Raw genomic sequence first — 288,358 nt, forward strand, 5'->3', positions numbered from 1 at the left:
TTGCAGAACAGAGGGACCTTGGAATACAGGTACATGGTTCCCTGAAAGTGGATTGATGGGATTGCTTAGAGCTAGCATAGACTCAATGGGCCTCATAGCCTCCTCCCTTGTCATAAACAAATATGAGAAACACAGGACTCAAGGCAGGTATCTTCTTCAGGTAAGTTCTCCTTCAAGACATAAAAACTGGTGATTGATGATGGGAAGACTTTGATTCAAAGCAAATTAAGGCTTCGTGTAGGGTTCATTGGTGGATTCCATTTTCTGCTTGCAGTTTGCGATCACTGTAACGTATCCAGGAACAGTCAGTCACTTTCCTCTCTCTTGCATCAAGAGGCAAAATTTATTCCAATTAGTACATCGAGGCACGGAGCCCAAGTATGCTCACGTCCAGTTGATCAGCATGTTGAGGTTAAGTAACAAAAGAGAATTTCTTAATTGGTCTGTGAGATCCCACTGGAATCAACTGTGTAAGCTGTGGCCACTCATCAATCATCAATGCCTCTTGGACTCAAGGGGCGCCTATTAAAATGGAAATCGGTGTGGACGTATCTGACTCTGTTTTAAGGTAACATTTTTAAGATTACCCACCGATTTGGCTTTGTGTGTGGTAGGTCATGTCTAACCAATGTTATAGAGTTTCTGAAGGAAAGGCAGTGGATGTTGTCTGCATGGACTTTAGCAAGGCTCTTGACAAAGTCCCGCATGGGAGGCTGCTCCAGAAGGTTAAGTTGCTTGGCATTCAGGATGAGGTAGCCAATTGGATTCAACGTTGGCTTAGCGGGAGATGCCACAGAGTGGTAATAGATGGTTGTCTCTCTGACTGGAGGCCTGTGACTAGTGGTGTGCCACAGGGATCGGTGCTTGGTTTGTTGTTGTTTATTGTCTATGTTAGTGATTTAGATGATAATGTGGTAAACTGGATCAGCTAATTTGCAGATGACACCCAGGATTGGGGATGTAGTGGACAGTGAGGAAGGCTATCAAAGCTTGCAGAGTGATCTTGACCAGCTGGGAGAATGGGCTGAAAAATGGCTGATGGAATTTAATGCAGACAAGTGTGAGGTGATGCACTCTGGGAGGACAAACCATGGTAAGACTTACACAGTGAATGGTAGGGCTCAGTAGGTGTGCGGTAGAACAAAGGGACCTGGGAACACAGATCCATAATTCCTTGGAAGTGGCATCACAGGTAGATAGGGTCGTAAAGGGAGCTTTTGGCACTTTGGCCTACCTAAATCAGGGCATTGAGTACAGGAATTGGGATGTTATGTTGAAGCTGTACAAGAGGTTGGTGAGGCCGAATTTATAGTATTGTGTGCAGTTCTGGTCACCTACCTACAGGAAAGATATCAATAAGCTTGAAAGAGTGCAGAGAAAAATTACAAGGATGTTGCTGGGACTTGAGGACCTGAGTTATAGGGAAAGGTTGAATAGGTTAGGACTTTATTCCCTGCAGCACAGAAGAATGAGGGGAGATCTTATAGAGGTATACAAAATTATGAGGGGTATAGATAGGGTGAATGCATGCAGGCTTTTTCCCCTCAGGTTGGATGAGACTAGAACTGGAGGTCATAGGTTTAAGGTGAAAGGTGAAATATTCAAGGGGAATCCCCCCTCTCCCTCTCTCTCCCTCCCTCTTTCTCTCCCTCTTCCACCCTCTATCCCTTCCTCTCTCTCCCTCTCCCCTCAACCTCCCTCCCTCCCTCTCCCTCCTCCACTCTTCCCCTCCTCCCCTCTCCCCCTCCGCTCTCTCCCCTCTCTCCCTCCTCCCCTCTTCCCCACCCCGCTCTCTCTCTCCTCTTCTCCCACACTTTGCTTCTCTCTGCCTCTGCCTCTCTCTCTCTCTCTCTCTCTCTCTCTCTCTCTCCCCCTCTCTCCCTTTCCCTCCCTCCCTCCATTGCAAGAAGGTGGTATTGTCATCAGAGAGAGACAGCACAGAAACAGGCCCTTCAGCCCACCAAGTCTGTGCTGACCATCAGCCCCCCCCCCACACTAATCCTACATTAGTCCCATTTTTATTTATGCTCACTTAGCTGACCAGTCACTCAGTGTTGGACAAACCCACAGGAACCTCGTCAGTTGGTATGTCCCTGCCCGCTAATGTCCCATCTGGTACAACAAGCAATTCAGGGGGTATGGCCACTGGCCGCTTGCAGCCTGTGTCACCCAAGTCTGTAACAGCATACTCTAATGCAGAGATAGTTAGTGATCTTCCCCACTGGCACCAGCCCTAACATCCGAAACTAGTGGGCATCGATGCCCCGAGCTCCATCCAAACTGATAAAGCAAGTGAGCTGCCAATTTCTGTTCCAGTGCTTGCAAGGAAGGATTGAGAGAATGTGTAGATAGTTCATTTCATCCTCATGGAAGCTATTTACATGTTTCTGGGTTGGTCAAGGTGATGTTACATAGAAGATAGAACAGTACAGCACAATACAGGCCCTTTGGCCCACAATGTTGTGCCGACCTTTAAACCTTGTCTATCTAACCCCTTCCTCCCACATATCCCTCTATTTTAAATTCATCCATATGCTTATCTAGTAATCTCTTGAATTTGACCAATGTACCTGCCTCCACCACCGCTCCAGGCAGCACATTCCATGCCCCAACCACTCTCTGGGTGAAAAACCTCCCTCTGACATCCCCCTTGAGCTTCCCACCCATTACCTAAAAGCCATGCCCACTTGTACTGAGCATTGGTGCCCTGGGAAAGAGGCGCTGGCTGTCCACTCTATCTATTCCTCTTAATATTTTGTACACCTCTATCATGTCTGTTCTCATCCTCCTTCTCTCCAAAGAGTAAAGCCCTAGCTCCCTTAGTCTCTCCTCATAATGCATGCTCTCTAAACCAGGCAGCATCCTGGTAAATCTCCTCTGCACCCTTTCCAACGCCTCCACATCCTTCCTATAATGAGGTGACCAGAACTGGACACAGTACTCTAAGTGTGGTCTCCTCACCCCCCTCTTCCCCACCCCCCCCCCACCATGCTTCATCTCTTCTTCCCTTTCCTAGCCTCTTTTTTTCCTACCTTTTCTCCCCTGTCTCTCCTTACCTTTGACCCACCTCCCCCAGTGGATCTGCTCTCCCCTCCTCCCCCGTACCTGCCTATCACTATCTCTTACCTGCATCTACCTATCACCACCCTGTGCCCACCCCGCCTCCCCTCTTTTGCCCACCTATCACTGCTCTGCTTTTCCCTCCTATATATTGGGCTTCCCCTTTTCCTATCTTCAGTCCTGAAGAAGGGTCCTGACCTGAAACATTGACCGCCTGCTTTTCTCCACGGATGCTGCCTGGCCTGCTGAGTTCCTCCAGCATCATCATGTTTTTCAAACCCTCAAGCCCGTCCTGTTGTTCTGTACGATCATGGCTGACTATGCCAGGCCTCATCTCCTCCTCTGTGCCAGTTCCCCATTGCCCTCAGTTCCCTGATCTTTCAAAAATGCTTCTACTTCCTCTTCAGATGTTTCTCATGATCCGGCCTCCACAACGCTGCGGTGTGGAGAATTCCGGAGATTGGCACTCCCTCTGTGAGACGTTCCCACGTACCTCAGTTCTAAGTGATTGCCCCCTCAATCTTATTACTACGTCCCTTCGTCTGAGACTCTCCCACTGGTAGAAGCATCTCCACATCTACCCTGTCATGCCCCCTCAGGACCTTATACGTTTCAGTGAGATCACCCCTCATTCTCCTGAACTCTACAGAAGTAGGAAGAGTCGTAGGTAGGATAAGATATATATGTACGTCGAAACACACAGTGAAATGCGTCTTTTGTGTAGAGTGTTCTGGGGGCAACCTGCAAGTGTCGCCACGCTTCCGGCACCAACATAGCATGCCCACAACTTCCTAACCTGTACGTGTTTGGAATATGGGAGGAAACCGGAGCACCCGGAGGAAACCCACGCAGACACGGGGAGAACGTACAAACCCCTTACAGACAGCAGTGGGAATTGAACCCGGGTTGCTGGCGCTGTAATAGCGTTACGCTAACCGCTACAGAAACTGCGACAGATACTGTGCACCCTATCCCTCACCATGTTGGAGAAAGAAGATGGTGCGGTAATGTAGCGGCTAGCGTAACACTTTACAGCACCAGTGACCCGGGTTCAATTCCGGCCACTGTCTGTAAGGAGTTTGTACGTTCTCCCCGTGACTGCGTGGGTTTCCTCCGGGTGCTCCGGTTTCCTCCCACATTCCAAAGACGTATGGGTTAGGAAGTTGTGGGCATGCTATGTTGACGCCGGAAGCGTGGCGACACTTGGGTGCTGCCTCCAGAACACTCTATGCGAAAGATGCATTTCCCTGTGTGTTTCCATGTACATGTGACTAATAAATCTTATGAACTCTGGATCCTCTTATTTTTACTTATCAGAGATGCCCTATGTGCTTTGGGCTGGTTATAGCTCCTGTGGGTAACATTCCCAGTTTACCTGCTAATGCTCAAGACTATCTGGGCTTGCACAGCAGCAAGATTATGTTCCCAGTGGTTCCAGAAAGTAGAATGAGGTTACAGTGGGCTGTACCTACATGACAGTCTCCTGCCAGCACCAACGTTGTGTTATGTGCTCCTACCAGCGTCTAGGCATTTCCATTTGCACGCAACATGGTTGGGTTCACCTTGCATTCCTGAATGCTCCCAGTCCTTTATTCCAACCAGATTGGAGTCATAGAGTTATATGAGATGGAAACGGGCCCCCGAGCCCAACTCGTCCGTGCTGACCAAGGTGCCGACCTGAGCTCGTCCCATTTGCCTGTGTTTGGCCCATAGCCCTCTGAATTTTCTCTGTCACTGTACCTGTCCAGGTGTCTTTTGGTAGAAATGTCAGAGGACATGCATTTAAAGTGAGAGGGGGAAAGTTTAAAAGGGATATGTGGGGCAATTTTTTTTACACAGAGAGTGGTGGGTGCCTGAAACGGGCTGCTTGGGGTGGGAGTGGAGGCAGATACAGTAGTGGCATTTTAAAGGCTGTTGGACACATAAATATGGTATTGGTATTGGTTTATTATTGTCACTTGTATCAAGGTACAGTGAAAAACTTGTCTTGCATACCAATCGTACAGATCAATTCATTACACAGTGCAGTTAAGTAGTACAGAGTCCAGTGAGGTAGTACAGGTAAAAACAATAACAGTACAGAGTAAAGTGTCACAGCTACAGAGAAAGTGCAGTGCAATAAGGTGCAAGGTCACAACAAGGTAGATCGTGAGGTCAGAGTCCATCTCATCGTATAAGCGAACCGTTCAGTAGTATCACCATGGGATAGAAGCTGTCCTTGAGCCTGGTGATACGTGCCCTTAGGCTCCTGTATCTTCTGCCTGATGGGAGAGGAGAGAAGAGAGAATGACCCAGGTGGGTGGGGTCTTTGATTATGCTGCCTGCTTCACCAAGGCAGTGAGAAGTGTAGACAGAGTCCATGGAGGGGAGGCTGGTTTCCATATGCAGTGAATGGAGGGACGTGGATCATGTGCAGTCAGAAGGGATTTAGTTTAATTTGGCATCGTGTTTGACACAGACATATTGGGCTGAAGGGCCTGTTCCTGTGCTGTACCATTCTGTGTGCTAAACCTTGTGACTGTGCCCGCCACTGTCCCTTCCTCTGGCAGCTTGTTCTATACGCTCACCACCCTCTGTGTGGGAAAGCATGCCCATCACATCCCCTTTAAATCTTTCCCCTCTCAACTTTAACCTTTGTTCCCTAGTTTTAGACTCCCCCTCGCTGGGAAAAAGACTGTGCCCCCCCTACCTTATCTATGCCGATTATTTTATGTCCTTCGATAAGGTCCCCTATTCTCCAGAGAAAAAAACTCCCAGCCTACCCAGTTTCTCCTTATAACTGAAGCCCTCCAGTCCCGGTAACATATTTGTGTTATCAGGTTACTGGCTAGACTGCAGGGAATGGTCATGAATCGTGTTAGATTGCTATCAAAACACAGTGGAATCAACCTCATCTCTGGATTAATCGTGTCCTGACTGTAGGTGGTAAATAGTTCCATGGAAACTGAGGGGCAACTGCTCCTGAGAACCAGCGCTTGAAGAATAAAAAGATTTGTAGGGCATTAGGGACAGGCAGAAAATTTGGCTCGTGTTTATCCGGAATCAGAATCAGGTTTATTATCACTGATGTATGTCTTGAAATGTGTTGTTTTGCGGCAGCAGTACAGTGCAACGACATAAAAATTACTGTAAGTTACAAAAATAAATAGTGCAAAAGAGGAATAACGAGGTAGTATTCATGGGTTCATGGACCGTTCAGAAATCTGATGGCGGAGGGGAAGAGGCTGGTCCTGAAACATTGAGTGTGGGTCTTCAGGCTCCTGTACCTCCTCCTCGATGGTAGTAACGTGAAGAGGGCATCCCGGATGGTGAGGGTCCTTAGTGATGGATGCTGCCTTCTTGAAGATGTCCTCGATGGTGGGGAGGGTTGTGCCTGTGATGGACCTGGCTGAGTCTACAACCCTCTGCAGCCTCTTGCAATCCTGCACATTGGAGCCTCCATACCAGGCAGTGATGCAACCTATCAGAATGCTCTCCACCATACCATTTGCAAGAGTCTTTGGTACATATCAAACTTCCTCAAACTCCTAATGAAGTAGAGCCACTGGCATGCCTTCTTCATGATTGCATCAATGTGTTGGGCCCAAGATAGATCCTCTGAGATGTTGACGCCCAGGAACTTGAAGCTGCTCACCCTTTCCACCGCTGACCCCTCAATGAATACCGGTGTGTGTTCTCCTGACCTCCCCTTCCTGAAGTCCACAATCAATTCCTTGGTCTTGCTGACGTTGAGTGCGAGGTTGTTGTTGCAACACCACACAACCAGCCGATTTACCTCACTCCTTTACGCCTCCTCGTCGCCATCTGAGATTCTGCCACCTTTGGGTTGAATATCAGTATGTACTTCATGCAGGTAAACTGTTGAACGTGGATTATTTCAGTAGGTCTTCTGCACCTGCTGTTGTGATTTTTCTGGCTTTTATCAACCTTGAATAATAGGAACTGAAGAGTTAAATATATTCTCCATTGATTATTCCACAGGGATAAGGTTTACTGCAATATTACTGCATTTATTCAAGGGGATAATTTACTATTGATGTTGGAGTATACAGCCTTTTGGTACATTATTAAACTGAAATCTCACCCTCCCCTCCATGTGATTTTTACCACACTGCAAGAATACAGTTCTGTGCTGTATTCTGGCACGAGCTCCAGACTTATAGAGTTTGGCAAGGAGATTGGCGAACATGCTGCTGTGTGCTTACACAGTCAGCTATACAAATTTATCTGGGCCACTTTAAAGGCATGAGCTTGGCTTAGCAACTAATGGCATGGATGAAACTCCCATGTCAGGGACACTCATTATCAGGGGCTAACTATGTGAGATGTGCTAATGCTTCCCAGTTGACTTAATTGGATGGTGTTTCTTGGGTATTCCTGGCACAACTATTTGGCTGCAGGCAACTCGATCACAACCTCTCAGGTGGGTCGGTCAAACTTGAAGGGGCTCCGCATCTCGAATGTCATTGGTGGTGGCTGAGGCAAATGTGGCCTAACGGAGGATGAAACAGGATGGTTATCGCCTCTATGACACCACAACTCTCAATCTTCCATTCATCAAGCAGTCAGTACCACAGTGGGGGAGAGTTTATATCCCGTTCTTGCCGGGGAGGGTGCTGTTGAAGACAAGGCCATTGAAAGACTAATTTCCGTACACTGAGGCACTTGGAGAACTGTGTACAGTTCTGGTCACCCTGTTACAGGAAAAACGTGGTTAATCTGAAAAGAGAGCAGAGAAAGGTAGTGTAGCAGTTAGCGTGACGCTATTACAGCGCCAGTGACCTGGGCTCAATTCCAGCTGCTGTCTGTAAGGAGTTTGTACGTTCTCCCCGTGTCTGCGTGGGTTTCCTCCAGGTGCTCCGGTTTCCTCCCACATTCCAAAGACGTACGGGTTAGGAAGTTGTGGGCACGCTATGTTGGCTCCAGAAGCGTGGCGACACTTGCGGGCTGCCCAGGATACTCCACACAAAAAAGATGCATTTCACTGTGTGTTTCGATGTACATGTGACTAATAATCTTATCTTAAAAGATTTATGAGGATGTCACCAGGACTAGAAGGCCTGAGTTATAGGGAGAGGATGGCCAGGCTGGGACATTATTCCTTGGAACGTAGGAGAATGTTTAAAATTATGAGAGGCATAGATAAGGTGGATGGTAACAGTCTTTTCCCCAGGGTAGGGGAGTCCAAAACTAGGGGTCATAGGTTTAGGGTGAGAGGGGAAAGATTTAAAAGGGACCTGAGGGGCAACTTTTTCACACAGAGGCTGGTGGGTATATGGAACGAGCTGCCAGAGGAAGTGGGTGAGGCAGGTACAACAGTGTCATGTAAGAAGCACTTGGATAGGTACGTGGAGGGGCAGGGCTTAGAGGGATATGGGCCGAACGCAGGAAATTGGGACTAGCTGGGTGGACACCGTGGTCGGCATGGACTGCTTGGGCCGAAAGGCCTGTATCTGTGCTGTATTGCTCTATGACTCTATAACAGAGCAGTCTTCCACTGATCTTGTGTGCGTTGGCAGAGGACACGGAGGTGTTTCTCTCTGAGTTAGTAATGTTGGACGACATTCAGAGGCTAAAAGAAATGGTGTGTTCGTTAATAGGATTCCTGGCAGACTGAAGTGATTGGAGCAAGAGTGATGCTCGCTGAGTTTTGTGAGGATGAGTTAACTCCAAACCTCATCACAGCCTTCGTCCAGACGTGATCCAAAGAGCTGAGTTCCAGAGATGAGTTGAGAGTGACGTCAAGCATTTGACTGAGCATTGTACCAACACGCCCTGGTAAAACTGAAGGCCATGGACATCAAAGGGGAACACTCCAATGGCTGGCTATTTCCTTTGTTGGAAGAAAGAGAGATTGATGAAGATAGGGCTGTGGATGTCATCTATACGGACTTCAGTGAGGCATTTGAGAAGGTCCCACATCATCGGTTAATCAAGAAAGTTCGGATGCATGGGCTCAGTGGAGAATTGGCTGTGTGGATCCAGAACTGGCTTGCCCACGGAAGACAGAGGGTGGTGGTTGAAGGGACTTATTCGGGCTAGAGGCCTGTGAGTAGTGGTGTTCCTCAGGGATCTGTACTGGGACCTCTGCTGTTTGTGATGTACATAAATGACCTGGATGATGGGTGGGTTAGTAAGTTTGCAGACAATACCAAGATTGGTGGAGTTGTGAATAGTGTAGAAGACTGGCGATGGATACAGCGTGATATAGATCAGCTGCAGATGTGGCAGAGAAATGGCAAATGGAGTTTAACCCGGATAAATGTGAGGTGTTGCACCTTGGTAGGACCAATGTCAAGAGGCAGTGCACTCTTAACGGCAAGACACTTAACAGTGTTGAAGAGCAGAGAGACCTTGGGTGCAAGTCCATGGTTCAATGAACGTGACTACACATGGTGGTTAAGAAGGCTTATTGGAATGCTTACTTTCATTAATCAAGGTATTGAGTGTAGGAGTCAGGAAGTTCTGATGCATCGGTATAGAACTCTGGTTAGAATATTGCATGTGATTCTGGTCATCTCACTGTAGGAAGGATGTCGAGGCTTCAGAGAGGGTGCAGAGGAGATTTACCAGGGTGCTGCCTGGATTAGAGGGCATGTGCTATCAGGAGAGGCTGGACAAACTTGGGCTCTTTTCTCTGGAGCAGCAGAGGCTGAGGGGTGATCGGTTGGAAGTGTATAAAATGATGAGGGGCATAGATAGGGTGGAAAAACAATATCTTTTCCCCATTATTGAGCGATCCAATACCAGAGGGCATGCATTTAAGGTGAGAGGGGGTAGGTTCAGAACAGACGTGAGGGGCACGTTTTTTACTGAGAGAGTGGTGGATGCCTGGAATGCGTTGCCTGATAGGGTGGTGGAGGCAAATTCATTGGGGACTTTTAAGAGGGGCTTGGATGGGCACATGAATGAGAGGAAAATGGAGGAATAGGGGCATTCTGTAGGTAGGAGGGATTAGCTATGTCAGCACAACATTGTGGGCCGAAAAGCCTGTTCTGTGCTGTAATGTTCTATGTTCTATAGTCATGATTAGAGTCATCCAGCACGGAAACAGGCCCTTTGGCCCAACTGGTCCATGCAGACCAAGACACCCATCTAAACTTGTCCCATTTGCCTGTGTTTGGTTCATATCTCTCTCAACTTTTCTGATCCATTTACCTGCCCAAGTGTCTTTTAAATGTTACTGGTTGTTGGAGGTCAATCATTGCAGTCGCAGGACATCGCCGCAGGAGTTCCTCAGAACCATCTTCAGCTGCTTTGTCATTGATATTCCTTCCCTCATAAGCTGAGGAGTGGGAATAATCACTGATGATTGCACCATGTTCAATTTCAATCACAACTCCTCAGCTAATGCCACAGCCTGTCCCTGCACTGCAGCAAGACCAAAACAATATTCATGCATGGGCTGATGAGTGTCAGGTATGCGTAGCACCATATATCTGCAACAAGAGAATCTGTCGACCTACTCTGCTCATTCATTGCCAAATCTCCCACTGCAATGTCCTAACTGTTATAAAAAACAAACTGCTGGAGGAACTCAGCAGGTCAGGCCACATCTGTGGAGGGAAATGGACAGTTGATGTTTGGGCCTTCACTTAACCGGGAATTCAACTGTGCCAGCCGCTTAAGTACTGTGGCTAAAGAGCAGGTCAGAGGTTGGCTACACTGTGGTGAGTTGCCTTCTAACATGCCAAAGTCTTTCCACCATTGACAAGGTCCAAGTCTCAAGAACCTCAACATCATCAAGGATGAAGCTTAATCACCTGAAGAACATGAGAAATAGGAGCAGGAGTCGGCCATCTGGCCCGTCGAGCCTGCTCCGCCATTCAATAAGATCATGGCTGATCTGGCCGTGGACTCAGCTCCTCCTACCTGCCTTTTCCCCATAACCCTTAGTTCCCCTACTATTCAAAAATCTGTCTAACTCTATCTTAAACATATTGAATGAGGTAACCTCTACTCCTTCCCTGGGCAGAGATTTCCACAGATGGATTACTCTTTGGGAAAAGCAGTTTTAAAACTTTATTTACAGCATAGTAACAGGCACTTCCGGCCCAATGAGTCTGCGTCGCTCATTTAAACCCATGTTAACCTACCCGTACATCTTTGGAATGTGGGAGGAGACCAGAGCACCCGGAGGAAACCCACGCAGACACGGGGAGAACGTACAAACTCCTTACAGACAGTGGCGGGAATTGAACCCCAATCGCTGCTGCTGTAATAGCATCATGCTACCCACTACCATGCCTGCCCCATTTCTCCTCATCTCCGTCCTAAATCTATTGCGTGTGCTATGAAGTTTAGCTTTGGTTCCTGTTCCAACAGGTTATACCAGTTATTGACTGCCTGTCAGCTGAAATCTAGCCCTTGCATACTCGTCTGTCTTTGAGGGAAAAGATCCTCTGTCGAAACTGTTAAAGGGCCTCTCATTTCTGTCCTGACTGCTGTTGTTGATGTTTGTTGCAACAAGGAGCAGATAACTTTATCTTTGTTGTATTTTAGAAAACACTGTTTCAAACCTTAGAATCAACTGTGAAAGCAAAGGCACTGAGTACTATCTGTTAAAGCAAAATCTGAAAGCACAACACTGCAGATATTCAACAGGTCAAGTAGCACCTGTACAGGGAAAGTGTTTCAGATGGCAGACCTTCCATCAGGAGTGTGTCCTACTACATCCAGTGTGAATGTAAATGTTCTCTAATTATAGGAAGAAAGCATACTGCAGATACAGATAAAATGTTGCATAAGAGAGCCTTTATATTTTGTTATGGATTGTAAATGATCACATTTCATAAGAACGTAAGAAACAGGAGCAGGAGGAGGCCATCTGGCCCGTCGAACCTGCTGCGCCATTCAATAAGATCATGGCTGATCTGGCCGTGGACTCAGCTCCACCTACCTGCCTTTTCCCCATAACCCTTAATTCCCCTACTATGCAAAAATCTGTCTGTGTCTTAAATATATTTAATGAGGGAGCCTCTACTGCTTCCCTGGGCAGAGAATTCCACAGATTCACTGCTCTCTGGGAAAAACAGTTTCTCCTCATCTCTGTCCTAAATCTATTCCCCCAAATCTTGGGGCTATGTCGCCTAGTTCTAGTCTCACCTACCAGTGGAAACAACCTTCCTGCCTCTATCTTATCTATCCCTTTCATAATTTTATACATTTTTATAAGATCCCCTCTCATTCTTCTGAATTCCAGCAGTATAGTCCCAGGCGACTCAATCTCTCCTCAGAGGCTAACCCCCTCATCTCCACAATCAACCTGGTGAACCTCCTCTGCACCGCCTCCAAAGCCAGTATATCTTTCTTCAAGTAAGGAGACCAGAACTGCACGCAGTACTCCAGGTGCAGCCTCACCAGTACCCTCTACAGTTGCAGCATAACCTCCCTGCTCTTAAATTCAATCCCTCCAGCGATGAAGGCCAACAATCCATTTGCCTTCTTGATAACCTGTTGCACCTGCAAACCAACCTATTGCAGCACTCCCAATGCTGCAATCTTTCACCATTTAAATAATAATCTGATCTTCTAGTCTTCCTTCCAAAGTGGATGACCTCGCATTTGCCAACACTGTACTCCATCTGCCAGACCCTTGCCCACTCACTCAACCTATCTATATCTCTCTGCAGACTCTCCGCATCCTCTGCACAACTTGCTTTTCCACTCAATTTAGTGTCATCAGCAAACTTAGATACTCTACACCCGGTCCCCTCTTCCGTTGTTTTCATTTTGACATTTCATTGTTGCCTCTGCGATTGAGGATATAAGATCCGATAGGTATTATAGTATACTTTGCTCTGCTTCCAGGAATCCGGACTGCAATTTTCTGCAGGATATCTTTTACCACCAGTATGCTAACATTTTATTTCTGAAATTCTCATTCACACAGGGTTGCCCAATTCAGTGTCCGCTTCGTCGAGCACCTTCGCTCCGTCCGGCGTACCAGTCGGGATCCCCCGGTGGCCGGCCATTTAAATTCCACTTCCCATTCCCACACCGACATGTCTGTCCACGGCCTCCTCCACTGCCAGCTGGAGGCTAAATGGAAATTATTCCGCCTAGGCAGTCTCCAACCTGACGGCATAAACATCGATTCCTCTCATTTCTGGTCGCCGGTCCCCCTCCGTCCCTCTGCCCACTTTTTCCTTTTCTCTCTTCTCCTGATCCAACTGGCCCCCATCCCCCCATCTCTTACCCCTCCCCACCCTCTCCAGCTGCCCGTCACCCACACACCCCTCCCACCGGTTCCCCTCCCCACCTCCCTCCCTTAAGTCCACGCTCCACCTTCCTCTCCGATCAGATTCCATCTTCTTCAGCCCGTTGTCACTTCCACCTACCACCTCCCAGCCTCCGACATCACTCCCACTCTCCCCCCCTCCCTCACCCGTCTGTCACCTCCCGCCCAACCTGGATCCACCTATCACCTGCCGGCTCTTGCTCCACCCCTTTCCCCCCGACCTCTTTATACTGACTATCTCCCCTCTTCCTTTCCAGTCCTGATGGAGGGTCTTGGCCCAAAACGTCGACTGTCCATTTCCCTCCACAGATGCTGCCTGACCTGCTGAGTTCCTCCAGCATCTTGTGTGTTGCTCCAGATTTCCAGCATCTGCAGTCTATCTTGTGTCTCCTATGTGCAATGTTTTTTTTTGCAGTTAACCTGTTAGTTTTACCTCAGGTTCTAGAAAATGAAGTGCATTTGTGGCAAAAATTTACAAGAACCGTTGTTGACACAGGAAGTGTGACACCTTTGGCAAGTGCACACGAAATGTATGCTGTCGTGTCAATTGTTAAGTACCTATTGAAATACAAAATCACTTGCAAACTGACTTATCCATTATTGATTGGTTCAGGGTCAAATCAAAAAGGTGCATTTTAAAATCGCAGAAACTACTAAAAAATTTAAGATGAACAAGCTTAAATGAGTACTGAGGCTGGGAAATGAAGAAAAGTTTAGAGCAACTTGTTCCAAAAATCTTATTTATCAGTTCTGAAAAAGGGTCGCTGACCCCAAATTTCTCTCTCCACAGATGCTGCCTGACCTGCTGAGTGTTTCCAGCATTTTCCAGCATCTATCGTTGTTTTTAATTTTTTCTTGTTAATTGTGTGTTATTTCTGATTTCTGGCTGTGGAGCCTGTATCAATAAAAACATAGAAGACTCAATAGCCTTTTTAAACTTAACCATGATTTTGTGTTTTAGTCTCATTGAGTATCCTCCCCATTAATGTGTTTGTTTGTTGAAGGGTATCTGCATTTACACTTGATAGTTTATCTCTCTTGATGTGGTATCTGTGGTAAGGAGTTCGGGCAGTTTGAGTGTGTACAGCTTGTATGCCTTCTTAGTGTGTGTTTGTGCAAATCGAGGCATAAATCTACCAATTAGTGTATGGACATCTGAGCTATGAATGCTGTTTCACAGTTACTCAGCAACAGTCTAATTTTTAAATCAAAACTATGTTACTGTTTGTGCTTCGTTTTCATGATTGTGGAGAGATTCCTTATCAATTGACACTCAATGTTTGTAAGTGGTGTCTGAAAATTTTCTTGTCTTGGGTTGTACGTCCTTAATTCACTCTCCCTCTTAAGTGATAATAAATTGGGACTAATTTAGCTTTTGAGATAAGTGTTTCACAAGGACTTAGTGAAATTGTGGGCAATCATCTTTTGTTTATTCTCCAGGTTTTAATAAACAAGACACTGTAATTATTTTCCCTTTATTTGACAAAAAGAAATAATTTTAGAACTTTCTCTATCCAGGGCGTCCATGGATTGAAATTAAACTAGCGTGTCAGCATTATCTGAACCAACTCTCTCTCGCTATTAAAGATGAATGTTACTAAAGCTGTCTAAATCTTCTGTACATCTGCTACATACTTGCCACCATCACTCAATGAGTATTGGTATTGGTATTGGTTCATTATTGTCATTTGTACCGAGGTACAGTGAAAAACTTGTCTTGCATACCGATCGTACAGATCAATTTATTACGCAGTGCAGATAAATTGAGTTAGTACAGAGTGCATTGAGGTAGTACAGGGTAAAAACAATAACAGAATACAGAGTAAAGTGTCACAGCTACAGGGAAGTGCATTGTGGGTAGACAGTAAGGTGCAAGATCATAATAAGGTAGATTGTGAGGTCAAGAGTCCATCTCATCGTATCAGGGAACCGTTCAATAGTCTTTTCACCGTGGGATAGAAGCTGTCCCTGAGCCTGGTGATACGTGCCCTCAGCCTCCTGTATCTTCTGCCTGATGGGAGAAGAGACAAGAAAGAATGACCTGGGTGGGTGGGGTCTTTGATTATGCTGGCTGCTTCACCAAGGCAGCGAGAGGTAAAGACAGAGTCCATGGAGGGGAGGCTGGTGTCCGTGATGCGCTGGGCTGCGTCCACAACTCTCTGTTGTTTCTTGCGTTCCTGGGCAGAGCAGTTGCCGTACCAAGCCATGATGGATGCTTTCTACGGTGCATAGATAAAAATTGGTGAGTGTCAAAGGGGACGTGCCAAATTTCTTTAGCCTCATGAGGAAGTAGAGGCACTGGTGAGCTTTCTTGGCCATGGCATCCACGTGGTTGGACCAGGACAGGCTATTGGTGACGTTCACTCCTAGGAACTTGAAGTTCTCAGCCCTCTCGACCTCAGCACCATTGATGTGTCTTGAGGTTTACAAAAGGTAATTGAGTTCATTGGTAAAGAAGTAGTTATGATAGTTAAGACAAAAGACATAAAAGATCACTGGATAGACTTAGCAGAATTCGACCCCGTAAACAGCTGAGAATCTCAAATTCCATTGAGTTATAGAGTTACACAGCATGGAAACAGGCCCTTTGGCCCAACAACCATGCCAACCAAGGTGTTTTCTTAGGCTGGTCCCATTTGCCTGCACTTGGCCCATATCCCTCTAAACCTATCCTATCCATGTACCTGTCCAAACGTCATTTAAATGTTGAAATGTATCTGCCGCTACCTCTTCCTCTGGCAGCTCGTTCCATATACCCTTCACCCTCTCTGTGAAGAAGTTGCCCCTCAGGTCCCCTTGAAATCTTTTCCCTCCCACCTTAAACCTCCAGGCACCCCCCTCCTTGGACTCTGTCTATACCTCTCGCTGCCTTGGTGAAGCAGCCAGCATAATCAAAGACCCCATCCACCCAGGTCATTCTCTCTTCTCTCCTCTCCCATCAGGCAGAAGATACAGGAGCCTGAGGGCACGTACCACCAGACTCAAGGACAGCTTCTATTCTACAGTGATAAGACTGTTGTACGGTTGCCTTATACGACAAGATGGACTCTGACCTCACAATCTACCTTGTTTGACCTTGCACCTTATTGTCCACCTGCAATGCACTTCCCTGCATCTGTGACACTTTACTCTGTATTCTGTTATTGTGGTTACCCTGAACTACCTCAGTGTACTGCGTAATGAATTGACCTGTACGATCGGTATGCAAGACAAGTTTTTCACTGTACCTCAGCACAAGTGACAATAATAAAACAATACCAATACCTATGCCCTCTAGTTTTAGACTGTGACCATCCACCCTATCTACACTCCTCATAATTTTATAAACCTCTATAAGGCCACCGCCTCAGTCTCCTTCGCTCCAGGGAAAACAGTCCCAGCCTATCAAGTCCTCTTGAAACTCCAGCCCTCCAGTCCCGGCAACATCCTTGTGGATCTCTTCTGCACCCCCTCTAGCTCAATCACGTCCTTCCTATAGTGTGGCGACCAGAACACATACACATGTAGTCAAGGTGACAGCGGTAGCTCAGGGACCGCTCTTTCACCTCTGTTGGAAAGTCCTGGGTTCTAATTCTCACTCCAGTAATTTGTACGCAGAATGGAGGCGGAGGGTTCAGTGGATTGTGGAAGCAGCACTGGACTCTTGGGAGAGGGGGAATCTCCATTTCAGATGAGTTATTTAACCTGGACCTCATCTGCCCCTTTAGAATAATGCTTTCCTAATGTCCTGGCTACAATTACCAATATCTGGTCATCACCTCACCATCATTCGTCGGATTTTTCCTGCGTACGTTTCTTTCTGGTACACTTCTGCTGTTGCATTACCTACATTACAACAGTGACTACATTCCAAACAGTAATTCATTGACCATAAGCTATTTTGGCACATCTTGGGCTTGTTGAAAAGATTTTTCAATGTAAATCCTTTCCTTTTAATCAAGACATAGTTAACATTCAGTTTTGTTACTTCAAAACAGTGTTCTCCGTTACGTTGTATGAACCCCACTGAATCGTCTTCCTCATAGATGCCTCCTTAGGACTGAGGTTGACTTGCTTCCATTCCAATCTGTGGGTTCTGAGGTTGCTGATGAACCGCATATGTAACTTGCAGACTTTGCCCTGTGAGGCAGGAAATGTTTGACTGGGTGGATGGGTTGTTTGGGAGGTTCTCCCACTCTTTTCTCCTGGTCTTGTTGCACTTCTCTCGAGGAGACTCACTGCCTCCCCAGGTGTACCCCTCCTGTTTTCATTGACCACAGACGAGGAGTTCCCAAGTGTCGACCAAAAGGTTGAACTTTTCCAAGCAAGCTTTGAGAAGAAGGCATTGAAAAAGATGTTTAGCACGCTGGCCTTCATCAGTGTAGGAGTTAAGACATTATGTTGCAGTTGTATAAGTCATTGGCAAGGCCGCACTTGGAGTACTGTGTACAGTTTTGGTCACCCTGTTTTAAGAAAGACATGGTTAAACTGGAAAGAGTGCAGAGAAGATTTACGAGGATGTTGCCAGGACTCGAGGGCCTGAGTTATAGGGAGAGGTTGCCCAGGCTGGGTCTTTATTCCTTGGAACGTAGGAGAATGAGGGGCAACCTTAAAGAAGTTTATATGGCTTTATGAGGCATGGGTCAGACCACATTTGGAGTATTGTGAGCTGTTTTGGGCCCCATATCTAAGGAAGAATGTGCTGGCGTTGGAGATGGTCCAGAGGAGGTTTACAAGAATGATCCTGGGAATGAAAAGGGTTAACGTATGAGGAGCGTTTGATGTCTCTGGGCCTGTACTCACTGGAGTTTAGAAGAATGAGGGGAGATCTCATTGAAACCTACCGAATATTGAAAGGTCTGGATAGAGTGGACGTGGAGAGGATGTTTCCAGTAGTGGGAGAGTCTAGGACCAGAGGGCACAGCCTCAGAATAGAAGGACGTCCCTTTCGAACAGAGATGAGGAGGAGTTTCTTTAGCCAGAGGGCGGTGAATCTGTGGAATTCATTGCCACAGGTGGCTGTGGAGGCCAAGTCATTGGGTATATTTAAAGCGGAGGTTGATAGGTTCTTGATTAGTGAGGGCGTCAAAGGTTACGGGGAGAAGGCAGGAAAGTGGGATTGAGAGGGAAAAATAGGTCAGCCATGATTGAATGGTGAAGCAGACTCGATGGGCTGAATGGCCTAATTCTGCTCCTGTGTCTTATGGTCTTAAGTGTTTAAAATTACAAGAGGCATAGAAAAAGTGGATGGTAACTCTTTTACCTAGGGTAGGGGAGTCCAGAAGTAGAGGGCATAGATTTAGGGGAAGAGGGGAAAAATTTAAAAGGGACCTGAGGGGCACCTTTTTCACGCAGAGGGTGGTGAGTATATGGGACGAGCTGCCAGAGGAAGTGGTTGAGGCAGGTACAATATTATCACTTACGAAGCAATTGGATAGGTAGATGGAGGGGCGGGGCTTTGGAGGATGTGGGCCAAACGCAAGGAATTGTGACTAGCTGGGTGGGCACCGTGGTCGGCTTGGACTGTCTGGGCCGAAGGGCCTGTATCCATGCTGTATTGCTCTGTGACTGCATGACTCTAAGATCTTTGAAGCTCTTCCTCTGTCCTCCTGGAATCAATGCAATCTGGTCACCACACTTTAGGAAGGATGTGATTGGGGTAGAGAGGGTGCAGAGGGTATTCACCAGGATGTTGCCTGGGATGTTTTGTCTCTAAGGAGGACTGGGTAGGTTGGGTTTGTCTTACTTAGACCAGAGAAGGTTGAGAGGGGACTGACAGAGGTATACAAAATTATAAGAGGCATGGATAGGGTAGAAACTTATCCCTAAGGCAGAGGTGTCTAAATCCAGAGGGCAAAGGTTTAATGTGAAGAGTAAAAGGTTCAGAGGGGATCTGAGGAAGAGTTTTTTTCACCTAGAGGGTTATTGAGATCTGGAATGCACTGGTTTGAGAAGATCTGGAAGGCAGGTACCCTCAAGATATATCAGGTGTGTTATGGAACAGAGGGACCTAGGAGTGCAAGTGCAAAGAGTCAGAATCAGGTCTTTTATCACTGACATATGTCATGAAATTTGTTCGCTGATAGTGGTGTTTCGGGTAGATAGGGTGGTGAAGAAAGCATTTGGCACGCTGGCTTTCAGTCAGGGCACTGAGTATTGGAGTTGGGAAGTTATGTTGCAGTTGAACAAGACATTGGTGAGGCTGCACTTGGAGTATTGCATCCACTTTTCGTCACCCTGTTGTAGGAATGATGTTTTTAAACTAGGAAGAGTGCGGAAAAGATTTACCAGGATGTTGCCTGGACTTGGGGGCCTAAGTTACAAGGAGAGGTTGTGCAGACTGGGACTTTATTCCCTGGAATGCAGGAGATTGAGGGGTGACCTGACAGAGGTGTATAAGATCATGAGGGGCATAGACAGGGTGAAACCACAGTCTTTTTCCCAGGCTAAAAACAAGAGGGCATAGGTTTAAGATCAGAGATGAGAGATTTAAAAGGGACATCAGGGGCAGCTTCTTCATGCAAAGGGTGGTGCGTATTTGGAATGAGCTGCCAGAAATAGTGGTTGAGGCGGGCACATTAGCAACGTTTAAAAGCCGTCTAGATAGGAGAGGTTTAGAGGGCTATGGGCCAAATGCGGGGAGATGAGACCAGGTCACTGGGCAACACAGTCGGCATGGACGAGTTGGGCCGAAGGGCCTGTTTCCAGGCTGTATGACTCTATGATTATGACTAAGCATCTGGATAAGCACTTGAATCACTGAGGAAAAGAATCCTGGACAAGGTGCTCATGAATGGGATTAGATATCTTTATTAGTCACATGTACATCGAAACACACAGTGAAATGCATCTTTTGCATAGAGTGTTCTGGGGGCAGCCCGCAAGTGTCGCCACGCTTCCAGCGCCGACATAGCATGCCCACAACTTCCTAACCCGTACGTCTTTGGAATGTGGGAGGAAACCAGAGCACCCGGAGGAAACCCACACAGACACGGGGAGAACGTACAAACTCCTTACAGACAGTGGCCGGAATTGAACCCGGGTCGCTGGCGCTGTAATAGCGTTATGCTAATAGCTACACTACCGTGCCTGCCCATTATAGATCATATAGGTCAGCATGGGCATGATGGAGCAAAGGGCCTCTTTCTGTGCTGTGTGACTCTATGATAACATTCTTGCTGCAAAACAGCTCCTGAGCAATGCCTAGTGTCTGAATAAAAAGAAAACGCCTTTCACTGTGCCTCAAAACACTTTTCAGTGGGCAGTGTAGTCGCTGGTGTAATGCAGGGAACATACCATGGAAAATTCTCACAGACACCAGTCTGGTAATGATCACGGAAAACATTGGTTGGGACACAGAAAATAATATCCCTGATCTCCTTCAAAATACTGCTACACGATCCTTTGTTTATCTGAGCTGGCAGCTGGGGCCCCAGCACTCTTGCCGTTTCTTGGAATCTGTTCTCTTAAAGTTGCAGGTTCAAGTCCCACTTCAGTCACAAAGGTGATGACGGTTTCAGTCGAGCCAAGGCTGATGCAATGAGACTGATCCTGTTGCACAGGATTAACAAATTCACAGCAATTATTTCATGCTCATCTCATTGACTTGGAACGAGTTTGACAAGCCAGGTGCCAATTTGCAAACTTACCTGCCACCAATGATTAACCTTTAATTTCTACACCTTGCATTGTTTGGCCTAAAAAAAACGGTGATTGAAATGTGAAAGTGCCTTTAGCATGATGGTCGTACATAAAGATCAAAAGCAAGAGTAGGCCATTCAGCCCCTCATGCTGATGTTTTACCTCAGCACAACTTCCTGCACATATTCCTTGATTCCCTTAAACATCTATCAATCTTTCTCTTGAATACACTTAACAACTGAGCCTCTCCAGCCCTTTTAAGTAGGGAATTCCAAAGATTCACTACCCTCTGGGTAAAGAGATTTCTCTTCATCTCTGTTCCAAATGGCCAACCTCTTATTTTGAGACAATGACTCCTTGTTCTAGAGACAACAGCCTGGGGAAACATCATCCCTACATCTGCCCTGCACCTTCCCCTTCCTCTCCTATAAGATGATACCTTTATTAGTCACATGTACATTGAAACACACAGTGAAATGCATCTTTTGCGTGGAGTGTTCTGGGGGCAGCCCGCAAGTGTCGCCACGCTTCCGGCGCCAACATAGCATGCCCACAACTTCCTAACCCGTACGTCTTTGGAATGTGGGAGGAAACCGGAGCACCCGGAGGAAACCCACGCAGACACGGGGAGAACGTACAAACTCCTTACAGACAGCAGCTGGAATTGAACTCCGGTCGCTGGCGCTGTAAAGTGTTATGCTAACTGCTACACTACAGTGCCTGCCCTCTACACTACCGTGCCTGCCCTTATCAGATTCCATTGGCTTCAGCCCTTAGTTGGCTCCACCTGTCACCTCCCAGACTCTGATGCTATTCCCACTCTCCACCTCCCTCACCTGCCTATCAGCCCCTTCTCACATGGATCTACCTGTCAGCCCTTCCCCCCCACCCCCACCACCCCAATACTGGCTATTTCCATATGAAGGGTCTCAACTTGAAACGTCAACTGTCCACTTCCCTCCACAGATGCTGCCCGACCCACTGAGTTCCTCCAGCATCTTGTGTGTTGCTCCAAGTTCCGGCATCTGCAGTCTCTTGTGTCTCTAGAGGACTGGAAGAGTCTGGTTAATCACTGCTCCTGTGACAGTCAACCATCCTGAGAATCAATCTGATGAATCTTCGTTGTACTCCTTGTAACACAGGTACACCCTTGCTTCGGTAGGGAGACCAGACTTGCAGACAATATTCCAGGTGCAGTCTCACCAGGGCCATATACAATTCTGGTAAATCATTTTTACTTGTATATTCAGGCTCTCTTGCAACATTCATTTACTTTCCTAATTGCCAAAATCACCAAAACCCATTATTTGGTCATAATATTATTTGTGGGATTTGGCTGTACTTTGTAGCTAACCTGCTCTGTGGAACAATGCAAGAAAACCTTTTTATCTTGAGGTTCCAGGGTAACCTCTCACCTGATCAGTCCCTTCCATATGTGGGTAAATTGGTTTATTATCGTCACGTGTACTAAGGTGCAGTGAAAAATTTGTCTTGCATACCGTCAGTACAGATCAATTCATTACACAGTACAAGGGAAAACAATAACAGAATACAGAATAAAGTGTGACAGTTACTGAGAAAGTGCATTGCAGGCAGACAATAAGGTGCAAGGTCACAACGAGGTAGATTGTGAGGTCAAGAGTCCATCTTATCGTACTAGGGATCCGTTCAATAGTCTTATAACAGCAGGATAGAAGCTGTCATTGAGCCTGGTGGTACGTGCTTTCAGGCTTTTGTATCTTCTGCCCAATGGGAGGGGGGAGAAGTGAGAATGTCCGGTGTGGGTGGGGTCTTTGATTATGTTGGCTGCTTTACTGAGGCAGCAAGAGGTATAGACAGTGTCCATGGAGGGGAGGCTGGTGTCTCTGATGTGCTGGGCTGTGTCCACAAGTCTCTGCAGTTTTTTATGGTCCTGGGCAGAGCAGTTGCCATACCAAGCGGTGATGCATGCGGATAGGATGCCTTCTATGGTGCATCAACCAATAGATAGGGACCCACTTCTTTTGAATAGAAAATGCTGGTAACACTCAGCAGGTCAGGCAGCATCTGTGGAGAGAGAAACAGAGTTACATTTCAGGTCGAGACCCTCTGTCAGTTCAGTTAACTGTTTCTTTATCCTCAGATGCTGCCTGAACTGCTGAGTGTTTCCAGCATTTTCTGTTTTTATTTCAGATTTCCAGCATTTGCAGATATTTATTTGATTTCCATACCTATCATACTGTTAGATTGCTACACTGCCTGATATCTACTGTGTAGCGCAAGAGTTGTAACAGTGCATCATTCCCTTTCAGATACAGATAGGAATATGGGATGAAACTTGCTGAAAGACCATAAGATATAGGAGCAGAATTAGGCCATTTGGCCCAAACCTGGCTGATGTTTTTTCAACCCCATTCTCCTGCCTTCTCCCCATAATTTTTAACCCCCTTACCAATCAAGAACCTCTCAATCTCTTCCTTAAATACACCCAATGACTTGGCCTCCACAGCCCTCTGTGGCAATGAATTCCACAGATTCACCACCCTCTGGATGAAGAAATTCCTCCTCATCTCAGTTCTAAAGGAACGTCCCTTTATTCTGAGGCTGTGTCCTCGGATCCTGGACTCTCCCACTGATGGAAACATCCTCTCCACGTCCACTCTATCCAGGCCTTTCAGTATCCAGTAGGTTTCAATGAGATCCCCCCTCATCCTTCTGAACTCCATCGAGTACAGGCCCAGAGACATCAAACGCTCCTCATAGGTTAAGCCTTTCATTCCCGGGATCATTCTTGTGAACCTCCTCTGGACCCTCTGCAGGGCCAGCACATCCTTCCTTAGATACTTCTGAAAGTTTCTTGAGAAACATTTTCCTCAGAAAGTGAGGGATTGGCTCTGGGTTTACATGGGATCACAGATTTCAATCGTGATTTGAGATCAGGAGGCAAAGGGGACTATTTTTTGCAGATACAAGAGACTGCAGATACTAGAATTTGGAGCAAACTGGTAAATAAATTGGTAAATTGGTTTATTATTGTCATATGTACTGAGGTACAGTGAAAAACCTGTCTGGCATACTGTTCATACAGATCAATTCATTACAACAGTGTATTTGAGGTAGTACAAAGTAAGACAATAACAGAGTGTGGAATAAAGTGTTACAGTTAAGCAAACTTCTGGAGGAACTCAGCAGGTCGGGCAGCATCTGTGGAGGGAAACGGACAGTTGACGTTTCTGGTCAAGACCCTTCATCTGGACTGAAGGAGATAGCCAGTATAAAGAGGTGAGGGGAAGGAGTCGGGCAAGAGCTGGCAGGTGATGGGTGGATCCAAGTGAGGAGGGGTGATAGGCAAATGGAGGAGAGGAGATTGGAAATAGTGACAAGAGGCCGGAAGGTGAGAGGTGAGGGTGACAAAGGGCTGCCGATGGTGGGATCTGATAGGACAGGAAGGTGGAGCGTGGACCCAAATTAAGGAGCTGTGGAAGGCAGACGGGAACAGTGGGTGAGGGGACCCAGTGGGAGGGGTGTGTGGTGATGGGCAGATAGAGTGGGGGGGAGGAGGGGAAAGAGACTGGGTGATGGTGACAGTATTTTTTGCAATTGTTTTATTTGAAGTTTAAATGCTTTTAATTGCTTATGCGTTCTTAATTTTTCTTTTTTTTATATATTTTTAATCATTTACTTGAATTTGAACAGTTTTTAACATTTGAGACGTTTATAAACTATTAAGCTGTGACCAAACCCTGAAATCTTGGCTTAACCCGGATAAGGGTACTCTGTGGTGGGGCTTCCATACTTCTCCACCTGAAGCCATTTGGCTGTTGCAAACTTCCCTGTGGTTGGGTTGGGCTATCAAGAAGAACCCTCTGCTTCCCGTCCAAGTCGGCACGGACTTTTGACCAAGCCGCAGTTGGTGGACAGACTATTCCTCAGTCTGCATGAAGCATTAGTTATGATTGGCTGTATTCAACTCAGTCAATAAAAATCAAACACATGGACCTTTCCTGATCCTGAGAATTTCCATAGTGATTTAGAGCCAACACTATTAGAACATAGAACACTATAGCACAGTACAGGCCCTTCGGCCCATGATGTTGTGCTGACATTTTATCCTGCCCTAAGATCTATCTAACCTTTCCCTCCCACATAGCCCTCCACTTCTCTATCATTCATGTGTCTATCTAAGAGTCTCTTAAATGTCCCTAACGTATCTGCCCCCACAACCTCTGCCGGCAGTGTGTTCCACGCACCCACCAATGTCTGTGTAAAAAACTTACTTCTGACATCCCCCTTATACCTTCCTCCAATCACCTTAAAATTATGTCCCCTCATGTTAGCCATTGTCACCCTAGGAAAAAGTCTCTGACTGTCCACTCGATCTATGCTTCTTATAATCTTGTACACCTCTATCAAGTCACCTCTCATCCTCCTTCTCTCCAAAGAGAAAAGCCCCAGCTCACTCAACCTATCCTCATAAGACCTGCTCTCTAATCCAGGCAGCATCCTGGTAAATCCCCTCTGCACCTTCTCTAAAGCTTCCACATCCTTCCTATAATGAGGCAACCAGAATTGTTGTGTGGAAATTTGTCCACCTCATGCATGAACAGTGAAGTAAATAAAACAGAGATGTAACGTCATTAAAAGTATCTTTGTGGCTTTGGAGACACAAGAGACTGCAGATACTGGATAAAAACACAGAACATAGAACAGGAACAGGTCCTTCAGCCCACGATGTTGTGTGGAACTAATTAAGCTATTGACACCTAATCCCTTCATCCTGCATATAACCCACATCCCTCCATTCCCAGCCTGTTCACGTGCCTGTCTAAATGCCTCATATCTGCCTCCACCACCACCCCTGGCAATGCATTCCAGACACCCAGCACTATCTGTGTAAAAAAAAGCTTGCCCTGAAACTTTCCTCCTCTCACCTTAAAGCTTATACCCTCTGGTATTCAACATTTCTACCCTGAGAAAATGACACTGCCTATCTACCCTATCTAGTTGTCTTAGGGCAGGCACGGTAGTGTAGCGGTTAGCATGACGCTATTACAGTGCCAGCGATCTGGGTTCAAATCCCGCCGCTGCCTGTAAGGAGTTTGTACGTTCTCCCCGTGTCTGCGTGGATTTCCACCGGGTGATCTGGTTTCCTCCCACATTCCAAAGACGTACGGGTTAGGAAGTTGTGGGCATGCTATGTTGGCGCTGGAAGTGTGGTGACACTTGCGGGCTGCCCCTAGAACACTACACAAAAAGATGCATTTCACTGTGTGTTTCGATGTACCTGTGACTAATAAAGAATTCTTATCCTCCAACAGATTGTTCATTGCCTTTGGTGGTGTACATTGGGGGATAACTTGTCAATAATTCCGGAGGAAATCTTAGTCAAACATTGTCATGGAACCTAATACATTCATTGAAAGATTCAATGTTTCATCCAGGAGATGTTGCTTCTGACAGCAGCAGTCCTGCACTGATGTGTCAGTCAGGCTTTCTATGTAAGTGGAGTAGTAACTCTCAGAAGTCCACTCTCAGTCCTGAGGCAGGGTCTCGACCCAAAATGTTGACAATTTGTTTCCCCCCCCCCCCCCCCCCCCACAGATGCTGCTCGACCTGCTGAGTTCCTCCAGTTGTTGCTTTTTTACGCAAGTTTCTGGTTTAAATCACAGCCGACTACTTTAGCAAAGGCGCGAGTATTTTGCCCGACCTCTCATCAGTGATTTTGATTTGAAATGTATTTACTTATCTTCCTACCTGCATGATAATCTTGTTCAAAAGGGCACCCAGCCACTTTGTGTCTAAAAATCTGGGAATTTTTTGGTATTGGTATTGGTTTATTATTGTCACTTGAGGTACAGTGAAAAACTTGCCTTGCATACTGATTGTACAGGTCAATTCATTACACAGTGCAGTTACATTGAGTTAGTACACAGTGCATTGAGGTAGTACAGGTAAAAACAATAACAGTACAGAGTAAAGTGTCACAACTACAGAGAAAGTGCAGTGCAGGTAGACAATAAGGTGCAAGGTCACAAGGTAGATCGTGAGGTCAGAGTCCATCTCATCGTATAAGGGAACCGTTCAATAGTCTTATCACAGTGGGGTAGAAGCTGTCCTTGAGCCTGGTGGTACGTGCCCTCAGGCTCCTGTATCTTCTGCCTGATGGAAGAGGAGAGAAGAGAGAATGACGCGGGTGGGTGGGGTCTTTGATTATGCTGGCTGCTTCGCCAAGGCAGCGAGAGGTAAAGACGAAGTCCATGGAGGGGAGGCTGGTTTCCGTGATGCACTGGGCTGTGTCCACAACCCTTGAGTAGAGTCACTACAATACTTGACCCAAGGACCAGGGAGTTCCCAACTAAGGTGATGTTTATTAGTTACTTCCTATTTAATCTCTGGGAAAACAAGGTTTAACCACCTTTAGAGTTTAAATGTGGCTTCAGTACTGCTATTCCAATAGAACTACTTTCCAAATACATTGTGTGAATTAGTTTTAAAACTCTTAATTAGTGAGAACGAGGGTCAATGAAAGAAAAGAATAAAGAAAGCAGGTTGTCTCAAGAACATAACGTAAATAAAGCAAACAAAACAATTTGTCACATGGACTATTAAACACTCCTCTATCTAAGGAACGTGACGTGAAATGTGATTGGGCATGTTACCTTATTACAACACAAGCTACTTGTCCATGCCAGATCCCAGTGACGCAATCCTGTCATCTCATTTAACCCTACAGTTTGCTCCCTCCCACATAGCCCCAGCAAGTCCACTTTTATTCCTTTTGCCACTTACTTATGCTGAGGGGTAACTTAACCCACCGGCATGGCTTCAGGATATGGGGAGAATCCAGAGGACCCAGGGGAAACCGAGGTAGTCACTAGCAGAGCGTGCAAACTCCACACAGGCAGCACCCGAGGCCAGGATCGAACCTGGGTCCCTGGAGCTGTGAGGCAGCAGGTGCTAACTGCTGTGCCACTGTGCCACCTAGTGTTCTACCCATGCTTTAATGTGCTTTGGACGACAGCACCATAACTGGCCTTAAATTGAATGAATTAGGAACCATTGTTTGCAGTGAAGAATAAGGATATACATGAGTGTATTAATAGGCTATAGTAATGTGATCTTCACTGTTCACCTGGCTACTTTGCGTTTGATCTGCACATTGCCAAGATTAGCACAAAACTGACTAAACATGGAAAGTGCACTGGATAAACTAATCCCTGCGTGCACACAAGAAGGTTTGCCCAAAATCCTTGCATTCACATGAATGATAGAGAAATGGAGGGTTATGTGGGAGGGAAGGGTTAGATAGACCTTAGAGCAGGATAAAATGTGGGCCTGTACTGTGCTGTAATGTTCTATGTTCTATTCATATAGGTGAATATTCCAAACTGAATATTGATCAGAAATGTCTATATATTCCTCTGTTAACATTCTGATGTGAATATTGATCAGAAATGCCTGTATATTACTCTGTTACGGAATCTGCAAGGGTGGAGTACTATTTTACTGAAAGTGTATTCATCTGTGTTATCACCATTATAAATGTCTCCTGTGAGATTAAACCGATCCCCCTTCCCACCCAAAAGATTGTGAAATTGTACCTTGATGAATCTATGTTAACATTAATAATATTCCTTTTGATTTTTACACCAATGGACAGCAATTTTGAATTCTCCAAAGGCGACATGTTACTTAATGTCTGAATGGCATTAAAAAAAATTGGCTTTCATTTGGATTTTCTTGTGTGACTGGTTTTGAGGGTGATTCAAGTAATGAGTGAAGGTTATGCAATAAGGGCAGTACAACTTGTCAGCACATACCTGCAAACCGAAACCTTTACTGCACAAATACTTGAACCACGTGATCTGATAGCTGATGCATCAGATAAACTGTTCAGTAAATTTATTTTCCCACACACGCACTTGCAGTACATTTAATGCTGATCTTTGTCTCTTCCCCGTAGGATTCTTTAAAAGGCCATCCAAAGACCCCGACCAACTTAGCCACTCCTGACTGGGACTTAAGTCACATATTCCGTGCTGCTTCACAATCCAAACAGCAACTCCCTTCCAGCAGACAAGAGTTCAAACATTCCTCGGGTGGTGACAGGTGGATTGGTCACAGAGCCAGCCCTGAGCAAGAAGCTGAAGAAATGGAGAATCACTATGAGGAAGTAAGGAGTGTTTGCATCGTAATTGAAGCACTGAGGAATAACTGTTGAGCAGGTTTCAGTACTGTGTGGCAAATCACAAGGTCACTTCTGTCACATTAAAGTGTACATTAATGATTAGCTAATCTGGGGCCACAATTAGACATCACCTGATTTCACATCTGAAAATGACATTTAAAACTCTGGTAAACATAACCTTTGACCACCATGAGATTGTTTGAGTCGATTGTTATCACACCCACCTACTTTGCCCGTGTTTTGCCACACCTCAGTAGAGCAGCTAATTTCTTTAAATGTTGAAGATGGAAGTTGTTTACTATTCTGATCCAGTTCACTGGAACTTTGGAGATGCAGGAGACTGCAGTCGCTGGAATCTGGGGCGAGAAAAAACAAAATGCTGGAGGAACTCAGCGAGCCGGGCAGCATCTGTGGAAGGAAATGGACAGTCGATGATTCGGGTCGAGCATCCATTGCTCTCCATGGATGCTGCCTGACCTTCTCAGTTTCTCTAGCATTTTGTTTTCTTTAAGAGGAACCTTATGCTGTTTTGTACCGGCTTTACTCTGACAGGGCAAGCGTGAGGTGTTGCACTTTGGGAGATCAAATGTAAAGGTAAAATACACAGTTAATCGCAGGACCCTTAATATCGTTAATGTACAGAGGAATCTTGGGGTTCAAGTCCACAGCTCCCTGAAAAAAGTGTCCACACAAGTTGATAAGGTGCTTGCCTTTATTAGTCAAGGCCTTGAGTTCAAATGTCAGGAAGAATATGTTGCAGCTTTCGTTCTAGTTAGGTCACATCTGGAGTGTTGCGTTCAATTCTGGTCGCCCCATTATAGGAAAGATGTGGAGGATTTGGAGAGGGTGCAGAAGAGGTTCACCAGGATGCTCCCTGGATTAGAGGGCATGTGCTGTAAGGAGAGGTTGGACAAACTTGGGTTGTTTTCTCTGGAGCAACGGACGCTGAGGGGAGACCTGATAGAAGTTTATAAGATTATGAGAGGCACAGATAGAGTAGACAGCCAGTATCTTTTTCCCAGGGTTGAAATGTCTAATACCAGAGGGCATGCATTAAAGGTGACAGGGGGTAAGTTCGAAGGAGGTGTACAAGATGATAAGAGGCATAGGTTGAGTGGACAGTCAGAGAGTTTTACCCAGGGCAAAAATGGCTAACACAAGGGGCATAATTTTAAGATGATTGGAGGAAGGTATAAGGGAGATGTCAGGGGTAAGTTTTTTACACAGAGAGTGGTGGGTGCATGGAACGCACTGCCGGCAGAGGTTGTGGGGGCAGATACATTAGGGACATTTAAGAGACTCTTAGAGAGACACATGAATGATAGAGAAATGGAGGGCTTTGTGGGGGGGAAGGGTTAGATAGATATTAGAACGGGATAAAAAACATCATGGGCCAAAGGGCCTGTACTTTGCTGTAATGCTCTGTGTTCTATGAGATGTACGGGGCAGTTTTGTTTTACTCAGAGAGTGGTGGGTGCCTGGAATGCGCTGCCAGGGGTGATGGTGGAGGCAGGTACAATAGAGGCATTTAAGAGGCTCTTAGATGGGCTCATGAATAGAGGGATATGGACCATGTGTAGGCAGAAGAGAAGGGTGTAATTAGGCATCATTAGTTTAATTAGTGCAGCACAACATCATGGGCCGAAGGGCCCGTTCCTGTGCTGTACTGTTCTATGATTATGTGAACATCCTTCTTCAATGCATCATTTTCCAATGTAATAACATTATTGATTGCATGCATTCATTTGGAAATAGTTTTGCAACAATTCTGAAATGTGCAGAAATTTTCATAAGGACACTGCATTTTATTCAAAGTAAGTGAAAGATATAATGGAGATGGTAAGCTACACATTAAGGTGGGGGCAGGAGCAGAGAGCCCCTGAAGTCCAGCTCTGCACATCGTTGACAGGGCAGGGTAAGTTGGTCAGACTGCTTCATACAGAATTGCAAGCTTTATCGGTAGTGATATGGAATGTAGAAGCAAGGTAAACCTTGCGTGGCGACTCGTTGCGAGCTGCTCTCTGCAGATCTACTCATTACTTCTATCACCACAGAAAGCATCCTATTCGGATGCATCACGGCTTGTTATGGCAACTGCTTTGCCCGAGACCCCAAGAAACTTCAAAGAGTCGTGGTCACAGAAACCAGCCTCCCCTCCATGGACTCTATCTACACTTCTCACTGCCTCGGTAAAGCAGCCAGCATAATGAAACACCCCACCCACCATAATGAAACACCCCACCCACCCAGGTCATTCTCTCTTCTCCCGTCTCCCATCAGGCAGAAGATGCAGGAGCCTGAGGGCACATACCACAGCTTCTATCCCACGGTGATAAGACTATTGAATGGTTCCCTTTATACGATGAAATGGACTCTGACCTCACAATCTACCTTGTTTGACCTTGCACCTTATTGTCTGCCTGCAATGCACTTCCCTGTAGCTGTGACACCTTACTCTGTATTCTGTTATTGTTTTTACCCTGTACTACCTCAATGCACTGTGTAATGAATTGACCTGTACGATCGGTATGCAAGACAAGTTTTTCACTGGTACAAATGACAATAATAAACAATAATAAACAATAATATCGGTACAAATGACAATAATAAACCAATACCAATACCGATAAATGTCTATAAATCATGAGTGAGGTTGTTCTCCTTGCAGTTGAGGATAGTTACTTGAGATGTTGAACATTATGAGGGGTTTGGGTGGAATAAGTTAGGGTGAGAGAGTGGTGTCTAACTGCTCCTCACAGCTCCAGTGACCTGGGTTCAATCCTGAGCCCCAGTGCTGTCTGCGTGGAGTTTGCACGCTCTCCCTGTGACCACATGGGATTCCCCTGGGTTCTCCACTTTCCTCCCACATCCCAACGATGAGTGGGTTTGGTAGGTTCATTGGCCCTTGTAAATTGCCCCCAGTGTGTAGGTGAGGGGTAGAATCTGGGGGGAGTTGATGGGAACGTGGGGAGAATAGCTTATTCTCTCTGATTTCTCTGTGAGCTGGCATAGACTCAGTGGGTCAAGCCCCTTAGAACCATAGAACCATAGAACCTACAGCACAGAAAACAGGCCATTCTAGTCTGTGCCAAAACTTTATTCCACTAGTCCCATTGACCTGCACCCAGTCCAGAACCCTCCAGACCTCTCCCGTCCATGTATCTATCCAATTTATTCTTAGAACTTAAGAGTGAGCCTGCATTTACCACGTCAGATGGCAGCTTGTTCCACACTCCCACCACTCTCTGAGTGAAGAAGTTCCCCCTAATGTTCCCCCTAAACCTTTCCCCTTTCACCCTAAAGCCATGTCCTCTCGTACTTATCTCTCCTAGTCTAGGTGGAAAGAGCCTACTCGCATTTACTCTGTCTATACCCCTCATAATTTTGTAAACCTCTATCAAATCTCCCCTCATTCTTCTATGCTCCAAGGAATAAAGTCCTAACCTGTTCAATCTTTCCCTGTAACTCAACTCCTGAAGACCTGGCAACATTCCAGTAAATCTCCTCTGCACTCTTTCAATCTTACTTCTAAGTTGTAAGGAAATATATCAACACAGGAGTTTAATTAACTGCACAACACAGACTTAAGACACACCCCTGAGCAGAGAGGAGGATGTATTTGTTCTGCAGAGTCCAAAAGGGTGTTGGAGGCAGATCTAGTAACAGCTTTCGTAAATGAATGCGGTGAACGTTGAATGAAAAAATGTCTGCACAGTCATTGAGGAAGAGCAAAGGAGTGGGTCTAGTTAGATTGTTTTTCTAAGGGCTTGCAGGGGCTGGAGAGACTGCCTCTTGTGCTCCACCACTTTACCATCGTGTCAGCAAGTCAGAATTAAAATCCCGCATTGTCTGATGCAAAGAAATTAATCCTCGCTTTAATTCTGTGCCGCAGATAAACAGTCCCTCGGTGGAACTGGTTTTGTTCACCCTGATCCAAGACTGAATGATGAGGACTATGTTCTGATTCAGCCTGGGTGATTATCAGCAGATTAACAAGTAACGCAACCCCCGTGATGTCAGCCTTTCTGCTATTTTAGCAGCGGCATTCACCCAGTGGATTAAGACTTGTTCTGTTCTTGCCCTTTTTAAATTCACAAGAATCGGATGCATGGAATTAACTCATAAACTAACCACAAGAGGAACATAGCATAGAACGCACGGAGCAAATTTCATTTTCTGATATTGTGCATAATAATTCCTCGTCTTGAATCTTCTTTAAAATCTGGCAAACAGCTCCTGTTTCTCACACTTTCAATCTTGCATAGCCTAGATACAATCGGTTGCCTGATCAGGCAACATGGATTTAACCTAGGAGACACGAGAGTTCAAGTGCTGGAATCTGCAGCAAAAGACAACATGTTGGAGGAACTCAGCGGGTCAGGCAGCATCTGTGGAAGCAAATGGGAAGTCGATGTTTCGGGTCAAGACCCTTCATTTGGACTGGATGAAGGACATAATGTCCATTTGCTTCCACAAATGCTGCCTGACCTACTGAGTTCCTCCAACAGTTTGTTTTTTTGCTGTCGATTTAACTCATTTTGGTAGTAGTTACTACAGAAAATAGGCTATGAACCTAACCTGATAATGTTGAATACATCACGGGCACATCCCTCCCCACCATCGGTAGTATCTACAGGAGGTGCTGCCTCAAGAAGGCAACATCCATCATCAAAGATCCCCACCATCTGGGCCATGCCATCTTCTCGCAGCTACCATCGGGCAGGAGGTACAGAAGCCTGAAGTCCCAAACCACCAGGTTCAAGAACAGCTACTTCCCTTCAACCATTCGGTTCTTGAACCAACCGGCAAAACCTAATCAGTACCTCAGTGTAACAACACTATGACCACTTTGATCACTTTGCACGACAATGGACATTTTTTTGTTCTAATTGCATCTTTCTTGTAACAATTGTGTATTATTTATGTATAATTTATGTAGTTCTTGTGAATGCTCCTTTTCTGATGCTATGTGCCTGGAGCATCAGATAAGCAGCATTCACAAGAAAAACATAAAGTAAACATAAATTACACATAATTTTTACATGTAAGGACACAGACATAGAACAAAAAAAGTCAATTTTAGTGTGAAGTGGTCAGAGTGTTGCCATGCTGAGGTAGTGATTAGATTTGTGCAGGTTGGTTCAAGAACTGACTGTTTGAAAGGAAGTAGCTGTTCCTGAACCTGGTGGTGTGGGACTTCAGGCTTCTGTACCTCCTGCCCGACGGTAGCTGTGAGAAGATGGCACGGCCCAGATGGTGGGGATCTTTGATGATGGATGTTACCTTCTTGAGGCAGCACCTCCTGGAGGTACTGCCGATGGTGGAGAGGGGTGTGCCCGTGATGAATTGGGCTGGGTCCACTACTATTGGACTAATACTATTGTCCAATACTACTACTGAGCCCAATAGCGGACTCAGTAGTTGTATCAGACAACACTTAAGTAAAATCTTTTGTTGAGACTGTGAAGTACACTATATAATTACCTGTGTCTTCAAATAAATTCTCAAACTCATCCCCAATGTCAATAAAACAAAAGAGCTGGTCATTGACTTCAGGAAGGGGGAGTGATGTACATGCACCTGTCTACATCAATGGTGCTGAGGTTGAGAGGTTGAGAGCTTCAAGTTCCTTGGAGTGAACATCACCAATAGCCTGTTCTGGTCCAATCACAGAGACACCATGGCCAAGAAAGCTCACCAGCGCTTCTACTTCCTCAGGAGGCTAAAGAAATTTGAAGTGTCCCCGTCAACGCTTACCAATTTTTATCAACGCACCATAGAAAGCATCCTATCCGGATGCTTCATGGCTTGGTATGGGGACTGCTATGCCCAAGACCGCAAGAAACTGCAGAGAGTTGTGGACACAGCCCAGCACGTCATGGAAACCAGCCTCCTCTCTATTGACTCTGTCTACACTTCTCACTGCCTCGGTAAAGCAGCCAAAGTAATCAAAGACCCCACCCACCCTGGACATTCTCACTTCTCCCCTCTCCCATCAGGCAGAAGATACAAAAGCCTGAAAGCATGTACCACCAGACTCAAGGACAGCTTCTGTCCTGCTGTTATAAGACTACTAAACGGTCTCCTAGTATGGTCTCTTGACCTCACAATCTACCTCGTTATGACCTTGCACCTTATTGACTATCTGCACTGCAGTTTCTCTGTAGCTGTGACACTTTATTCTTCATTCTGTATTGTTTTCCCTTGTACTACCTCAATGCACTGTGTAATGAATTGATCTGTACGAACGGTATGCAAGACAAGTTTTTCACTGTACCTCAGTACATGTGACAATAATAAACCAATTTACCAAACTTTGTTTTATTGCTACCCTTTAAATTTCTTTTAACAGTTGATAATTCACTTTTTGAAATTCCAGGAGCCTGTATCTAAATTTTCGGCAAACGTATTTGAAACAGAAGAAGGTATTCACCGCAGCAGTCGTCCGAGGACTTCCCCGTCCCATAATCACAGGCAGTGCAAGCTGTTGTGTAGTTCAGGCAACAACGGTCAGGATGTCTGTAACTTGCCCGACGACGCTTGCGAAAAGAGTAGGTGTGCAAATGGAGGCCAAGCAACACTTTATATATCCACTGGATTCAAAGGAACTTGGACGAAGGTAATGTCTTAAAAGATTTCATGGATAAGTTGCGTCATAGCTCTACTTCAGTGATTCCCGAGCCACTTTTGCTACACCCCACTGTTGTTTTTTTCTGGGTTCACTACCCTATTATTGTTAATCCTTTGGGAGGTGTGAAAATCACAGATGGAGCTGAGATTTATTGCCAATCCCTAATCACACTTGGGAAGCTGTGGTGAACTGTCTTCTCGAACCCCTAACACCCCTCCCCTGAAGGTGCTCTTGGGGAGGGAGTTCCGGGATGTAGCCCGAAAAATGGTGACCCAGAAATGGTGATGCTGAAAGGCCTGGATAGAGTGGATGTGGAGAGGATGTTTGCAGTAGTGGGAGAGTCCGGGATCCGAGGGCACAGCCTCACAATAAAGGGACGTCCCTTTAGAACTGAGATGAGGTGGAATTTCTTCAGCCAGAGGGCGGTGAATCTGTGGAATTCGTTGCCTGTCGTTGGATGTACTTAAGGCAGAGATTGATGGGTTCTTGACTGGGAAGGGGGTTAAAGGTTACGGGGAGAAGGCAGGAGAACGGGGTTAAAAAAATATCAGCCATGATTGAATGACGGAGCAGACTCGATGGGCCGAATGGCCTAATTCTGCTCCTATATTGGTACATGTGAGAATAATAAGCCAATTCCAATTCCAATATCTTACGGTCTTATGGATGGGTAATGTGTTTCCAAGTCAGGATGGTGTGAGAATTGGAGTGGGAATTTGCATGTTGGAGGTTTTGCTATGTGCTTGCTGCCCTTGTCTTTCTTGGTGATGGAGGTTTCAGGTTTGGGAGGTGCTTGAGGAGGTGTCTCGGATGGTAACTGCAGTGCATTCTGTTGGTAGTACCCACTGGGGCCACTGAGTGGCAAAGGCGGAGGGAATGAATGCTTAGCGTAGTGGTTAGAGTACCAAACACCGGGGCTGCTTTCTCCTTATAGAGTTATAGAGTCAAACAGCACGGAAACAGGCCCTTCAGCCCAGCTGGTCCATGCCGACCGAGAGGCCCCATCCAAGCTGGTCCCATTTGCCAGCGTTTGGCCCATATCCCTCTAAACCTATCCTATCCATGTACTTGTCCAACTGTCTTTTAAAAGTCGTTATTGTACCTGCCTCAACCGCTTGCCCCGGCAGCTCATTCTACATGGATACCACCCTTTGTTCAAAAAAGTTACCCCTCAAATTCCTATTAAATCTTTCCCCTCTCACCTTAAACCTATGTCCTCTAGTTCTTGATTCCCCCATCCTGGAAAAAAGACTGAGTGTGTTCACCCTATCTATGCCCTTCATGATTTTATACGCCTCTATAAGATCATCTCTCAATCTCCTATGCTCCAAGGAATAAAGTCCTGGCCTGTCCAACCTCTCCCTATAACTCAGTCCCTCAAGTCCTGGCAACATCCTTGTAAATCTTTTCTGCACTATTTCCAGTTTAATAACATCTTTCCTACAGCAGGGCGACCAAAACTGAACACAATACTCCAAGTGCAGCCTCACCAGCATCCTGTACAACCACACCATGAACTCCCAACTTTTATACTCAGTGCCCTAACTTCTGAAGGCCAGCGTGCCAAAAGCCTTCTTCACCACTTTCAGGGACCATGTACTTGTACTCCGAGGTCCCTCTGTTCTACAACACTCCCCAGAGACCTGCCGTTCACTGTGAAAGTCCTACCTGGATATGACTTTCCAAATTGAAACACCTTGCACTTATCCGAATTAAACTCCATCTGCCATTCCTTGGCCCAGTTACCCAGCTGATCAAAATCCCCCTGTAATTTTTGTCACGAACCAGCAACAAAAGAAACACACTGAGCATGATTCAGTGTTAAAAACTATTTTATTAATCACTACTTATGATAATACGTAAAATAAAAGTAAAAATGTTAGTATGTTAGAATTCAAAAATGTTAAACCTTGAACGTTAACCCCAAAACTAAACTCGTCGTGTGTGTGTGTGGCAAAGTCCAAAACTCCCAGTTCCGGAATGGTTCTTAAAGTTCAGTTCCGCAAGCCATAAGGTGAAACATGAGCAAGGGCTTCTTCAACAACCACCGTTGTCTGAAGATAAGATGTAGACGTAGAGAAACATAGAGAGAGTACATATGAAATCCAAATGTTCCACGATGGAACCCAAACGACACTCCAGTGTTTACTCGGTAGTGACTTCCTCACCCCGAAAAGCATCCGAATCGTGGTCGTCCACATACAAATACCTGTTTCCTTCTACAGGTCAGCAACAAAGTGAACTCCACCGGATTACTTCCAACTTTCATACTTGGGTTTCAGTGGCAAACACAGTTATTGTTTCTCATCCATCGATAGAGAAAACAAGCAGGCTGGTGTCTCTCTCCCTTCTCTCTCTCTCCTTCTTCTGACTTCTTCAACAACGTCATTACGTCCTTTATCTTCTATTGACGTAAGCACGCCCCACACACACATACACACACACTCTCTATCTTAAAGGGACTTTCACTGAGTCCGTAACATTTTTGATAACTTGCTTCATTGTCCATTATACCACTTATTTTAGTGTCATCTGCAAACTTACTAACCATGCCTTGTACATTCTCATCCACATCATTGATATAGATGACTACAGTTAACTCTTGTAGACTATAGCTGCTGAAGCTGTGCACATCCAGGCAGGCAGAGAGTGCTCCATTTTGTAGACAATGGAATAAATTTGGGGTGTCCGGAAGTGGGTTACTCACCACAGGATACTCAGCCTCTGACCCGCCCATGTCGACACATTTGTGGCTGGTCCAGTTGAACTTCTGCTCAGTGTTCACTCTCCCAGAAAGTTGACTCACTCTGATTATTATCATTGAACAAGATTACTGCACTTCCATAACTATGCCACCTCCAATCTCCCTCCTCTGCTAAAGAAAGTTTACCACCAGCTTGAAAGCCCAGGGTCCATCTGATCACTGTTGGGTTGGCTCAGTGGGTAGTTCTCGTCTGTCTGTCTAAGGGTTATGTTACAGACCAGCACCATGCTGCGGTTTTGACTGTTTCATTGTCCCCCCTGCTGCATTTAACGAGACGTTAACTGGAGCTTCTTATTTAGGTTGCTGTAAAAGTCCTCTGGAGATTGACTGAAATGATGGGCGAGTTCTTCCAACATCCCTCACTCACGCAGCAGAACAAAACGAAAAAATTATCTCTTCCTCCTCCTCATTTGCTACTTTTGAATATTGATATCTGTGAATTGACTGCTGTACTTATCAACAGATTCACAGTGACTGTACTTTAAAAACATTTCTTTAAAGGTTGAAGGGGCTGATACTACTGGGGGACAGGTTCAGAACATAGAACAGTGCAGCACAGGGACAGGCCCTTCGGCCCACAATGTTGTGACGAACCAATTACATTGGTAATCAAATGCTCGACTAAACTAATCCCTTCTGCCTACACAGTGTCCATGTCCTACCATTTCCCTCACATTCATGTGCCTATCTAAGAGCTTCTTGAATGCCCCTATCGTATCTGCCTCCACCACCACCCCTGGCAGCGCATTCCAGGCACCCACCGCTCTCTGTATAAAAAAAACTTGCCCCGCACATCTCCTTTGAACTTTCCCCCTCTCACCTTAAATGCATGCCCTCTGGTATTAGACATTTCAACCCTGGGGAAAAGATACCAGCTGTCTACTCTATCTATACCTCTCATAATCTCATAAACCTCTACCAGGTCTCCCCTCAGCCTCCACCGCTCCAGAGAAAACAACCCAAGTTTGTCCAACCTATGATCATAGCACATGCCCTCTAATCCAGGCAGTATCCTGGTGAACCTCTTCTGCACCCTCTCCAAAGCCTCCACATCCTTCCTACAATGGGGCGACCAGAATGAAATGCAATACTCCAGATGTGGTCTAACTAGAACTAAAGCTGCAACATATCCTTCCTGACTTTTGAACTCAAGGCCTTGACTAGTAAAGGCAAGCACGCCATACGCCTTCTTTACCACCTTATCAACTTGTGCGGTCACTCAAACAGAACTGAATGCAATACTCCAGATGCGGCCTAACTAAAGTTTTATAAAGCTGCAACGTAACTTCCTGACTCTTGAACTCAATGTCTCCACTAATGAAGGCAAACATGCCATATGCCTTTTTTACTGTCCTATTAACCTTTGTAGCCACTTTCATATTATGTTCCATATTTAAGTTGGCACATAAATTGATTTCTTTCTTTCTTAAAGTTATACTTCAAAAGCCTGTTGCAGGCTGGTAAAGGCAGTGAGCCCGACATCAGTGTAAGTTACTGGAGGGGATTCTCAGGGGCAGGATCTACCAGCGTTTGGATAGATAAGGGCTGCTTAGGGACACGGCATGGCTTTGTGTGTGGGAAATCGCATCTCACGAATTTGTTAAGAGTTTTATTGGAAGAGGCAACCAAGAGGATTGATGTGGGCAGGGCGGTGGATGTTGTCTATATGGACTTCAGCAAGGCCTTTGACAAGGTCCCTCATGGAAGGCTGGTCTGGAAGATTAGATCTCATGGGATCCAAGGAAAGCTAGCTAAGTGGATACTTAATTGGCTTGATGGGTGGAGCACAAGTACATAATCCGCTGAAAGTGGCATCAGAGTTAGACAGGGTGGTGAAGATGGTGTTTGGCACACTGGCCTTCAGTAGTCAGGGCAGTGAGTGTAGGAGTTGGGATGTTACATTGCAGTTGTACAAGATGTTGGCGAGGCCACAGCTGGAGTACTGTGTACAGTTTTGGTCACCCTGTTATAGGAAAGACCTCTTTATGCTGGAAGGAGTGCAGAAGAGATTTATGAGGATGTTGCCAGGACTCGAGGGCCTGGAGTTATAGGGAGAGGTTGGGCAGGCTGGGACTTTATTCCTGGGAGTGTAGAAGACTGAGGGGTGACCTCACAGAGGTTATAAAATCATAGATAGGGTGAATGCACACAGTCTTCTTCACAGGAAAAGAGAATCAAAAACTAGAGGGCATAGATTTCAGGTGAGAGGGGAGAGATTTAACAGGGACCTGAGGGGAAATTTCTTCACGCAGAGGGCAATGCGCAAGTGGAACGAGCTGCCAGAAGAAGTGGTTGAGGCAGGTACAATAACACCATGTTAAGGGTACTTGGACAGGTACATGGATAGGTAAGGTTCAGAGGGATATGGGCCAAACACAGGCAAATGGGACTCGCTTGGATGGGCATCTTGGGTGGCACAGACAATTTGTACCGAAGGCCTGTTTCTGTGCTGTATGACTCTATGGCTCTATCACATGTAACCTTATAATTATTGGCAGCAGTGAAAATAAATTCAGATTACAGTGAAACTCCGATAATCTGACATGCTCAGGATTTAGGTGTCAGGCTGGCAGATTTTCCAAACTACTTGATATTATTTTGTAATAATCCAACACACTTTCAATTCATATTTTAAAAGACGTTACGCAGTAGTGCAGTAAATTTTCCAATGAATCAGGCCCTAGTGAATTTAAGGGGAGCTTAGGATATGGGATCCTCGTAAACTGAAAGGGAATGCAGGAAACAGAGACCTAGTAAACTTAAATAGAGCGCAGGGAACAGGGGCTCAGGTGAGTTTAAAAGAAGCGTTGGAAGTGGGACCCTAGAGTTTAAAGGGACCATTGGAAACAGATCAGCTTTTGTCCTGCTGTTATAAGACTATTGAAGGGTTCCCTAGTACGCTCAGGTAGACTCTTGACCTCACAATCTGCCTCGTTATGACCTTGCACCTTATTGTCTGTCTGCACTGCACTTTCTCTGTAACTGTAACACTTTATTCTGCAGTCTGTTATTGTTTTACCTTATACTACCTCAATGCATTGTTGTAATGAATTGATCTGTACGATCGGTATGCAAGACAATTTCTTCACTGTACCTCGGTACATGTGAGAATAATAAACCAATTCAACAATCCTGATAAGTTTAAAAGGAACACAGTAAACAGGGCCCAGTAAGTTTAAGAGAACAGCAGGAAACAAAGCCTACTCCTATTCCTACTCAAAGGAGATGTGCAGGGCAAGATTTTTACACAGAGAGTGGTGGGTGCCTGGAATGTGCTGCCAGAGGTGGTGGTGGAGGCAGATACGATAGAGGTGTCCAAGAAGCTCTTAGTTAGGCACATGAATTTGAGGGAAATGGAGGGATGTGGACATTGTGTGGGCAGAAGGGATGTTTAGTTGGGCATTGATTACTAGTTTAATTAGTTCGGCACAACATTGTGGGCCAAAGGGCCTGTTCCTGTGCTGTACTGTTCTATGTTCTTATTATGTGTGACGAGAGAGTGGAGAGTGCCGGAAAATAACGAGCGAGGTTTTTTTTTTCTCTTTCTAGCGTTCAGGACAGCGGCGAGTGACTGCGCAGGCGCGTGACGTCACCCGGAAGCGCGCGGGCGATTTAAAATGCAGACGAGCATATCCAGCGGGCAGTGTCAGAGCGGGCAGCTGAGTGTGAGGGAGCAGAGTGGGTTAGGCTTTGGCTCAACGGGCTTCGGCAAGAGCGGGAAAGAGGCGAGATTATAGAGAGGGGGTAAGTTATTAGTTTAGTTGTTGAGCTCAGTGATATTCAGCAGTATGCATCTGGGATTAGTGTTGTGTTTGGAGTGTCAGATGTGGGGCCCCTGGGAGACGACCAGACTCCCTGATAACTACATCTGCGCAAAGTGCACCGAGATGCGGCTCCTCAAGGAACGGATTGAGAGTCTGGAGCAGCAGCTGGATGACCTTCGGTTGGTTAGGGAGAGCGAGCAGGAGATAGACAGGAGTTATAAAGAATATGTAGACAGCACCTCAGTGGCGGTCCCCCTCAAAAACCGATATCTCATTTTAGATTCGGTTGGAGAGGATGACTTCATAGAGGAAGACCTCAGCAGCCAGGACCTTGGCACCGTGTCTGGTACTGTGGTCCAGCAGAGGAAGCGACATGCAGTGGTTATTGGGGATTCGATAGTAAGGGGTACGGATAGCAGATTCTGCGATACCGACAATGAGACTCGGATGGTGTGTTGCCTCCCTGGTGCCAGGGTACGGGATATCACAGACCGTGTTGAGAATATTCTGAGAGGGGAGTGTGAGCAGCCAGAAGTCTTGGTACATGTAGGTACCAATGATGTAGGTAGAAAAAGAGAAGAGGTCCTGAAGGAGGAATACAAGGCATTAGGGAGAAGGTTGAGAAGTAGGACCTCAAGGGTAGTAATCTCAGGACTACTACCCATGTCGCGTGTCAATGACAGGAAGAATAGAAAGCTCTGGCAGTTAAATGCGTGGCTGAGTGACTGATGCAAGGGGCAGGGCTTCAGATTCTTGGATACCTGGGACCTTTTTTGGGGGAGGCAAGACCTATTTGCTAAGGGTGGGTTGCAGCTAAACTCCAAAGGGTCCAATATCCTGGCGGGAATGTTTAATTTAGTTGTAGGGGAGGGTTTAAACTGATCTGGCAGGGGGATGGTAACCAGGATGCTAGGTTACAAGATGCTAAGGTGAGGGAGGAAGTGTATAGAAACAAATCCATTGAGGATGGCAAGAAGGACAGGCAGGTGATAAGTCAGGATAATTTACTGAATAATAGAAGTACAACAAATCAGGTTGTTAGGATACAGAATGTTAGGATCGGGGATGAGGATGTTAGGATACCGAATGTTAGGATAGGGGATGAGGTCTACACGAACATGTCTAAGATAGTAGGTAGCGAAGATAGTAAGAAGGATGGACAGGTAGAAAGTCAGGATAATCTGCTGAACAATAGAAGTACAATAAAATCAATAGCAGATACCAGTCTAAACGTACTATATTTAAATGCACGTAGCATCAGGAATAAAGCAGATGACCTAGTGGCACAACTACAGGTTAATAAATATGACATCGTTGCAATCACTGAGTCGTGGCTTCATGATGGATGTGATTGGGAACTGAATGTCAAGGGGTACACAGTGTATAGGAAGGATAGGCGGGTAGGCAGAGGGGGAGGTGTGGCCATGATGGTTAGTAGTGATATAAAATCAATAGAAAGGAAGGACATTGGGTCAGAGGAGGTGGAATCCTTATGGGTGGAGCTAAGAAATAGCAAGGGTAAAAGGACAATAGTAGCAGTCATATATAGGCCCCCGAACAGCAGTCAGGAAGTGGACCATAAGTTGCAGATTGAGATAGAAAAAGCATGCCAGAGTGACAATGTGAAGATAATTATGGGGGATTTTAACATGAAGGTGGACTGGGAAATCCAGCAAAGCAGTAGTACTCAGGAGAGTGAGTTTGTGGAATGTCTAAGGGATGTTTTTCTGGAGCAACTTATTGAGGAGCCCACCAGGGGATCGGCTGTTTTGGATTGGGTGCTATGTAGTGAACCCGAGGTGATTAGGGAACTAAAGGTAAAGGAACCACTGGGAACAAGTGATCACAATATGATTGAGTTTAGTTTCAAGTTTGAGAAGGAGAAGCTGATAACTGGTGTATCGATATTTCAGTGGAATAAGGGAAATTACAAAGGTATGAGAGAAGAGTTGGCCCAAATTGATTGGAGGAGTAAGTTAGCTGGAGGGACGGCGGAGGAGAAATGGAAGGAATTTCTACAGGAAATAAGGACAATGCAGGACAGATATATTCCAAGAAAAAAGAAGGTTTTGAATGGAAAAAAGGCACAGATGTGGATAACGAGGGAGGTGAAGGATAAAATAAAAGCAAAAGGGGCGGCGTACAAAGTAGCAAAAATTAGTGGGAAAACAGAAGATTGGAAAGTTTTTAAAAATCTGCAGAGAGAAACTAAGAAGGTCATTAGGAAAGCAAAGATGAGTTATGAAAGGAAGCTGGCGGACAACATTCGGAAGGATTCTAAGAGTTTTTTTAAATACATAAGGAATAAAAGAGAGACACGGGTTGACATAGGACCAATTGATAACAGTGCAGGAGGTATTATAACGGACGATAGTGAGATGGCAAGGGAATTGAATGAATATTTTGCATCGGTCTTCACCGTGGAGGACATAAGCAATGTGCCCGTTAGTCAGGAGTCTCACGAATTGGAACTGAGTTCAGTTGAGATTAATAGGGAGAAGGTGCTAGGAAAACTAAAGGGGCTTAAGACTGATAAGTCTCTCGGACCGGATGAGGTGCATCCCCGGGTTCTGAAGGAGGTGGCTGTGGAGATAGCGGAGGCATTGGCGATTATTTTTCAGGAATCGATAGATTCTGGCATGGTTCCAGAGGACTGGAGGGTAGCGAATGTAGTTCTGTTGTATAAGAAAGGTGGGAGGCAGCACAAAGGCAATTACAGACCTATTAGTCTGACGTCAGTGGTGGGAAAATTATTGGAATCTATCCTCAAGGAGGAGGTTACCGAATACCTAGAGGCGCAAGGCAAGATTGGACCTAGTCAACATGGTTTTGTGAAGGGGAGGTCCTGTCTGACCAACCTATTGGAGTTTTTTGAGGAAATCACAGGTAGGGTGGATAAGGGAGAAGCGGTAGACGTTGTGTATTTAGACTTTCAAAAGGCCTTCGACAAGGTGCCTCACAAGCGACTGATTAATAAGATGAGAGGTCATGGAATTACGGGTAGGATAGCAGAATGGGTGGAGCATTGGCTGGTTGGCAGGAAGCAAAGGGTGGAAATAAAAGGATCTCGTTCTGGTTGGTTACCGGTTACTAGTGGTGTGCCGCAGGGGTCGGTGTTGGGGCCGCTCCTTTTTACCTTGTACATCAATGATCTGGATGATGGAATAAATGGTTGTGTGGCTAAGTTTGCGGATGACACCAAGATAAGTGGAGGAGTAGGGAGCATAGAGGAAATAGAAAGGATGCAGAGGGACCTAGACAGTTTAGGAGAATGGGCAAGGAAATGGCAGATGAGATTCAATGTTGAGAAATGTGCAGTTGTACACTTTGGAAGCAGAAATAAGCGGGTAGATTATTATCTAGAAGGAGAGAAGATTGAAAGTACGGTAGTACAAAGGGACTTGGGGGTACTCGTACAAGATACCTTAAAAGTTAGCCGCCAGGTTGGATCGGTGGTTAAGAAAGCGAATGCTATGTTGGCATTCATCTCGAGAGGTATAGTGTATAAAAGTAAGGAAGTGTTGATGAGGCTCTACGGGGCACTAGTGAGGCCTCATTTGGAATACTGTGCGCAGTTTTGGGCCCCACATCTTAGGAAGGATGTGCTGACGTTGGAGAGGGTTCAGAGGAGATTTACGAGAATGATTCTGGGAATGAAAGGGCTTACGTATGATGAGCGTTTGTCGGCTCTTGGACTGTACTCACTGGAGTACAGAAGGATGAGAGGGGACCTCGTAGCGACATTTAAAATGTTGACAGGAAAGGACAGAGTAGATGTGGCTAGGCTGTTTCCCTTGGTGGGCGAGTCCAGGACCAGAGGGCACAATCTTAGAATTAGAGGGTACAGTTTCAAGACAGAGATGAGGAGAAATTTCTTTACCCAGAGGGTGGTGAAATTGTGGAACTCCTTGCCAACACAGCAGTGGAGGCCAGATCAGTGGGGGTGTTCAAGGAGGAGATAGACAGATATCTAAATAGTCAGGGTATCAAGGGATATGGGGATAAGGCTGGAAAATGGGATTAGAATAGTTTTTTTTCCCCACCCCATTTCTTTTTCCCTTTTCCTTGGAGCAGACTCGATGGGCTGAATGGCCTGCTTCTGCTCCCTTGTCTTGTGATCTTGTGATCTTGTGAGTCACGCAGATCAGGGTGATAAATGCTGACCATCCATTCAAGGCTGTGATCATTGAGAAACTCAGCAGTGGGATGGAACCCAACCTGCGTACCAACTAACATCCTTGGCAACGACTTTATCCGGTGTGGAAAGGGGCAGAAAAAAATGGATGTGAAGGAAGCGTTGAAAGAATGTGTAAATGAACGAGCGACTCAAATCCTCCTCTGTAAGAGAGTCCAAAAGGTGTCACAATTGGAATGGGAGTGGGAGAGATTTTCGGGAAAGGGGCACTTGAACCAAGGTTTATAAATTGGAAGGTAAGTAATGTTGCAGCATCATTTCCCAGCAAAACAACCCCCTCACGATAAGTTAACTAACTCCCACTGAATGAACTTACTAACAGGATAAAATGTGGGTGCAAGAAATGTGTCAATTATTTAAAGTTTAAAATTCCAAAAGAGGGCAATCAATCATAAAATGTCTCTTTTGGGATCTTTCAAGATACTCTGCAGCCATTTGAAGAGGAACCACTCTGGGAAATGCAGTGGATATTTATAAAGACAGCAAGGACTCACAAGCAGTGATGTGCCAGATAATGATGCATAAATTGCTCCATGGTATTTTTTTGGGTCACTCTAAATTGGTAAATTGGTTTATTATTGACACATGTACCGAAGTACAGTGAAATACTTTGTTTTGCATGCCGTCCATACAGATCGTTTCATCACATCGGTACGTCAAGGTAGTACAAGGGAATAGCAATGACAGAATGCGGAATAAAGTGTTACAGCTACAGAGACAGTGCAGTGTGGGCAGGCAATAAGGTGCAAGGTCATAACAAGGTAGATTGTGAGGTCAAGAGTCCGTCTGATCATACTATGGAACTTTTCAATAGTCTTATAACAGTGGGATAGAAGCTGTCCTTGAGCATGGTGCTACGTGCTTTCAGGCTTTTGTATCTTCCACCCGATGTCCGGGGTGGATGGGGTCCGTGATTATGCTGGCTGCTTCACCAAGGCAGATAGAGGTGTAGACAGAGTCCATGGAGGGGAGGCTGGTTTCTGTGATGTGCTGAGCTGTGTCCACAACCCTCTGCAGTGCTCACAACCTTGTGCTCAAGTCACTGTACTGGAACTTGACTGCACAACATTGGTAAGTTGGTTTATTATTGACACGTACCAAGGTACAGTGAAAAACTTTGTTCTGCATGCCATCCATGCAGGTCATTTCATCACATCAGTGCATTGAGGTAGTACAAGGGAAAAGCAATAACAGAATGCAGAATAAAGTGTTACAGTTACAAAGAAAGTGCAGTGTACGTGGACAATAAAGTGCAAGGCCGTATTGTTGTTGAAGTTATTGAGCCACTGCTAATATAGGTCCCCGGAGAATTCACCCAGGACATAATTTTACATGTACGGGTGGCACAGCTAGTAGAGTTGCTATTTCACAGCTCCTGCGACGCGGGTTCAATCCTGACCTCCAGCGCTGTCTGTGTGTGGACTTTGTGGCTGAGTGACTCTCCTTTGGATGCTCCAGTGTCCTCCCACATTCCAAAGGATTGAAGGGTTAATTGGATACTGTAAATTGCCCCTGGTGGGTAAATGAGTCAAATTCAAAGTCGAGTTTATTGTCATCTGCACAAGTCCATGTGTGCACAGGTGCAATGAAAAACTTACTTGCAGCAGCATCACAGGCACAGAGCATCAGATGAGCAGCATTCACAAGAAAAACATGAATTAAACATCAATTATGCACTTTTTTTTACAAGAAATAGCACAATTAAGATATCTTCATTAGTCACATGTACATCGAAACACACAGTGAAATGCATCTTTTGCATAGAGTGTTCTAGGGGGCAGCCCGCAAGTGCCGCCACACTTCCAGCGCCAACATAGCATGTCCACAACTTCCTAACCCGTATGTGGGAGGAAACCGGAGCACCCGGAGGAAACCTGCAAAGACACAGGGAGAACATACAAAATCCTTACAGACAGCGGCGGGAATTGAACCTGGGTTGCTGCCACTGTAATAACGTCATGCTAACTGCTACAGAACAAAAAGAGGTCCGTTGTAAGATAAGATAAGATACTTTGCACTACGACCTTGCAAAGTGGTCATAGTGTTGCTATACTGAGGTAGTGATGAGAGTTAGTGGCAGAATCTGAGGAAAGTTGGTGGGAATGTGGAGAGGATGAAATGGGTTAGGGTAAGGTTAGTGTAGACGGGTGTATGATATCTGGCGCGGACACCGTGGGATGTGGGGCCTGTGCTTTTTCTCTCTAAGACTCTCTGACTGTAGTTCATGTGTTGGCTCTAATTAGATGTGGGAGACACTATGTAAAGTTTTGCCATCTGATTAATGGATTGATGCTCTTTGTTTTTTCTTTCTCTCCACTTCTTGCTTCAGTCCAGATTTGCAGCCAGTGATGTTCAGGGTGATCTTCCAAAGCTACTTCTCCCATCCTCGCCAAACACCCCCCCCCCTGACTTTTCAACAACTGGAGTTAAAGTGTAGGTTCTTGATTCCTCCCCCTCCCCAACCCACCACCATCCAGTCAAGGAAGTCAGTGGTCTCTGGTAAAGCAGCGGGCATGGTTTCTGCCAAGGTCAGGGTCAAGGTCAAGGTCAAGTTCCTAGGCAAACATACACAAGGTATAAAAGCTTTGAAAGTTAGCTTTTTGCATCACCAGTACACTACATGACGAGGACAAAGATAAGTTAACATAAACTTAAATTGACATAAATCGGACATAACTTGCACAACGACACCAGTGCAAGATTGAGAGAAAGATAAAGGAAAAATATAGTCCGAGGTAGTGTCAGGGTTTTTCAGGTGGGTTCAAGAACCTGACGGCAGTGGGGAAGAAGCTGTTGTTGAACCTTGAGGTGTGGGTCTTCAGGCTCCTGTACCTCCTGCCTGATGGCAGCATGGAGAAGAGGGCACGGCTCGGATGGTGAGGGTCCCCGATGATGGATGTCGCCTTCCTGAGGCATCACCTCTTGTAGATGTTCCTCGATGGTGGGGAGAGCTGTACCCGTGATGGAACTGGCTGAGTCCGCCACTCTCTGTAGCCTCTTGTGTTCCTGTGCATTAGCGTTTCCACACCAGGCCACGATGCAACCAGTGAATAGCTATGGAGAAACGTCTCGCAAAATACCTTGCCTAAAACAGCACTGTTTCTGATTTGTACTTTTGTTAAAGGTCAGTATTACTGTGTGCAGTCAGATGGGAAGTCTGGGAATCAGCATAGCCGGAGGAAAAGGATCGACTCCATATAAAATCAATGATGAAGTAAGTTTTTCTAAGTTAAAAATGAATTGATATAACATGGAATTACTTGTCTCTCAGACAATATTTATTCTTAGTAAAGATTATTTATTGTGTTCACCTCTCTTCCTTGCCCCTGTTAGCTGTTGGGGGCTTTTGGACTTGAATCTGCTTTGCCTGAAACAGTGAGATTATCCACATTTAAATGTCAAATACTGGAGGGCATAACTTTAGGTGAGAGGGGGAAAGTTTAAAGGAGATGTGAGAGTATTTTTTTACACAGAGACTGGTGGGTGCCTGGTACGCACTGGCAGGGGTGGTGGTGGAAGCAGATACAATGGGGACAATTAAGAGGCATTTTATCAGGCACATGAACAGGCAGAGGATGGAGGGATATGGATCATGTGCAGGCAGGTGGGATGAGTTTAATTTGGCATCATGGTCAACACAGACATTGTGTGTACTGTTCTATGTTTTAACTCTGAGATCTTAATTTAAAAAAGATGGCTGCTAGTCCTATCCTAAAGTCGTCAAGTGCCTTCCCATTCGGTAAAGGCTCTTGTTCTCAAATGATTGCAGTGGGAGGTAGATCTAAGTTATCCTTTCTATAATCTTTGTTTCTTGTTTGACACACGCACATGTCTGCAGTTGGCTCTGTGAGGTGTGTGACTGTACATGTGTTGGGCTGATTTTATCAATTGGACCACTTGTTGAATTTCAGGTGCCTTGTCTCAAGGTAATACTGACCGGTTCCTGCTCACTCTGTAGAAACCCAAGACTGATCCCTTGTCACTGGCTGGTATTGTCTGAAACCTATTGCCCATCAATGTTCTTTTTACAGCCAGTTGATCCAATATCATTAAATGTTCAATATTTGTGATAATTAGAAGTTACATTAAAAGTCCTAATGATGATTAAAACAGGCTTTTCCTTCATCTTGGTGTTTAATTTTGAAAGAAAGTTTTGGATGAATGATATTCCTAACAACAGAAATATGTAACCTTTCATACACAGTGTGCGATCTGTAACTGGTTACTCAAAAACATCCCATCTCACTAACTGCAATTTTTATGATAGACTTTCAATGCTGCAGCGTCATTTATGGAATTATTAGCCAGCACCCATAACTCGCTCTGGGTGTGGTGTTACGTGGTACATTGCCAGGTGTTGTATGACTGGAATAGATGTCAACTCTGCTGAGTTTTTTACAATGGTAATTATTGATATTTGAGGCCACGTACTCCTGGTTGGTGCTGCCCTCTGGAGTTCAAATCACCATCCACGTGACTTTTTGTTCCCTGCCAACAAAGCTCCATTTTAAAATTTTCTCTCCTTCCCCTCCACCAATGAGTCAGAGAAATCTGGTGCAGTCACGTGACTAGTTTACTTCGAAGTATCCAGGAGGGCTCCCATGTAAATTCAGGTTCAGCCTGTGTGTTGGTAGTAAAGCCTCACAAAGCTCGTAAAGGTGAGGTTGTCGGATTAAATTGTGAGCCTCTCGTAGAGTCACAGAGCTGCACAGCATAGAAACAGACCCTTCAGCCCATTGTGTCTATGCCAACCATCATACCTCTCCATACTAATCCCACCTGCCTGCATTAAATCCATATCCTTCTGTGCCCGGATCATTCGAGTACCTGTCCAGATGCCTCTTAAATGTGGTTACTGTTCCTGCCTCCATCACCTCCTCTGGCAGCTCATTCCAGACACCAGCTACTCTTTATGTGAAAAATGCACCCATCAGATCCTTTAAACCTTCTCTCTCTCACCTTAAACCTTTGAAACGGACACTGGATATCTGCCCTATCAATGCCTCTCATTATTTTATATACCCCTATCATATCACCCCTTCAGCCTCCTTTGCTCCAGGGAAAACAGTCCCAGCTTCTCCAATCTCTCCTGATAACGCAAGCCCTCCAAATCCAGGCAACATCCTTGTGGATCTTTTCTGCACCCTCTCTAGCTTAATCACACCCTTCCTGTAGTGTGGTGACCAGAACTGCGCACAGTACCCCAAGTGCGGCAGCATTTTGTAACATGACGTCCCAACTCTTATACTCAGTGCCTCGGCTGATACAGGCAAGCATGCCCTGTTATTGTCCACTCTCTCAACCTGTCTGTATCCCCTTTTCCCATTCTCCTCCCTACTCACAATCTCATCCTCAGAAAGTAAACCCAGGGACTTCCTTTGCTTTAGTATCCCAATTAAATTCTTTAATTTTTTTGTAATTGGAACTTTAACTCAGCCTGATGTGTTACCTGGTGCAGTCTGACGATTGCAGATGCAGCCTTGAGAATTCTTTCAAAGGAGAAAATCAGGTGGAATCTATTTTTTTTAGGACAAAGTTTGTTCACATTCATTAAAAAAGAACACAATAGGTCCATCAATATCTGAAAAAGGAGAGCTAATGTCTTGGCAGTGGACTTTTATTTCAATCACGCATTCCCTTTGTAAAAGCATTGGCTAATGATTTAAATATTTCTGATGCCATCCTGTGAAAGGTTTGCAGTTATAAAACTTTGATCACTTATTGATTCCAAATATAAATAGAGGGAACTTTGAGAGCAGGTCTGGGGATTAAAAACCACTTAAACAGATTGAAGGACCATGACCTAGAAATGACATAATCCTTCATTTCCCCTGGTTCCTCTCCCACCACACAGCCATCCAAACATTGCTGGCTCCCCCATCTCCACTATCCCCTCCCAACCCCCCCTTCACCACCAACACGATCCAAACATTGTGCCTGCCTCAAATCCCGAAGCTCAGCCACAACTGTAGTTTGCAGTGAATAGTGAATGGTGAATATCATTGGCTCTCTGCTGTCCTGTCCACCTGTGGCTCGAACTGGACATTCCAATTGTACTGAAGTGATTCAGGAACCTTGTTATGATTTAAATCACCAAAGCATATTCAATGGGTAAACACGTTTTTTTAGCAACTATTTTGCAATTGATATTACTAAAAAAATTCCCCCAATACCAACATATCAAGAAAGGTGTCCTTGAGGATTATAGTTTGACGAGGAAAATATTTCAAGGCAGGCAGCTAGGTGACACTGACATATGTCACAGACAGCAAATGTCTATTGGATCAACGAACAAGCTACTGGAGGAACTCAACAGGCCGAGCAGCATCAGTGAGGGATGAGGAATCGTCAACGCTTCGGGTCAAAACCCTGAATTTAGGACTTCGATTACAGCTGTCCCGATGCAGAGTTTCGAGCCGAAACATTGATGATTCCTTTCCCCCCCAACAGATGCTGCTCGCCTCCTCCAGCAGATAGTTTGTTGCTCCAGATTCCAGCATCGGCGGTCTCTTGTGTCTCCAGTGTCTATTGGGACATGGTTAACCGCTAAGAATGAAATTTATTTGGCCTTAGTTCGTTTGATGGCAGCCACAAGCTTTGGTCAGTGTGTGGGCAAGGATTCAAGAGCAGTAGAGCATTGCAATGGAGAGCATAGATCAACACCAGCTTTTTTGTAATGTCAGGGTCGAGTTTAGATAAGATAAGATATCTTTATTAGTCACATGTACATCGAAACACACAGTGAAATGCATCTTTTGCGTAGAGTGTTTTGGGGGCAGCCCGCAAGTGTCGCCACGCTTCCGACACCAACATAGCACGCCCACAACTTCCTAACCTGTACATCTTTGGAATGTGGGAGGAAACTGGAGCACCCGGAGGAAAGCCATGCAGACATGGGGAGAACATACAAACTCCTCACAGACAGTGGCCGGAATTGAACCCAGGTCGCTGGTGCTGTAATAGCGTTACGCAATCCACAAGTCCATGTGTGCACAGGTGCAATGAAAAATTTACTTGCAGCAGCATCACAGGCACATACAAGAAAGACACAATTAGAAAGACATTTTGGTGTCACTCTCAGGGTTTGCTGAATCTTGGTGGTCAGTGGTGATATTCACTTCTTGTTTAATAGTCGGTTGTAGTGCAAAGTGATTAAAGTGGTCATAGTATTGCTGATCTGTAGTGATTAGGGTTGCGCCAGTTGGTTCAAGAACCGAGTGGTTGAAGGGAAGTAGCTGTTCTTGAACCTGGTGGTGTGGGACTTCAGGCTTCTGTACCTCCTGCCCGATGGTAGCTGCGAAAAGGTGGCATGGCCCGGATGGTGGGGAGCTTTGGTGATGGACATTGTCTTCTTGAGGCAGCGCCTCCTGTAGATACTACTGATGGTGGGGAGGGATGTGCCCGTGATGTATTGGGCTGAGTCCACTACTCTCTGCAGCTTCTTACATTCCTGTGCATTTGAATTGCCGTCCCAGACCACGATGCAACCAGTCAGGATACTTTGAACAGTACATCTTGTGGAAGTTTGTTCGAGTGTTCAGCGAAAAGCCAAATATTGTGATAAATTACTGTGATTAATGTCACACAATTCAGGTGAGCTTTGGTCTGGTGACTTCTATACACAGATAAAATAGACATGTGAATTGTTCACGTCCAGATATTGAAGCCAGTTGTTTGTTGGAAAAGGTGATACTAGTCCTTTATTTGAATAAACACAGAGGTGCACTTGGACTTTGATCCTATTGGTTGCTGTTATGGTCCTTCAGGTTACAACTGTGGGGATTCGTTAGCGAGGTTTTCAGACCAATTTGAAGATTAGAGGGGAGGAAGATGCTTGGTTGAGCGGCTATAAAATGCAGGCTCAAAGAATGAAGCAGCTGCAGCTTCACACCTATATTTCTTGAGCTGCAACCCAAGGTATTTCAGGACATTTACCCATTACCAGAGAGTCAACCATAGGCAAGCCATCCATTCGAAGCTGAATGTTAAGCGAAGTTATCTCTTTCTATTAATTGCATGGTTACCATGAGCTTTCTTATTCCTTCCAAGTCACCACAGTGGATATTTGGAAGATCGGCACATGCATTGAGAAGTGCAGCATTGAAATGACAGCTGTTATATGATTAGTGCATTCTCCCTGGGAAAAAGACACCAGCTGTATGACACATTGGTGGCAGGGTTGCTATGAATCCACCTCACCTTGGTATGGGAGATTCATCACTGGTAAAAGCTCTACTTAATGAATATCTGGGTGTTTTCTGACCACAGAGATATCATTACACAATTGTATTCGCTCCCTTAAGAAAGACCTTCCTTATTGCAGCAGTCATGTTTTCTGGGCAGGCACGGTAGCGTAGCGCTATTACAGCACCAGCGACCCAGGTTCAATTCCCACCGCTGTTTGTAAGGAGTTTTTACGTTCTCCCAGTGTCTGCGTGGGTTTCCTCCGGGTGCTCCGGTTTCCTCCCACATTCCAAAGATGTACGGTTTAGGAAGTTGCGGGCATGCTATGTTGGCGCTGGAAGCGTGGCGACACTTGCAGGCTGCCCCCAGAACACTCTACGCAAACGATGCATTTCACTGTGTGTTTCGATGTACCTGTGACTAGTAAAGAAATCTTATCTTGTGCATTGCTTGAACGCCCATGTGTGCTGAGGAATGAACTTTATGCTCTGTGACAGTGATGAATGGCACCACTAATAAGCTTATCAACCACAAGGGAATGGAGACACTGCTGGTTTAAGACACAAGATGCTGGAAGTCTGGAATGACGCACAAAAGGAGCTGGAGGGACTCAGTGGGTCAGGCAGCATCTGTGGAGGGAACTGGACAGTCGACGTTTCAGGACCCCAAATACCGACTGTCCATTTCCCTCCATAGATGCCGCCTGCCCCGCTGAGCTCCTCCACCTCCTTTGCGTCTTGCTCTGGTCCAAAAAGGCAAAGCTATTGCTGTATGGAATGTCTTCACATTTAATTTCCCAGGCTATGCCATCACTGGGAAGGGCAGTGTTTATTGGATGCTGTTAATTGTCCTCCAGAAGGTGATGGTGAGCCGTCTTCTTGAATCGCTGGATTCCTGCTCCCAATAGCTCCAGGATATAGACCCAGGAAGCTTCCAAGATATGGACCAAGTGACAGTGAAGAACAGCGATATATTTCTATCAAGAATGCTTTGCGACTTGGAGGGGAATATGCAGGCAGTGGTGTTCCCCTGCGCTTAAAGCCCTTGTCCTTCTTGGTGGGAGAGGTCACAGGTTAGAGGGATGGTGCAGCTGGTAGAGCTGCTTCAGTAACCCGGGTTCAATCCTGACCTCTGGTGCTGTCTGTGTGGAGTTTGCACGTTCTCCCTGAAAACCCATGAGTTTCCTCCAGATGCTCCGGTTTCCTCCCACATCCCAAAATATCTGTGGGTTGGAAGGTGAATTGGCCGCTGCAAATTGCCTCCAGTGTGTGGGTGACTGGTGGAAACTAGTGGGAGTTCATGGGAATATTTGGAGAATAAAATCCGTTAGTGTAGGATTAGTGTGACATTATTGTGTGCAATTGTGGTTGCCCCATTACAGGAAGGATGTGGAGGCTTTGGAAAGGGTGCTCAAGAGGTTTACCAGGGTGCTGCCTGGATTCGAGGGTACAAGCTATCAGGAGAGGCTGGACAAAGTTGGGTTGTTTTCTCTGGAGCAGCAGAGGCTGAGGGGAGACCTGATAGAAGTTTATAAGATTATGAGATGGATAGATAGGGTAGAAATGTCAAATACTCGAAGACACGCATTTAAGGTGAGAGGGGGAAAGTTTAAAGGAGATATGAGGGGCACTTTTTTTAACACAGAGAGTGGTGGCTGCCTCGAATAGGCTGCCAGGAGGAGTGGTGGAAGAGATTTTGACTTTCTATCTATGCCTCATGATCTTATGTTTTTCTATCAGGTCATGCCTCAGTTTTTTTTTCCAGGGAAAAACAGGCACAGAGTATCCGATCTCTCCCCATAACTAAATCCAGGCAACACCCTGGTGAGTTTCCTCTGCGCTCTCTCCAGCACAATCATGTCCTTCTTATAGTGTGGCATGTCTATGTGTTATTTTTACCTTCAGGCACAGAGTCTAAGCTTCATACTTTCACTAACCACCTCTTCTGACACCACGCGTTAGTATATCCCTCTGAAATAGAGTCATAGAGTCATACAGCCCTTCAACCCAACTGGTCCATGCTGACCAAGATTCCCATCTAAGCTAGTCCCATTTGCCTGCAATTTGGCCCATATCCCTCTAAACCTTTCCTATTCATGTACCTGTCCAACTGCCTTTTAAACGTTCTTAATGTACCTACCTCAACCACTTCCTCTTCCAAAAACGTACGGGTTAGGAAGTTGTGGGCACGCTTTGTTGGCGCTGGAAACGTGGTGACACTTGCGGGCTGCCCCCAGAACACTCTAAGAAAAAGATACATTTCACTGTGTGTTTTGATGTACTTGTGACTAATGAAGACACCTTACCCTACTCTCTGGGTGAAAAAGTTGCCCTTAAGTTTCCTAATAAATCTCTCCCCTCTCACCTTAAACCTGTGCCCTCTAGTTCTTGATTTCCCCAACCCTGGGAAAAAGACAGTGCACATTCACCCTATCTATGGCCCACATAATTTTATACACCTTTATAAGATAACACCCTCATTGTTTTATACACCCTCATTCTCCTAGGCTCCAGTGAATAAAGTCCCAACCTGCTCAACCTCTCTCCATAACTCAGTTCTTCGAGTCCCGGCAATATCCTTGTAAATCTCCTCTGCACTCTTTCCAGCTTAACGGGATCTTTCCTATAGATGGGTGACTAAAACCAAGCGTAATATTCCAAATGCAGCCTCACCAATGTCTTGTACAAGTGCAACATAACATCCCAACTTCTATACTCAGTGCCCTGACCAATGAAGGCCAGTGTGCCAAAAGCTTTCTTCACCACCCTGTTTACCTGCAACACTACTTTCAGGGAATCATGTACTACTCCTAGGGCCCTCTGTTCTACAACACTCCCCAGGGCCCCACCATTCATAGAACATAGAACATAGAGCAGTACAACACAGAACTGGCCCTTCGGCCCACAATGTTGTGCTGACATAGCTAATCCCTCCTACCTACAGAATGACCATATCCCTCCATTTTCCTCTCATTCATGTGCCCATCCAAGCCCCTCTTAAAAGCCCCCAATGAATTTGCCTCCACCACCCTATCAGGCAACGCATTCCAGGCATCCACCACTCTCTCAGTAAAAAACGTGCCCCTCACGTCTGTTCTGAACCTACCCCCTCTCACCTTAAATGCATGCCCTCTGGTATTGGATTGCTCAATAATGGGGAAAAGATATTGTTTTTCCACCCTATCTATGCCCCTCATCATTTTATACACTTCCAACCGATCACCCCTCAGCCTCTGCTGCTCCAGAGAAAAGAGCCCAAGTTTGTCCAGCCTCTCCTGATAGCACATGCCCTCTAATCCAGGCAGCACCCTCTCTAAAGTCTCGACATCCTTCCTGTAGTGAGGTGACCAGAATTGCACGCAATACTCTAAATTCAGCCTAACCAGAGTTCTATAGAGACGCATCATAACTTCTTGACTCCAGTACTCAATATCTCGATTAATGAAAGCAAGCATTCCATAAGCCTTCTTAACCACCCTGTCTACCTGTGTAGCCACTTTCAATGAGCCATGGACTTGCACCCCAAGGTCTCTCTGCTCTTCAACACTGTTAAGGGTCTTGTCCTTAAGAGTGTACTGCCTCTTGACATTAGTCCTACCAAGGTGCAACACCTCACATTTATCCGGGTTAAACTCCATCTGCCATTTCTCTGCCCACATCTGCAGCTGATCTATATCACACTGTATCCATCACCAGTCTCCTACACTATTCACAACTCCACCAGTCTTGGTATCATCTGCAAACTTACTAACTCATCCATCAACATACTCATCCAGGTCATTCACTGTGAAAGTCCTACCCTCATTTGTCTTCCCAAAGTGCAACACCTTGCACTTATACTGAAGTATATCCAGAAGGTTGAACTAACAAACAGCAGAAAAGGCTGAAAGGAGTCACCAGGTCAGGCGGCATCTGTGGAAAGAGAAACCATTTCAGGTTGAAAACTCCTCATCAGAACTGGGAAAAACAGAAAACATGTCAGCTTTAAACTGCAGAGAGGGTGTGGAACAAGGGGAATATCTCTAATGGGATGAGGTCCATGTTGTCACGTGATGTAATGAACAACCTAATCACTTTGGCAACGCTCACCAATCAGGGGCATCCTCTTTGTTGTATTTAGCCTTGGTACATGGAGACACGCTCTTTGTCCCTCGAGCCCACACGAGCTATCTTGCACCCACTTACACTAATACTCTTTTTATTCCACTTTCATCTCCATCAACCCCCTCAGATTCTACCCCTCACCACTAGGAGCAACGTACAGAAACCAATTAACCTATCTAAAATCCATCTACATACGTACATGGATAGGAGAGGTTTAGAGGGCAGTGGGCAGATGGGACTGGCTTGCTGGGCAACACTTGGACCCCTACTCTTTGTGATTTTTATAAGTGACCTGGATGAGGAAGTGGAGGGGTGGGTTAGTAAGTTTGCGGATGACACGAAGGTTGGGGGTGTTGTGGATAGTTTGGAGGGCTGTCAGAGGTTACAGAGGGACATAGAGAGGATGCAGAGTTGGGCTGAGAAGTGGCAGATGCAGTTCAACCCAGATAAGTGTGAAGTGGTTCATTTTGGTAGGTCAAATATGTTGGCGGAATATCGTATTAATGGTAGGGCTCTTGGAAGTGTGGAGGATCAGAGGGATCTTGGGGTCCGAGTCCATAGCACGCTCAAAGCGGCTGCGCAGGTTGACTTTGTGGTTAAGAAGGCATATAGTGTATTGTCCTTCATCAATCGTGGAATTGAATTTAGGAGCCGAGAGGTATTGTTGCAGCTATATAGGACCCTGGTCAGACCCCACTTGGAGTATTGTGCTCAGTTCTGGTCGCCTCACTACAGGAAAGGTGTGGAAACCATAGAGACGGTGCAGAGGAGATCTACAAGGACGCTGCCTGGAATGTGGAGCATGCCTTATGAAAGCAGGTTGAGGGAACTCGGCCTTTTCTCCTTGGAGAGACGGAGGATGAGGGGGAACCTGATAGTGGTGTATAAGATGATGAGAGGTATTGATCAGGTAGATAGTCAGAGGCTTTTCCCGAGGGCTGAAATGGTGGCCACAAGAGGACATAGGCTTAAGGTGCTGGGAAGTAGGTATAGGGGAGATGTCAGAGGTAAGTTTTTTACTCAGAGAGTGGTGAGTGTGTGGAATGGGCTGCCGGCAACGGTGGTGGAGGCGGATACGATAGGGTCTTTTAAGAGACAGTTAGATAGGTATATGGAGCTGAGTAAAATAGAGGGCTATGGGTAAGCCTAGTAATTTCTAAGGTAGGGACATGTTCGGCACAGCTTTGTGGGCCGAAGGGCCTGAATTGTGCTGTAGTTTTTCTATGTTCTATGTTCCACAGTTAGCATGGACGAGTTGGGTTGAAGGGCCTGTTTCCATGCTGTATGACTCTGTGACTCTATAACCAACCTGTCTTTGGAACGTGGGAGAAAACTGGAGCAGCCAGAGGAAACCCGGAGTTCACAGGGAGAACGTGCAATCTCCACACAGGCAGCACCTGAGGTCAGGATCGAACCAGGGTTGCTGGAGGTCTGAGAGAGAAGCTCTACCAGCTGTGTCACCGTACTTCCCACTGCCCTATCTATTCCTTCTTAAACTTCTCTGCAATTTAAAGCTAACTTGTTTTCTCACTTTCCAAAGTTGTGATGAAGGACTTTCAACCAGAAACATTACCTCCGTTTCTTTTCCCACATATGCTGCTTCACCAGGTGGGCATTTTCTGTTTTTATTTCAGATTTGGAGCATCTGCAGTATTTTGCAGTGCTTTGTTGAACAAGATAACAGAGCATTGTTTCTTTCACTATGTGCCTTCTCCTGCACAGGTCTGCTTCTGGTCAGGTCAATAGAACGTAACGATAAATACAAAGAGAGCAGTTGGACATTTGGAGCAATTTGTTAGTGGGTTTACACCCAATAGTGTATAAGTTACATGCTACAGAATACCTCAAAATTTCTCTCTAGTTTCAAGGGTTATTCGCGAAAAAAAAACAGGTTTCTGAATTGAAACAAGGAGATATTAAACTGGAAAGAGTGTAGAAAAGATTTACAAGGATGTTGCCAGGACTTGAGGGACTGAGTTATAGGGAGAGGTTGGACAGGCTAGGCCTTTATTCCTTGGAGCGCAGGAGACTGAGAGGTGATCTCACAGAAGTGATTAACATCATGAGGGGCATAGATAGGGTGAATGCGCACAGTCTTTTTCTCAGGGAAGGGGAACGAAAAACTAGAGGGCATAGGTTTCAGGTGAGAGGTGAAACATTTAATAGGAACTAGAGGGGCAATTTTTTACACAAATGGTGGTATGTATCTGGAACGAGCTGCCAGAGGAAGTGGTTGAGGCAGGTACATTAACAACATTTTTCTTGGACAGGTACACGGAAAGGAAAGGTTTAGAGGGATATGTGCCAAACGCAGGCAAATGGAACTAGCTTAGACGGGCATCTTGGTCAGCATGGGCTAGTCGGGCTGAAGGGCCTACTACATATCATACTGTATGACTATATATCATACAGTTGTAAAATCCTTTTCATGGGAACAGATTCTGAAAATCTGTTACAAAAAGTGCTGGAAACACTCAGCAGGTCAGGCAGCATCTGTAGAAAGTGAAACAGTGGATGTTTGCTCTGATGAAGGATTGTAGAACATAGAACAGTACAGCACAGAACAGACCCTTCGGCCCACAACGTCGTGCTGACATAGCTAATCCCTCCCACCTACAGAAATACCATTTCCCTCCATTTTCCTCTCATTCATGTGCCCATCCAAGCCCCTCTTGAAAGCCCCCAATGAATTTGCCTCCACCACCCTATCAGGCAACGCATTCCAGGCATCCACCACTCTCTCAGTAAAAACGTACCCCTCACGTCTGTTCTGAACCTACCCCCTCTCACCTTAAATGCATGCCCTCTGGTATTGGATCGCTCAATAATGGGAAAAAGATATTGCTTGTCCACCCTATCTATGCCCCTCATCATTTTATACACTTCCAACAGATCACCCCTCAGCCTCTGCCGCTCCAGAGAAAAGAACCCAAGTTTGTCCAGCCTCTCCTGATAGCACATGCCCTCTAATCCAGGCAGCATCCTAGTAAACCTCCTCTGCACCCTCTCTAAAGCCTCGACATCCTTCCTATAGTGAGGTGACCAGAATTGCACGCAATACTCTAAATGCGGCCAAACCAGAGTTCTATAGAGACGTATCATAACTTCTTGATTCCTGTACTCAATACCTCGATTAATGAAAGCAAGGCTCATTAGAAAGTAGAAAGTAGACTCGAAGTGCTGACGGTTTCTCCTTCCACAGATGCTACTTGACCTGCTGAGTGTATCCAATGTTTTTCTGCTTTTGTTTCAGAGTTTCAGCATCTGCAGTTTTTTTTTAATTTTCATTTACTGAAAACCGATTTGTTCTTTTTCAGGTTTTTTTATGTTAGGAGAAAGTGAACCAATAGATTTGTCAGTTTGAGTAAAATAGCCCCATTCTTCATTGCTGAATGATGTACAAAGGACATCTTGGATTCATTCAGAGTTTTGTTTGAACGTCCAATTGTGGTGTTATTCAAAGGGTTATCTAACTTCTGATTTCAAGACAAAACTTAGCTTGCAATTAAAGTCACAGACTGATCGATGGTATTGTCTGTATCAGGGAATCTTCATTTCCAAAGTTGCAAAGGGTGGTCCTGCTGATCTGGCTGGTTTACGAGTTGGAGACATGGTGCTGGAGGTAAGTTTGCGAGACCTTTTTTTTATTGCTCCTGTTCCATTAGTAGTAAAATTTGAGAGACATTCCCGGATTGGATCCTTGTTTGAATAGATCAAGACAATTTGACGTAAATAATGAAATAAAAGAAAGGCTGCTATTATATAAGTTCTTTCATGACAAAGATCTTTGGAAGGCAGTTAAAATCTTTTGATTGGTAATTACTGGAAAACACAACTAAAATTTGTACATAGCATGTTCCTTCAAACTCCAAAGCACACCAGTGTCTCTACTTCCTCAGAAGACTAAGGAAATTTGGCATGCCCCCATTGACCTTCATCAATTTTTATCAATGCACTATAGGAAGCATCCTATCCGGATGCATCACGGCTTGGTATGGCAACTGCTCTGCCTGAGACCGCAAGAAACTGCAGAGAGTTGTGGACACAGCCCAGCACATCACGGAAACCAACCTCCCCTCCATGGACTCTGTCTGCACTTCTCACTGCCTCAGGAAAGCAGCCAACATAATCAAAGACCCCTCCCAGCATGGTCATTCTCTCCTCTCCCCCCTCCCATCAGGCAGATACAAAAGCTTAAAAACACGCACCACCAAGTTCAAGGACAGCTTCGATCCCGTTGTTATAAAACTCTTGAATGGACCTCTTGTATGATAAAGATGAACTCTTGACCTCACAATCTACCTCACTGTGGCCTTTGCACCTTACTGTCTGCTGGCACTGCACTTTCTCTGTAACTGTAACACCTTAGTTTGCATTCTGTTATTGCTTTTCCCATGTACTACCTCAATGCACTGATGTGATGAAATGATCTGTATGGATGGCATGCAAAACAAAGTTTTTCATTGTATCTTGGTACATGAGACAATAATAAACCAATTACCAAATAATCTGCTTTAAGGTCTAGTTATATGCCAGGACACCAGCAAGGTTCCCCTGTTTGAAATTGGACCACAGGAGGTTTTTATGTCCATCCAATGATTGACAATATTTTATGCTCAGGTTACCGGACTGGAACTTGAACCCTCGTTCACTAATTCAGAGGTGAGTGTGCTATCGCTGAGCCTCAGTGGGTTCAAGATATTAATTAGTTTACTGTGAGTTCAAACAATTTGCTCTTCCGTTCCACTGAGTGGAACTTGGTTTGTTGAAAGAAGTGGGAAGTGTTCTTATTGGAATGACTTCAGTGTCATCTTCCAGACAGTGAGATATGTTGACGATGTTGATTCAGGTACGAGCACAGGAATAGGCCACTCGGGCCCTCAAGCCTGCCCTGCCATTCAAAATGATCACGGCTGATCTATGCTAGCCCCAGCTCCCTCTTTGTGCCAGTACTGATGGGTTCTAATTAAGGCAAGAAGCAAGGGAGTCATGAAATAACACTTAAAGTGTGTCGTAACTATGAGTTCACGAGCGAACCTGATGAGTTAATGGATATCAGAGGAAGGTTTTTTACCCAGAGAGTGGTTGGGGCATGGAATGCGCTGCCTGGGGTGGTGGTAGAGGCAGGTACATTGGTCAAATTCAAGAGATTACTAGATAAGCATATGGAGGAATTTAAAATAGAGGGATATGTGGGAGGAAGGGGTTAGATAGTCTCAGGCAAGGTTTAAAGGTCGGCACAACATTGTGGGCCGAAGGGCCTGTATTGGACTGTACTGCTGTATGTTCTATGAAAAGTATAGGAGTATGTGAGAAAGTGAGAGGTGGGGTTCAGATCAACCTCGAGAAACAGCACCTATCCTTGAGTCGACCTGTCGTCACTCATAATGTGCCTCCTCTCTCTGCTTACACGCACAAAGAATTTAAAAGCTTTCAAGTATCTTCCCAGAAGGACATGTTAACACACGTACAGGGAATGTTTCCTAATAGTTCAGTAAAGCTTATGTGAAAAGAATGGTTAGCATCAGGTGAGAGACTTGCTAAACTCACAGCTTGCTACATCCTCAATGCTTCCTACAAGCTTTCAAGGTTTTGCCAGTTGATTTATTATATGGAAAAAAAAGGAAATCTAACTCTTTAAAACTGACTGATCCATTTGAATGTTATTCAAAGCAGTTAATATATCCATGAAATAGTGATCAAAGGCTATTCAAAGGAAAACCAGGTGTACATATTTTCTATTTAACTTCCCTCTGTACACGGCTGACTTTTGCAGTCTATGACACAAGTATTTGTCTTTCTCAGTACTCTGCAGAGAGTCTGGTTAACTGATGTTATACTGTACTTGAGGCTTTGAACAAAAGTTGACACACAGCTGAGTGGAATGCCTTGTGGAATAGTTGCAATTTGAGGCAACACCCTACTTTATCATGTGTTTAATAAGTTGGAAAAACACCCTTGAACTTCCAGTATTGGTAGTCATGGCAATGTCCCCCAAATAACTTTCGTGTAGCAGTGTGGAATGATAATAGTGCAGAAAAAAAAACACCCTCTGGTGTTCTCACATGGCTGAGCTTCAAAGTAAACTAACTAGCTGTTAATGAAAAGTCAAAGAATTGGAATTGGTTTCTTATTGTCACAGGTACCGAGGTACAGTGAAAAACTTGTCTTGCACACCGTTTGTACAGATCAATTCATTACACAGTGCATTGAGGTAGTACAGGGTAAAACAATACAGAATACAAAGTGTCACAGCTGCAGAGAATTCTTAGTGACATAGAATTTAGATTTAAACGAGAGGATCGATATATTGAAAGTAATGAGTAGGTCTACAGAGAGCAGCTTGCAACGAGGCACCACATTATGGCGCCATCTTGCTTCAAGACAGTGTTGAGACCAGATTGTCAAAGTAGAAGTGTATACACAACCCTCTGCAACCTCCATTTCCACCTTCATTCATCGTCTGGGCTGACTTCCATCCTGAGCACCTTGGATTGTCTCTACACATGGCTTCATCCTGCCTTTTTAAAATATTTGTTAACCAACGTCAAACGCCGATTTTTTTTTGGCTGGAAAGATGCAAGTTAAAAATGCCGAGTGTTCAAAAAGAAGGCAAGCTGCCAAATTCATTTGTGACTTGATGGAACAGAAGAAAATTTATGTTGAGGGAGGCCATTTGGCCCATCGGATCTATACTAGTTGGAAAGGAGCAGTCCTGCCTCCTCCCTCCTTCCAGCACAGGTCATGGCTCTTCAAGTGTGTACACAGGTGCTGTCTTCAATGTGGGGAAGGTTTTTTTGCCTTGCGAGAGGGGAGGAGAGTGTGTTCCAGAGGGCTATCACCCTCTGGGGTTGTTGGCAGTGGGGTGAGGGGCGGGGGGAGTTGGGAACCTTTCCCCAACCATTCTCCAATCCCTTTACCGATAACTTTAAATCTATGCTCCCCTGGATTTTGAGCCCACTGCGAAGGGAAATAGTTCCTTTCTATTTACTCTGGCTAGGCCCTTCATAACTTTATACACTTTAATCGAGGCTCCTGTCAGCCTCTTCTGCTTTAAAGAAAACAACTCTCGCATCTCTTTAGCTCCGGTCTTCCAGTCCTCGTAAATCTCTGTGCTTTCTCCAGTGCAATTATGCATTAGAACATAGAACAGTACAATACACAAAGCGCTGGAGGAACTCAGTGGGTCAGGCAGCATCTGTGGAGGTAAATGGACAGTCGACGTTTCGGGTCGAGACCCTTCATCTGGACTGACAGGAAGAGGGGAGGTAGCCAGCATAAAGGGGTGGGGGGAAGGGGTGGAGCAAGAGCTGGCAGGTGATAGGTGGATCCACGTGAGGCGGGGCGTGATAGGCAGATGAGGGAGGGTGAGAGTTGAAATGATTGCTGAGCCTAATTGAGTATTTTGAGGAGGTGACAAAACAAATAGGTGAAGGTAGACCAGTGGATTGGTGTATATGGACTTCAGTAAGGCGTTTGACAAGGTTCCACATGGTAGGCTCATCCAGAAAGTCATGAGGCTGCGAGGATTCGGAATTGGCTTGCCCACAGAAGGCAGAGGATGGTGGTAGATTGGGCATATTCTGCCTGGAGGTCGGTGACCAGTGGTGTTCCACAGGGATCTGTTCTGGGACCCCTGCTCTTTGTGATTTTTATAAAGGACTTGGATGAGGAAGTAGGGGTATGGGTTAGAAAGTCTGCAGATGACATGAGGGTTGGAGGGGTTGTGGATCGTGTAGAAGGTACTTGGAGGTTACAACAGGATATAGACAGGATGCAGAGTTGGGCGGAGAAGTGGCAGATGGAGTTCAATCCGGAAAAGTGTGAAGTGATGCACTTTGGAAGAACGAACATGAAGGCGGAGTACAAGGTTAATGGCAGGATTATGAGCAGTGTGGAGGAACAGAGGGATCTTGGGGTCCACGTCCATAGATCCCTCAAAGTTGCCACGCAAGTGGATAGGTTGATTAAGAAGGCGTATGGTGTGTTCTTCATTAGTTGGGGGATTGAGTTCATGAGCCATGAGGTAATGTTGCAGCTCTATAACACTCTGGTTAGACCACACTTAGAGTATTGGTATTGGTTTATTATTGTCACTTGTACCGATGTACAGTGAAAAGCTTGTCTTACAAACCGATCGTACAGGTCAATTCATTACACAGTGCAGCTACATTGAGTTAGTACAGAGTGCATTGAGGTAGTACAGGGTAAAAACAATAACAGTACAGAGTAAGTGTCACAGCTACAGAGAAAGTGCAGTGCAATAAGGTGCAAGGCCACAACAAGGTAGATCGTGAGGTCAGAGTCCATTGTGTTCATTTCTGGTCATGTCAGTATAGGAAGAATCTGGAAGCTTTAGAGAGGGTGCAGAGGAGATTTACCAGGATGCTGCCTGGATTAGAGAATGTGTCCTATGAGGAAAGGTTGAGCAAGCTACTGTAAAGCGGCACAGTAATGTAGCGGTTAGCGTAACGCAATTACAGCCCCAGCGACACGGGTTCAATTCCCACCGCTGTCTGTAAGGAATTTTAACATTCTTCCCGTGTCTGTGTGGGTTTCCTCCAGGTGCTCCGGTTTCCTCCCACATTCCAAAGACGTATGGGTTAGGAAGTTGTGGGCATGTTATGTTGGCGCCAGAAGAGTGGCGACACTTGCGGGCTGCCCCCAGAACACTCGCAGTAACGCAAAAAGATGCATTTCACTGTGTGTCTTGATGTACATGTGACTAATAAATAAATATCTTATATCTTATCTATATCTCTTTGGAGTGACGCAGGATGAGAGGCGACTTGATAGAGGTGTATAAGATTATGAGGGGCATAGACAGAGTGGACAGCCAGCACCTTTTCCCCAGGGCAGCAATGGCCAACACCAGAGGACGTCTGTTTAAGGTCAGAGGAGGAAAGTTTAGGGGAGTTGTCAGAGGTAGGCTTTTCACATAGAGAGTGGTGGGTGCCTGGAACGCACTGCCGGGGGTGGTGGAGGCTGATACAATCAGGACATTTAAGAGACTCTTAGATAGGCACATGGATGTAAAAGAAATGGAGGGTCATGAGCTGTGTAGGAGGGAAGGGTTAGGTTGATAAGATAAGGTAAGATCTTTATTAGTCACGTGTACATCGAAACACACAGTGAAATACATCTTTTGCGTAGAGTGTTCTGGGGGCAGCCCGCAAGTGTCGCCACGCTTCCGGTGCCAATGTAGCACACCCACAACTTCTTAACCGGCACGTCTTTGGAATGTGGGAGGAAACCTGAGCACCCGGAGGAAACCCACACAGAAATGGGGAGAACATACAAACTCCTTACAGACAGTGGGGGGAATTGAACTTGTGTCTCTGGTGCTGTAAAGCGTTATGCTAACCGCTACACTACTGTGCCTGATCATGGAGTAGGTTTATATAGGTCAGCAAAACATGTGGCCTGTACTATGCTGAACTGTTCTATGTTCTATGATGTAAGAAGCTGGGAGGGGAGAGAACAACTTCTTGTAGCAGATAGGGAAGTTCAGGAATTCTCTGCCCCTGGGTGTTGTAGAGGCTGGGACCTTTGGGGCAGTTAAAGGGGAAATAGATTTTTGCAAGATCGGGGAATTGAGAGCTGTGGGGAACTGGCACAAAAGAGGAGATGAGGCCTGGGGCAGATCAGCCATGATGATATTGAATGAAGCGCAGGCTCAAATAGCCTACTCCTACTTTCTGGCGTTCTTGCGACAACAAAACCTCTACATTTTCAGGTCAACGGAATAAGTTTGCAAGATGTTACTCACCGTGAAGCAGTGAATACCCTGAGGAATTCTGGCACTGTGATTAAGATACTGATTTTGAGGAACAGGGCAGCGACCACTGACACCACAGTCACCTCCAGCTCAAGGACCAGTGAATCATACACCACCCATTATGATTGGAGTGAACATCCCAACAATGAGTGGCTGGATACAGAGGGTGTTTTCCTTGAAAAGAGCACATGTAATGGAAATAACTTGGTAAGTCAATCTCATACATCTGAAGTAAGTGGATTATGTTCGACATCTGGGTTCTACCCCGCCCTCAATCTAATCCTTTCTTCTTGTCTCTGTTTCCTAAAAATTGTTGAGTACTGGTGAGCGTTAACTGAGCACCAGTAGCCATGACTACCTGAGCTTCTGAAACTTAGGAGTGAACATCTTCACCCATGTTGATTTAGAGAGCCACTCGAGACCACTCTTCAGCCACCTTGATCATTTTTCACCCTTTCAGCTTGAAAGTACGAAGAGTGATTTTAGCAAGCGCTCTCCTCACCGGGTGAGACATGAATTTGGATCTTTCTGCACAGCGCCACACTGCCCTGAGGTTGTAGGAGAACCGGGAGATACAAGAGACTGCGGATACTGGAATTCAGAGCAATGCACAATCTGCTGGAGGAACTCAGTGTTTGTGGTGGGGGGGGGAGGGGGTGGCTGGTGGTGGTGGAAGGAATTGTCAACGCATCAGCCTTTCGACCCGAAACGTTGACGATTCCTTTCCCCCTCCGCAGATGCTGCTCGACCTGCTGAGTTCCCCCAGCAAATTCTGTGTTGCTTTTGGGGAAAAAACAGGATTGATGAGAACGAGAAAAAGCCCAAGACTGTTAAATAAATGGGTAAAGTAAAACTCCGATAATCCGGCACCTGCGGGAATTTGGTGGCAGTGGACTTGCAGATTTTCCAGACTATTGGATGTTTCTCCTACTAATACACACACTTTTATCTCACTTCTTTTTTTGCATGTGTACACTGTAGTATAATAAATTTTCCAGTGAACCCACTGAGTTTAAAGGGAGTAGCAAATATACAAGCACTCCGGATCCTAGATCCGGCTGCAAACCCACCCTTGTTCTGGACACCAATCCTATCTCCGGCCCCACATCCATCCCACGGTCGGGACCCTTGACTCTGACTTCACTCCCCACTCGCACTTTGGAGCCTTGGCTCACTTCCCCCGACTCATGAGTGTTCCAGACACCGGACCGTCGGGGATTTCGGAACAGTTGGACGCTGGATTATCGGAGTTTCGTTGTTGCAATGTTGCCTAAATCTGTGGTGACATCTACCATCTAAATCTAATCTGAAGCTGGCCACCTCGCCTCTCCGCTCTCAGTCCTGAGGCAGGGCTTCGACCTGAAACGTTGAGAGTTCCATTCTCGCCCACAGATGCTGCTCGACCTGCTGAGTTCCTCCAGCAGATTGTTTGTTGCTGCAGATTCCAGCATAGAACAAAGAACATAGAAAACCTGCATCACAAAGTTGTACTGAAAATGTCCCTACCCTAGAGATCACTAGGCTTACCCAGAGCCCTCTACTTTTCTCAGCTCCATGTACCCATCCAAAAGTCTCTTAAAAGATCCCATTGTATCCACCTCCACCACCGTTGCCGGCAGCCCGTTCCACACACTCACCACTCTCTGAGTGAAAAAACTTACCCCTGTCATCTCCCCTGTACCTACTCCCCAGCACCTTAAACCTATGTCCTCTTGTGGCCACCATTTCAGCCCTGGGAAAAAGCCTCTGACTATCTACCCGATCAATACCTCTCATCATCTTATACACCTCTATCAGGTCCCCCCTCATCCTCTGTCGCTCCAAGGAGAAAAGGCCGAGTTCCCTCAACCTGCTTTCATAAGGCATGCTCCCCAATCCAGGCAGCATCCTTGTAAATCTCCTCTGCACCCTTTCTATGGTTTCCACATCCTTCCTGTAGTGAGGTGACCAGAACTGAGCACAGTACTCCAAGTGGGGTCTGACCAGGGTCTGCAGTCTCTTGTGTCTCCGTGATAAATTACTTTCTGTGATAACTACTTTGAGTGAAGTTATTATTTTCTTTTTCAATTCCACTTGGTGGTGCTGTGGGCAACCCAATGACCAGTCACTGAAGTTCAATGACTAAGTTCGTACAGACTGCGAGCAGGATATGTGTACGTGTATAGACAACAGCTCACCCGCTCTCCTTCCTTATGCTCTTTTACCAGGGATCTGTGACCTCAGCAAATCGCACGGTTAACTCTTCTCGTGGGACATCGCAAAAGTGCACCTCATTCTGTATCGTGAACCATACCATGCCAGTGAGTAGCTTTGGGTTTTAAATCTTGGAGATTTAGAGGGAGTGTTCCATTGACCCAAACTATAGTAATACTTTGTTCCACCTTGTTCTAGTGCAATTGTGCTTTCCTAAAGTTACCAGATCTCGACACGACACATTCACGGTAAAATGCAGCATCACTTATATCAGAAAGGTTGCAGGTGTAGTTCTCTTCAGTGCAACACCCACTTTTCATTCAAATGTAAAGTGATATTTATGGATAAACAGGGCTTAAAGTCATAAGTTTTTCAAGCCCCAGAAGTCCTTGTGTCTGCCTGGACCATGTGTCCTGGCAACGGAGGACAACATGTCCGAAGCACTGATGTCCCGAAACTGGTGGCATGCTGTTCCACTTCCCAGGGCAGAGTCTTTGGATATCGGTCATTCACACACGCCACACACTCTCTCACACACACGCCACACACTCTCTCACACACACGCCACACACTCTCTCACACACACGCACACACCACACACACACGCCACACACTCTCTCACTCACACGCCACACACTCTCTCACACACACGCCACACACTCTCTCACACACACGCACACACACTCTCTCACACACACGCCACACACTCTCTCACACACACGCCACACCACACACACACGCCACACACTCTCTCACACACACGCCACACACTCTCTCACACACACGCCACACCACACACACACGCCACACACTCTCACACACACGCCACACACTCTCTCACACACACGCACACACCACACACACACACATACGCCATACACACCACATACACACACACTCACACACACACACCACACACGCACACACACACATACAAACTCATGCCACACACACACACTCACTCACTATCACTTTCACTCTCACTAACACACACACACACACACACACATTCAGCCCCTCATCCAATCACACACTCACTCACACACACACACACACACACACACACACACATTCAGCCCCTCATCCAATCACACTCTCACTCACACACACACACACACACACACACACATTCAGCCCCTCATCCAATCACACACTCACTCACACACACACACACTCACACACACACACACACACACTCACACACACTCACTCACACACACACTTGCTCACTCTCACACTCTCACACTCTCACGCACACACTCATTCACTCTCACACTCTCTCTTGTACTCTTTCACATTCACACACACACACACTCACTCACACACTCACACACACACTCACACACACTCACAGACATACTTTACCTACAGCACAGTAGCAGGCCCTTCTGACCCAACAAGTCCCCACCACCCATTTTAAACCCATGTTAACCTACCCGTACGTCTTTGGAACGTGGGAGAAAACCGGAGCACCCGGAGGAAACCCACGCAGACACGGGGAGAACGTACAAACTCCTTACAGACAGCGATGGGAATCGAACCCCGAAAGGGGTTGTCAGCTCCCCCACACCCTCATAGCTTCATTCCCACCCACCCCCTCATCCTCCCCATCATACCTGCCCCCACGTCTCCTCCCTCACCAACCTCCGGCCCTTCCAGGTGAGACAGTCTTTCACCTGTGAATCCCACGGTGTCATTTATTGCATCTGGTGCTCCCGGAGGGACCTCCTCTACATCGGTGAGAGCTGACGCGGATTGGGTGACTCCCTTCGCCGAGCACCTTCGCTCCGCCCGCCGTAGCAGCCGGGATCTCCCGGTGGCCTGCCATTCTAATCCCACTTCCCATTCCCGCACCGACATGTCTGTCCTTGGCCTCCTCCACTGCTGGGTCACAGCTGAACGAACAGCGCCTCGTACTCCTCCTGGGCAGTCTCCAACCTGCCGGCATCAACATCAGATTCTCAAACTTCCGGTAACCATTCCCCCCACCCCCCCCCACCCCGTCCCTTTTCCGTTTCCTCTTTTTCCTCTCCTCCTGATCCACCTGACCCCCATCCCCCTATCTCTTTCCCCTCCCCCCAGTCTATCTGCCCATCACCCACACACTCCTCCCACTGGTTCCCCTCCCCACCTCCCTCCCTCTATTCCATGGTCCACTGTCCTCTCCTATCAGATTCCAACATCTCCAGCCCTCTGTCACCTCCACCTGTCACCTCCCAGCTTCCCGCTCTCCCCCCCCCCCTCCCTCACCTGTCTATCACCCTCCTCTCACCTGGATCCACCTATCACCTGCCAGCTCTTGCTCCACCCCTTCCCCCCACCTCTTTATACCGGCTACCTCCCCCCTTCCTTTCCAATCCAGGTGAAGGGTCTCGGCCCGCAACCTCGACTGTCCGTCTCCCTCCACAGATGCTGCCTGACCCGCTGAGTTCCTCCAGCGCTTTCCATGTTACCCCCTCAGACTCCCATCTTCATCAGCTCCCTCATCCACGTGCCCACTCTCCGTACATTTGGAAATGTAACTGCATGTTTCTGAGCCCAAGGAGTAGAAGTTCAAATCAGGGTCCTATTTCACAAAGGATGAATCCTGGAAACCTGAAATAAATTTGCTGGGAATGAAGATATCCAAAATTATTGAGCCATGAAAGGTTCTATTCTGCCCAATCAGAAGATCGTGAATAGTCTTTCACTGTCTCTTTTACCCGAGTGGGATATATCCTCTGGGATATGTGTGAAGAAATTGTAAATCTGTGCTTTACAGGCAGTTTTATAGCACAATTCCACCAAAGCCACACTGCAAAAAATATACCCTCTGCTGTAATGCAACTGAAGATGCGGTATTGCTGCTGAAATAAGAGATTCTGGGGGCTTCCGATGACCCAGCTCAGCCCTGAAGACAGGTCTTTAAGCACAAAGGCTGCGAGTTCAATTCATTGTCAGATTTAGCTGCTTGTCTGGTGCATTCAAGTCGTGTCGAGTTTATTGTCATGTGCACAAGTACAGTGAGGTACAGGTGCAATGAAAAACTTGCTTGCAGCAGTGTCACTGGCATGTAGGTAGAGTCAATGCACAGAACATTGATTATACTATAGAGTGAGGAATTGAATGTGTGTGCTGTGCCTGAATGATGCACGGTGCATATATTGGCATCATCTGAGAGAGGTCCTGCGGCCCAACCAGTCCCTGCTGACCACAGCGCCCACCCAGCTAGTCCCAATTTCCTGCGTTTGGCCCATATCCCTCCAGGCCCCGCCCCTCCATGTACCTGTCCAAGGGCTTCTTAAATGATGCTGTTGTACCTGCCTCAGCCACTTCTTCTGGCAGCTCGTTCCATATACTCACCACCCTCTGCGTGAAAAAGTTGCCCCTCAGGTCCCTTTTAAATCTTTCCCCTCTCACCCTAAGCCTGTGCCCCTAGTCTTGGACTCCCCTACCCTGGGGAAAAGACTGTTACCGTCCACCTTATGGCCCTCATGATTTTATAAACCTCTATAATATCACCCCTCACTCCTACACTCCCAAGGAATAAAGCCTGTCCAACCTCTCCCTATAACTCAGGCCCTCGAGTCCTGGCAATATCCTTGTAAATCTTTTCTGCACTCTATCCAGCTTAATCACATCTTTCCTATAACAGGGTGACCAAAACTATCCACAGTGCTCCAAGTACGGCCTCACCAACGACTTATACAACTGCAACATAATGTCCCAACTCTGAGACTCAATGCCCTGACTGATGAAGGCCAGCTTCCTAAATGCCTTTTAGAGTTCTGAACTGAACTAATTTGTAAATATATCCAACTGGAGAAGTGTTTAGTGATCCCAAATGGGAAGAATGAATATCTTTCCACATTTCAGCACTATTGTTCCAATCGATGCAAACAAGCCAATGCCTCTATTTCTTTATGCTTTTCATGTAATCACCAACCCGAATTCTACCTGTTTTTATAAGGTCCACTGTAGTTGATCACAAATTAATTTACCACCATAAAACATGCAAACAGTGCATTAAGTGACAATTTGTGAAATTTGAATGAAATGGGAGGGGCGTGTTGTGGTGGGGGTGCAGACAGGTTGACTGATTTGAGCGATCTTTACATTTCCCCCTAAATAATTTCTCCACAGAATATACAGTAATTGATTGATTTATGAAGGGATGTGTCCATGGAAAATATTTCTTTAAGGAAAACTTTGTAAATTGAACATGCACGATTAGCATTTCAGTTCAGTGCATTCTAACACTGTACATCTTAGTGAAAAACAGCTTTTTGAGTCAAACATACATACCCCCAAAGAATCAATGGTATTGCAGTGAAAGTTTATAGATGTGAATGTGAATGACAAAATACCTGTAATTATCTATTCTAACTTTCAATGGATCAGATTCCTCTTCTGGTTTCTTAGAAGCTATAAGAATCAGATTATCACTGATGTGAAATTTGTTGTTTTGCGTTGAAATTTGTTGATTACTAATCGAGATGGAATAGGCTGCAGAAACTATTGGTGTTCAGCAAGCTGGGGTGAGAGGTGAATTCAGTTACTTCAAATGATAATGAATTCAAATTCAGGATATTTTTTCATCTGTTTTTCATTATTTATAATTCTTTTAATTGTGCACGTTTTTGATGTTTTTCAAATATTTCAATTTTTTTCCCCTCCTTGTATGTATCTCGATTCTTTCCTTGACACTGCACTTGGTTTCTTGTCTCGTCTCTTCCTCTCTTGATCCCTGCTGTGTTGCCAAGCTGCCCCGGATTATTCTGACTCATCCTTCAACATCCGATGAGGAATTAGAGCAATTGACATTAGAAAAGGACGAATATTGCCCAGAACAGTCTGAAAGCCCAGACAGCAATGACTTTTCAGATTATTTAAATAGTGCATTTTATCCACCGTAGGAAGATCCTTCTGGTAAAGAACTGCTTCCCACAGAGATTCACCATTTTTCAGTAAAAAAAAGGCCTTATTTATTCTGCAGATTATTAGTTAAGAGTGATTTGGAAGGGGGTTCTTTATGCTTGTGACGGTATAATGTGAAGACACATTTGCGTTGCAATGACGTCTTTCATTTGCCTGTAAGTCACAATATAACTAACAAAATTGGAAACTAAAAATTAAAGCCATTGATGAACAAGGCAAAAGACACTGAGCTTTTTTGCACTAAATGTATATCACTAAAGTGCCCAATTTACGATAAAGCCGCTAAGATCCTCCAGTCAGTAAATATGCCGTCTTGTCTTGAACAGTGACGTGCGGATCAGAAAGATTCCTCACAAATTACAGGCAGGCGAGTGCAGTGATTAGTTCTTTGGTCTAGGCCACTTGCTTCTGAGTGAACCTGTGTCTGGATTCTTACACTCGAACAGCGTGCTGCTCACAAATCAGGTGAGCTGATGCTTTCCTGCCCCCTCCCATCCCACTCCCTAATCAACTGCAGATGCTCATTGACCAAGAGTGCAAATTAAGAATGGAGATGCAGGCTGGAAAGTTGAGAGGGTAAAACATCCAAAATAAGTAAGGAAGTAAAGTAAAAATACAGTGAGAATTGTGAGCAAGCTTTCATTTCTTTCAGTCGGGGATATTTTAATCCTTTTAATATTTCACCAGAATTGAATGTTTTTTTTCTTTCAATAAAATGTACCATCTAAAACAGTGAGTCTGTCTTCTATGTGAATTTCTTTCTCCACTTATTTTGTTTTGAGATCTTCATGCGGTCTGTACAATAAACGTCTCTCCTGCAGAGCTGACAAAGCAACAGGATTGGGACCCCACCACCAAGCATATCTTCCCCTCCCTACCCCTTTCTGCCTTTCGCAGGGACCGCTCTCTCTGCTACTCCCTCGTTCACTCCTCCCTCCCAACCCATCCCGCTCCCACCCCGGGAACTTTCCACTGCCCCCGCCATAGGTGCAACACCTGCCCCTACACCACCTCCGTCACCTCCATCCAGGGACCCAAACAGTCCTTCCAGGTGAGACAGAGATTCACCTGCACCTCCCTTAATATCACCTACTGCATTCTGAGCTCCAAGTGTGGCCTCCTCTACATTAGTGAGACCAAACGCAGACGAGGTGACCGTTTTGCAGAACACCTGCGCTCTGTCTGTAACCGCGATCTGCATCTCCCCGTTGCCGGTCACTTCAACTCCCCCTCCCACACTATCACTGATATGTCAGTCCTTGGCCGCCCCCCCCCCCCCCCACTACTGGGAGAATTCCAAGTGCAAACTGAAGGAACAGCACCTCATTTTCCGTCTTGGAACCTTGCAGCTTAACAGCACGATCATTGAATTCTCCCACTTTAGATAATCCCCACACTCCTTCCCCACAACACCCCCCCCCACCATGCTTCTTATCTTCTTCCCTTTCCTAGCCTCCTTTTTTCCCTCTCTCTCCTTCCCTGTGACCCACCCCCCGGTGGATCTGCTCTCCCCTCCTCCCCCACACCTGCCTATCACTATCTCTTACCTGCATCTACCTATCACCACCCTGTGCCCACCCCGCCTCCCCTCTTTTGTCCACCTATCACTGCTCTGCTTTTCCCTCCTATATATTGGGCTTCCCCTTTTCCTATCTTCAGTCCTGAAGAAGGGTCCTGACCTGAAACGTTGACCGCCTGCTTTTCTCCACGGATGCTGCCTGGCCTGCTCAGTCCCTCCAGCATCATTGCGTTTTTCATCGAGATTCCAGCATCTGCAGTCCTTTGTTTCTCTGAAGCAACAGTAGGTTGGAAGTGCGCCAGGATTTAAATCTAAAGATATTGGGTTAAACAGGTATACCTTACAAAATCAGGATATGGAACTGAAAGCACTAGATGATGACATGAAGTTGCCAAAAAGTGGATTAAATTTAAATGTTGAGCCTTGTGCTATAAATACTGATTAGTTGGAAGTTATTTAGTGGAAAATCTATCTGTTCCGTCCTGGGAACGGAATAGGAGAAATGACGAAAAACAGCTCAGAAGCAAGAGTTGAAGGAAGGGAGATGCAAGAGACTGCAGCTGCTGGAATATAGAGCAGAAAACCAAACAAACTGCTGGAAGAGCTCAGCAGGTCCAGCAGCATCTGTGGCAGCAGAGAGGTGGTTGACATTTCAGGTTATTTTGGCAGGGTCTCGACCCGAAACGTCGACTATCCTTTTACCTCCACAGATGCGCCTTGACCCGCTGAGTTCCCCCAGCACTTTGCTTCTTTTTTTACTGAAGGAAGAGACAGGATTGAAAGGTTACATTAGCTGTTTTGATTTTTCTACCTGCATGGGTTGAATTCAAGAGCTATGTGCAATCAGGTGTTGTCAATACTGAATAGTTTTAGGAGCTTCTCAGAACTGTTTACATAGTGTGACGGATGGAATAACAGAGTGCAGGAGATGCAACCGTTCATCCCTCTGTGTAAAACTGAGGCAATGCTGAACCAAAGGGAACCAAAAGCAAGGACGTAATGCTGAGGCTTTCTCAGGCGTTGGTCAGACCACATTTGGAGTATTGTGAGCAGTTTTGGGCCCCGTATCTAAGGAAGGATGTACTGGCGTCGGACAGGTTCCAGAGGTTTACGAGAATGATCCTGGGGATGGAAGGGTTAACGTATGAGGAGCGTTTGATGGCTCTGGGCCTGTACTCACTGGAGTTTAGAAGGATGAGGGGGGGAATCTCATTGAAACCTACCGAATATTGAAAGGTCTGGATAGAGTGGACGTGGAGAGGATGTTTCCAGTAGTGGGAGAGTCTAGGACCGGAGGGCACAGCCTCAGAATAGAAGGATGTCCCTTTAAAACAGAGATGAGGAGGAATTTCTTTAGCCAGAGGGTGGTGAATCTGTGGAATTTATTGCCACGGATGGCTGTGGAGGCCAAGTCATTGGGTGGAGGTTGATAGGTTCTTGATTAGAAAAGGTGTCAAAGGTTATAGGGAGAAGGCAGGAGAATGGGGTTGAGAGGTAAAGATAAATCGGCCATGATCGAATGGCAGAGCAGACTCAATAGGCCGAATGGCCTAATTCTGCTCCTAAGCCTCATGGGTCTAGGGTTCAATTGCCAGTCCCCTGGAGTAGCCAATTGCAGCTAATTGTGCTGTAGTTGGCCAAGATGCTATCAGAGGGGTAAATGAGCCAGGATATTCACTTTATGAACATCTCCGACTGAAATGTTCATGGCTTTTGAGTTCAAAATTGACCTCTTGTGATGCTCCAGAGAAGAAAGTTGGTCACCCCTGCCATGGAGACTTGCAGAGGAGCAAAGACAATTTGGGTCATGTTCTTGGAGACGGTCATCTACAGTGGGGACAGTACATCTGCATAAATCAAGCAGAACAACACAATAATCCAGACAGTTGCAATAATTTTTAGTGAGCCACCGGTTGCCCTTGTGAACACATCCTGCTGAAGTGTACACCTGCATGGATTTTGGGTGATGGTAGAACGAGGTTTAGTTGTGACGTTCGACAGTCAGATAGTCTGCAATCTTTACTTGAGACAATTTATATCCTCTTTGGGGTTGAACACCTACACAAGTTATTTTGGATGATGAATTTTAAAAACTAAGAGCTATTTTCCTCACAGAAGCAACATAAAAAAGCGTTGGAGGAACTCAGCGGGTCGGGCAGCATCCAAGGAGGGAAATGGATAGTCGATGTTTCGGGTCGAGACCCTCCATCGGGACTGGAAAGAAAGAGGGGAGATAGTATAAAGAGATGGAGGGAAGGGGCAGAGCAAGAGCTGGCAGGTGATAGGTGGAAGGAAATAAAAAGAAAAATAGGGGAAAGGGGAGAGAGGGGGAGCAGAATCTCCACTTTTCCAACAGAAGTCCTTGAGTCCAGGTGTAGGGTCTGAATCCAAGTGCTGACTTGCTCTTTCTGCCCCCACGGCTGCTGAGCATTGTTTCATGTTTCAGCCCGGCTCGGTCGATAGGTTGCTTGTCTCCTGAGGTGTGCAAGTGTTGCAAGAGCACCTCCCGCACCCTCTCCATGTTGCCACGTTGAGGCCAGACGCAGGTTGGAGGAACAGCACCTGGTCAGTCTCCGCCCTGGAAGTCTCCAACCTGATGGCCTCAACATCGATTTCTCTAACTTCTGGTAACTCCTCCCTCTCCACCCCAACCCCCCCAACCCCTTTTAACCCCCCCCTTTGTTTTCCCTAATTCCTGTGGCCCCCTCACCCTTTCTCTTTCTCCTCCCCCAACCTCATGACCTGCCCATCTACTCATAGAACATAGAAGACTACAGCACAATACAGGCCCTTCAGCCCACGATGTTGTGCCGACATTTTATCCTGCTCTAAGATCCATCTAACCCTTCCCTCCCACATAGCCCCCTATTTCTCTATCATTCATTTATCTCTCTAAGAGTCTCATAAATGTCCTGAATGTATCTGCCCTCAAAACCTCTGCCGGCAGTGTGTTCCACGCACCCACCACTCTCTGTGTAAAAAACTTACCCCTGACATCCCCCTTATATCTTCCTCCAATCACCTTAAAATTATGTCCCCTCGTGTTAGCCATTGTGGCCCTGGGAAAAAGTCTCTGACTGTCCACTCGATCTATGCCTCTTATCATCTTGTACACCTCTACATTTCCACTGTGCACTCCCCCAAGGACATCTGATCCCAATTTACACTCCACCTCCTTCCCTTTATTCCATGGCCCACTGCCCTCTCCAACCCGATTCCTTCTTCTTCAGCCCTTTGCCTCTTCTACCCGTCACCTCCCAGCTTCATACATCACTCCCTTTCGTCCCCCCTTCCCCACCCACCTACCTTCCCCCTCTCACCTGGACTCACCTATCACCCGCCAGCTTGTTCTCCTCCCCTTCTCCCCCCCCACCCTTTTATTCTGGCTTCTGCCCTCTTCCTTTCCAGTCCTGATGAAGGGTCTCGACCCGAAACGTCGACTGTTTATTTCCCTCCATAGATGCTGCCTGACCCGCTGAGTTCCTCCGGCATTTTGCGTGTGTTGTTGCAAGAGCATTGCAGTTTTGGAGGTGTGCACTGTGGAAGAAGTGTCAGACTGAGTCTCCACGTGCCACTCTGGGTGAAAATGAAACTGCTTCAAAGAGAGGAGTATTCTTCCCAGGGCCCCAGTCAACATTTCCCCCTCAACCATCACTACTGAGACATGTTGGGCAGTGACAGCATTGAATTGGAAAACCATCACACACAACGCCCGATGTTCACTTGCATTGCAGATGCCTGCTGATCTAATCCCACTCCACACCACAGCCTGAGATGATTTTCTACTCCTGCATCAGGTTATTATCCCATTGCTAATCAACAGCTTGCTCTGGGCAAATTGACTGCCATGTTTTCTGCTTTAGGACATCATGAAGCCAAGGAATAAATTATCATTATATATTTTCTTCTCTCTGTGATTTAATGATCTGACGAGAGTTGCTTTTGCCTGTGGTGGTGAGAACTGTGCGTTTTGTTCTTTTCTATCATTGAAGATTTTTAACCCTTTATTTACCAAATCCACCAATTTTGTTCACCGTTATTTACCAATTTTACTCACCAATTTTGTTTTTCGTTTTCTGTAAAACCATTAACACAATTGCCTTTCTATAAAGTTATTTTAAAAAGCTTTCCTTGCACAAACCTAATCTTCCACAGCTGTAGGATAGATTCTTTTCTTGATGAGAAGGCGGGAAACAAGCACAACATTCAAAATTTTAAAGATATGTCATTCAAAAATTATATGTCAGTCCTCGGCCTCCTCCGCTGCCAGGAGAATTCCAAGCGCAAACTGGAGGAACAGCACCTCATTTACCGTCTTGGAACCTTGCAGCCTAACGGTACGAACATTGAATTCTCCCACTTTAGGTAATCCCCACCTCCCTTCCCCACAACACCCTCAACCATGCCTCTTCTCTTATTCTCTTTCCTAGTCTATCTCTCTTTATTCTTCCCCACTTTTTGTTTCTCTCCTTAACTGTGACCCACCCCCCGGTGGATCTGCTCTCCCCTCCTCCCCCACACCTGCCCATCACTATCTCTTACCTGCATCTACCTATCACCACCCTGTGCCCACCCCGCCTCCCCTCTTTTGTCCACCTATCACTGCTCTGCTTTTCCCTCTTATATATTGAGCTTCCCCTTTTCCTATCTTCAGTCCTGAAGAAGGGTCCTGACCCGAAACATTGACCCCCTGCTTTTCTCCACAGATGCTGTCTGGCCTGCTGAGATCCTCCAGCATCATTGTGTTTTTCATCTGGATTCCAGCATCTGCAGTCCTTTGTTTCTCATTCAAAGTGTTAAAACCATGAAGTAATTCAAAAATGTTAGTTTATGCTACAAAGGAATTGAAAGTAATTTCATTTTAAATTTGTAATAAGGTTAGTATTTTTAACAGTAATAATATTAATAATAATAATCACATAACTAAGGATTGCTAAGCGGAATCTCAAAGGCCAGTTGTCAGAAGCGGTCGGGTGGGCAAGGCTAATATCGACTGGAGTGAGAGGGACAAGTTAAACAATTGGGATTGTGAGGTTATGTTGAATGTAGGGGGAATATTTAGAACTTGGCGCCACTGTTTAAAAATAAGGGGTCACGCAGTTAAGACAAAGCATCCTATCTGGATGTATCACGGTTTGGTACAGCAACTGCTCTGCCCAGGACTGCAAGAAACTTCAGAGAGTTGTGAACACAACTCAGTGTGTCACGGAAACCAACCTCCCCTCCATGGACTCTGTCTTTACCTCTCACTGTCTTGGTGAAGCAGCCGGCATAATCAAAGACCCCACCCACCCGGGTCATTCTCTCGTCTCTCCTCTTCCATCGGGTAGAAGATACAGGAGCCTGAAGCATGTACCACCAGACTCAAGGACAGCTTCTATCCCACAGTGATAAGACTATTGAACAGTTCCCTTATACGATGAGATGGACTCTGACCTCACGATCTACCTTGCTGTGACCTTGCACCTTATTGCACTGCACTTTCTCTGTAGCTGTGACACTTTACTCTCTACTGTTATTGCTTTTACCTGTACTACCTCAATGCACTTTGTACTAACTCAATGTAACTGCACTGTGTAATGAATTGACCTGTACAATTGGTATGTCAGACAAGTTTTTCACTGTACCTCAGTACAAGTGACAGTAGTAAACCAATACCAATATCAAGATGAGCGATCGTTTTTTTTTTCTCTCACATAGTCTTTGCGATTCTTCCTCAAAGAGTAGTGGAAATAGAGTCTGAATAATTTAAAGACAGGGGTGGGTAGCTACTTGATAAGCAAGGGGGTGATAGATGACCAGGGGTAGACAAGAATACAGAGTTGAGGTTAACAATATATTCTAATTCACCAATTAATGCAGAAATATTTCTGGGTCTGGAGGTTATTGGTATTGGTATTGGTTTATTATTGTCACTTGTACTGAAGTACAGTGAAAAACTTGTCTTGCATACTGGTCGTACTGATTAATTCATTACACAGTGCAGATACATTGAGTCAGTACAGAGTGCATTGATGTAGTACGGGTAAAAACAGTAACAGTACAGAGTAAAGTGTCACAGCTATGGAGAAAGTGCAGTGCAATAAGGTACAAGGTCACAACAAGGTAGATCATGAGGTCACAGTCCATCTCATTGTATAAGGGAACTGTTCAATAGTCTTATCACAGTGGGGTAGAAGCAGTCCTTAAGTCTGGTGGTACGTGCCTTCAGGCTCTTGTATCTTCTACCTGATGGAAGAGGAGAGAAGAGAGAATGTCCCGGGTGGGTGGGTCTTCAACTCTCCACAACTCTCTGCAGTTTCTTGCGGTCCTGGGCAGAGCAGTTGCCATACCAAGCCATGATGCATCCAGATAGGTTAATAATTGGATCTTATCGAATGGCGGAGCAGTCTATTGGGGCAGAGTCCCCTACTCGTGCTGCTGGTTTGTACATTTGTGGGCCCAGTTTTAAGCACCAGATCTATAACAGTGACTAATGAACGCCATTGCCAAGGGAGAAGCAATCAGCGATCCTCATCCCACATGATGTTGGCTAAGGTCTCGTCCAATTGAGGTTCAAGTGTTCAATGCATGTGAAGAGTGAATTTCATGGATGACCAATTTGTGTCACAGTGTTGTGCAGCACAGGAGCCCTTGGGAGCTACAGATCGTAGGTCACCTCTACCCAGTTCACCGCACTTAGATCAGGGGCCCAGCTTATACTGGTAAAACACACTGGTGTTCCAAATACCATCCACAATGACATTTAGATCATGTTCATCTAATCCCTGACAACTATCAGTCAATAATCCCAATTTTACTCTTCATATCTGGAATTGAAAAGCTGTTCTGGAAAGAATTCTTGTGTCAAAACAAATGATTGTTATTTGTTTTAGATTGAAGATCAAGAAACTTTGAAATGCTAACCTACTTTACTTTGACTTTAGTGGGAACATTTTTTTCTTTGATGCAAAACACGATGATGCTGGAGGAACTCAGCAGGCCAGGCAGCGTCCGTGGAGAAAAGCAGGTGGTCAACGTTTCAGGTCAGCCCAATATATAGGAGGGAAAAGCAGAGCAGTGATAGGTGGACAAAAGAGGGGAGGCGGGGTGGGCACAGGGTGGTGATAGGTAGATGCAGGTAAGAGATAGTGATGGGCAGGTGCGGGGGAGGAGGGGAGAGCAGATCCACCGGGGGGTGGGTCACAGGGAAGGAGAGAGAGGGAAAAAAGTAAAAAAGAGGCTAGGAAAGGGAAGAAGAGAAGAAGCGTGGTGTGGGGGTGTGTGGGGAAAGGGGGTGGGGATTACTTAAAGTGGGAGAATTCAATGTTCATGCCGTTAGGCTGCAAGGTTCCAAGACGGAAAATGAGATGCTGTTCCTCCAGTTTGCGCTTGGAATTCTCCTTGCAGTGGAGGAGGCCGAGGACTGACATATCAGTGATAGTGTGGGAGGGGGAGTTGAAGTGACTGGCAACGGGGAGACGCAGGTCGCGGTTACAGACAGAGCGCAGGTGTTCTGCGAAACGGTCACTGTGTTTGGTCTCACTAATGTAGAGGAGGCCACACACGGAGCGCCGAACGCAGTAGATGATATTAAGGGAGGTGCAGGTGAATCTCTGTCTCACCTGAAAGGACTGTTTGTGTCCCTGGATGGAGGGTGATGGAGGTGGTGTAGGGCGGGTGTTGCACCTACGGTGGGGGCAGTGGAAAGTTCCTGGGGTGGGAGTGGGATGGGTGGGGGGGGTGGAAGAGTGAACGAGGGAGTCATGGAAAGAACGGTCCCTGCGAAAGGCAGAAGGAGGTGGGGAGGGGAAGATGTGCTCAGTGGTGGGGCCCCGTTGGAGATGGCGGAAGTGGCGGAGAATGATGTATTGGATACTTAGGCTGGCAGGATGAAATGTGAGGACAAGGGGAATCCTATCCCTGTTGGATCTGGGAGGGGTAGGGGTGAGAGCGGAGGGGCAGGAAATGGCGGAGAATTAACTCTTGTAAGCAGCGTACAAAAATCATTGCACTATATTCTGTCGTTCCCATAATCTGTAACTGATGAATCCTTGTGGATGATTCACTTATGACATAATCGGCTAAATGTAGCCCAACACTAAATCAACAGTCCTTGGGTACCTGACTGCTTGGGAGATGGGGCAACATGGATAATGGGGTTCCATGCCTTTGATGATATGGAGTTAGTATAGTTGGAACATTTATGAAATAAGTGAAAATAAGTTATAAAGATATGCTCAGCACAGTGGTTACACCAGTCATAGATTTGCCATGAATCTCTGGGACTGGCCCCAACTCCTGAAAAAGAATGGTCCACGATGTTGTCGAGGGGAAGAGGATACTGTTACCCAATGTGAACAAGTGTTTACCTTCACAAGAATCAGAATCAGGTTTATTATCACGAACATATGACGTGGAATTTGTTGTTTTGCGGCAGCAGTACAGTGCAAAGATATAAAAATCTATAAATTACAAAAATAAATAAATAATGCAGAGAAATGGAATAACGAGGTAGAATAGGCACTGCCCAAAGCCATAATTAGCACCTTGATCTGCCTGCAGAAAGTAGTTTGCAAGGATATGAGGATCAGTTTCACCATTGAGTGTGAGACAACCATCAAACGCCCATTTATTACCAATTCTACATTAATCCCATATTTTAGAAATTCTCCCCGCATTCTCAATTCATCATTGCTTCTCAGGATGGTTGAAAGGATAATGGGAAAAATGAACTTAAAGCCAAGCATTGTCTAGAACAGACTGTCCTTAAAAATTGCAAAGGATTTTTCATTTGATAACTAGGAAGCAAGAGGCTTTAGTTGGTAGCTTGAAGTTACCCGAAGCTGGCAACAGCTTCACCTGCTCCCTGTTAGCCCACTTTCCCTCCCTAGTATGTACAGAGCCTGTGTGGATAGACTAAAGACTGACAGCCCCAGCTAGGACAAGGGTATAAACGATGGCTCCATCGTGGAATGACATCACAACCACGCTCCTGATTTCGACCCAGTGGTAAGTAATCAAGAAAATGTAAGGATGAAACACAAACTGTGTTGTTCAGTCATGGTAATGTTACCCTTCAAGCATATGTCACCATTATCTGAAGCTCCTGAACACAGATGGCTTATGAAAATGGTATTCCTTTATTTTCACACCAGACTGAGTTATGCTTGAAGAAGATGCTGGAGGAACTCAGCGGGTCAGGCAGCATCTACAGAGGGAAATGAACAGTTGACGTTTCGGGCTGAGACCCTTCATCTGGACTGGAAAGAAAGAGGGGAGAAGCCAGAATAAAAGGCTGGGGGGTGGGGAGGGGGAGGAGGACAAGCTGGCGGGTGATTTCTTCTGGATTCTGCCCTCTTCCTTTCCAGTCCTGATTAAGAGTCTCGGCCTGAAATGTTGACTGTTTATTTCCTTCCGTAGATGCTGCCTGACCCGCTGAGTTCCTCCAGCATTTTGTGTGTGTTGCTCCAGATTTCCAGCATCTGCAGTCTCTCTTGTGTCTCCGTCATGCTTGTAGTTATGCACAATTCATCAAAAACCATGAAGAAAAACACTTGTAGCCTTTGTGTTTCTGCTTATCAACCTCCAGCCTCCGTCTCCACCTTCCCCCTCCCCTCCCCCCACCCTCTTTGTTCCTTGTCTGCCTTCACCTTTCACCTACCTGCCTCTGTCTCTCAGCTCCATGCCTCTACCTCACCCACCAGGCTCCTGCCCAACATCCCTCACCTCTCCTCAGTCCACTTATCACCTACTGGCCCCTGTTTCAACACCCCTCCCCCTCCTCTTTATTCCGGCTATCCTCCCCTTCCCATCTTAGTCCTGCAGGTCCTCAAACCAAAATAGAACATAGAACATAGAACACTACAGCACAGTACATGCCCTTCGGCCCACAATCTTGTGCTGACATTTTATCCTGCTCTAATATATATCTAACCCTTCCCTCCCACATAACCCCCTATTTCTCTAATCTTCATGTGCCTATCTAAGAGTCTCTTAAATATCCCTAATGCATCCGCCCCCACAACCTCTGCCGGCAGTGTGTTCCATGTACCCACCACTCTCTGTGTAAAAAACTTACCCCTGACCTCCCCCTTATACCTTCCTCCAATCATCTTAAAATTATGTCCCCTCCTGCTAGCCATTGTTGTCCTGGGAAAAAGTTCTCTGACTGTCCACTCGATCTGTGCCTCTTATCATCTTGTACACCTCTATCAAGTCACCTCTCATCCGCCTCTCCAAAGAGAAAAGCTCTGCCTCACTCAACCTATCCTCATAAGACATGCTCTCCAATCCAGGCAGCATCCTGGTAAATCTCCTCTGCACCCTCTCTAAAGCTTCCACATTCTTCCTACAATGAGGTGACCAGAACTGAACACAATACTCCAATTGTGGTCTAACCAGAGTTCTATAGAGCTGCAACATTACCTGGTGGCTCTTGAACTCAATACCCCGACTAACGAAGGCCAACACTCCACACACCTTCTTAACAACCCTATCGACCTGCATGGCAAATGTTGACAATTCTTTTTCCCCTCACAGATACTGTGCGACACACTGAGTTCCTCCTTGATCTGGATTCTGATATCTGCGGTCTCTTGAGTCTTCATGAAAAACAAGGTTGAGTATCTACCCACTTGGAGCTCAACTCTTTCCCATCACCTCTGCTTTTAATTGAGCCAATAGTATAATTTGGGGATCTTTATATGATTGCATTTTAACTGGGCTAAAAAATAAGTCCTTAGATAGTGGTAAATTGGTTTATTATTGTCATATGTACCGAGGTACAGTGAGAAACTTTGTTTTGCATGCCATCCATACAGATCATTTTACCACATCATTGCATTGAGGTAGTACGAGGACAATAACAGAGTGCAGAATAAAGTGTTACCATCACAGAGAAAGTGCAGTGCAGGTAGGTGATAAAGTGCAAGGTCATAACAAGGTAGAGTGCGAGGTCAAGGGTCCATCTTATTGTACAAGGGGACGTTCAATAGTCTTATAACAGCAGGATAGAAGCTGTCCTTGAGCCTGGTGGTATGTGCTTTCAGACTTCTGTATCTTCTGTCCGATGGGAGGGAGGAGAAGAGAGAATGTCCAGGGTGGGGGGGGGTCCTTGATTATGCTGGCTGCTTTATCGAGGCAGTGAGAAGTATAGACAGAGTCCATGGAGGGGAGGCTGGTTTCCGTGATGCGCTGGGCTGTGTCCACAGCTCTCTGCAGTTTCTTGTGGTCCCGGGCAGAACAGTTGCCGTACCAAGCTGTGATGGATCCAGATAGGATGCTTTCTATGGAGAAGGTCTTCCAAGGAAAGTGCTTCGCTGGAAGACAGCAAACCCAAAGGTAAAAGCTGCAATTGTCCCTGCCTTGGGGATCGGCTTCTTCCCTGCTCCCTTCCCTCAAAATAACCTCTTCCCCTTCTGCATTCTGTTATTGTTTTCCCTTGTACTACCTCAGTGCACTGTGTAATGAATTGATCTGTACGAACAATATGCAAGACATGTTTTTCACTGTACCTCGGTACAAGTGACAATAATAAACCAATTTACCAATTTACGTTGCTCTGAATCAGCAGACAACCAAGAGTTCTGTGATCCCCAGCATGGGCGTAAAGGGGCGAGGAGAGGTAGGTGACTTGAGTTAAGGAAGGGGTGTGAGTGCGGTTTCCTGTACTCAGTGTCAGATGTGGGAGTTCCTGGAATCTCCCTGCCTCCGGGAGGGCTACGTCTGTGCCCGGTGTGTCAAGCTGCAGCTCCTGAGGGACTGTGTTAGGGAACTGGAGAGGCAGCTCAATGACCTTCGTCTGGTCAGGGAGAGTGAGGAGGTGATGGAGAGGAGTTATAGGCAGGTGGTCACGCCGAGAACACCGGAATCAGGCAATTGGGTCACAGTCAGGAGGGGAAAGGGGAAGAGTCAGGTACTAGAGAGTACCCCTGTGGCTGTACCCCTTGACAATAAGTACTCCTGCTTGAGTGCTGTTGGGGGAGACAGCCTACCTGGGGGAAGCAACAGTGGCAGTGTCTCTGACACAGAGCCCGGCCCTGTGGCTCAGAAGGGTAGGGAAGGAGAGAGGAGGGCAGTAGTGATAGGGGACTCTATAGTTAGGTGGGCAGACAGGTGATTCTGTGGACGCAGGAAAGAAACTCGGAAGGTAGTTTGCCTCCCAGGTGCCAGGGTCCGGGATGTTTCAGATCGCGTCCAAGATATCCTGAAGGGGGAGGGAGAACAGCCAGAGGTTGTGGTACATATTGGTACCAACGACGTAGGTAGGGAAAGGATGAGGTCCTGAAAAGAGATGATAGAGAATTAGGAAGGAAGTGAGAAGCAGGACCTCAAAGGTAGTAATTTCCAGATTACTGCCTGTGCCTAAGCGACAGTGGGTATAGGAGCAGAATGAGGAGGAGGTTAAATGCGTGGCTGAGGGATTGGAGTAAGGAGCAGGGATTCAGTTTTTCTGGATCACTGGGGCCTCTTTTGGGGCAGGTATGACCTGTTCGAATAGGACGGGTTTGCACTTGGATCCCAGGGGGACCAATATCCTGGCAGGGAGGTTTGCTAAAGCTACTGGGGGGAGTTTAAACTAGAATTGTTGAGGGGTGGGATCCATATTGGAGAGACTGGGGAAGAGGTGTTTGGCTCTCAAATAGAGGAGGCTAGGAGTAAGTACCATAGGCAGGTGATAGAGAAGGGACGTGCTCAGACCGGTTTGAGATGTGTCTATTTTAATGCAAGGAGTATTGTGAACAGGGCGGATGAGTTTACAGCTTGGATCGATACTTGGAGCTATGATGTGGTGGCCATTACAGAGACTTGGATGGCTCCGGGGCTGGAATGGTTGATTCAAGTGCCGGGTTTTTAGATGTTTCAGGAAGGACAGGGAGGGAAGCAAGAGAGGTGGGGGTAGTGGCACTGCTGATCAGAGATACTGTCACGGCTGCGGAAAAGGTGGACGTTGTGGAGGGGACTGTCTACGGGGTCTCTGTGGGTGGAGGTTAGGAACAGGAAGGGGTCAATAACTGTGCTGGGTGTTTTTTATAGGCCGCCCAATAGTGACAGGGTTATTGAGGAGCAGATAGGGAGGCAGATCCCGGAAAGGCCTGAGAATAACAGAGTTGTTGTGATGGGGGATTTTAATTTCCCAAATATCGACTGGCATCTCCAGACAGTGAGGGGTTTAGATGGGGTGGAGTTTGTTAGGTGTGTTCAGGAAGGGTTCTTGACACAGTATGTAGATAGACCTACAAGAGGAGAGGCTGTGCTTGATTTGATATTGGGTAATGAACCTGGTCAGGTGTCAGATCTCTCAGTAGGTGAACATTTTGGTGATAGTGATCATAATTCTATCTCCTTTACATTAGCACTGGAGAGAGATAGGAACAGATAGGCTAGAAAGGTGTTTATTTGGAGTAAAGGGAATTATGAGGCTGTCAGACAGGAAATTGGAAGATTAAATTGGGAACAGATGTTCTCTGGGAAAAGTACGGAAGATATGTGGCAAATATTCAGGGGATATTTGTGTGGAGTTCTGCATAGACATGTTCCGATGAGACAGGGGAGTCATGATAGGATACATGAACCGTGGTGTACGAAGGCTATAATAAATCTAGTCAAAAGGAAAAGAAAAGCTTACAAAAGGTACAGAGAGCTAGGTAATGTTAGAGATCTGGAGGAGTACAAGGCTAAAAGGAAGGAACTTAAGAAGAGATTAGGAGAGCCAGAAGGGAAACACGAGAAGGCCCTTGGCGGGCAGGATCAAGAAACCCCAAGGCATTCTACAAGTATGTGAAGAGCAAGAAGATGAAATGTGAAAGGATAGGGCCTATCAAGTGCAGCAGTGGGAAAGTGTGTATGGATCCAGAAGAAATAGCGGAGGTACTTAATGAATACTTTACGTCAGTATTCACCACGGGAAAAGATCTGGGGGATTGTAGTGGGGACTTGCAGCGGCCTGAAAAGCTTGAGCATGTAGATATTAGAAAAGAGGAGGTGCTGAAACTTTTGGAAAGCATCAAGTTAGATAAGTCACCGGGACCGGATGAGATGTACCCCAGGTTGCTGTGGGAGGCGAGGAGCCTCTGACGATGATCTTTGCATCGTCCATGGAGACTGGAGAGGTTCCAGAAGATTGGAGGGTTGCCGATGTTGTTCCCTTCTTCAAGAAGGGGAGTAGGGATAGCCCAGGAAGTTATAGACCGGTGAGTCTTACCTCAGTGGTAGGTAAGCTGATGGAGAAGATCCTGAGAGGCAGGATTTATGAACATTTGGAGAGGTATAATATGATTAGGAATAGTCAGCATGGCTTTGTCAAGGGCAGGTCCTGTCTTACGAGCCTGATTGAATTTTTTGAGGATGTGACTAAGCACATCGATGAAGGGAGAGCAGTAGATGTAGTGTATATGGATTTCAGCAAGGCGTTTGATAAGGTACCCCATGCGGAGCTTATGGAGAAAGTGAGGAGACATGGGATCCAAGGGGACATTGCAGTGTGGATCCAGAACTGGCTGGCCCACAGAAGGCAAAGAGTGGTTGTTGAAGGGTCTTATTCTGAGTGGAGGTCAGTGACCAGTGGTGTACCTCAGGCGTCTGTACTGGGACCCTTACTCTTTGTGATTTTTATAAATGACCTGGATGAGGAAGTGGAGGGGTGGGTTAGTAAGTTTGCAGATGACACGAAGGTTGGGGGTGTTGTGGATAGTTTGGAGGGCTGTCAGAAGTTACAGAGGGACATAGATAGGATACAGAGTTGGGCTAAGAAGTGGCAGATGCCGTTCAACCCAGATAAGTGTGAAGTGGTTCATTTTGGTAGGTCAAATATGTTGGCGGAATATCGTATTAATGGTAGGACACTTGGCAGTGTGGAGGATCAGAGGGATCTTGGGGTCCGAGTCCATAGGACGCTCAAAGCGGCTGTGCATGTTGACTCTGTGGTTAAGAAGGGATATGGCATATTGTCCTTCTTCAATCGTGGAATTGAATTTAGAAGCCGTGAGGTATTGTTGCAGCTATATAGGACCCTGGTCAGACCCCACTTGGAGTATTGTGCTCAGTTCTGGTTGCCTCACTACAGGAAAGATGTGGAAGCCATAGAGAGGGTGCAGAGGAGATTTACAAGGATGCTGCCTGGAATGCGGAGCATGCCTTATGAAAGCAGGTTGAGGGAACTCGGCCTTTTCTCCTTGGAGCGACGAAGGATGAGGGGGGACCTGATAGAGGTGTATAAGATGATGAAAGGTATTGATCGGTTGGATAGTCAGAGGCTTTTCCCCCAGGGCTGAATTGGTGGCCACAAGAGAACATAGGTTTAAGGTGCTGGGGAGTAGGTATAGAGGAGATGTGAGGGGTAAATTTTTTACTCAGAGCGTGGTGAGTGCGTGGAATGGGCTGCTGGTAACGGTGGTGGAGGCGGATACGATGGGGTCTTTTAAGAGACTGTTAGATAGGTACATGGAGCTGAGAAAAATAGAGGGCTATGGGTAAGCCTAGTAATTGCTGGGGTAGGGACATGTTCGGCACAGCTTTGTGGGCTGAAGGGCCTGAATTGTGCTGTAGTTTTTCTATGTTCTATGTTGTATGTTCTATGTGGACAAACAACAATGAATTTATATAGGGAGATAAAATCCACACCTGGGAACATTGCTGCATTAGTTGGTAAATTTGAATACATTGTACTCCAATCATTCACAGGTCATTTTGAACACAATGTTGTGTTGAAGTAATTAAAACTAGTAATTAATCGCCAAACTAAATTAGTTCCTTCTGCCTACACAAGGTCCGTTCTCTGCATATTCATGTGCCTGGGAGCCTCTCAAACGCCTCTATCATATTTGCCTCCACTGGCAGCACATTCCAGGCGCCCACCACTGTCTGTGTAATAAAACTTGCCCCTCACATCTCCTTTGAACTTACCCCCTCTCACCTTAATGCATGCCCTCTGGTATTTTGACTCTGGGAAAAAGATACCAGCTGTCTATCCATGCTTCTTTTAATCTTATAAACCTCTATCAGGTCGCCCCTCAACCTCTGGCGCTCCAGAGAAAACAACCCAAGTTTGTCCAACCTCTCCTTACAGCACATGCCCTCTAATCTATTATCACTGACATTTGTCGTGAAATGTGTTTTTCTGTGGCAGCAGTACAGTGCAAGACATAAAAATCTACATATAAATTACAAAAATAAGTAAATAGTGCAAAAGAGGAATAATGAGGTATTTTTCATGGGTTCATGGACCGTTCAGAAATCTGATGGCGGAGGGGAAGAAGCTGTTCCTAAAACACAGAGTGTGGGTCTTCAGGCTCCTGTACCTCCTTCACGATGGTAGTAATGTGAAGAGGGCATGTTCCGGATGGTGAGGATCCTTAGTGATGGATGCCGCCTTCTTGAGGCATTGCCTCTTGAAGATGTCCTCAATGGCGGGGAGGGTTTTATCCGTGATGGAGCTGGCTGAGTCTACAACCCTCTGCAGCCTCTTGCGATCCTGTGCATTGGAGCCTCCATACCAGGCGGTGATGCAACCAGTCAGGATGCTCTCCACTGTACATCTGTAGAAATTTGCAAGATATCCCTCTATGCCCTGCTCATTCAAGTACCTGTCCAGATGCCTCTTAAATGTTGATAGAGTTCCTGCCTCCACCACATCCTCTGGCAGCTCATTCCAGATACCAACTACTCTGTGTGAAAAATTTACCCCTCAGATCCCTTTTAAACCTCCTCACCTTAAGTCCATGTCCTCTCATTTTAGATACGCCTGTCATGGGTAACAGAACCTGGCTATCTATCCTATCCATGCCTCTCATTATTTTATATACCTGATATTATAATTTGTTTCGCAAATACTGGTATTTATGAAAATAAAAAGAACACTATAGATGCTGGAAATCTGAAATAAAGACAAAATGCTGGAAACACTCAGCAGGTCAGGCAGCATCTGTGGAAAGAGAAACAAAGTTAATGTTTCAGATTGAAGACCCTTCATCAGAAAAGTAATATTAATATATATTAAAACTTTGCCTAAACTAGAATATGGTACCTTAAACTGTTATAAGGAGAGACTGGATAGGCTTGGGATCATATTCCCTGGGGAAAATGAGGCTGTGAGGAAAAAGAACTACACAAAACTCAAAATGCTCTCCATCAAAGAATTCAACTTAATCGAACTTACTTTCTTTTCTCAATTTTGCGATAGTTGTCATTTGTTAACCCATATTTTTACAAGTGACTTTACTGTATCTGAAATATTTCCCACTACCAGTTTATCACTCTCCCTATCTTAAACATGGATGTTATATTTGAATCTTTTCTGTTTTCTAACACTGTTCTAAGTAGGACTTGAAGAATACTTACACCAACAAACTCAGGTGCATTCCTTCTGAAACCGTGTTCTCTTCCACTCTGAGCATTGTTAGCCTTTACAACATTGACATCTTTTTCCAAAGACGTAAGGGTTAGGAAGTTGTGGGCATGCTATGTTGGCCCCAGAAGTGTGGTGACACTTGCGGGCTGCCCCCTGAAAACTCTACGCAAAAGATGCATTTCACTGTGTGTTTCGATGTACATGTGACTAATAAAGATCTTATCTACTATCTACATTATCTTAATGAGGTTTATAAACTTGTAAGGGGCATTAGAAAGGGTAGAGAGTCACAGCCTTTCTCAGTACATGTGACAATAATAACAAAAATACCAATTAAAATGACTAGACACAGAGCCGACACAGTGAATCTGTCCAATGTAACCCACGCATCAACACCTGTCTCTGTGGACACTTGCAGACAGGCAGACAAAACCCAAGACAACCAAAAAAAAGGACAAATTAAGCAATTTCACTCTATCTCAATACATGTGACAATAATAAACCAATACCAATAACCAAGCAACTATGCACCTCAGCTGCCTGTTCTTCTGCGTTGTATTCAATTTGTATCCGTGCAGAGACTGTTCTTTTTATCCAATGGCTTGAATTTTGTTTACAGCAGTTATCTATTAATTTGTTTAATGCCTTTTGAAGCAGAGGCAAAGAGTACAAAGAGTCTAAATGAAACACTGGTTTGGCCACGGCTGGAGTATTGCATCCAATTCTGGTGAGAAACACTTAAACGCGGGTGTGAAAGACACAGAGGATTATGGAACGATCTACAGGAATGATTCCAGGGATGGGAAATTTTAACAAAGGTTGGATTGTAGAAGTCGGCGGTGTTCTTCTTAGAACCGAGGCAGGTTAGAATAGATTCAAGATAAGATTTCTTTATTAGTCACGTGTACATCGAAACACACAGTGAAATGCATCTTTTGCGTAGAGTGTTCTGGGGGCAGCCCGCAAGTGTCGCCATGCTTCCGGCGCCAACATAGCATGCCCACAACTTCCTAACCCGTACGTCTTTGGAAAGTGGGAGGAAACCGGAGCACCCGGAGGAAACCCACACAGACACGGGGAGAATGTACAAACTCTTTACGGACGGCGGCCGGAATTGAACCCGGGTCGCTGGCGCTGTAATAGCCTTACCCTAACCTGATCGAGCTGTTCAAGAAAATTGGTATTGGTTCATTATTGTCACTTGTACCAAGGTACAGTGAAAAGCTGGTCTTACAAAACGATCATACAGGTCACTTCATTACACAGTGCAGTTACATTGAGTTAGTACAAAGTGCATTGATGTAGTACAGGTAAAAACAATAACAGTACAGAGTAAAGTGTCACAGCTACAGAGAAAGTGCAGTGCAATAAGGTGCAAGGTCACAACAAGGTAGATCTCATTCAATAGTCTTATCACAGTCCTTAAGTCTGGTGGTACGTGCCCTCAGGCACCTGTATCTTCTACCCGATGGAAGAGGAGAGAAGAGAGAATGTCCCGGGTCGGTGGGGTCTTTGATTATGCTGGCTGCTTCACCAAGACAACGAGAGGTAAAGACAGAGTCCAAGGAGGGGAGGCTGGAGTCTGTGATGCGCTGGGCTGTGTCCACAACTCTCTGCAGCTTCCTGCGGTCCTGGGCAGAGCAGTTGCCGTACCAAGCCGTGATGCATCCAGATAGGATGCTTTCTATGGTGCATCTGTAAAAGTTGGTGAGAGTCAAAGGGGACAAACCAAATCTCTTTAGCCTCCTGAGGAAGTAGAGGCACTGGTGAGCTTTCTTGGCCGTGGCATCTATGTGATTTGACCAAGACAGGCTGTTGATGATGTTCACACCCAGGAACTTGAAGCTCTCGACCCTCTTGACCTCAGCACCATTGATGTAGACAGGTGCATGTACACTGCCCCCTTTCCTGAAGTCAATGACCAGCTCTTTTGTTGACATTGAGGGAAGGTTGTTGTCATGACACCATTCCACTAAGCTCTCTATCTCCTTCCTGTACTCCGACTCATCGCTGTTTGAGATACGGCCTACAACGGTGGTATCATCTGCAAACTTGTAGATGGAATCTGGCCACACAGTCATGAGTGTATAGGGAGTAGAGTAGAGGGCTGAGGACACAGCCTTGTGGGGCACCAGTGTTGAGAATAATCGTGCTGGAGGTATTGCTGCCTCTCCTCACTGATCAGTTTGGATGGGGTAAGTAGGGGGAAACTGTCTTAACAGTGATGAAGTGGTTTTGGAAGAGGTACTCTGAACTTGGAATCAAGTTTGACTCCTAGTGGTGCAGCAAAAAGAATTAGATACCCAGAAGAGACTGGGATCGACAAGCGAACAGAGAAACATAGAAAACCTACAGCACAATACAAGACGTTCGTCCCACAAAGCAGTGCTGAACATGTCCCTACCTTAGAAATTACTAAGCTTACCCATAGCCCTCTATTTTTCTCAGCTCCATGTACCTATCCAACAGTCTCTTGAAAGATCCTATCGTATCCGCCTCCACCACCGTTGCCGGCAGCCCATTCCAAACACTCACCACTCTCTGAGTGAAAAACTTACCCCTGACATCTCCTCTATACCTACTCCCCAGCACCTTAAACCTGCGTCCTCTGAGGGTTGTACAGCTGAAGGAGATTTGAGAGATGAGGGCAGAAGAGGATATGGAGTGATTTGTAAACAGGACGATAACTAAGGCATTGCTTAACTGAGAGACAGTGTTGATCAGTCGCACAGAGAAACACCCCAGTGGGATTTACAACCATTTGGAATATTCTCAGGATGGGAGCAAGACAATGAAGTTGTCATTCTGCTAAGCCAGAAGAATAAAAACCAAAACAGTGGTGTTGTTAACAATGGCTTGACGTCTCCATCTATCTATTTACAAGTTGGTTGTACATATAAATAGAAAGTCAGACCACATGGCTGTTATCTGTCCTGCTGCCCGAAGCTTCTGCTTAAGAGCTTTCACAGTGCTGTGAATTCCAACAAGTGGATGCCTTTTTTAAAAATAACACGTTTGTCTGGATCAGCGAACAGTAACTGTTTTGGGGGCCCAGAAAATAAACAAACAGGGAGGAAGAAAGTTAGTAAGACATTTTGGAAACGCTGATGGTAAGAAAATAAAGCATATTTACATTAGTCATGTTCTATTTGTAAGACCGTGTTGGGTGTAAGTGCAGCTGTTGCTAAATTAAAAAAAACTTTCTTTGAGCAACACAGTTATGTCCTCATGGATATCATTCATCATTACACAGTGCCTTTGAAGATCATCTGATTTCGTTCTGTTTTTTTATGTGGACTTTTTATCGTCTTAAAAGGTAAATATACTGCATATTTAATTACATTAAGATTGGGAAATGGTTTTAATAACTTCACAGTTTTTCTGCTGACATTTTGACATTGATGGTTTGATGTGGTTGGTTCCCTGTGTCTTGCATGAATCTCCATCAGCACAGATTATCTTTTGCTCTCTTGGGTAAAGTGATCAAATGTTATAGAATTTGGTGTGCGACCAACTTTGTACATCTGATGATAAATGCCTCAAAACTTAAAACTACAGTGGAGATATTTGATCTACTCTAGGAAGCCTGGTAATCATGAAATGTTGCTGAATTTTTATTGATTTCTCTTTAGTTGCCTGACAGAGGTGCCAAAAACTTTATTCTGCTCATAGCAGGATTCTTGAAAGCTGCTGAAGGGTTAGGATGACTGATCTGAATTTATGTAGCCATTCTGGACTGGGAGTGGAAACTGAGGCAGATGATGCAGCATTTTGAACTGTCATGGTTGCTGCCTTGTCTGCCTACCTTCCCCAACCACTACCTTCCACACCTCTCCCCCATCCCGATGTTTGAATATACAACACTACAGCACAATACAGTCCCTTCGGCCCACAATGTTGTGCCAACATTTTATCCTGCTCTAAGATTGGAGCTCGTCTAGGGAGAGAGTTTGGGAATTTTACTCTACTCTTCTCCTTGGGAATCCTGCTTGTATAAGGCAATGCTGGAAGCTGGTGTATGTACAGAATGGGCTGCTCTGGGGACTAGGTAGAGAGGAAGTCAATTGACAACTGTTTGATTGACTGGCAATAAATAGGCCACCCAATAATGGAATAGCATTTACCTAAGGAGTTCATGCTACTGCCTTCTACCTGAGACAAAACATGTGTCAATTTTGTTGGACAAGAGTGCCTGCTGCATAACTACTGATTTGACGTATCCACTCTTAATGTGATTGACTCGGGATTCTATGAAGCATCTGAGTGGGGATGATGGATGATGGTTTCATGTATTACAAGGTAGCCTTAATGCCAGATACAAAGGAAATATTATTAATTTCACATCCTAATTCAATTCTATTACTTCATTTTACATGTTGAGGTATTGAGTACAGGAGCCAAGAAGTTATGATGCATCCCTATAGAACTCTGGTTAGGCTGCATTTAGAGTATTGCGTGCATTTCTGGTCACCTCACTACAGGAAGGATGTCGAGGCTTTAGAGAGGGTGCAGAGGAGGTTTAGTGGGATGCTGCCTGGATTAGAGAGCATGTGCTATCAGGAGAGGCTGGACAAACTTGGGCTCTTTTCTCTGGAGCGGTGGAGGCTGAGGGGTGATCTGTTGGAAGTGTATAAAATGATGAGGGGCATAGATAGGGTGGACAAGCAATATCTTTTTCCCACTATTGAGCGATCCAATACCAGAGGGCACGCATTTAAGGTGAGATGGGGTAGGTTCAGAACAGACGTGAGGGGTATGTTTTTTACTGAGAGAGCGGTGGATGCCTGGAATGTGTTGCCTGATAGGGTGGTGGAGGCAAATTCATTGGGGGCTTTTAAGAGGGGCTTGGATGGGCACATGAATGAGAGGAAAATGGAGTGATATGGGCAATCTGTAGGTAGGAGGGAATAGCTATGTCGGCACAACATTGTGGGCCGAAGGGCCTGTTCTGTGCTGTACTGTTCTATGTTCTATGTTAGGAAGAATTAATACAAGGGAGAAAAGATGTCAAGGACATTGAATGCTTAGTGTCGGTGAGTGCTTGATGTACGCGTGGCCTGTTCCCATGCTGTAGAACTCTGTGACAACCAAAACCTATTCCGAACTTCTTTCCTAAATGAAAATAATTGGGAGTGAAGCAACTTCTGGAGTTAAGTTTTGTTTCTCCTCCACACCTCCACCCCCCCCCCCTCCAAAAGCCCCCCCAAAAATCCAAAAATGGAAACAGGCCTAAGAAAACTGCTACTGATTGAGGAATGAGGGATTTGTCATGTCAGGGGATGAAGGAAAATTCGGCAGCTGCATACTAGGGAAGTCAATGTCATTGTGTGAAGTGTTGGTTCGTGTTTGAGGTGAGCGTTTTTTGCTAGATTTGGGACATACCATCACGCATTCTCCCTGAATGAAATGGGGAGGAGAGCAATTAAAGGTCACACAGCACAGAAACAGGCCCTTTGGCCCAACTGGTCTGTGCCGACCAAGATTCCCATCTAAGCTCGTCCCACTTGCCCGCGTTTGGCCCATATCCGTCTTCCTATCCATGTGCCTGTCCAAGTACCCTTTAAATGTTGTTAATGTACCTGCCTCAACCACTTCCTCTGGCAGCTCATTCCATATACTGACCACCCTCTGGGTGAAAAAGTTGCCCCTCAGGCTCCTATTAAATCTCTCCCCTCTCACCTTAAACCTGTGCCCTCTAGTTCTTGATTCCCCCACCCTTGGAAACAGACTGTGCACATTGACCCTATCTGTGACCCTCATGATTTCATACACCTCTATAAAATTACCCCTCATTCTCCTACACTCCAATGAAGAAAGTCCCAGCCTGATCAACCTCCTTCTATAACTCAGTCCCTCGAGTCCCGGCAACATCCTCGTAAATCTCCTCTGCACTCTTTCCAGCTTAATGGCATCTTTCCAACAGCAGGGCGACCAAAACTGATCATATCTAGACTGCTTTCAACAAACTAAAGTAATGACTATGAGACACAAGAGACTGCAGATGCTGGAATCTGGAGCAACAAACTATCTGCTGGAGGACCTCAGTGGGTTGAACAGCATCTGCTGGTGGGGCGAGGATTGTCAGCGTTCCTGCATCAGGACTGAGAGTGGAGAGGGGAGATGGCCAGTATAAAGAGAGGGGGGGGGTACGGTGAGACAGAAGCCCGAGGTGATTGGTGGACTGAGGAGGGGTGTAAGATGATGGGCAGGTAGTGCCAAGTAGGGGAGGGGAGCAGGGGTGGAGTTGGGAGACAGGTGAATGATAGATGGACTGGTCTCCAACACTCACACTCCCCTCCCTCAACCTTGACCCATCTGTCATTCATTTTCTTTGACCTCTTTGTCTGCCTCCTTCCAAACAACCATTAAACATAGACTTAACATGCTGAAGAGATACATAGCCTCATCTTCTAGACCAAAGTTTTCCACGGCGTTTCGCAAGGGACTGAGAGAATACGTAAGACCTGGCTCCAAAATGGAAGGCAACTCAAAGATGAGAAGTCGCCACTAAAATGGGTGAAGGAGCTCAGATTTTAAGCTGATGACTTTGATCTGTTGCCCTGTTTATAATGTTATTACGTAGTTCTTTTATAATCTTTTGGAAGGCATTTCCTGCTAATTTTTCAATTGTTTTGCATCCAATGAGCTCGTATAAAACCCCGTTTTGGTGTGTGGATGTAGAACCATAACTAGTTTAAAGTGCTTTCTCCTTCCACCTTAATTAAACTTCAGATCATCCAAAACCCTGCTGCCTATATCCTAACCTTCCATGATTCCTTTTCATCTGTCAGCACCTGTATTTGTGAACATCCATTGGCTAAAAATGGTCTTCTTTTCCAATTCCATTTTATTGAGGTGCATAAAATCATGAGGGGGGTAGATAGGGTGAAGGCGCACAGTTTTTTCCCCCAGGGTTGGGGAATCAAGAACTAGAGGGCGTAGGTTTAACGTGAGAGGGGAGAGATTTAATAGGAACCTGAAGGGGCAACTTTTTCACCCAGAGGGTGGTCAGTATATGGAATGAGCTGCCAGAGGAAGTGGTTGAGGCAGGTACATTAAAGGTATTTGGACATGTACATGGATAGGAAAGGTTTAGAGGGATATGGGCCAAATGCAGGCAAATGGGACTAGCTTAGATGGGAATCTTGGTTGGGCTGAAGGGTCTGCCTCTGTGCAGCGTGACTCTATGACTCTAATCCCACCACATCTTCCTCACCCTCCCATCTCACCAAGCCTTATAACCTGTATTCCTCTTCTTCCAGCCTCTTAACCAGTCCTGAATCTAATTGCTTCGTTATTGGTGAATGTCTCTTCAGATCCCAAGATCTTCAGCTCTGGAATTTTCTCCCTAAATCCCTCCGCTTCTCTCCCCCTTCTTGCCTCCATTAAAATGCATCTCAGCTGACCCAGCTTTGGCCATTTGCCCTAATATCTCCTTACCTGGCTTGGTGCCAGCATTTGTTTGATATCATTCCCGTGGACTGCCTTGGCACATTTGCTGATATTTAAGGTACTATTTTAACTCAAATTGTTGCTGAAGTTATTTTTGTTCATTTGCGAGTATTAGCTATTAAGCGTACTAAATTTTTGGCACGTCTTCATGGAGTTTAACCTTTGTTTGTCATGGACTCGTCCAGCAAGGACGCAGTCTCTTCAGGATACCGGGACCGTCCTGGTCTTCAAACACCCATTTGCGGTGATTGTTATGTTTGTTCTTCATCAAGAGACAAACTTCGCGCGGGTTTAACGTCTGAACATTTTTATTAACTAACAACAGGCTGGCTTGCTTCCCCTCTCTTTATACAGCCACTTTCTGTTCCCCCATGTGACCCCTTGCATTGCTTGCCGGGAACTGTAGTTCTTTATTATAACTACATAACTACACATAATAACACAGTGATCCCACACTGATCCAATCTCATTGCTCCCACTTTCCCCCAGATTCTATCCATCACCTACACATTAGATATAATTTACAAAGGCCAGTTAACTTACCAATCTGCACGTCTTTGGGCTGTGGGAGGAAACCAGAGCATCCTGAGTAGACCCGCAGAGAAAAACCGAAAACGTACAAACTCCACGCAGACAGCACCTGAGGTCAGGATCGAACCCAGGTCACAGGCACGATGAGACAACAGCTCGACCACCTGCACCATTGTTCTACCCAGAGCGTTTGATGTCCAGTGATAGCAGGAATTGCTTCCTTAAATAGCGTACACAATAAAAGCTATTAATGTATTGTATTGTGTCTCTAACACGGGCTAACGTTGGAGATTTTGCTTTCAGTTCTTTAGAGGTCTTGTAGCTTCTAGTGCTGGGGGTTTCCCTCAACTCTTCTCTCACCTTCATGTGATATGACTCCATCTATACATCCAAATATAGTTCTCTTTTTCTCAATGATCTTTTAAGAGCACAATAAGTAACTAAAATAATTCTTGATAATTTCTGAATCTTTGGAACATATCACATTTTAAGAATAACTGCTGAGGTAACATACCTATAATTCCACTAAATATAGTATTGGACCATCGAAAGATCCTGTAGGGCTGAAATAAGAACAGAATATGCTGGAAATGTTCAGCACGTCAGACAGCTTCTGTGAAGAACGATTAACATTTCAGAGTGTTGACCTTTTACCAGATCTGGGAAAAGTAAGAAATCAAACATGTTTTATATTGCAGAGAAATGGGTGTGATACGATGCAGACCAACTGAGACTGTTAGACTGCATCCTATCATGATATCATGATCATCCTATCATCGTGCATCCTACCAACAAACCAACATGACAGAGGTCATGGAGGTGTCTGCTGAGGGAGGGTGCTGAAGGCTTGTTATTTGAGGCTGATCTGTCTGGGGGACGTGTCAGTAAAAGGAGATGAATAGGATAAGATAAGATATTTACTTATTAGTCACATGTACATCGAAACACACAGTAAAATACGTCTTTTTATGTTGCTAAGAATGTGCTGGGGGCAGCCCGCAAGTGTCGCCACTTTTCTGGTGCCAACATAACATGCCCACAGCTCCTAACATGTATGTCTTTGGAATGTGGGAGGAAACCGGAGCACCCGGAGGAAACCCACACAGACACTGGGAGAACGTACAAACTCCTTACAGACAGCGGCCGGAATTGAACCCGGCTCACTGGTGCCGTAATAGCATTACGCTAACCGCTATGGAACCGTGGATAACAGAGTAAACTGAAAGCAGAAACACTGTTGGCTATGTTGAGCAGTCTCTGTTCCAAGCCTACTCTGGCCCCATTCCTCAGCTCTTTCTGCGCTATATCGACGACTACATTGGTGCCACCTCTTGCGCCCATGCGGAACTCGACAGTTTCATAAATTTTACCGCAAATTTTCACCCTGCCCTCCAATGCACTTGGACTATCTCTGACACCTCTCTCTCTCCTTCCTCGATCTCTCCAGCTCCATCTCAGGAGATTCCTTATCCACTGACATCTTCTACAAACCCACTGAAGCCCACAGCTGCCTCGATTACAGCTCCTCCCACCCTGCCTCTTGCAAGGACGTGATCCTTCTTTCTCAATTTCTTCACCTCCGCCGCATCTGCTCCCCTGATGAAGCTTTCCACTCCAGGACATCCAAGATGTGCAACTTCTTTTCTGAACGGGACTTCCCCCCCACTGTGGTCGAGAGAGCTCACACCCATATCTCTGCCATTTCCCGCACCTCTGCTCTCACCCCCACCCCTCCAAGACCCAACAGGGATAGGGTCCCCGTTGTCCTCACGTTTCATCCCACCAGACTACGTATCCAACAAATCATTCTCCGCCACTTCTGCCATCTCCAACGGGACCCCACTACCAAGCATATCTTCCTCTCCCCACCCCTGTCTGCCTTTCGCAGGGAGAGCTCTCTCCGTGACTCCCTAGTTCACTCCTCCCCCTCCACCTCCCCAATCCTGCTCCCACCCTGGGAAGTTTTCCACTGCCCCCACCATAGGTGCAACACCTGCCCCTACACCACCTCCATCCAGGGACCCAAATAGTCCTTTCAGGTGAGAGAGAGACTTACCTGCACCTCCCTTAATATCATCTACTGCATTCGGTGCTCCAAGTGTGGCCTCCTCTACATTGGTGAGACCAAACGCAGACTAGGTGACCATTTCGCAGAACACCTGCGCTCCGTCCGTAACCGTGATCGGCACCTCCCCATTGCCGGTCACTTCAACTCCCCCTCCCACACTATCACTGATATGTCAGTCCTCGGCCTCCTCCACTGCCGGGAGAATTCCAAGCGCAAACTGGAGGAACAGCACCTCATTTTCCGTCTTGGAACCTTGCAGCCTAACGGCACGAACATTGAATTCTCCCACTTCAGGTAATCCCCACCTCGCTTCCCCACAAACACCCCCCCCCCCCACCCCACACCATGCTTCTTCTCTTCTGCTCTTTCCTAGCCTCTCTCTCTTTTTTCTACCCTTTTGTTTCTTTTTTTTCTCTCTCCTTACCTTTGACCCATCCCCCGGTGGATCTGCTCTCCCCTCCTCCCCCACACCTGCCTCTCACTATCTCTTACTTGCATCTACCTATCACCACCCTGTGCCCACCCGGCCTCCCCTCTTTTGTCCACCTATCACTGCTCTGCTTTTCCCTCCTATATATTGGGCTTCCCCTTTTCCTATCTTTAGTCCTGAATAAGGGTCCCGCCCTGAAATGTTGACCGCCTGCTTTTCTCCACGGATGCTGCCTGGCCTGCTGAGTTCCTCCAGCATCATCGTGTTTTTCATCGAGATTCCAGCATCTGCGGTCCTTTGTTTCTCTAGTACACTGTTGGAATTGTGAGGACAGCACCGCAGTTTTTGGAAATTGGAAATAAAAGAGAATGTTGGAAAGAATGTCTATAAAGAGAGAAAAGTGAGTTACATGGGAACCGGAGACCATACAGGCAAACGTGAGTTCCTCCCCCATGTGATCCAGTTACCAGTTTATGGAGGTTATCTACTTTACTCCCCATTATTTTCTCGAAAGACGCAATGGATAACGTAATATGAAATAAGGAAACACTAATAAAATATAGTGTCAAACGTCAATCAAGCATGAGAGGACATGCGTTTAAGTTGAGAGGGGGAAAGTTTAAAAAAAGATGTGTGGGGCAAGTTTTTTACACAGAGAGTGGTGGGTGCCTGGAATGCACTGCCAGGGGTGGTGGTGCAAGCAGACACAATAGTGGCATTTAAGAGCCAGTTGGATATACACATAAATTTGCAGAGAATGGAGGGATATGGATTGTGTGCAGGCAGAAGATATTGGGTTTAATTGGGCATCGTGTTTGGCACAGACGTTGTGGGCCGAAGGGCCTGTTCCTGTGCTGCACTGTTTCATGTCATCCATTCTTTCAGCTTATGATGTGGAATATTGGAATTGGTTTATTATTGTCACATGTACTGAGGTACAGTGAAAAATTTGTCCTGCATACTGTTCGTACAGATCAATTCATTACAACAGTGCATTGAGGTAGTACAGGGTAAACCAATAACAGAATGCAAAATAAGGTGTTACAGAGACAGAGAAAGTGCAGTGCAGGCAGACAATAAGGTGCAAGGTAATCACGAGGTAGATTGTGAGGTCTAGGGTGCATCTTATCATACTAGGGGACCGTCCAATAGTCTCATAACAGCGGGATAGAAGCTGTCCTGAGCCTGGTGGTACGTGCTTTCAGGCTTTTGTATCTTCTGCCTGATAGAAGAGGGGAGAAGAGACAATGTCCGGGGTGGGCGGGGACTTTGATTATGTTGGCTGCTTTACCGAGGCAGCGAGGCAGTGAGAAGTGTAGACAGAGACCATGGAGGGGAGGCTGGTTTCCGTGATGTGCTGAGCTGTATCCACAACTCTCTGCAGCTTCTTGCAGTCCTGGGCAGAGCAGTTGCCGTACCAAGCCGTGATGCATCCAGATAGGATGCTTTCTATGGTGCATCAGTAAAAGTTGGTGAGAGTCAAAGGGGACAAACCAAATTTCTTTAGCCTCCTGAGGAAGTAGAGGTGCTGGTGAGCTTTCTTGGCCGTGGCGTCTATGTGGTGAATATGAGAGATCGGATGCCTTACACTGTCATATGCATTCAAGGTGCTCTCCTGCAGCATTGTCTTTTGATGGTCTGGTGTCTATTGTGATGATTAAATGCTGCATCACACCATTGTTTAATCATTATTGTTTCTTTCTGGCATTTCCTTAGTTGTTTCCTGCAGGAATCAGCATGGGCAGGAACAACCCGCAGTTAAATGGATAGTTATCATGATGGGAAGTTTCTGTTACACTGCAGAATATTGTTTGTCAAATCTGCATGAGAGCAGGAAGATGTTCAGTCATCTATTCCTACAAGGGAAAGTATGTAACATCAAAGGAAGGGAACACAGCAGTCTTCTGTCTCAAGATGTCTTGCCAATATTTCTGGATAATTGCAAACGTCTCCAGGGAAAGGTGAAAGATTTGAAGGAAGTCCTACTCAAGCTGTGTCATGTCCCGTTAAGACAGAACCTTGAGTATAAGATAAGATAAGATTTCTTTATTAGTCACATGTACATCGAAACATACAGTGAAATGCATTTTTTTGTGTTGAGTGTTCCGGGGGCAGCCCGCAAGTGTCGCCATGTTTCCGGTGTCAACATAGCATGCCCACAACTTCCTAACCTGTACGTCTTTGGAATGTGGGAGGAAACCGGAGCACCCAGAGGAAACCCACACAGACACAGGGAGAACATACAAACTCCTTACAGACAGTGGCCGGAATTGTACCTGGGTCGCTGGCGCTGTAATAATGTTACGCTAACCACTGTCTCTCATGCAGGATATTGCGTCAATTATTGAAGGCAATTCAGAGAAGAGTCATGAATGGTATCCAGTATAAGTTGAAGGGGGTCATAGAGTAATCCAGCATGGAAACAGGCCCTTCGGCCCAACTCATCCATACCGACCATGGTGCCAACCAAGCTAGTCCCATTTGCCTGTGTTTGGCTCTAAACCCCTCCTACCCATGCACCTATCCAAATGTCTTTTAAATGTTGTTATTGTACCTGCCTCAACCACTTTCTCCACAGCTCGTTCCATATACCCGCCACCCTCTGTGTTGCCCCTCAGGTTCCTTTAAGTCTTTCACCTTCACCCTAAACCTATGCCCTCTGGTTATTAGTTCCCCTTTCCTGTGAAAAAACTTTGTGCGTTCACCCCGTCTATACCCACAATTATTCTCAACACTGGTGCCCTACAAGGCTGCGTCCTCAGCCCTCTACTCCCTGTACACTCATGACTGTGTGGCCAGATTCTGCTATAACTCCATCTGCAAGTTTGCAGATGATACCACTGTAGTGGACCGTATCTCAAATAACGATAAGTCAGAGTACAGAGAGCTTAGTGACATGGTGTCATGACAACAACCTTTCCCTCAATGTCAGCAGAACAAAAGAGCTGGCCATTGACTTCAGGAAGGCGGGACGGTGTACATGTTCCTGCCTATATCAATGGTGCTGAGATCGAGAAGGTTGAGAGCTTTGAATTTCTAGAAGTCAACATCACCAACAGCCTGTCCTGGTCCAACCATGTAGATGCCACGGCCAAGAAGGTGCAACCGCACCTGTACTTCCTCAGGAAGGTAAAGAAATCTGGCATGTCCCCATCGACCCTCACCAATTTTTATCAATGCACCATAGAAAGCATCCTATCTGGATGCATCATGGCTTGGTATGGCAACTGCTCTACCCGTGACTGCAAGAAACTGCAGAGAGTTGTGAACACAGCTCAGCACATCATGGAAACCAGCCTCCCCTCCATGGACTCTCGCTGCCTTGGTGAAGCAGCCAGCATAATCAAAGACCCCTCCCACCCCGGACATTCTCTCTTCTCCCCTCTCCCATCAGGCAGAAGATACAAAAGCCTGAAAGCACGTACCACCAGGCTCAAGGGCAGCTTCTATCCCGCTGTTATAAGACTATTGAATGGTTCCCTAGTATGATAAGATGGACTCATAATCTACCTGATTATGACTTTGCACCTTATTGTCTGCCTGCACTGCACTTTCTCTGTAATTGTAACACTATATTCTGCATTCTGTTATAGTTTTTCCCTTGTACTCAATGTACTGTGTAATGAATACGAACGGTATGCAAGACAGGTTAAGATATCTTTATCAGTCACACGTACACCGAAACACACAGTGAAGTACATCTTTTTTGCATTGAGTGTTCTGGGGGCACCCCAAACCAATTTACCCCTCATGATTTTATACACCTTTGTTATGTCACCCCTTTATCTCTTACATTCAAAGAAATAAATTCATAGCCTTCCCAACATCTCCGTACAACTCAGGCCCTCGAGCCCTGGCAAAATCCTCTTAAATCTCCTCCGCAGTCTTTTCAGCTTAATGGCATCTTTCCTATAGCAGGGTTACCAGAACTAAACACAATATTCCAAATACGGCCTCACTAACATTTTGTACAACTGCAACATGACATCCCAACTTCCATACCCAGTGCCCTGACTGATGAACTGTGTCTGTGTGTCTGTGCTTTCTCACTGACTGATAGCGTGTGGCAGAAATATCACAGATCTCGCTACTGAGCTGGGCAGTTCAGATTCTGTGTCTTTTCCCTGGTTCGCCTCCACCTCTCTCCCATGAAACATGATCTGTGAAATTCAATGCAATTAAACATCCCACACGGCAATAACAACTGGTGACTGGAAATTCCGGGCCTAGTGGCTCCTCACTTTGAACATTCTGTTTGTTTGTCACCTTACAGGATCCTTTAATTGAAGAGAAGAAAGCCCAGTGTTCTGTGATGAAGTCAGTGGTAAGTGTTAATATGATTCTACTTCAACTAACAGCCACTGTGTCGAATACCACAGGGAAACTTGGGACCAGGTATCATTCTGCAGAGTTTTCTCCTGCCAAATCAGACAGTTCAGCTGTTGACCGCTCCATAAATACTGTTGATGTTCCTTTGCCAGCTTATCATGTTCCAGATGGATTGCATTAGAAAGTGGCAGCATATAAGTTCATCCTTGCAAGAGATTTCTATTGCATGGGATATAGGTTACTGGATCTCACCATAACACTGTTAAATTAAGGTATAATCCACCCTCTGCACTTTGTTTTACTTCATCCTGTACCTAAACCTCTTCAAATGGCAGTTGATGAAAGAAAACAGATTTTGCAGCACTTCCCTTTCGCAAGGGCAGTCTCTTTTCTAAGGTGTTGAATGTTGCTGCCTTGATTATTACAAGCTTTAGTTCAAAGAAGTGATTAGTGTATACTCTAGCTCTGAGTAAGCACAGGATAGAGACTTCACTGTCAGAAAACAACATTTTGGTTCTGATCTTGGTCTTACTGCCATTTCATCTCTTAAAAACTTTCTTAATGTCCATCCTTCTGACCAAACTTTTGCATGCCTCTTCCTTCCCGACCTCTCGTATGATAAACTCTTGATCTTTTAATCTGTCTAGCCGTTGTTCTTGCAACTTATCATCTGCCTGCACTGCACTTTCTCTGGAACTGTAACACTATACTCTGCATCCTGTCATTCTTTTTCCCTTTTGTACTTCCTCGATGTACTTTGATTTGGAATGATCTCTATGAATGGCATGCAAAACAAAGCTTTTCACTAAATCTCGGTACAAGCGACCATAATAAACCAATTACCAGCTCAAGAGAACAGGATAAACTAGAATTTACTCAAACAGAAATAAAAACAAGAAATGCTGGGAATACTCGGCAGGTCAGGTAACATCTGTGGAGCAAGGAGCAGAGTTAACTTTCAGGTCAAGACCTTTCATCAGAACTTTGCAACGTTGACTCTCCATCCACAGATGCTGTTTGAGTACTTTTCAACATCTTCTGTTTGTAGTTCATATTTCCAGAACCTGTGGTATGATGCCTATAGATTATCGTAACAGTTTGTTATTGGGAAGATCAAAATAGTTCATGTTTGAACAGCATCCATTAAGAATGTGGAATCTGCATTAACTGACAGAAGTCCCTGAAAGCGGAGTCGCAGGTAGACAGGGTGGTAAAGTGGACTCCTGGCACGCTGGCCTTCATCAGTCGGCGCACTGAGTATAGAAGCTGGGATGTTATGTTGCAGTTGGACAAGATATTGGTGAGGCCGCATTTGGAATATTGTGTTCAATTTTGGTCACCCCTGCTATAGGAAAGATGCCATTAAGCTGGAAAGAGTGCAGAGGAGATTTATGAGGATGTTGAGGGACTGAGTTATGGAGAGAGGTTGAGGAGGTTGGGACATCTTTCATTGGAGTGTAGGAGAATGAGGGGTGATCTTACAGAGGTGTATAAAATCATGAGGGGCATAGATAGGGTGAATGCGCACAGACTTTTTCCCAGGGTTGGGGAATCAAGAACCAGAGGGCGTAGGTTTAAGGTGAGAGGGGAGAGATTTAAAGGGAACCTGAGGGGCAACTTTTTCACCCAGTGGGTGGTCAGTGTACGGAATGAGCTGCCAGAGGAAGTGGTTGAGGCAGGTACATTAACAGCATTTAAAAGGCACTTGGACAGGTACATGGATAGGAAAGGTTTAGATGGATATGGAACAAATGCGGGCAATTAGGACTCACTTAGATGGGAATCTTGGTCGGCATGGACCAGTTGGGCCGAAGGGCCTGTTTCTGTTTTGTATGACTCCATGACTCAGTCACTAATGCTAAGTTAGATTCTGCTCTAACTCCATCTACAGGTTTGCAGATGATACCACCGTAGTGGGCCGTATCTCAAATAACAATGAGTTGGAGTACAGGAAGGAGATAGAGAGCTTAGCGGCATGGTGTCATGACAAAAACCTTTCCCCCAATGTCAGCAAAACAAAAGAGCTGGTCATTGACTTCAGGAAGGGGGGTGGTGTACATGCACCTTTCTACATCAATGGTGCTGAGGTCGAGAGGGTTGAGATCTTCAATTTCCTGGGAGTGAACATCATCAATAGCCTGTCCTGGTCCAACCACGTAGACGCCACGGCCAAGAAAGCTCACCAGCACCTCTACTTCCTCAGGAAGCTAAAGAAATTTGGCATGTCCCCTTTGACACTCACCAATTTTTATCGATGCACCATAGAAAGCATCCTATCTGGATGCATCACGGCTTGGTGCGGCAACTGCTCTGCCCAGGACCACAAGAAACTGCAGAGAGTTGTGGACGCAGCCCAGCGCATCACGGAAACCAGCCTCGCCTCTATGGACTCTGTCTACACTTCTCACTGCCTTGGTGAAGCAGCCAGCATAATCAAAGACCCCACCCATCCGGGTCATTCTCCCTTCTCCCCTCTCTCATTTGGCAGAAGATACAGGAGCCTGAGGGCACAAACACCAGGCTCAAGGACAGCTTCTATCCCATTGTGATAAGTCTATTGAACGGTTCCCTTATATGATGAGATGGACTCTTGACCTCACAATCTACCTTGTTTGACCTTGCACATTATTGTCCACCTGCAATGCACTTCCCTATAGCTGTAACACTTTACTCTGTATTCTGTTATTGTTTTTACCTTGTACTACCTCAATGCACTGTGTAATGAATTGATCTGTACGATCAGTATGCAAGACAAGTTTTTCACTGTACCTTGGTACAAGTGACAATAATAAACCAATGCCAACACCATTTAGTTCAAATAAAACCGTGTTATTGATATGAAAAAATAGCAGATGCATGGCCTGATTTCGAAGAACTGATGTGTTTCTTAGTTTAGAGAATGTCTCTGACTGTCAGCGATTCTATTGGTTCTCAGTGCACCCAAACATTGCTCAGGTGGGAACTCTTGGCATATTCAGGTGTGGATGGCCAGTCTTATAATGGGCAGCACCATAGCTGAGGTCATTCTTGCTGTCACGTGATGCTTAGCAAGTACTCCTTTCCCATAGCAGACAATGGGGTGGCTGGTGTTTTATTCAACTCTAACAAGCCCAGAGGTAGTAAGGCCAATTGCAACACTACACTGTTGTTCTAGTTGACCTTGCCTTCCCTAGAATGTGACAGAAACGTTTGGAAATACTCAGCAGGTCAGGCAGTGTCTTTTGGAGAGAAAAACAAGATGGTGGTTTCTGAGGAGACTCAAGAAACTGCAGATGCTCGAATCTGGAACAACAGATTTGTTTTCTCTCTCTCTCTCTCTGCCTCTGTCCATTATTCACCTGCCACTGTCTCCCATTTCTACCCCCGCTCCCCCTCCCTACCTAGCACAACCTGCCCGTCGTCTTACACCCCTCCTTAGTCCACCAATCACCTCTGACTCCTGTCTCACCTCTCCCCCTCTCCTTTCTATACCAGCCATCTCCCCTCTCCACCCTCAGTCCTGAGGCAGGGTTTCGACCTGAAACGTCGACAATCCCCCCCCCCCCCCACAGATGCTGCTCGACCCACTGAGTTCCTCCAGCAGATTGTTTGTTGTTCCAGATGAATGTTTCAGGTTGACGACAGTCCATCAAGATGAAAGAAGCAAGAGATAAGTTGCAGAGATAGGGAGTGGGACAGGAGATGTGGAGAGACCAAAAGAACGTCCGTGGTAAGGCGGGGCTCAGGAGAAGCTGAATGCCACAAGTGGTTGACGGTGCGGGTGAAGGAGTTTCTTGTGGTTAACCGAAGCGTGCTTTGAAGCAGATGTAGGTCAGAGAAGATGAATTAAATCTGGACTTGAAAGGAAACAAACTGGGGAAAGAAAATTGTGAATGCTGAATGAAAAACATGATGATGCTGGAGGAACTCAGCAGGCCAGGCAGCATCCGTGGAGAAAAGCAGGCGGTCAACGTTTTGGGTCAGGACCCTTCTTCAGGACTGAATGCTGTGAATGTTGACCTTTCTTGGTGCAGACATAAGATCTAGAGCAAGAAGTTAACTCACTATCTGTATTGATGGATTAACCAAGAATGATATGTATCTGTTAATCATAGAGTCACACAGCGTGGAAACAGGCCATTAGCCCATCGTCCATGCCAACCATCAACCATCCATTTACGCTAACCCTACATTCGTGACATTCTTTTATTCTCTCCACATTCTCATCAGCTCCCTCCAGATTTTAACAATCCACTACACACCAGGGGCAATTTACAGTGGCCAATTAACCTACCAACCCGCACACCTCTGGGATGTGGGAGGAAACTGGAGTACTGGAGGCAGGCACGATAGTGTAACGGTTAGCGTAATGCTATTAAGCCCCAGAGAACCGGGTTCAATTCCGGCCACTGTCTGTAAGGAGTTTGTACCTTCTCCCCGTGTCTGCGTAGGTTTCCTCTGGGTGCTCTGGTTTCCTCCCACATTCCAAAGATGTACGGGTTAGGAAGTTGTGGGCATGCTATGTTGGCGCCAGAAGTGTGGTGACACTTGCGGGCTGCCTCCAGAACACTCTATGCAAAGGATACATTTCACTGTCTGTTTCAATATACATGTGACTAGTAAAGACATCTTATCTTACTTGGGGGGAAACCCGTACAGTCACAGGGAGGGCGTGCAAACTCCAGACAGACAGCATCAGAGGTCAGGAGCAAACTCGGGTCTCTGAAGCTGTGAGGCAGATGCTTTACCATCTGCGCCACTGCGCCACCCACAGCTGTCTGGTGAGTTATCACCGAACCTTTATCAGTTGGGATCTCTGGATGTAAGGTCCAGAGCAACAGTGCAGCACTCAGTCAAGAGTGACACAAGGGATGCTGGATTCTAGAGAGACAAAAATCTGCTGGAGGAACTCAGCGGGTCAAGCAGCATCTGTGGGGGGAAAGGAATTGTCGACGTTTCAGGTCGAAATCCTGCGTCAGCACTCAATCAAGATTGAAATGCATAGTCATTAATTGGCATGAATGTCACAGGGAAGTTAACATGTCGTACAAGCCTAGATAATGTTTAAATTCTTTTGTAGGCTGCTTTATTACTGAGGTGTGGTGAAGGAAGCTGAAAATTGTGGGATCACTAGATGGAATTAAATATGTTAAACTATGTTTGTCTTGTTTGTAATGTACTGTGCTGCTGCTGCAAAAAGCTATTTTTCATAGCATTTATACCCTGTGTATGTGTGCCCATGACAACCATAAACATGAACTTGAACTAAGTAGAGAACAAATAATTAATAATGAGATAGTTAGGTGCTGCCCGATGGATGTATTGGTATTGGAATTGGTTTATTATTGTCACTTGTACCGAGGTACAGTGAAAAACTTGTCTTGCATACCGTTCATACAGGTCAATTCATTACACAGTCAGTGCAGTTACATTGAGTTAGTACAGAGTGCATTGATGTAGTACAGGTAAAAACAATAACAGTACAGAGTAAAGTGTCACAGCTACAGAGAAAGTGCAGTGCAGGTAGACAATAAGGTGCAAGGTCACAAGGTAGATCGTGAGGTCAGAGTCCATCTCATTGTATAAGGGAACCATTCAATAGTCTTATCACAGTGGGGTAGAAGCTGTCCTTAAGCCTGGTGGTACATGCCCTCAGGCTCCTGTATCTTCTACCTGATGGAAGAGGAGAGAAGAGAGAATGACCCAGGTTGGTGGGGTCTTTGATTATGCTGGCTGCTTCACCAAGGCAGCGAGAGGTACAGACAGAGTCCATGGAGGGGAGGCTGGTTTCCGTGACACGCTGGGCTGTGTCCAGAACTCTCTGCAGTTTCTTATAGTCCTGGGGAGAGCAGTTGCCGTACCAAGCCATGATGCATCGAGATAGGATGCTTTCTATGGTGGATCAATAAAAGTTGGTGGGTGTCAAAGGGGACGTACCGTGTCTGGTTATGGTTACACTGAGGTGTGACAGTAGTTCTCTCACATCCACAACCATCTCAGTCACTGCATGTAAGCATTGTGAAGTTCAGTGTCATTTTTAAGCTGTGATGGTTTTTAGGCAGTTTTCAAACAAGGACAGGCCACCTTCCTGTTGATCAGGTTTGATTACGGTCGCTGTGAAGTTAAGTGCCACTTTTAGGTAGTTATGGCTTTCAGAGGAGGCAGAAAAAAGATGGAAGGGTTGCTCATTGATAGTCCTTGGTGCTGTTCAATAAAACTCTCAAAAAACAATAATGACAGCTTGGAAGAGTGCCATGTTCTCTCCTTCTTGGCTGCTTGTACCGGGTGTTCACAAACAGCTGAGGAATAGATGACGCTAATGCAAGATAGTTTTAAAAAAAGTCCCAAATAGTTCAATTAAAAGAAAAATTTAAAAAGGCTAACAATAAAATGTAAAAGCCAGCCCATAGAAATGACATGCCTTGTTCTCAAAGGCAGAGTATTGGCTGTAGAATGGCTGTGTTAAATGGTAGAATACTACAGTAGAGCAGGCATGATTTAGAGCTGATTTGGATGCAAAGCTCTTTACTCTGTCATTTCCCACTGCTTTAAAGTGGGACGGAACACATATCCCAAACTAAAATAGTTGGAGAATCCAAATTTGACCAAATAAATCCCTATCACCACCTGTGTGGATTTGTTCTTTGTTTCCTACATCGCAACAGTCTTCACACTTCGGATAAAAGGTAATTCATTGGCTGTGAAAACACTTTGAGCCGGCACAATCAAAGACCCCACCCACCTCGGATATCCTCTCTTCTCCTCTCTCCCACTGGTGATATTCTCCCACATCCCAATGATGTGCAGGTTGGTAAATTAACTGGCCGCTGTAAATTGTCCCTGGTGTGTAGGTGAGAGGTAGAATCTGGGGGGAGGTGATGGGAATATGGGGAGAGTGAAAACTGGGATTAACGTAGGATTAGTGTAAATTGGTATTGGTATATTATTGTCACTTGTACCGAGGTACAGTGAAAAACTTGTCTTACAAACCGATCTTACAGGTCAATTCATTACACAGTGCAGTTACATCAAGTTAGTACAGAACCAGTGATGGTTGGTGTAGACTTGGTGGGCCGAGGAGCCTGTTTCTGTGCTGTAACTCCCTCCATGGACTCTGTCTACACTTCCCGCTGCCTCAGCCAGCATAATCAAAGACCCCATTCACCCCAGACATTCTCTCTTCTCCCCTCTCCCATCGGGCAGAAGATACAAAAGCCTGAAAGCACGTACAACCAGGCTCAAGGACAGCTTCTATCCCGCTGTTATAAGACTATTGAACGGTCCCCTAGTACAATATGGTGGACTCTTGAACTCACAATCTACCTTGTTATGACCTTGCATCTTATCGTCTGCCTGCACTGCACTTTCTCTGTAACTGTCGCACTTTATTCTGCATTCTGTTATCGCTTTTCCATTGTACTACCAATGTACTGATGTGATGAAATGATCTGTATGGGTGGCATGCAAAACAAAGTTTTTCACTGTACCTCGGTACATGTGACAATAATAAACCAATTTACCAATTTAGATATGCTAATGCCATTTAAGTTGCCCCATAAATTTAAAGTATTTGCTTCTTAATAAGATTGACCTGGATTAGATACATATCTGTTATAATTGGTGTAAATGTTATAATAAGTGACTAATTGGGCATCACAATCTCTATAATGTTGTTGGCTCCTGCAGTTAACATCAAAGGTATCACCAACTCCAATACATCCATTAGGCTCTAAGGATACATTATATACCCTTAGTGCTTCCTTCACTGTGGAAGCTTTAGAGAGGGTGCAGAGTAGATTTACCAGGATGCCGCTTGGATTGGAGAGCATGTCTTTTGAGGATAGGTTGAGTGAGCTGGGGCTTTTCTCTTTGGAGAGAAGGAGGATGAGAGGTGACTTGATAGAGGTGTACAAGATGATAAGAGGCATAGATCGAGTGGACAGTCGAAGACTTTTTCCCAGATCGACAATGGCTAACACGAGGGGGCATAATTTTAAGGTGATTGGAGGAAGATATAAGGGGGATATCAGAAGTAAGTTTTTTACACAGAGAATGGTGGGTGCGTGGAACACACTGCCAGCAGAGGTTGTGGGGGCAGACACCTTAGGGACATTTAAGAGACTCTTAGATAGACACATGAATGACAGATAAATGGAGGGCTATGTGAGAGGGAAGGGTTAGATAGATATTAGAGCAGGAGAAAATGTCGGCACAACATTGTGGGCCAAAGGGTCTGTACTGTGCTGGAGTGTTCCATGTTCTATGTTCTATGTTCTGTGTTCTTGTTCTTCTCCTTTCCAAAATCACCATTGTACTGCTACTTAGCACATACAGTTGACATTAGATAATCAAAACTTTGTAGAACAGTGTGACATACTGACAAGAGTAGATCCATTCCCCTTGCTCTCAGAGAAAAGAAGATAAGAAACCAAAGGACAGAGAAAGGCCGTTCAATTTGTGGAGCCTGTTGTACCGTGTGTAATCACGGCCTGCTCATTAAATGTTCTAAACCTTGCCATCATTCCAAGGTCTTCAAAGTCAAGTTGAGTTTATTGTCATGTGCACAAATACAGTGAGTTACAGGTGCAGTAAAATACTTGTTTGCAGCAGCATCACAGGCACGTAGATTCAGACAACACACAGAACATAAATTATGCATAAATTATACAAGACAGTGAAGAAAAAGACGGTGCAAAAACAAGATATTAGGCAAAAAAACACAATCAGAAACAAGTCCATGGTCATGCAAGAGGTATGCCGTAGTGTTCTGTTGCTGAGGTAGGGTTAGGATTGTGCAGGTTGGTTTAAGAATCTGATGGTTGTAGGAAAGTAGTTGTTCCTGAACTTCAGGCTTCTGTACCCCCTGCTTGATGGTGGCAGAGAGAAGAGGGCATGAGCTGGATCGTGGAGATCTTTGATGATAGATGCTGCCTTCTTGAGGCAGCGCCTCCTGTAGATGCTGTCAGTAGCGGGGAGGGCTGTGCCCGTGATGGACTGGGCTGTGTCCACTGCTCTCTGCAGCCTCTTGCATTCCTGCTCAACAAATAAAGTTGAAGGAGGTCTTCACACCTGTTATAATTTACAGAACTATCTTATGATCTCCCTTGACCAGACACTACCCAAGAAATTTTGATTGTAAAATGGGCACAAAAACTAAAAGTAGTGTGAATTCAGCAATAAGCAGCTGGGGGGAGCCCGCAAGTTTCGCCACGCTTCCGGCGCCAACATAGCATGCCCACAACTTCCTAACCCGTACATCTTTGGAATGTGGGAGGAAACCGGAGCACCCAGAGCAACCTCCGGGTGAGATATCAAATAAATATCTCACTTATTTTATTTGAAAAAGGCTGAAATAAATGAAAGTAACGTAACATGGTCCCAACAAAGACTCACTTGAATTGCCAGTACATAATCAGCTCATTTTCACTTCTGTGATTATTTATAGGTCTATCAGCCTCCTATTTATAACTCAAATCTGTAAACAGCTTTAGTGGGCCCGAGGTCCTGATAAGATTGACACCAACATCTGTACGATAGATCTATTATTAAAATAAAAGAAATTAAGAAATGGTTCTGAAGAGACGGACTTGTGACTGCTATAAAAACACTTTTCCTGACTTTGCAACAGAATACTGTCAGGTAGTCTCAGAATAATACAGCACTGTAGGAGACTTGTCATTTCAACGTGCCTCTGCAAACCCATTGAAAAAGCTCCTCAATTATTTTTTCCTGAACTTGCCCGACTGCCGTGAAGTCTTTTCCCTTTCAAGTTATTTATGAGTGTATGGCAGGGAAGAACACAGGAGGGCTCTGGTGAGAGGAATGGTGAAGAGAAAGGGCAAGGTGAGGGTGAAAGGCAGAAAAATAGGTGATGATGTCTGGAGTCTGTCAGCAGGGGTCTGTGTGTGTGGGCACATAAGGATGCGCGGGTTGAAACTCTCTGGCTTGGCATTCTGTGATTTGGCAACTTCCGTGGTCCACCGTAGTGTAGCGGTTAGCGTAACGCTATTACAGCACCAGCGACCCCGGTTCAATTCCTGCCGCTGTCTGAAAGGAGTTTGTACGTTCTCCCCATGTCTGCGTGGGTTTCCTCCGGGTGCTCCAGTTTCCTCCCACATTCCAAAGACGTACGGGTTAGGAAGTTGTGGGCATGCTATGTTGGCGCCGGGAGCATGGCGACACTTGCGGGCTGCCCCCAGAACACGCTACGCAAAAGATGCATTTCACTCTGTGTTTCGATGTACGTGTGACTAACAAAGAAACCTTATACCAATATGTCGAAAGAAAAATATTGGCAAAAGTTAATGTGGGTCCCTTGCTAAAACAGAAGAAATTACACTGGGAAATAAATAAATGATTGAACAATTAAAAGAGAATTTTTAAAATTTGTCTTCATGAAAAATGTACAGAACGACTTTTGGAAATAGTTGAGAAGAACAGGTCGAGAGTGAAAGATGATCTGAAAGAAACCAGCATTAGCAAAATATTACTTAATGGGATTGAAAGGTGATAAATCCCCAGGACCTGATGACCTGCATCCCAGGAAGGGGGTTGTGGAGATGTTGGTTGCATCGGTGATCATCTAACAAAATTTGGTGGATTCAAAACCGGTTCACCCAGATTGGAAAGTAGCAAATGTAACCCTAGTGATTTAGGAGGGAGAGAGAAAATGGGGTTGAGATAGGGTAGATAATCAGAGTCTTTTTCCCAGGGTAGAAACACCAAATAATAGAGGACATGAATTTACAGTGAGAGGGGGGAAGTTTAAAGGAGATGTGCAGGGTAGTTTTTTTACACAGAGAGTGGTGGGTGTGCCTTGAACAGGCTACCAGGGGTGATGGTGGAAGCAGATACGATAGTGGTGTTTGAGGGGCATTTAGAGAGACACATGAACGTGCAGGGAATGGAGGGATGTGGATCATGTGCAGGCAGATACATTTGTCTATGGCAGATTTAGTAGCTGAGATCACCATCCAGTCCTCACCCAGTCTTCAGAGTGGAGACACTGTCCAATGTGTTTTGTGGTTACACTATCACACTTTGCAGGGATAGATTTAGCAGCTCAAAACAGGACATCTTTGGGGTGCAGTGGGAAGTAGCAGGGTTGTATTCTAAAGCAATCTGTAATCTCATAACACTCATATCAATCTCTGTAAGCAATCTGGATTCCCTTGACATTCAACACCATCACAATCGTTGAATCCTACATATCTCTCAACATCCTGGGAGTGGTTTGGTGGTGGTACAGCTGGTGGCCACTACCACTGGCCAGAAACCTAATTGAATTTGCCACGTTAGTACAAACTCAGGTTTCAATCTGCGAAGAGTAACCCCATTCTTGACTCCTCAGTGTGGACAGAAAGGGGAGAAATTATATGGGCAATAAGGAAAAGGTAGAGAAAGCAAACAAATATGTCTTCGTTCACAAAGGCACAGAAAAGCTTCCAGGAGGAACAGAGAGATACAGAACCGGATTGATTGAGGAGCTCAAAGAGATGAGCAGAGTTGAAGAATTAATACTGGAGAAAATAAAGGTGCTGAAAGTTCCCAGGTCATAATGATCTCATCCCATGGTCTTGAATGGAGATAGTGGATCCACTGGTTGTCATTTTCCAAAATTCCATAGATCCGAGATGGTTCCTACAGATTGGAAGGTGACGAATGTAACCACATGATTTAAAAAGTTGGAGATTTGGCGGTTACAGATTAGTGAGGATGACATTAGTAAAAAGACAAATGCTCAAATCTACTAATGATCAAGAGGTTGTAAGGCACTGAGAAAATAATATTGAATTGGACGCGTGCATGAAAGAGAAATCAGCTTTGGAGAATTTTTTGCGGTTGTTAGCAGTACAATAGATAAGGCAGAAACAGTGGTGTGGTGTGTCGAAACTTTCAGAAGGTCTTTTCATTAGGTACCACACAAGAGATTATGAAGCAGAATTGGAGAATTGAAGTCAATGGTCAGAAGGGGAGAGTTGGAATAAAGAGGTCATTTTTGGGTTGGGAGTCTGTGGGCTGCCTCAGACAGCCACCTATTTACAATCTACATTAACAAGCTGGATGACGGGATCAAGTGCAATATATCCAAGTTTGCTGATGATACAAAGCTTGCGGCCAGTATGGGCTTTGAAAAGGATGAAGGAAGGTTTCAGGAGGCTCAGTCAGTGAGTGACAACGTGGCAGATGGAATATAGTATAGAAAAATATGCGGTAATCAATTTTGGTAGAAAAAAATAGAAGGATGGGGTTTTGTTTAAATAGTGAGAGGTTGAGGATGAAGAAGGCTCTCAATTTCCCTCCAACTAATGTAATGGGCAGCCAGAACTGCACACGATACTCTGATTGCGGCCTAACCAAAGTTTTATACAGCTGCAACATGACTTCCTGACGCTGATACTCAATGCCCCGACCGATGAAGGCAAGCATGCCATACACCTCCTTTACCACCCTATCTACTCGTGTGGCTACTTGCAGTGAGCTATGGACTTGGACCCCAAGATCCCTCTGTACATCAATGCCCCTAAGGGTCCTGCTATTTACTGTACACTTTACCCTTACATTTGACCTCCCGAAGTGCAAATTAAATGTTGTGGCTTTTTCCAGCATGAATTCTGTGGCCTTGATATCCTCATGTGTTTCTTCTGTCAATCAAAGCAGATGAATATTTGCTCAGCTGAAGGCCTTATTGGGTAGGTTGGCGCAAGTATTTTCCTACAGGGTATTAACAAAGTAAATGGGTTTTATCTCAATGATCCACTATCACTATGGTGTGTTGGCCTTCATTAGTCTGGGGTACTGGGTTCAAGAGCTGTGAGGTGATGTTGCAGCTCTATAGAACTCTGGTTAGACCACACTTGGAGTATTGTGTTCAGTTCTGGTCGCCTCATTATAGGAAGGATGTGAAAGCTTTAGAGAAGGTGCAGAGGAGATTTACCAGAATGCTGCCTGGATTGGAGAGCAAGTCTTATGAGGATAGGTTGAGCGAGCTAAGGCTTTTCTCTTTGGAGAGGAGGAGGATGAGAGGTGACTTGATAGAGGTGTACAAGATAATAAGAGGCATAGATCGGGTGGACAGTCAGAGACTTTTTCCCAGGGTGAAAATGGCTAACATGAAGGGGACATAATTTTAAGGTGATTGGAGGAAGGTATAAGGTGGACGTCAGAGGTAAGTTTTTTACACAGAGAGTGGTGGGTGTGTGGAACACACTGCCGGCAGAGGTTGTGGGGGCAGATGCATTAGGGACATTTAAGAGACTGTTAGATAGCCACATGAATGATAGAGAAATGGAGGGCTATGTGGGAGGGAAGGGTTAGATAGATCTTAGAGCAGGGTAAAATGTCAGCACAACATTGTGGGCCGAAGGGCCTGTACTGTGCTGTAATGTTCTATGTTCTATGTTTTATCAAGTGGATCCTAACCAGCATTTATAGTCAATGAAACGAGATGACTACAGGACTGCAGCGTCAGTAATGAGGGCACAAGAGAGACTGGAGATCTGGAACTGCACACAAAATGCTGGAGGAACTCAGCGGGTCAGGCAGCCTCTGTGGAGGGAAATGGACAGTTGACATTTCGGGTTGCGACCCTTCATCAGGACTGGAAAGAAAGAGAGGAGAGAGCCAGTATGAAAGGGTGGGGGGGGGGAAGGGGTAGAGCAAGAGCTGGCAGGTGATAGGTGGATCCAGGTGAGGGGGCTGATAGGCAGATGGGGGAGGGGGGAGAGTGGGAACGGTGTCAGAAGCTGGGAGGTGATGGGTGGAAGTGACAAAGGGCTGAGGAGGATGGAATCTGATATGAGGTGAAGGTGGAGCACGGAATAAAGGGGAGGTGACAAGGGGAACTGGAGGGAGGAATGTGCGGGTGACGGGCAGGTCGAGAGGGTGGGAGAGGGGAAAGAGAAGGGGTGATGGGGGGACTGGAGGGATAAGCGAAAAAAATGGGGGGGGGGACAGAGGGGAGACGTTACTGGAAGTTTGAGAAATCGATGTTCATGCAGTCAGGTTGGAAACCACCAAGGCGGAATACAAGGTGCTGCTTCTCTAACCCGCGTCTGGCCTCAACAGTAGAGGAGGCCATGGACGGACACGGGAACAGAGAGTGGAATTAAAGTGACTGGCCAACAGGAGATCCTGGCTGTTACGGCAGACGGAGCGAAGGTGCCGGTTGAGCAGTATTTATATGATATGCTTTAACTAATTTAGGTCTTTCAGTAACTTTGACATCAGGTTGTCACACCTAGTAATTGCTAAATTCATATATTTAGGATTTTTGTTAATTTATTATCTGTAATTATCATTACAATATCCTCAAGTCATTAGTGGTCACTCAAAAGACTACCAGTGTGGGTTTGTAACTGAAGCCCTGACCATTGTAACCGTTGTCACAGAACAGCATATGGTTGAGAATGGGGATAGAGATTAAGCATAGACATAGATGACTGATAATCTGCCCAGACTAACGGCTGACATTGTTGTGTCTAGATTGAACAAAGTAAGATACTCTCTCGCAGTTGTTGATTACTTTTGAGAGCCATTGAGAAATTTCTCTGAGAGGCATCATCTCGTTGGTTTTACCTTTAGTTCTCCTTTAGCTGATTTTAGATTGAATAGGGTGCACACTGACGAAAGGTACACTTGATCTTGGAGACTGACTGGCTTTATTCCAATGATTACTGTATTCTTTCTCTTTAATAATGATGATTTGACGAGTTATTACCTGGGCGTCAACATCTCAGAGGATCTATCCTGGGCCCAACACATTGATGCAATCATGAAGAATGCACATGAGCGGCTCTACTTCATGAGGAGTTTGAGGGGAGTTGGTCTGTCACCAAAGACTCTTGCAAATTTCTACAGTTGTACGGTGGAGAGCATTCTGACTGGTTGCATCACCGCCTGGTGTGGAGGCTCCAATGCGCAGGAACGCAAGAGGCTGCAGAGGGTTGTAGACTCAGCCAGCTCCATCACGGGCACAACCCTCCCTACCATCGAGGACATCTTCAACAGGCGGTGCCTCAAGAAGGCAGTAAGCACCCTCACCACCCTGGATATGGCTTCTTTGCATTACTACCATCACAGAGGAGGTACAGGAGCATGAAGACCCACACTCAATGTTTCAGGAACAGCTTCTTCCCCTCCACCATCAGATTTCTGAACGGTCCATGAACCCGTGAACACTACCTCATTATTTCTTTTTGTTTTCCACTCTTTATTTATTTTTGTAACTTATGGTAATTTTTATGTCTTGCACTGTACTGCTGCTGCAAAACAACAAATTTCACACCATCTGTCAGTGATAATTAACCTGACTCTGATTCTGCAGAGCTGTGCTTCAAGGGCCGAGAAGAGGGATTAACCTAAAGTTCATTTTTTGCCACCACAGACACAATCGCTTCCTCCAGTGTCGTGTATTTCTACACATGAGTTTTTTAATAGCGCTCAAGGAGCCACCCTAGCTATGTGGTCAACGCTAGATATCAGGAAACAAGATCCATGAAATGACATCAAAGATGATGATACACAAGGGACATTTTGGATAACACTGAGATTTATAACAACTCCCTGGGCATTGCTCAGTGTAAATGTTTTAAACATTGTTGTGGATTTTGCTCCAAATCCCTTGCCTCCATCACATTGATTGCTTCTGTCCATAATCTGTTGTCAGTCAACAACTTTAGAGGTCCTGTGCCTGACATTCTTCATTGGGATCATTTATCAGGACCTTGTCTCACTGTGACATTAGATTCACACCCACCAACATGCACCTGACAGTGAAAACACATGTTAAAAACACAATGCTTCCTTACACAATCAGTGCAGCTGGCTGCTGGTTTCAAGTCACTGGTATTTGTCCCTTCACGATGACATTTGAAGATCAGAAATTCCTAAGGGCTTGCTTAAAGCCCACTCAGTAATTTACATAAATAGAAATTTGTCAGCACAGTTCTCTGGTGCAACCTCAGCATTACTGGCACTCAAATTATCATTCCATGCACCGTCAGTGTGATCATGCAAACACTCACATTTCTTCCACTCAGTTGAGGAATGAAGACTGTATTGTTACGTTAACTCCAAGTCCCCAAGCCCCACAGCAGGTGAGAGTTTGAATAAATCATTGATCTAATGTAAATTGCATTATAGTTACTATTTTGTTTATGGATTTGTATTCTGTGGGCTGGGTTCTGTTGATGTTGTGCAGTGTGTTTCTACGTTTCATTTAAAAGAAGAAATGAAAGGCCAATTGCTCAAACCATAAATTGCAGTGTTTCCTTCTGACCGACTAATTATACTTGGTGACTGACTGTGATCTTCCTGCGTGATATTGCAAATTAAATCTGCCTTTGGAAGTATTCTGGGAACTACAGCAAGAGAGGTTCAAAGATAATGGATTGTAGAATCAAAGAGCCAGGGAATGGTTGCAGCACAGATGGAGATCGTTCAGCCCATCATGTCCGCACTGGTTCTCTACCAGAGCATCTCTCTAGTTCCACTCACCAATCCTTTCTCTGCAGCCTTGCAAACTTTCTCCATGATATATCTACCCAATTCCATTTTGAATGCCACAATGGAACCTGCTTCCATCACATCTGTGAACACTGCATTCCAGAGCACAACTGTACGTGGTGTAAAAATAGTTTTCCTCACAACACGATCCATTCTCTTCCCCTTTACTTTGTACCTGTTTGTTGCTCCAGATTCCAACATCTGCAGTCTCTTGTGTCTCTGTGTTGTCAAAAGCCTTCTGGATGTCCATGTACACCACATCCACTGCAGTACCCTCATCAACTCTATCTGTTAATTCATCGAAAAGTCTACCAAATTGGTTAACTATGATTTGCCCTTAACAAATCCAAGCTGGTTTGTTTTACTTCATTCATTTCCTCTGGGTAACTACTAATCCTGCCCCAAATTAATGTTTATAAACCTTTTCCCATCTTTGAGCTTAAGCTGACTGCCCTGTAGTCACTGAGCCTACCCCTACTCCTTTTGTGACTAGGGTGTAACATTTGCCATTGTCCAGTCCTCTGGCATCATTCCTACAACCAAAGGGCTCCGAAATATTATGATTGGAGAACCACATCAGAGAATGTACAAGTTCTACACAGACCATTGTGTTGTAGAACAGAGGAACCAGGGAGTACAAGTTCCCTGAAAGTGGTGTCACAGGTAGACACGGTGGTGAAGAAGGCTTTTGGCACGCTGGCCTTTATCACAGGGCATTGAGTATAGAAGTTGGAAAATTATGTTGAAGTTATACAAGATGTTGGTGAGACTACATTTGGAATATTGTGTACAATTTTGGTCACCCTGCTACAGGAAAGATGCCACTAAGCTGGAAAGAGTGAAGAGGAGATTCACGAGGATGTTGCCGAGACTCGAGGGACTAAATTATGGAGAGAGGTTGAGCAGGTTGGGATTTTTTCATTGGAGCGTAGGAGAATGAGGGGTGATCTTATAGAGGTGTATAAAGTTATGAGGGGCATAGATAGGGTGAATGCACTCAGTCTTTTTCCCAGGGTTGGGGTATCAAGAACTAGAGGGCATAGGTTTAAGGTGAGAGGGGAGAGGTTTATTAGGAACCTAAAGGGGCAACTTTTTTTAACCAAAGAGCGGTCAATATATCGAACGAGCTGCCAGAGGAAGTGGTTGAGGCAGGTACATTAACAATATTTAAAAGGCAGTTGGACAAGTACATGGATAGGAAAGGTTTAGAGGGATATGGGCCAAATGCGGGCAAATGGGACTAGCATAGATGGGAATCTTGCTTGGCATGGACCAGTTGGGCCGAAGGGCCTGTTTCTGTGATGTATGACTCTATGACTATGCCAGAGGTCAGAACTGAACCCAGGTCATTGGAATTGGGAGTGTTACGTACCAACAACAATAGAAACACAAAGAGCCATGTATGAATGTTAGAATCTATTTATTAAGAACTACTTGTAATAATAAGAGAAGTAAAAACGTTAGATATTAAACATTGACCCCAAAAATAAACTCAATGCGTGTGTGTGTGGCAAGTTCCCAAACCCCAAGTCTAGGAATAGTTCTCAAAATTTAGTTCAGCAAGTCATAAGGTAGGATGATGAGCAAAGGCTTTTGAAAACCACAGTAGATGTCGAGAAAATGTAGAGAGAATTTACGAAATCCACATGTTCCATGATGGAACCCATACAACACCTCAATCACCGATGATCTCCATTGCTTTGTTCCAAAGTATCTGCCACCGCGAGGGCACTTGATACATGGCTGCCCACAGAAATACCTGCTTCCCAGTACAGGTTAACGACAAAGTGGACTCCACAAATTGCTCCAAAAATCCATACATAGATTGTATAGTGACAGTGACCGCTATTGTTCTTCATCCATTGATGCAGAGACCAGCAGTCAGTCTCTCTCCCTCTCCCTCTCCCTCTCCCTCCCTCTCTCTCTCTCTCTCTCCAACTCTCTGTGTGCAATAGCCAATATGCTCCAGTTATAGTCTTGCTGTCTTGCAGTTAACACCACACACACACACACACACTACTACTCACTAACTCACTACTGTCCAGGTGCCTTAAAGGGATACTCACCAAGTAGCAACCTGGCTCGTAACAGGAGGCAGCAGCTCCACCACAGTGCCACTGTGCCAATCTCCTGCATGTCCCTGCTGAAACTGGATCAAGCCTGAATTTCAGACTTTCTCATTTATTTCCGCTCAAGGATCAGACAGAGTTCATAGGTAGGAATGGGTAATCTCCACCTGTACTTGATTAACTCCTGCACTTCCCTCAAAATACAACGATGTATTCCACTCAGTCCTGGTTCCTAACTTACTTTAAGTTTAGCCAGTTTTTCCAATGCATCCCTCTTATTGTCTACCTGCACTGCACTTTCTCCATAGCTGTTACACTTCATTCTGCCTTCTGTTATTGTTTTATCTTGTACTACCTCAATGCACTGTGTAATGAATTGATCTGTACGATCGGTATGCAAGACAAGTTTTTCACTGTATCTCGGTACATGTGACAATAATAAACCAATTCCAATTCCAATTATATTTTTAACATATCCAATGTCTCTTCCCTCACATTGGAAATACCATCTTCCCTGGTGAAGACGGATGCAAATTACTCATTTTGCATCTGTTTATGTCTTTAAAGGGTATGTGAAATCTGAAATAAAGATATACTTTTCTGGAAAATTACAGCAGATAAGTCACCAACACGGGAACACGAGTGACTCCACTCTTCATTGTGGACTCACTCATTGCCTTCTGAGTCGCAAACTTAGAATGTCAGGAAGACCTGCTGCTCAGATTGCATTTATGAAGAGTGAAACACTTATCATTTTTGACACTACTTTATGTCATGCAAGCCTACTATTCAAATGGACCTCAAGGCTGCCAGAAGACAAGCAAAGGCTTCTGTGGCTACTGAGAAAGTGGTCACAATTGCCAAGAAGTTGGAGTTATGGGTCAGTGTCTATGAAGGAAAAGAGAGGGTTAACGTTCTACATTCCTTCCAGCATACTACGTCACCAGTTCAGGTGGAAATAAATTGGGGAAGTCTGGAAACCAGGAAACTGGGCTTCATCCCACTCTGGGCTGCAGTTTCTGCAGTGGTACAATGAGCAAAACTGCTGCCTCCAAGCTGCACCAAGATGGATTCAACCCCAGCCTCAGGTGCTGTCTGCATGGAGTTTGCATGTTCTCCCTGTGAGTGTGTGGGTTTCCTTCAGGTGTCCCGGTTTTCTCCCACATCCCAAAGATGTGTGGATTCATAGGTTAATTGGCCGTTGTAAATTGCCCCTAATGTGTTGGTGAGTGGTAGAATCTGCTGGGTATTGGTATTGTTTTATTATTGTCACTTGTACCGAGATAAGATAAGATATCTTTATTAGTCACATGTACATCGAAACACACAGTAAAATGCATCTTTTGCGTAGAGTGTTCTGGGGGCAGCCCGCAAGTGTCGCCACGCTTCCGGCGCCAACATAGCACGCCCACAACTTCCTAACCCGTACGTCTTTGGAATGTGGGAGGAAACCAGAGCACCCGGAGGAAACCCATGCAGTCACGGGGAGAACGTACAAACTCCTTACAGACAGCAGCCGGAATTGAACCCGGGTTGCTGGTTCTGTAAAGTGTTACGCTAACTGCAATGCTACCGTGCAAAGCTTCTTTCGTGCATATGGCAGATCATGCACATGATCAGGCAGGATCATACCACACATAATTACATCAAGATAGTAAAAAGGAAAACAGAATGCAAAATATAGTGTTGCAGTTACAGAGAAAGTGCAGTGCAGGTAGACAAATAAAGTGCAAGGGCTAGAATGAAGTAGGTTGTGAGATCAGAGTTCAAGAGCTTATCTTTTAGCAGGTAAGAAGTATTTGAGGGGAATGTGGGGAGAATAAAAAAAAATGAGGTTAATTCAGGATTCTGTGCTGTATGATTGTTATCTAGGTGTTCCAACTAAGTGCGCCAGAGGGCTGATGGTCTGTTTATACCAGGGGTTCCTTCATCCTTTGCCTCCCCTCCCCCCCCCCCCCCCCCCCCCCCCCCCCCCCCCCCCCCCCCCCCCCCCCCCCCCCCCCCCCCCCCCCCCCCCCCCCCCCCCCCAGGGATATGGTACATGTTCAAACCTTGGTGGGCTCAGAAAAGCAGCGGGAGTCTTTTGAAGGAGTGAAGTGAGAATGATAATGTGGGTGCAGATCTGTGAAGTCACCTGACTTTGAAGGTGAACTTGGTCAGGAAGAATATTTATCTCGGTTCTATCATTATGTAGGAGCTGTTTCTGTTGCTGATAAAAAGGAAAATGTTCCTCTGAACATGCCAGAGTTTATTTTAAAAAGAAAACTGGTGTAGCATACTGATGAACTTCCAACTGGCAGATGAGCCAAGCTCTCAGGAATACTGTCTTGAGAAGCAGTTGAGGAATTCTGTAGTCAGAGCCTGTCGCTTTAACTTTGCACTGTGGAGGTTCTGAGACCAGGTTTTCTACGCTAAGCATGATGAGTTGGTCTGAGTTTAAAAAGTTTTTGTATGAGTCAAAACTTAGAAATGCAGTAAAGGAAACAGTAACAGACTTCAGGAGAATTGGAATTGGTTTATTATTGTCACTTTTACCGAGGTACAGGGAAAAACTTGTCTTACATGCTGTTCGTACAGGTCAATTCATTACACAGTGCATTGAGGTAGTAAAGGTAAAACAATAACAGAATGCAGAATAAAGTGTAACAGCTACAGAGAAACTACAGTGCAGGCAGACAATAAGGTGCAAGGTCATAACGAGGTAGATTGTGAGGTCGAGAGTCCATCTTATTGTGCTAGGGAAGCGTTGAATAGTCTTATAACATCGGGATAGAAGCTGTCCTTGAGCCTGGTGGTACATGCTTTCAGGCTTTTGCATCTTCTGCCTGATGGGGGAGGGGAGAAGAGAGAATATCCGGGGTGGGTGGCATTTTTGATTATGCTGGCTGCTTTACCGAGGCAGCAAGAAGTGCAGACAGAATAAAACAACCTGAAAATGTACCCATGAAACTTCACACTGAGCACTGTGAAGTAATGCAGTTTGATAGAAATGCAGGCTGCGCCCAGAACACTCCATGCAAAGGTACATTTCACCGTGTGTTTCGATGTACATGTGACTAATAAAGATATCTTACATCTTATCTTAATGAGGAGAGGAATATGAATTAAATGGCACAATTTGATAAGGTGTGCAGGAGCAGATATAAATGAGTGTACGGAGAAAACTTTCAAGATGTAAGGCTGAGTGGAGAATCTCTGAAACACTGGCTTTTGAAGGAAATGGAAGGAATGTAGGCTATACCTTTCTAACTCACTTGGTGGGTTTGAGCTGGAATACTGTCGTCTGTTCAGGTCACCACACTCTAGGAAGGATGTTGAGGAAGAGACGTAGAGGGATTTAAGTCAAAGACAAGTTTATTGTCATATGCACAAGTCCATGTGTGCACAGGTGCAATGAAAAACTTACTTGCAGCAGTATCACAGGCACACGGCATCAGATAAGCAGCATTCACAAGAAAAGCATAAGTTAAACATAAATTATACACAATCGTCACAAGAAAGAACATAATTAGAACAAAAAAAAGTACATCTTAGTGCAAAGTGGTCATACTGTTGCTAAACTGAGGTAGTGATTAGGATCGTGCTGGTTGGTTCAAGAACTGAATGGTTGAAGTAGCTGTTCTTGAACCTGATGGTGTGGGACTTCACTCTCATCGACTCTCCTACCGTCTCCTTAGTTATTCTCTTTTTCTTAATATATGTATAAAATGCTTTGTGATTATCCTTGATCCTGCTCACCAAGGACATGTTGTGGCCCCTTTTGGCCTTTCTATTCGCTTGCTTGAACACTTTCCGACAGTCTTTAAATTCCACAAGGGCCCAGTCTGATTTTAGCTTCCTAAACCTTACATATGCTTCCTTTTTCTTTCTGACTAAATTTAGGACCTCTTGAGCCATCCAAGGTTCCCTTACCTTACCATCCTTGTCCTTATTCCTTACCGGAACATGCCGATCCTGAACTCCGATCAGCTGGTCTTTAAACAACTCCCATAGGTCAGACGTGAAGTTGTCCGACAGCAGCTGCTCCCAATCCTCGCCCCTTAGTTCCAGTCTTATCCTGTTGTAAATTGCCCTCCCCTAATTTAGTACCTTCCCGCAAGATCCGATTTTTTAGTGGCTGGACAAACTTGGGCTCTTTTCTCTGGAGCGGCAGAGGCCGAGGGGTGATCTGTTGGAAGTGTATAAAACTATGAAGGGCAGAGATAGGGTGGACAAGCAATATCTTTTTCCTATTATTGAGCGATCCAATACCAGAGGGCATGCATTTAAGGTGAGAGGAGGTAGGTTCAGTACAGACGTGAGAGGTACGTTTTTTACTGAGAGAGTGGTGGATGCCTGGAATGCGTTGCCTGATAGGGTGGTGGAGGCAAATTCATTGGGGGCTTTAAAGAGGTGCTTGGATGGGCGCATGAATGAGAGGAAGATGAAGGGATATGGGCATTTTGTAGGTAGGAGTGAATAGCTATGTCAGCACAACGTCATGGGCCGAAGGGCCTGTTCTGTGCTGTACTGTTCTATGTTCTATGTTTATCCTTACTCATAACTATCTTACAACATAATGAGTTGTGGTCACTATTCCCAAAATTTTCACCCACTATCAGGTCTGTCACCTGGCCTGGCTCATTTCCCAAAAGTAGGTCCAGTATGTTCTCTCCTCCAGTTGGACTCTCCACAGACTGTTTCAAGAACCCCTCTTGGATGCACTGAAGAAATCCTGCCCCATCTAAGCCTTTGGTATTAAGCTCCTGTACCTCCTGCCTAATGGCAGCATTGAGAAGAGGGCACGGCCCGGATGGTGGGGGGTCCCCGATGACGGATGTTGCCTTCCTGAGACGTCGCCTCTTGTCGATGTCCTCGACGGTGGAGGGAGCTGTACCCGTGAGGGAACTGGCTGAGTCCATGAGTCCACCACTCTCTGTGGCCTCTTGCATTCCTGCACATTGGAATTTCCACATCATGTCATGATGCAACCAATCAGAATACTTTCCACTATACATCTGTAAGAAGTCTGTCAGAGTCTTCGATGATGAGCCAAATCTCCTTAAACTTCCAAGAAAGTAGAGATGCTGGCGTGCCTTCTTCATGGTTATACCTACAGTACGTGCTGGGCCCAGGATATATCCTCCAAGGTGTTGACACCCAGGAACTTGAAGCTGCTAACCCTTTCCACCGCAGACCCTTCAGTGAGGGTTGGTGCACGTTTGCCTGACTTACTACAGACTTGTGCGTAAATGTAATCCCTTCAACTGTGGTCCAGAGTGAATTATGTTAGTTCAGGATTAACGTCTTCACTGGCAGTTATGAGAGACTTCAGCTGGAATGAAATATAACAGAATTAATTGTGTAAATAAGGTGTCAGCAAGTTAAATCATTTAAGAACAGCAATGCCACTGGCAGAGGAGAAGGGCCCCGCAATAAGTGCCAACATCTCTCCTTGATGAATGAGGAAGCGGTGTCAGAGGTGGAGGCTACAGTGTTTAATGTTACTTGTTAGTCAGTTTCTTGATTATTTGAATTGTCTTTTCAGAAAAAAGAAAATCAGGGAGTTCCATGAAATGTAACATTTTAAGCTAGTAAGAGCTTTCTACTGATAACATCGGGTCCAAAATAAGGGCCAAAAAATTGGTTTGGCAATAAATTGGACTTTGAGATGTGTTGATTCCAACATGGGATATGTTGATCCCAAACAAGTGGAAACAGTTTATTTTTGTTGACTAAATTTTACAGCTGATTTGTTTTCCGATGGGTGGAAAACTCTCTGCTCTCCCTCATCTCCATTCTCCTTCCTGTCTCTGTCTCTCTCTATCTCTCTCTGTCTCTGTCTCTCTCTCTCTGTTTTTCTCTCTCTCTCTTTCTCGCTCTCTTTGTCCCTTTCTGTCTTTCTGTCTCTCTGTCTCTGTCTGTGTTGCTATCTCTTTCTATCTGTCTCTCTCTGTCTCTCTCTCTCTCTGTCTCTCTCTCTCTCTGTCTCTCCACATCTAACCTTCATTAATTCCGTAAGAGACTAATTATGATGCCAATGATGAAACATCGTTAGCGTTTTTCTGTTACTAAATAATTTTCACTTCATGAAAGTTATATGGAGACAGTAACAGCTCAAAACATGCCTGAATAGCCTTTGTCTCACTTTGGTGCAACGTAACTGACTTTTAGATATCAGAAGCTAATCCATGATCTGACCTTTTAAGACAGGAATGTTGGTTGGTGTCTTCCTGTTAGTTCTGTGACATTACACCCCTTTGATGGTGTTTATGTTTTTATTTAATCCAGATATTTTTTTCCTGGGAGTGTTCACTTTGTTGTATTTAATGTAGGTTTGGGGAGGCTTTGAATTATGCTACTAATATTGAACATATGATTATGTTTGCAGATTAGTCAGGATGCTGCTTACCTCTCGATTATTCAACACAGAGTATATTGTTTTCATGACTTTTTTAGCTATGGTTTGAGATATTGTCACAAAATAAATCATACTTCTGATCGTAGGTTGATAGGGTTGTTAAGAAGGTGTATGGTGTGTTGGCCTTCAATAGACAGGGTATTGATTTCAAGAGCTGTGAGGTAATGTTGCAGCTCTATAAAACTCTGGCTAGACCGCACTTGGAGTATTATGTTCAGTTCCAGTCGCCTCATTATAGGAAGGACATGGAAGCTTTAGAGAGGGTGCAGAGGAGATTTACCAGGCTGTTGCCTGGATTAGAGAGCATGTCTTATGAGGATAGGTTGAGCGAGCTAGGGCTTTTCTCTTTGGAGAGAAGGAGGATGAGAGGTGACTTGATAGAGGTGTACAAGATAATAAGAGGCATAGATCGAGTGGACAGTCAGAGACTTTTTCCCAGGGCGACAATGGCTCACATGAAGGGGCATAATTTTAAGGTGATTGGAGGAAGGTATAAGGGGGATGTCAGGGGTAAGTTTTTTACAGAGAGCGTAGTGGTTGTGTGGAACGCAGTACTGGCAGAGGTTGTGGGGGCAGATACATTAGGGACATTTAAGAGATTCTTAGATAGCCACATGAATGATAGAAAAATGTAGGGCTATGTGGGAGGGAAGGGTTAGATAGATCTTAGAGCAGGATAAAATGTCGGCACAACATCGTGGGCCGAAGGGCCTGTACTGTGCTGTAGTGTTCTATCTTCTATGTTCCATCCACCCAGTACACACATAATTCACCCACAGGCTTTCCTCTCCCTCCCCCCTCTCCCCTCCCCCACATCCTCCCCTCGATCTGGTTCTGGTTCCTTCTGCCATACACCTCTCCCCTAATGGTTCCCATTCTCACCACCTTTACTCATCAGATTCCAGCACAGAGTCATACAGCACGGAAACAGGCCCTTCAGCCCAACTGGTCCATGCTGACCAAAATGCCCCATCCAAGCTAGTCCCATTTGCCAGTGTTTGGCCCATAACCTTGTACACCTTTCCCACCTATGTACCCGTCCAACTGTCTTTCAAAAGTTGTTATTGTACTTGCCTCAACTGCTTCTTCTGGCAGCTCGTTCCACATGGATACCACCCTTTGTGTTAAAAAAGTGGCCCCTCATGTTCCTCCTCAATCTTTCCCCTCTCACCTTAAACCTATGCCCTCTAGTTCTTGATATCCCAACTCTGGGAAACAGACTGAGTCCATTCACCTTATCTGTGGCCCTCATGTTTTTATACGCCTCTGGTGCCTTCGTGTTCCTGCTAATCTCCCTCCAGCAGCTGTCTCCAACCTTCACCTTCCACCCTGCTCCATCTTCCTCTCATTTTTCCTCTCTCTGTCTGCCTCCACCTATCATCCGCCTGCCACCGTCTCCCAACTCCGACCCCTCCCCCTCCCCTACCTGGCCCAACCTGCCCGTCATCCTTCACCCCTCCTTGGTCCACCAATCACCACGGGCTCCTGTCTCACCACCCCCTCTCCTCTTTACACTGGCCATTTCCCCTCTCCTCTGTCAGTCCAGATGCAGGGCTTTGGCCCAAGACATTGACATTTCCTTTCCCCCTCACAGATGCTGCTCGACCCTCTGAGTTCCTCCAGCAGATTGTTTGATTCTTCTGATAGAACATAGAACAGTACAGCACGGGAACAGGCCCTTCAGCCCACGAAGTTGTGCCAAACTAATTAAACTGGTAATTAAATGCCCAACTAAACTACTCCCTTCTGCCTACGCAATATACAAATCCCTTCATTCTCTGCATATTCATGTGCCTATCTCAGAGCCTCTTGAATGCCTCTATCATATTTGCCTCCACTGGCAGCACATTCCAGGCACCCACCACTCTCTGCGTAAAAAACATGCCCCGCACATCCCCTTTGAACTTACCCCCTCTCACCTTAAAAGCATGCTTTCTGGTATTAGACGTTTCAACCCTGGGAAAAAGATACCGGCCGTCTGCTCTGTCTATGCCTCTCATAATCTTATAAACCTCTTCCCTCAGCTTCTGCCCCTCCAGAGAAATCGACTCAAATTTGTCCAACCTCTCCTTGCAGCACATGCCCTCTAATCCAGGCAGCACCTGGTGAACCTCTTCTGCACCCTCTCCAAAGCCTCCACATCCTTCCTGTGACGGGACGACCAGAATTGAAAGCAATACTCCAGATGCGGTCTAACCACTGATCTTTACTGATGTCACCTTTGTGTTCACCACCAATGATTTTAAGAAAAGGAAGATTCAGAACCTAATTTAATTTCCAATGTATTGATCATATAGGTTCGCATTAATCAAACAGCCAAGCCTTTGGCCTTCACGTTTGTGCCAACCATTCGAAGACTTCCTGCTCACATTCAGATAATGGATGCCAGATTCTTGCATCAGCCTGGCAAGCAGCAAAACCCTGTGAGCAGTTCTTCAGTCATGAATGAGGTAATGCTATAATTTCCAACACTGCTGGTGTTTGCTTTCTCACTAAAGATTTGCTCATTAAATCACTTTTTAAGAAGCAGTCCTTCTGTTGTCAGTAGAAAATGAACTCAGCGCAGTACTAATATATTTTTTGGACCTCTCCTACTAATATACAAAACATTAAATATCCACGAGTGAAAAACAAGATACTGGAAGAGCTCAGCGCGTCGATCAGCATCTGCAGAGGGAAACGGACGGCTGACGTTTCAGGTCAAGACTCTTCATCTGGACTGGACCCACAACGACAAATCCAATTCCCTCCTCAGATGCTGCCTGACCCGCTGAGTTCCTCCCGCGTCTTGTATTTTGCTCCAGATTCCAGCATCTGCAGTCTCATGTGAGGAGGCGTACAGGAGTGAGGCAGATCAGCTGGTTGAGTGGTGTCACAGAAACAACATCATACTCAACATCAGCAAGACCAAGGAATTGATTCTGGACTTCAGGAAGGGGAAGTCGGGAGAACACACACCAGTCCTCATTGAGGGGTCCGCTGTGGAAAGGGTGAGCAACTTCAAGTTCCTGGACATCAACATCTCAGAGGATCTATCCTGGGCCCAACACATGGATGCAATTACAAAGAAGGCACGCCAGCTGCTCTACTTCATTAGGAGTTTGAGGAGATTTGGGATGTCATCAAAAGCTCTTGCAAATTTCTATAGATGTACGGTGGAGAGCATTCTGACTGGTTGCATCACAGCCTGGTATGGGGGCTCCAATGCACAGGATCGCAAGAGGCTGCAGAGGGTTGTAGACTCAGCCAGCTCCGTCATGGGCACAACCCTCCCCGCCATTGAGGACATATTTAAGAGGCGGTGCCTCTAGAAGGTGGCATCCATCACTAAAGACCTTCATCATCTGGGACATGCCCTCTTTTCATTACTACCATCGGGGAGGAGGTGCAAGAGCCTGAAGACCCAACGATTCAGGAACAGCTTCTTCCCCTCCGCCATCAGATTTCTGAATGGTCCGTGAACCCATGAACACTACCTCGTTATCGCTCTTTTGTGCTATTTATTTATTTATTGGTAACTTATAGTAATTTTTACATCTTTATGTCTTGCACTGTACTGCTGCTGCAAACCAGCAAATTTCACGACATATGTCAGTGATAATAAACCTGATTCTGATTCCAATTATCAACTTAATATGAGTATGTCACAAATAGAGCATTCAAGAGGCTTGAGGTCAAGTGAATGCTGTTCCAAAAATAATTATGTAATGTGTCTTAAATTCTGTTAAAAATGTTCTTGTCGACACTTTCAAGAGTTTTTCTTTTACTCTTACTTCATTATCTTCTCCAACAAGCTGTTGATGTGACCTTTTGCCAGGAGGAGTGCAACACACTCACTTCTCGGAAATCATCTATATTTAAAAATGGCCCATTTATGTGATTGGCTAGCAATGACTTATGTACAATAACATAGTTAAATATAACATGTGTCTAGCCATTGGAAAGTAAACTTAAATATTCCCAGAGTTGGCACATGACCCACCAGTCTGATGTGAGAAATCATTTCATCTTGGATGTTTCTTCTTGGTAATGTTGCAGCTCTGTAGAACTCTGGTCAGACCACACTTGGAGTATTGTGTTCAGTTCTGGTCGCCTCATTATAGGAAGGATGTGGAAGCTTTAGAGAGGGTGCAGAGGAGATATACCAGGATGCTGCCTGGATTGGAGAGCATGTCTTATGAGGATAGGTTGAGTGAGCTCGGGCTTTTCTCTTTGGAGAGAAGGAGGATGAGAGGTGATTTGATAGAGGTGTATAAGGTGATAAGTGGCATAGATCGAGTGGACAGTCAGAGACTTTTTCCCAGGGCGACAATGGCTAACACGAGGGGACAAAATTTTAAGGTGATTGGAGGAAGATATGTTATAGAATCAGGGAATCATAGAACAGTACAGCACAATACAGGCTCTTCGGCCCACAAAGTTGTGCCAACCTTTAAACCTTGCCTAAGACTATCTAACCCCTTCCTCCCACATATCCCTCTATTTTAAATCCCTCCATATGCTTATCTAGCAATCTCTTGAATTTGACCAATGTACCTGCCTCCACCACGACCCCAGGCAGCGCATTCCATGCCCCAACCACTCCCTGGGTGAAAAACCTTCCTCTGATATCTCCCTTGAACTTCCCACCCATTACTTTAAAGCCATGCCCTCTTGTATTGAGACATAAAATACCCTGATAATAAAAGCCAAAGTACTATTGGTCTTCGTAGTTGTTGGTTGCACCTGCACATTGAATTTCTGTGTCTTGTGTACAACGGCACCTTGGCCTCCTTTGGACATCAATATTACTCAATCTCTCACCATTTAAAAAACACTCTGTGCTCCTGTTTTGTGCACCAATCCAAGTAACTTAACATTCTTCAACTTCACATTGCATCTGCCATGTTCCAGATCACCCACCCAGCTCGTCCACATTCCCTTGAAGCCTCTTTGCATCCACTTCCACACTTACAACCCCAGCAGGTTTAGTATCTTCAGCTAACTTGGAAATATGACACACATTTCCCCCCTCAGCCAAATCATTGATATAGATTGTGAACAGCTGGGCCCAAGCACCGATCCCCCTGACTTCACTGGTACTAACCTGAGAAAGATCAGTTTATTCCCACTCCTTCCTCTCACTCCAATAACCAATCCTCAATCCAAGTCAGTATATCACCTCCAACTCCGTCTTTTAACCTCGTTCACCAAACTCCTGTGGGACCTTAACAAAAGTCTTCCAAAAATCCAAATACACCAGATTTACTGCTTGCTCCTTATTTAATCCACTCATCAAAGAATTCCAACAGATTAGTCAAATATGACTTTATTTTCATAAATCCATGTTGACTCTGCTCAATCCTAGTATTCTCTTCGATGTGTTCTGTTATTACATTCTTCATTCGAGATTCCAGCACTTTCCGAACTACCGACATCAAGTTAACAGGTCAGTAGTTTCCCTGCTCCCTCCTTTCTTAAATAATGGCGTCACATTTGTTACCCTCCAATCCACAGGAACAATTCCAAAGCCAATAACATTATTGAAGCAGGTAACCAGAGCATTCACAATCTTGGTGGCCACCGCTTTCAAAACTCATCAAGTGCAGGTCATCAAGTCCTTGAGACTTACTAGCTTACACTCCAGGATTATTTTTTGATTAACACTTGGTTCCTTCAATTTCTCATCCTCGCCAGTGCTCTGATTTTCTGGTACTTCAGGTAGATTTGAAGCGTGAAATAATGTTCTGAGCAAAATGAAATCCTTGGGAGTTGTGCAACTAGTCAAGGGATTAAGGCACAGCCACTTGTGGTATAACACAGCAGCACTGCTCTCTTATTTTTGTGCAACACATTAATGACTCACAAGAACTCTGCAGAAGGGCAGCCAGCATCACTGCCAAATTTGCCCCCTGCTATTCCAGTCATGCAATGAACTTGCACTGTAGCGTGGAAGATAATTTTAACAGAAATTAATCACTTTACCTCGCTTTTCAGCTAACTTTTCACATTTATCATGTCGTTTCATGTCATCCAGGTCAGTGGTAATAAATCCAATTCTGATTACCATAACCAACTGCAGTTTTTAAGTCCCTGGACTGCTGGTCAGTTGAACCTGTCCAGCTGTTAGAATGACCGCTCTGTACTTCCGTTCTCTCATTTCAGCCCACCTCCTGCTTGCCGAATTCAACCAGAACATTGACGTGGATGGAAAATTGTTGCGTTATAACAAAGCAATCATTTGAGTCTAAACATAAAGAACTCAAATAATTGCAGTAACCACTAAATCATAAAAATACCATCTGCTAATAAATGGGGCACTTCAATCAATATGTAATATTGTAGCGGTTAGTGTAATGTTACTACTGCACCAGCGATCTGGGTTCAATTCCCGCCTCTATCTGTAAGGAGTTTGTACGTTCTCCCTGTGTCTGCTTGGGTTTCCTCCAGGTGCTCCGGTTTCCTCCCACATTCCAAAGAAGTACAGGTTAGCAAGTTAACATGGGTGTAATTGGGCGGTGCGGGCTCGTTGGGCTGAAGGGCCTGTTACCGTGCTGAATAAATAAAGTCGCTTAAAGTTTAACCTCATTGAAATCCAGCAACTGGATAAATTCACCACAAAATTATTGAAAATATTTTCTGAATATAGACAATAATTGAACAATCAAAGGTTGCCGGCTCCCTGCAGCCCCCTCCTCCAGACCATGATCATAAGACATAGGAGCAGAATTAGACCATTCGGCCCATCAAGTCTGCTCCACCATTCGATCATGGCTGATTTATTTTTCCCTCTCAACTCCATTCTCCCTGTAACCTTGACAACCTTACCAATCAAGAACCTGTCAAGCTCTGCTTTAAATACATCCAATGACTTGGCCTCTACAGCCAGCTGTGGCAATGAATTCCACAGATTCACCACCCTCTGGCTAAAGAAATTCCTCTTCATCTCTGTTCTAAAGGGGCGTCCCATTATTCTGAGGCTGTGCCCTCTGGCCCTAGACTCTCCCACTACTGGAAACATCCTCTCCACGTCCGCTCTATCCAGACCTTTCAATATAAGGGGGATATCAGAGGTAAGTTTGTTACACAGAGAGTGGTGGGTGTGTGGAACGCACTGCCGGCAGAGGTTGTGGGGGCAGATACATTAGGGACATTTAAGAGACTCTTAGATTGACACATGAGTGATAGAAAAATAGGGGGCTATGTGGGAGGGAAGGGTTAGATAGATCTTAGAGCAGGATAAAATGTCGGCACGACATTGAGGGCAGAAGGGCCTGTAATGTGCTGTAATGCTCTATGTTCCATGTTTTCATCTTGTGGCCTTCCTCCTGAAGATTTCCATTTACATTTCCATCCAACATCTTCTTTGTTGTTCATTCAGTTTAATCTTATCTCTCCTTGATTAATTCATCCATTACTAAATGGAAGTATATTTTTCTTCCACTAATGTTAGAGTGACTGTCTCACAGATTTCTGTTTCAACTCCCGCGCCTCTCTTGAATGGCACTTTAAGGTTTTCCATCTCTAATCCTTTGCCACTGCTTCCTTTTTCACCGATCATTGAACTGTTGTGTTATTTTTATATTTGCATGTTGTTATATCCAAGCTTTCATCACATCTGGACCAGGTGACTTACCAACTTTCAGTGATGCTAACAATAGAGAAATGATAAAATGTCGGCATAACATTGTGGGCCAAAGGGCCTGTACTGGGCAGTAATGTTCCATGTTCTACATTCAATAGTAATGTAATACAGAACAGATTGGAATATAGATGTGTAATTAATTACTATTTGTTACTGACCTTCTGAAAATCTTCCTTGCAGCCTTTGTGTATTACAGAAGAAGAACTCCCTGGAAGTGTTAGAGTGGAAGAGGGCATTGCACGAGGAGCTTCGAACCAAAGTTGGTTGAACAAAGAAGGGTCATTTGGGTCTTCTGAAGATGCTTCACAGATCCAGGGGATTTTCAAGGCTGAGTTCGTCTTGCTAACAGACTCAGATGGAAATGACAGTGATTGTTTTTCCCGGGAAGACGGAGTAGACCTCTCAACGAAGGCATTGCCTTTGTTAGGTTTGCCTCCAAATCCTTTCACTGATGACAAAGGCAGTTCTGTTCAACCAAATGTTGTTGGAGACGGAACAAATGTCCTATTGTTACAAGGTGCTGAGCAGAAGCTGGATGGAGATTTGCAAGAATCACTCTTTCAGGCAAGAGAAGTGTTCTTTTACTCAGTGAGTCTTTTCGAGGGAATCTGGCGTCAGGTTGCTTCATTCTAGTGTGGGAAACTACAACATCTAAACCTGTGAATCAATCACCTCTCACTGACCTTGTGAAAGATTTAAGCATAACGTCCCACAAAGTATACAAGATTTTTAAGGGAAATCAGATCTTGTATCAAAAATGGATAGGGTTTGCAATTTCCTTGACAAATATAGTCTTAGTGAATGTTATCTGGGCACTTTGCAGTGTGACGGACATAATGTGAGAGATTGTGCAGAGTGAATTGCAGTTTACTTGTGAATAGCGCAGGTTGTGACTGATTATTACTTGGAAATTTGGATAGTGATTATGGATGTTACAAAGCACAACATTACTTGATGTTGCTTGGAAATAAGTAATGGATATAACTTGGGAACAGTGTTCAGTATTAATGGACTGTACTTGGGACCAATGGACAGAATTAACAGGTGAAAAGAAGAAAACTGCAGATGTTGGAAATCTAAAATAGAAATAGAAAGTGCTGAAGCTACTCGACAAGTCAGGCAGCATCTGTGGAGAGAGACTTCATCAACCCAAAAGATTAACTCCGTTTCTCTCTCCATGGAAACTGGAGTATTCCAACTTTTATTTCTGATTTCCACCATGCACAAGACCATAGACCATAAGATATAGGAGCAGAATTAGGCCATTCGGCCCATTGAGTCTGCTTCACCATTCAATCATGGCTGATTTTTGTTTTTGTCTTGCCCTTGTGTTCTGATTTTCCTTCTCAGTGGACTTGACCTTGCTATATTGTGCAGTACGTAATGGATGGTACTTCTTGAAGGTACACAGAACATAACGGGCATTACTTTGCATCTGAGTATGGTGATAATTGTTAAGATTAGAGCAGGGAGAATGGGACAAATAATAGGAGCAGGTTGCTAACGGACAGGTGATTGTGGGTGCTTTGGGCAGATGTTGGGGGTGAAGCGGGCAATGGCAGATTTAGAGGACACTATTAGTAATGATGGAAGGTCAATAGAGACTTATCTGTGAAATATTTGTTGCCTCTGACACCCTGGTATCAATCTTCAACCAACTTAACCAAGTTAAGCTTGTTTTAAATTGGTAAACTAGTTTATTATTGTCACATGTACCGAGGTACAATGAAAAACTATGTTTTGCATGCCGTCCATACAGATCATTTCATCACATCAGTACAAAAGAACATGAGAAATAGGAGCAGGAGGAGGCCATCTGGCCCGTCGAGCCTGCTCCGCCATTCGATAAGATCATGGCTGATCTGGCCGTGGACTCAGCTCCTCCTACCTGCCTTTTCCCTATAACCCTTAATTCCCCTACTATGCAAAAATCTATCTAACTGTGTCTTAACTATATTTAATGAGGTAGCCTCTACTGCTTCCCTGGGCAGAGATTTCCACAGATTTATTACTCTCTGGGAAAAGCAGTTCCTCCTCATCTCCGAACTAAATATACCCCCCTCCCTCCACTGAATCTTAGAAACATAGAAACATAGAAAAACTACAGCACAATTCAGGCCCTTCAGCCCACAAAGCTGTGCTGAACATGTACTAGGCTTACCCATAGCCCTCTATTTTTCTCAGCTCCATGTACCTATCCAACAGTCTCTTAAAAGACCCTATCGTATCTGCCTCCACCACCGTTGCCGGCAGCCCATTCCACACGCGAATCTTGTACTATGTTAAGGCAGTACAAGGGAAAAGCAATAGCAGAATGCAGAATATAATGTTACAGTTACAGAGAAAGCACAGTGCAGGCAGACAATAAGGTGCAAGGTCATATCGAGGTAGATTGTGAGGTCAAGACTCCATCTTATTGTACAAGAGGTCTGTTCAATACTCTTATAACACCAGGATAGAAGCTGTCCTTGAGCCTGTTGATACGTGCTTTCAGGCTTTTGTATCTCTGCCCAATGGGAGAAGGGAGAAGAGAGAATGTCCAGGGTGGGTGAGGTCTTTGATTATGCTGGCTGCTTTACTGAGGAAGCGAGAAGTGTAGACAGAGTCCATGGAGGGGAGGCTGGTTTCCGTGATGTGCTGAGCTGTGTCCACAACTGTCTGCAGTTTCTTGGGGTCTTGGGCAGAGCAGTTGCCATACCAAGCCGTGATGCATCCAGAGAGGATGCTTTCTCTGGTGCATCTATAAAAACTTGCTGAGAGAAAATTTGGTGAGGGCTTTAGTTTCTCATGGGGCTTGTATGGCATTGGTTGCAAGTTGTATCAAATAAAATTTTGGAAGTCGTTTGATGTCACTGCGTGTGTCCAACATCCTTCATACACTGGTACATCATGGATGCAGAAATTCTGCCAACAACTTCAGGCTGCAATCTTTTATTCCTACCTGAAAATGGACCTCTGAGTGCCATGGTTTTGGCACCCCGGTATACAATTTTAAATATTTGTGGATGAATACAGTGTTAGAGGATATAAATTGGGGGTGTACACTAACAGTGGAACAATACGATATTAATCATCCTGAAACAGTGCAGTATTAATTGATGTTATTTGAGAAATGCACACTGCATTAATGAGCCGTGTTTGGAACTGTACAAAGGATTGTAAGGGATAGGCACTTGGGAAAAACACAAGGTGTTAGTGGACATTTGCTAAAGGAACATTAATCATAGGTGCTTGACGTTTAGGCTGGTAGTGCTTCATAGTTGTGTCATCCAGCAATTGCTGATGGTAGGGTAGTGTAGTGGTTAGTGTAACGCCATTACAGTGCCAGCGACCCGGGTTCAATTCCCGCTGCCGTCTGTAAGGAGTTTGTACGTTCTCCCCGTGTCTGCGTGGGCTTCCTCCGGGTGCTCCGGTTTCCTCCCACATTCCAGAAACGTACAGATTAGGAAGTTGTGGGCACGCTATGTTGGCACCGGAAACGTGGCAACACTTGCAGGCTGCCCCCAGAACACTCTATGCAAAAGATGTATTTCACTGTGTGTTTTGATGTGCATGTGACTAATAAAGAAATCTTATTTTATGATGTCTACGGGCGACTTGGACATGGGTTCATGCAGCATTATCTCCAAGATTTCAAATGATCCAAGCTCAGTAAAAAGTAAACAGTCCGAGAATGTTAGCGGACTTTGAGATGACACAGGCAGCCTGGATGAATAAATACCAGGATTTATTTCCAGATGGATAGAATTAATATGTAGCAAAATAATTCCAAACCTAGTCATATCACCAGTGTGTAGATCAGGATAAAAAAATAGAATGAACACCTTTGGAATTTGGGAGGAAACTGGAGCACCCGGAGAAAACCTATGGTCACAAGGAGAACATGCAAACTCCACACAGACAGAACTGGGGGTCAGGACTGAACCCAGATCACTGGAGCTGTGAGGCAGCAGCTTTACTGGCTGTGCCACCGTGGTCCCTGAAGTTCTCTGGTTAAGTTCTCTGGTTAAATTCTCTGGTTCTCCAGTGAACGTCTTAAGAGCATTATCCTACCTAATTGTTTTAGCAGTTAGCAGAATCAAGCACTTTCAATAAGAGTTTTGCCTGATTAAAGGTCTGAGCTTCTTCACTGCTAATTGAGACTTTAAATTCCTGCAATTTAAATTCGGTTAAACAAATTAGGAAAGAAAATAAATGCATAAATCACTGAATTGGAATTAAAATTTAATCCATTTACCACTGTTATTTTTTGGAGGGAAACCTGGGTGTAAACTAGTGTGTAACTCAGTACCACACCTGTGTGGTCTACTCTTTGGTGTGGCACGCTGAAGTGCTCGAGTCCACTCAATTGTATCAACTGTTTGCAGGGCGTTCACGGGCCAAACATCACCACCTCAGAGAAGGTGGAGCCAGCAACACCCATGTTTTAAGAATGAATTAAAAAGGATCAAATCGAAAAGAAAATTAGCATTTTGCAAATGGAAAGAGATAGCTCAGTGGAAACTTATCTGATAATGTACGGTGTATGCATTGTTGCCTCTGTAACTTATTGTCTGTCCTTTTCTGCTTTTTACAGTCAAATTCTTCTCGTTCTCCTGATAGCGTCAATATCCAACTACTAACATCCACAAGTCAGAATGGAGACAGCACTACCACTGACGCAAGACGTGCTAGCGCTTCACCTGTGTTGAATAAATCTCCACTTCATTTTGTTGCCAGTAGAAATACAGAGAAGAAACCTTCCAGTTTACCCCGGTCCACTTTCATGCCTGCCACTGAGATGTCCTTTTTATCTTCCAGCTCCTTGCCATCAGCACTACATACAAGGTCCCTCTCCCCGTCCAACTCTTCTGTTAAGATTTCTAAAGCAGCTTCTCTTCCCTACCCTCTATCCCCATTGGACTTTCGGAGCTACAGTGATTTGCATTCTTCTCCAGTGTGGTCTTCTTCATCTCTGCCCTCCTCGAGGTCCACTGTGGATTCTTCAACGTGCATTCAATCTTCTCCGCGGGCTTCCAGCCAGAATATACTCATTCCCACCTCTCAGCAACCATCCTGTCACTGTTCCAGAATGCCTGACCCTTCTTGTCAAGCTCCGGTACACACCAGTTCAGCACAATCTGGTGACGTGTCCTCTCCTCTGACCCAGTTGTCACTGTTAACTTCAATTTTAAGATCTGGGAAACTAACTCCAACATCATCCAAGTCCTCAGGACAATCAACAATAGTTTCCTCCAACACATCTCTCAGCACCATTGGCTCACAACCTTCCTGCAAATCTCCAACTCCTCAAACCTCACAAGCGTCTCCTCCCCGTCAAAAAGCCAGAACATTTTCCCCCACGCCAGGGTCATCTTTCCAAGGCTTCTCCAGAACGGCCGGAAAAGTCTCTTCTGTCTCGCCGAGATCCCTCACTTCTCCTTTGTTCCCAAAGCTGGCAGCACATTCCGTTCATTCCACTTCTGCACCTTTGTCTAAAAGGCATTGGAACAGTTCCCGAGAGAGAGCTCAGACTCCACCACCCCTTCCTTCCACAAAACACAAAGCCCATCACTTGAAGCTGGGTAATTCCACACCCATGCTGCCGTCGTTGTGTCATGACTCAAAGCCCCCTATTTCAACCCATTTTCCCTCCCCAATCCACAGACAGCTTCCTCCTGGCCCCGTACACACTTCTTCACATCGATCTACAACTCGACAAGAACAAGAATCTCCTATACCCTCTGAAAGATCTCCCACTTCTCAATATTCAAACTTGAATAACTGCCCTGTAAAATTTGATCACCTTTCACTGCGGGCAACACATCCTTCCCTTTCTGTTTCCACAAGCCCCTTCAATATTTCCCCCACTTTAGAACAGTCCGTTTCATCCTCTCCACCCTCAGCTTCTTCATCTGCTACTCTGGTGAAATCATTCTCTTCTTCCTCTATCCCAGTGAATTCTCCCCTCCCGTCCAGTTCCCTTACTCCCACTCCTTTGAATATTCGTTCTTCCACTATTTCACCCGCCCAGAATCAGACCTCTCCTCATTTGTCTTCATTGAAGCCGGGCTCCCGTTCCACTGACTCGACTTGTTCTTCCTCACTAAAACCTCCTATTCCACAGCAGTTATCTCGCCAGCCTTCTCCTCCTGCTAAGTTCAATAGCACTGTTAGTTCTCCAGCTCACACCACAGCACATTTCTCTAACCCCAGCACTGACGCACCACGGCCTAGTCCCGTGAACCTCCCTCCACCACCATCGCCCACTCCCAGATCGAGCACACCTTCTCCATCGCAATTTTTAACCCGTTCCGCTGAGACTAAGAAACCAGAACAACAGGTACTTGCATCTCTTCCTCTTGCATGTTATAGATAACGAAGAAAGCTATTCTTTTTGAATGGCATTTTCACACTTTGCTTCCATTCATTGAACTTGCCTGCATGAAATATTCTATAAATCAGTCTAGTTCTGATTTAATTCAAGCTAAATAACTAATTTTCCTCTTTAACTAATATTTAGAAATGGCATCTGGCTGAATTTTCTATTTGAGGCTTGCAATGTCTTGATCATTTGTACTAAACTCAGGTCTCTAACGATCTGAAATTGCTTGGTGTTCTCTGTTGTAAGGCAGTACTTAAGTATTGCTAATGTTTCAAGATCCAGGGTGAGCTGCTGAAAATAACATAACATCATAGAACAGTACAGCACAATACAGGCCCTTCGGCCCACAATGTTGTGCCGACCTTTAAACCTCGCCTAAGACCATCTAACCCCTTCCTCTCACATTGCCCTCTATTTTAAATTCCTCTATATGCTTGTCTAGTAATCTCTTGACTTTGACCAATGCCCCAGGCAGCGCATTCTATGCCCCAACCACTCTCTGGGTAAAAAAACCTTCCTCTGATATCTCCCTTGAACTTCCCACCCATTACTTTAAAGCCATGCCCTCTTGTATTGAGCATTGGTGCCCTGGGAAAGAGGCGCTGGCTGTCTACTCTATCTATTCCTCTTAATATTTTGTACACCTCTATCATGTCTCCTCTCATCCTCCTTCTCTCCAAAGAGTAAAGCCCCAGCTCCCTTAGTCTCTCCTAATTAGCTCCTAATTTGGTCACTAATAGTGACTGAAACTATTTTTGATAGTGTTTCACGTGCTTTAATTAACCAGCAAGGAACCATATTGCAATGGTTCTTTAAGGCGTACTGAAGAGTTTAGCTTTCTGAGTTTCACTGAAAGCAGCATCTCAGGATGACAGGGTGGTGAAGAAGGTACTTGACACGCTGGCCTTCATCAGTCATGGCACTGAGTAGAGGAGTTGGGAAGTTATGTTGCAGTCATATAGGACGTTGGTGAGGCCTCATTTGGAGTATTGCATCCAGTTTTTGTCACCCTGTTATAGGAAAGATGTTATTAAACTAGGAAGAGTGCAGAAAAGATTTACTAGGATGTTGCCTGGACTTGGGGGCCTGAGTTACAAGGAGAGGTTGCATAGAATAGGACTTTATTCCCTGGAACATAGGAGATTGAGGGGTGACCTGATAGAGGTGTATAAGATCATGAGGGGCATAGACAGGGTGAAAGCACACAGTCTTTTTCCCAGGGAGGGGGTGCTAAAAGCAAGAGGGCATAGGTTTAAGATGAGAGGCGAGAGATTTAAAAGGGACATCAGGGGGCAGCTTCTTCAAAGGGTGGTGCGTATTTGGAATGAGCTGCCAGAAATAGTGGTTGAGGCGGGCACATTGGCAACGTTTAAAAGCTGTCTAGATAAGTCTGTGGATAGGAGAGGTTTAGAGGGCTATGGGCCAAACACGGGCAGGTGGGACCAGCTCGCTGGGCAACACAGTCAGTATGTCAAGTTGGGCCGAAGGGCCTGTTTCCATGCTGTATGACACTATGAGAGAAAACTGCGCAAGAATGAAAAGGTTAGAATTTTCTCTCTCAATAGTACAGCACAAAGCAAATATAGCAGATGGTTTCTGCATTGTGTGTTCAGAGTCAATCATGTAGTCTTATGACTTGGTGATGAGTCACTTCAGCACAAATTAGGTATCTCCTGGCAGCAGAAAGAGCAGAGGAAACAAAGTACTTGCATGTCACACAGTAGTGTGAGATGAGCTAGGAAGGCCAGATAAGAAATACAACAGGAAAGGAGACTTTATCCAAAGAATAACTGAAACATTTTCTGATTTCATTGAAAAAAGCTTTGTGTTTTCTATTGCAGAATACTCACTGACAGTACCATGTCACTGAGTGGGAGATGGTTGAAGTAGCTAACAGCAGGAAGTCTGTTGTATAGGAAACTAAGTCCATTCAAAGAGCAGCAAAGAGCAGAGAGAGCAGAAACTTTAGAATCTTTACCCAACTAAAGCAGGTTGATTTCTCCAGAAAGAAAATCCTGAGGGTGTAGATAGTTGCAAATAACTTTAATCAATTAAAATAACTTTAATCAAATAAAATTAATCTCGCTCATTTACGAGCAAGCAAGACCGATGAAGGAATTATCTCCAATCATCTTCGTTCTGTCTGGGAATAACCACATCGCCATATGCAATCTCTCAGGTTTACAGAAACTTTATACTTAAGGTGTTCTAACTGGATAAAATACTGTTCTTCCTCTTAATATTAAATATAATTCAAACACTTGGTGTACAATTTTGTTACACATTAATGGGTGGTTTCAGTGTAATAAACATTCCTAAAGGAGGTGGTTGCTATATTAATGCTTTGTTTTTGGAAATTTCAATGAAAACATTGCTTCATTTAATACGACGTTTACAAAGGTTTGTTATTAAAGGTAACGGTAAAATAAATTTGCAGAGCGGTCTCTATAATTCCCTACTATCCTTTCCAAGAATATGAATGAAACCCAGCATTACATTTTGGCAACTGCTCTACCCAGGACCGCAAGATTTCATTACATTCATTTCAGGCTTATAGCATTAACGACTCTTGTGATTGCATTTCATTTGAAATTAGAATTAAATTAAAATCTATTCTCATCCCAGTTCAGCAATAATTCCTTTTGGCTGTTCTTTTCTCCGCATCTCTAACTCTCCCTGTTTTTCCCTTCTCTTGATCCTTTCCCTCACTTCCTTCTGCAGTACAAGATCAAGTCAAGTTACAAGGCTTTTGCAGCAATACCAACCAATACACTGCTTCTGGACCAGAAGGTCAGTGTCAGCCACAGAAAATGCCCTTATGTTGCACATGTCTATAAGCATGGATACCAAATAGACAATTGATAAGGATTGTTGATCGTGACAATGGGTGAATCTTTCTGTCGTACAGTAAATGATTAAACCAGCATCTTGGTGAACAGCACTGCTACCTAATGAATGGTTGTGCTAATCTGAATATCCTCTCAATGTTATCTGTTCTTCTGGATTAATTTGACACACTGATGTCTTGTAGTTGCCCTTTCTTCTTCCATAGAAGATGATAGAAATGTAATTACTCAGTTTTCCAGGTTTCCCACCTGGGTGCATTTTGTTAAGCAACTTGAATCATGCAGGTGATGTTTTATTCTGGAGAGTATGCATTTTCATCTAGAAGAACCCTAATCTTAATTCTGTACCGTTCTACAAAGCCATAGAGTTGTACAGCACAGAAACAAGTCCTTCACCTCTTTATTCTGCACTACACTTTCCCTGTTACTGTGACACTTTACTCTGCATTCTGCTATTTTACTCTGTACTACCTCAATGCACTGTGTAATGAAATGATCTGTACAATCGGTATGCAAGACAAGTTTTTCACTGTACCTCGGTACAAGTGACAATAATAAACCAATTTACGCCCACACCAACTGTTTGCCCACCTCCACTAATCCCACTTAACCGCATCAGGTCTGTATCCATCTATGCCTTGCCTATTTAAGTATCTGTCTAAATGTCTCTTAAACTTATTAATCGATGAGATGGACTCTGACCTCACGATCTACCATGTGACCGTGCACCTTATTGCACTGCACTTTCTCTGTAGCTGTGACACTTTACCCTGTACTCTTATTGTTTTTACCTGTACTACCTCAATGCACTCTGTACTTTTTCCAGCACCTGCGCTATTTTAGTTTTGTGTATCTGTCACGAACCAGCAACAAAAGAAACACACTGAGCATGATTCAGAGTTAAAAACTATTTTATTAATCACTACTTATGATAATACGTAAAATAAAAGTAAAAATGTTAGTATGTTAGAATTCAAAAATGTTAAACTTTGAACGTTAACCCCAAAACTAAACTCGTCGTGTGTGTGTGTGGCAAAGTCCAAAACTCCCAGTTCAGGAATGGTTCTTAAAGTTCAGTTCCGCAAGCCATAAGGTGAAACATGAGCAAGGGCTTCTTCAACAACCACCGTTGTCTGAAGATAAGACGTAGATGTAGAGAACATAGGGAGAGTAAATACGAAATCCAAATGTTCCACGATGGAACCCAAACGACACTTCAGTGTTTACTCGGTAGTGACTTCCTCACCCCGAAAAGCATCCGAACCGTGGTTGTCCACACACACAAATACCTGTTTCCTTCTACAGGTCAGCAACAAAGTGAACTCCACTGGATTACTTCCAACTTCCATACATGGATTTCAGTGGCAGACACAGTTATTGAGAAAACAAGCAGGCTGGTGTCTCTCTCCCTTCTCTCTCTCTTCTTCTGACTTCTTCAACAACGTCATTATGTCCTTTATCTTCTATTGACGTAAGCACGCCCCACACACACATACACACACACTCTCTATCTTAAAGGGACTTTCACTGAGTCCATAACATATCCAACGTTCAATCAATTTTTGTTGCAGTTAAGGAAAACCAAGAGAGTTAGATCGCATGGAATCCAGGGAGAGCTGGCTAATTGGATACACAATTGGCTTGATGGTTGGAAGCGGAGGGTGATGGTGGAAGGTTGTTTCTTGGACTTGAGGCCTGTGACTAGTGGTGTGTTTCAGGGGTCGGTGCTGAGCCCAATGTTGTTTGTCATCGGTATCAACGCCTTGGATGAGAATATACAAAGCATGGTTAGTAAGTTTGTAGATGACACTAAAATAGGTGGTTGTAAACAGTGAAGAAGGTTATCAAAAATTACAGGGGGATCAGCTGGGTAAGTGGGTCAAGGAATGGCAGATGGAGTTTACTTCAGATAAGTGCGAGGTGTTGCATCTTGGAAAGTCAAATCAAGGTAGAACTTTCACAGTGAATGGCAGGGCCCTGGGGAGTGTTGTACAACAGAGGGACCTTGGAGCACAAGTGCATGGTTCCCTGAAAGTGGAGTCACAGGTAGACAGGGTGGTGAAGAAAGATGTTGGCACGCTGGCCTTCATCAGTCAGGGCACTAAGTATAAAAGTTGGGAGGTCATGGTGCGGTTGTACAGGATGCTGGTGAGGACACACTTGGAGTATTGTGTTCAGTTTTGGTCGCCCTGCTATAGGAAAGATGTTTTTAAACTGGAAAGAGTGTAGAAAAGATTTACAAGAAAGTCACCAGGACTTGAGGGACTGAGTTGTAGGGAGAGGTTGGACAGGCTGGGACTTTATTCCTTGGAGTGTAAGAGACTGACAGGTGATCTTATAGAGGTGTACAAAATCATGAGGGACATAGAGATGGTGAATGCACTCAGTCTTTGTCCCCAGGGTTGGGGAATCAGGAACTAGAGGGCATAGGTTTAAGGTGAGAGGGGAGAGATTTAATAGGAACTTCAAGGGCAACTTTTTACACAAAGGGTGGTATGTATGTGGAACGAGCTGCCAGAGGAAATGGTTGAGGCAGGTACAATGACAATTTTTAAAAGACGGTTGGACGTGTACATGGATTGGAAAGGTTTAGAAGGTTATGGGCCAAATTCTGGCAAATGGGACTTGCTTGGATGGGACATCTTCGTCGGCATGAACCAGTTGGGCCGAAGGGCCTGTTTCTGTGCTGTATGACTCTATGACTCTAAACTGGATTTTACCCGTGTTTGGTGGATTAAATAGGCAGCAGATTTTTCTTCCAATGCATGATTGCCACATAAAAAGCAGGAGCAATTTTTCTTTCCCATTGAGTTTCTGAGCTCACAACTTTTAATGGAAGTGATAAAGGTAGGAGATCTATTTTATTGAGGAGTCAAGGAATAAGACACTCAGAAAGGTTATAATTTTGGACTCCAGGTGGCTCAGTTGCTTACCCTCTGGCCAGTGAGTGAGCAGAAAGTGAGCTTAAGCCTCACGATTTCTTACTGAAGACAATTGAATGCAAAATCTGGACTGGAAGTCTAGCGCCATAATATAGCATTGTTGGAGGTGCTGATTTTTATAGGATTCAGAAGAGTTTTACTAGGACGCTGCCTGGATTAGAGGGCATTTGCTATCAGGAGAGGCTGGACAAACTTGGGCTCTTTGCTCTGGAGCGGCGGAGGCTGAGGGGTGATCTGTTGGAAGTGTATAAAATGATGAGGGGCAGAGATAGGGTGGACAAGCAATGTCTCTTTCCCATTTTGAGCGATCCAATACCAGAGGGCATGCATTTAAGGTGAGAGGGGGTAGGTTCAGAACAGACGTAAGGGGTACGTTTTTTACTGAGAGAGTGGTGGATGCCTGGAATGCGTTGCCTGATAGGGTGGTGGAGGCAAACTCATTAGAGGCTTTTAAGAGGGGCTTGGATGGGCACATGAATGAGAGGAAAATGGAGGGATATGGGTATTCTGTAGGTAGGAGGGATTAGCTATGTTGGCACAACATTGTGGGCCGAAGGGCCTGTTCTGTGCTGTACTGTTCTATGTTCTAAATTCTATCTGCTTTTCAATTGAACATTAAAGGTCCTATGATCCATTTTGAAGGATGTAGTTTACTAATGCTGGTTCAGTACATTTCCCTCAGCAAACACTTATAAAGATGAAATAAAACAGAAAATATTGGAAATACTCAGCAGGCCAGGCAGCTTCTGTGGAGTGAAAAACAGAATTTCAGGTCAATGACCTTTCATCAGAATCTTTTGGATCTATAACAGATGATCTCGTCATTATCTCATTCTTGTTTATGGGACCTTGTTTCCTTGGAAATGGCTGCCATGTTTCTCAGAATGTTTCCTGCATTTCAAAAGCGTCCCATTGGATTTGGATGTGTGGTATCTGTCTTCATGAAAAGAAAGAAAACCTCACTGAAATAATTGAGACAGACCAGAGTGAATTAAAAAAATAGGGGACTATGTGGGAGGGAAGAGTTAAATAGATCTTAGAGCAGGATAAAATGTTGGCACAACATTGTGGTCTGAAGGGCCTGTACTGTGCTGTAATGTTCTATGTTCTATGAATGAGCTGTGGGGCAACTTGCACTGTTCCATCTGTAACTTTATGGAAACAGAATGTTCTGCTTAACCTCCCCATACAGTTCTTGAAACTGTTATATTTCCACTCATCTCACCAAGGAAATTAAGTGTTGGGATTTAGTGGCATAAGTATTTTTTCAATGATGAGATGCATGTCCCTGTGATGTCACCCATCTGCTCTGACCAAGAGCAAAAGATGTTTTTTTAAAATTATGAGAGGCATAGGTAGGGTAGACAGTCAGAATCTGTTACCCAGGGTAGAAATGTCAAACACCAGAGGACATGCTTTTAAGATCAGAGGGAGCAGGCACGGTAGCGTAGCAGTTAGCATGACGCTAATATAGTGCCAGTGACCCAGGTTCAGTTCCAGCCGCTGGCTGTAAGGAGTTTGCACGTTTTTCCCATGTCTGTGTGGGTTTCCTCCCACATTTCAAAGATGTATGGGTTAGGAAGTTGTGGGCATGCTATGTTGGTACCGGAAGCATGGCGACACTTGCGGGCTGCCCCTAGAACACTCTACGCAAAAGATGCATTTCACTGTGTGTTTCGATGTACATGTGACTAATAAAGAAATCTTATCTTATAAGTACAAGAGACTCAAACTGATCAAATAAAGGACTCAAGAAGGTCTCGTTTTTGCTCAGGCAGTGATGACAATGTGGAATTTATCGCCACAGAGAGCGATTGAAGCAGAGAGCAGTGACAGATTGAAGGGGAGGATTGATATGTATGTGAGGGGGAAGGGAATACAGGGAACTGGAGGCGTAGTGAGAAGAGTCATCAGAATGGGAAAAGACTGCTGTAATATAAATTAATGTGGACCGTTGGATCAAATGGCCTATGCCATGGAGTCTATTGCATTCTATTTGCTAAGTTTTACGTGGGTCTTACAGCCTAGAGATAAGCTGTTCAACTTGGTTAGTCCTCACAAATGGTGATAGCCCACACCAGCCGTATTAGCAACAGCATACCCTCTGGCTGAGTTAACCTGTGGCTCCGTTTGTAGCACTGCCCCACTGAAGGTGCTGTCTTCTCAATGAAAGCTTAAACCAGAGAAAAAACAAACTGCTGGAGGAGTTCAGATGGAGGGTCTCGACCTGCAATGTCGACTGTCCAACGTTAGCAATCTTAAAATTATTTTTATCCTGCTTTTTTTCTCTGTCTTAGTTCTTCCCTTGTCTCTCTATTTCTCTTTCTGTCTCTAATTTAACACTAATTCCTGTCATTCCCTTCTCCGTTCTTCCACTCTCTCTCAATCCTTACCTCTCATTAGTAAGAGAGATAATCTGTTTATCCCACTGTTGACAAAGATCTCGACCTGCCACTTCTGCTCTGTTCACTTTTGCTGCCAGCAGTTTCCAGGGAGAAACATTCTTGAGTTGAACATTGCGGGATAAATACTTAATTATGACAACATGTATTGATGTGTCTTTGAACATTCACTTTGTACTATTCTTTGCCCTTTTCAATATACTTCATATTCTGTAGCCAATATGGATTTCACATTTACTTTTTTTCTTCCATTTCTGCCTAATTTATTTCTACAATCATTTTCCAGAACCATTAAACTTATTCTTACTTCGTTTTTTAAAATTCATCTGGGACCCTTTTGCTTGGGTGATGGAATTTCATCGGTAGTTATCTGCGACTGTAACATCCCAAGGAAGCGATAATGGGTGTCTGGTTAAGAAAGAGATCGACAGATGTGAGTGTAGCTATAGACAGAACTAATCGAATATGCCATTAAACAATATGGATTTTGGGAGCAACACAGTTACTTGGATAGTTACTAAAACTCTGGTTAGGCTGCATCTGGAGTATTGCATTCAATTCTGGTCGCCCCATTATCAGGAAGGATGTGGAGGCTTTGGAGAGGGTGCAGAAGGGGTTCACCAGGATGTTGCCTGGATTAGAGGGCGTGTGCTATGAGGAGAGGTTGGGCAAACTAGGGTTTTGTTCTCTGGAGTGGCAGAGGCTGAGGGGAGACCTGATAGAAGATGATAAAATAAGATAAGATATCTTTATTAGTCACGTGAACATAGAAACACAGAGTGAAATGCATCTTTTGCATAGAGTGTTCTGGGGGCAGCCCGCCAGTGTCGCCATGCTTCCGGTGCCAACATAGCACGCCCACAACTTCCTAACCCGTACGTCTTTAGAATGTGGGAGGAAACCGGAGCACCCGGAGGAAATCCATGCAGACACGGGGAGAATGTACAAACTCCTTACAGACAGTGGCCGGAATTGAATCCGGGTCACTGGCGCTGCAATAGCGTTATGCTAATCACTACACTACCTATGATTATGAGAGGCATAGATACTGCAGACAGTTGGCTGTGATAAGACTACTGAACGGTTCCCTTACATGATGAGATAGACTCATGACCTTCACAATCTACCTTGTGACCTTGCACCTTATTGTCTACCTGCACTGCACTTCCTTTGTAGCTGTGACACTTTACTCTGTACTGTTATTGTTTTTACCCTGTACTACATCAATGCACTCTGTACTAACTCAATGTAACTGCACTGTGTAATGAATTGACCTGTACAATCGGTATGCAAGACAAGTTTTTCACTGTACCTCAGTACGTGACAATAATAAACCAAGACCAATACCAATATCTTTCTCCCAGGGTCGAAATGTCCAAAATTAGAGGGTATGCATTTAAGGTGAGAGGGGGGTAAGTTCAAAGGAGATGTGAGGGGCATAAAGAGTGAGTGGATGCCTGGAATGTGCTGCCAGGGGTGGTGGTGGAGGCAGATATGATAGGGATGTTTAAGAGGCTCTTAGATAGGCACATGAATATGCAGGGAATGGAAGGACGTGGACCATGTGCAGGCAGAAGGCTTTAGTTTAATTAGGTGTCATAGCTTAATTAGTTCGGCACAACTTCATGGGCTGAAGGGCATGTTCCTGTGCTGTACTGTTTTATGTTCTGTGAATATGGTTGGTCAAGTGAATGATGCAGAGCTGACTGAGTTTACTAAATAATAATTTACTACATCGTTATTCAGTAGGGTCAGCCAGCTCCAAACCTGTGAAACAAGATGAGAGAAAACACATAACGTCAATGTATCATAAGAGCTTTTTAAAAGGTTTATTGTCAATGAATTGGGTTCTGCCAAAACAACAGCAAACAAAAGCTGTTAGAAAGCTTCTGTTGTTCACACAAGATGTTAGCAACGTTATAAAGTGACACAGCATGGAAACAAGTCTCAGAGTGATCCATCGGGTCCCTGCCAGCAATTACTCCAGAAACTGACTCTTCTTCTCTGAAGTCCGGCACTCTTGCTCAGCGTGTGCCTCAGCTGGAGAACTGACGTTCCGGAGGGCAGGACTCCGATCCTTGAATGCCGGTGCTGCCATGCTGAGTCCCAGCACTGACTGCTTTGCCTTGCTCCATTCCAAGTTCTAAAGCATCCTTTAAAATGATCTACTTGGCCTTGGTCTTTTACCTCCCTACCTGCATCCAGATAAGATGCTTTCTGTGGTGCAGCAATTTCTATAGATGCACCACAGAAAGCATCCTATCCGATGCATCACGGCTTGGTACGGCAACTGCTCTGCCCGTGACCGCAAGAAACTGCAGAGAGTTGTGGACACAGCCCAGCGCAACACAGAAACCAGCCTCCCCTCCATGGACTCTGTCTACACTTCTCACTGCCTTGGTGAAGCAGCCAGCATAATCAAACACCCCACCCACCCCAGACATTCTGGCTTCTCCCCTCTCCCATCCAGCAGAAGATACAAAAGCCTGAAAGCACGTACCATCAGGCTCAAGGACAGCTTCTATCCTGCTGTTATAAGATTATTGAACGGTTCCCTAGTACGATATGATGGACTCTTGACCTCACAATCTACCTCGTCGTGGCCTTGCACCTTATTGTCTGCCTGCACTGCACTTTCTCTGTAACTGTCACACTATATTCTGCATTCTGTTATTGCTTTTCCCTTGTACTACCTCAATGCACAGATGTGATGAAATGATCTGTATGAATGGCATGCAAAACAAAGTTTTTCACTGTACCTCAGTACCTGTGACAATAATAAACCAATTTACCAATTTTATCAGCAATGCTGATATAGACCATATGACATAGACCATGCCTCAACCTGCAGCCCCTCAGCTGCGCTGGAACCTAGACAGCAGGACCTAACTTTAAAAGACATATATTTGGCTACTTGCCCCCATGATAGTGGCCAGAGGCAAGTCCCAGAACCTATTGGTGAGGAAGGGGTTTTGCATTGTGGTTGGTCCGCAGGAGGTTGGAATGGGTTTGGGCTGAGACCCTTCATCTGGACTGGGTCTCGGCCCAAAACGTCGACTGTCCATTTCCCTCCATAGACGCTGCCTGACCCACTGAGTTCTTGCAGCATTTTGTGTGTTGCTCCAGATTCCAGCATCTGCAGTCTCTTGTGTCTCCACCTCAAGACGTCTTCACTGGTATTGGTTTATTATTGTCACATGGCAGGCATGGTAGTGTAGTGGTTAGCGTAATGCTTTACAGTGCCAGCAATCCCAATTTCAACTCCGGCTGCTGTCTGTAAGGAGTTTGTACGTTCTCCCCGCGTCTGCGTGGGTTTCCTCCGGGTGCTCCGGTTTCCTCCCACATTCCAAAGGCGTACGGGTTAGGAAGTTGTGGGCATGCTATGTTGGCGCCAGAAGCGTGGCAACACTTTCAGGCTGCCCCCAGAACACTCTGTGCAAAAGATGTATTTCACTGTGTGTTTTGATGTGCATGTGACTAATAAAGATATCTTATCTTATCTTAAATACAATGAAAAGCTTTTGTTTGCGTGCCATCCAGACAGATTATTCCACACATGCTATAAGTGCATTGAGGTGGTATTAAAGGAAAACAGAATGCAGAATAAAGTGTTGCAGCTACAGAGCAAGTACAGTGCTGGTAGACAAATAAAGTGCAAGAGTCACAACGAGGTAGATTGGGAGATCAAGAGTTCATTTTTTAACGTATGAGAGGTCTGTTCAAGAGTCTGATAACAGCGGGATAGAATCTGTCCTTGAGCCTGGTGGTACGTGCACTCAAGCTTCTGTATCTTCTGCCTGATAGGAGAGGGGAGAAGAGAGAACGTCCAGGGTGGGAGGGGTCCTTGATTATGTTGGCTGCTTTCCCAAGGCAGTGGCAAGTAGTGGTTAGGAAATTGTGGGTGTGCTATGTTGGCGCCGGAAACGTGGCGACACTTGCGGGCTGCCCCCAGAACACTCCACGCAAAAGATGTATTTCACTGTGTGTTTCGATGTACATGTGACTAATAAAGAAATCTTCTCTTATCTTATCTTTTCTTATCTTATCTTTTCTTATCTTACATGTAGACAGAGTACGTGAAGGGGAGATTGATACTGTGCTGCCTTTCCATGGCGCTCAGGAGCTTTGCATTGAAAATGTTCATTGTCTACAAATAAATGATTGAAGTGCAGAATTTTTTTTTGATCGATGTAGACCTTCAAATCCACAGGCTGCTTTGAATGTTGTTGGTGAAGATGTCACATTTCTTTTTAATAGGCCATCGATGAAGCAGTCAGTGACATGGGAGAAACTGCAGCACAAAGCACATCGGAAGAAACCCATTCACAAGTAGGATTTGTAGACACATTAATCACCCTAACTAGCTTTATGTTAAGTGCTGGTGCAGTAATTGTGTATAACATTGATTATCTTTACACAGTTCCTTTTCGAGCCTGGAAGCCTTAGACAGCAGTCTGAGGAACTGTACGCCACTATTGAACAAGTACTGGCGGATCCATTGCCATCGGTAAGAACTGAGCAAACTTTCTCCGTCTCCACACCAAACACACACGATTCTTTAACCGTGTCCTCCCATTTCACCCAACCCCCATCCAGCGCTGCACAAGTTCTGCTCTCAATCCCCCGCGGAGGCTGCTGGATTCTGAAGCCCACAAAGTACGTGAGTGATACCGCATGATCTGCAGAGCCCCATTTTATTTAACTGCAACGTTGTCTGGAGAAAATGGGTGAAAAAAACTAGTTCCGATTTTGAATATTGTACAAGTAGACCTCAACCAAATGCACCAAAGATGCATGTGCTGATTGAATGTTAAAGTCACGCTGACATGTATCTGTAATATCGAGTACTCCGCTTTAAATCACAACTTAATTCTTAATTCCTCATAATTCAATGGTTGACACGGTTTGTTTGTTATTATTCCAGGTTTATGCGTAATTTGACTCTGCGTTACGGTGTAACTAGACATTGGAAATAATTGTTTCTTCTTTATATTGTTGTGTCAGTGAAAAATTAATCTGCTTGTTCTTCCAAAAGCTTTAAATGGACAGTGGTTGCTAAATGATTTCTTAACACACTGTTATACATTAAGATCACAGTTCTTCTTCCTGGAAGTGATACCCTGACTGTTTCATTGATAAATTGGCCCGTTAAGTCATCACCTCAAGCCCAAAAGTATCCACCAGTCGCTGGCTCTCCTTGTTTGTATCTGCTACCCCTGAGTGTTGCAGCTCACAGGTTCAGGTGGGAAGCAGTCATGATGACCAACACGTTCTTCCTTCCTCCTTCAGGTGTGAAATCTTTTACAGCTGAATCATGTCAGAAGGTGCCAGGCTGATCTGTTCCTGAATGCTCCCATCTTGTGTTCCAAACCAAAACTGTTCTCCTTGTGTGTTTGATGGACTATTGCAGCAGTGATGTAAAAACCATCACAACCAGCCCCATGCTCAACACAGATGATCCAGTATCAATCCTTGCTGACATATGACTGATTACCTCAATTCAGTTTGCTGTCTGAATGTATCGGTTGCTTTATTAGAAGTTAGTTCACCATGACGTGCTTTCCGAATGTACAACTTTCCCAAACCAAAAAATAAATTTTTAAATAAACTTCGCAATGTTTAAACCTATAGTGAATATTCATTAGACTTATTAGACAATGAATATTAGCAGTGAGGGGGAGGGAGGTTGAACATGCACCAGTCTACTCTGGGGGATTGGCGGTGAAGAGAGTCAGCAGCTTTAAATTCCTGGGCGTTAACATATCGGGTAACCATGGTTGCAATCACAAGGAAAGCACGCCAGCATCTTTACTTTCTTAGGAGGTTAAGGGTCACCAAACACGCTAACAAACTTCTACAGGTGTACTGTTGAAAGTATCCTGACTGGTTGCATCAGGGTCTGGGACGGCAATTCAAATGTACAGGAATGTAAGAAGCTGCAGAAAGTGGTGAACTCAGCCCAATACATCACGGGCGCATCCCTCCCCACCATCGGTAGTATCTACAGGAGATGCTGCCTCAAGAAGGCAACATCCATCATCAAAGATTCCCAACATCCGGGCTGTGCCATCTTCTCGCAGCTACCATTGGGCAGGAGGTACAGAAGCCCGAAGTCCCACACCACCAGGTTCAAGAACAGCTACTTCCCTTCAACCACTTGGTTCTTGAACCAACCGGCACAACCCTAATCAGTACAGTTTAACAACACTATGACCACTTTAATCACTTTGCACCAAAATTGACATTTTTTTTGTTCTAATTGTGTTCTTTACTTGTAAAACTTATATTTAATTTATGTTTAATTCATGTTTTTCTTGTGAATGCTGCTTATCTGATGCTATGTGCCTGTGATGCTGCTGCAAGTAAGTTTTTCATTGCACCTGTGTATACGTGGACGTGCGTATGACAGTAAACTCGACTTTGGACTTTGATGTGGTCTATCCATCTACATTTTGAAGGCTCTGTAATAAATCGTTGGTCTTACAAAAGATTTTTTTTGGACTATATTATGAATAACCAAACATATTTTGAAACAAAGAGGAATAATGAAAAGATTGCCCTCAATGTATCTCCACCTTCCACTTCAGCCATAAGGTAATTCTTGAATATTTTTTCCTTTCCAGCCTATTAGTCCTGTACCGAAGTCAGCTGGAAGGGAAACCAAATATGTGAGTTTCTTTTTGGTGTGGTGTATGTGTGGTGAATGAGGAGGAATTTCTTTAGCCAGATGGTGGTGAATCTGTGGAATTCACTGCCACAGACGGCTGTGGAGGCCAAGTCATTGGGTGTATTTAAAGCGGAGCTTGATAGGTCCTTTGTTAGTAAGGGTGTCAAAGGTTACAGGGAAAAGGCAGGAGAATGGGGTTGAGAGGGAAAAATAAATCAGTCATGATCGAATGGCAGAGCAGACTCGATGGGCTGAATGGCCTAATTCTGCTCCTATGTCTTATGTTGAGAGCAGTTAAGTTTCCTGAACTGCTACAGAGGCAATGTGGAATGTTTCATGCTTTGAATGGAGCCCGTATGAATTGTACTTATTTTATTTCTGACATTCTAAACAACAAAAGGCAGTGGGAAGATTGCCTTTCTTTTGTTAGGTACTTGCATGCAAGCGTGTTTGTACAGAAGGAAGACACTTCAGTGTGACCCACCCACTGATACAAGCCATTCAAGATCCTCGTTCCCCTAGAACAATCCTACATCAATCCCATTTCATTCTTCCTGTGTTTCCCTCAACTGTCCCTCCCACCCCCTACATCCCACCACCGCACCCCCCCCCCCCCAATTCTACCTCTCACCTGCACACCAGGGTCAACGAACAGCGGCCAATTGACATGCAAACCCACATGTCTTTGGGAAACCGGAGCACCTGGAGGAAACCCACGCGGTCACAGGGAGAATGTGTGAAGTCCACACAGACCGAGGTCGGGATCGAACCCGGATCTCTGGAGCTGTGAGGCAGCAGCTGCGCCACTGTGCCGCCCAGTTCTACACTGCAGCTCTGAAATACTTTCTAAGTGCTGCCAGCCACCACCTGATTTAGGTTAAACAAGGTTATTTATTCAAGTTATTTGTTTCAGTCAATATCTTGTTTGTTCTGTGCAGACTGTTGTTCTAAAATAGGTGTGGCTTCATTATGTATTTTTGTATTTCTCACTCAGGCTAATCTCCATCTATCATCACATGAGTCCACAGAGAATAGACCTGTAAGTATTTCTATAGCTGCTGCAGCTGCCAGGTTAAGTTCTACTTTGGATTTTAGGTGTGTGAAGCTCTGTCGAAGAAACATTTGTCACCATTGGCTGCAGCAGTTCATAATGTACATCAGTGACCAGTTCCTCTTGGAAATACTCAGCAGGTCAGGCAGCATCTGTGGGAAGAGAACCAGAGTTCACGTTTCAGGTTGAAGACCCTTCATCAGAACCATGAAGGAGACAAATGATGCTTGTTGAGCTGCAGGGAGGGTGGGGAGGGGGAATCATCTCTGATGGGGGAAAACCGGGGTGACCATGGGGGTAAACTGTAAAGAAGGGATCTGGTAAGTGAGTGGATGGGAGCAGTTAGAGAGCGGGAACAAAGATCGAGGAATGTAGGAGTTGCAAAATGCAGGGCAGTGTGTGTGCGTGTGTGTGTGTGTGTGTGTGTTTGTTCAAATCACTGCACCTTCACTACTCAATTAGCAAGACACACTCTCAGTCAGGATCCATGCCTAATGGTCCTATAGACTCACAGAGGGACACAGTACAGAAGCAGGTCCTTCAGCCCACTGAGTCCGTGCCGGCCACTTACCATCCATTTACACTCGTCCTACATTTGGGCACTTTAAGAGGTCTTGCTGGACCCAAATTGCGTCTGTGATGTTGATCCATACATGAAGGAACTACGCTGACTGCCAAATTTGTAAAGGAGCTTGGGTGAGGGCACCTCCCGTAAGGTAGTCATTACGACAACTAGAATGTAATGCTGACTTGAGATCTGATCTGCTGTTCTCGTACCTGCTGAATTCAATTTCCCTATTGACCCTGGCGAGACTGAACCCAAAGTCAGCTGGTTGCTCAGCTCAGGAATAAAGTGATGGAGTGAACAATTTGGAATTATTTCTAACCCAATACTGCAGTGGTGAAGGAGTGGGTATCCTTGGGGATGCACTGAACACACTTCTCTGCCTATGACCATCTTGCTGGGGCTGCCCCGATCTCTCTCTCTGAACTTCTGTTATTTCCTTTCATCATGCATTGAGGCTGGTGCATTAATAATTAAAATTCTTTCTCACTTGCGTGTGAAAAGCTATATTTTTCAACGGCGTGCCTGAATTTGAAAGATGTGGCTCGTTCACAAAATGGACATTTGTTTTGGGGGAGCACTGGTGGATCAGAGAGAAACAGTTCTTCTCGGCTCCCCAGAGCAACGTACAAAGGAATCGTAGGTCCATCCCTTTCAAAAATCTATTTTCAAGAAGGAAAATTATGGACGTTTGCCAATTTGCCACTCCTACAGCCTTCTGTTATCCTGGTCACCAGTGCTGGTCTAACTTCTATCCACTAGCATGCTTATCATTGAGGGCTGATGTGTCAATATGGGTCAATATGGATTGACTCATATTGATAGAATATCACTATATTTTGTGTTGGAAAAGAATTCTACCAGATAATTCACCAGATAACTGTTACCCTGACAGCACCAATAAGGGTTAAACATAGAACATACAACACAGTACAGGTCCTTTGACCCACAATGTTGTGCCAACATTTTATCCTGCTCAAAGATCTATCTAACCCTTCCCTCCCACATAGCCCCCAATTCCTCTATCATTCATGTGTCTATCTAAGATTCTCTTAAATGTCCCTAATGTCTCTGCCCCCCATTCCATGCACCCACCACTCTCTGTGTAAAAGACTTACCCCTGACATCCCCCTTATACCTTCCTCCAATCACCTTAAAATTATGTCCCCTCGTGTCAGCCATTGTCACCCTGGGAAAAAGTCTCTGACTGTCCACTCGATCTATGCCTCTTATCATCTTGTGCACCTCTATCGAGTCCCCTCTCATCCTCCTTCTCTTATAAACAATTTGTTGCTTTCTATGTTGAAAATCACATCTAGAGGCAGTTAGAAAACCCTTTGAGTTTTGATCTCATGATCTGGGTGAAGGAATTGATGGCATTTTGGCCAAGTTTGCAGATGATACAAAGATAGGTGGAGGGGCAGGTAGTGTTGCAGAGGCAGGGAGTTTGTAGACGGACTTGGACGGGTTGGGGAAATGGGCTAAGAAATGGCCAATCGTAGGGAAGTGTGGGGTCATGCACTTTGGTAGGAAGAATAAAGGCATAGACGATTTTCTAAATGTGTAGAGAATTCAGAAATTGGACGTACAAAGGGACTTGAGAGTTTTAGTGCAGGAATCCCTGAAGGTTAACTTGCAGGTTGAGTCAGTAGTAAGGAAGGCAAATGCAATGTTGGCATTCATTTCGAGAGGACTAGAATATAAAAGCAAGGATGTAATGCTGAGGCTTTATAAGACGTTGGTCAGGCCACATCTGGAGAATTGTGAGCAGTTTTGGGCCCCGTATCTAAGGAAGGATGTGCTGGCATTGAAGAGGGTCCAGAGGAGGTTTACAAGAATGATCCTGGGAATGAAGGGCTTAACGTATGAGGAGCATTTGATGTCTCTGGGCCTGTACTTGATGGAGTTCAGAAGGATGGGGGTGGATCTCATTGAAACCTATGGGATACTGAATGGCCTGGATACAGTGGATGTGGAGAGGATGTTTCTGGAAAAGTATGAAGTGATACACTTTGGAAGATCGAATTTGAAGGCAGAATACAAAGTTAAAGGCAGGACTCTTAGCAGTGTGGAGGAACAAAGGGATCTTGGGGTTCACATCCATAGATCCCTCAAGGTTGCCGTACAGGTCGATAGGATTGTTAAGAAGGCGTATGGTGTGTTGGCCTTCACTAGTTGAGGTATTGAGTTCAAGAGCCGTGAGGTGATGTTGCAGCTGTATAGAACTCTGGTCAGACCACACTTGGAGTATTGTGTTCAGTTCTGGTCCCCTCATTATAGGAAGGATGTGGAAGCTTTAGAGAGGGTGCAGAGGAGATTTAGCAGGATGCTGCCTGGATTGGAGAGCATGTCTTATGAGGATAGGTTGAGTGAGCTAGGGCTTTTCTCTTTGGAGAGGAGGATGAGAGGTGACTTGACAGAGGTGTACAGGATGATAAGAGGCATAGATCAAGTGGACAGTCAGAGACTTGTTCCCAGAGTGACAATGTCTAACACGAGGGGACATAATTTTAAGCTGATTGGAGGAAGGTATAAGGGGGATGTCAGGGATAAGTTTTTTTACACAGAGAGTGGTGGGTGCGTGGAACGCACTGCTGGCAGAGGTTGTGGAGGCAGATACATTGGGAACATTTAAGAGACTGTTAGATAGCCACATGAATGATAGAGAAACGGAGGGCTATGGTGGAGGGAGGGGTTAGATAGATCTTAGGGCAGGATAAAATGTCGACACAACATTGTGGGCCGAAGGGCCTGTACTGTGCTGTAATATTCTATGTTCTATTAGTGGGAAAGTCTAGGATCCAAGGGCACAGCCTTAGGAAAAAGGGACATCACTTTAAGATTGAGATGAGGAGGAATTTCTTCAGCCAGAGGGCGGTGAATCTGTGGGACTCGATGCCACAGGTGGTTGTTTAGGCCAAATCATTGGGAGTATATAAGGCAGAAATTGATAGATTCTTGATTGGTAAGGGGGTTAAGGGTTACGGTGAGAAGGTGGGAGAATGGGGTTGAAAAGAAATCAGCTATGATCGAATGGTGGAGCAGACTCGACGGGCTGAATGGCCTAATTCTGCTCCTTTATCTTATGGCATGATGATTAATAACTTTGCTTGATCCTGTCAGATTTAAAATTATGTCCTAGCTCTTGTCTTACATCTTTGAATTTCTGTTCTGCATATTCATAGGAATGTTTATCTGAATGATCCTTGTATAATTTGTATATAATTAGTGCTTTTTCTCCTAAGGTGATAATTGCTACCTCTGTTAAACTAGACTGAATGCCTTAATAATTCAAATGTGAGATCTTAGAGATTATTCTCGTAATTATTAACAGTTTCAATTACCCTTTTCAAAGCAACTGCACATTGGTGTTGTACTTTTACTGATCTTTTAACCTAGACAAGACCTGGTGTGATTCGTCCGGTTACTACTCTTCAGAAGGCATCTTCAGCACCCAAGGTGGAAGACATGTGTTCCAATCCTTTCAGGAAACACACTGATGAAACCAATGATACTGAAATCAAAGAGGTAAGGTAGCCTGTAAAAGCCAAGATTGAAACTCACTGCACTGAACCACGATTGACTGTAGATTTTTTTGAATTACCCTTTGAAGGTGTACAATATTTTGCCTGCTTTTCACTTCTTGTCACACAGAGATTTCTGAATCCAAATTTCTGCTTTAAAGTAATGTCTGTGGTTAAAGTATGGAAGTTGATGGTGTTATTCATTCAACAGTAATAATTTTGAACTCAGTCATCTGTGTTATTACTTTGGCCTTTTCGTACCCACCACTGAAACTCGTGCTATTAAATTGTCATCATCTCAAAGATGACATGTAATCACTTACACCTGCAGTCTTATTGCATTAACTGTATGTTGTTGGTTGTTTTAAAAATCAACACAAAACCCGACTGCGAAAAACATAAGTAACGTCCTTCTAAATGTACAGTTCAACCTAACATAATCAGTGATGTACTCAAAGAAGTATTTGGTCGAAAACTAGAACGTGTAGTGTTAGCATTGCCAAACAGCTATCTGCTGAATATTAAATTACCCCGGTAGTGCATAATTCAATGTGCATGGTAGATTCTTCTGTGAAGGTTCAGACTCTTTGAGAATACCCTGCAGACTAAAAAAATCTGTCCTCCCAAGAAGTAACAAACAGAAAACAAAATGTAATTCTTCAAACTTGACAGGACCATTTCTCCTTTACTTACTTCTCCAAACTACCTGTCAAAAGATTACATCATCAAAGGATTGAGGAATTTCCAAGTGAGCGACTTGGCAACAAGTAGTGCTTTCTAAACTTCATTCCTGATATTAAATGCACTTACAGATGTCTCCTGATTCTTGGGATGGAAATTCTGCTGCAGATGAATACTTTCTCAGTTCAACCTCTTGGAAACTCATTTTTTCAGGGACTTGCTGGTGGCAAGATGGATGGGAGAGGGAATTCAGGAGAACAAACCCCTCTAATAATCATTAAGCACAATAGGGGAGTGTGCATATCTCCACACTGGTATCTCCTGAGCACTCAGGATGCATTGCCAGGAACGAGAGTGTTAATTGAATCAGCTCTATAAGGGGACACAGTATGCTGCACTCTCACTGGATGAGCACCAGTGATGTAAGTGGTCTCATAGGCTGACCAAAGTGATCAACGTGGCCATGTTTGGTAAGCTGACAAGCAAGTAAATGTTGATGGTTTTTTTCTTCTCCTTGATTTTTAGTAATTCTTAGTCATAAAGTCATAGAGAACCCACCAAGCCCACACTGAGTACTAACCGCCCAATTACACTAGATTCCATTTTATATTCTCTCTACGTCTCCATCAAGTCCCCCCAGATTCTACCATTCACCTATACGCAAAGGGCAATTTACAGTGGCCAATTAACCTACCAATCTTCACGTCTCTGGGACGTGGGAGGAAGCAGGAGCACCCAGAGGAAACACGTGGTCACAGGGAGAACGTGCAAACTCCACCCAGACAGCGCCGGAGGTCAGGATTGAACCTGGGTCTTTGGTGCTGCGAGGCAGTGACTCTACTAGCTGCACCACGTCTTACCCTTGGGTCATGAATGCTATGCAGATCCATATTTTGTTGGGCAATGCTAACCAGGTACCAATGTAATATGCATCTGTTTATTGAGCTCTTCTAAAGCAGTCAGATTTGAATTTCTGTGTATGCCCCTGCAGTTTTAATGGCATTTCATTTGCACTCTAGTCAAGTACAGTGCTTGGTGTTCTTCTCAATGTCCTTCTGTGCACTGAATCAATGTGTGTGATCAAGTTTATCATTTCGATTTGCTTTCTGAATTGCATTTGGAGGCCTATTTTTATTGACACTCTTTGTGCTGCATCATTATTTCCTTTATGAAGATAATTCCAGTTGATAAGTAATAAAGTGGAATTTTTAAAATATACTTGCACTTTGCTTTTGATTTGATAAAGTTACCTCCTGTAGAAATTTCACCTCCAAAATGTAACTCTGCAATGTCTTTGTTTGCAGTGTTTTGCCATCTATTTTACTGTCTGCTTTTCTTCAACAGTGGCTCTTCCCACTCTCTGCTATCCTAACGTCCGTCTCACATCCCACTGTGTGCAATGAAACGTACCAGACCATGCCGTGCTCCCGGGACATATCCCAGTCCATTCCTCTATCTCTCTCACCTGTCACTTGTCTAACCTCTGGATCACACATTCGTTTCTCTCCCATTGCTCCATGTAATTACTACATGACCTCTAACCTCTCCCGCAGTCTTCACTCCCTATATATAAAGGTGAGATGCTGATCAATAATTCTTTCTTAAGCTGTGATATGTTGTTTTCTCTTAGCTTTGCTGTATACATGTTATCAAGGTGAGAAATAACCTGCACCTCTAACGCTTGCAATTGTGTTGAATGATAAATTTCAGTTTCCCTGTTCTTTGACAATTGCACATAGAATACTTCATTCTTCAATAACTGATAGCCGAGTTATAGGTTTGAGGTGATCGAAAAGTGAAAAGGAGATTTTCCTCTGTGTGTTGGTGTTGATGTGAAACCGCACTTGGAGTGTTGTGTTCAGTTCTGGTCCCCTCATTATAGGAAGGATGTGGAAGCTTTCGAGAGGACGCAGAGGAGATTTACCAGGATGTTGCCTGGATTGGAGAGCATGTCTTATGAGGATAGGTTGAGTGAGCTCGGGTTTTTCTCTTTGGAGAGAAGGAGGATGAGAGGTGACTTGATAGAGGTGAACAAGATGATAAGAGGCATAGATCGAGTGGACAGTCAGAGACTTTTTCCCAGGGCGAAAATGGCTAACATGAGGGGACATAATTTTAAGGTGATTGGAGGAAGGTATAAGGGGGATGTCAGGCGTAAGTTTTTTTACACAGAGAGTGGTGGGTGCGTGGAACGCACTGCCGGCAGAGGTTGTGGGGGCAGATGCATTAGGGACATTTAAGAGACTCTTAGATAGACACATGAAAGATAGAAAAATAGGAGGCTATGTGGCAGGGAAGGGTTAGATAAATCTTAGAGCAGGATAAAATGTCGGCACAACATTGTGGGCCAAAGGGCCTGTACTGTGCTGTAGTGTTCTATGTTCTATGTTCTATGATGAAAGGATTAGTGTGTGCAAAACTCAAGACTATGCTGAGAAAACAGATCTAAAGTTGGAATGCTTGAAATGTCACCATGTTGAAGCACGTCCCCAGTTCACCGCTGTCAAACTGTACCAGCCTCAGACTTCTTTTCCCATTCAGCTGACAGATGCGTGGTAAAGAAATCTTTATATCGAACTTAACTGAAAGGCCAAGTGTGTCAGCTCGGTTGGTTTGCTTATTTTCACAAAGGGCTACTGCCAGCTCTGTGAAAGCCAAAGACTTGGAGGTGAAGTGGGATGTATGATTCACACTGGACAGTCTATTATCTTATCTCACATTAATAACAGGCCCAGGATTTGGCCAATTGAGTCTGTGCTGTCTCCCAGGCGGAGCAATCCCATTGGTTCCACTTGCTCTCTTCAAATTTCACTGCGGATCCTTTTTCAAACCTGCCCAGCAACTTCCCTTTGATTCTTTTTGCCATTACCCTGTGCTAAGGGGTAACTTACTGGAGCCAACTAATCAACTGAGCCGTCTTTGGGATGTGGGAGGGGAAAGAGAACCCAGAGGAAACCCAGACGGTCACAGAGAGACCACACAAACTCCACACAGACAGGATCCAACAAAACAACATCAACTTTCTCAATGAAGACACAAGAAATTCTGCAGATGCTGGAATCTGGAGCAATGCACACAAAGTGTTGGAGGAACTCAGCGGGTCGGGCAGCATCTATGGAGGGAAATAAACAGTCGACGTTTCGGGTCGAGACCCTTCATCAGGACTGGAAAGGAAGAGGGCAGAAGCCGGAATAAGAAGGTGGGGGGAGGGGGAGGAGCACACGCTGGCAGGGGACAGGTGAGTCCAGGTGAGGGGGGAAGGTAGGTGGGAGGGGGAGAAGGTGTGATGAGCTGAGAGGTGACGGGTAGAAGAGGCAAAGGGCTGAAGAAGGAGGAATCCGGTAGGAGAGGGCAGTGGACCATGGAATAAAGGATGGGGGAAGGGAGGAGAGGAGATGGGCAGGTCATCAAGGCCGGGGAAGGGAGCCACAGGAATAAGGGAAGACAAAGGAGTGGCTCTTATTCCTGTGGCTCCCTTCCCCGGCCTTGATGACCTGCCCATCTCCTCTCCTCCCCTCCCCCATCCTTTATTCCATGGTCCACTGCCCTCTCCTACCGGATTCCTCCTTCTTCAGTCCTTTGCCTCTTCTACCCGTCACCTCTCAGCTTATTACACCTTCTCCCCCTCCCCCACCCACCTACCTTCCCCCTCTCACCTGAACCCACCTATCACCTGGACTCACCTCTCACCTGGCTGCGTGTGCTCCTCCCCCTCCCCTCACCTTCTTATTCTGGCTTCTGCCCTCTTCCTTTCCAGTCCTGATGAAACGTCGACTGTTTATTTCCCTCCACGGATGCTGCCTGACCCGCTGAGTTGCTCCAGCACTTTTTGTGTGTCACTTTCTCAATGGACAGTCTATTTAAAGACTAAAGGAAACAGGCCACAGCAACTTCTCCCAACATGAACAGAGCAATTTCTCCAGACTGCAGTAAACGGAGCTTATCTCCAAATAAATATTACACAACTTACAGCAGGGTGTACAGAAAGCTTGATTTACAGGAACATTGCTCAGTCACCTCCTCTCCAACCAAAAGCCTCATCACCATATACAGCTTCTTCTTTTACTCTGACATTTGAAACAATTGAACCCAGATTAAGACATTTCCTCAGCTTTATCCCTTTACCCCTCTCCTTCATACAGTGTCACTTGAAGAATACTGACATTTTATACGTATTGCATGTTTCAGTCAGTTCATAACATTAACCGGGAATGCTTCCTTTTGGAGAGCACAAACTTCTTGTAAAGAAATAGAAAATGTTGTAACGTTCAGTCATGTTAAATCGATTATGACGTTAACAGAATAAAATTGAGTTTTGTAGCAATGCACAAAATGTTGGAGGAACTCAGTGGGTCAGGCAGCATCTATGGAGGGAAATGGGCAGTCTGAGTTTTCAAGGTAGATTTCTGTGATTTGATGAAAAAAATACAGGCAGAAAATTGGAATAGATATTGTGGCTTCACAAGATATATTACTGGGGTTTGAGGGAAGTTTAAAAAATGTTGTTTTACATATGAGATTTCCAACAGTGCAATAATCATTTAGTCTCCTTATTGGTATTGGTCTTGGTTTATAATTGTCACTTGTACCGAGGTACAGTGAAAAACTTGTCTTGCATACTGATCGTACAGGTCAATTATTTACACAGTAAATTTACATTGAGTTAGTACAGAGTGCATTGAGGTCACAAGATCACAAGATCACAAGACAAGGGAGCAGAAGCAGGCCATTCGGCCCATCGAGTCTGCTCCAAGGAAAGGGAAATAGAAATGAGAAATGGGGAATGGGGGAAGAAGAAGAAGAAAAAAAACTATTCTAATCCCAATTTCCGGCCTTATCCCCATATCCCTTGATATCCTGACTATTTAGATATCTATCTATCTCCTCCTTGAACGCCCCCACTGATCTGGCCTCCACTGTTGTACGTGGCAAGGAGTTCCACAAATTCACCACCCTCTGGCTAAAGAAATTTTTCGTCATCTCTGTTTTGAAACTGTACCCTCTAATTCTAAGATTGTGCCCTCTGGTCCTGGACTCACCCACCAAGGGAAACAGCCTAGCCACATCTACTCTGTCCTTTCCTATCAATATTTTAAATGTCGCTATGAGGTCCCCTCTCATTCTTCTATACTCCAGCGAGTACAGTCCAAGAGCCGACAAACGCTCCTCATACTTAAGCCCTTTCATTCCTGGAATCATCCTCGTAAATCTCCTCTGAACCCTCTCCAACATCTATACATCCTTCCTAAGATGTGGGGCCCAAAACGGCGCACAATATTCCAAATGAGGCCTCACTTGTGCCCCGTAGAGCCTCATTAACACTTCCTTACTTTTATACACTATACCTCTCGAAATGAATGCCAACATAGCATTCACTTTCTTTACCACCGATCCGACCTGGTGGTTAACCTTTAAGGTATCCTGCACGAGTACCCCCAAGTCCCTTTGTACTTCCGTGCTTTGGATTTTCTCTCCTCCTAGATAATAATCTGCCCGCTTATTTCTGCTTCCAAAGTGTACAACTGCACATTTCCCTACATTGAATCTCATCTGCCATTTCCTTGCCCATTCTGCTAAACTGTCTAGGTCCCTCTGCAACCTTCCTATCTCTTCAATACTCCCTACTCCTCCCCCTATCTTGGTGTCATCCGCAAACTTAGCCACGAAACCATTTATTCCATCATCCAAGTCGTTAATGTACAAGGTAAAAAGGAGCGGTCCCAACACCGACCCCTGCGGCACACCACTAGTAACCGGTAACCGACCAGAACGAGATCCTTTTATTTCCACTCTTTGCTTCCTGTCAACCAGCCAATGCTCCACCCATTCTGTTATCCTACCCGTAATTCCATGACCTCTCATCTTATTAATCAGTCTCTTGTGAGGCACCTTATCAAAGGCCTTTTGAAAGTCTAAATACACAACATCTACCACCTCTCCCTTATCCACCTTACCTGTGATTTCTTCAAAAAACTCCAATAGGTTGGTCAGGCAGGATCTTCCCTTCACAAAACCATGTTGGCTAGGACCTATCCTGCCCTGCGCCTCTAGGTATTCCGTAACCCCGTCTTTGAGGATAGATTCCAATAACTTTCCCAACACTGACGTCAGACTAATAGGTCTGTAATTTCCTTTATGCTGCCTCCCACCTTTCTTATACAACGGAACTACATTTGCGACCCTCCAGTCCTCCGGAACCACGCCGGAATCTATTGATTTCTGAAAAATAATTGCCAATGCCTCTGCTATCTCTAAAGCCACCTCCTTCAGAACCCGGGGATGCACCTCATCCGGTCCGGGAGACTTATCAGTCTTTAGTCCATTTAGTTTTCCTAGCACCTTCTCCCTAGTAATCTTAACTGAACTCAATTCCATTTCGTGAGACTCCTGACTAACCGGCACATTGCTGATGTCCTCCACGATGAAGACCGATGCAAAATATTCATTCAATTCCTCTGCCATCTTTCTATCGTCCATTATAATAGCTCCTGCACCGTTATCAATTGGTCCTATATCAAGGTAAAAACGATAACAGTACAGAGTAAAGTGTCACAGCTGCAGAGAAAGTGCAGTGCAGGTAGACATAAGGTGCAAGGTCACAACAAGGTAGATTGTGAGGTCAGAGTCCATTTCATCGTATAAGGGAACCATTCAATAGTCTTATCACAGTGGGATAGAAGCTGTCCTTAAGTCTGGTGGTACGTGCCTTCAGGCTCCTGTATCTTCTACATGATAGAAGAGGAGAGAAGAGAGAATGACCCAGGTGGGTGGGGTCTTTGATTATGCTGGCTGCTTCACCAAGACAGCGAGAGGTAAAGACAGAGTCCATGGAGGGGAGGCTGGTTTCCGTGACGCGCTGGGCTATGTCCACAACTCTCTGCAGTTTCTTGCGTTCCTGGGCAGAGCAGTTGCCGTACTGAGCCATGGTGCATCCAGATAGGATGCTTTCTATGGTGCATCAATAAAAGTTGGTGAGTGTCAAAAGGGACACACTGAATTTCTTTAGCCTCCTGATGAAGTAGAGGCACTGGTGAGCTTTCTTGGCTGTGGCATCTATATGATTTGACCAGGACAGGCTATTGGTGATGTTCACTCCCAGGAACTTGAAGCTCTCAACCCTCTTGATCTCAGCACCATTCATCTAGACAGGTGCATGTACACCGCCCCCTTTCCTGAAGTCAATGACCAGTTCTTTCGTTTTGTTGACATTGAGGGAAAGGTTGTTGTCATGACACCATGTCACTAAGCTCTCTATCTCCTTCCTGTCTTCTTATGATGCAGACTATTCAGAAGAAAATATTAAAATATAGTCCTTAATTATGCATTATTTTTAAATTTTAGATGTGGCACCTCAGCTTGTTTGGTTATTTTCACAAAAGGAAAATAGATGGATGTTTACAATACAGTGCAATATATTGAAGAGTATATTATTCCTTCCACTACAATTCATGAGAGAACTTGTCATCATCGACTAAAATGACCTTGCTTATTGTGCAATAGATTATTTGCTGTGAATCATATATCCCACCCCACTGGTAGGTGACCACAGCATTGGCAATAAAGCTCCCGGAAGAAGGAAAGATGTGACTGCAGGAAATCTGCAGACAATACAAGAGGCACAAGTCAATGAACATCTGATCATGAAAAGATGAATTACCATTTGTGCCCGTTTCTGAGACGGGATCCCACTCAGGCGTTGAGGTGTCTTTCTCGCAAGCGTCAACTGAACTGCAGTATAGATGGGTTCTTCATGGTTGCCATGTACATGGTGGGCCAAATGGCCCATTTCTGTGCTGTGTCGGTTAACAACCACAAAGTATCTAAACCGTTCCTTTCTAGCTTTTCAGCTGGGATGCTCAATTATTCTTCTTTCTCAATCAGAAAGAAATCTCAGTCAGCACCTCTTTCCCAGGGCACCAATGCTCAATACAAGAGGGCATGGCTTTAAAGTAATGGGTGGGAAGTTCAAGGGAGATATCAGGGGGAGGTTTTTTACCCAGAGAGTGGTTGGGGCATGGAATGTGCTGCCTGGGGTGGTGGTGGAGGCAGGTACATTGGTCAAATTCAAGAGATTACCAGATAAGCATATGGAGGAATTTAAAATAGGGGGATATGTGGGAGGAAGGGGTTAGATAGTCTTAGGCGAGGTTTAAAGGTTGGTACAACATTGTGGGCCAAAGGGCCTGTATTGTGCTGTACTGTTCTATGAAATCCTTTCACGTCTTCATCATACGAGATCCAGCTTCCTTGCTGAATTTATTCCAATAAATCCACGAGGAATGTTCAGCTCAGTTTTGACACTGAGCTTAACATAAGAATGTTTGCAATGCTTGGCTCCACCTTACCTTGACTATTTTCCCAACTGTGTAAGCTGAACAGTTACGTGGATGCTTTTCTCATTTCATGGTAGCTTAGCAGTACACACACAACTGCAACAGTATTGCTGCTTCAGAGACCAGTTCCCCACATCTCCCGCCAATTTATTAGAACAACTTCAACAATGAACCTGCCCCTGCACCTCGTATGGTGAAATCATGAAAGGATTTGCTTCTGATTGAGAAAGAAAAATAACTGAGCGTCCCAGCTGAAAAGCTGGAAAGGAATGGTATTTGATACTTTAAGATGAGATAAGATATCTTTATTAGTCACACATACATTGAAACACAGAGTGAAATGCATCTTTTGTGTAGAGTGTTCTGGGGGCAGCCCACAAGTGTCGCCACGCTTCTGGCACCAACATAGCAGGCGCACAACTTCCTAACCCGTACCTCTTTGGAATGTGGGAGGAAACCAGAGCACCTGGAGGAAACCCATGCAGTCACGGGAAGAACATACAAACTCCTTACAGGCAGCGGCCAGAATTGAACCCAGTATGGGTGTTAACGGTCACTGAGCGGAGAAGCAGGCCATTTCCCCCACCATGTACATGCCAACCATCAAGAACCCATCTATACTAACCACATTTATCACCTCTTGGTCCATAGCTTTCCATACCTTAGTGATTCAAATGCTTGTCTGCATACTTCTTAAAATGTTGCAGGAGTCTCTGCATCCACCATCCATTCAGATGCAGATTGAAATAGATGAGCTGATCCCCACACTTGGTTACAGAACACTCCACAGGGATCCGTACTGGGACCTCTGCTGTCTGTGATGTACTGTATATAAATGACCTAGATGAAAGTGTAGGTGTGTGGGTTAGTAAGTTTGCAGATGATACGAAGTTCGGTGGTGTTGTGGATAGAGTAGAAGCCTGCCAAAGGATACAGCGGGATATAGATCAGTTGCAGATATGGGCGGAGAAATGGCAGATGGAGTTTAACCCAGCCCCTTGGGAGATTAAATGTAAAGGGACAGTACATAAACCATAAGACATCGGAGCAGAATTAGGCTATTCGGCCCATCGAGTCTGCTCCACCATTCGATCGTGGCTGATTTATTTTTTCCTCTCAAACCCATTTTCCTGCCTTCTCCCTGTAACCTTTGACGCTCTTACTGATCAAGAACCTATCAACCTCCGCTTTAAATACACCCAATGACTTGGCCTCCACAGCCATCTGTGGCAATGAATTCCACAGATTCACCACCCTCTGGCTAAAGAAAGTCCTCCTCATCTCAGTTCTAAAGGGATATCCTTCTATTCTGAGGCTGTGCTCTCTGGTCCTAGACTCTCCCACTACTGGAAACATCCTCTCCACGTCCACTCTATCCAGGCCTTTCAATATTCAGTAGGTTTCAATGAGATCCCCCCTCATCCTTCTGAACTCCAGTGATGGCCCAGAGCCACCAAACGCTCCTCATACATTAACCCTTTCATACCTGGGATCATTCTTGTAAACCTCCTCTGGACCGTCTCCAATGCCAGCACATCCTTCCTTAGATATGGGGCCCAAAACTGCTCACAATACTCCAAATGTGGTCCAACCAATGCCTTATAAAGCCTCAGCATTACATCCTTGCTTCTATATTCTAGTCCTCTCGAAACAAATGCTAACATTGCATTTTCCTTCCTTACTACCGACTCAACCTGGAAGTTAACCTTCAGGGAATCCTGCGCTAGGACTCCCAAGTTCTTTTGCATCTCCAATTTCTGAATTCTCTGCCTGTTTAGAAAACAGTCTATGCCTTTATTCCTTCTCCCATGACTGTACACTTCCCTACGCTGTGTTCCATCTGCCACTTCTTTGCCCATTCTCCCAACCTGTCCAAGTCCTTCTGCAGACTCCCTGCTTCCTCAACACTACCGATCCCTCCACCTATCTTTGTATCATCCGCAAATTTTGCCACAAAGGCAATAATTCCATCATCCAGATCATTAACATATAACATGAAATGTAGCCGACCCAACACTGACCCCTGGGGAACACCACTAGTCACCAGCAGCCAACCAGAAAAGGCCCCCTTTATTCCCACTCTTTGCCTTCTGCCAGTCAGCCAATCTTCTATCCATGCTGGTACCTTTCCTGTAATACCATGGGCTCCTATCTTGTTTATCAGCCTCATGTGTGGCACCTTGTCAAAGGCCTTCTGAAAATCCAAGTAAACAACGTCCACTGACTCTCCTTTGTCTCTCCTGCCTGTTACTTCCTCAAAGAATTCCAACAGATTTGTCAGGCAAGACTTCCCCTGAAGGAAACCATGCTGACTTTGGCCTATTTTATCTTGTGCTTCCAAGTATGCTGAAACCTCATCCTTAATAATGGACTCTAACACCTTACCAACCACTGAAGTCAGGCTAACTGGCCTATAGTTTCCTGTCTCTTGCCTCCCCCTATTCTTAAAGAGTGGAGTGACATTTGCGATTTTCCAGTCCTCTGGAACCATTCCTGAATCTACTAATGCCCCCACAATCTCTTCAGCTACCCTGGGGTGTAGTCCATCCGGTCCAGGGGACCTATCCACCTTCAGACCTTTCAGCTTCCCAAGAACCTTCTCCTTAGTGATAGCGACTACACTCACTTCTGCCCCCTGACTCTCTCGAATTTCTGGCATGTTGCTGGTGTCTTCCACAGTGAAGACTGATGCAAAATACTTATTCAGTTCATCCTCCATTTCTTTGTTTCCTATTACTACCTCTTCAGCATTATTTTCCAGCGGTCCGATGTCCACTCTTGCCTCTCTCTTACTCTTTATATATCCGAAAAATACTTTGGTATCCTCTTTTATATTATTGGCTTGCTTACCGTCATGTTTCATCTTTTATCCCCTTATTGCTTTTTGGTTGCCTTCTGTTGGTTTTTAAAAGCTTCCCAATCCTCCAGCTTCCCACTAATTTTCGCAATATTGTATGCCCTCTCTTTTGCTTTTATGCTGTCTTTGACTTCCCTCGTCAGCCACGGTTGCCTCATCATCTCTTTCGAATGCTTTTTCTTCTTTGGGATGAACTGATCTTGTGTCTTCTGAATCACTCCCAGAAACTCCTGCCGTTGCTGCTCTACCGTCATCCCTGCTGGGGTCCCCTCCCAATCAACTTTGGCCAGCTCCGCTCTCGTGCCTCTGTAGTTACCTTCACTCAACTGTAATACTGATACATCCGATTTTAGCTTCTCCCTCTCAAACTGCAGGGCACGATCACTGTCTCCTAAGGGGTCCTTTACCTTAAGCTCCCTAATCAAAGCTGCTTCATTGCACAACACCAAATCCAGAATTGCCTTTTCCCTAGTGGGCGTGAACGCAAGCTGCTCTAAAAAGCCATCTCGAAGGCATTCTGCAAATATCTTCTCTTGGGATCTGGTTCCAACCTGATTTTCCCAATCTACCTGCGTATTGAAATCCCCCATGACCACCGTAACATTGCCCTTTTTACATGCCTTTTCTAGCTCCTGTTGTAATTTGTACCCCACATCCTGGCTGCTATTCGGAGGCCTGTATATAACACCCATAAGGGTCTTTTTACTCTTGCAATTTCTTAACTCTACCCACAAGGATTCTACAACTTCTGATCCTATGTCACTTCTTGCTAAGGATTTGATTTCATTTTTTACCAACAGAGCCACCCCACCCCCTCTGCCCACCTGCCTGTCTTTTCGATAGGATGTGTCCTTGGATGTTTAGCTTCCAGCTGTGATCTTCTTTTAACCACGATGCTGTGATGCCCACAATGTCGTACCTGCCAATTTCTAACTGTGATATAAGCTCATCTACCTTATTTTGTATTCTGCATACATTCAAATATAACACCTTCAGTCCTGTATTCACCAGCCTTCTTCTCGAATGTGTCTCCATGTTGCCTGAAGTTAAATTCTCATCCCTTTCTAAACTTTCTGTCTTATTCTTTGTTCTGGGGACTTCAGTAACCTCTCCTGCACTCTCCTTCCCTTTTAGTTTATCCATATTTTTCCAATCTGTTGAACCCACCCCCCCCTACTATTTAGTTTAAAGCCCTATCTACAGCCCAGTTATGCGATTCGCCAGGACCCTGGTCCCAGTGTGGTTCAGGTGGAGCCCATCCCATTGGGACAGCTCCTTCCTTCCCCAATACAGGTGCCAATGTCCCATGAATTCAAACCCACTTCTCCCATACCAATCTTTGAGCCACACTTTTAACTCTGTGATCTTATTGTCCCTGTGCCTATTTGCACATGGCTCAGGTAGCAATCCAGAGATTTTTTTTTTCCTTTTTGGTTCTACTTTTTAATTGCTGCTCAAGTTCCCTCAGCAGAACCTCCTTCCTTCTTCTACCTACATCGTTGGTACCCACATGGACCACGACAACTGGATCTTTCCCCTCCCATTCCAAATTTCTCTACAGGTCAAATGAGATGTCCTGAACCTGGATACCGGGCAGGCAACACAGCCTTCGGAACCCTCGATCCTTGCGACAGAGAATTGTGTCTATTCCCCTGACTATACTATCCCCAATTACAACCACATTTCTCTTCTCTCCCCACCCTTGAATGGCCCCCTGAACCACGGTGCCATGGTTCAGTTGCTCATCCTTCCTACAACAAGATGGCTAGACCCTTAACAGTGTTGATGAGCGGAGGCACAGGTTCAAATCCTACCATGGTAGCTGGGGAAATAAAAATCTGGAACTCCTGGAAAGAAAACATTTTGTTTTCTTTCAGGGAAGGAAGTCTGCCTGCTTTAAGCAGTCTGGCCTGGATGTGACCCCAAATCCATCAATCTGGTAAACTCCTCCTACCTCTTTAGTTCAGCCGCAACCTGAGATTGGCAAAAATTGTTGGCAACATCTAGATCCCATGAAAAAATACATTTGCTTTAAGAAAAAGGAACAATAAGAAAGGGAAGAAAGAAAAGTATTGGGTGAATCTCAAGATAGAAACTGTCTAACAATCCACTTTAAGAGATAGAACGTAGAACAGTACAGCACAGGAACAGGCCCTTCAGCCCACAATGTTGTACTGAACTAACTAAATGAATAATCAATGCCCAACTAAACTACTCCCTTCTGCCTACACAATGTCCATATCCTTCCATTTCCTGCACATTTATGCCTAAGAGCCTCTTGTACGCCCCTATTGTATCTGCCTCCACCACCACCCCTGGCAGCACATTCCAGGCACCCGCCGCTCTCTGTGGAAAAAACTTGACCTGCACATCTCCTTTGAACTTACCCCCCTCACCTTAATCGCTTGCCCTCTGACATCAGACACTTCAACACTGGGAAAAGAAAGTGGCCGTCTACTCCATCTATGCCTCTCACAATCTTATAAACTTCTATCAGGTCTCCCCTCAGCCTCCGACGCTCCAGAGAAAACAATCTAAGTTTATCCAATCTCTCTAATCCATGTAGCGTCCTTCTGCACCCTCTCCAAAGTCTCCACATAATGGGGCGACCAGAACTGAATGCAATACTCCAGATGCAGCCTAACTAGAGTTTTATAAGGCTGACTCTTGAACTCAATTCCTCAACTGATAAAGGCAAGCATTCCATACGCCTTCTTTACCACCCTATCAACCTGTGTAGTCACTATCAGGGAGCTATGGACCTGGACCCCAAGAACTTAACTACCATGCTTCAATGTCCCACGTGCAAAGCTGAGATCTTTCTGCCAGTCATCTGAGGACCATAAAAAAAGGCACCTTTGCTAATCCCGACCCAGCACGTGGCTCATCTGACCTGCCGTCAACTATACCCAGTGCACCTAAACTAAACGCAGAAATCCAGCAGCTGGGGGTGCTTGAAGGCCACTGGCATTAACAGGAAGTAAAAATCTGATTTAAAAATGATTAACTCGAGAGGAGAGTCAAGTAATATATTTCTTTTGTTCTGTGTTAACAACTTTTCATTATTTTTTAAACATTCCCCACCCCACAAAAGTGCACACACACACAAACACACACACACACGCACGCACGCACGCACAGAGTTGTCCTTTATGTGTGACGTTAGACATTGGGTGTTGACAGTGACCATTCACTGATGTGGGTTCCAGATGGAGCAGGAACCAAGGGCTGAACCTATTCCCAGTTCAGATCAGACGTCTGCATCTTCCGGTGCTGATAGATTTCCCCCCCCCCCCCACCCCCGTGCCCAGGGATGCCAGAGCCACCTCTACAATGCCCGGTGCCACCCTGACAGTGTTCATTAAACACAACGTAGGTCTTGAACTTGCGACTTACTGCTTGTCTGACACTCTGGATGATGCAGAGTGTGGCTGATGACAGAGACGGTATTTTGGGAAGTCTCACTGTGATATGTGCTGGTTTACTTTACTGTGCGTTCTCTGAACAAATACTTACACTCAGGCTTTTATAGTAATTTTAAAATCAGTTTAGGATCAATTTTTGAGATGATTTACACTGTTATTTTCCCAAGTCGATGACAAGTTGTGAAAGCAATTGAGAAATCAGGGTATTGTGATGCAGCCTCCAGGCATTATTATACCCAACAAAATTCTGAGGACTGCTTGCGGTTTCAAAACTGAAACATGTTTCTTTTCACTCTGGGGCCTGATCTCAAGCCTTGAGAATACATGTGAAAATCCACTGTAGAATTCGACATTGTAAATCCACAGAACATCTTGTAATACAAACATTTTCACACCACTGTTCTCTTGGTAATGCTGTAATTACAGCATTTCAAGGGTTAAACAATATGAATCTAATGTAGATGAACAATAAGAATAAAGGGTATGGTGTTGGCTGTGGGCAATGGCATCAGTCAATGACCAGGAATAGCACTGGCCACTGGCACTGGAGATGTCCTGTTGGATTGCAATGCCTCTGGCCACTGGCATTAGGGTTAATATTGGTTGACATGAAGGTCACTGCCCACCGGTGCCACTGATGGTATTGAAGGCTTGGTTCATCTTTGGCACTGGTGACCATGTTGATGTCCAGGAGCATCGCTGCCTACTGGAACTGGCCATGGAGGTTGCAGATGTCTTACTGGCTTGCAATGTCACCAGCCACTGGCATTGGGGTCAGTATTGGTCGCTGTGAATGGCACTGGCACAGGTGATGGTCAGGATGACCTGCGGTATCACTGGCATTGTGGATAATGTGGGTGGTTTGAAATATCACTGGGCACTTACATCAGGGGCAATGTTGATGACCTAATGCAAGGGAATGTCCCTGGGCACTGGTGCTGGTGAACATGTTCATGGCGTCAAATATTACAGCACCAGTGACCCAGGTTCAATTCCGGCCGCTATCTGTAAGGAGTTTGTATGTTCTCCCCGTGTCTGCGTGGGTTTTCTCCGGGTGCTCCGGTTTCCTCTCACGTTCCAAAGACATACGGGTTAGGAAGTTGTGGGCATCTCTGTTGGCGCCGGAAGGGTGGCGACACTTGCGGGCTGCCCCCAGAACACTCTACGCAAAAGATGCATTTCACTGTGTGTTTCGATGTACGTGTGACTAATAAAGAAATCTTAAACCTAATCTTAATCACTGGCCACTGGCACTGAGCATCAATCTTGACTCCTACAGTTAACACTTGCATCCATTGTGCATATTTCCAATTCAGCCACAGATTTGACTTTTTGGAACTGCCTTTATAGACAGGTACATCAGCATTAAATTTAAGATAAGATAAGATATCTTTATTAGTTACATGTACATTGAAACACAGAGTGAAATGCATCTTTTTGTGTAGAATGTTCTGGGGGCAGCCCGCAAGTGTCGCCACACTTCCGGCACCAACATAACATGCCCACAACTTCCTAACCCGTATGTCTTTGGGATGTGGGAGGAAACCGGAGCACCCGGAGGAAACCCACGCAGACACGGGGAGAACGTACAAACTCCTTACAGACAGCGGCCGGAATTGAACCCAGGTCTCTGGTGCTGTAAAGCGTTACACTAACCGCTACACTACCGTGCCTGCCCAAAAGAAAAGAAGCAGCAGTGCAACCTAGATGGGGTGCAGATAATTATGGTAGTTCCCACGTTTCCAGGGTTCACTAAAGCAAAGCAACAAGTTCTATTACTGCTGTAGTACTGATGTTCTGTGACGTGACTGTGAACGGAGTCACCAGAGAGACACTGAAGCTGGTGATATAAAAGTCTTCAATCAGCACGGTAGACCTTCTGGAGAGAATCTGGCTCTCCTCTCCCGACACAATGTTTTATCCTTTCTGGACACAAAAAGGCAGCAATAAATCATTAACTACAGTTTCAATGGCACGGTAGTGTAGCGGTTAGTGTAACGCTATTACAGCGCCAACAACCCGGGTTCAATTCCTGCTGCTGTCTGTAAGGAGTTTGTACGTTCTCCCCGTGTCTGCGTGGGTTTCCTCCGGGTGCTCCGGTTTCCTCCCACATTCCAAAGACATACAGGTTAGGAAGTTGTGGGCATGCTATGTTGGCCCCGGAAGCGTGGCGACACTTGCGGGCTGCCCCCAGCACATTCTTCGCAATGCAAAAATACGTATTTCACTGTGTGTTTCGATGTACATGTGACTAATAAATAAATATCTTATCTTAAATATCTACAATCACCTACTTAACTTTAACATTTTGAATGTAGACAGGTAACTTTGCAGAATTACGTATTTATAATGGGAGCACACCCCAACTAGCTGAACCTCTCTGAATATTCAATACTGGTGGCTGGTCCAAGAGCTTCTGACCACAAACTTCAGACACTCAATATAGACCTCTTTTGTCACTGTGTTGAGAGATGGCTTCCTGAATATACAACTAGCCAGAATATTAAGTGACAGAACAGACCTGTCCTGAACTGTGCATTAAGTGGCAGGGATATGCCTTTAACAAAATGTTAAAACAGGAGATGGCCGCTTAATGCTCCTGATCTCATCCTGAGGTTTTCAATGAGCTCCAGTTAACAGGAACATTCATCTATTCTCTTCCCCTGCGTAGTTTCAATGGTACACAGTCAGAATGTCCCACACCCAATGATTGGTTTCAATGACCCCAAAACATCAGCTAAAGTGAAATTGTGAAAAGTTTTATTTCCTGAAAACTGGTTCTAATAGCTATTATCCATAACTTCATACCTCCAGAATAATCCCTAACATTTTGTACCATTTTTATTAACTTATGACATGCAAGTTCAACGAACTTGCTATATGGTGATACTGAGCAACAGAACAGAAACTGTTTTGACAACTGGATAACTACTCACAACACACTCACACTTTGTTCTTGAAGAGCAAACAATTGCAGATGCTGAAAATCTGAAATTAAGCAGATAATGCTGGAGATACCCTGCAGATCAGGCAAGGAGAGAATAGAGTCAATGAACTGATGTTCTGATGAAAAGTTACTGACCTGAAATGTTACCTCTGTTCCCTTTCTCCAGCATTGTCTGCTTCCACTTCAAATTTTGTTCTTGTGGATTATGAAAGAATTGATTGAAACTTTCACTCCCAATCATTTACTATCCTGTTTAAGAAGGATTTCAGAGATAGCTGACTCTGAAATCTCAGTGAAACAAGCATGAGGACTGCCTCACATTGAGACATAAAGATTTCTAACAATCTGCCATGCTCCTCGCATGTAACATGTCATTATTTCTGGATTAGGATAGTATTGATGGCTGTGTGCCCAGGTTTGCGGATGATACAAAGATAGGTGGAGGGGCAGGTAGTGTTGAAGAAGCAGGGAATCTGCAGAAGGACTTCAACAGGTTGGGAGAATGGGCAAAGAACTGGCAGATGGAATACAACGTAGGGAAGTATATGGTCATACGCTTTGGTAGAAGGAATAAAGGCGTAGACTATTTTCTAAACAGACAGAGAATTCAGAAATCGGAGGTGCAAGGGGACTTGGGAGTCCTAGGGCAGGACTACTTAAAGATTAACTTTAGCCAGAGGGTGGTGAAACTGTGGAATTCATTGCCACTGACGGCTGTGGAGGCCAAGTCATTGGGTGTACTTAAAGCGGAGGTTGATAGGTCCTTGATTAGTAAGGGCGTCAAAGGTTATAGGGAGGAGGCAGGAGAATGGGGTTGCGAAGGAAGAATAAATCAGCCACGATTGATTAGCAGAGCAGACGCGATGGGACAAATGGCCTAATTCTGTTCCTATGTCTTGTGGTCTTATGGTCTTCTCATCTCTGTGACCCAGCCAGTGATCTGAGTACTGTGATCTTATCTCACTTTGATACCGTTGCCTGAAATGGCCTTGTTAGCTCCTTAAGAAGCGATTCTAAATTTCTCCCAGCTTTTCAGCATTCACATTATTATTACTAAGAGACTAAGTGCCAATCAATGGTTTGATTAATAAATATACTGCTCAACATGTCTCACTTTGATGTGGATTAAACCTCCGAGTTGCTGAGTGGAATTGATACCAATGATCATTGAATCAAAGTCAAAGTCAACTTTATTGTCACATGCACAAGTACGTGTGTGCACGGGCAATGAAAAACTTACTTGCAGCAGCATCACGGGCACATAGCAGTATTCACAAGAAAAGCATAAACATAAACTAGACACAACTTTTACAGGAAAGAACACAATTAGGACCAAAAAAAACGTCAATTTTAGTGCAAAGTGATTGCAGAGGGACATTGATGGGATGCAGAGCTGGGCTGAGAAATGGCAGATGGAGTTCAATCCGGAGAAGTGTGAGGTGGTACACTTTGGAAGGACAAACTCCAAGGCAGAGTACAAGGTTACTGGCAGGATTCTGGGTAGTGTGGAGGAGCAGAGAGATCTGGAGGTCCATGTCCACAGATCACTGAAAGTTGCCTCACAGGTGGATAGGGTAGTTAAGAAAGCTTATGGGATGTTAGCTTTCATAAGTCAAGGGATCGAGTTTAAGAGCTGCGAGGTAATGATGCAGCTCTATAAAACTCTGGTTAGACCACACTTGGAGTACTGTGTCCAGTTCCGGTCGCCTCATTATAGGAAGGATGTGGAAGCGTTGGAAAGGGTGAAGAGGAGATTTACCAGGATGCTGCCTGGTTTAGAGTGTGCATTATAAGGAGAGACTAAGGGAGCAAGGGCTTTACTCTTTGGAGAGAAGGAGGATGAGAGGAGACATGATAGAGGTGTACAAAATATTAAGAGGAATAGATAGAGTGGACAGCCAGCGCCTCTTTCCCAGGGCACCAATGCTCAATACAAGAGGGCATGGCTTTAAAGTAATGGGTGGGAAGTTCAAGGGAGATATCAGAGGAAGGTTTTTTACCCAGAGAGTGGTTGGGGCATAGAATGCGTTGGCCTGGGGCGGTGGTGGAGGCAGGTACATTGGTCAAGTTCAAGAGATTGCTAGGTAAGCATCTGGAGGAATTTGAAATGGAGGGATATGTGGGAGGAAGGGGTTAGATGGTCTTAGGCGAGGTTTAAAGGTTGGCACAACATTGTGGGCCAAAGGGCCTGTATTGTGCTGTACTTTTCTATGTCCTATGTTCTATGTTCTATGTAGTGTTGCTAAACTGTAGTGGTTAGGGTTGTGCCGGTTGGTTCAAGAACCAAATGGTTGAAGGGTTGAGTCATAGAATGATGCAGGATGGAAGGCCATTTGGCCCATCGCACCTCTTCACAGGAGCTATCATAAATTGCCCTACTCCCCTTCCCTTTCCCAATTGCCCTTCAAATATTTCCCCTTCAAATGTTTATCCCATTCACTTTTCTAAAGTTACTGTTGAATCTGCTTCCGCCATTATTTCAGGCAGTGCATTTTAGATTATAACTAAGTGCTGTGTCACAAAAGTTTCCTATCTTGACTTTGAATCTTTCCTAATGAGATTAAATTTGTACCTGCTGACTGTTTCTCCAGTGAAAGCAAATTCTAACCCTCTCAATGAAAGGCCTTCATGATGTTCACACCAGCATTAAAATCTGCACTCAACTTTTTATATATAGCAACCTCAACTTCCCTTATCCCCTCATTGAACTGAAGCTCCCAGACTTTATACGATTCAAGTAAATTCCTTCTGCATCCTTTCAAATTAACCTCCATGCTTTGTGTTGGGAATGGGGAAATTATTCCACATTGCTCTTGGTATCCAATCATCACTGCAGAATAGTTTGCCTGTGGAAATTGTAACAGGATCACATTAATGCTTTCCATGGTTACTTCCAAATATTGTTTTTGTGGTTACCAGATGAGAAATGTCAAACTGAGCCAAGAATAGGAGGGTAAAATGTGCTTTAATCAAATCCAGGTACGAGTCTAAGAGGAGCATTGAGGTGAGGTGGGGTGGGGTGTGCATTGACAAAGACAAATGGTAAACGAGAAGTGTGCCAGGGTGACTTAGTCTGCTCATTACACTGCCTCTGCTGAGGAGTTTTGTATCATAGAATTGCAGGTCCATAGTACATTAATATATTACTGACCGAGAAACTTTGGTGTCATTCTCAGTATTTATATATTTCTAGTGGGGGTTGAATGACCAAGTATGATGCTCCCTTGACAAGCCCGCTAACCATTGTGGAAATATTGACAAACTGGCCTATCAAAGACAAAAAGGCACACACACTGCTTAAATTAATTTACTATAACTGTCCAATGTAATACATTGTCCAGAATAAGGAGGTATTCAGGTGACTACTGATAGAAATCTTATTCACTATTGTTTTCTACCTTCCGTTTTAACATTACTAACTTACTTTGAACTCCCCCAATATTTTATTGATGTGTCAGTGCTAACAACCTTAAAGGAATGAATTATAATTTAAAAAAAGTCACATCACTGCATTGTACATAAAGTTTCACTGTGACCCAGAGTGTAATCAGTGAATAATGAATTCTACACTTTCCTTGTTATTCTCTCTTTCCATGTGGTGAAGCCACGGCACTCAATAACAACAATCCATGAGAATGAAGCTCTGGGCAGCAATGAGGTAAAGTGGCCAACGTGCATGAACAGAAATTGTCTGCAATGAGGTAAAGTGGCCAACGTGCATGAACAGAAATATCTGCAATGAGGTAAAGTGGCCAACATGCATGAACAGAAATTGCCTGCAATGAGGTAAAGTGGCCAACTTTAGAGTCATGGAGTCACAGAATCAGGTTTATTATCACTGACATATGTTGTGAAATTTGTTGTTTTGTGGCAGCAGTACAGTGCAAAGACATAAAGACATAAAAATTACTATAATTTGAAAAAATATATAAATAGTGCAAAAGAGGAATAATGAGGTAGTGTTCATGGGTTCATGGACCGTTCAGAAATCTGATGACAGAGGGGAAGAAGCTGTTCCTGAAAAGTTGAGTGTGGGTCTTCAGGCTCCTGTACCTCCTCCCCGATGGTAGTAATGTGAAGAGGGCATGTCCCGGGTGGTGAGGGTCCTTAATGATGGATGCCGCCTTCTTGAGGCACCGCCTCTTGAAGATGTCCTCGATGGTGGGGAGGGTTGTGCCCGTGATGGAGCTGGCTGAGTCTACGACCCTCTGCAGTCCCTTTTGATCCTGAACATTGGAGCCTACATTCAGCATGGAAACAGGCCCTTTGGCCCAACTTGTCCATGCCGACTGTGTTGCCCAGTGAGCTGGTCCCATCTGCCTGCGTTTGGCCCATAGCCCTCTAAACCTCTCCTATCCATGGACTTATCTAGGTGGCTCTTAAACGTTGCTAATGTGCCCGCCTCAACCACCATTTCTGGCAGCTCATTCCAAATACGCACCACCCTTTGTGTGAAGAAGCTGCCCCTGATGTCCCTTTAAATCTCTTGCCTCTGATTTTAAACCTCTGCCCTCTTGATTTTAGCACCTCCTCCCTGAGAAAAAGACTGTGTGCTTTCACCCTGTCTATGCCCCTCATGATCTTATACACCTCTATCAGGTCACCCCTCAATCTCCTATGTTCCAGGGAATAAAGTCCCAGTTGACACAACCTCTTCTTGTAACTCAGGCCCCCAAGTCCAGGCAACATCCTGGTAAATCTACTCTTTCTATTTCCTAACATCTTTCCTATAACAGGGTGACCAAACCTGTACACAATACTCCAAGAGCAGCTTTACCTTTTCTATGAAGGATTTGAGAAACTGGTCTGGAGTTTCTGTGCCTTTTCAATGCAATTTGTCAGCTAAAACATCGCAAAAGAAAGTGCAGAATTTTAACTGCCAGCTATGCATAGTGCACAGTCAATTTTCTGTGAAATTTAAACATTTACAGAATTGTTCCACTAGAAGCTAGCCTTAGCGTCAAAACTGAACATGCACCCTTACAAAAATAATCCCCATGGGAAGTAGTTGCCAATTGCATCTTTGAGCAGGCTCTGAAACTTAAACTTTCAGAGTTTTAAAAGTTTTTATTTATGTTTTTTTGATTTTAAAAGAAATTGGCTATCTGAAACTCATAAATGATCCTGTATAGCATGTTAATATCACTTTTGGTGATTTAAAGATTGTATTACAGATGAGGATTAGATTTGATTCTCAAAAAAAATCATTAAGCCACTTTTAAATAAATCAAGGGCTATTCATAATGCTAAAATTCCCCTCATTCTATTCGCACTTTGTAACACTGCCTGATTGCACTGGTCTGTGGAGGCATTTAAATGTGGCAATATTCAATTAAATTTGAGTGGAAACTCAAGGGGAATTCCTCTTCTGAACACTGCTGGAATTTTGAACACAATTTCCATTCCAATCATTAATTGTGTCCCAAGTGTTTTCACTTGGGAATTGTCAATATCCTGGAAAAGGCATTCAACATCGACATTCCATTTTCATCTGGATACATTTCATATTTTGATTGCAATGCAAACTTCTCCAGGGATTTCACAATTAAATGGTCATTCTAATAAAATTAGTTGCCTATTAATGACAGAACAGAGAGGAGAAATATAGATTGATTGTTTTGAAATGCACTCAGCAACATCTGAAAACTAATGAAGCAACATCTGAAAACTTCCTGTTGAAACACTCACATTGAATAAAAAGGGAAAATGTTAGTAAAGCTCAAGAGGAACAGTTAACATTTCAGGTCAGAGACCTTTTTTTGTTGTAACATTTCCACATTGTTCAATGTTACGTTCTTTGAACAGTTCCACATCTTACAATTTGAAATATTGAACATTTTGCAAAATCTTGACAAAGTCTTTGATTATTTTGATTCTAAATGTGCAACTGTAAAACTGTGAGCTGACACAGGGCACATTGTCTGATATTCATATCACTACCACTCCATATACATGGAGAATCCAAAACTATGCCTCACCCAAACAGATTGATTTACTGTTGCTTTGATATGGGTTCGATCTTTGGGCAGTCTCGTAATCTGGTGGCCAGAGTTGATCCTTAAATCTGGCAGGAGAGAAAGAAATGTGCCTCGATACAGCTACTCTCAACCTTTGAACTTCTCAAAGTGCTTTACTACCAATGCAATGCTTTTGAACTCATTGTTTTAGGGTAGGTAACCCCGGAGACATTTTTTTCCAACATTAAACTCCCACAAATGTAGCCATGATGACTAGATATTAGTTTATAAATTATGGTCAGCAGCTAAGCACTACTGACCTCAGAGAAATATTCCCACAAAGATCAAGCAATTTCTATGGCAAAAGCTCCCAGTTCCCAATGTTTCCTGTTGCCAGTTCAAAGGGATTCCTGACGTTCTGCAGCTGTAATCCCATCCAGATGGCTGAGCAGCCAATTGCATTGAAGAATTCCTGCAGATGATATACCAGGAAGCAAATCTTAATAATATGCAAAAATTGTGCAAGGTGCTTAATGAAGATTGAAACAAACACAAAAATAAATTCCTTTTATTTTGAAATATTTATAGAACATAGAACAGTACAACACAGGAACAGGCTCTGCAACCCACGATGTTATGCTGAACTAATTAAACTCATTGTTTAAATGCCCAATTAAACTAATCCCGTCTATCTACACAATATCCATATCCCTCCATTCTCTGCACATTCATGTGCCTATCTAAGAGCCTTTTAAACACCTCTAATGTATCTGCCTCCACTACCACCCCTGGCAGCACATCCCAGGCACCAATCACTCTGCGTAAAACATTTGCCCTGCACATCTCCTTTGAACTTACCCCCCTACCTTAAATGCATACCCTCTTAAGTATTTGATAGTTCGACCCTGGGAGAAAGATACTGGCTGTCTAGTCTATCTATGCCTCTCATAATCTTATAAACCTCTATCAGGTCTCCCCTCAGTCTCCACCGCTCCAGAGAAAACAACTCAAGTTTGTCTAATCTCTCTTTATACTCTCTAATCCAGGCAACCTCTTCTATACCCTTTCCAAAACCTCCACATCCTTCCTATAATGGGGTGACCAGAATTGAATGCCATACTCCAGATGCAGCCCAACCAGAGTTTTATAAAGCTGCAACATAAGCTTGCAACATTTTATGTGCTTATAAAATGCCTAATAAAATTAATCTTTTAGGTCCAAATAATTTATAAAGCAGTACTTATGCTTTAGTACACAACAAAAACTCATGTAAGTGGTTCAAATTCACCTCGGCTCAAGTGATGTGATCCCTCTTTCTCTTAGAGGTGGATGTAGACAGTGGAGATGGCAAAATGTTTGATAGCAAGTTTGGAATTCCTGTGTTAAGCTATGCTTACGTGGAACTCCCTCAGTCGCTGGCATTTTCATGGCGTTAGGAAAGTAAACAGTAACACAGTCACCATCACTGCTGATGTTATAGGGATGTTGAGTGAATGATATTTATTGGCCAAGGGATGTTGAGTGAATGATATTTATTGGCCAAGGTACCATGGAGAGCTCCCCAATCCTCTTCAACAAAGGTTCCATGAGATCTTTCTAAAATGCGGCCCCTGTTTAACACCTCAAACTAGGGGTGGCATGGTAGTGTAGTGGTTAGTGTAATGCTATTACAGCACCAGCGACCCGGGTTCAATTCTGGCTTCTGTCTGTAAGGAGTTTGTACGTTCTCCCCGTGTCTGCGTGGGTTTCCTCCAGGTGCTCCCGTTTCCTCCCACATTCCAAAGACGTACAGGTTAGTAGATTAATGTGGGTGTAATTGGGCGGTGCGGGCTAGTTGGGCTGGAAGGTCCTATTACCGTGCTGTATAAATAAAGGTTTTTAAAAAAAACTGATGGTGCTATCTCGAACAGTGTAGCACTCCCTTGGAATTGTCACAGAGTCATAGAGAGATACATGGAGTCATACAGCACGGAGACAGGCCCTTCGGCCCAACTGGTCCATGCCGACCAAGATGCCCATCTAAGCCAGTCCCACTTGCCTGCATTTGACCCATACAGTATCTCTCTAAACCTTCCTGTCTATGTACCTGACCAAATGTCTTTTACATGTTGTTATTAAATGTCTTTCAAATGTTGTTGTTATACGGCACAGTTGTTAGATTCAGAACAGAACCAGGCCATTCAGCCCATTGAGACTGTGCCGACCATTAACCACCCATTTACACTAATCCCATCACATTCCATCAATTCCCTGCCTCCCCACCAGCCTCCCCTCCTTGGACTCTGTCTTTACCTCTCGCTGTCTTGGTGAAGCAGCCAGCAGAATCAAAGACCCCACCCACCCGGGACATTCTCTCTTCTCTCCTCTTCCATCGGGTAGAAGATACAGGAGCCTGAGGGCACGTACCACCAGACTTAAGGACAGCTTCTACCCCACTGTGATAAGACTATTGAACCGTTCCCTTATATGATGAGATGGACTATGACCTCACGAACTACCCTGTTGTGACCTTGCACCTTATTGTACTGCACTTTCTCTGTAGCTGTGACACTTTACTCTGTACTGTTATTGTTTTTACCTGTACTACATCAATGTACTCTGTACTAACCCAACATAACTGCACTGTGTAATGAATTGACCTGTATGAACAGTATGCAAGACAAGTTTTTCACTGTACCTCGGTACAAGAGGCAATAATAAACCAATACCAATCAATACCAATACCAAAATTCTACTGTTCATATACACTGGGAGCAATTAACAGTAGCTAATTATCTTACTCACCAGCAAGTCTTTGGGATGTTGGAGGAAACCAGGGAACCTGAGGAAACCCACACGGTCACAGGGAGAAGGTGCAAACTCCACACAGACAGCACCCGAGGTCAGGATCAAACCAGGGTAGCTGTAGCTGCGAAGCAGCAGCTCTGCCAGCTGCATGACTGGGGCATCAGTGCAGAATGGCTGTTTAGGCCTGGATGTGGAAAAAAAACTGGTGTGCACCTTGGTGTAAGTCAACACCCTGTAGAAACGAGAGGAGACGATTGCAAAGCAAAGGAGAACTAGCATTTATATTCCGTCAGGCCAGAACAGTTGAAGCTTGTGTGGCTGTACAGAAGATTGCACAGTCTTCCAATCTGCCGGGACCTGCCCAGAGTCTAGAGAATCACAAGCGCCTCTACTATAACTTCTGCCATTCTTTTCAGTACCCTGGGATACATCCCATCAGGACCAGGGGACTTGTCTGTCCTTAGGCCCACTAGTTTGCTCATCACTACCTCTTTAGTGACAGTGACTGTATCGAGGTCCTCACCTCCCATCACATCCATAACATCTCTTCTTTGCATGTCAGAGATGTCCTCCACCATGAAGACTGACACAAAACAGTCGTTCAAGGCCTCGGCCATTTCCACATTACCCAATATTAATTCCCCCTTCTCATCTTCCAAGAGGCCCACGTTCACTTTAGCCACCCTTTTCCATTTCACATAATTATAAAAACTTTTACTATCTGTTTTTATATTTTGTGCTAGTTTATTTTCATAATCTATCTTCCCTTTCCTTATTGCTTGCTAAGTGGTTCTTTGTTGCTTTTTAAAGTTTTCCCAATCTTCCAGTTTCCCACTACTCTTGGCGACTTTGTATGCATAAGTTTTTAAGCCTGATGCTTTCTTTTATTTCCTTGATTATCCAAGGCTGGCTCTCCCCACCCTTACTGTCCTTGCTTTTAACTGGAATATACTTTTGTTGAGCACCGTGAAAAATCTCTTTGAAAGTCTTCCACTGTTCCTCAACTGCCCCACCATATAGACAGTGTTTCCAGTCTATGCTAGCCAACTCCTCCCTCATACTGTTGTATTATCCCATGTTTCAGCATAATGCATTGGTTTTAGATCGAACTATTGCACTCTCCATTTGTATGAGAAATTCAATCATATTATGATCACTCTTTCCAAGAGGATTCCTAACTACAAGATCGTTAATTTTACCTGTCTCTTTGCACAGGATGAGATCTAAGATAACATTTTTCCTTGTAGGTTCACTGACATGCTGTTCAAGAAAGTTACCATGGATGCATTCTTTGAGGTCCTCCTCAATACTGCCTTGAACAACTTGATTCGCCCAATCGATGTGGAAGTTAAAGTCTCCCATGACAACTGCCGTTCCATTCTTACATGCGTCAAATATTTCTTGGTTTGTTGCCTGTGCCACCGTAATGTCACTATTCGGTGGCCTATAGACAACTCCCACCGGTGATCGTTTCCCTTTACTATTCTTAATCTCTACCCAGATGGAGTCAACATACTGTTCGTTAGATCTTATATTCTCTCTCACTATCGCCCTGATCTCATCTTTAATTAAGAGCACTACCCAACCTTCTTTACCTTCTTGCCTATCCTTTTGTATTATCTGATACCCTTGGATATTTAATTCCCACTCATCTCTACCCTGCAACCACGTTTCTGTAATGGCCACTAAATCATTCCCCTTTGTACTGATTTGCGCCACAAGTTCACTGACCTTGTTTCAAATACTACGGACATTCAGATAAGGTGCCCTTACACTCATTGTCCTTTTCGAATCTAGTAACCTTTGTGTCCTTTGTGTTTGACTTTTCTGTTCTCCACTCTTACTTTTCTCTTTTCCAACTTTTGCTCTGGTCTCTGCTTTGCTTCCTCTGTCTTTCTGCTCCAAGAATGATCTTGAAAGATTCAAGAATGATCTTTCTTGGATCATTAGCGGAAAGCTTTTCAACTTGGTGCTGAGACAAAGGCAAGAAGTTCTGGCTCTGGTCTTGTTGATGTAGGTGTAGGGTTTAAGGTGGAGACTGTCCCTCTCACTAATCATTGTTTGCCCAAAGATTGGTCTGGCAATGATGGACGGGTTTTGATGTGAGGGAAGTATAATGTCAAAAGGCACAGAGTTGCCACACACGTGTGTTAATAGTTAAGGGCTATTCATGCTTTTACCTACCCAATGCAAGGACTGTTAACTATTTGCTTACTCAACTACCTCACATCACTTAACTTGTGATGAACATCCAGTTTTGAGCTTCGTGTCTGGCTGGGTTACTTTGGGCGGCTGAGGTTGATGGGGGGGGGGTGACCCTTTCCAGAGAGTGGATGGGTACCAGCCGATCATGTATTGGCCTGGAGAGAGTCCAGTTCCTGATTCTCATTGGATCTGGCAAAAATCATTCCCTGGACTGTACCTGGAAGCACAGAACCAGCTGTGAACAGATGGCAGTCCCCAGTGATCAGGAAAATGGGAGAGGAGGGAGAAATGATGTCCGTGAGCATAGAATGGGGACCTTTCGAGAGAAGGTTGGGTGAAACAATGGGTGGATGAGCTCCTGTGCCACCTGGCCCAGAAATGAACGTTTTAACTATCTGGCCCTTGATTCAGCAACCCAGCTTCTATGATGAGACAATGCTAGCTCATCATCTGAGCCCATTACAACTGATAGTCAACAAAGCCTGTCTACATCCCTGGCAAATCTCTCCTATGAAGGAAGGTTATCAAAGCTTGCAACGTGAGCTGGACCAGCTGGGGAAATGGGCCAAAAAATGGCAGATGGAATTTAATGCGGACAAGTGTGAGGTGATGCACTTTGGGAGGACAAACCAGGGTAAGACTTACATAGTGAATGGTAGGGCACTGAGGCGTGCGGCAGAACAAAGGGACCTGGGAATACAGATCCATAGTTCCTTGAAATGTAGATAGGATTGTAAAGAGAGCTTTTGGCACTTTGGTCTTCATAAATCAAGGCATTGAATACAGGAGTTGGGATGTTATGTTGAAGTTGTATAAGTTGTTGGTGAAGCCGAACTTAGAGTATTGTAAGTCACCTACAGGAACGATATCAATAAGCTTGAAAGAGTGCAGAGAAAATTTACAAGGATGTTGCAAGGACTTGAGGACTTGAGTTACAGGGAAAGGTTGAATAGGTTAGGAATATTTCCCGGAGCGCAGGAGAATGAGGGGAGATCTTATAGAGGTATACAAATTATGAGGGGTATAGATAGGGTGAATGCATGCAGGCTTTTTCCCCTCAGGTTGGGTGAGACTAGAACTAGAGGACATAGGGTTAGGGTGAAAGGTGAAATATTTAAGGGGAATCTGAGGGGAAACACTTCACTCAGAGGGTGGCGCGAGTGTGGAACGAGCTGCCAGCGGAAGTGGTGGACATGGGATCAATTGTAACATTTAAGAGAAGTTTGGATAGGTACATGGATGGGAGAGGTATGGAGGGATATGGTCTGGGTGCAGGTAGGTGGGACTAGGCAGAAAACCAGACTGGCATGGACTAGATGGGCCAAAGGGCCTGTTTCTGTGCTGTAGTGCTCTATGACTCTATGAATCTATGAAGTGTGACCGCTTGCAGAGGGTATAGCTAGTAACTTCTATCTGTGGACCCATGTTCCAAAGAACAAAGGATGATTGGCAGATCAGTCAAGTTGAGGGTGCACCAGAGCTGAACCTTAACCTTTCCACATCTGATATCTACAGATGTTTTTTGTTGCATTTTGGGAAGATAAATCAGGATAGGACTTCCACAGCAAATGGTGGGGCCCTGGAGAGTGCTGAAGAACAGAGAGACCTCAGGGTACAGGCACACAGTTTCCCTGAAAGTGGTGACACAAGTAGACAGGGTGGTGAAGAAGGCATTTGGCATGCTGGCCTTCATCCGTCAGGACACTGAGTACAGGAGTTGGGGCTTCATGTTGCAGTTGCACATGTCATTGGTGAGACCACACATGGAGTACTGTGTGCAGTTCGGGTCACCCAGATATAGAAGGGATCTCATTAAGCTGGAGAGGATGCAGAAAGGACTACGAGGATGTTACTGGGACTGGAGGCCTTGAGTTACAAGGAGAGGTTGGATAAGCTGGGACATTTTTCCCTGGAGCGAAGGAGGTTGGGGAGTGACCTTATAGAGGTATATTGATAAGGTGGATGGTATTAGTCTTCTGCAGGGTAGGGGAGTCTAAAACTAGAGGACATAGATTTAAGGTGAAAGGGGAAAGATTTTAAAGGGACCTGAGGGGAAATATTTCTCACGCAGAGGGTGGTCAGTGGATGGAACGAGCTGCCAGAGGAAGTGGTAGAGACGGGCACTATCAGAATGTATAATGGACATTTGAATAGGTACATGGATGGGAAGGGTTTAGGAGGAGGTACAAGAAAGACTGTAGATGCTGGAAATCTGGAGCAACACACAGAGTGCAGGAGGAACTCAGCAGGTCGGGCAGCATCTATGGAGGGAAATGGACAGTCGACGTTTCGGGTCGAGACCCTTCATCAGGACTGGAAGAGGTAAGAAGTCAGTACAAAAGGATGTAGGCCAAATGCAGGTAAATGAGACTGGCTTGGATAGACATCTTAGCCAGCATGGATGTGTTGAAACTGCTTCCATGCTGTACAACTCTATTTCTCTATGCTCACTTTTGGCTTCATAGGCTGGGACCTTGGGTGACTTTGTGACTTTCCTTCCTTTATACGTTTATGTTGCATCTCTATAGAACTCTGGTTAGGCTACATTTAGAGTATTGCGTGCAGTTCTGCTCACCTCACTATAGGAAGGATGTCGAGGTTTTAGAGAGGGTGCAGAGGAGGTTTACTAGGATGCTGCCTGGATTAGAGGGCATGTGCTATCAGGAGAGGCTGGACAAACTTGGGCTCTTTTCTCTGGGGCAGCGGAGGCTGAGGGGTGATCTGTTGGAAGTGTATAAAATTATGAAGGGCATAGATATGATGGACAAGCAATATCTTTTTCCCATTATTGAGTGATCCAATACCAGAGGGCATGCATTTAAGGTGAGAGGGGGTAGGTTCAGAACAGACGTGAGGGGTACGTTTTTTACTGAGAGAGGGGTGAATGCGTGGAATGCGTTGCCTGATAGGGTGGTGGAGGCAAATTCATTGGGGGCTTTTAAGAGGGGCTTGGATGGGCACACGAATGAAATGGAGGGATATGGGCAATCTGTAGGTAGGAGGGATTAGCTATGTTGGCACAACATTGCGGGCTGAAGGGCCTGTTCTGTGGTGTACTGATCTATGTTCTATACATTAGTTTTGAAGCCAAACCAATACCCACCAGTTTCACCTTAACTCAGCTGATCATGAACAGTGTAACAGTTCAGGTACAAATACACCGATTGTCCTGTAGCACTGCACCCAATTACTCTTCCACTGTCATTCACTTTGAATTTGTATATTCTGGGGAAAAGGTAATTGTTTTCCCTTGACTTTGATTGTTGCAGACTGCCAATGCAACAGAGAAACCGAACAAAGAGCTGCTTCAGATGAAAGTCACCAAGCGAGGATCTGGGAGATCGGTGGCGGATTATGCCGGCAGTGCCCAGGAAACCCTGGAGATCTTGGAAGAAGAACAAGAGCAAGCCGTCAAATGATGAAGAAAGGTGAGGGCTGTACTTCCTCCGCGATGTGCCTAAGAGCCAAACTGCAGCAGCAAACACACGTTGTGACATGGGGAACTATACTGCGAGGTCATGCCCTTAAACATTTAAAAGGGAATGCTGACTGTTTGCCTTCATATAGTGTGGTTCTTCCACAGAGCATGTCCTGTGTCTAGTGCTTGTGCTATGGAAGGAAGGAGATAAGATATCTTTATTAGTCACACCTACATCAAAACACACAGTGAAATGCATCTTTTGCGTAGAGTGTTCTGGGGGCAGCCCGCAAGTGTCGCCACGCTTCCGACACCAACAAAGCATGCCCACAACTTCCTAACCCGTACGTCTTTGGAATGTGGGAGGAAACCGGAGCACCTGGAGGGAAGCCCATGCAATCACAGGGCGAAGGTACAAGCTCCTTACAGACAGCGGTCGGAATTGAGCGTGGGTTGCTGACGCTGTAATAGCATCACGCTAACCGCTACACTGCCATGCCACCTCAAACCTGTGCAGGGCTTGAACCCACGATCTTGGTGTTATTAGCACCAGAGAGAGGTGGCAAAAGCAGGGGTGTGGAGGTGGATGTGGGGAGGTGAGTGGGGGAGGTGGAGGCAGCTCAATAATTCAGATATTTTTACTGAAAGTCTCTCATGAGTCTTGTTAAAGTTGTACATATATTCTTTTTTCATCCTCCACTCTTTGTACAAATTAAGTTATTTCTATGCAATTAAAATACTTGTGCCCATTGACATTTCAAAGCCTTCCCCCCACCTTCCAATGGACAGCTTCTTTCCTTCTAGACCCAACTGTAGCTTTCCCCATTCTGCTTCCTGATCTCTTGCCCTTTGCTGGTCTTACCTCTGACCAGTCAGATTGTCCCTTTGGGTGGGAAGTGGAACTAAAATGTTACTGAGGTCCTGCTGGTAAAGCCTTATTGGATCTTCAACTTCACTTGGTTTCACCTGCACCCTCTATCTCTCTGTAAAATAAAATGCGGCTGCGAGCATGCTTCCTTCAACCAGAGGTGCAAACAGGTCAAATTTCTGGAACCTGCGTCACTTTGTTGTAACTGCTGAACTGAACCAACTGGAGAAGATCCAGTTTCCTCCCACATTCCAAAGACGTACGGGTTAGGAAGTTGTGGGCATGCTATGCTGGCACCGGAAGTGTGGCGACACTTGCGGGCTGCCCCCAGAACACTCTACACAAAAAATGCATTTCACTGTGTGTTTCAATGTACGTGCGGCTAATAAAGATCTCATCTTATCTCCTCAGAGTCCTTTCTTGTCATTTTCCTTCCCCTCTTATACTGGCCATCTCCTCTCCTTGTGTGGCCTCACCATCATCTTATATAACTGCAACATAAGGTCCCAACTCCTATACTCAGTGCCCTGACTGATGAAGGTCAGCGTGCCAAACGCCTTCTTCACCACCCTGTCCACCTGTGGTGTCACTTTCAGCGAACTGTCCTGAAGTGGTGAAAGATCCCGTGCACACGCAAGTTCTTTTCAGTAGTCTTCTGGAAGATCATGAGGAAATTCTTTATCATAATCCCTCCCCTCCAGTTTCTATGGTGACAGCCAGAGGGCAATGGTGTTGCAAAGGGGCCTGTGTTTTTTCTGCACCATCTGACTCAACTTCAGTGAAAGATAAAGCAGAAAGGAAAATCAGAGCTGAACTATGAGTTGCTCAAATCCCACGATTTTCAGAATCAGAACTAGAATCGGATTTACTAGCACTGACTTTGTGGCGGTATGGTAGCGTAACGGTAAGTGCGACGCTATTACAGCACCAGTGATCGGGGTTCGACTCCCGTCGCTGTCTGTAAGGAGTTTGTACGTTCTCCCCGTGTCTGCGTGGGTTTCCTCCAGGTGCTCCAGTTTCCTCCCACATTGCAAAGATGTACGTGTAGGTTAATTTGGGTTTAAAACGGGCGGTGCGGACTTGTTGGGCCGGAAGGGCCTGTTATCATGCTGTAAATAAAATTTTAAAAACATTTAAATTTAAAAAAGTTTTAAAACTGAGATGATGTGAAATTTGTTGTTCACAGCAGCAGTACAGTGCAAAGACATAAAAATCTATCAATTCCAAAAATAAATAAATAGTGCAAAAAGGAACAACGAGGTAATGTTCATGGGGTCATGGACTGTTCAGAAATCTGATGGCGGAGGGGAAGAAGCTGATCCTGAATTGTTGAGCGTAGGTCTTCAGGCTCCTGTACCTCCTCCCCGATGGTGGTAATGTAAAGAGAGCATATCCCAGAGGGTGGAGCTAGCTATTGCAGGGAATGTTGCCAGTGTTTATATATGGCCTGCAGCCCCAGTGGGCTTCTTGTAGAGAAGCAACCTTCCACGTGTGGCTGTCTCAATGTTAAGTAAAGAGAATTGGTCCGAGCTAAACAATAGGGGTCTGGGGATGGGAACTTGGCTCAGGGAGGTACTTAGCCAACTGATCCCATTCATACTGATCCCAGTCTAAGCCCTGGCCTTCCCTTCTTGGCCAACTCTTCCCAGTCCCTGGCAGTCCCCTTTCTCCATCAATCTCAGCCAGACCACCTGCCCTTGCAATCCTGCCGCACCCCCCCTGTTCGAGTCTGATCCCACCTTAGAGCATAGAACATAGAACACTACAGCACAGTGCAGACCCTTCAGCCCACAATGTTGTGCCAACATGTTATCCTGCTCTAAGATCTATCTAACCCTTCCCTCCCACATAGCCCTCCATTTCTCTGTCATTTATGTGTCTATCTAAGAGTCTCTTAAATGTCCCTCATGTGTCTGCCCCCACAAACTCTGCCGGCAGTGCGTTCCACACACCCACCACTCTCTGTGTAAAATAATTACCCCTGACATCCCCTTATACCTTCCTCCAATCAGCTTAAAATTATGTCCCCTCGTGTTAGCCATTGTCGCCCTGGGAAAAAGTCTCTGACTATCCACTTGATCTATGCCTCTTATCATCTTGTACAGCTCTATCAAGTCACCTCTCATCCTCCTTATCTCCAAAGAGAAAAGCCCTAGCTCACTCAACCTATCCTCATAAGACATGCTCTGCAATCCAGGCAGCATCCTGGTAAATCTCTTCTGCACCCTCTCTAAAGCTTCCACATCCTTCCTATAATGAGGCGACCAGAACTGAACACAATACTCCAAGTGTAGTCTAACCAGAGTTCTATAGAACTGCAACATCACCTCGCGGCTCTTGAACTCAATATCTCGACTAATGAAGGCCAACACACCATATGCCTTCTTAACAACCCTATCGACCTTGTGCGGCAACCTTAAGGGATCTATGGACGTGGACCCCAAGATCTCTCTGTTCCTCCACACTGCTGAGAGTCCTGCAATTAACCTTGTATTCTGCCTTCAAATTCGATCTTTCAAAGTGTATCACTTCACACTTTTCTGGGTTGAACTCCATCTGCCACTTCTCAGCCTAGGTCTGCATTCAATCAATGTCCTGTTGTAATCTACAGCAACTTTCTACACTATCCACAACACTAACAACCTTTGCATGATCTGCAAACTTACTAACCCACCCTTCCACATCCTCATCCAAGTCATTTATAAAAATCACAAACAGCAGGGGTCCCAGAACAGATCCCTGCAGAACGCTACTGGTCACTGACCTCCAGGCAGAATACGTTCCATCAACCACCTTGTCTTCTATGGGCGAGCTAATTCTGAATCCAATTCTGAATCAATTCTGAACACCTTGATGACTACCTTCAGATCCTTGGTGCTCACTCACCGTCCCACCCTCCCAACCAACTTTCCACCCCTCCCCCTGTCTCCCCCATCCATGAGACCCACTGTGCAACCTGCCTTGGATTTCACCTGTTGTTCTCTCTCAGGGTGCAGTTGAAAGGCTCAAGACTACATGGCCTGTTGGGTAGAGGATGAAGATTTAACTGCCCCAAAAATTGCCTGTAGATTGCCCCTAGTGCCCAGGTGCAGGGTAGAATCTGAGTGCTGTTGATGTGAAAGTGGGAAGAATAAAAAAATGGGATAATGTAGGATTAATGTAAATGGGTGGTTGATGGTCGGCAGGAACTCAGTGGGCCAAAGGGCCTGTTTCCACGTTGCATCCCTCTGTGACTTAATGAGGTTATTCATATTGGTTTATTATTGTCACATGTACCAAGATACAGTGAAAAACTTAGTTTTGCCTGCCATCCATACAGATGATTTCAAACATCAGTGCATTGAGGTAGTACAACGGAAAAGCAATAACAGAATGCAGAATAAAGTATTACAGTTACAGAGAAAATGCAGTGCAGGCAGACAATAAGGTGCAAGGGCTATGACAAGGTAGGTTGTGAGGTCACGAGTCCATCTTCAATGTACAAGAGGTCTATTCAAAGGTCTTATAACAGCAAGATAGAATTCATTGGTTAATGTACTGCCACTTATGTAAGGAGGAAGCAAGTGTAACCTACTCTGCCGTTTGGTATTGGTATTGGTTTATTATTGTCACTTGTACCAAGGTACAGTGAAAAACTTGTCTTGCATACTGTTTGTACAGATCAATTCATTATACAGTGCAGATACATTGAGGTAGTACAGAGTGCATTGAGGTAGTACAGGGTAAAAACAATAACAGAATACAGACTAAAGTGTCACAGCTACAGGGAAATGCATTGCAGGTAGACAATAAGGTGCAAGGTTACAATAAGGTAGATCGTGAGGTCAAGAGTCCATCTCATCGTATAAGGTAACCGTTCAATAGTCTTATCACCGTGGGATAGAAGCTGTCCTTGAGCCTGGTGGTACGTGCCCTCAGGCTCTTGTATCTTCTGCCTGATGGGAGAGGAGAGAAGAGAGAATGACCTGGGTGGGTGGGGTCCCTGATTATTCTGGCTGCTTCACCAAGGCAGTGAGAGTTATAGACAGAGTCCAAGGAGGGGGGGGGGGCTGGTTTCCGTGATGCACTGGGCTGTGTCCACAACTCTCTGCAGTTTCTTGCGGTCCTGGGCAGTGACTTCTTTCATGGGCTGTTGTAAAAGTTGCAAAGTACTGAGATATTTCAATTATAATGGCAATTGAGACTCTGTAGTACATCTAGTTACCTCAGCTCGTCCCCTTTCCTCTGACTGACCGAAGCTTTGTGACATTATGCACCATGCAAAATGTGGGTGAGGTTGTCCAATGAGAAGCTAAGCTTTAACCAAATCCCACATGTACACTATTAGCACTGGCAACTTTGAAGTGATTGAGGCAGGGAAACTATCCTCCTGAATGCAGAAGCTTTGAGGTCACCCATCCAGGTAAAATCAGCTAACTCAGCAAACGTAAGTCTGGGCTAGAGCAGTACAGCACAGGAACAGGTCCTCCAGCCCACGTGTCTAAACATTAAACTAATCCCATCTACCTGGACATGGTCTATATCCCTTCCTTCCTTGCCTGTTCATCTTCCTGTCTAAATGCCTCATAAACGTCACATTCATACGTCACAATGTTCCACCACTTCCCTTGGCAGTGGGTTCCAGGCACCTCTCATTCTCTGTGTAAAAGAACTAACGTTGCATGTCTCCCTTAAACATTCCCGCTCTCACCTTAAAGCTATGCCCCCTATTTCTAGCCATGGAAGAAGACTCTGACCGTCGACGCTATCTGTGCCTCCTATAAACCTCCCTCCGGTCATTCCTCAGCATTCAACACTCTAGATAAAACAACCCCAAGTTTGCCCAACCTCTCCGCATTGCTGATACTCTCTAATCCAGGCGACATCCTGGTGAACCTCTTCTGCACCCTCTCCAAAGCCTCCAAGTCCTTCGTAGGGGCAGGCACGGTAGTGTAGCAGTTAGCGTAATGCTATTACAGCGCCAGTGACCCGGGGTCAATTCTGGCCGCTGTCATTAAGGAATTTGTACGTTCTCCCCGTGACTGCGTGGGTTTCCTCCGGGTGCTCTGATTTCCTCCCACATTCCAAAAACATACAGGTTAGGAAGAGGCATAGATCGAGTGGACAGTCAGGGACTTGTTCCTAGGGTGACAATGGCTAACACGAGGGGACGTAATTTTAAGGTGATTGGAGGAAGGTATAAGGGGGATGTCAGGGGTAAGTTTTTTACACAGAGAGTGGTGGGTGTGTGGAACGCACTGCCGGCAGCGGTTGTGGAGGCAGATACATTGGGGACATTTAAGAGACTCTTAGATAGACACATGAATGATAGAAAAATAGGGGGCTATGTGGGAGGGAAGGGTTAGATCGATCTTAGAGCAGGATAAAATGTCAGTACAACATTGTGGGCCGAAGGTCCTGTACTGTGCTGTAGCATTCTATGTTCTATGTTCCATGTTCTAAGATGTGGACATGTTATGTTGGCGCCGGAAGCATGGCGACACTTGCGGGCTGCCCCCAGAACACTCTACGCGAAAGATGCATTTCACTGTGTGTTTTGACGTACATGTGATTAATAAAGATATCTTATCTTATGTTCTATCTTCAATCTCATAATGCAGTGACCAGAACTGCACACATTACTCCAAATGTGGCCTAACCAGAGTTTTATACAGCCATGGCAAAGCTTTTTACTTGTTAATGACTAGCAATTACTGAATTTCTGCAACAATAACTTAAAAATAAATATAATGGTCAAGCTTTCAAGGTGAGGTGACTGTAAAATTAGTTGAACAAAATGAGATTTAAGGAGAGCCTTGGAAGAGGGGGAGTGGGAGAGGCAGATGGCTTTTGAAAAGGAATTCAACAATATTTTCAGCCTTGGCATTTACATGCAAAGAATTTGGCTTCAGAGTGTGAAGCTGGATCCTGAGTATCAAAGGCACCGGCTGTTGGGATTAGCATTATGAGTCATGTACCGTGATCCCTGTTGACAATATAAACCCACAGCACATGTTCCAGTTAAAATAATTGCTTGCATCAAAGGAACTTAATTACTTCATTCTTCCAGCGTGAGGTGAGCTCTTTCAATCTAAACTTAAACAAAATAACAAAAATACGATCACACCATTTCAGTTTCTTAGTAAATGTGCAGGATTGAAGATACTGAATAAATTAGGTATAAAAGAGGTGAAGAATTTGAAGTTCAAATAATGGATGGCATGGACTCGAGGGGCCAAAGGGTCTTCTTCTATGTTGTATTGCTCTGCCACTCTAATGTCTGTCTCCTTGAGTTAATGTCCACAAAGGGATCTCACACACTGATTGAGTGACGATTTGGTCTATTACTTTAGTCTACCTATTTCCAGTTACCACGGCATTCATTTGTAAGACCCCTTTCCCATTAATTAAACGCACAGTGAATTTAAGATTAATATTAAGATATCTTTATTAGTCACATGTACATCGAAACACACAGTGAAATGCATCTTTTGCGTCGAGTGTCCTGGGGGCAGCCCGCAAGTGTCGCCACGCTTCTGGCGCCAACATAGCATGCCCACAACTTCCTAACCCGTACGTCTTTAGAATGTGGGAGGAAACCGGAGCACCTGGAGGAAATCCATGCAGACACAGGGAGAACGTACAAACTCCTTACAGATAGCGGTGGGAATTGAACCCGGGTCACTGGCACTGTAATAGTGTTGCGCTAACCGCTACACCAGTGTGTCTGCTGTATTGAACATTGGCAGAGCTGGAGTGTTGTAGGAATTTTTTCTGTCAGCAAGGACACATGCATTGTGGAGGATTCTGCTGCATTCATGCCTTTGGTCACATTTGTCTGTGCTCCTTTGTATTGTGGATAAATTCAATGGCCTCATTCATACGTAGCTACCTGCTGGCCAGACGCACTGTGTGAAGGATCCTGACCGGAAGCGCCGACTGTCCATTTCCCTCCATAGATGCTGCCTGATCCATTGAGTTATTCCAGTAGCTCATTTTTTACTCCAGATTATATAGGTCCCTGGTCAGACCCCACCTGGAGTACTGTGCTCAGTTCTGGTTGCCTCACTACAGGAAAGATGTGGAAGCCACAGAGAGGGTGCAGAGGAGATTTACAAGGATGCTGCCTGGGATGTGGAGCATGCCTTATGAAAGCAGGCTGAGGGAACTCGGCCTTTTCCCCTTGGAGAGACAGAGGATGAGGGGGGACCTGATAGAGGTGTATAAGATGATGAGAGGTATTGATCGGGTAGATAGTCAGAGGCTTTTCCCCAGGGCTGAATTGGTGGCCACAAGAGGACATAGGTTTAAGGTGCTGGGGAGTAGATATAGAGGAGATGTCGGGGTAAGTTTTTTACTCAGAGAGTGGTGAGTGCATGGAATGGGCTGCTGGAAATGGTGGTGGAGGCTGAAACGATAGGGTCTTTCAAGAGACTGTTAGATCAGTATATGGAGCTGAGAAAAATAGAGGGCTATGGGTAAGCCTAGTAATTTCTAGGGTAAGGACATGTTCGGCACAGCTTTGTGGGCTGAAGGGCCTGAGTTATGCTGTAATTGTTCTATGTTCTATGTTCTATTCCAGCATCTGCAATCTCTGCAGATGAGAGTTTGCTGGATTTACCAATTATTGCTCTGTGGTAAAGTTACCCACTTTTACATACCAGGTAAAGAGATCTGCTGTGATCAGCTGATCATCTCTGATGGAGAAGAGAGTACAGGCAACGGTTGAAGATTAGGAAAGGAAGACAATTGTGTTTTAAGTAGTTAAAGTGCATACGGAGACCCACTTGATTCTGACTGCTTTTCACCAGGGTTGTCAAAGCTTCTCAGATATTTCCCATGGATTAATTGCACATGGGTGGGTCACCTAAAGGATGAAAATTAATCTTGGCAACATTACAAAATAATCACGATATGCCTCAGTGCCTTTTGTGGAATATCACGTAGCTAAACATCCCACTGCCTTCTCATGTCCCTCAAAGTGGTAGAAGGTACATGGTAATGGATGCTAACCATCATATCTCATGAAAACGTTGTCCCTCCTTTGTCGCTGTAAGATTATGTCAATCAATCTCACACCATTCAAGGCATTAGCAACGCATAAACGCATGATTATAACCACAACCTTCTTCAGTAATGAAGCCCCATGTCAGCACCACTTGACTTATGAATTCCAAAGTGGAAAAATCCTTGTACTTTCCCCATGTTCCTGACCATTCCTTTAAGATAGAGTTGATAGAGGTGTACAAGATGATAAGAGTCATAGATCGAGTGGACAGTCAGAGACTTTTTCCCAGGGTGACAATGGCTAACACGAGGGGGCATAATTTTAAGGTGATTGGAGGAAGGTATAAGGGGGATGTCAGGGATAAGTTTTTTTACACAGAGAGTGGTGGGTGTGTGGAACGCACTTCCGGCAGAGGTTGTGGGGGCAGATACATTAGGGACATTTAAGAGACTCTTAGATAGACACATGAGTGATAGAGAAATGGAGGGCTATGTGGGAGGGAAGGGTTAGATAGATCTTAGAGCAGGATAAAATGTTGGCACAACATCGTGGGCCAAAGGGCCTGCACTTTGCTGTAATGTTCTATGTTTGTTCTCAGATCGTACATGATGTTGGTGAGATCACACTTGGAGGATTGTGTACAGTTTTGGTCTCCCTGTTATGGGAAAGACATCATTAAACTGGAAAGAGTGCAGAGAAGATTTACGAGAATGTTGCCAGGAGTCAAGGGCCTGAGTTGTAGGGGGAGCTTGGGCGGGCAGGGACTTTATTCCTTGGAGTGTATGGGACTGAGAGGTGACCTTACAGAAGTGTATAAAATCGTGAGGAGTATAGATAGGGTGAATGCACATAGTCTTTTTTCCAGGGAGAGGGAACTAAAAAGAAGAGGGCATAGGTTTAAGGTAAGAGGGGAAGGATTTAAGAGGAACTTCAGGGGCAACCTTTTTACACAAAGGCTGGTGTCTATGTGGAACGAGCTGCCAGAGGAAGTGGTTGAGGCAGGTACAATAACAACTTTTAAAAGACATTTGGATAAGTACATGGATAGGAAAGATTTAGGGAGACATGGGCCAAATGTGGGCAAATGGGACAAGCTCGGTGGGCACCATGTTCAGCATGGATGAGTTGGGCCGAAGGGCCTGTTTCCATGCTGTGTGACTCCTTACCAGAGAATGAGATAGGTTGAGCAAGCTAGGGCTTTTCCCTTTGGAGAGAAGGTGGATGAGAGGTGACTTGATAGAGGTGTACAAGATGATAAGGGGCATAGATCGAGTGGACAGTCAGAGACTTTTTCCCAGGGCGACAATGGCTAACAAGAGGGGACATAATTTTAAGGTGATTGGAGGAAGGTATAAGGGGGATGCCAGAGGTAAGTTTTTTACACAGAGAGTGGTGGGTGCGTGGAACGCACTGCCGGCAGCGGTTGTGGAGGCAGATACATTGGGGACATTTCTCTTAGATAGCCACATGAATGATAGAGAAATGGAGGGCTATGTGGGAGGGAAGGGTTAGATAGACCTTAGAGCAGGATAAAATGTCGGCACAACATCATGGGCCGAAGGGCCTGTACTGTGCTGTAGTGTTCTATGGTTCTGTAGAATGTTAGCTGTTCATACCTTGCACGGGCTCATTCGTTTCAGCGTGCAGTGGTGCAGTGTTGGGAGGGTAGCAGCAGGTGCTCCGTCTGATTCAGGGTCTGTCTTCTGTGTAGCTTGCTGCTCCTTACTTTCTGCGTACATTGTCTTCCTCCACCTGAGCCACCAACTTCTACAAGAGGCTGTGTAAGAGGAGTTGACAGAAGCCAAGTTCAAGTGGGGAGGGATGGAAGTGCTCCCACAGGGGATGTTGGGGTAATAATGAGAAGGCTCATCCCGTCATCTTGAAGTTTCCACAGGAGATGAATACTTGGTGGGGAAGCAATCTCAGGTGGCCTGTTTGTGACCGAGATTATTTACCAAGTTGCCCTGCAAGGTGCTACCAGGTGCTAAGTAAGGATGTGCTGGCCCTGGAGAGGGTCCAGAGGAGGTTCACAAGAACGATCCCAGGAACGAATGGCTTAACGAGTGAGAAGCATTTGCTGTCTCTGGGCCAGTACTCGATGGAGTTCAGAAGGCTGAGGGAGGATCTCACTGAAACCTCCTGAAAGGCCTGGATAGCGTGGATGTCAAGAGGATGTCTCCATTAGTAGGAGAGTTTCATTGAATCATTTTTTGCGCAGAGTGTTCTGGGGGCAGCCTGCAAGTGTCCCCATGCTTCCGGCGCCAACATAGCATGCCCACAACTTCCTAACCCGTACGTCTTTGGAATGTGGGAGGAAACCAGAGCACCCGGAGGAAACCCACGCTGACACAGGGAGAACAGACAAACTCCTTACAGACAGCGGCCGGAATTGAACCCGGGTCGCTGGCGCTGTAATAGTGTTATGCTAACCACTACGCTACTGTGCCTGCCTGATATCTGATTTAATAATCTGTCCACCGCAGAGACACCAGAAACATTAATTCATTTCCTCTTACGGTATAAAATCTTTCTTTTTAAGCACTGGCTCTCACCTTCACTTTCTTGAAAAATGAGTAAGAGACTTCAAACCATTTCTTCGAAGAATATGTGTGCAGTTTAGTCATTTGCAGCCGATGCACGTCAATGCTTTTCATTTGAAATTCTGTTCTCCCTGCGGAAGTGCAGCAATTATAACTAGTGGAATAACAACTTGTAAGTACAACTGTCAAGGCTGACAGAAGGTCATGCTTAATAGCTGACTGTGCTATTGTGCTTTGGAATGGAATGTAGGAATGTATCTTTCCATTTACAGGTTGTTATAGAGCTATCTTTGTTATATAGTCGTACAGTTTGCAAACAGGTCTTCAGACCACCAACAAATACCCACCAACACGAATCCTGTTTTCTACTTGCATACATATCAAATACCACGCCCCCACTCCATTCCCTCCTTCCTATATCATTCTGCCACCAGGGGCAGAATACAGCAGGTAATTAGCCTCCCGACCCACACGTCTTTGGAATGTGGGAGGGAACTGGAGCACCCGGAGCAAACCCACAGGGTTAAAGCAGACCGTGCAAACTCCACACAGACAGATCAAGACCGAACCCGGGTCGGTCGGAGAGTTGAGGCTGATGTTATGATTGCCATACTCCGACACAAAGTGAGTGCAAGGCTCGGCTGTGCTATTGCAGTGGATGCAACTTACAAACATCCTCCTCTTCCCCACCTTGTTTCTGCAGGGTGGTGTAGTGGTCGGAGCTGCTCCGGGGATCTGAGTTCGATCCTGACCTCGGGTGCTGTCTGTGTGGAGTTTGCACGCTCTCCCTGTGACTCAGTGGTTTCCCTCCAGATGCTCTCGTTTCCTCCCACATCCCAAACGTGTGCTTGTGGATTGATTAACATTAATGCCCCCCCGCCCCCCAGTGTAGGTTAATGGTAAAAAAGATTCAAAGAGGGCATGCGAGAGACAAAGGTTGCAGGGCTATCGGGAAATGTTGGTTTTGGCTTTTTGGTTTTGGTTTATTATTGCCACATACCGAGGTACAGTGAAAAACTTGTCTTGCATACCGATCATACAGATCAATTCATTACACAGTGCAGTTACATTGAGTTAGTACAAAGTGCATTGAGGTAGTACAGGTAAAAACAATAACAGTATGGAGTAAAGTGTCACAGATACAGGGAAGTGCATTGCAGGTAGACAATAAGGTGCAAGGTCACAACAAGGTAGATCGTGAGGTCAGAATCCATCTCATTGTATAAGGGAACCGTTCAATAGTCTTATCACAGTGGGATAGAAGCTGTCCTTGAGCCTGGTGGTACGTGCCCTCAGGCTCCTGTATCTTCTACCTGATGGAAGAGGAGAGAAGAGAGAATGACCCGGGTGGGTGGGGTCTTTGATTATGGTCTTTGAAATAAGGAGGGGGAAATTGTACAGATGGGATTCCTCCCTTGGGAACTGGCATGGTCCTTATGGACTGAGGTAGTATTTATGGGTTCCTCGTTATTCCTTTGTTTTACACTATTTATTTATTTTTGTAACAGAGTGATTTTATGTCTTTGCACTGTACTACTGCCTCAAAACAAATTTCGCATCATCTAAGTCAGTGATAATAAATCTGATTCTGATTCTGATTCTGAATAGCTTCTCTTTGCGTTGTGAAAAGGGGTGAGGACAGAATGGGTATTGCAGAGGGAAAGAGAGCAAGAGGTTGAATTGAAAGTCAGAGGGGAACGGCTTTCATTTTCGTCTCCATCTTCAAGATTCTGCACGTGAGCAACCAATGCAGCTGTGAAACAATGAGAATGGAACTGGGAGACAGTGCAAGACATTTATAGTGAAGTGCGGGTGAAGAGGGGAGGGGTTGCGTAATAAATAAAAGGGCATAGCTTTCTTTATGATTATTTTGGGAGATTTTCAATAACTTGCTGATTTTGCTGTCAATGACTAACCATTGATTTCTTTCTCCCTCAGGTACGAGACTACAACTAACTGTACACCGTCTCCCAAAATAACATTTCAGCCGAATGACATTTAAAAGGGCTTCTTGTAAATATGTATTTTAAAGAGATTATAACAGTTTTTGAAGTGCCACCATTTTACTACAAATATCAGGTGATAATTACAGTATTTATTTTGTAAATCTAAAACCCTTTAAAATAGCTATCTGATGGTATTTACAATGTAAACATTCAGTGCTATCAGTTAACAGTAATCAGTCACACATTTCTGTATGAAGAGCACATGTAGCCTTAGATAAATGGCTGAGACATTTCTGCTGATGTATCTGGAGATTAGTGCTGGCTGTTGTCATGTCCTACATCTGCTGAGCTCCTGGGGACACCAGGTTAATGGAAAGTTATTTGGGCATCCAATATTTACATGCTCCCCAATGTGTTTGCTTTTGATGTTGTTCTGTCAGACTTGAGGCTAAACTAGAAAGAAACTGTTCAGCTCCCAAACTATTTAAAGGTATCTGCAGATAATTTTCAATCAAAGTCACATCTTTTTGTCTAGATGAATTTTTAGAGCTTTTTGAAGAAAATAAAGCCAAATATTACTCATGCGATTTTAAAATGGGGTTAAGAGCTTTGAATTATTTTTTACGCCATTGCATTGTTTGGAATTGGAATTGGTTTATTATTGTCGCTTGTACCAAGGTATATGATTCCTACAGGTCAATTCATTGCACAGTGGATTGAGATAGTACAAGGGAAAGTAATAAGAGAATGCAGAATAAAGTGTAACAGCTACAGAGAAAGTGCAGTGCAGGTAGATAATAAGGTGCAAGGTCATAATGAAATAGATTGAGGTCAAGAGTCCATCTTATTGTACTAGGGAAATGTTCAATAGTCGTATAGCAACGGGATAGAAGCTATCCTTGAGCCTGGTGGTACATGCTTTCAGGCTTTTGTATCTTCTGCCTGATGGGAGAGGGGAGAAGAGAGAATGTCCAGGGTGGGAGGGGTCTTCGATTATGTTGGCTGCTTTACTGAAGCAGCGAGAAGTGTATTCAGTGGCGGGGAGGCTGGTTTCTGTGACGCACAGAGAGTTGTGACACAGTTGTGATTTCTGTGTTCACAACTCTTTGCAGTTTCTTGCGGACCTGGGCGGAGCAGTTGCCATACCAACCCTTGATGCATCGGGATAGGACGCTTTCTATGGTGCATCGGTAAAAGTTGGTAAGAGTCAAGATCCCAAAAACATGAGCAGAAATGGTGCTTTAAAAGAAAATACAATTACTTAGAAATTTATTACTGACAAAGGTGTTATAAAGGCACAATATAGTTTCAGCCATTCTTTCTGTACTGCCGCTGGAATTCCACAGTGGATTGAATTTTGGAGAATACAATGCACAGACACAATGTAGGAAGGACAACATGATTGAATGGAGAGGATGCAGAAGAGACTTGTCAATAAATTGACTGGGATAGAACACTTCATTTACAAGGAGAGTCTGGATAGACTTGGCTTGTTTCCCTTGGAGCAGAGGAGGCTGAGGGGGTTACCTGACAGAGGTGTACAAAATCATGAAGGGCATCAATAAAGTGAATAGTGAGGACTTTTCCCCCATAACAATGATGCCTAAAACTGAGAGCATGGGTTTAAGGTGCGGAGTAGGAGGCTTAAGATAAGATATCTTTATTAGTCACGTGTACATCGAAACACACAGTGAAATGCATCTTTTACGTAGAGTGTTCTGGGGGCAGCCCGCAAGTGTCACCAGGCTTCCGGTGCCAACATAGCATGCCCACAACTTCCTAACCCATACGTCTTTGGAATATGGGAGGAAACCGGAGCACCCGGAGGAAACCCACGCAGACACGGGGAGAACGTACAAACTCCTTACAGACAGCGGCCAGAATTGAACTCTGGTCGCTGGCGCTGTAATAGCGTTACGCTAACCGCTACACTAGATCTTTTCACCCAAAGGGTGGTTGCAATCTGGAACATACTGCTTGAAAAGGTGGTGGAGGCAGGTACTCTCACGACATTTAAAATGTATCTGGATGAGCACTTATCGTCAAGGCACAGAGGGGTGTGACCAAGTGCTGGTAAATGGGATTAGTATAGATTGATGGGCTGAAGGGCCTGTTTCTGTGCTGTATGACCCTATGACTCTAATTATTTAACGTGTTTGGTGCTGTTGACAAGGGCTGAATTTCTCATTTAGGGTAAATGGAAAAAAAATAAAGTTACAATTAAATAAATCATATGAAACAACTTTCTACATAAATAGCAATTACATATGAAAAACTGCACAACACCTTCAGAGTTTCTTAAAAAGACCTTCTTCATACATATTCCAGTTGTTGATGAGCATTGGAAATGGAATTGGTTCATTATTGCCACTTGTACCGAGGCACAGTGAAAAACATGTCTTACATACTGATTGTACAGGTCAATTCATTACACAGTGCATTGAGGTAAAACAATAATAGAATACAGAATAAAGTGTAACAGCTACACAGAAAGTTCATTGCTTCATTATTAACTAAAAACAAATACTTCATTGGACATATGAAGTCCAATGAATCCTCTCTGAAGGGGTGAGGAGAGGTAGGTGATTTGAGGAAAGGAAGTAGTATGAGTGTGGTTTTCTGTGCTCGGTGTCAGATGTGGGAGTTCCCAGAGTCTCCCTGCCTCTGGGAAGGATACATCTGCACCCGGTGTGTCGAGCTGCAGCTCCTGAGGGACCGTGTCAGGGAACTGGAGATGCAGCTTGATGACCTTCGTCTGGTCAGGCAGAATGAGGAGGTGATAGGGAGGAGTTATAGGCAGGTGGTCACACCGGGGCCACAGGAGTCAGGCAAGTGGGTCACAGTCAGGAGGGGGAAGGGGAAGAGTCAGGTACTAGAGAGTACCCCTGTGGCTGTACCCCTTGACAATAAGTACCCCTGCTTGAGTGCTGTTGGGGGAGACAGCCTACCTGGGGGAAGCAACAGTGGCAGTGTCTCTGGCACAGAGCCCGGCCCTGAGGATCAGAAGGGTAGGGAAGGAGAGAGGAGGGCACGAGTGATAGGGGACTCTATAGTTAGGTGGGCAGACAGGCGATTCTGTGGACGCAGGAGAGAAACTCGGAAGGTGGTTTGCCTCCCAGGTGCCAGGGTCCGGGATGTTTCAGATCACGTCCAAGATATCCTGCAGAGGGAAGGAGAACAGCCAGAGGTCGTGGTACATATTGGTGCCATCGACATAGGTAGGAAAAGGGATGAGATCCTGAAAAAAAACTATAGGGAGTTAGGAAGGAAGTTGAGAAGCAGGACCTCAAAGGTAGTAATTTCAGGATTACTGCCTGTGCCAAGTGACAGTGCATATAGGAATAGAATGAGGAGAAGGTTAAATGCGTGGCTGAGGGATTGGAGTAAGGAGCAGGATTCAGATTTCTGGATCACTGGGGCCTCTTTTGGGGCAGGTATGACCTGTACAAAGAGGACGGGTTGCACTTGAATCCTAGGGGGACCAATATCCTGGCGGGGAGGTTTGCTAAGGCTACTGGGGAGAGTTTAAACTAGAATTGTTGGGAAGTGGGATCCGAACTGGAGAGACTGGGGAAGAGGTGTTTGGCTCACAAATAGAGAAAGCTAGTAGTAGGTACGAGAGGGAGGATAGGCAGTTGATAGAGAAGGGACGTGCTCAGACTGGTTTGAGATGTGTCTATTTTAATGCAAGGAGTATTGTGAACAAGGCGGATGAGCTTAGAGCTTGGATAAATACTTGGAGATACAATGTGGTGGCCATTACAGAGACTTGGATGGGTCAGGGACTGGAATGGTTGATTCAAGTGCCGGGTTTTAGATGTTTCAGAAAGGACAGGGAGGGAGGCAAAAGAGGTGGGGGAGTGGCACTGTTGATCAGAGATAGTGTCACGGCTGCAGAAAAGGTGGACGTCGTGGAGGGACTGTCTACGGAGTCTCTGTGGGTGGAGGTTAGGAACAGGAAGGGATCAATAACTTTACTGGGTGTTTATTATAGACTGCCCAATAGTAACAGAGATATCGAGGAGCAGACAGGGAGGCAGATCCTAGAAAGCTGTGAGAATAACAGAGTTGTCGTGATGGGAGATTTTAATTTCCCAAACCTCAATTGGCATCTCCAGACAGTGCGGGGTTTAGATGGGGTGGAGTTTGTTAAGTGTGTTCAGGAAGGATTCTTGACACAATATGTAGATAAGCTGATAAGAGGAGAGGCTGTGCTTGATTTGGTATTGGGAAATGAACCTGGTCAGGTGTCAGATCTCTCAGTGGGTGAGCATTTTGGAGATAGTGATCATAATTCTATCTCCTTTACAATAGCTCTGGAGAGAGATAGGAACAGACAGACTAGAAAGGCGTTTACTTGGAGTAAAGGGAATTATGAGGCTCTCAGGCAGGAAATTCAAAGCTTAAATTAGGAACAGATGTTTTCAGGGAAAAGTACGGAAGAAACGTGGCAAATATTCAGGGGATATTTGTGTGAAGTTCTGCATAGGCATGTTCCAATGAGACAAGGGAGTCACGAGAGGATACAAGAACCGTGGTGTACAAAGGCTATAATAAATCGAGTCAAAAGGAAAAGAAAAGCTTACAAAAAGTACAGAGAGCTAGGTAATGTTAGAGATCTGGAAGAGTACAAGGATAACAGGAAGGAGCTTAAGAAGGAAATTAGGAGAGCCAGAAGGGGCCATGAGAAGTCCTTGGTGGGCAGGATTAAGGAAAACCCCAAGGCATTCTACAAATATGTAAAGAGCAAGAGGATAAGACGTGAAAGAATAGGGCCTATCAAGTGCAGCAGTGGGAAAGTGTGTATGGATCGGAAGAAATAGCGGAGGTACTTAATGAATACTTTACATCAGTATTCACTAGGAAAAAGATCTGGGTGATTGTAGTGAGGACTTGCAGCAGACTGAAAAGCTTGAGCATGTAGCTATTAGGAAAGAGGTGGTGCTAGAACTTTTGGAGAGCATCAAGTTGGATAAGTCGCTGGGACCGGATGAGATGTACCCCAGGCTGCTGTGGGAGGTGAGGGAGGAGTTTGCGGAGCCTCTGGCGATGATCTTTGCATCATCAACGGAGATGAGAGAGGTCCTGGAAGATTGGAGGGTTGCGGATGTTGTTCCCTTATTCAAGAAAGGAAGTAGAGATAGCCCAGGAAATTATAGACCGGTGAGTCTTACCTCAGCGGTTGGTAAACTGATGGAGAAGATTCTGAGATGCAGGATTCATGAACATTTGGAGAGGTATAAAATGATTAGGAATTGTCAGCATGGCTTCGTCGAGGGCAGGTCCTGCCTTACGAGCCTGATTGAATTTTTTGAGGATGTGACTAAGCACATCGATGAAGGGAGAGCAGTAGATGTAGTGTATATGGATTTCAGCAAGGCATTTGATTAGTACCCCATGCAAGGCTTATTGAGAAAGTAAGGAGGCATGGGATCCAAGGGGACATTGTTTTTTGGATCCAGAACTGGCTGGCCCACAGAAGGCAAAGAGTGGTTGTTGAAGGGTCGTATTCTGCATGGAGGTCGATGACCAGTGGTGTACCTCAGGGATCTGTACTGGGACCCCTACTCTTTGTGATTTTTATAAATGACCTGGATGAGGAAGTGGAGGGATGGGTTAGTAAGTTTGCAGATGACACAAAGGTTGGATGTGTAGTGGATAGTATAGAGGACTGTCAGAGGTTACAGTGGGACATAGATAGGATGCAAAGTTGGGCTGAGAAGTGGCAGATGCAGTTCAACCCAGATAAGTGTGAAGTGGTGCATTTTGATAGGTTAAATATGTTGGCAGAATATAGTATTAATGGTAGGACTCTAGGCAGTGTGGAGGATCAGAGGGATCTTGGGGTCTGAGTCCATAGGACGCTCAAAGCAGCTGCATAGGTTAACTCTGTGGTTAAGAAGGCATATGGTGTATTGTCCTTCCTCAATTGTGGAATTGAATTTAGGAGCCGAGAGGTAATGCTGCAGCTATATAGGACCCTGATCAGTCCCCACTTGGAGTACTGTGCTCAGTTCTGGTCACCTCACTACAGGAAGGATGTGGAAGCCTTAGACAGGGTGCAGAGGAGATTTACAAGGATGCTGCCTGGAATGCAGAGCATGCCTTATGAAAGCAGGTTGAGGGAACTCAGCCTTTTCTCTTTGGAGCGACGGAGGATGAGGGGGGACCTGATAGAGGTGTATAAGATGATGAGAGGCATTGATCGGGTAGATAGTGGGAGGCTTTTCCCCAGGGCTGAAATGGTGGCCACAGGAAGACACAGGTTTAAGGTTCTAGGGAGTAGGCACAGAGGAGATGTCAGGGGTAAGTTTTTTACTCAAAGAGTGGTGATTTCATGGACTGAGCTGCCGGCAACGGTGGTGGATGTGGAAACAATAGGGTCTTTTAAGAGACTTTTGGATAGATACATGGAGCTTAGAAAAATAGAGGGCTATGGGTAAGCCTAGTAATTTCTAGGGTAGGGACATGTTCGGCACAGCTTTGTGGGCCGAAGGGCCTGAATTGTGCTGTAGGTTTTCTATGTTTCTATGTTTCAATATTAGCAGTCAAATAGTCACTAACAACTTTCTAAAGCTATCTGCAACCCTTTGCAGTGGAACCAGGTCAGATTTGATCTCATACATGCAGAGAACAAACTGCATCTCCTGCCGTTCTCTTCATTAAAGACTTTTTCTTTGTTTTCTGTTATGTTGCACAAAATATCCACAGGTCTTTTAAGATCAAGAAGACAGAGATTTGTTTTGCTTTGTATTTGTTAATTAGACTGTGGAACACTTGCTTGGAAAATGGGTGAAGGAGATTTCATTGTGTTAGCCCAAACTTCAGAGAATGGCAGAGGTGAAACAATATGAAAAAAACAGTGGAAATCTTGAAATAAATATCTAGGCACTGATGAAAAACTGGATGCAAATTAATCAATTCTTCTCTTTCAAGTGATAGCATGCTGGATCATTACAGTTATATAATTTGTCTTCATAGGCATCTGAAAAATACATACGTATGCTAAGTGCTTCACAAAATTACCCAAACCAAATTGGACAGCAGTTAGGCTTTTTAGTGTAATTGTCTCTCATTAGTTTCTTTCAGAACTATGTTTGTGCTGTGGCTAATCACCGCATGCTGTTTTCAGTCTTGTTGATTTCTGTGGGTCCAAATATGGGATGGGAATAGTGTGGTGTAATGGTGGGGATTAGAGGATTTCAGATGATGGAGCTCGATGACTGAAATCTTTGCTTGGTAATGGAGTAGAAGGATTGGAGACAGGAACATAAGAAATAGGTGCAAGAATAGGCCATTCTCTCCCTCAAGCCTTCCCGGTTATGTAAATTGGCAAATTGGTTTATTATTGTCACATGTACCGAGGTACAGTGAAAAGCTTTTCTTGTATACCGTTCATACAGATCAGTTCGTTATACAGTGCATTGAGGTAGTACAGGGTAAAACAATAACAGAATGCAGAATAAAGTGTAACAGCCACAGAGAAAGTGCAGTGCAGGCAGACAATAAGGTGCAAGGTCATAACGGGGTAGATTGTGAGGTCAAGAGTCCATCTTATTGTACTAGGGGACCGTTCAATAGTCTTAAAACAGTGGGATAGAAGCTGTCCTTGAGCCTGGTGGTACGTGCCCTCGGGCTCCTGTATCTTCTACCTGATGGAAGAGGAGAGAAGAGAGAATGTCCCAGGTGGGTGGGGTCTTTGATTTTATGTTTGTGTTTCATTGAGATCATTCTCCCTCTAACCTACAAAGAATATGGATTTAATCTTTCCTCATAAGGTTCTCCCTTTATCCCATGAACCAATCCAGGGAACCTTCTCTGCATTATCTCCAAGGCAAGTATATCCCACCTTAAATAAGGAGACCAGAGTTGTGTGCAGTGCTCCAGCTGTGGTCTCAGTAAAGCCCCAGAGCAACGCACAAAGATGCTGGAGGAACTCAGCAGGTCAGGCAGCATCTGTGGAGGCAAATGGATGGTTGACATTTTGGGACGAAACCCTTCATCAGGACAAAACATTAACTGTCCATTTCCCTCCACAGATGCTGCCTGACTCGCTGAGTTTCTCCAGCGCTTTGTGTGTTGCTCCAGATTTCCAGCATCTGCCATCCCTTGTGTCTCAGTAAAGCCCTTTCAACGTTATTTATACAGCACGGTAACAGGCCCTTCTGGCCCAACGAATCCACGCTGCCCATTTGAACCCATGTTATCTGACCCGTACGTCTTTAGAATGTGGGAGGAAACCAGAGCATCCAGAGGAAACCCACGCAGACACAGGGAGAATGTACAAACTCCTTACAGACAGCGGCGGGAATTGAACCCAGATCGCTGGCGCTGTAATAATGTCGCGCTAACCTGTTCAGTTACAGCATAGTTTCTAGACTATATACAGCAGCTCTTGCAATTTAAAACAATGTTCCATTTGCCTTTCTGATTACTTGTACATTCAGAACATTTTGAGGGATTGAATAAGAAACTTTTTCCCATAGCAGAGCTGTCTAAAACTAGAAGGCATAAGTTTAGGCTAAAAAGTAAGAGGTTTAGGACAAAGAGGTTTCGAGGGGATCTGAGGAAAAACTTCTTCTCCCAGATGGGCGTTGGAATCTGGAACGCACTGCTTGAGGGGGCCTCTCATAACATTTAAGAAGTATCTAGAATGTAAAGGGACAGTACACTGTTAATGGCAGCACGCTTAACGTTGTTGATGTACAGAGGGATCTTGGGGTCCAAGTCCATAGTTCCCTGAAAGTGGCCGCACAGACTGATAGGGAAGTAAAGAAGGCGTCTAGTGTGCTTGCCTTTATCAGTCAAGGCACTGAGTTCAAGAGTCAGAAAGTTATGTTGTAGCTTTATAAAACTCTGGTTAGGCTGCGTCTAGTGTATTGTATTCAATTCTGGTCGCCCCATTACAGGAAGGATCTGGGGACTTTGGAGAGGGTGCAGAAGAGGTTTACCATGTGCTATAAGGAGAAGTTGGACAAACTTGGGTTGTTCTCTCTGGAGTGGCGGAGATTGAGGGGAGACCTGATAGAAGTTTATGAGAGGCATAGATAGAGTAAACAGCCAGTACCCTTTTCCCAGGGTCTAATACTGGAGGGCATGCATTTAAGGTGAGAGGAGGATAGTTCAAAGGAGATATGTGCAGCGTTTTTTTTTACACAGAGATTGGAGGGTGCCTGGAATGTGCTGTTGGTGGTGATAGTGGAGGCAGATATGATAGAGGCTCTTAGACAGGAACATGAATGTGCAGAGAATGGAGGGATAAGCACGTTGTGTAGCCAGAAGGGATTAGTTTAGTAAGGCATTTATTTACTAGTTTAATTAGTTCAGCACAACATTGTATGCCATGGGACCTGTTCCTGTGCTGTACAGTTCTATGTTACGGGCCAAGTGCTGCTAAATGGGATTAGTATGGATAGATATTTGATGGTTGGCAGGGACAGGGTGGGCCGAAGGGCCTGTTTCAGAGCCGTGTGACCCCATGACTTCACTTACTTTGTGCTTTATGTATGAGAACACAGGGATTGCTCTCAACACCAGCATTCAATGTCTTGCACCATTTAAGTAATGTTCCGCTTTAGTCATTTCACCAACGTTGAAACCTAATGGTGTACATTAAACAGTATACCTAACATTGATGCAATCACGAAGAAGGCATGCCAGTGGCTCTACTTCGTTAGCAGTTTGAGGAGATTTGGTCTGTCAACAAAGACTCTTACAAATTTCTACAGATGTACAGTGGAGAGCATTCTGACTGGTTGCATCACCGCCTGGTATGGAGGCTCCAATGCGCAGGATCGAAAGAGGCTGCAGAGGGTTGTAGACTCAGCCAGCTCCATCACAGGCACAACCCTCCCCACCATTGAGGACCTTCCCGCCATCAAGGGCATCTTCAAGAGGCGGTGCCTCAAGAAGGTGGCATCCATCACTAAGGCCCCTCACCACTCGGGACATGCCCTCTTCACGTAACTACCATCGGGGAGAAGGTACAGGAGCCTGAAGAGCCACACTCAACATTTTAGGAACTGCTTCTTCCCCTCCATCATCAGATTTCTGAACTGTCCATGAACCCGTGAACACTACCTCGTTATTCCTCTTTTGCACTATTTCTTTTTGTAACTTACAGTAATTTTTATGTCCTTGCACTGTACTGCTGCCGCAAAACAACACATTTCATGACGTGTCAGTGACGATAAACCTGATGCTGATACTTCTGAATCACAGGGGTGCGCAGCATGGATACAGGCCATTTGGCCCATCGGATCTGTGCCAACCATCAAATGCCCACTTTCACTGATCCCATTTCACCTCTAATCCCACCAAACCTACCTCCTTTCACCCTCTTCATCCGCCTGTACCCTTTTTCAGACTTTGTCGCCTCCTCGCTACCTTCCTGTGCACCTTTGTATTGTCAGCAAACTTGCAATCAGTGCAGTCACCCCCTTCATCTAAGTCAGAGGAGCCCCGTTTGTGACACAGTTCCACCGTGCCCAGGCATGGCGTCGAGCAGCCTTTTTGCGTCTGTAACAGAACAACCATTAACCTGTTCTCCTTTCAGGAAACCAATAATATTTATAGTTTGTTCTTGAATTTGTAGGATGTATTCCTGTTTTGTGAAGTTTGAAGAGGAAAATGTACGCTATCTGTGATACGCTGTGAAAACCTTCATCCTCTCATCCTTCATCAGCAAAGCACCCGGGTCGCTGGCACTGTAATAACGTTACGCTAACCACTACACTACTGTGTGATTCCCTGGATTGACCTCTTGGGACGGGGGGATTGTCCTGTGAGGAGAGGTTTATAATCTTTTGAATTTAAAGTCAAAGTCAAATCTCGAGTATGAAACTATGTTGTTGCTAGCTGCCTGCAATGTGTTGCCCCTCTTGGCAGTGACCTCACTGAAATGTATAAATTTCTTCTGCAACTTGACAGGCTATATCTAGGGATGTCATTTCCCTGGCTAGAGGGAGCTTTGGAACCAGGAATCACAGAGTCAAAATAAGGGGTCAGCCATTCAGGGCTGAGATGAGAGGAGATTTCTTCACCCAGAGGGTCGTGAGTTTCTGGAATTCTCTGCTCAAGAGGGCTGTGGGGCTCGGTCACTGAGGGAGGTCAATAGATATTAAGATGTTATGTGAGTCAAGGGGTTTAACGTGAATGTCTCCAAGTAACTCCCTCACGCCAAGTTCTCCCACCAAACCGAGAGAGGACGAGAAAGCAGCCGGGCCTCCTTTAGACTGAGGCTTTGTTTCTTTTCCGGAGCTGGAACCACTATCTCCCCCCCTCCACCATCGCCCCTCCTGTCAACTAACCTCTCCTGCTTTCCATTGTCTCCCCAAACCATCCCACCTCAGCCCAGGCCCCACACCCACCCAGCTCCCACTTCGCTGGGAAGTTGGGCTTAAAAAAACGAGGGGACACACATTTCTTCGAATAGACACACTGACGAGTGGTGATGCCAAGTGTCTTCTGGGAAGAATTGGTTTCAAATCCTCTTTGATTTCCATCATAGTGATTGAGGTACAAATTTTGACACCACAAATACATATTTTCTTCCTTCTGTTTCTTAAGTCGTTAAAAAGAAAGGCATAGCACAAAAAAAGGAATTCATTGTTGCTGACATGTGTTCCCCTTTCATTGACTTAGCATCCTAAATTGTGTCAGTGCTGGAGTCAAAATGAAAGTCATTGTATTAATAATGCAAGTAGATACAAAAGCTTGAGAACATGTACCACCAGACTCAAGGGCAGCTTCTATCCCACTGTTATCAGACTCTTGACCTCTTGTACACTAAAGATGAACTCTTGATTTCTCAATCCACCTCGTCAAGGACCTTGCACTTCATTTTCTACTGCACAGCACTTTCTCTGTAACTGTAACATTATTCTGCATTTTATGTTTTTTCCCCTTTTATACTACTTTGGTGTACATATGGATGGATAATCAGTCTGGATGGCGCGCAAACAAAAACTTTTCACTGTATCTCGGTACATGTGACAATAATTAGCAATTACCAAGAATAATTACAGGAAATTCAGTTAAAGGCAAGGGATGCACAGAGGTTCCACGACTTCTGTAGGATTATAGCATCCTCCACTAATAATAACAGTGCCTCTCCACAGCCTCCTCACTGCTCACTCATTGCCCCTGTAGCTCCATTCACTGTCTCCTCACTGCCTCATTCTCTGCCCCACTCACTTCCCCTTTACTACCTGACCACCAACACTTCTGGCTCCACTCGGTGTACACTCACTGTACCCCAGTGTTATACAGTGACCCGTCGCCACCAGTACTGTACCCCAGTGTTATACAGTGACAGACCCATCGCCACCAGTACTGTACCCCAGTGTTATACAGTGACAGACACATCCCCACCAGTACTGTACCCCAGTGTTATACAGTGACAGACACATCCCCACCAGTACTGTACCCCAGTGTTATACAGTGACAGACCTGTCCTCACCAGTACTGTACCCCAGTGTTATACAGTGACAGACCCATCTCCACCAGTACTGTACCCCAGTGTTATACAGTGACAGACACATCCCCACCAGTACTGTACCCCAGTGTTATACAGTGACAGACCTGTCCCCACCAGTACTGTACCCCAGTGTTATACAGTGACAGACACATCCCCACCAGTACTGTACCCCAGTGTTATACAGTGACAGACACATCCCCACCAGTACTGTACCCCAGTGTTATACAGTGACAGACCCATCTCCACCAGTACTGTACCCCAGTGTTATACAGTGACAGACCCGTCCTCACCAGTACTGTACCCCAGTGTTATACAGTGACAGACCCGTCCTCACCAGTACAGTACCCCAGTGTTATACAGTGACAGACCCATCGCCACCAGTACTGTACCCCAGTGTTATACAGTGACAGACCCGTCCTCACCAGTACAGTACCCCAGTGTTATACAGTGACAGACCCATCGCCACCAGTACTGTACCCCAGTGTTATACAGTGACAGACACATCCCCACTGGTACTGTACCCCAGTGTTATACAGTGACAGACCCATCCCCACCAGTACTGTACCCCAGTGTTATACAGTGACAGACCCGTCCCCACCAGTACTGTACCCCAGTGTTATACAGTGACAGACCCAGCTCCACCAGTACTGTACCCCAGTGTTATACAGTGACAGACCCGTCCCCACCAGTACTGTACCCCAGTGTTATACAGTGACAGACCCGTCCTCACCAGTACAGTACCCCAGTGTTATACAGTGACAGACACGTCCCCACCAGTACTGTACCCCAGTGTTATATAGTGACAGACCCATCGCCACCAGTACTGTACCCCAGTGTTATACAGTGACAGACCCATCCCCACCAGTACTGTACCCCAGTGTTATACAGTGACAGACCCATCGCCACCAGTACTGTACCCCAGTGTTATACAGTGACAGACACATCCCCACCAGTACTGTACCCCAGTGTTATACAGTGACAGACCCATCCCCACCAGTACTGTACCCCAGTGTTATACAGTGACAGACCCATCCCCACCAGTACTGTAACCCAGAGTTATACAGTGACAGACCCGTCTCCACTGGTACTGTAGCCCAGCGTTATACAGTGACACACCCGTCCTCACCGGTACTGTACCCCAGAGTAATACAGCGACAGACCTGTCCCACTAGTACTGTACCCCAGAGTTATACAGCGACAGGCCCATCCCTACCACAACTGTACCTCTGTTTTATTCAGAGACAGATCCGTCTCCATTTGTGCTTCATCGATGTCATTGTGACAGACCATGTCTGCCAGCATAACATACCTGGATCTAATCTGGAAACAAATGTGGATCTGGACTCAGCCGCAGCACGGTTCCAAGGTGTCCTGTCCACGGGCATCATGTCCCTGGGCACCTGGTCCCAGTTCCGGTGTCAGGGGGACACTGGGGCTGATTGGATGACTGCGGCTGACCCAACGTGGTCCACAGACTATGTCTTGCGTACTGTGGGCTTGCAATCTAGACCATCTGCTACTTTTACTTAGACTTATAATGTGGTTAACAATGGGTTAGGATTTCTCCCTGTTAACTTGTCAGAGCTCCTGAGAGTCAGCTCTGAGGTATGTCTTACCATTGTCGCCAAGACGACCTCTCTGCCGTGATTTGACTCAGTTTCTGACAAAGGCTAATTTCTCTTTTCAATACATTGGCCATTTCATGGCAACCTGTGTTAATCATTTTAATGCTATTAACTTGAAAATCTCCATCTATTTTGTCAGTGAATTGCTCATGTCAACAAGTCCCGTATAAATTAATTGGAGTTTGCAGTGGTTGAAAATATATATTTTCTCTCCTTTTTTACATATGATATTTTCAGTTTACCTTTGTGATACTATTCATTTTCTGTGCACATGTCTGCACTATAGACAATGTTAGACTAGTCCCTGGTAAGTCATGAGGCCAACATGTGTGTGGTGTAGATTATGGGTGTAATTGGGCGGCGTGGGCTCATTGGGCCGGAAGGGCCTGTTACTGTGCTGTATAAATTAAACTTTAAAAGTTTAAAAATCCTATCTTCTCAAAGCATCCTTCAGGTGGAATTATTTTTTTTTCCTTTTGCAATAAATTAATACTTACAAGGACATTTCAAATTTTGGATTCAGTTTAAAAACTGCATATATCTATGATTATTCATTCTCCATTCTATGGGTTCAAAATTAGGGACAGGTGGGAGATGTGGGTTTCTTTGTGAATATAAATTGGTAAATTGGTTTATTATTGTCACATGTACTGACGTACAGTGAAAAACTTTGTTTTGCATGCCATCCATACAGATCATTTCATTACAACAGTGCATTGAGGCAGTACAAGGGAAAAGCAATAACAGGATGCAGAATATAGTGTTTAAGTTACAGAGAAAGTGCAGTGCAGGCAGACAATAAGGTGCAAGGTCATAACAAGGTAGATTGTGAGGTCAAAAGTCCATCTTATCGTACGAGGGGACCATTCAATAGTCTTATAGCAGCGGGGCAGAAGCTGTCCTTGAGCCTGGTGGTACGTGCCTTCAGGCTTTTGTATCTTCTGCCCAATGGGAGGGTGGAGAAGAGAAAATGTCCAAGGTGGGTGGGGTCTTTGATTATGTTGGCTGCTTTACTGAGGCAGCGGAGGTGTAGACAGAGTCCATGGAGGGGAGGCTGGTTTCCGTGATGTGCTGACCTGTGTTCACAACTCTCTGCAGCTTCTTGTGGTCACAGGCAGAGCAGTTGCTGTACCAAGTCATACTTTCCAACCCACTCTGTTTTCCAATATCTGGGAAATCCAACATCAGGAGCACTTCCCCAGTTAAATCATGTCCTGATCTGCTTGGTAATTCCTGTCACTATGTTTCCAAAAATGTTTTCCGAGATTGTTCAACAGATTGTTTCTAGTTGATTCTTTTACACTGGTTCTGAGCCACCTCAATATCAGTCACCTGATACTTCAGAATGATTAACGGGATTTTTTATTTTCACCTGTTTAGCTGGAACTCCCCATCACTTTGGGGATAATAAGCTTAGTTTGGTGCATCCAATTCCACCTGGGAATTTTTTACCCTATGGAATGGTGCATGCATCCTAAATAGTGCTCTCTAGACTATTGATAGTTGAGTGCTACTTTTCGACTAAACTCAACTATTTATATTTCCCTGGGCACTGTTCATAGAAAATTCAATGTTCCACTGGTTAAACTAAGGCACGACATGAATTCAAAGCACTTTTAGCTTCAAAATGACATAAATAGACAAATGAGTGACAAATCATTAAGAGGATAACATCCTCTTAATCTGGCCTTGGGTTAATTGAGAACTGGTACCGAATACAGACTCTTCTCACTGCTACTATCAGGCAGGGGGTACAGAAGCCTGAAGTCCCACACCACCAGCTTCAGGAACAGCTACTTTGCTACAACCATCAGGTTCTTGAACCGACCTGCACAACCCTAATCCTACCTCATCAACAGAACACTACAGACCACCTCTCGCACAATCATGGACTTGTGTTTTTTGCACAAATGCATGTTAAGTCCACTGCTCAACTCTCTTTACACTCATGATTGTGTGGCTAGGTACAGCTCAAACACCATCCATAAACTCACCGACGACACCACTGTAGGATCTCAGACAGTGATGAGGAGACGTACAGGAGTGAGATAGATCAGCTGGTTGAGTGGTGTCACAACAACAACCTCGCACTCAATGTCAACAAGACCATAGAAACATAGAAACATAGAAAAACTACAGCACAATTCAGGCCCTTCAGCCCACAAAGCTGTGCCAAACATGTCCCTACCCTAGAAATTACTAGGTTTACCCATAGCCCTCTATTTTTCTCAGCTCCATGTACCTATCTAACAGTCTCTTAAAAGACCCTATCATATCCGCCTCCACCACCGTTTCCGGCAGCCCATTCCACGCACTCACCAGTCTGAGTGAAAAACATACCCCTGACATCTCCTCTATACCTACTCCCCAGCACCTTAAACCTATGTCCTCTTGTGGCCACCATTTCAGCCCTGGGGAAAAGCCTCTGACTATCTATCCAATCAATACCTCTCATCATCTTATACACCTCTATCAGGTCCCCCCTCATCCTCCGTCTCTCCAAGGAGAAAAGGCTGAGTTCCCTCAGCCTGCTTTCATAAGGCATGCTCCGCATTTCAGGCAGCATTCTTGTAAATCTCCTCTGCACCCTCTCTATGGCTTCCACATCTTTCCTGTAGTGAGGCAACCAGAACTGAGCACAATACTCCAAGTGGGGTCTGACCAGGGACCTATATAGCTGCAACAATACCTCTCAGCTCCTAAATTCAATTCCACAATTGATGAAGGACAATACACCATATGCCTTCTTAACCACAGAGTCAACCTGCGCAGCCGCTTTGAGCATCCTATGGACTCGGACCCCAAGATCCCTCTGATCCTCCACACTGCCAAGAGTCCTACTATTAAGACTATATTCCGCCAACATGTTTGACCTACCAAAATGAACCACTTCACACTTATCTGGGTTGAACTGCATCTGCCACTTCTCAGCCCAACTCTGCATCCTATCTATGTCCCTCTGTAATCTCTGACAGCCCTCCAAACTATCCACAACACCCCCAACCTTCGTGTCATCCGCAAACTTACTAACCCACCCCTGCACTTCCTCATCCAGGTCGTTTATAAAAATCACAAAGAGTAAGGATCCCAGTACAGACCCCTGAGGTACACCACTGGTCACTGACCTCCACTCAGAATACGACCCTTCAACAACCACTCTTTGCCTTCTGTGGGCCAGCCAGTTCTGGATCCACACTGCAATGTCCCCTTGGATCCCATGTCTCCTCACTTTCTCCATAAGCCTTGCATGGGGTACCTTATCAGATGCCTTGCTGAAATCTATATACACTACATCTACTACTCTCCCTTCATCGATGTGCTTAGTCACATCCTCAGAAAATTCAATCAGGCTTGTAAGGCAGGACCTGCCCTTGACAAAGCCATGCTGACTATTCCTAATCATATTATACCTCTCCAAATGTTCATAAATCCTGCCTCTCAGGATCTTCTCCATCAGCTTACCTACCACTGAGGTAAGACTCACCGGTCTATAGTTCCCTGGGATATCCCTACTCCCCTTCTTGAATAAGGGAACAACATCCACAACTCTCCAATCTTCCGGAACCTCTCCTGTCTCCATCGATGACACAAAGATCATCGTCAGAGGCTCCGCAATCTCCTCCCTCGCCTCCCACGGCAACCTGGGGTACATCTCATCCAGTCCCAGCGACTTATCTAACTTGACGCTTTCCAAAAGTTTCAGCACCACCTCTTTTTTAATATCTACATGCTCAAGCTTTTCAGGCCACTGCAAATCCCCACTACAATCCCCTAGATCTTTTTCCATGGTGAATACTGGCATAAAGTATTCATTAAGTACCTCCGCTATTTCTTCTGGATCCATACACACTTTCCCACTGCTGCACTTGATAGGCCTTATCCTTTCACATCTTATCCTTTTGCTCTTCACATACTTGTAGAACGCCTTGGGGTTTTCCTTAATCCTGCCTGCCAAGGCCTTCTCATGTCCCCTTCTGGCTCTCCTAATCTCTTTCTTAAGTTCCTTCCTTTTAGCCTTGTACTCCTCCAGATCTCTAACATTACCTAGCTCTCTGTACCTTTTGTAAGCTTTTCTTTTCCTTTTGACTAGATTTATTATAGCCTTTGTACACCACGGTTCCTGTATCCTCTCGTGACTCCCCTGTCTCATCGGAACATGTCTATGCAGAACTCCACACAAATATCCCCTGAATATTTGCCACATTCCCTGAGAACATCTGCTCCCAATTTAATCTTCCAATTTCCTGCCTGAGAGCCTCATAATTCCCTTTACTCCAAGTAAACGCCTTTCTAGTCTGTCTGTTCCTATCTCTCTCCAGTGCTAACGTAAAGGAGATAGAATTATGATCACTATCTCCAAAATGTTCACCCACTGAGAGATCTGACACCTGACCAGGTTCATTTCCCAATACCAAATCAAGCACAATCTCTCTTCTTGTAGGCCTATCTACATATTGTGTCAAGAATCCTTCCTGAACACATTTAGCAAACTCCACCCCATCTAAACCCCTCACTGTCTGGAGATGCCAATTGACGTTTGGGAAATTAAAATCCCCCATCACAACAACTCTGTTATTCTCACATCTTTCTAGGATCTGCTTCACTATCTGCTCCTCAATAACCCTGTCACTGTTGGGCGGCCTATAAAAAACAGCCAGCACAGTTATCGACCCCTTCCTGTTCCTAATCTCTACCCACAGAGACTCCATAGACAATCCCTCCACAATGTCCACCTTTTCTGCAGCCGTGACACTATCTCTGATCAACAGTGCCACTCCCCCACCTCTTTTGCCTCCCTCCCTGTCCTTTCTGAAACATCTAAAACCTGGCACTTGAATCAACCATTCCAGTCCCTGAGCCATCCAAGTCTCCGTTGTGGCCACCACATCATAGCTCCAAGTATTGATCCAAGCTCTAAGCTCATCCGCCTTGTTCACAATACTCCTTGCGTTAAAATAGACACATCTCAAACCTGTCTGAACACTTCCCTTCTCTATCACCTGCCTATGGTACTTACTCCTAGCTTCCTCTATTTGAGAGCCAAACACCTCTTCCCCAGTCTCTCCGGTACGGATCCCACCCCCCAACAATTGATTGTGGACTTCAGGAAGGGGAAGTCAGGAGAACACACACCAGTCCTCATTGAGGGGTCAGTGTTGGGAAGGGTGAGCAGCTTCAAGTTCCTGGGTGTCAACATCTCGGAAAATCTATCTGGGCCCAACACATTGCTGCAATCGTGACGAAGGCTCGCCAGTGGCTCTGCTTCATTAGGGGTTTGAGAAGATTTGGTATATCACCAAAGACTCTTGCAGATTTCTACAGATGTATGGTGGAGAGCATTCTGATCGGTTGCATCACTGCCTGGTATGGGGGCTCCAATGTGCAGGATCGCAAGAGGCTGCAGAGGGTTGTAGACTCAGCCAGCTCCATCACGGGCACAACCCTCCCCACCACTGAGGACATCTTCAAGAGGCGGCGCCTCAAGAAGTTGCCGTCCATCACTAAGGACCCTCACCAGCCGGGACATGCCCTCTTCTCCTGACTACCATCGGGGAGGGGGTACAGGAGCCTGAAGACCCACAATCAATGATTCAGGAACAGCTTCTTCCCCTCCGCCATCAGATTTCTGAACGGTCCCTGAACCCATGAACACTACCTCGTTATTCCTTTTGTTTTTGCACTATTTAGTTATTTTGTAATTTATGGTAATTTTTATGTCTTTACACGGTACTGCTGCCACAAAACAACAACCTTCATGAGATATATGTCAGTGATAATAAACCTGATTCTGATTCCAATGCTGTGTCTTGCACAGTGTTTTATCTTGACTGTCTTGTATAATTTATGTTCTGTGTGTTGTCTGAATCTATGTGCCTGTGATGCTGCTGCAAGCCAGCTTTTCATTTTCACTGTATTTTCACCATAGGAGAATAAACTCAACTTGAAGTACAGTAAGCATTAAAACTTCGAGCAATGAAGAGAAAACAAGAAAATAAGAAGCATTGAATTTGTCAAATTCTCCCTGCTTCCTCTTTTGTCCTTCGCAGTGAGTTATGAGTAAAACATAAATGGATGAACCTGTCCAACAGTTTCTTTTCCTCCATCCCTTTATGGTTCAATACCAGAAATAAAATATATGCAAAGCTGCAGTTCCCTCCTATATAATGGGCAGGAGTGAAAGAAATTCACTTTGACCCTTCATCTTTGACACTGGCCCTTGATCCTGGCCATCGGGCAGGAGGTACAGAAGCCTGAAGTCCCACACCACCAGGTTCAAGAACAGCTACTTCCCTTCAACCATTCGGTTCTTGAACCAACCGGCACAACCCTAATCACTACCTCATGATTGCTACGTTATGACCACTTTGATCACTTTGCACTATAATGGACTTCTTTTTTGTTCTATTGTGTTCTTTCTTGTAAAAATAGTGTGTAATTTATGTTTGTTTTTCTTGTGAATGCTGCTTATCTGGTGCTGTGTGTCTGTGATGCTGCTGCAAGTAAGTTTTTCATTGCAGCTGTGCATACACGTACTTGTGCATCTGACAATAAACTCGGCTTTGACTTTGACCTTGATTGGCAGGACCTTTGGGATGCACACAACCAAAATCAATCTTCCTGCACAATGTTCTCATGCTCGAGCAGCCGGCAGTGTGTGCAGACCTGTGGTTTATGGGTGTGAGTTTGCTGCAGTGTTGAATGCCACGTGGGACATTTGAATGTTAGGTACTGTATGTGTTCTGCTTTCTTTGGGATGTGTGAATCACCTTGACTGAGTTCAAAGGGGCATTTGGCCATGCATTGGAAGATAAACTGATGCCTCTTGAACATTTGTGATATGGAACTTTTCGCAATACAGCATCTAAATTCCCAGAGCTTGACTCTTGGTTCTGACTGCTCCTGTTGTCTCAGTGCATATGTCTGGAGAACCTCTTATCGCCTTGCAGGTACAGGGTATCTCACCTCCTTTCGCCCCTACCACTGCAGTGTCTGAAGACCTTTGAGCCGACTCTCTTCCATATTGTATCATTCTTCAGTGTTTTGGTTCACTGACGGGACTCTGTGCTCCTTCCCTTACAAAGTATAGGCAGGCTTTAACTGCCATAGGGTGATAAAATAGGTAAAATTAAATTGGTTTATTATTGTCACATGTACCAAGGTACAGTGAAAAACTTTGTTTTGCATGCCATCCATACAGCTTAATTCATCACATCAGTGCATTGAGGTAGTACAGGGGAAAACAATAAAAGAGTGCAGAATAAAGTGTTACAGTTACAGAGAAAGTGCAGTGCGGGCAAACAATAAGGTGCAAGGTCATAGCGAGGTAGATTGTGAGGTCAAGAGTCCATCTTATCATACTTGGGAACCATTCAATAGTCTTATAACAGTGGGATAGAAGCTGTCCTTGAGCCTGGTGGTATGTGCTTTCAGGCTTTTGTATCTTCTGCCCGATGGGAGGGGGGAGAAGAGAGAATGTCCGGGGTGGGTGGGGTCTTTGATTATGCTGGCTGCTTTACTGAGGCGGCAAGAAGTGTAGACAGAGTCCATGGAGGGAGTTAGGGCACAGAAAGAGGCCCCTTGGCCTACCAAGTCCACACCGACCATCATTTGCACTAATCCTACCTTAACCCCATTTTTCACTCTCCCCACATTCCCATCAATTCCCCCCCAGATTCTACCCCTCACCTACACACCAGGGCAATTTACAGCGGCCAGTTAACTTACCAACCTGTACATCTTTGGGATGTGGGAGGAATCCGAAGCACCCATGGGAAACCCATGTGGTCACAGGGAGAGCGAGTAATCTTCACACAGACAGCACTTAAGGTCAGGATCGAACCCGGGCCTCTGGTGCTGTGAGGCAGCGGCTCTACCAGTTACACCACCGTGCTGAGACAAGCCTTTCACTGTATTAAGCCCTGCTGTTGTGTCCTGCCAGTCATCAGGATGATCTGTGCTGTTTTGAAAGATCTCAGATCTGAAATGCTAGTGATTAGTATTGGTAGAGCCTAGTGACATGGTATCATGACAACATTTCCCTCAATGGCAGCAAAACAAAAGAGCTGGTCATTGACTTCAGGAAAGGGGGCAGCGTCTACATCAACAGTGCTGAGGTTGAGAGTGTTCAGAGTTTCAAGTTCCTGGGAGTGAACATCACCAATAGTCTGTCCTGGTCCTACCACGTAGATGCCACGGCCAAGAAAGCTCACCAGTGCCTCTACTTCCTCAGTTGGCTAAAAAAATTTGGCATGTCCCCTTTGACACTCATCAATTTTTATCAATGCACCATAGAAAGCATCCTATCCGGATGCATCACGGATTGGTATGGCAACTGCTCTGCCTAGGACCGCAAGAAACTGCCGAGGGTTGTGGACACAGCTCATCACGGAACCCAGCCTCCCCTCCATGGACTCTGTCTATACTTCTCACTACCTCAGTAAAGCAGCCAGCATAATCAAAGACCCCACCCACCCCAGACGTTCTCACTTCTCCCCCCTCCCATTGGGCAGAAGATACAAAAGCCTGAAAGCACATACCACCAGGCTCAAGGACAGCTTCTATCCTGCTGTTATAAGACTATTGAATGGTTCCCTAGTACGATAAGATGCACTTTTGACTTCACAATCTACCTTGTTATGACTTTGCACCTTATTGTCTACCTGCACTGCACTTTCTCTGTAACTGTAACACTTTATTCTGGATTCTGTTATTGTTTTACCCTTTACTACCTTGATGCACAGTGTAATGAATTGATCTGTATGAACGGTATGCAAGACAAGTACCTCAGTACATGTGACAATCGAAAACCAATTTACCAAACAGTAACTCTGTTAGCGTAATACTATTACAGCGCCAGCGACCCAGGTTCAATTCTGGCCGCTGCCTGTAAGGAGTTTGTACATTCTCCCTGTGACTGTGTGGTTTTCCTTTGGGTGCTCCGGTTAGGAAGTTGTGGGCATGTTACGTTGGCACCAGAAGTGTGACAACACTTGCGGGCTGCCCCCAGAACACTCTACGCAAACGATGCATTTCACTGTGTGTTTTAATGTACGTGTGACTAATAAAGAAATCTTATCTAGATGCTGTTTGCCCTCCTGAATTTTTCCAGCATTTTCTGTTTTTGTTTCACCTTTCTAGCATCTGCATTTTTTTATTTTTTTGCTGTATTGATCTGGTTTCAGGCATCATTTGAGAGTTATACACTTTTACTTTTGCTTCTTTCTGTGTTCATTGTATCTTGTACCGCGCTTTTTCCCTCGGCTGGGTAATGCAAGGAAACTCTTTGATAATTTTCCTCTAAAAGTAGGGTTTTTTTTGAAATATACTTAAAGGGGAACAAATGGACCATTAGATTTTATGGAAAAAGGCATAAATGAATATTGGATCGAGTAAAATTGGCAAACATTATCAGAATTCATTCATCAAGATATGCTTATGCGGTATGGGACCCCAACATGAGCTGTGATGGTACACTGTGGAATCATCATGCAATGCAACTGATCGATTACTAGCAGGGAAGGATTCTAATGTCATCTGTGTAGTAAATAGCTCTCATGTTATTTTGCAGGAAAACAATGATTTATAACAATACCCTCTATTAATACACTTTGCCAGCCAAATATGAAAAATCACCTTGCAAGTAGTGGTAAACAATGGATCCCACAAGAATAATTTAAGTTTGTAAATGAAAAATGCTGCAGATGTTAGAAATTTGAAATAACTGGAGATAGTCAGCAAGTCAAGGAGCATCTGTGGAGAAAGAAAAGGTTCATGTTTCAGGTTGTTAACCATTGATCAGAAAAATTTACAGTTTGCCTTCGAGTCATAGAGTCACAGCACAGAAAGACGCCCTTTAGTCCACCAAGTTCGCACCAACCTTCAACCACCCATTTACATTAATCCTGAACTAGTCCTATTTTATTCTCCCCACATTCCCATCAAGTCCCCCCACATTCCTATAGATGTATTCTGGAGAGCCTTCTGACTGGTTGCATCACAGCCTGGATTGGAGGCTCCAATGCACAGGATCGAAAGAGGCTGCAGAGGGTTGTAGACTCAGCCAACTCCATCATGGGCACAACCCTCCCCACCATTGAGAACATCTTCAAGAGGCGGTGCCTCAAGAAGACGGCATCCATCACTAAGGACCCTCCCATCTGGGACATGCCCTCTACTCATTACTACCATCGGGGAGGAGGTACAGGAGCCTGAAGACCCACATTTAACGATTCAGGAACAGCTTCTTCCCCTCCGCCCTCAGATTTCTGAACGGTCAACGAACCCATGAACACGACCTCGTTATTCCTTTTTTTGAACTGTTTATTTACATTTGTAATTTATAGCAATTTTATGTCTTTGCACTGTACTGCTGCCACAAAACAACACATTTCACGTCATTTAAGTCAGTGATAATAAATCTGATTCTGATTTGACCACTCACCACACTCAGAAGTGAAAATTTGCAGTGCTCAGTTAGCCTACCAACCCACAATTCTTGATGTGATGATATTGAGTGTACTGTCCGAGAGCTCCAAACTTATGTCAAGACTTTAAGTTCTATCTGGCATAAGTATCTACGAATACCCTAACTATAGGGAGATTATACTGCATCAACCTATACTTCAAGGAATAGTTTACTTGAGTACTTCAGTCTCTATGGGAAGGTCTAGTTGTCAATAATTATTATTTTGAACAGTCATTCCCTCCTCCCAACCAAGGAGAAGATATTTCCAGTGAACGAAGCAGTTTAAACACAGTTTATTTTATATTAAGTGAGACACGTTTAATTCTAATAAGTAAGATAAGATTTCTTTATTAGTCACATGTACATCGAAACACACAGTGAAATTCTCTTTTCTCTTTGGAGAGGAGGAGGATGAGAGGTGACTTGATAGAGGTGTACAAGATGATAAGAGGCATAGATCGAGTGGACAGTCAGAGACTTTTTCCCAGGGCGACAATGGCTAACACGAGGGGACATAATTTTAAGGTGATTGGAGGAAGATATAAGGGGGATGTCAAGGGTAAGTTTTTTACACAGAGAGTGGTGGGTGCGTGGAACGCCCTGCCGGCAGCGGTTGTGGGGGCAGATATATTAGGGACATTTAAAAGACTCTTAGATAGACACATGAATGATAGAGAAATGGAGGGCTATGTGGGAGGGAAAGGTTAGATAGATCTTAGAGCAGGATAAGATGTTGGCACAACATTGTGGGCTGAAAGGCCTGTAATGTTCTATGTTCTATGCATCTTCATGTAGCGTGTTCTGGGAGCAGCCCACAAGTGTTGCCATGCTTCCAGCACCAACATAGCATGCCCACAACTTCCTAACCCGCATGTCTTTGGAATGTGGGAGGAAACCAGAGCACCCTGAGGAAACCCACGCAGACACGGGGAGAACGTACAAACTCCTTACAGACAGCAGCCGGAATTGAACCCAGGTCCCCGGCACTATAATAGCATTACGCTAACCGCTACACTACCATAACAATGACTTCTAACTTACAAAGGATTTCCAACCACAAGTGCAATTCTTCAAGCTAAAAAGTCAGACCAACAAGTTGCAGAGGAGCCAGTCGTCTGTCACAAATGCCAAAGGATGAGGAATGAATTCTAGGTCTTCCTTCTATAATGCCTTCTCTCTGTCATTTCCCCTGACCCTGACTGCTTTCTAACATTTATACTGTTTTTTCACTTAGTTGACACCATTGGCATGTGATGTTTTCTCAACCACATTTTCAGGCCAGGTGACGAGTGTTTAATTAAGTAAAAGTGGATCCCATTGTTCTCTTGTATATGTTAAGAGGCTGAACAGGATTATTGGTTAGAAGTTTAACTTAACAAACAACAAACATCTTGAGCCTTGGACAATCTCTGCTGTTTTCGCAAAAGGGATTTTAGCTTAATGAGCTACCACTTCTTGACTGTTGGACAGGTCCTGTGCTGTGCTAAAAAGCTGAGGTTAACAATAAGCCTTTTGGGGCTTGGAAGGCCATTCCATCACAATGAGAAGTAGGACGAAACTCATCCAGTCATAGGGAGAACATGCAAACTTCACCCAGACAGCACCAGACATCAGGATTGAACCCGGATTACTGGAGATCTGAGGCACCAGCTCTTCTAACTGCACCACTGTCTCACCATTTGTCTTGGAACGGAAGATAAATTAAGAATAGTTTAGCTGAAGCAGAAATTGAACCACATTACTTTTCAGAGTTGAAATATTCATTCCTCCCACACACAGTGAACTTGAAGTCCAAAGATCTTACTTTAACCAAGTTTGAGTCAAGTAGTTCAGGTTAACAGTTTTCTTGTCTCTGATTCAAAAAGTCATCATTTTTTAGGGCTGAAGATTATTACTGGGAATTGTATGAGACACTACCATCGACATCTGATTTCTCCCATTAGTGGAATGTGTTGTACGGATAGATTTTCTGACTTAATCTGAAAGCCATTGATTAAGTTTTCTGTGAAGTTATGTTAAACAAAAGCCTCGGCAAGAAAAAGGCCTATTTAGAACGATTCAAACACTTCACTTGAAATATCTGCTTAAACCAATGAAGGCAACCAATTTAGTATTTCTATCTCTTACACAGGATGAAAGTCCCCTCTTTTGGATCAAAGTCTCCACTGGGATTTGCAACAGTAAAATGTTTGAAAAATAGCCAAATGGAACGGGGAGCCTCTTATTTACAGGTATTGGATTCTTGCGAAGGAACGCATACAATCAAAATTGTCAATCAATAATAAGTACAACATATATCATGACCCAAGGATTAATTGACTTGAGTAACTGACAGATTTACATTTAGTTCAGGGTTTGATGGACCTCCTGGTTAATATTAGACTTTATTGAATCAAAGGTAAGTCTACAATATTACAGCAAAATCACTTCAAACAAACATTTATGGTAGATGAGGTTTAACAGGCCATGTATTCGTTATTACCCCGGCATTCAGCAGAGGAGTCTGCAGTCACTCAGGATCTGTGGACCTCTTCCATATGTATGCCTCAAGACTGATTGACTCAAGAGTCTCTGTCTCTCTCTCTCTCTCTCTCCTTCGCTCTCTCTCCTCTCTCCTTCTCTCTCTCCCTCTCCTCTCTCTCCCTCTCTCTCTCTCTCTCTCCTTCACATATTTCTTAATTGTCCAAGTTTATATAATTCATCTAAGGACTGCTGAACCCTGAGGCCAACCATAATTATATCCAACACCTCAGTTGTCTGAATATTGGTGAACAGGTTCCTTCAATATTAGATGTTGTTATTGAGAAATTGTTTCTTCCCTAATCTCCTACATGTGCTTTCTAGTAGTTTGTCAGATTGTTGACAACAAGCTGACAAATGGACGTCCCTTCCATACTCATACCCAGTTCAACCATAGGAATGATGGGGTTAATAGGATTTTCAACGTAAAGCTGGTACAGACTCAAGAGCTGAATGGCCTCCCTGTTCCAGAACAATTTGATGGTTCTGCTCCTTGATTCCAAGGATGCATGGCTATATAGTTTTAATTGTTTCAGTGAGGGTAATTAATCAGTGTAAAGAAGAGATTATTTGGTTATTTTTCTCTTCACATTTCACATGTCCTCTTGATGCTCAAAGAGAGCATAAGCAGACAGAAACAGAGTTGGGAAAACACAACCAGGAAGGGACCATTCATCCTGCAAAGTCTATTCTGCTTTTCAATTGGAACTTAGCCAACATTATCCTCCAATTAGATCAGAGCTGAGCTTTGGAAATGGTTGGATCACCTGTCTTAATGCAGAGAGCCTTCTACCTCCCTCCTCTTCTCTCCCCCTGGTGATCAAGCCCTAAATGCTCTACATGCAAGGATTCAGTCCTTTCCACTGACCTTCATTAGCTAGGATGGAGATAGGATGGCTGGTAATGTCACTGTCATGAATATTCTGGATACCTTGTGCAGGTTGAGTTTATACCAGGTGTGTGTTTTTTATATCCAGTGTATTATGTGAATGATTAGTGTCGAATCTTCCCCTTTGTTGCATAGTTTATCTATCTGGTGTATATTCTGTATAATTAGGGTATGTTGAATTTATTTGGTGTATGGAGTCATAAAGTCAGAGAACATAGAACATTACAGCACGGTACAGGCCCTTCAGCCCCTGATGTTGTGCCGACATTTTATCCTGCTCTGAGATCTATCTAACCCTTCCCTCCCACATAGCCCTCCATTTCTCTATCATTCATGTGACTAAGAGTCTCTTAAGTGTCCCTAATGTATCTGCCCCCACAACCTCTGCCGGCAGTGCGTTCCATGCATCCACCACTCTCTGTGTAAAAAACTTACCACTGACGTCCCCCTTATACCTTCCTCCAATCACCTTAAAATTATGCCCCCTTGTGTTAGCCATTTTCACCCTGGGGAAAGGTCTCTGACTGTCCACTCGATCTATGCCTCTTATCATCTTGTGCACCTCTATCAAGTCACCTCTCATCCTCCTTCTCTCCAAAGAGAAAAGCCCGAGCTCACTCAACCTATCCTCATAAGACATGCTCTCCAATCCAGGCAGCATCCTGGTAAATCTCCTCTTCGCCCTCTCTAAAGCTTCCACATCCTTCTTATAATGAGGCGACCAGAACTGAACACAATACTCCAAGTGTGGTCCAACCAGAGTTCTATAGAGCTGCAACATTACCTCATGGCTCTTGAACTCAATACCCCAACTAATGAAGGCCAACAGTCCATACGCCTTCTTAACAACCCTATTGACCTGCGTGGCAACCTTGAGGGATCTATGGACATGGACACCAAGATCCGTCTGTTCCTCCGCACTGCTAAGAGTCCTGCCATTAACCTTCAAATTCGATCTTCCAAAGTGTATCACTTCACAGCACAGAAACAGGCCCTTCAGTCCAATTGGTCCATGCCGACCAAGATTCCCATCTAAGTTCGTCCCACTTGCCCACATTTGGCCCATATCCCTTGAAACTTTTCCTATCCATGTACTTGTCCAAGTACCCTTTAAATGTTGTTAATGTACCTGCCTCAACCACTTCCTCTGGCAGCTCGTTCCATATACTGACCACCCTCTGGGTGAAAATGTTGCCCCTCAGGTTCCTATTAAATCTCTCCCCTTTCACCTTAAACCTGTGCCCTCTAGTTCTTGATTCTTTAACCCTGGGAAAAAGTGCATGCATTCACCCTATCCATGCCCCTCATGACTTTATACACCTCCATAAGATCACCCCTCATTCTCCTACTCTTCAGCTACAGTCACTGGTTTCTCAAGAGTGACTATACAGAATTACAGCAAAGAAAGAGGGTGATAGAATGGCATAGCTTGTAGAGCTGCCTCCTCACAGCTCCAGTGACCTCGGATGCTGTCTGTGTGCTCTGGTTTCCTCTCCCAATGACATGAGTGTTGGCAGGTTAACTGGCCACTGTAAATTGCCCCTGGTGTGGAGGTGAGTGGTGGTATCTGGGGGGAGTTGATGAGCATGTGGGAAGAATAATGACAAGTGTATAAATAAGACCTATACAGTCTTAGCCTGCTCAACGTCTCTCTGTAACTCAGTCCCTCGAGTCCCGGCAACGTCCTCGTAAATCTCCTCTGCACTCTTTCCAGCTTAATGGCATCTTTCCTATAGCTGGGCGACCAAAACTGAACACAATATTCCAAATGCGGCCTCATCAACATCTTGAGGCTGCAGTTGGAATATTGTGTTCGGTTCTGGTCATCTGCTGCAGGAAGATGCCATTCAGCTGGAAATAGTGCAGAAAAGATTTACAAGGAGTTTGCTGGGAATTGAATATATTGTGGATAAGGATGGAATTTTGTGCAGCTAACATTATGTTATGTTCACCTTGAAGGCACTAAAAGGAAGCACAACTTTGTGCCTGAAATTTTCTCCTTTGATCAGGTGTAGTGTCTATTTACAAATAAATATTATACTGTAAGCTTGCTGGCATCAATGGAAGTTTTACATTGTTAGTGAGCATTCAGATGAAAGATCACTGACCTGAAATGTTAACACTGTTTCTCTGTCCACAGATGCTGCTTGATGTGCTGAATATCTCAAGCATTTCTCATTGCATTTTGTCATTCAGTAAGACTTCAAAAAAATTAATCACAATATTTTGTAAGACATTTTGTTTTAAACGTTCATGCCTTAATATTCAAAGTTCATTGTTGATCTTCCAAAAAGCACCACTGCTTAATGTGAAAAGTGAATGTATATATTAGACGTGAAATATTGTACAGGTTGGAAACACCGGAACTGCTCAATGGTAAGGTGGTATTGGTTGAAAGGGAAAGGTAGGGTTAAAGTTTTGATTCCATATGTCATGAACCAGCAACAAAAGAAACACACTGAGCATGATTCAGTGTTAAAAACTATTTTATTAATCACTACTTATGATAATACGTAAAATAAAAGTAAAAATGTTAGTATGTTAGAATTCAAAAATGTTAAACCTTGACCATTAACCCCAAAACTTAAACTCTTTGTGTGTGTGTGTGACAAAGTCCCAAACTCCAAGTTCCGGAATGGTTCTTAAAGTTCAGTTCCGCAAGCCATAAGGTGAAACATGAGCAAGGGCTTCTTCAACAACCACCGTTGTCTGAAGATAAGACATAGACGTAGAGAAACATAGAGAGAGTAAATACGAAATCCAAATGTTCCACGATGGAACCCAAATGACACTTAAGTGTTTACTCGGTAGTGACTTCCTCACCCCGAAAAGCATCCGAACCGTGGTCGTCCACACACAAATACCTGTTTCCTTCTACAGGTCAGCAACAAAGTGAACTCCACCGGATTACTTCCAACTTCCATACATGGATTTCAGTGGCAGACACAGTTATTGTTTCTCATCCATCGATAGAGAAAACAAGCAGGCTGGTGTCTCTCTCCCTTCTCTCTCTCTCTCTCCTTCATCTTCTGACTTCTACAACAACGCCATTACGTCCTTTATCTTCTATTGACATAAGCACGCCCCACACACACATACACACACACTCTCTATTTTAAAGGGACTTTCACTGAGTCCGTAACACATACGTTAAAGTTTTGACTCCATACCCATCCACTAATGTTGTTCCAGTTGTATGATTTTAAATTTTTATTGTAGAGTGTATAATGGCGCAGCTGGTTGCTCTGTGTTGCAACGTGAACTTTAGGAGCTGCTGTGGTACCTAACTCTGAACTGAAATATCTACACCATCATTTAAATTCACCTCAGGAGCATTGCCTGCCACTGCAGTGAATAAATTATGCATTTCTTTTGTGGTGTTGCACCTTGGTAGGACTAATGTCAAGAGGCAGTACACTCTTAAGGGCAAGACCCTTAACAGTGTTGAGAGCAGAGAGACCTTGGGGTGCAAGTCCATGACTCATTGAAAGTGGCTACACAGGTAGACAGGGTGGTTAAGAAGGCTTATGGAATGCTTGCTTTCATTAATCGAGATATTGAGTACAGGAGTCAAGAAGTTATGATGCGTCTCTATAGAACTCTGGTTAGGCTGCATTTAGGGTATTGCGTGCAATTCTGGTCACCTCACTATAGGAAGGATGTCAAGGCTTTAGAGAGGCTGCAGAAGAGGTTTACCAGGATGCTGCCTGGATTAGAGGGCATGTGCTATCAGGAGAGGCTGGACAAACTTGGGCTCTTTTCTCTGGAGCGGTGGAGGCTGAGGGGTGATCTGTTGGAAGTGTATAAAATGATGAGGAGCATAGATAGGGTGGACAAGAAATATCTTATTCCCATTATTGAGCAATCCAATACCAGAGGGCATGTATTTAAGGTGAGAGGGGGTAGGATCAGAATTGACATGAGGGGTAAGTTTTTTACTGAGAGAGTGGTGGATGCCTGGAATGTGTTGCCTGATAGGGTGGTGGAGGCAAATTCATTGGGGGCTTTTAAGAGGGGCTTGTATGGGCACATGAATGAGAGGAAAATAGAGGGATATGGGCATTCTGTAGGTAGGAGGGAATAGCTATGTTGGCACAACATTGTGGGCCGAAGGGCCTGTTCTGTGCGGTACTGTGTTATGTTCTTGTTCTATGTTAACTATAATGAATGATTTACCTGAGCTTTTATAGTGATTAAAAACAACACCAACTCATATTTACATAGTGGGTTAAACATCAAAACTATTCCACAGTGCCCATGGACACTTGATTAAAAAAAGGATGGTGTAAGAACATAGAACACGGAACATTACAGCACAGTACAGGCCCTTCGGCCCACAATGTTGTGCCGACATTTTATCCTGCTCTAAGATCTATCTAACCCCTCCCTCCCACATAGTCCACACAGCCTAAGGAAAAGGAATATTTTGGGAGGAGCAAGTAAAAGCTTGTTGGAATTTTATTGAAGGTTTTAATGAGGTAAAGTAGGAGCTTAAAGAGGAAGCTTATGTATCAGCAGAAATAATGTGGTGACAAAAGAGTTCAGAGAGTGGGGACTTGGAAAGTGCAGCTGTGTGTGATTGGGGCATTTCTTTGATGAGGCAAATATAGAAGGAATTGGAGGTCAGCAAGGAGTTAAAGCAGAAGTGTGGTGGAGAAGGAAGGGACTGTGGCTGTAAGTTTGTCAGTGATTGAGATCACAAGGATATGAAGACCAGGCAAGGTGCAAGAGCAGGAATGTGGCCCTGAATATGGATCAGAGATTTTAATTTGAAGAGGGGGACTGGACAGCATGGAAGAACATGAACTCTGAGGCTGGGATGAACAGAGATACTCGATGCAAGAACTGAGGAGATGGTGACTGCTGATTTGCTGCCAAATTCCTGGCGATGAGAGGTGGCTTGGGGGAACAAGATGAGCAGGCAGTTGCTGAACCAGTCTACTAAGATGGTGTCTCCCAATGTTGGCCAGGGTAAGGACTCATTTTAACATATTCCAAATATCTTCCACCGTGATCCCTAGCTCAATTAATCCCATTTGCCCACATTAGGCCCATATCCCTCTACTCCTTTCCAATCCAAGCACGTACCACCAGGCTCAAAGACAGCTTCTATCCTGCTGTGATAAGACTATTGAATGGTCCCCTAGTACGATAAGATGGACTCTTGACCTCACAATCTACCTCATCATGACCTTGCACCTTATTGTCGGCCTGCACTGCACTTTCTCTGTAACTGTAACACTAGATTCTGCACTCTGTTATTGCTTTTCCCTTGTACTACCTCAATCTACTGATGTTGCAAAGTAACCTGTATGGATGGCTTGCAAAACAAAGTTTTTCCAATGTACCTCAGTACATGTGACAGTAACAAACCAATTACCAATTAGGACAGCTTCTATCCTGCTGTTATAAGACTATTGAACCTAGTGCGGTAAGTTGGACTCTTGACATCACAATCTACCTCGTTATGACCTTGCACCTTATTGTCTGTTTGCACTGCATTTCTCTATAGCTGTGACACTCTACTGTAGTGTTTTACCTGGTACAATCTCAATGCATTGTGTAATGAATTGAACTGTACGAACGGTATGCAAGACAAGTTTTTCACTCTACCTCGGGACAAGTGACAATAATAAACCAATTCCAGATCCATTAAAAGGGGACACCTCTGATCATGCTACTCACCCACAGTTTTGAGGAGTCAGGTCATGTGTTCAAGTGGTCTTGAATGCAGAATTGTTTGACTAAGAGCCATTATTGCTATTGCCTTCATCCAGGATGACATTGGATAGACACAGATCTCATGGCAATATTCAGAAGAGCACAGAAGAATTATTCTGACGTGCTCCCTAATGTTTGTGCTGAGTCAAAAGCAAAACAATAAGATCCCCCCGTTTGCCTCTTCCTCTTCTTTTGCTCACCTTCCTCGCTAACCCACCATTTTACAAGCTAATCACGGGAAAGAAGAAAAATCCACGATAAATTTGACGATAAACTGGATGGTGAGTTTCTACTGAATCAGAATCAGAATCGGGTTTATTATCACTGACTTATATGTTGTGAAATTTCTTGCTTTGCAGCAACAGTACAGCGCAAAGACGGAAAATTACTATAAATTACAAAATAAATAAATAATGCAAGAAAAGGAATAATGAAGTAGTGTTCATGGGTTCATGGACCATTCAGAAATCTAATGGTGGAGGGGAAGAAGCTGTTCCATCAGTGAAAAATAATCTGGCCAGTTAAAGAAAAATTCTGCTTGTTCTCCACAAATTGGTTGGTGCATTTATGTGTGTTAGAACAGTGAATGCACTTCCAGTATACATAATTGGTCTTGACATTCTCTGGAAAGACATGATTAAATTGTACTTTCATTCAAAGTTTTAGTTCAGTGTCTTTTCAAAAGTATTATTATAATGCAAATTTAGGAAGCAAAGTAAATTTCAGGCAATAACCTGTAGAGTGTACCTTTCGAGAAGAGTTGACTCCTATGGTTGGAAAGGTTATAGTTTTGACGTTCAAAATATTAACCAGTCTTTCAAGAGAAAGAGAATAGAGGAAAATTGCATTAATCTGGGTTTTGTAGTACTGTTCTTGCAGATTTTCTGGGCAGTTCGATAATACTCCCTGTTAATACCCAACACATTTAAATTTACTTTTAAATTTGGCATATCGCCCTTGACACTCACCAACTTTTATTGCTGCACCATAGAAAGCATCCTATCTGGATGCATCATGGCTTGGTATGGCAACTGCTCTGTCCGGGACCGCAAGAAACTGCAGAGTCGTGGACACAGCCCAGGGCGTCACAGAAACCAGCCTCCCCTCCATGGACTCTTGTCTCTACCTCTCGCTGCCTCGGTAAAGCAGCCAGCGTAATCAAAGACCCCACCCACATACTCTCTTCTCCCCCCTCCCATCAGGCTGAAGATTTTAATAGGGTTGTAATTTAATAGGGTTAGTGTTTTTATAAGGTACTTTTATAAGGGTTGTACTTCGGCGAGCAGAGGCTGAGGAAGAGCTTGCACCCAGAGAGGTAAGACCGGGTAAGTTCCTTTATTTTAAATACTTAGAAGTAGGTAGTACTGGCAGCAGTTAGGGCAGTCATGTGCTCTGTATGCAGTATGTGGGAAGTCAGGGACGGCACACTTGTCCCTGATGACTACACCTGTAAAAAGTGCATCTAGCTGCAGATCCTGACAAACCAAGTTAGGGAGCTGGAGCTGGAGCTGGATGAACTTCGGATCATTCGAGAGGCAGAGGCAGATATAGACAGGAGTTTCAGGGAGATAGTCACCCCTAAAAATCAAGAGGCAGGTAGCTGGGTGACTGTCAGGAAAGGGAAGGGGTATAGACAGAAAGAGCAGAGCACCCCTGTGACCATTCCCTTCAACAATAAGTATACTGTTTTGGATACCGTTGGTGGGGATGACCTACCAGGGACAAGTTGTAGTGGTTACGTCTCTGGCACCGAGATGGGACCCTCAGCTCAGAAAGGAATGAGGGAAAAGAGGAGAGCAGTAGTGATAGGGGATTCGATAGTTAGGGGGACAGATAGGAGGTTCTGTGGGAGAGATCAAGAATCCCAGATGGTCTGTTGCCTCCCTGGTGCCAGGGTCCGCGATATCTTGGATCTAGTTCTCGATACTCTTAGGAGGGAGGGTGAACAGCCAGATGTCGTGGTCCATGTAGGGACCAATGACGTGGGTAGGAAGGAGGAGGAGGTCCTGCAGAGAGAATTTAGAGAATTAGGTACAAAGTTGAAGGACAGGACTTCCAGGGTTGCAATCTCAGGATTGCTACCCATGCCACGAGCTAGTGAGGCTAGAAGTAGGAGGACCATGCAGCTAAATATGTGGCTAAGGAGATGGTGCAGGAGGGAGGGCTTCATGTTCCTAGACAATTGGGCCTTGCTCCAGGGAAGGTGGGACCTGTTCAGACGGGATGGTTTGCACCTGAACTGGAGGGGGACTAACATACTTGCGGGTAGGTTTGCTAGTGCTGCTCCGGGGGGGGTTTAAACTAGATTTGCAGGGGGAGGGGAACCAGAGTGTTAGAGCAGATAGTGAGGTGGAGAAAGATAATAGACAGGCGAGGACTGCAGGTATAGACAGAAACAAAAGGTTTGTACATGATGGAAATGTTCTAAGGTGCATCTATTTCAATGCAAGGAGTATTGTAGGTAAGGCAGATGAGCTTAGGGCGTGGATTGGCACGTGGGATTATGACATTATTGCTATTAGTGACACTTGGTTGCAGGAGGGGCAGGACTGGCAGCTTAATGTTCCAGGATTCCGTTGCTTCAGACGTGATAGAGGGGGAGGGATGAAAGGGGGAGGAGTGGCGTTACTGGTCAGGGAAAATATCACAGCTGTGCATAGACAGCACAGCCAGGAGGGCTCGTCTACTGAGGTCATATGGGTGGAGCTGAAGAACAGGAAAGGTGTGGCCACACTAATAGGGTTGTATTATAGATCACCCAATAGTCAGAGAGAATTGGAGGAACAAATCTGTAGTGAGATAGCAGACCGATGTAAGAAACAGAAAGTTGTAACCGTAGGGGATTTTAATTTTCCACATATTGACTGGGACTCCCACACTGTGAAAGGGCTGGATGGCTTAGAATTTGTCAAATGTGTTCAGGAAAGTTTTCTAAATCAGTATATAGAGGTAGAAACAATGAGAGAGAATGCAATACTTGATCTCTTATTAGGGAACCAGACAGGTCAGGTGACAGAAGTATGCGTTGGTGAGCACTTTGGGTCCAGTGACCATAATGTCATTAGTTTCAAGTTAATTATGGATAAGGACAGGTCTGGTCCTCGGGTTGAGGTTCTAAATTGGAGAAAGGCCAATTTTGTGGAAATGAGAAAGGATCTAGGAAAAGTGGATTGGGATAAGTTGTTTTCTGGCAAGGATGTGTTCAGTAAGTGGAAGGCCTTCAATGGCGAAATTCTGAGAGTGCAGAGTTTGCACGTTCCTGCCAGGATTAAAGGCAAAGTTAACAAGCATAGGGAACCTTGGTTTTCAAGGGATATTGGCGATCTGGTTAAGAAAAAGAGAGAGGTGTATAGCAGGTATAGGCAACTAGGAACAAATGAGGTACTTGAAGAGTATAGAAAATGTAAGAAAATACTAAAAAAGGAAATCAGGAAGGCAAAAAGATGACATGAGGCTGCTTTGGCAGATAACGTGAAGGTAAACCCGAAGGGTTTCTACAAGTATATGAAGAGTAAAAGGATAGTAAGGGATAAAATTGGTCCCCCAGAAGATCAGAGTGGTCGTCTATGTGTGGAGCCTCAGGAGAATGGGGGAGTTCTTAAAGTTTTTTTGCATCACTATTTACGCAGGAAATGGGCATAGAGGATATGGTCGGAAGGGAAACAAGCAGTAGTGTCATGGAACATATAGAGATTAAAGAGAAGAAGGTGCTTGCTGCTTTACAGCAAATAAAGGTAGATAAATCCCCCGGGCCTGACAAGATATTTCCTCGGACCTTGAGAGAGACTGGTGTAGAAATTGCAGGGGCCCTGGCAGATATATTTAAAATGTCCTTAGACACGAGGGCAGTGTCGGAGGACTGGAGGGTAGCTCATGTTGTTCCGTTGTTTAAAAAAGACTCTAAAAGTAAACTGGGTAATTACAGGCCGGTGAGCCTGACATCAGTAGTGGGTAAATTATTGGAAGCTGTTCTGAGAGATTGGATATACAAGTATTTGGACAGCCAAGGTCTGATTAAGGATAGTCAGCATGGCTTTGTGCGTGGTAGATCGTGTTTAATGAATCTTGTAGAGTTTTTCGAGGAGGTTACCAAGAAAGTAGATGAAGGAAAGGCTGTGGATGTTGTCTACATGGACTATAGTAAGGTCTTTGACAAGGTCCCACATGGGAGGTTAGTTCATAAGGTTCAGTCACTAGGTATCCATGGAAAGGTTGTAAACTGGATTCGAAATTGGCTGTGTGGGAGAAGACAGAGAGTGGTTGTAGATGGTTGTTTCTCAGACTGGAGGCCTGTGACTAGTGGTGTGCCTCAGGGATCTGTGTTGGGGCTATTGTCGTTTGTTGTCTATATCAATGATCTAGATGATAATGTGGTAAATTGGATCAGCAAGTTTGTTGATCACACTAAGATTGGAGTCGTAGTGGACAGTGAGGAAGGATTTCAAAGCTTGCAGAGGGATCTGGACCAAATGGAAGAATGGTCCAGAAAATGGCAGATGGAATTTAATGCAGACAAGTGTGAGGTGTTGCATTTTGGAAGGACAAATCAAGGGAGGACATACGCAGTAAATGGTAGGGCACTGAGTAGTGCGGAGGAACAAAGGGATCTGGGAGTTCAGATACATAATTCCCTGAAAGTAGAGTCACAGGTAGACAGGGTTGTAAAGAAGGCTTTTGGCATCCTGGCATTTATAAATCAAAGTATTGAGTATAGGAGTTGGAATGTTATGGTGAGGTTGTATAAGTCACTGGTGTGGCCAAATTTGGAGTATTGTGTGCAGTTCTGGTCACCTAACTATAGGAAGGATGTCAGTAAGATTGAAAGAGTGCAGAGGAGATTTACTAGAATGTTGCCGGGTCTTCAGGAGTTGAGTTACAGGGAAAGATTGAACAGGTTAGGACTTTATTCCTTGGAACGTAGAAGAATGAGGGGAGATTTGATAGAGGTTTACAAAATTATGAGGGGCATAGACAGGGTTAATGCGAGTAGGTTCTTTCCACCTAGATTTGGAGAGGTAAGTACAAGAGGACATGGCTTTAGGGTGAAAGGGGAAAGGTTTAGGGGGAACATTAGGGGGAACGTCTTCACTCAGAGAGTGGTGGGAGTGTGGAACGGGCTGCCATCTGATGTAGTAAATGCAGGCTCACTCTTAAGCTTTAAGAATAAATTGGATAGATATATGGACGGGAGAGGTCTGGAGGGTTATGGACTGGGTGCAGGGAAGTGGGACTAGTGGAATACCGTTTCGGCACAGACTAGAAGGGTCAAATGGCCTGTTTTCTGTGCTGTATTGTTCTATGGTTCTATGGTTCTATTCAAAAGCCTGAAAGCACGTACCACCAGGTTCAAGGACAGCTTCTATCCTGCTGTTATAAGACTATTGAATAGTTCCCTAGTACGATAGGATGGACTCTTGACCTCACAATCTACCTCATTATGGCCTTGCACCTTATTGTCTGCCTGCACTGCACTTTCTCTGTAGCTGTGACAATTTATTCTGCACTCTGTATTGTTTTACCTTGTACTACCTCAGTGCACTGTGTAATGAATTGATCTGTACGAATGGTATGCAAGACAAGTTTTTCACTGTACTTTGGTACCAGTGACAATAATAAACCAATACCAATTAGATTATAACACATTTCCCACCGAACTAGTTACGTTTGAAGAAGGAACAGGGAAACAGGATCCTGGCTAGTTTAAGGAGAGCATGGAAATTGGCTCCAGTGAGTCATAAGAGAGGGCAGGAAGGCAGGAAGGGCCCCAAGGAGACAGAAGGGAGCACGGCAAACATATCCCGGTGAGCCAGATGCCAAACCTCGGGAATTCTGAATGGTCGGATTACTGGAATTTTACCATAGCCCAAGTTTTATTTGACATTGGCTGATTTTGCAACTCCATCTACCGGTGTTCAATGATGCAAAATAACTAACCTGTAAAACTATCAAGGAGGGATGGATGATTTATCAAAAGCCCAGCAAATGTTGTTCAGCCTTGTGTCCGCAGAGATAGTGAAGCTGACTCACGGTGCCCGCAGTGCTTGTTTACTGATACCTTTGAAAGGAGATCTTCCTCTCAGAGGAAATAAATTGCTTGTGTCAAGCAAACCTGGTTAATTTACTTCACCCACTGATTCACACTCCCTAGTGTCAGGCACAATATGAAAGTTCTCCAAACTGACAAATTTGGAAACTGAAAAAAATGGCAGGCATGGTAGTGTAGTAGGACAGGCACGGTAGTTAGCATTATGCTTTTCAGCACCAGCGACCCGGGTTCAATTCCAGCCACTGTCTGTAAGGAGTTTGTACGTTCCCCCCGTGTCTGCATGGGTTTCCTCTGGGTGCTCCGGTTTCCTCCCACATTCCAAAGACGTACGGATTAGGAAGTTGTGGGCATGCTGTGTTGGCGCCGGAAGCGTGGCGACACTTGCGGGCTGCCCCCAGAACACTACGCAAAAGATGCATTTCACTGTGTGTTCCGATGTACATTTGACTAATAAAGAAATCTTATCTTAAATTTAACGAATATAAACTCTTTTCAAGTTAGGTCTGGTACAATTAACAGTTACTCCACTAACCATAGAAAGTCTGTTTCCTTCCAATCAGATTCTGATGGCACCATCTGTATTGAGAGAATGTCCTCATTAAAGCAAGAAATAATTGTGTACATTGCATCTCAAGAATGTACTCTAAATTGTTCTCTCCCTCATCCCATCTTCTGCTCTGTGCTGCCTGCTTGGTTGATAGGGACAGTGAACATCCCACCATTAATCACTTATTCTGATCCATCCCTCCCTCCACCCATCTGATTGCAGGAGGGCAGATGAACTTCTCTTTGCAAAGACATCCATTTCATCCATTCCTTGTTTAGGTACCTGAATAGTTTCTGAAGGGCAGTTGGTTAAGCAAAAGGGTACCAAGCCCAACCCTTTAACAACCTTCTGCCACAATTAGATCTGTTTTCTGGCCCATTTTCCTGCTCCATCTATAACTCCTGTGACGAAGTTTAAACAGTACCTTCTGGCTCCATGATGTCATGGCTAATATATTTGGTCAGCATAAACAAGTTATAATCCAGGGTTTATGGAAGTGTGTAAAAAGGGACTGGTCTCTTCATAAACCATGAACACTTTCAGAGTCATAGAAAGATACAACATAGATACAGGTCTTTCAGTGAGTCTGCACTGACCATCAACCATGCATTTAACTATTTTATTCTCCCCACATTCTATTGAGAACAGTATAAACCTATTAGAAGCTTTAATACTTCCTTACAAAGCAATGACGAAAGAGTGTAGGTGTAGTTCGAGGCCAGGGGTGGTTGCATACCGTTCGTACAGGTCAATTCATTACACAGTGCATTGAGGTAGTACAGGTAAAAACAATAACAGTACAGAGTAAAGTGTCACGGCTACAGAGAAAGTGCAGTGCAGGTAGACAATAAGGTGCAAGGTCACATCAAGGTAGATTGTGAGGTCAGAGTCCATCTCATTGTATAAGGGAACTGTTCTATAGTCTTATCACAGTGGGATAGAAACTTTCCTTGAGCCTGGTGGTACGTGGCCTCAGGCTCCTGTATCTTCTGCCTGATGGAAGAGGAGAGAAGAGAGAATGACCCAGGTGGGTGGGGTCTTTGATTATGCTGGCTGCTTCACCAAGGCAGTGAGAGCCCAAGGAGGGGAGACTGGTTTCTGTGACGTGCTGGGCTGTGGCCACAACTCTCTGCAGTTTATTGTGGTCCTGAGCAGAACAGTTGTCATACCAAACCGTGATGCATCCAGATAGGATGTAAGTTTTTCATTGCAAAAATGTACTTGTGCATGTGACATTAAACTCAGCTTTGACTTTGACTTTGTATATTAGAAGTTAATAGGGTGGTGGTGATCTTCTGATGCACATATTGTTCTCGTCTGTTTAAGAGGTCCTATTGAATAAGCTTTGGCAAGTTGCTGTAGTGCAGTTTGTGCAGGTAGGAATGAACATTTAGGGTGGCCAATGACATGGTACTGTGTTTTCCTGGATACTGTGAGGTTCTTGAGTGTTTCTGGATCCACATGTCCAGGCAGGTGGAGGGAGCTTCTGGCTTGCATTGCAGATGGGGGAAAGGATTTTGGGATAAACAAACCATTACTCCAAAACACCTGTCACCTGATCGATCTTCTAGTCTCTGCATTAATGTGGTCAGCCCAGTTTCCACATGACCCCCTGAGGTGTTGACAACGTGGCATCATCAGTGGTAATGGTTTTGGAAATCAGGAAGGGATGATTGGACTTTCTTGTGTTGGAGGAGGACATTGCTTAGCCCTGGTGTGCTGTGGATGCACCAGAACGTTAACCAGCTCTTGCTTCATGCCGGCATGGACTCCTTCACTGTCCGAGCAGTCTTGATTCATTTCAGACAACTGCTCACTGAAATCATAATACAACCTGTCTCTCCCTGAAGGTGTGACCAGAATGCCCCTCCACGCAGGTTCCTCTCTTACTCCTCTTCGTCTTCCTCTTCCCTCGGCTCTAGATCCTCAGCTAATTGGCAGGACAAAGCCCCTAATGATCACTCAGTTGTGGATTATAGAGGAAGTCACCAGAATAAGATAAGATTTCTTCATTAGTCGCATGTACATTGAAACACAGTGAAATGCATCTTTTGCATAGAGTGTTCTGGGGGCAGCCCACAAGTGTCGCCACGCTTCCGGTGCCAACATAGCATGCCCACAACTTCCTAACCCGTACGTCTTTGGGATGCGGGAGGAAACCGGAGCACCGGAGGAAACCCACGCAGACACGGGGAGAACGTACAAACTCCTTACAGACAGCAGCCGGAATTGAACCCGGGTCACTGACACTGTAATAGCGTTATGCTAACCGATACACTACTGTGCATACCCTAAAAGGGCATCCTCCCCAGCGGGGAATCGAACCCCACTCTCCCGTGTAACAGACAGGGATACTTCCCACTACACTACCGAGGAATAGTGGGGATCCTTTGTGCTGAGTGGTTCTGGAGCAGCTCCACCAATGTAATCCTTGCCTCAGAAAATTAAAAGATTATTTTGAGGACACTTCATTGCTGACATCAGCAACACCATCTTGGAAAAGCTTTAAGATGAAGGAACAGGGAGACTTGGTCACATTCATAGCCACTGATGGAGCTGCCTACACGTGGCTCTGTGGTGCAGTTAAGACAAGATAGGATCTCTTTATTAGTCACACGTACATCGAAACACACAGTGAAATGCATCTTTTTGCATGGAGTGTTCTGGGGGCAGCCCGCAAGTTTCACCACGCTTCTGGCGCCAACATAGCATGCCCACAACTTCCTAACCCGTACGTCTTTGGAATGTGGGAGGAAACCAGAGCACCCGGAGGAAACCCACGCAGTCATGGGGAGAACGTACAAACTCCTTACAGACAGCGGCTGGAATTGAACCCAGGTCACTGGCGCTGTAACAGCGTTACACTAACCGCTACACTACTGTGGCTACAACACACAGTAGAAGCAAACAGACATTGCTCCTTGCTCCTTGCTCCTTGCTCAGCCACACACGCAACTGCTCCCTGAAGACAGGACCTGACTTCTATGCTCTCTTTGCAAGTCCTCTCCTCCTCTTCCTCCCCCTCTTCCCCTCACCTCCTCCTCCTCCTCCTCCTCCCCTCCTCTTCCCCTCACCTCCTCCTCCTCCCCCTCCTCCTCCCCTCCCCTCCTCCTCCTCCCCTCCTCCTCCTCCTCCCCCTCCTCCTCCCCTCACCTCCTCCTCCCCTCCTCCTCCCCCTCCTCCCCTCACCTCCTCCCCTCACCTCCTCCTCCTCCCCTCCTCTTCCCCCTCCTCCCCTCACCTCCTCCTCCTCCCCTCCTCCTCCTCCTCCTCCTCCCCCTCCTCCCCTCCCCTCCCCCTCCTCCTCCTCCCCTCCTCCTCCTCCCCTCCTCCTCCTCTTCCTCCCCCTCCTCCTCTTCCTCCCCCTCCTCCTCCTCCCCTCCTCCTCCTCCCTTCCACCCAGAGCAAAAACCACCAGGGGACCCAAAGGCCTGATGTCACTGATTGTCCACGCTTCGAGGGCAGCTGATGCAGGGACCACTGCACTAACCAATTTGCCAAACAACATGAACCATTCGAGAAACGGGCCCCTTGCAATCTGGGCACAAAATCAGAAGCAAATTGGTGCCTTCTGCAGACTCCACGTGCAGTTTATTCATAAGAAATGGGCTCTGCAACAACATGCCAATAAAATTCTCAGCAGTGTTCCAGAAACTATTTTCCTGGAGACAGCCAGAGTGCTTTATGGGATATGGGCTGTCTGCTCTGCTAATGCAATATCAAATACCAATAATGATGCTTCTATTTATCTCCTGGGACAATTAAAGATGACAAAGCCAGCTGACGGATCTTAATTTATTTATCTAGAAAGATCCTAAAATCCTTCTGTTGCAACAATCCTAGAGTTTCTGCTCCCACAACTCTCTCTGGCACTGGTATTCGTTTATTATTGTCACTTGTACCGAGATGGAGTAAAAAACTTGTCTTGCATACCGATTGTACAGATCAATTCATTACACAGTGCAAATCTTTTCTGAATATTAGTCAGTCTTTGTTTGAATAAAGAGTCAGTGATATCAGTCTTAAACTTGGCTCTTTATTTGCTTAAACCTAAGAGGCAATATGGTCACAGAGCACGTAATCAGAATCAGAATCAGATATATTATCACTGACTTAAATGATGCTGAATTTGTTGTTTTGCGGCAGCAGTACAGTGCAAAGTCATAAAATTATTATAAATTACAAAATAAATAAATAGTGCAAAACAAAAAGGAATAACGAGGTAGTGTTCATGGGTTCATGGACGGTTCAGAAATCTGATGGCGGAGGGGAAGAAGCTGTTCCTGAATCATTGAGTGTGGTTCTTCAGGCTCATGTACCTCCTCCCTGACGGTAGCAACGTGAAGAGGGCATGTCCTGGATGCTGAGGGTCCTTAGTGATGGATGCTGCCTTCTTGAGGCACCGCCTCTTGAAGATGTCCTCGATGGTGGGGAGGGTTGTGCTCATGATGGAGCTGGCTGAGTCTACAACCCTCTGCAGACTCTTGCAATCCTGCGCATTGGAGCCTTCATACCAGGCGGTGATGCAACAGGTCAGAATGCTCTCCACCATACAAAATGCTCCTTTGGTGCATGTCGACCACCAAGTACCCATCAAAACTAGCATCATTTACCAGCATTTTGTCCATAGCTCTTTATGCCTTTGTGATTCAGATGCTTGTCTAAACACTTGTGGAGTTACAGAGTCATCGTAATAGAGTAATAACGTTCTACAGCACAGAAACAGGCCCTTTAGCCCATCATGCTGAGATTTTTGTCCTACACTAATTCTATTTGCCCACATTAGGTCCCTATCCTTCCACATCTTTCCCATTTAAGTGGCTGTCTAAATGTCTCTTAAACACAGTGATTGTATCTGATTTCACCACCTCCTCTGGCAGCACGAATCAGATATCAACCACTCTGCAGAAACACTTTCCCATCAGAACCCCTTTAAATTGGTAAATTGGTTTATTATTGTCACATGTACCAAGGTACAGTGAAAAACTTGTCTTGTATATGGTTTGTACAGATCAATTCATCACAACAGTGCATTGCGGTAGTACAAGGTGAAACAATAACAGAATGCAGAATAAAGTGTAACAGTTACAGAAAAAGTGCAGTGCAGGTAGACAATAAGGTGCAAGGCCATGACGAGGTAGATTGTGAGGTCAGGAGCCCATCCTTATTGTACTAGGGAACCATTCAATTTCATAACAGTGGAATAGACGCTGTCCTTGAGCCTGGTGGTACGTGCTTTTAGGCTTTTGTATCTTCTGCCTGATGGGAGAAGAGAGAATGTCCAGGGTGGGTGGGGTCTTCGATTTTGCTGGCTGCTTTACTGAGGCAGCGAGGAGTGTAGAATCCATGGAGGGGAGGCTGGTTTCCATGATGTGCTGAGCTGTGTCCACAACTCTCTGCAGCTTCTTGTGGTCTCAGGCAGAGCAGTTGAAAACTCCTCCTTGACTTTAAAACTTCTCTGACTCACTTTACTCCTACGCCCTTTAGTTTTTGATACCCCTAACTTATCAAATGTTGTGAGAGTGTCTGTCTTCACCACCTTCTCAGGCAGTGCATTCCCAGCTGCAATGACTCGCTGAATGAAAAGATTCTTCCTTATATCCCCTCTAAACCTCTTACTCCTGACCTCAGACCTAGTTAGTCCTTGTATTATTCTAAAAAGTAAAATTTGCTGAATTTTCCTGTTCAATGTCATTTACAGTTATACCTCCATGCATTATTTCCCAGACAATCTCTTTCAATATGTTTTCATGACTTGGCCCTCTCTGTACGTTAAACTTGAAAGTCTCATTTGTGTCAGAAAGTCCAGAATCAAACCTGTGTGTACTAATTCTACTGGCCATTGAATGTAAGACCATAAGATAGAGGAGCAGAATTAGGCCATTTGGCCCATCGAGTCTGCCCTGCCGTTCAATCATGGCTGATTTTTTTCAACTCCATTCTCCCTTCTCCCCATAACTCTTAAACCCTACCCTTCAAGAACATATCAATCTCTGCCTTAAATGCACCCAATGACTTGGCCTCCACAGCCCTCTGTGGCAACGGATTCCACAGATTCACCACCCTCTGGCTGAAGAAATTCCTCCTCATCTCTGTTCTAAAGGGACATCCCTTTATTCTGAGGCTGTGCCCTCAGATCCGAGACTCTCCCATTAATGGAAACATCCTCTCCACGTCCACTTTATCCAGGCCTTTCAATATTCAGTGGGTTTCAATGAGATCCCCCCTCATCCTTCTGAGCTCCATTGAGTACAGGCCCAGAGACATCAAGCTCTTCACCTCTGTCACTTTCTTTCTTCCTGTTTAAGATGCTCCTCTGAAGCCACATCCTCAGCTCTGCTTTTTGTCACATCCTAAAATGTCCTAATGTGGCTCGGGGTGAAATTTTGTTGGATAGCGCGCTTTTTAATTACCTGAGGATCTTTTACTCAGGTGCAGGTACCATGTTATGGGAGTAACACACAATCTGCTGGAGGAGCTCAGCGGGTCGAGCAGCATCTGTGGGGGGTGGGGGTGGGGGGGGGGAAGGAATTGTTGACATTTGGGGTCAAAACCCTGCACCAGGACTGAGAGGGGAGATGGCCGGTATAACGGGGGGAGGGGGAGGGGTGAGACGGGAGCCCGAGGTGATTGGTGGACTGAGGAGGGGTGTAAGATAATATGGAGGTGAAGCCAGGAAGGGGAAGGGAGGGGACATAGAGTTGGGAGACAGAGGCAGGTGAATGATGGATGGAGGCAGACACAGAGAGAGAGGAAAAAGAAGGTTGCAGGGAGAAGGCAAGAGAATGCGGTTAAAAAATAATCAGCCACGATTAAATGGTGGAGCAGACTCGATGGGCAGAATGGTCTGATTCTGCTCCTATGTCTTATGGCGTTATGATTAATAGCTTGATCCTGTCAGATTTGAAATTATGTCCTAGCTGTTGTTTTATGTCCTGGATTTTCTTTCCTGCATATTCATAGGAAGGTTTATCTGAATGGTCTTTGTATAATTTGTGTATAATTGGTGTTTGTTGATTTTTTTAACACCATTCTCCTGCCTTCTACCTGTAACCCTTAACCCCTTTACCGATCAAGAACTTATCAATCTCAGCCTTAAGTACACCCAATGACTTGGCCTCCACAGCCCTCTGTGGCAACGAATTCCACAGATTCATCACCCTCTGGCTGAAGAAATTCCTCCTCATTTCAGTTCTAAAGGGATGTCCCTTTATTCTGAGGCAGTGCCCTCAGATCGCAGACTCTCTCGCTAATCGGCTCCACGTCCACTCTATCCAGGCCTTTCAGTATCTGGTAGGTTTCAATGAGATCTCCCTTCATCCTTCTGGATTCCATCGAGTACAGGCCCAGAGACATCAAACGCTCCTCATACGTTAGGCCTTTCATTCCCAGGATCATTCTTGTGAACCTCCTCTGGACCCTCTCCAGGGCCAGCACATCTTTCATTAGATACCGGGCCCAATTTATTGACTTTGCTGTTTGTTTCTTGTCAAAATGTTTGACATTGTACCTTACTAAAGTAAGAATACCCCTTAACATCATCCATAGTAATGTCAACACCCTGCTCGATGTGTGTGCACTGTATTTCCTTACACCATAACTGAAGGATTAAAAGGGCATCGACCAGTTGAATCCAAAATTAGCAAAGGCAGGAAACAGAAGGCGTGGTGATGAAAGAATGTCTATAAGACTGGGGGAGTCTTGTTCCCCTGGGGTTAATGATAGGACCATTTTTGTTCATATATCTTAATGACCCTGGACATGCAAATAGCAGAGATTTTCAAGTGGTATAAAACTTGGAAACGCAGAAAACAAATAGAAAACACAAGAAATTCCGCAGATGCTGGAATCTGGAGCAATGCACAAAATGTGCTGGAGGAACTCAGCAGGTCAGGCAACATCTGTGGAGGGAAATAAACAGTTGACATTTCGAGCCGAGACCCTTCATCAGGACAAATAGGAAGTTAGTTCACAAAAAACCTCAAGAGGATGTGATCTTATAGCTGAAGTGGGAAAGCATGTGGCAAAGGAGCTACGTTGTATTGTAGCAGAGTAATACAGCAATGAGAAAGGCCCTTAGAACACAGAACATAAAACAGTAAGCATAATACAGGCCCTTCGGCCCACAATGTTGTGCCGACCTTTAAACCTTGCCTAAGACTATCTAACCCTTTCCTCCCACATATCCCTCTATTTTAAATTCCTCCATATGCTTATCTAGTAATCTCTTGAATTTGACCAATGTACCTGCCTCCACCACCGCCCCAGGCAGCACATTCCATGTCCCAACCACTCTCTGGGTAAAAAACCTTCCTCTGATATCTCCCTTGAACTTCCCACCCATTACTTTAAAACCATGCCCTCTCGTATTGAGCATTGGTGCCCTGGGAAAGAGGCGCTGGCTGTCCTCTGCATCTATTCCTCTTAATATTTTGTACACCTCTATCATGTCTCCTCTCATCCTCCTTCTCTCCAAAGAATAAAGCCCCAGCTCCCTTAGTCTCTCCTCATAATGCATACTCTCTAAACCAGGCAGCGTCCTGTTAGATCTCCTCTGCACCTTTTCCTTTCTTTTTCAATCCTTTATTAGTTTTCAAACTAATACAGATTGATATACAGCATCAATATTTATACATGTAATACAAAGAGATCAGGATAACAATCATAGCATATGTAATCATAAAGAACAATAAAATATAAAAAAAATCTGTAGATCCAACGATCTCTTAGTAAATGAATATAATATAAAAGAACGGAAAGAAAAAGATTTATTATATAAATTTTAAAAAAACCAAATCAATAAAAAAATTATAAACAATATAAACTAGACAAACAAAAACTTTTTTAAAAAAAAACAGCAAAAAAAAACTGGGCTAAAATTTCTCAGTAGAAACAGAGCAATATTATGTCGTCAAGTCCGTTCCTCCAAGTTGGAAAGTTATTGAAAGGGGATCTACATCATGTGAAAATATTGAATAAACGGACTCCAAATATATTCAAATTTAAGCGAAGGATCAACAGTACCACTCCTGATTTTTTCCAAGTTTAAACATGATATAGTTTGAGAAAACCATTGAAAAGTAGTAGGGGGTATTGGATCCTTCTATTTAAGCAAAATGGATCGTTTGGCCATTAATGTAACAAAAGCAATCATATGGTTAGCGGAAGGAGATAAATGGCCAGACTCTATCCTTGGTAATCCAAAAATTGCAGTGATAGGGTGAGGTTGTAAATCATCTTCAATACGTTTGAAATAATGTTAAAAATGTCTTTCCAATATTTTTCCAGAAGAGGACAAGACCAAAACATATGTGTCAAAGAAGCCACATTCGATTTACGTCTGTCACATATAGAATTTATATGGTGATAAAAACAAGCTAACTTATCTTTGGACATATGGGTCCTGTGAACCACCTTAAACTGTATCAATGAGTGTCTGACACACATTGAAGATGTATTGACTAAATGAAGAATTTTCTTCCAAGTCTCTATAGGTATAGATGTCTGGAGTTCACCTTCCCATTCATTCTTAACTTTGTCTAATGATTCTAGACATATTTTCATAATTAAATCATAAATTATTGCTATCAAGCCCTTCTGATAAACCTAAAATTTTTTCCATAGTTTCAATTTTGTAAGGTGTCGTAAAAGAGGGTATAGTAGTTCTTAAAAAAATTCTAATCTGCAAATATCGAAAAAAGTGTGATCTAGGCAAATTATATTTATTAGGCAATTGTTCAAAAGATGAAAAACAATTATCAACGAATAGATCCCGAAAACATACTGTTCCTTTCTTTTCCATATGGAAAAAGCTGAGTCAGCTCTAGATGGATGAAAGAAAAATTAGATTGAATGGGACTTGACAAATTAAATTTATCCAATCCAAAAAATTTACGAAATTGAAACCATATTCGTATTGTATGTTTACTTAACTTGGTAAGTGCAAGAGGGAGAGACGCACCTAAAATAGAAACTAATGAAAAGTCAGGAACTGATTGGTGCTCAAGGCATACCCATTTGGGGCATTGAATTACATCAGAATCTTGTATCCAAAAAATTAAATATCTAATATTAATTGCCCAATAGTATAACCTAAAGTTAGGCAAGGCCAAACCACCATCCTTTTTTAATTTTTGTCAATATTTCTTGCTTAACCTTGGGTTTTTATTCTGTCAAATATATGAAAGAATTTTAGAATCAATAATGTCAAAAAAAGATTTCGGGACAAAAGTCGGAATCGCTTGAAATAAATATAAAAATTTTGGTAAAATATTCATCTTAATCGCATTAATTCGGCCTACCAATGATAAAGACAGTGGAGACCACTTAGCAAATAATTGTTTAACATGGTCAATTAAGGGCAATAGATTAGCTTTAAATAAGTCCTTATGTTTCTTGGTAATTTTAACACCTAAATACATAAAATAGTCAGTTACCAATCTAAAAGGTAATTGGCTATAAATTGGGGTTTGCATATTCAATGGAAAAAGTTCGCTCTTATTAAGGTTTAATCTATAGCCAGAAAAAACACTAAACTGATCTAGTAGTGATAGTACTGCGGGGATAGATTCGTTCGGATTAGAAATATAAAGTAACAGGTCATCGGCGTAGAGAGATATCCTATGAATCATCTGTCCGCGAGTAATGCCACATACATTTGAAGAGTCTCAAAGTGTAATAGCCAAGGGTTCTAAAACAATATCAAATAATAAAGGGCTTAATGGGCAACCTTGTCTAGTACCTGGAAAAAGCCTAAACAAAGGAGATCTTTGATTATTAGTAAGTATTGAAGCCATAGGTGTATAATAAATCATATTAATCGCAGATATAAATTTAGGGCTAAAATTAAATTATTTAAGTGTAGTGAATAGATATTCCCATTCGACTCTGTCAAATGCCTTTTCAGCATCTAGTGAAACAACACATTCTGGAATTTGGGATGAAGGAGTATATATAATATTCATTAATCTCCTGATATTAAAATGTAAATAACGATTCTGAATAAATCCTGTCTGGTCTTCAGAGATAATTTGTGGGAGAACCTTTTCCAGTCTAAAGGCCAATATTTTGGAAAATATTTTTGAATCTACATTTAATAAAGAAATAGGTCTATAAGATACACAGTGGGATCTTTATCCTTTTTAAGAATTGAAGAAATAGGTACTTCATAGAAAGATTGTGGTAGTTTACCCACTGATAGGGCATCTTTAAAAATTTTGGCTAACCAGGGAACAAGAATATCAGAAAAGGATTTTAAAAATTCAGCTGTATATCCGTCAGGGCCAGGTGCTTTACCCGAATTCATTGAAAATATTACTTTCTTTATTTCTTCCTCCGAAATGGGAGCATCTAATGTAGAACATTCATTTAAAGATAGTTGGGGAATCTTCAGATCTCTTAAAAATTCATACATTGATGTAGGATCCTCAGGGGATTCTGATTGGTATAAAGAAGAATAAAATTCTTGAAAGGATTTGTTGATTTGAACAGGATCTATCGTGTAAGTACCATCTGGTTTACAAATTTTATTAATCTGACGTTTAGATAAAGTAGCTTTCAATTGGTTGGCCAATAATTTACCAGATTTGTCACCATGTATATAAAATTGACTTTTGTTTTTAAGTAGTAGATTTTCAATTGAAGATGTTAATAATAAACTATGTTGTAATTGAAGTTCTGTTCTCTTTTTAAAAAGCTCCAAATTCGGAGTATCAGAGTATTTTTTATTGATTTCTTTAATCTTGTCAACCAATATACGTATTTCATCATTAGTTCGTTTTTTTAAGCCAGCGGAATATGAAATAATTTGACCATGGATATATGCTTTAAAAGTATCCCATATTATTCCTCTGGAAATTTCTTCAGTAAAATTAGTTAAAAAGAAAAATGAAATCTGTTCTTTGATAAATTGGATGAAATCTGAGTCTTGTAATAGAGAAGGATTAAATCGCCATTGTCTGACATCAAAGGATACATCTGGTAATTTAATTGATAAAATCAATGGTGCATGATCAGAGATGGCAATCGCATCGTATTTACAGTCCGTAGTAAGTGGAGCTAATCTAGCATCAATAAAAAAATAATTAATCCTCGAGTAGTTATGGTAAACATGAGAAAAGAATGAAAATTATCATATGGATGTAGAAATCTCCAAGCAGCTAAAATTCCAGATTCAACTAAAAAATAATGAATAAAGACAGTGGATTTGTTTGGAAATGCAGGGTTTAATACAGATCTATCCATGGAAGGGTTTAGACAACAATTAAAATCTCCACCCATAATCAAAGTGTATTCATTTAAATTAGGAAAAAATGCAAATAGATGTTTAAAAAATTCAGGGTGATCTAGACTGGGTGCATGCACATTAACCATAACAACTTTTTTATTATGAAGCAGACCAGTGATTAATAAAAATCTACCATTTGGGTCTGATATTGTCTCATGATGAACAAATGAAATTGAGGAGTCTATAAAAATAGAAACTCCTTTCACCTTTGCTTGTGAATTCGAATGGAACTGTTGACCCCTCCAAAGTCTAAAAAAACGTTGATTATCTTTCTTCCTGATGTGAGTCTCCTGAACGAAAATAATCTGAGCATTCAGTTTATGAAAAACTTTTAAAATCTTCTTACATTTAAGTGGATTATTTAAGCCATTAACATTCCATGGAATAAAATTAATAGTCTTATCCATTTGAACAGATTTTAAAAAATATGGTATGTAAAGGGTTAATCTTAATATTTCCAAGTCTTACCAACAGGAAGAAGTAAAAAAAATATTCAAAGAGGAAACGGATGTGACGACAATTTAGAAAAATTTGTAGTTTAGCCCAGAAGAAAAAAAACATAAAAACAACCCCACCCCCATCCCCCAACAGCCCGTAAACTGGCCAATAGGCAGCCAGTACGCTACCCTCTAATTGAACTAACCCCTGTCCTATTGGAGGCAATAGTCCAAATTGAAAAAATATATAAACCACCCATGTTTTGTCTTAGAATGAACAACATAATACAAACATAGATAACGAACTCACAACATAGTTGTGAGATTGAAACGGAGCCAAAGGCCGTTAACAGCCGACAGTTAAAAAATACGGTTTAATAATTATTTCGAAAAGAAAGCAAACAATCAGTTATTTTGTTAAATTCTTAATTGTTATTAAAACAAGACATTAAAAATATTAAAAGAAGAAAAAAGAAAGGTTTAAATCTAAAAATTAATTAGATAATAAAACAAGTAGGTAGTAAATCAGAGGAAAAAACACTGTGTCTCTTCTGCAATTTCTTAGCTTCTAAAATTAAAAGCTAATTCAAAAGAAAATTCTCAGCTTCTTGAATAGATTTAAACCATTTACGAGATTTATCAGGCAGTGTAATTTGCAGCCTTGCTGGGAATAATAATGAAGGATGATAATTGCTTTGATAAAGACGAGCCATAATTGGTTTGTAGGTCAGCCTTTCTTTCATAACTTCTGGGGTGTAATCTTCAACTATTCAAAACTTCCATTGTTTAAATTGAATCATTCCACGTCTACGAGCAGTACGAATCAGGAGCTCCTTGACGCCGACAAAATGAAATCTCAGTATTACTGGCCGAGGTTTTTGATCCGGAGCAGGTTTAGATCTTAATGCTCTGTGAGCCCTCTCCAAAATGGGCCGACGAGGGAACATTTCGGAACCAAAAACATCGACCAAAAGATTAGAGTAGAATTCCGTAGGGTTACCAGTCTCAGTATTTTCCGGAAAATTGATGATCCTTAAATTTTTCCTCCTGCTGCGTCCTTCCAGGTCGATGATCCTCGGTTGGTGCTTTTCCAGGTTTTGCTTGGTCGTAATTAAGGCTTTTTCAAGCTCTGCACCTTTTCCAACGCTTCCACAACCTTCCTATAATGACGTGAACAGAACTGGACACAGTAGTCTAAGTGTGGTCTAACCAGAGCTTTGTAGAGCTGCATCATTACCTCGCAGCTCCTAAACTCAATCCCTCGACTTATGAGGGCTAACACCCCATAAGCTTTCTTAACTACCCTATCCACTTGCGAGGCAACTTTCATGGAACTTTCAGGAACCTGCTGCCCACTGAATCTCCACTGACTATCTACCACCCAACTACACCAATCCCATTTTATTCTCCCCACACTCCCAACAGCTCTCCTCAAATTCTACCCGTACCCTACACGTTAGAGACAAGTTACAGTGGTCAGTTAACCCACCAACCCGCACATCTTTGGGAGGAAACTGGAGGCATGCGGGGGAAACCTATGCAGTCGTAGTGTTAAAGAAGAACATGCAAACTCCACATAGACAGCACCTGAGATCAGGACGTTACGAGGCAATGAGACACAAAGTGAATTAAATAGTTTTAATTTAATGAAAGTACAGAAACAGAGACCAGTGTGGTTCATGTTATCCTTCAATACTCTTCCTCTGATTGTTCAGAATAGCCTGAGGGACTTGATATTGCGGCATTTGGGAGTTATTGATGTCGAGCATAAGTCCTCGTGCTAATGAACACAGAGAGAACAATGTCTTGGGTTCAAGTCTCATTTCAAGACCCTGAAGACCTCTTGGACACCACATTCCTTTATACGTCACATTTTGTCAGTATCAAAGGTCTACATCATAGGTAAGATCTCACGATTTATCGATTCCAAATCCTTTGAAGGTAGTTTATTCACCTGTTAGTCACTTATGCCAAAAGTATTCCTTCAAACAAAATTTCCTGATGTAACTCTTTTTTAAGAAGTTTTATTAACCATTAACTTTCTACACAACTCTTAATATATTATCCATCTCAATTAATTGCTCTGACTATTAAAGCTATATTTTAACTGGACGTACCCCACAGCACTGACACCGGGTTCAATCTTGACCCCAGGTGCTGTCTGTGCGGAGTTTGCACATTCTCCCCGTGACCGCGTGAGTTTCTTTCCACATCCCAGACGTGCGGGTTAGTGGGTTAATTGGCTGCTGTATGTTGACCCTAGTGTGTAGGTGAGTGATGAGATCTTAGTTGATGGAAATAGAGGGAGTATGACTTGTATAAAATGTTACGACTTGCATAAGTCATTGGTGAGGCCTCACTTGGAGTACTGTGTACAGTTTTGGTCACCCTGTTATAGGAAAGACGTGGTTAATCTGGAAAGAGTGCACAGAAGATTTCAGAGGATGTTGCCTGGACTCGAGGGCCTGAGTTATAGGGAGAGGTTGGCCAGGCTAGGTCTTTATTCCTTGGAGCGTAGGAGACTGAGGGGCGACCTTATGGAGGTTTATAAAATCATGAGAGGCATAGATAAGGTGGATGGTAACAGTCTTTTCCCCAGGGTAGGGGAGTCCAAAACTAGGGGGCATAGGTTTAGGGTGAGAGGGGAAAGATTAAAAGGGACCTGAGGGGCAACTTTTTCATGCAGAGGGTGGTGAGTGTATGGAACGAACTGCCAGAGGAAGTGGGTGAGGCAGGTACAACAGTATCATTTAAGAAGCACTTGGATAGGTACCTGGAGGGATATGGGCCCAACACAGGAAATTGAGACTAGCTGGGTGGGCACCGTGGTTGGCATGGACTGGTTGGGTCGAAGAGCCTGTATCTGTGCTATATTGCTCTGTGACTGTGATTCCAGGGAGAATTAAAAAAAATGGGATTAACCTGGGATTAGTGTACATGGTTGGCAAAGACTTGATGAGCAGAAGGGCCTCTTTCCATGCTGTATCTCTCTATGACTCCATGACCTGTGTCATTATTGTCAATTATTTTCTTCTGTGAGCCAACCGTGATTTCCTTTCAGGACTTTTCACAGTCATCCTCTTTAGTTTGGAAAGTCTGTTGCTAACGATCAGAGATACTCAGTTATTAACCCTTAATTCCACAAGATCTTCAACATTTACCTTTCCAGGATACCCACCCTCTCTTTGACTTTTTATTTCTATTAACATACATTCATGTGTGAGTGACCCCTACACAGTATACTTGATGTCTGCTTTTCAATATCAGCATTGTGGCATTTCATGTGTCTTGACAAACATTGGTATTGGTATTGGTTTATTATTGTCACTTGTACCGAGGTACAGTGAAAAGCTTGTCTTGCCTACCGTTTGTACAGATCAATTCATTACACAGTACATTGAGGTAGTACAGGGTAAAAACAATAACAGAATACAGAGTAAAGTGTCACAGCTACAGGAAAGTGCAGTGCAGGTAGACAACAAGGTGCAAGGTTACAATAAAGTAGATTGTGAGGTCAAGAGTCCATCTTATCGTATGAGGGAACTAATCAATGGTCTTATCACAGTGGGATGGAAGCTGTACTTGAGCTTGGTGGTACGTGCCCTCAGGCTCCTGTATCTTCTGCTCGATGGGGGAGGGGAGAAGAGAGAATGACCTGGGTGGGTGGGGTCTTTGATTATTGTGGCTGCTTCACCAAGGCAGCGAGAGGTATAGACAGAGTCTATGGAGGAGAGGCTGGTTTCCGTGATGTGCTGGGCTGTGTCCACAACTCTCTGCAGTTTCTTGTGGTCCTGGGCAGAGCAGTTGCCATACCAAGCCATGATGCATCCAAATAGGATGCTTTCTGTGGTGCATCGATAAAAATTGGTGAGTGTCAAAGGGGACATGCCAAATTTCTTTATCGTCCTGAGGAATTAGATGCACTGGTGAGCTTTCTTGGCTGTGGTATCTACATGGTTGGACCAGGACAGGCTATTGGTGATGTTCACTCCTAGGAACTTGAAGCTCTTAACCCTCTTGATCTCAACACCATTGATGTAGGCAGGTGCATGTACACCGCCCCCTTTCCTGAAGTCAATGACCAGCTCTTTTGTTTTGCTGACATTGAGGGAAAGGTTGTTGTCATGACACCATGTCACTAAGCCCTCTATCTCCTTCCTGTACTCCGACTCATTATTATTTGAGATACGGCCCACTACGGTGGTATCATCTGTAAACTTGTAGATGGAGTTAGAGCAGAATCTGGCCACACAGTCATGAGTATATAGGGAGTAGAGTAGAGGGCTGAGGTCGTAGCCTTGTGGGGCACCAGTGTTGAGAATAATCGTGCCTGAGGTATTGCTGCCTATCCTCACTAATTCAGTCTGTTGGTCAGAAAGTCAAGGATCCAGTTGCAGAGGGAGGTGTTGACTCCCAGGTCTTGGAGTTTGGTGATGAGTTTGCTTGAAATTATAGTATTGAAGGTAGAGCTGTAGTCAATAAACAATAGTCTAACATAGGTGTCTTTACTGTCCAGATGTTCCAGAGCTGAGTGTAGGGCCAGGGAGGTGACGTCCACTGTAGACCTGTTTCTGCCATAGGTGAATTGCAGTGGGTTGAGGTTTTCTGGGAGGCTGGGGTTAATGCGTGCCATGACCAGCCTCTCGAAGCACTTTATGATGGTGGATGTCAGAGCCACTGGTCAGTAGTCATTAAGGCACGTTACCTTGTTTTTCATCAAGGATGATAGTGGTCTTTTTAGGCAGGTAGGAACCTGAGATTGAAGCAGGAAGAGGTTAAATATGTCTGCAAATACTTCTGCCAGCTGATCAGCACAAGATCTGAGCACACAGCCAGGGACACCATCCGGGCCAGATGCTTTCCTTGGGTTCACTCTCCGGAAGACTGATCTTATGTCCTCACTGGTGACCACGGGGTTCAGTTGCATTGCAGGTTATCGGGGTGGGCGGTGACAATCCACTCTCCTTCTGTTCAAAACGTGCATAGAATGCATTAAGCTCATCAGAAAGGGATGTGCTGTTGTTAACAATGCTACCCGACTTTGTTTTGTAGCCTGTTGTAGCATGTAAGCCCTGCCATAACGGAAGGCTGGTCTGGGACTCTATTTTGAACTGGTATTGTCTCTTGGCATTCCTGATAGCTTTCCAGAGGTTGTATCTGTAATGTCAAACATAGCATCATATAAGCAGCATTCACAAGAAAAACATGAATTAAACATAATTAATATACAATGTTACAAGAAAAAAAAGACAAAATTAAAACAAAAGATAACAAAGTCCATTTTAGTGCAAAGTGATCAAAGTGGTCATAGTGTTGCTAAACTGTACTGATTAGGGTTGTGCTGGTTGGTTTGAGAACTGAATGGTTGAAGGCAAGTAGCTGTTCTTGAACCTGGTGGTGTGGGACTTCAGGCTTCTGTACCTCCTGCCCGATGGTAGCTGCGAGAAGATGGCACGGCCTGGATGGTGGGGATTTTTGATGATGGATGTTGCCCTCCTGAGGCAGCGCCTCCTGTAGATACTCCCGATGGTGGGGAGGGATGTGCCCATGATGTATTGGGCTGAGTCCACTACTTTCTTCAGCTTCTACATTCCTGCGCATTTGAATTGCCGTACCAGACCATGATGTAACCAGTCAGGATACTTTTGACAGTGCATCTGGAGAAGTTTGTTAGAGTGTTTGGTGACTCAGCCCCTGGTAACCCATTTTAGTGATGTATGTCCAAGGAAACTGCTATCTTAAGACTGGTGGATTGTTGCCACCTTACGTGACTATGTCACGTGGTTATCCCTTGTAACATTGTTTGTATCACGCTATCAACCCAGCTGACAATAAAAGCTGTGCTTACTCCAAGTAGTTGAGGAACATTGAGGAATAGTTGTAGTTAACTTGAGAGACCTAGCTCAGAAGAGCTCACTGTAAGCCACACTGGCAAAAAGTGTGTGCTATCAAAGTCCCAGGCTACAAAATAGACTGGGTAAATTTGTAAAAGCATTGCCAAAACAAAAAAGCATTCTTTGAAATGACAATGAGGATTAAATGCAAAAAGGAGTTCAAGAACATGTTTTGAAATAGATAAGAACTAAGTATTTTGCTCCAGATTCCAGCATTTGCACTATCTTGTGTCTTGACAAACGTGTAATAAGATAAGATATCTTTATTAGTCACGTGTACATCGAAACACACAGTGAAATGCATCTTTTGCGTTGAGTGTTCTGGGGGCAGCCTGCAAGTGTCGCCACGTTTCCGGAGCCAACATAGGATGCCCACAACTTCCTAACCCGTACATCTTTGGAATGTGGGAGGAAACCGGAGCACCCGGAGGAAACCCACGCAGACACGGGGAGAACGTACAAACTCCTTACAGACAGTGGCTGGAATTGAACCCGGGTCACTGGCGCTCTGAAGCATTACGCTAACGCTACACTACCGTGCCTGCCCATGTCAGGCTGTTGATATGTTGTCACAAAAATATTTTAAAATTCGTTCCTTGTTCTTTCCTGATTCAGCAGCAAGAGCTAGTCGCAAACAAAGGAGGCACTGAACACGTGTTAAAGGTTATAGAAACTACTTTATTAGAGTTATATGAAGAATAAAATACAGAAAGGAAGAAGAATACTTAAAATACAAAAGGAAGCAAAATAATACTTATCAACCAATCAATGAACCGATCTATATAATGCCAGAGGGAACCTCAGGTGCCTGACAACCTCTCACACAGCCTTCTATCTGTGTCCCAGCACTGGTCGCGACCCAGTCTAAGGGAAGGTCTCCATTTGCATAAAGAAGACGCCCCCTTTTATACCCCTCAAAAACTTAACATAACTTTTACCCCAGTACTTTTCCATTCCTTAGTGGTACCTTCTTATCACCCGTGACCTTCGGCCTAAACACCGAACTTAGAAACAGAGACAACAGGTCTGTAAAGAAGAGAACATTCTTCACCGGTATCTAATCTCAAGGATGTGCATCTGTACTCCCGTAAGTTCTCAAAACATTCCCACTCCGAGCTGACGCCATTTTGTGTTACACACTACTGCACATACTAAGGAGGAATCAGAAATGACTTTTGGCTAATTTAACTCTTGCCTTACATATGTTCTAAAAGCACGTTAGCAGGCCAGGCATGGTAGTGTAGTGGTTAGCGTAACGCTATTACAGCGCCAGCGACACGGGTTCAATTCCAGCCGCTGTCTGTAAGGAGTTTGTACATTCTCCCCATGTGTCTGCGTGGGTTTCCTCCAGATGCTCCGGTTTCCTCCCACATTCCAAAGACGTATGGGTTAGGAAGTTGTGGGCATGCTATGTTGGCTCCGGAAGCGTGGCGACACTTGTGGGCTGCCCCCAGAACACTCTACGCAATAGATGCATTTCACTGTCTGTTTCGATGTACATGTGACTAATAAAGATATCTGATCTTGCCATGTGTCAGCCCTGGTGACCCATGTTAGTGGTGTACATCTCGGGAAACTGCTTTCTGAAAAATAAAACAAGAGAATAATTAATCGCAGGTAGGTTAATGGAACACTGACACCCCAGTGGCAATAATACTTTAGCCATTTTCTTGAGCAGCCATTCTAATCAGACTGATTATTAAAAATAATGAATAATACAAAGCTAACATAATAGAATCACATTTTTAATTTGGTCTTTTAAGCACCAAGCAGTCAGACAAATGGTAGAATGATTTTAGATTGCAAATGTTACTATCTGCTTGATATATCTGTTACAGCTTTGCTTGTGCTTTGATTAGCTGAAAGAGATTCTTATAATACATGATATTCAGTTTCCAAAGTAACACACAGCTTCTTGTAGTTCACTGTGGCTCGATTGAGACATTGAACAGAGACCCCACCTGCTCTCTGAAGTGGGCGCAAAGAAGTTTGGGGCTCTTTTTCAAAGAAGGCATTTAAGGTGCAAGGGGGAAAGTTCAAAGGAGATGTGCAGGGCACGTTTTTGACACAGAGAGGGTGTGTGCCTGGAATATGCTACCAGGGGTGGTGGTGGAGGCAGATACGATAGAGGGGTTTAAGAGGCTCTCAGACAGGCACATGAATGTGTAGGAAATGGAGGGATATGGACATTGTGCAGCCGAAGGCATTAGGTGTCATTAGCTTAATTAGTTCAGCACAACATTGTGGGCCGAAGGGCCTGTTTTTGTTCTGCGTGAAAAGAATGGTCCCCTTCAACCAGTTTTAGTAACAGTATGAATCTGGTCATGGTCACAATACAGTTGTGAGTTTTTGGACTGTACAACGGGGCTGCATTACAACAGAAGTTTGGTACGGCAGTGGAGTGAGAATCCAGATGCTGTGAAAGGTACTATATAACGACTTACTTGTTCCAACTGGACTGCAGTGGGATGGGAACTTCAGTCAGAAGTAGGGAATGTGAACCTTGGCTGTGGTGTGCTGTATCCTGCCTCCATGATCTAGTTCCATTGGAATCAAATTTTAGTGTGGAGTGTTGTGTGGATTCACTGTTATATTGCATGTTTAGCAAAACAATCCAGCACATTTCCCCCACAGTGTCTGCAAATAATCTGCTTAGATAAATGAGCACGTAGGCAAGCAGTAGTTCTTTATTGTCGTCTGAACGGAAACATTTAATTTTTCTGACCTTTTCCCTGTATTAATTGTTTCGTAGATTCATAGACTTCTCCGTGGATTGTCACCTTGTCATGGTGGAGAAGCTTGTGTGGTCCTAAGATCCCGAGAGCGATGCCGTCTGGAGCTATGCTCCTGCTAGGGTCACCCATGGCGGTAAGGTCTATGGTGAGGTCCCTGACAAAGAACAATCCAACCAAGACCTCAGTGGTGGAACAGGCGGACGAAGTTAATTGGAACTCAACGGCTGTGAAGGTGGATGAAGGCTGTAACAAATCCATCAGCTCCAATCACCATGGTTTCCATACCATTGGAATCAGTTGGTTGATTTGTGAAGTATCGTGTGCTTTTTGTAGTGCAACATCAAGTACACGTTAAACAAATACACGCACAGGCGTCTTCACTCTGTGGGCCAATAGATCAACGGAACGAAGACCATCATCCTCGACCTTGAGGGATAGCCATGACGACGACGAGATTCATAGACTTGTGCAGTATGGAAACAGACCCTTTGGCCCAACTCGTCCATGCCGACCAAGATGCCTATCAACGTTAATTTGGGTCATATCCTTTCTGTCCATGTACCTGTCCAGATGTCTGTTAAACTTTGTAATTGTACCCGCCTCTATCACTTTCTCTGGCAGCTCGTTCCATATACCCACCACCCTCTGTGTGAAGAAGTTGCCCCTCAGATCACTTTTAAATCTTTCCCCTCTCACCTTAAACCTATGCCCTCTAGTCTTTAGAAGATAGAGCATAGAACAGTACAGCACAGGAACAGGCCCTTCGGCCAACTATACTTGTGCCAACTTAGATGCTTATCTAATCCTATTTGCCTGCATTTGGTCCATATCCCTCTATCTTTCCTATCTGTGTACCTGTCCAAGTGTCTTTGGTATTGGTATTGGTTTATTATTGTCACTTGTACCGAGGTACAGTGGAAAACTTGTCTTGTATACCGATCGTACAGGTCAATTCATTACACAGTGCAGTTACATTGAGTTAGTACAGAGTGCATTGAGGTAGTACAGGTAAAAACAATAACAGTACAGAGTAAAGTGTCACAGCTACAGAGAAAGTGCAGTGCAGGTAGACAATAAGGTGCAAGGTCACATGGTAGATTGTGAGGTCAGAGTCCATCTCATCGTATAAGGGAACCATTCAATAGTCTTATCACCGTGGGACAGAAGCTGTCCTTGAGCCTGGTGGTACGTGCCCTCAGGCTCCTGTTTCTTCTACCTGATGGAAGAGGAGAGAAGAGAGGATGACCCGAGTGGGTGTGGCCTTTGAACCCTAACCCTAAATTACCCAAGGCAGTGAAGAAATTAAAGACTGTGCAAAACAAGACATTAGTGCAAAAAAAGAACAATCAGAGACAAGTCCATGGTAGTGCACGAGGTGGTCCGTAGTGTCCCATTGCTGAGGTAGGGTTAGGGTTGTGTGGATTGGTTGTAGGAAAGTAGTTGTTCCAATTCACTTAGCCGTGTCCTCTTGAAGCCTGCCTGCATCCTTCTCACAGCCCCACACTGTCACCCATCAGCGGACTGGGATATATCACACTTGATCCCCTCATCCAAGTTACTGGTAGAGATTATGAACACTTAGCACTGACTATTCTGGCATCCCACGAGTCTCAATCCAAAAATGACCTTTTGTTTTGTCTGTTAACTAATCTGCAATCCAATCAACTCTGATCTTGATTGATAGCAACATGTGTGGCACCTTATCAAAGGCTTTCTCAAAGTCTAAATGCGCCATGTCTGCTTGTTTCCCCTTATCTATACTGCTAGCTACAAACTTAAACAAAATATTGTCAAATAGACTTCCACTTTCATATATCCACGCTGACTCTGCCCAATTCTAATTATTTTCTAAATGCTCTGTTACCCCTTCCATAATGTTAGTCACGTCTCAACTTCATGCATTTTTCATTAAGGTATTCTTTGGAAGGTATTTGGTGAGAGAATCAATGGCATCTATCATTTTCTGTGTAACGTATTTGTGCTGCATACTCGAAACTAAATTATGTTGGTAGAGCAAACATTGATAATTCCACGAGCATCATTGATGAAGGTGAGGCAGTTAGTCTTTTTATACAAGGTTTGTCAATATTTAGCAGACCCATAAGCCCCTCAGTCAATGAGCATTTTACTTAAGCAACAAACAATCTGCTGGAGGAACTCAGCTGGTTGAGCAGCATCTGTGGGGGGAAAGAAATTTTTGACGTTTCGGGTCGAAACCCTGCATCAGTCTTGATGTTGATCTCTTGAGGCAACTCCTCCTGTAGATACTTTCCATGGTGGGGAGGGATGTGCCCGTGATGTATTGGGAAGAGTTCACTACTCTCTGCAGCTTCTTGTGTCCTGCGCATTCAAATTGCTGTACCAGACCATGATGCAACCAGTCAGGATACTTTCAACAGTACATCTGTAGAAGTTTGTTAGTGTTATGCGACAAGCCAAAACTCCTTAACCTCCTAAGTAAAGACAGTGGTGTGACTTCCTTTTGATTATGTCTACGTGCTGGGCCCAGGACAGGTCATCTGATATGTTAACGCCCAGGAATTTAAACTGCTGACTCTCTCCACCGCCGATCCCACAATGTAGACTGGCGCATGTTCGACCTCCTTCCCCTTCCTGAAGTCAACAATCAGCTCTTTGGTTTTACTTTGCCATCTCAAACGACAGCATTTCTGACTTACGGAAACATTGGGTTGCCGACAGTTCTCAGAACCCTTACATGACCTGGGGGGGGGGGGGGTGTCTATACTTGAAATGAACAGTTCTCCTGTTGAGAGGAAGGTAATCAGGGGCAATTTCTGTGGTTGTGATTTTCTGTGGTCTGGTACCGGTTAGGTCCGAAGGTCCGAAGGGTGCCAGATCAGAGAGATTCAACCTTTACTAGAATCCCTGATACACAAAAGATGGTAGATACAGCCTTGGTGTAACATGGAAGGAAGGTTAGCATCTGTAATGGTACAATAAACCTCCATCACCAAAGACTCTTACAACTTTCTATAGCTGTATGGTGGAGAGCATTCTAAGATAAGAAAAGATTTCTTTATTAGTCACATGTACATCGAAACACACAGTGAAATGCATCTTTTGCGTAGAGTGTTCTGGGGGCAGCTTGCAAGCGTCACCATGCCTCCGGCCCCAACATAGCATGCCCACAACTTCCTAACTCCTACATCTTTGGAATGTGGGAGGAAACCGGAGCACCTGGAGGAAACACACTAAGACACAGGGAGAACATACAAACTACGGAGCCCTGGCTGGTGGAGGGGAGGAAACTGTTCCTGAATCATTGAGTGTGGGTCTTCAGGCTCCTGTACCTCTTCTCTGATCGTAGTTATGAGAAGAGGGCATGTCCCGTGTGGTGAGGTCCTTAGTGAAGGATGCCACCTTTTTGAGGCACGACCTCTTGAAGATGTCCTCGATGGTGCGGAGGGTTGCGCCCGTGATGGAGCTGGCTGAATCTACAACCCTCTGCAGCCTCTTTAGATCCTGTACATTGGAGCCTTCATACCAGGCGATGCTGTAACCAGTCCGAATTTACATTTCAATAGCAGTATTTGATATACTGAAGGGTTTTCAAATGCCATCTAATGTTGTATTCACAAAGAGCTCTAATCAAGTGCAATAATAAAAGTTTAAGTTCTTTGTTGAGTAATTAATGATTTATGGGGAGATTAAGGTACTAGTTGAAGAGAATGTTTGCTGAATTAATTTGCATAAACTGCTTTTGATTCTGTAAAAGTGGTAATAAATCTTTGAGGTGATCGTCAAGCATTGTATTTCATTTCAAGGTTCTAAGGGACTTCCAGCTGTTATAAATAAAATATAATTTCAATCATATTTCAAAGGTAGATGACTGAACCTAGGCAGAATACTTTTAGTGTAAATCAAGTTTTTAATTTAATTTGGAAGATTTTAATTTAATTTGGAAGTTTGAGCTGCTAAGTTATTTCCAATGTATGAGGGAGACACAAGAGACCGCAGACGCTGGGATCTGGAGCAACAAACTATCTGCTGGAGGAACTCAGCAGGTCGAGCAGCATCTGTAGCGGGAGAGGAATCGTCTGCGTTTTGCATTGAAACCCAAAAAATCTGCAATCCCTGCTCTTGCCAATGTACGTTCAGATGTGCCTGCTGAGTTCCTTCAGCATCATTGTGTTTTCCATCTAGATTCCGGCATCTGCAGTCCTCTGTTTCTCTATGTCCATGTTAGTGCTGCAACTTCACCTACATGCCACAGGGCTGTAGCTTTAAACCATCTGGGGTAAGAAGGATCTCACTGTGATACCGCCTGCTTGGCGCTTGACATCTATTGTGGCTTTTGACAACCAGAGATGTACCTTTTTTTATTCACACATTTTACTCTCCTTCTGCCTCTTTCTCTCTCGCCCATCACCCAGTTTCATTCCACTCCCTTATCTGGTTCCATTGCCACCTTCCTTCCTTGTCAGATTCCAGCATCGGCAGCCTCTTGTGTTGCCACTTACCACCTTCCAGCCTTGGTCACTGCCTCCACCCTGCCTTTCAGCTGGTTCCCTTTCTTTCCTACAAAAGCCTGAAAGCACGTACCACCAGGCTCAAGGACAGCGTCTACCCCATTGTTATAAGAATATAGAACAGTTCCCTAGTACGATAAGATGGACTCTTGACCTCACAATCTACCTTGTTATGACCTTATTGTCGACCTGCACTGCACCTTCTCTGTAGCTGTGACACTTTACTCTGTATTCTGTTATGGTTTTACCCTGTACTACCTCAATGAAATGACCTGTACGATCGGTATACAAGACAAGTTTTTCACTGTACCTCAGTACAAGTGACAATAATAAACTAATTCCAATGCCTACTCATTATCTGTCACTACCTTTCACCCACCAGCCACTGTCTTCCAAACCCCTGCCTCCCCCACCTGATTGCATCTGCATCCCCCTCAGTGCAGATGAAGGGTTTTGCCCCGAAAACTTGACTGTCCATTTCCCTCCACAGATGCTGCCTGACCCGCTGAGTTCCTCCAGCACTTTGTCTGCAATATCCTGGTGAGGCTTCTCTGCAGTCTCTCCAGTGCAACCACACCCTTCCCATAGTGTGCCAACCAGGAATGCACACAGTACTCCAGGGGTCGCCTGACCAACGTTTTATGAAGCTGTAACGTGATGCCCTGGGAGACCTTGTATAGAAGACAGACAAGGAGAGCAGAGAGTGGCTGCAGTGAGATCCTAGAAGCTGGCTTCCTGAGAGGTGAAGTTCTGCTTCATGGACTGACCGCCACAGACCTGGGCCAACAGTAACTTATTGGAGGGAGAATTGCTGAAATAATCAGAGACCCAGCAAGCAACTTTATTCACGTGGATGTACAGAGCCCTAATGGCAGGTGTTGGATTCACCAAGAGTCCAAGATACTGGTACTCTCAGACAGTGGGTGGCCTCTCTGTATGTTACTACGGTAGCCAGCAGATCGGAACTGGCTTCCTGACCTGGGCCTGAGGGATGGGGTTGTCCTTAAGAACAGTGATGTCCTCCAGCTGGGTAGGCTCAGTGATAACGGAGTCTGTATCACCTGAGTCTGCGCTGACCAATGATAGAGAAATGGGGGGCTATGTGGGAGGGAAGGGTGAGATAGATCTCAGAGCAGGATAAAATGTCGGCACAACATTGTGGGCCGAAGGGCCTGTACTGTGCTGTGATGTTATATGTTCTATGTTCTACGATAGAGCTGGCTATGCAACTGGGGGCCTAATAAGCCCTGACCTCCATGTGGTAGCTTTGGGTTGGGTATCTAAAAGCTTGTATTCTTGGGCTTTGGTTGGGTTGGGATTGACCATGGTCTGGCCTGTGGCTGGGTCAGGTTCAGAGGGTTGTGGTAGAGTTGGGTTTGGATTGGCCACTGTTGGGATTGGTTGCATTCAGGATTCGGATTGGCTATGGCTGAGTTGGGTTCTGATTGTCCTTGCTCATGTCAGGTTCAGATTGGCTGTGCTTGAGTTGGGTTTCATTTGGATGCGGTGGAGCTGGGTTCGGTTTGGCCACACTTGGGCTGGCTTCAGTTCTGCCTTGGTTGGCTCCCGTTTGGATTGGCCCTGGTTGGTTCTGATTTGGGTTTGATTTTAATCTTGTATCAGAGCAGATGCTGCATCCTGTTTGGTACCTCAAGTGTGGTCATAGAATTCCAATCTCTCCAACTTCCTGGTAAGGATGGGCTCCAAGCTCTGTGGAACTCCCTGGGCAAGGTTGGTGCGAACATCTTTGCTGCCATATTCAACCAATTATTTGCCATCACTTCTGTTACTTCCAACATGATGTCACCATCAAAACAGATCATTCCCTCTGTGACATCTGTCAGTCACTCCTCACACCTTCCTCCAAACCTAAGGCACCTTCCCTTCAGAGAGTTGTGGACACAGCCCAGCACATCACGGCAACCAGCCTCCCCTCCTTGGACTCTGTCTATACCTCTCGCTGCCTTGGTTAAGCAGCCAGCATAATCAAAGACCCCACCCACCTGGGTCACTCTCTCTTCTCTCCTCTCCCATCAGGCAGAAGATACAGGAGCCTGAGGGCACATACCACCAGGCTAAAGGATAGCTTCTATCCCTTGGTGATAAGACTATTGAACGGTTCCCTTATACGATGAGATGGACTCTTGACCTCACAATCTACCTTGTTTGACCTTGCACCTTATTGTCTACCTGAAATGTGCTTCCCTGTAGCTGTGACACTTTACTCTGTATTTTGCTATTGTTTTTACTCTGCACTACCTCAATACATTGTGTAATGAATTGATCTGTATGAATGGTATGCAAGACAAATTTTTCACTGTACCTTGGTACAAGCGACAATAATAAACCAATACCAATACCAAAATGCAACATCAGCCTTTCTCTGCAGATTAAACCTAACTTGCCTTCTCACTATACCACTTCTGATGAAGGATCTTCTTCCTATCCACAGATGCTGCCTGAGCTGCTGAATGTTTCCTGCATTCCCTGCTTTATTTCAGATCTCCCGCATCTTCAGTTTTTTTTGGCACACATAAAATGTCAGTACTGAACCTCTGCAGAAAATGAAAATTCTGTTTTAACATTGCACTGTTCCTGTGGCTTTCCTCATGCATCCCTTATCAACAAATTATCATCAATATTTTCCCACTGCCTTCTTTAAGGAACACCACTTGTGGAATGATCTGCCTTGAGACAGTCTGGATACAGCTATCTGGTTTCCAGCAGTCACATTACAAAAATTATTGGAAATCCCTCCAATCTTCATTGATCCCATCTATTGAGTACCAGAATCAGATTAATCAGAATCAGGTTTATTATCACTGATGTATGTCGTGAAGTTTGTTGTTTTACAGCAGCAATACAGTGCAAGACATGAAGACATAAAAATTACTATCAATTACAAAAATATATAAATAGTGCAAAAGAGGAATAACGAGGTAGTGTTCATGGACCGTTCAGAAATTTGACGGCAAAGGGGAAGAAGCTGTTCCTGAATTGTTGAGTGTGGGTCTTCAGGCTCCTGTACCTCCTCCCCGATGGTAGTAACGAGAAGAGGGCATGTCCCGGGTGCTGAGAGCCCTTAATGATGGATGCCACCTTCTTTAGGCACCGCCTCTTGAAGATGTCCTCAATGGCGGGGAGGGTCAACGTGTTGGGCCCAAGATAGAGCCTCTGAGATGTTGACGCCCAGGAACTTGCTCACCCTTTCCACCACTGACCCCTCAATGAGGACTGGTGTGTGTTCTCCCGGCTTCCCCTTCCTGAAATCCACCATCAATTCCTTGGCCTGGCTGACCAAATGCTTGATTCCCCAACTGTGGGAAAAAGACTGAGTGCATTCACCCTATCTATGCCCATCATGACTTTATACACCTCTATAAGAACACCCCTCATTCTCCTAAGCTTCATTAACAGTCACTGGTTTCTCAAGAGTGACTATACAGAATTACAATTACAATGGTGCAGCTGGTAGAGCCGCCTCCTCACAGCTCCAGCGACCCGAGTTCATTCCTGACCTCGGTTGCTGTCCTTGTGGAGTTTGCATGTTCTTCCTGTGACCGTGTGGTTTTCCCCTGGGTGCTCCGATTTCTTCACATCCAAATGACATGAGGGTTTGTAGGTTAACTGGCCGCTGTAGATTGCCCCTGGTGTGTGGGTGAGTAGTGGAATCTGGGCGGAGTTGATGGGAATGTGGGGAAAATAAAGTGGGATGGGGTAGGATAAGTGTATTAATGGGTACTTGATGGGCTGAAGGGCCTATTTCCATGCTATGACTCCATAATTCTTCATCCCAATAAATCCATGTATTTTAAGTTTAAGTTTATTGTCGTTACATGACAAAAATAAGTTAACGTGAACTTAAATTAATATAAATTATACATAATTTACACGACACAATAGTGTAGCGGTTAGCGTAACGCTATTACAGCACCAGCGACCCGGGTTCAATTCCCACTGCTGTCTGTAAGGAGTTTGTACATTCTCCCCGTGTCTGCGTGGGTTTCCTCCGGGTGCTCCAGTTTCCTCCCACATTCCAAAGACGTACGGGCTAGGAAGTTGTGGGCATCTCTGTTGGCGCCGGAAACGTGGCGACACTTGGGGGCTGCCCCCCCAGAACACCCTACGCAAAAGATGCATTTCACTGTGTGTTTCGATGTATGTGTGACCAATAAAGAAATCTCACCTTACAAAATAAACATAATGACATTAGTGCAAGTTGAGAGAGAGAAAAAGAAATATAGTCTGAGGTAGTGTTAGGGTTTTTCAGGTCGGTTCAAAAACCTGAACTGACCTGAAACACCCTCACACTAGATCGGACTGTATTTTTTAACCTCTATATAAAGGCAATCCATCCCGTCTCACTCCCGCCTCTCCACAACTGTTCACAGATATGTAACCAGTGATCCTTTTGAACGCCTCAGCCGAATCTGCTTCCACCATCTCCCTGTCAGTGATTTCCAGACACTAACTGCTCACTGTGTGTATCATTGGATTTAACTGGTATCTGCAGTGCTCCCACTCTTTTGAAAATTCGGGAGTGGAAACCAATTGGGTCAAAAGAGCAAAGATGACACCAACTAAATTCAAAAATAGAAACACTTAAAAACAAAGAAAAAGGAAAAAAGGACAGAAATCCATCACATTCAAACATGGAAAGATATCCATTAAGATGCTGAAACGTAACTTACAACATCAAAGACATGATTACAGGGGCTTAGACTATGTTTAACTTTGAAAGAAAACATCATAGGTCTTTACACATTGATGATCAGACAAAGGAATTATTGTTGAGTATGTGTTCTGAGATTTATTTTCAAGCAGATTGATGTTCTAGCAGTAAATCCTTTTGAAAATTGGAACAGAGAAGTTTGCAAATATGAGCAGCTTGGCAGAGCTTGGGCAGGCACGGTTGTGCGGTAGTGTAGCGGTTAGCATAATGCTATTACAGTGCCAGCGACCCGGGTTCAATTCCCCCCACTCTCTGTAAGCCAAGTCTCCATGGATCCCATGCCTCATGACATTCTGGATGAGCCCATCATGGGGAATGTTCAAACACCTCACTGAAGTCCACACACATCACATCCACTACTCTACCTTCATCAGTTTGTTTTGTCACCTCAATTTGAGTTGAGTTCTTACAATGGTTTATTTTTTGCTGACTGTCTGTTAATTTGGCCAGAAGGGAATATGCAACTTCTAGGAACTACTGAGAGGATGGTAATGTGTTCCTTCAGTTTCACAAAGGAATTGTTTTAATTGAATGAAATAATGCAAGCTTTTAAACAATATCCAATAAACCATATCTAAGCACTAGAAAAATAGACACTGAATTAATGAATTGCTCATTTGAGCAAAAGGAAAAAACAAAGAATTGGTCTTTTATCACCATTCTGTAAATTAGTGTAAATATATAATTTAATTACATTTACATTTTAAATTAAGAATGTTCCTTTTTAAATTGTTCACTTGTTCAGTGTAAATGTTGAATGAAGAATGAGTTTGGACTACTTGCATAAAAGTTAAATTTAACATACTTTTCATGGCTTTTCTTTAATTTGTGCAATCTTAATTACTTGTGCAGTATTTAATGTCACCTGATTATTTTTCATATTTTTGTACGACATAGAATGGAGCCATTTGGGCCATTGATCTATACTGGCTCACAGAGCAATACCATTCCCCCATTAATTTTCCTTGTAGTCTGTTGTGGAGTCATAAAGTAATGCAGCACGGAAAGCCCCTTCAACCCAACTCATCCTTGCTGATCAAGATGCCCATCTAAGCTAGTCCCATTTGCCCACGTTTGGCCCATATCCCTCTAATGGCATGGTAGTGTAGAGGTTAGCATAAAGCTATTACAGCACCAACCACCTGAGTTCAATTCCGGCCGCTGTCTGTAAGGAGTTTGTACGTTCTCCCCGTGTCTGCGTGGGTTTCCTCCGGGTTCTCCGGTTTCCTCCCACATTCCAAAAGACGTACAGGTTAGGAAGTTGTGGGCATGCTATGTTGGCACCGGAAGTGTGGCGACACTTGCGGGCTGCCCCCAGAACACTCTACGCAAAAGATGCATTTCACTGTGTGTTTTGATGTACGTGTAACTAATAAAGATATCCTATCTTATCCTATTTGTATCCATCTTCTGTTTCTATATGAGATAAATTTGGAAAATTTATCTGATGCAAACTGTGTATGACAGAAAACAATTTCAGGAACTTGGGAGCTGATAGTAATGGATTTTCTGTTCACAAAACATTAATGAATAGATTTTACATTCAAATGATGATGTGTGTTCCTATCACACAAAGTGCAAACTTGCAGACTTTGCTTCTGCTCCGTTTTAAAGTTCATAAATTTAGACTCCTGCACTAAATACCACTTAGCATATGCACCGATCATCCAAGTTTGGACTTCTATTTAAGAAAACAAACTCCCTGTACCAATGCAAAGAAGCAAAAAAGCAAAAGCTCTGTATTTAAAAGTGAAGTAGATGCTGGAAATCTGAAATGAAAACAGAAAATGCTGTGAATATTGTGAAAGGTGATAGATTGGAATTGTTAAATCTCCACAGATGGTCTGTCCATAATGGCCTTCTTGAGCTTCTGGGGCATGTTGCTTCAGCTCCCCGCCCCATTCCCACATTGATCTGTCCATCCTTGGCTTTCTCCACAGCCAGGGTAAGGCTGAAAAAAGTGCTTTCTTAGAAGGTGTGCAAACGCCTATACTTTTTTAGAAGGTTGAGGAGGTTCGGCATATCACTGAACATTCTACAGATGTACTCAACCTGCTGAGTTCCTCCAGCAGATTTTGTTGCTCTAAATTCCAGCATGTGCAGTCTCTTGTGTCTCTACAGATGGATCGTTGAAAGTATCCTGACTGGTTGCGTCATGGCCTCGTATGGCAATTTGAATATGCAGGAACGTAGGAAGCTGCAGAGTGTAGTGGACTCAGCCCAATACATCACGGGCACATCCCTCCCCACCATCGGCAGTATCTACAGGAGGCGCTGCCTCAAGAAGGCAACATCCATCATCAAAGATCCCCACCATCCGGGCCGTGCCATCTTCTCGCAGCTACCATTGGGCAGGAGGTACAGAAGCCTGAAGTCCCACACCACCAGGTTCAGGAACAGCTACTTCCCTTCAGCCATTCAGTTCTTGAACCAACCTGCACAACCCTAATCGCTGCCTCAGTAGAGTAACACTATAGACCACTTTGACCATTTTGCACTGAAATGAACTTTACTTATTTTTCTAATTGTGTTCTTTCTTGTAAAAATTGTGTATAATTTATGCTTTTCTTGTATCTGATGCTATGTGCCTGTGATGTTGCTGCAAGTAAGTTTTTCATTGCACCTGTACTTGTGCATCTGGCAATAAACTCGACTTTGACTTAAATGCAAGCTAGAAGAACAACACCTCATATTCCACTTGAGTAGCTTCCAACCCGATGGTATGAACATGGAATTTTCCAATTGCATGTAACTGACACTCCCTGCATTCCTTTCCCAGTACACCCAGGTTCTCTCTCTCCCATCGAACACCTCTTCTGTCCCTCCTTCCCTCCCCGCTTGGCTCCACTTGCTCATCATTGTCCCCTTATCTGCTTCTACCTATCACCTACCAGCTCCTGTCCCATTCCTCCCCCTGACTGGCCATCTTTCCTTCCCCACCCCAGCCCCCTGCCCCGACGTAGGGCCTCGACCTGAAACATCAACCTTCACATTCCCTCCACAGATGCTGTTTGACTTGTTGAACATAGAACATAGAGCAGTACAGCACAGTACAGGCCCTTCAGCCCACGATGTTTTATCGATCTATATAAACCCACTCCATGATCAATCTAACCCTTCCTTCCTACACGGCCCATAACCCTCCATCTTTCTTACATCCATGTGCCTATCTAAGAGTCTTTGAAATGTTCATATTGTATCAGCCTCCACCACCACCCTTGGCAGTACGTTCCAGGCACTCACCACTCTCTATGTAAAGAACCTACCTCCGATATTTCCCCTAAACTTACCTCCTCTGACCTTAAACGGACATCCTCTGGTATTGGCCA

At 44.6% G+C, this 288,358-nt stretch overlaps 1 protein-coding gene across 1 annotated transcript; it reads left to right on the forward strand.

Annotated features, from left to right (window-relative positions):
• Positions 1-28,779: 28,779 nt before the first annotated feature.
• On the forward strand, positions 28,780-200,824 carry LOC127575150 (uncharacterized). The gene is made up of 10 exons (XM_052024841.1): positions 28,780-29,072; positions 35,467-35,706; positions 49,566-49,655; positions 62,273-62,350; positions 68,465-68,713; positions 70,714-70,806; positions 109,219-109,269; positions 136,526-136,678; positions 160,827-160,913; positions 200,675-200,824. The coding sequence occupies exons 1-10, from the start codon at positions 29,052-29,054 to the stop codon at positions 200,822-200,824; spliced, it is 1,212 nt and encodes a 403-aa protein (XP_051880801.1). The 5' UTR covers positions 28,780-29,051.
• Positions 200,825-288,358: the final 87,534 nt, after the last annotated feature.

The sequence above is a fragment of the Pristis pectinata genome, chromosome 10 (assembly GCF_009764475.1).
Source record: "Pristis pectinata isolate sPriPec2 chromosome 10, sPriPec2.1.pri, whole genome shotgun sequence".
NCBI classification, from domain to species: domain Eukaryota; kingdom Metazoa; phylum Chordata; class Chondrichthyes; order Rhinopristiformes; family Pristidae; genus Pristis; species Pristis pectinata.

What these genes read in the sequence shown, in the direction of transcription:
- LOC127575150 (XM_052024841.1), top strand. Translation starts at nt 29,052, where the DNA reads ATGGAGAATCACTATGAGGAA. An exon ending in CATATAAAATCAATGATGAA is followed by an intron (nt 49,656 to 62,272) that starts GTAAGTTTTTCT and finishes TGTCTGTATCAG; the next exon opens with GGAATCTTCATTTCCAAAGT. An exon ending in GTTCTGTGATGAAGTCAGTG is followed by an intron (nt 109,270 to 136,525) that starts GTAAGTGTTAAT and finishes TTGATCATATAG; the next exon opens with GTTCGCATTAATCAAACAGC.